The following is a 288,358-nucleotide window of genomic DNA, read 5'->3' as shown; positions in this document are numbered from 1 at the left end:
CATCAAAAAACAATATAAAAAAATCTGATGCTGCAATTGCTTATTAAATCATGATATAATTGTTTAATAACAATACATGGATTACAAACAATTAGAAGGAAAACTTCTAAAATATTTCAATGACCTAAGACAAATGGGGATTGAGTTGTTTATTTCATTCTTTTTTTTTTTCCCCCGAACATTGACAAGTAGTATATTACCATATTGACACTGCTCAAGACTACCCCTATTCTCGAATATAATACAGCCATCTCTCTCTGATCATGGAATTCATCTTTCAATAAGAAATGGTTTGAATGTCATTAGCACTCCAATTGCTTCAATCACGTTCAAGACGAAGAAAACCATATTGTCACCTATATTTCAACACAAATTTTGAAGTTATTCAGTATAAAAAATTGTTAGGATCGAGTAAGATCTCTCTATGATTACTAATTTACTATTCTCATCGAACTCCACACTTAAACTTTTCACATATTCAATATGCCGAATCTTTTTTTTTTTCTATGTTTATTTATTGAAGCGTAAATAACGGGAGTTGGGGTTCAAGTGATAGCCTTTGTGGTGCCTCATGTATGTGGTTCGAATCCTATCTCCTCCCCCATCATTTACCTATAAAAGGAGAGTCTACCTTCGGAAATAAACCCTATGCTTCCTAAAGTTGTAGTCTCTCGTCCTTGGGCATTTATGCATGAGTTTTCTAAAATCCTTATGAAATTAATGACAATCTTCTCAGAATGTGAGGTGTAGACAAAGAATTGCCCTTTGAAATTTGCAGTTCAGCTTACAAGTATAGAAATAAGGATCAAAATAGTAGTTGAGTAATACCTGGGAGGAAAGCAGCATCTTGACGCTTTTGTGCCCATGAAAATCTACAGACCAAGATATCCAAACGAAAGATGTAATTAGAAAATATCATGCCTCCATCAGAGATTATGGAGTAAAAAAATCAATATAAAATGGCAATGTAAAAATGAAAAAAAGAATGAAGTTACACATGTAATTCTTTGTAGCTGTTGCACCATTTTATAAATTTTTCATATAATTAATATTTTGAAATCTCACCATTTGATTACATGTTTTGTTGTTTATTAACTCATGCCAAATTTCATATTAATGAGATGTTATTTACTATTTAATTCACAAACTCGATTATCTCTAATCATCTTGATAATTTTGCAAGTTAGGTAGTTGTAAGAATAAGAAAAAGGAAACTTCGAACTCTCATGGGTTGAGAACTAAAATTGAACTCTATAAGATCGAAACTTCAATTGTTCCTCAGTAGCTTAGTGATAGTCAAAATATTGCATCCAATAGAAAGTTATCAAGTGGTGTAATATCAATTACAATAATAACGTGTGTAACTTGAACCCATCCAAAGTGACTTAAAAGATTCTTTTCTATGAATGGTGATATACCGTGCTAACCATAAACTACTTCTTTTTCGCCTATTGTTTTTCCTCCTTTTTTTTTGCTAAACTTTATTTTCATTTATTTCTCAGGTTATTGTTTATAACTCTTAGTTGACCTATTAATTTAAACTCCTATTGTGATCCATCGTCCATATGTGAATTTCCCTATCACCTATAAAAATAGAAGCCAAAGAAATATAAGCGACTCTTACATGGCACCACCTCCAGCTGGACCAGCTGCTTTGAATAGAGACATTAAAGTCATAGCAATGCCATTAGCAGCTCCTCTTTGGTCTTGATCCTATTGTCAATATAGGATTCAATTGACATAAGACATTTTGTGATTTAATCACCACTTAAATATACAATAATAAAAGAAATTACATTAAATAAAATAAGGAAAGAAAAATACCACGGCTCTATTTTGCAGGAGAAACAAGCCAGTTATAATGGACACCTGCTTACATGGAAACATCAAGTAGTTCAGAAATACATAATCTGAAAAAGGAGACTATGAACCCTATTTCCTTGGAATATATAATCTTATTAATAAGTTAAAACTATACTTGCCTACATTCTATTCAGGATTTTTTTGTGGGGAGGGGGGGTGGGGTTGTAAAGAAATTCTATATAACATAATTGCTATGAGGTGAGGGCATCTGTGCATGTGTTGATTGAAGTACAATTTATTTATGCATAGACATAGTATGACATGTAATAATTGTAACAAGAAAAATTAATGTAAAAAAAAATGTTTGATAAATGAAAATAAAAATTGTAGGTTCATTTGGTTGTATGCTTAATGGCAACACATACAACTAGGTAATGACGAAATGCTATCTTTTTCATCTAACTTACATCTAGGTAAAACTAACTCCTCAACTCCCATAGCTGAAATTTTAGGTTAAAACTTAGGTATATACCTTATTCACACTATATTAGGTTTCCAATTAAATCCAAACAAATAGCTACATCAAATTTAATTGTCCTCGGTTAAGATTAAGTTGTTTTTGTTTCATAACTCAATGCAACTGCGTTTGAATTTGATTGGGGAATCTAATGTACAAAACTAAAGTAACCTTACCAAAGTTTTGTCTTAACTTTTGTAGGACATTTGTTTGGAGCATATTTAAAATTGCTTATAATCTTAGAAAAATGCCTAGAGATTTCTTTGTTTTATTTCAAACGGCTCAAGAAAATCAAGATGACTAAGATATCTAGATAAAAAACAATTTATCATTATATTTGCAAGATTGATTTGAAAGTTTTGGTTGAAATGGAATGAAACCCTTTTTTTTTTTTTTTTTTGAGAAACAAACTAACTGTTAAACATACACACACACTTAATTACACTCTCTCACCAAGCTCAAACACATTACTTAACCCAAAGTACCACTACAAAAGGGCCTGAAATGGAATGAAACCGAAACTAAACAATAAAATAGATTGTGACATGTCATGCCATAAATGATATGGACCATAGCAAAATGTTGAAACTAGAGAGATGCAATAACATTTTTCAAAAGCAACAATTTTGTTGCAAGTAATAATAGGGTCCTTTATGAAGCAACAAGCATTCTCCACAGATGATGATGGTTCCCTTTTTTTAGGAAAAATTACAGATTTCTGCATTGTTTTAACATGTTTAACATGAACTCCTACAACTTATATACCCTTCCCCAAGTTATAATGGGTAGCAAGAAAATGCGAACACAACAAAAAATCTTCGATCCAATATAGTAACATAACAAATGCTGATTTGATTTCTGACATTAATCTGTGCATCGGCATAGTACCTTTTAGTAGAACATGTACAATTTATTTTTTATGCATTGACAGAATTATTTCAATCTAATGTCTATCTAAATAATTCGCATTAAGCCAGTAGTTAGTCTTTAAAAACAAAGCTTATAATACTATCATAAGCATAATTTCTAGTAATCAAAATTTATCTCAGCATCTTCATATAACTCTGTTAATCATACTCGATTCTGCTGTAGTGAATTAGTAATTAAAAAGAGATCTTGAAGATGTATATGCACTTACAGATAAGACATTCTTGATCACAGAAGCACAATTTAACACCAAGGCAAGGGTAAGCCCGCTCAATGTGGCTATCAATGGGTAACTTGCTAGCACGGGTATGGATAAAACCTGCATATGGGATTAAGCAGTCCAAAAACGCGTGGAAAAACAAGATTATATACACTGCGGACACAAAAGTGAAGTGCAGGTCTACTATGGAGTTATGGAAACTTACCCCTGAAATGCGAGATACCATTATGGCCCCAAAAAGTCTCTCCATGTACGGATATAAAGAAAGTTGAAAAACAAGTAGGCCAAAACCTAAAACATTAACAGAAAAGTATTAAAGAAAATCTTTTAGCATTATTCAAATTTAAAATTTGCCTCACATTAATAATATAGTCTCTTAACCATTCTCAAATGTCATATTGTTGTCTCATAGTGTGAAAAATATAAAGGAAACATTGTAAAAGTTCAAGTCTCAAGCACCTTTGAAGTAAAGAGAGGAACAACTTTTAATGTAAAATTATGCATAACATATTGTTCTGTTCAAGAGCTACACAACACTCTTAATCCGTGACACTTGTTACTTTTGAGATAGGGAGAGACACAAATGTGCCGGATTTTAGGTAATAAGTACATTCTTACGAATTACAAGCACAAGTCTCGGGGGAAGTTATGATAGTACCTCTAAGAATTCAGTTATGTACAAAAATCTAACAGATTATTTTGGCAAACTATAGCCGCTCACATATTATAAACACTAGAAACTTTATATGTCTAGATGTACATGCATGAACCGTCATATTTGACTTTAAAATGTGATGAAAATTCCTTTGCGAAGAAAAAATAGAAGAAGAAAATGAAATTAATTACACAACTAATATAAAATGATATATATTAGTATAAGAATATACCTGTGACTGACAGAACTTCACCAACATCTTTAGTTGAGTAGCTCAAACCCCCAAACTTCCGGGGGCTGACAGCCCATAAGGAGAATATCTACAGGAGAGTGTTGGTTATCAGTAATACCAAACTAGAACTTCATAGCACATTACAAAATGAAACTATAAGCATAGAATTTGATATGCACATTATGTACTCTTGCAAAAACAGCGACCAACCAAATGTTTTAGTGGACAAAAATATGCAAGTATAGCAACTGAAATGTGATAATGGACGACCAATATCCAACAAAATACAAATAAATATAGTTTAAGAAAAGAGGTATGAGAGATACCTCTGTGTAAGCCATATCATGAAGTGAGAAGATACAATAGACAATGATAGATGACATCAAAGGCCAATTCCTCAGGAGGCTCTTCTTAGGAATTGGACCACATTCTTCTGTTTCTACTGTTTTTCCCTTTTCATTAGGTTCACAGGATCCTGCTTCTAAAGCTTCATCTGAGTCATCAGGTAATATGCTATTTCCACTATGCATGTGCAATGTTTCCTGAAAAAATCCACACATTTAGGAAAAGAATATGTAGATAACCAATAATTCTTTTAAACAAAAAAAAAAAACTCAAGCAAGTTCTATCTAAACATAATAAGGTAGGCTAGAGAAAGATGTGAAGTTTTGAAAATGAACTTCCTGCAACTCCTCAGGTTGCTTGAAATTTTGAATCAAGTTTAGATTTTGAAAATGTAAAAATCCGCCACAGCAAGATTTTCAAAGAACTCATTGCCACAAATATATATATGCTAACGAAAACTAAAACAAAAGAATTGGACGCAAACAATTAATAATAATATTTTTTTGAAATATCTCATAAGAACTAAATTATAATATATACCGGAAGCCAGATACAAGCAACAGAGACTGATAACGCAAAAACTGATATACAAAGGCAAGGCAAGAAGTACGGAAATCTGCATCATAACCACATAAATAAAACGTCAAGGAACAGTAAAAATGTTGAAGTGAGAAGTTTCAATTGCATCTTTCTTAAAATATTCAACTGAAAAAAATACACTTACCTCCCAAAAAAAGATTCTTTGGAAAATATGTTGGGATACTTCTCTGCTGGCTGAATGACAAAATTGTGTTACAACAACAGCAGAGTAAATAAGTTATGTACGAAGATAGAGAAATTTGATTACGCAACTAACTATCACATATATTAAAGCCTTCTAGCATAACAATCTTTTTGAAGAATCTTCTTACAAGCTGGGTGTTAATATGATATGTACACCCAAATTTGTGGAATTTTAACCACATATATGAATTGTTTTTTCCATTTTTCATACATTATACTTCCATTCTCATTTTTCCATTTAAAGGCAGTCTTTTTTTTTTTGTTTCCCAAATGAATTTTTTTATAAATACTAGAACACAAAAAAATTGAAAATGTAGTTGGTCCTCTCTCTCACTTCTTTACACAATGTCGACTGGGTAAGCTATTAATTTTCATTGATTTTACTCGTTTTTATGTTACAAAAAACAAAACAAAAACCTCTCTTTCTTGTTGGTCAAATGGAAACCTTATTTATTCATTCAGCATAGTAACTAGGTGCAAAAAAGGGACGCCCACAACAGCACAAGAAATAAACGTACCTGTGCAAGAAATCCTCCCAAAGCCGGGCCAATGATCAATCCTATGCCCCATGCTGTACTAACCTGATGTTAGTCATAATTCTTAGTTTTGTTGATATGATCCACTTTCAAGAACTCAACATACATTATACACATAAGTAAGACTTACTGTTGATACTCCTAAAGCTTGGTATTCATCACGGAAAATTTCTGTTACATATGCCTGGTAACATGGAGGAAGTTAATGTATGCACATATTGGAAAACGGGATTAAGCGAACCAACAAATAAATTGTTAAAATTTGAGAACACAATCAACTTTCTAGTACTTCCTTACCACGTGAAAGAAATATACAATACTGAAATTGTACCTTTATTGGTCCAAGTAAGCCATTCAAACTTCCAAGAAGAAACCTTGTAGTAACAGCCATCCAAAAATTTACACTAAGGCCAAAGAGAGTGTTGAAAATTACCCTAAGGAAAAAAAAATATACAAACAAACAGACATTTTAGACATTTTGGAGAAAACATTCAAATTTTATTAGCAAATATATTAATTGGGTAATAGTGGTGTGTACTAACACTGCGACAGTCCCTATAATTATAACAGGTTTTCGACCATAGCGATCAGCCACCATTCCCCAGGGAACAGATGTCAAAGCTCTTCCAAGCATAAATGAAGACCCTTCAAGATATTGAGCAGTTTGTTAGGACTACTTCTTGAGGCACCAGAATATCAAGATTTTAATGTACTACAAATGAAGATTCAGTAATGAAACTATTCTCACCCACATAACCAGCATAGTAGCCAATATCTTCCTCTGTTTTTGCAATATTAAAATCCCTAATCTGCAAGTAGAAATTACAAATAAAAATTCTTAAGAAGTTCTATCATATACAAATGAGTGTAACAATTGAAGTTCAAAAGGTTGTCAAGTTTTGATGATCAAAGGTCTGATTTCTTGAGTTCCAAAGAGAGGAAGAATAAGCACACAAGATTGAAACAAAATTATTTTCTCTTCGTCTCAAATTCTGATTAATTGGTGACAGACTCTCAAATACACAATCATAGAGATTCAACTCAATAAATTTCTAGAGAAGAAAAATGAAAACAAACACCTAACAAGAAATAGATGACAAGAAATATTAGATAAAATATAGTTTGAACTTGTCTTTGTAAGGTAATTAGCTCACGGAAGAAAAGTGATAATAGTGCATAAAAGGCCAAATTTTTCGTTGGAGAGGAATGAAACTTGCATATTATAGCTTTACTTTGCATGAAAGGGTCTTAATGTTAACTATACTTAGGAAATTCAATTGATAGGTATGAGAAACCTACTTCATAGATGAAGAAATCTTCCTAAATTCTTTGGCAAGTCTTTACAATTACCAATGCTCTCAAGAGTTGCAAGGCTTTCAATAGTTAGGATATGTCTTTAGGATGTTCCTTATTATCTCTTACATATGGAATTCCCTACAATTAATCATTGAGGATAATGAGATAACATTATCTCTTTAAAACTGAAAGGCCATGATTTATTCAGGACATTCTAGAAGAGATCTTCGTTGCTATTTTGATTGAAAGTAGTGAAATGACATAACCATAGAGTATGTAGAATTAAACACATCGATGTTCAGAATCATTAGGAAAGAATTAAACATGCAACTCCAATATGTAACAAACATACATATTCTCCAAATTTTCATTCAGAGCCATTTGTAAGGCGACAATAAATTATAAGATGTATAGACTCACCATGAAATAAAGGAATGGAAAAAGAGACGATATTGGTAACGCTGAAAAGAACACAAAGGATATATTAGCATATATATATTGCAAATAAATCATGCCGAGCAATGAATTATGATAGTTCATATGAGTGATGCAAAACATATAATCAAATTAAAAACTACTAAAAAAATGCATCCCTTATCCAGTTACATGGATAATTTCTTTTCTTTTTTGTTTCTTTACCTTAATGTCTGACATTTTTATTTAATATGTAAAAGCCTAGTCCCAACGTGATTGATAGTTGGAGCACACACATAAAGGGAAGTTTAAGAATAATAATTAAGTGATTAAATTCATTATTTCCTATCAATTTAACCTTTTGGAACAAGTGATACTTTATCATTGATAGGCTTGCATCACAATTAAGAATGTATGAGATATCAGTCCAAGTTCAATGTCCATTTACAAGTTGTACTAATATACAATAGTACTTATATTGCACGTTCTAACTTGTATAATATCTTAGGGTTAGTGTATGATTAGCCTAGGCTCTCACTAAATATATAACCCCCAATGGGGGTCTTGAAACAGACAATTTTATATGTCAAAGTTGTAGCCACTTAGGGATTTTCGCTATGGAGCTAGGCCATCAAGTCAAACCACACTAATTCTGCTTCAATGTACCTATACAACTTACACCAAAGAGTATAGTAGCGATGCAAAGGAGTAAGGGGAGGGAGGTGGCAACAGCAGCATAAAAGTAGTGAAGCACTGGGGAGAGGGAGTTCATGGTAGATTGGTAGTAATGGAAATGCAAAGGAGTGAAAGGGGTCAAGAATGTTTATGAAACACAAGCTGAATCTTTTATTGCACCAAACATGTATTTGTTGACAAAATATTTTATGCAGAAATAAGTAGAAAACAGTGGTATTGACCATGAATTTCTTAGCTTATAAGAATTTTTAGCTTTTTTTGCTATTATTTATGGATCTTATTGCATTTTACATTTTTGGTACTATTCATGAATCCCACTAATATTCAGCTAACTTTTAGTTTTTTTCCTAAAGTAGGCAAAAAAAATTCAATTTCATTTTTGTGTCATAGTCATTAGTCATACTAAAGTAACTTTAGTGGAGCTCAATTGGTTTCCAAATCTATACCAAGGCATCCTTTTATTGCCAGCTTAAGTAGGGACCTATGTGTGTCCCCAACAACCCCCTCGCTCAACTTTACTTTTTATAAGATATATATTTATATCAACATATAAAGTTTAGCCCCCCTAAAATTACACATGGCCCCTAAGATTTTTAAAAAAAAAATATTTAAGAAGGCCCTTAAGAATTTCATAATTTCCATTTACCCAAAAGAGACAATACAAAAATAAATGATAGACAATTAGTCTATGAGGTGTCGATGAAGGTGATGGTAGGGACACAAAGTGAAGAGTGTAATAAGACTCTATTTTGGAACTCAGGAAGCATAAGTTGGTCAGAAAATATTTTGCGTGGATGTTTGTTGTCCACAAATTTTCGAATGCACCAAAGTACCAAACATCATAAAATACAAAATATTGTTTATTTAAAAATATTTTACCCTGAAACAAACAAAAAAAAGCTGTTGCATAGGCAGAGAAATTTTAGCAAAATTTAGTAAAATTTAGGAATTTCTTTTAGTAAATTTGTAAGAAGGGCACCCAAGAATTCAATTGACCCAAACAGGGTATCCTAAAAATAAATAAAATGAACCATTTTAATCCCGTAACTCGTGGCCCTCCTTCCAAAAAATAGAAAATATGAACAGTATATATATATATATTGTTTTCCACGCTATTGCTGTTTTAACTTTTATGTAGCTAAGAATATTTTCTTCATTAGTAGAAATTTAAGGAAAATTTTGACGTTCTGTAAATCATATGTCCCTAATTTATATACTAAATTTTACAGCAATTTTCTTTTTAATAAGTTCTGACAATATTCATGTCTGAAAATGTTCTCACTGTAGTAGAAAAATTTAGGAACATCTGAGAAAATAGTTCGTGTATATTGGTTTTTATTTTTCATTCACATTTAATTAAAAAAACAAACGAACAAACAATCAAACAAACAAAAAAAAACTCTCTTCCATAAGAGTGGCTTTTGAAGGTGGCTTTGTGGAAGATAGCTGGGCAATTGCTTTCATAAAAACAAAGTTTAGACATTGTAAATGCAGAGACATCTTGGTCTACAATGAAACATGAGTGAAAACCATACAAATATATACAGAGCGTGCGGTGAGAGTACTTACCAGTGCAAAGCACAATGACCCATGTAAAAATAAGCTCCCGGAAAGGTATACCTCTCTGCACTGCTTTGTTTTGCTCTACCTTACAACCAGGACAATTCTCATAGTATTTCTTCTTCAACAGACTCTCTTTATACTCCTCTGCCATTCTCAACCGAGCCAAAAAGATGTTTCAGCTTGATATGCAACCACTTCAGCTACAAAACTTGATCCTTTTAATATTGGTATATTGGTTTATGGTATATATATATATATATATATATATTCTGCTCACAAACCTATCAACTATCACCAATGATCAGCAAACACAAATGATCAAGAAGTAGTTTCCTGGTGGAGTAAGAAGAAATTCTACTTCTGATGAACTCGAAAAGAAACTAGAATCCTGGAAAGCTGGGATTGAGTTTGTGAAGCAGAAGCAATAAATCAAGAATGTGATGAATTGCCTTTGCCAAACAGAAACTGAACTTAAAGAACAATGTGGAAACCAACTTATTGACTGCTTCAACTGGCATCATTGCATGCGTCAGACGAATCTATTTGGTAATAATGACCACAATTTTATTATTCTACCCATATGAGAAAATTTACAGCCACAATTTTTTTATGCCACAGTTTAGCACACATGACAAGCGGTTGATAAAAAGTTGTGAGATGAAAAGTGGTAGTTCATCTCATCCAAGTTGTGACAAAGTAATTGTACAAAGAGTTGTGATGCTAAGATTACTTAAGTAAAATAGGAAGCACGCAATGATATGTTTATTTTTGGTAAAAATACCATTTTAAGTTTCTATATTTTGGGATCACAATAAATTTAGTCTTTATATTTAGATAGAAATTAATTTGGTTTATGTTGTTCTCAACTTGTAGTCAAATTTCATTATTGAATTAATGGTAGGGATTAAATTAGTTGTAAGTTGAAAGTACACATAGATCAAATTGATTGACCAAAACGTAAGGAGCAAAATACCAATGAACCTAAATTAGGAAACAAAATGGTATTTTTGCTCTTTTATTTTTGTGTAATTCGATAGTTATAATAAGAGATGGAATGTTTAAACTAAAAAAAAAAAAAGTTAACAAATATTCTAAGGACATTGATTTATAAAATATTTTTTATGAGAAAAAAAATCAACTAATTTTTTTGTAAATTTTTATATTTCTTATAAAAGTAATAAAAAAAATTAATTGGTCATTAATAAATACCCCAAGACTCCAGTTAGCGTGACCCTCTAAACTAAATATCTTAATTTAAAAAATACTATAAAATGTTTCTAAACAACGAGATAGAAAATTTTAAAATGTTATACGGCTCTCGTAAACGTCACCCTTTAAACTAAAGGTCTCAATTAAAAAAAGCAGTAAAATATTTCTAGGCAACAAGAAAAAATTTGAACAGGAGGTCTCCATTAAAAACTTCGTAATAATTTTTTTTTGCTTTTGAGAAAGATGATGAATAGCAACAAAGATCGTACATACAATAATAAATTAATAATCATAGTACATATATGCTATGAAGAAAGTTGCAAGCTAGGAACCGTGGAAATCAATGAATGGCCATTGGTTGCATTATTAGAAATACAGTACCATTTAGAGTGGGCCAACTTCGACTCCCAAGACAACTCAAATGCGATCATAATTAAGGTTATTGATTATTTAGAGGCCACGTTCATTCATACACAACAATACAAAAGCAGATGCATTAAATGGTGAAACAGCTCGAGTTGTCAGAAGGCTTCAATTCAAAGCAGACATGGTTAGGTAAAGCAATAGAGTAGGAGCCTGGTCAGCAATTTACAGCGCGCGTATCATATTATTGGATCATGCATCTATCATTTAAATTATATTATAAGAGTAATTTTACAACCTTTCAGGTTAGCGAAAAATCTTACAACCTTTCATCAAAAGAAGAGTAATGTTATACCGCAACTTGGGCCGCAAAAAAAGAGTAACTTACAACCATGTGGAATTTGTGACGCAACTAACTCTGATATCTTTATTATTCACAACTGGTCGCATCATTATAACAAGTTGTGACATAAATTATGTCATTTTACATGATTCTAACATTATTCAAGTTATAATAATAGGCATTTTTTTCTTGTCTCTGAAAAATAAATAAATAAAAGAAAACATAGGCATCTTTCTCTCAGAAATTATGTGAGTCACGCGTCACCCATGACTGTGAGGTCACTTGTTATATATGAAGAAAACTATAGAGACACGTTCAAATAAACTCATATCTAATTTCATACTATGCATTAATGACTTAATTTGGGGTGACTTGATGGATTAAGGAGACTAAGGTGAATAAGGAGACTAAGGTGAAAAATGAATTGAGGCCTTTTATTTATTTAAAAATGACTTTAAAAAAAATAATTTAAATATAGCTTAAACTGTATTCTCTTAATAGATGCAAAATTACTAATTAATATGAACCACCTAGAATTTTTTTTTGAAAATGTCTATAGACGTAAAAAATTTGACAAAACTTTTCACACCTATTGATGTAGTAAATTAATAGTGGTAAGTAAAAAAATGATATTAATGGTGGACCTAGATGAAAACTAGTAAAAGTTTGCCAACTCAATTGTTGTGAAAAATCTTGTGAAATTTTTTGTGTATTGCTCTTTTTTTTTTTTTAGAAGTGCTAAATTCATGATATTTTCACATCAAATCCTAGGTGTTAAGTTGTTACTAGTTTCTCAAAAAAAAAAGTTGTTACTAATTCTAATTTGAACCCACCACTGAAATTACTTTTTTAACCACCAATAACAGCCAATAACATCCTGCTGCTTAAAATTTATTATGAAAGTATTTTGAAAAATATTGTGAACGTAAAATTTCTCTTTTGTAAAAAAATATTATTTTATTTATTGACTAATATTTAGGCTTAATTAATAATATTAAAATGAAAAAAAATAGCTCTATTAATCAAAATTAGGAGGTCTTTTTTTACTCAAGCCTTAGGCGACTACCTCCCTTGCTTATATGTTAGAGCGGGCTGTGGACTTAATGTTAACTTGTGAATGGTACGCCATTATTTTACTTTTTGCAGGCGGACTGCACACGTTACAAGAGTCAAAAACTTATGAAATAAATTTTGGAGTTGGCATTGCGGGACAAAATGTTAAATAATAGTTTAATTTGTTTTAATATAAAATATTTTTTATAAAATGACTTGTTTCTAAAAAAATTTACTTACTTTCTAGATTTTTTTTTTTTTTTTTTGGGTGGTTGTGATCATAGAACTAAGTCAATAAAGCAATATTTTCCTGCTGTTTACCTCACATGGAAAATAATTAATATTCTTTTTATAATCTCAAAGTATGAACAAAAATTTCATTTACAAAAGCATATCTCAAGTATATTTTTCTTTTTGAGTAATTTGGAGACAAATGGAAAAATATATCCTAATTTTGAATTTTATGCACAAAAGAATGAAAGAAAGAAGTCCATGAATCTCGCCTGATTTGAGGCTAAAAGAGAGAGAGGGAGGACGATGGTTGACGAGATCCTACTGAATCTCATCAGACCGGACCAAAACTAACTAGAGAACAACGAGATTTCAATGTAGAGATCGATCGGGCTTGTTGGAATTAGGTTTTCATGTGAAGACTTGCCAACCGACCTACGCATTGGTTTCAATTTCTGGAGGCAGAGACCCGTTGCTTACCGTCACTGACATTGGGTCGGCTAATTTTTGAGTTGGCCTAAACGGTTTGGGTGGGTGAGTTAGGACCACGGTTTAGGTGGACACCTTTATCAAAACCTGCAATTTGACTAATACAAGTGTCATGACTGCCACCAACTAGCCAATCCTTGTAGACACCCAAGCATGGAATGTGTGTGTGTGTGTGTGTGAGAGAGAGAGAGAGAGAAGCTTAGTGGAGAAGAGGAGATAAGGTGGATAAATCATTGATGTAGTTTCTCTGCTCTATCAGTAATAAATTTTTAATTATTATTTTTGAAAGTTTAGTAACATAGTTTTATTTAAAGTAAAATTGGCTTATAAAACATACTTATGGTAAGGTAAAGACTTTTATGGCTAAAAGTCTTGTAGCTTAATTGAATGACACTTTTTTATGTTTCCAAAGTTCAAATGATAATATTCGTCATCATTTCTTTTAAGTTTTTAATGAATGGATATTACCTTTGGCAAATAGATTCTAAGAAACTATCATGGCAAATAACTATTCATATGTTAATTAGTTATTCCAAGTTAAAGTATATAGTTTCATATTTCTTCAAATAGAAGTTCTATTTTAATTTTCTAACTCAAGAAGCATGCAAGTACCACCCAAACTAGTTATATATATCATGCTAGCCTCATCACATGCGCTTTGCACGTGCAATGAGGCTCTTTTTTATTTACTTGTTTTTTGGGTTCAGTGTTATAATATTTTAAAGTGAGATAAAAATAGTGTCTTAATTCTTAAGGTATTTCTCTATATGATTTTTTTTTTTCTAATTATTTATTTGTACGTAAATTAGTGGCTGATGTGAATAGAAGAAATTATTTGAAATTGAAACTCTTCATTAATTTTTTCCAACTTTCATGTAAAGGCATTGGAATTCAAATTGGAGAAGTAATCTTTCTAAAAAAAAAAATATATATATATATATATATATAACGGATTTGACTTACCTCCAGTACTTTTTCAACTGGACATATCCTTTTATTTTAAATATAAAATAACAAGTGGTAGTGGGTTTTAATCTCCACATTTTATTTAGTTAGCGGGTTATGTGACACTTTCTCATTAAAATAAAAGAAGATTCCAATTAAAAAAATACTTGAGGTAAGCCAAACTCATAAATAACAATGTGTATTTTTTAAAAAAAGAAAGAGGTAAGGTAACATGGAATAATATTTAAAAGTGAGATATAGATAGTGTCCTAATTTTTAAGCAGAATGGAGAAGAGAAAGAAATTATCCTAAAACTTAGAAATAATAAATTACTCTTTTAATCGGTCTAAAACTTAGGAATATTAAATTACTTTTTAAACCATTTGGTGTTTTTCATTTTAAAATTATTTAACTAAAAGATAAGGATATTTTAGAGAGTTTAATAATTTGTATGAGGATATTTTAGTAGGTAAAATAACAAAACCCAAACAAAGAATCCTGCTATTAGTAATATTGAAGATAAAACATGAACATTCTAACTACTCTCCATTATATAGGGTCATTGTTTTGTTTTCATATATATAATAAAAAGAGGAGGAAATTAAACCTGGTCCTACCTCTTCATTTTTTTTTTGCCAAATATTTATTTATTTATTTTTGCTGAGAACCTTTTTTTTTTTTTTTTAATGCCAAATAACTAATACAAGGCCATTCCTATGCTATAAAGATTTGGACCATTCTTGATTCCTATTTATAAAGATTTGGACCATACTTGTCTATGTTGGATAATCCAGTTTTGCATCTCGTACAAAACAAGTTGTGGAAACAAAATAAGCTGCGGAAGCAACATAAAGATCTATTTTATTCATAAGAGATAATATTCAACCTTGAATCCTAAAACAAATAATAGAAAGCATACCTTGATGCAGTGAAATTCAAAAACAAGAATTGAGAAAACCTTCAATCTTCATCTCAATTTCACATGGTGCCCAAGATGTGTGATCTCTCAATTAGTTCTTATATCCGTTTTTTGTTCAAAAAGAAATCAAAGAGAAAACATTTTTTTTTTCTTCTTTTAATTGTACATATGTTTTAACTGTCCAAACAGTTACTTTATTTAATAACTCTTATTAAAAAAATAATTGATTATCTAATTGGGTTAGTCTTTTAGGCCAAATCAATTGGGTTTTAGTATGTGGCTTGAGATGGGACCAAAGGGACAAATAAGGCTCTATCTCCAGTTGGCTGCGGGCTTCCATCAACTCTTAATAAGCCCAAAGTTACCACTAATTATATAACAAGTACCACTATAAAGGTATAATTGCACTCTAAGCCTTATTAATAAATTATATCTCAAGACTCTAATATTTGAACCCTCCATGAAACATCCATATTGTACAAAGTCATAATAAACTGTCACTTTGTAAATCATTATTTTATTCTTTAAGTACCCGGTTTAATCTTTTAGTTATTTATATATTTTATGAAATCTTATTTCATTAAATATAAACTTTAGTAACTCTTTACTAAAGTGGCTGGTCCCAGCATCTTGAATAGCTAATTCCCATTAAACTTATCTCAAGGAGATATTTTGTGTCTCTATAGAAAGAGATTATAGATTCCATATTGAAAATATGTGTTCCCTCAACATTATGTGCGATTACCCAACATACTAAGGTTTTGACTGTTATATTAGATCTCACTCATGATAAATCAAAGTAACATACATTTCATGATTAGGTTCACAATCCTCTCAGAATTGAAAGTCTATGAAAAGAAAAGTCGTGAAATTTATTATTTAGGTGACAGTTGTTAATTGAATAATTAATCTCACAGTGGTCCAGTTCAATGTGTCTTACACACTTAAGACACACTAATACATCAACTAGAAGTCTCTACTTCCATGATCAAGACAAACCATCATAGTTTACATGTTATAGTCTTCGCAGATGAAATGTCTAATTTCATCACCGACTACAAACTACATTTTGAGTTTACAAGTTTATATCTTCTGTAACTAAATCACATACAATACATCTCAAAAACTTTATGATAATGTCCAGTTAGTTCATATACAAATAGTCTCATATGATTAAACAATTTAATTATTTATAACATACCATTAAATTGGATTTTAGGGCACAAACCCTAACAGTTTAATGGAGAGCTTTTCTTGTCTCCAAGACTCCAACTAATTTGTAGGCCAGTATTCAGCAAAATAAAAAACTAATAGAGGACCATTATTCAGAGAAAAAGAAAAAGAAAAAAGAAGCCAGAAATACCATTTTGGTCCCTACTTTTTAATTTTACCGCATTTAACCCCTAAAATCGAAAAACAATCTCGTTTTTGTCCCTACTGTCATTTCACTAACGAAAATTGTCTACATAACAAACGGAATGCACTATTAGCATTGTAAATGCTGACGTGACCATTAAAATAATATTTAAAAAAATTATTTGACATTTAAAAATGCCATGTCAGATCCACGTCATATTCTAAATTTAAAAAATTAATTAAAAATTTTGAACTAAAAAAAAATTTAAAAAATAATTAAAAATAAAAACTCACTGAATTGAGATCTAAGTTTATCTTGAACAATAACACATAAGAACACAAATCCAGATTTAAACACAAACACAAGAAGAGTATTTTCCTTTATTTGACATTTTCTATTTGTTTTACTTAAAAAATAAACACACACAGACCCAAAAAATTGAACCCACCCAACACACACACTCTCTCTAGTGTTCAGTCTCTCTCCTTTCCTCTCCTCTGTTATTGAGCCCGATCCCACTCATGAGAGATGAGAGGAAAAGAGAGGTGGAGCTGCCACCCATTGAGCTTGATCCCAACCCCCGTTGAACACGAGCAAGAAGAAAGAGTGGCAGAGGTAGAGGCGGCTTAGAGAGGAAGAATTGCCACTTCAGATTTGGCGGTTTTGGATATGAGAAACCCAAAAACCAAAACCAAAATCAAACAAACACCAACACCTTTTCAAAAATCAACCAAAAACCAAGCCTAGATAAACCCCAATCACAATGGTAGATAGGGGCAGAGCTACATGTATGAGTGGGGGGGTCATGACCCCCCCAAAATTTTTTAAAATATTTTAATACTATATATAAATATTTAACATTTTAATTATTAGAAGACAAAAATGGGACTCGGCCCCCTTGAATATTTGATCTAGTCTAATGATGCTCTTAAAAAAATTATCCAATTGATCTAGTAGTTATAGAAAATGCTTTTTTTTTCTTCACATTTATTTTTTATTGTAAAATGTGTTCTTATATCTGTTAAAGTTTTGGATTATTAATGTTTTTGAATACTTCATTAGTTTAATTGAAATTTTTTTACTTACTTTGATAGACAATTTGGTAACTTATATTAAAAATAAAAACTTTAGGAATTCACTATGAAGGATACTAAATTATATGTGTGTATAGATGTATGTGTTTGGTTATGTTTATGAAAATTTCTATAAGCTAATAAATTAGTATCACCAGTCCCCCCCCCCCCCCCCCCCCCAAAACAAAAATTTCTAGCCACGCCCTTGGTGGTGGAGAACTTGAGGTGAAAGAACCAAGACCCATTGCCATTCGTGGCAGTGGTGGTCAACGACAAAGGATTGAAGCTGGAGGAGCTTTGGTGTGGATTTTTCGTGGTGGAACGGAAGTAGAGATTGGTGGTGATGGATGTGGTGGTTGCAAATCAAAGGTTGGTAGTAATGGTGGTGGGCGAGAGGGAGGAAGAGATTGTGGGTGTTGTGGTGAGGGACGGAACCAAGATTTGAACCTGGGAGGGGGGGGGGGGCAATGCTTAAAACCAAAAAAAATTTATGAAAATAAAAATTAATATCTATTTCATATTCAACAAAATACTACATACAAAATAAGTGTTTCTTATTTTGTGCGCGATTTTTTTTAATCCAGATTTATTTTTTTATTTTGTTTTTGTAGTTAAAGGGGCATGAATTTTATTTATTTATTTCTTTTCTTGTAGGTCAATATCTAAATATTTTAGAGGAAGAGAGACATATATATATATATTTAAGGGAAAATCTTAATTTTTTTTGTATACCATTTTTTTTTTAATTGGGGGGGGGGGGGGGTGGGTATTAGCCTATATGCATCTATTAGTTTGGGTATTTTGAGTTTATTAAAATATGGGGATGTGTTGGGTTTGCCAATGATATGGTTAAAGGATTGAACTGGGTTTGTTTGTTGTTTGGTTTGGTTGAGAAATTTAAGACCTAAGATGAGTTTGTTTGTTTTTGGTTTGTTTTGTTCTAGGTTTGTATTGTGCTCTAGTGTTTGATTTTCTAAGTTTGTATGAATTTTTTGGGTTTGTATTCTTGTGTGTTCTTGATAAAGAGGAACTCAAATCTGAATTAATGTGTTTTTAGTTTTTAATTATTTTTTTTCCTTTTTTTTTTCTTTTGTTAAGTTGAAAAATTAATTTTTTAAATTATATCCTGGCATAGATGTTTAAATAAAAATTTTAGAATATTATTTTAATGACTATATCAATATTTACTATGCCAATAATGCACTTCATCTGTCATGTAGATAATTTCCGTTAGTGAAACAATTGTAGGAAAAAAAACAAGAACGTTTTTTGATTATAAAGACTAACTGAGGTAAAATTAAAAAGTATGAACTAAAATGAGGATAATGTTAAAATATAAGGACAAAAATGGTATTAAAAAATAATAATTAAAAAAGAAACCTAATTGAGGACCATTGCTATCCAGCGCCATCCAGCTGTCCCATCTGTACTAGAAAGCGACATGTGCCTAGGAGGGGCAGAGAAACAAAGGCAAAGTAAACAAAAGGTACTTTGCTTTATACTAGTCTTTGAAATCGAGCTCAATATTGTATATTCCATCTTATTTTAAACACGTGTTGGATATTCCTCAAATCATCAGCAAATCAGATTTCTGAGTAAAACACTGTATCCCTAAAGATTGGTTAATACCATATATTCCTAGTTGTAAAAATATTATAGCCCATTTGGCAAGTGATTTATAATAATGTTATTTAAGTATTGTAAATATATATGAGTGAAAATGTGTTATAAAAATCCATATTGTAGTGTTTAAACGATGAAAATTGTTGTTTAAACAACAATACCAAACATGCACTCAATTTCTTATAAGCATAAAAAACAAACACAATTTGAAAGTTCTTTCCTCTAAGTTCTCTACTTCCAATAGCCTGGCTTGATTGTACATATCTCACAATGACTGCATTATAACAATTATATGTGTGAGAGAGTATTTGGTTAACAAATGATAAATAAATATTAGTTAGATGGAAAATATTATAGAGAAGAAAGAGAATTTTCAAATGGTGTTAAGTAACTTTTGTGAATATGGAACAAACCGGATATTTTTAAATTTTTTTTTTTTTTTTTTTTTTTTTTTTTTTTTTTTGTAGTTTTGGCAGTACCCTAGATTATACGATCACACCCATTTTTTTCTCAAAATTTTTTCGAACTACTTAAGTATTTTATTCTTTTTCATATATAATAAAACCACAATTACAATTTTTCACTCTTTCAGAAATCTATGCTAATAATTAATAATTAATTTATAGTTAAAACCTATCGTTTGAGTTAATTAAATTGAATGATTTGTGTTTACAAACTTATAAAAAATAAATTCACTGATCTGTATTGTTGAAAATTGTACACAATTTTTATTGCAAAATAGACTATTTATATTATTAATAAATTATAAATAATAATTTAATATCTTATAAACTTATTTATAAACTTCCACAATCCAATATCAAGTCTATACACACACACACACACATGTATACATATAAATATATAATATATAATATTAGTATTATTCACGTGCAATGAACGACTTGATGAAAATTCATATGTAAACTCAAAATTTTTAAAATAATTAAGAATAATTTATAAAATAAGTAAAAAAATTTAATAAAAAAAATACTTTAAATTTTGATTGTTTAGAGTTTAGACTTTATTAGTGTTTATCGATTTTTATATTTTAAAATTCTCTTTGTGCTTTGTGCTAATTTCTTAATTTGAGATATAGAATGAATTTATTTATTATTTTTTTTTTTGAGAAAGAGATATGCAATGAATTTGATAATTCCTATTTGGATTATGTTTAATCTATGTCCTAACCAGCATAAACAGTAATAAATAAAATAGTTCCTTAATATTGATTTTTTTTCCTAGCAATTGTCTAATTGAAAAAATCAACACACTCACAAGTTAAATACAATAACCAAAACCAAAAATTTGAAACATATACAAAAGAGTTCAAAAATTGAGAAAAAAAAAATTTACATAAGAGAACCGAGAACTTAAATGAGTGTCCATATTTTTAAATGAGTGTCGATATTTTTTTCTTTTTTATAGTAAACTTCCTTTGGCATAAAGAACAATAAGTAAGATGAATTATTAGATTAAAATATAAGTGTAGGTTGCATTTAAAAAAAAAAATACAACAACGTGGGATGTATTGAGTGAGATTTTATTATAGGGATGACTTATTGGTTAAGAGAGATTATATCGAAAAGTCATGGCTGAATATATATAAGTTCTAAAAAATTTGATAATATATTTTTAGTTTGAGTAGAATTTAAAATTTTAAAACTTAGATGATAAAGTTTTATCTAAATTAAATTATTGTTAAATCTTATCACTTAGTTAAGAGTTTTGTAGCTTAATATCCTAATAAAATATTAATTTAATAAGATGCAACTTGAGGAAAAAAACAAAAACAAAAACGTGAGTTGCATGAGATTTATGTTTATAAATTTCTTTTTTATAATAGACTTTTAGTTTGAACAGAATTTAAATTTGTTTTAAATTATTATTAAATCATGCAACTTAAGGGGAAAAACAAACAAAAATGTGGGTTGTGTGAGATTTAATTAAGTTTATAAATTTTTGATAATAGATTTTTAGTTTGAATAGAATTTAAATTTTTTTTAAATTATTGTTAAATCTTATCCCTTAGTCAAAACGTGTTTTTTTTTTTTTTAATAGAAAGAAAATATAGGTTGTTGTGTTGGATTTAAGTTTTTTTTATATATATATATATATAAAATAAACTTTTAGTTTGAATAGAATTCAAATGATAAAGTTTTACCTAAATTAAAAAAATTTAAATATTGTCCCTTAATCGAGGAAATATATCCTAAAAAAATATATATAATTAATTTACTAATTAGTGAGAGTAGCCACTTGGTGCAACCACGGTTTTTAATTCTAATTTTTATTATATAGTATATGATGTGATATGATGTTAAATCATGCAACTTAAGGGGTAAAAAAAGTGGGTTGTGTGGGATTTAAGTTTAGAAATATTTGATAATAGACTTTTAGTTTTAATATAATTTAAATTTGTTTTAAATTATTGTTAAATCTTATCCCTTAGTCAAGACGTGAGTTGTTTTTATTTAGAAAGAAAATGTGGGTTGTTGTGTGGAATTTAAGTTTAGGAATTTTTTATAATAGACTTTTAGTTTGAATAGAATTTAAATTTGTTGCACCACGGCTTCTAAGTCCCATTTGTTGAAATCAATCAATTGAATTGCAACAATGAGTTTTACTTCTAGATATTTGTATCTCGTTTAATTATCGGAAAAAAGTAAATTTTTTTTAAGTGTTGCAAACACAATGAGGCAAAAATTTAAAGGGGAAAAAAAATCCAAGAATTTGATAATGATGTAGTGTAGCGCATATATGGCAATTTTATAGATTAGAGGTAGTTGGGTTGTCTTGTGTAAAATACATAATTAATTTACTAATTAGTGAGAGTAATCACTTGGTGCAACCACGACTTCTAAACCCACTTTTTACTATATAGTATATAATATAAGAGATTAAATTCTATAAGAATGGGGTATAAAACTCATGTTTTACACCATCCAATAAGTGATTGCCACATCAACATTTTACTTAAAATTCAATACATCCTACCACACCTAATAACATCTCGATAGATTTCCAATTTGGTTGGATTTATATATGAGTATTAGAATTGATTGAGTATGATTGTGTTTATTCTTAAATATGTGATAAGATGATGTGGTATGTTGGGATTGGAGAAATAAAACATGAATTTTACACCACGTCCTTATAGAATTTAATCTCATAATATAGTATTTAAAATCGAGCATCATGTTCATAATACACAAATATATTATTTAACTAGTGTTATGCCCGTGTGATGCACGATTTAATTAAGAATCATATGTAACTTAAACAAAAGATGACAACAACTAAATTTTTGTATTTATCTAAAAAATTAATAGAGATTTATAGAAAGTCGATAAGAATAATTATAATTTTTTATCTATCCATTAGGTGTTTTAAAAAAATAAAAAAATAAATTAAATGTTGATATTAGTAATTGTATACGTGTACTATGATTTTTTTTATTATATAAAATTATCGTTGATATGAACAATTAGTGTGAAACCAAAATTCTAATTCCCTAGAATGCTAGAACTTATAACTCATAAATGAAGTAGATTTCTAATTGCTAATTAAATAAATCACTTATAAATTATAGATAAATTAATAATAAAAGGATTAGATGAAGAATTTGGATTGTAATTAAATTAAAATTTTTATAAACTTATAAATTATAGGAGAAGAAGATAAGAATCAAAAAAAATATATATATATATAGATATACTTTTTAGAATCTAAAAAAAAAAAAAATTAGGCAATTTAGTGAAGCCACGTAACACAATTATTACTTCTAAACTTTTTTTATTTTTTTTTTTGCAATTTAGTGAATATATTTGGCCTAACCACAATTTTTAAGTCAAACTTTTATTATATAGTATATAATTTGAACTTGAATTATTTAATAATTGAGTTTAAACTCCAAAACTTGTTTACTAGTAAAAGAAAACAAATGAAATTTTTCCTTAACCAAGATCAAATTATTCTAAGTATTTAAATTCATTTACAAATTACAATCCTAACCAAAAGTGAAGAAATAATTATTTCCGCACGATAGACTTGCTTCCTTGCCCTTCAAGTCTCATGAGGAGTGGATGCCACCTGTTTGAGAGCGATAGTGTGAAGAATAGATCGAATAATGACTTGACAAAAGGTTGGGAATTTCAAACAATGGCAAAAAAGAAATGTCACACTCACTCACACGTCAAACCAACTTTAAAGAGATTCAACTTTTTTTGTTTTTTGAGAAAAAAAAAAGACACTGATCAACTTGGCGGTATCAAACTTGACTTTCACTTTCTCTTCTCTGTCTTAAATGATTGGACTGTTTGTTTCGTTTATCTCTTAAATGATTGGACTGTTTGTTTCGTTTATCAGCCATCATATAAGAAACAGACGTGCACAATTGCTTCTCTTACTAAATGTTGGCCTTTCGCAAAATAAAAAATTCTCTCTAAAATCATTACTGTTTGTAAACATGATTTATTACTATGGCCCTAAAAAGAAAAGTGTGTTTGCTAATTTACATTTTTTTTAATGAGGCTAATTTACCTTTTAAGCCCGGTTGATAAATGAGTTTAAGTAATGTTATTTGTGTGTTTTTTGATATATATGTGAGTGAAAAAGTATGTAAAAATATGTGTAATGTTGTTTAAAATATGAAAATGTGTGTTAGAACTTACTTGCCAAATAGGCCCAAAATCTCAAATCTTTGTGGTCAGTTTTTTAAAATCTCAAATCTTTTTTTTAAAGTACAAGTATACCTTAAAACACTTTCAATATTATATTTAAAAAAAATTAAAATTAATTATTTTTAAATGGACATTATATTTCTGCAGGTACTAATGGCAATGTTATAGCCGCCTATGTTAACAATAGTATATAAATTTATAATTTTTTAACTCCAAAAGTATGACACGCATTGTCATTCTACATAATTATTTACACATGAATAAAAGATGCATATTGTTCTCTTACCTATTTTGATTGATGATGATTTCTTTGTGGCTTTGATAGTTTGGTTTCTTTATCTTTATCTTTTTAAGTTGTGAGTTCTAGTTAGTTTGACTAGTAAAACCTTTTATGGTTAAATAAGAGATCTGTGATTCAATCATCGTCTATATCAAAAACTGATTGGTATTTTGGTCTAATAATAAAAAGTTATTATCAAGAGTGGACGTCATAATGATTTGTAGTCATTGTGAAAATTCCATTTTATCTACGATTAATATCTTCTTTAGAATGGGCGGAAATCGTAAGATTTTACAATTTATGATCCATTCATTAACTCTCTAAAAAAAAACTATTAAAGTTTTAGTATTACCCTTTTATATATATATATATATATATATACAAGTTTTAGTATTACTTATAAATCATATCATTGTAGTTAGCAATAGGAATACGGTAGGTTTTTATTGTTATTTAATTTAAAAAAAAAATTCTTTTTAGGGAATACAATAAGTTTAGGATAATCTCATTTTTAGTAGTCCAATGCGTGACATCATTCTAGAACTAGTCTGCAATTTTATGTGAACGTTTGGATATTGGCAAGAGTCAAGTGTTTTGTGTGTGAGTCCATGCATTGTTTACAGGACTCACAAATATCTTTTTTTAGCAATTTTTTTATTAAAAATGGGTCTTATAGCACCATTCACACATTTAAAAATTATTTTACTATAGTGTTTTCAATTTTCAACAATAAACAGTATCCAAATAGACACTATATCGAAAAAATTATATATATATTTTTGTTGAATTAAAATCTTATTGAACCACATTAGATACAGAATCCTGGGATGCCTTAGCCAAGATAACATTAACAAAACTTGGAGGGCCAAATCCCATATCAAAAAAAAAAAAAAACTGACTAAGAGACCACTTGGCTAGCACATGCGCAACCTGATTAGCCTCCCTATGAACCCAGTTAAAACATACATGGCTATAGTCACTAATTACATTCTTAACTAAGTCCACATAATTCAAAAGTCTCTAGGGAATTAACTTCCCACCAGCTTTAATGACATCTATACAAACTTTACAATCACTCTCTATAATGCAATTACAAAAAGAGAAATTTAAAGCAATGTGGACAACCAATTGAATGGCATTAGCCTCTGCTTGAATAGGGATGTTGGTATTAACTTTCTTTGAAATCGCAAACACCAACTTCCAAAAAATATATATATTGGGTCCAATTAAGTCATCTATTTTCGGTAACATTTTTTTGGGAATTAAAAAAGTTGTCAATACTTTTTCAATTTTTGAAAAAATATTTTCAAAAATAATTAATTATTATGTGTCCTTAAGGCGCACATTAGCAAAACCCATACATATTTTAGAAGAAATCACATTTCAATATAGTTCAATGTGCGACATCATTCAAGGGTTAAAGTATGCAATTTAATGTCAACAAAATGATATTGTTGGAAAAAGAAAAAACTAATTATAAATTGTCACGTCAATCATAGTTAACAATCTAAATTCATTTATATGTTTGTCACATCAATCAGATATAACAATTCTAAATTTATGCTCTCAGTAAAAATCGATTCGACTGGATGCGAAAATCAAATCGAATATGTGGTACCATTTTCTTTATTTTAGAAACGTACACGTTGTACCATGTGTCATATACTCTGATGTCACATTAAAAATTGCGACATGTCACTTGCCACACAGACATATATATATATATATATATAAACTAAAATAAATTAGAGATAATCTATATATAATAATAATGTCAGTTGCCACACAGACATATATATATATATAAACTAAAATAAATTAGAGATAATAATAATAATAATAATAATAGTTGAAATTGAGAGAAACTCAAATAAGTATTTTAAATTAGAATTCCAATTTTATGCTATGCGTCCTAAATTATTTATTCTTAAAGAGTTTTATTTCTTAATTTTAAAATCAAATATGAAACCATATTATAAATATTCATCTAAGTGGGTTATTAAGTACAAAACCTAAAAAGTCTAGAATAAATGAATTATAAAAAAAAAAAAAAAAAAAAAAAGTGCTTCAAGATAATAATAATAATAAAATATGGACAATTTACATTTTATACCTAATAATATCCTTACAAAATTTTTTAAAGAATTAACAAAATATAAAAATGACTATCAATAGTTTTTAAATTATATATATAAGAATTATATTATGCATCTTATTATAGATTTTTAAGTGTATCTATGCATATGCATAGGATTACAAGCTAATTATCAATAAATACAAATCCTAATACACTCTTTGAACATTTGATTTTTGCAAATCAAAAATGGCAACGTGTCCTCAAAGAGATTAAATCTTAGTGGAACTAATCCTCACAATACTAATTAATAGAGGCACTCATTGAGATTATTATTCTTCCAACTTGTTTGAGTTAAAAACAAATTTTCCTAAGACTCGTAATTTTTTAATGTTAATTGCAAGTGATTCAAAGTGATGGTTGAAGGTGAAATTTGGATTGAAATGGAATCTAACTGCCAAATGCTTCACTTAAAAAGACTTCTTGTAGAAAATACAAGTGGCAATGAAAAATAAAAACATGTAATTGAAATTTGATTGAGTGCTAAGATTCAATTCTAAGGGGGTGTTTGGTTCATCAATTTCCATAACTCATATCTCTGTTTTTATAACTCATAACTCAAAAATGATGGGACCCATAACTAGAAATCAGTTTGGCACCACCATAACTCTGTTGCCATCACTTAATTCTTTGATTTTTTAGTTGAGTTATGAAAACTAAAAACACATTTTAACTGTTTTCAGTTTCCATAACTCATAACTCAATGGTATTTCCGTAAATAACACTACATGGAGAGAACCACTGTCAGACTTTAGCCCCAACTTTTGACTATCTTTTTTTTTTTTTTTTCTTCTTCCTTTCTTCACTGGGTTCGGTGCGTGCGTTTCTTCATCTTCTTTTTTTTCTTTTTCCTTTCACACTAGGTGGCTTCTTCTTCTTCTTCCTTTTGATTTGGGTTTTTTTTTTTTTTTTTTTCTTCTTCTTCTTCTTCTTCTTCTTTCACTAGGTTCGATGATCTAATCTGGGTTCGGTGATACTGAAAAAAAGAAAAGAAAAAAAACTGCACCGAGTGACAGGTATGGGGCCTACAAACAGTGTGAAAAATATTGAGTGATAACAAGTGAGTGATGGTGCCAAACGGGTATGATATTTTGAGTGATGAGTGATGAGTAATGAGTGATGAGTGATGAGTGACGGAAATTGAGTGATGAAAAAAAAGGATCCAAACACTGCCTAAGTTACTACTGAAGCCATTGGATCTTGAAAGACTAAAATATAGTTTAAATAGATTAATTCAAAGACTAACCTAGCAAACCAAATCAAAGGTTTCGCAATATACATGACTAAGCTTAATAAGTTATCACACTAACACCAAATCATATTGATTCGAAGTAAACATATTTTAGATCAAATGGGACTAACAACTAAATTCTTGTGTTAGGGCTAATTAAAGATGTTTAAAATGATTTTTCAAAACAAAACTACAATGATAGAGATAGGAGTGGCCATTTGTGTTTGCGTGTCGGATTCGTGTTATGTCGACTCATGAGTATTTGATTATATGGGTCAACCTTAACCCGACATGTTTATTAAACGGGTCATGATTCCTCAACCCTAACACAACTCATTTAATAAACAGGTTAGTTGTGTCGACCTGTTTATCAGATTTTATCAAAATGAAAAAAAAAAAAAAAAAACTAATTTTAGTATTAACCAAATTGAGATGAATTATGAAAAATCAAACAAATTAATATTTTTAACATAGAATTCAAAACTAACGAGTAACTGAATTACTAATAATCATTCAAAATTAAAGCATATCTTAATATCACAAATAATTAATCATAATATGTCAAATAAAATAAACCACAACAACTAATAAGTCTATATATCTAGGGTTTGAAGGGTATATTGGTAAAATGTCATTTAATAAACGGGTCAAACATGTCAAACAGGTTTCATGTGATGGACACTAACCCAACCCATTTATTAAACGAGTCAGTCGTGTCAACCTGAATATGACACGAATCCATTAAACCCCAACCCATAACCTACTAATTTCGTGTCGTGTTGTGTCGGGTTTGCGGGTCGTGTCCAATTTTGCTACCCCTAGATAGAGACAATTAATGAAGTGAAATGTGAGATTCCAATTAAGTAATTAATATAACATTTAGAGACACCACTTAACTCAAAAGTTTAAACCCAATTATATATGTTACATTAATCCTTCATTATTTTGTCCCATATCATTGGTATTTAGCTCCGTAGAATGATCATTTTCTAGAGCCACACATTTTATCTGCCAATTAATATAGTATGTACAATTTTCTGGTCATCAAAATACAAAAACTGATTTTGAATTTGTTTTTGCTTCCTATAGTACAAAAACCAAAACTAGTGAGATCATTCATGTTTTTAGAGACGGCCGAATGAGTTAGGATAGAGAAATGAGAAAAGATCATTGTCAAAGAGTGACAACTTTAACTAGTGTAGCAACTTTGCACGTCTCTATATAATGTTTTTTTTTTTTTTTTTTTGAGAGTCTCTATATAATGTCTTTTGGCGTCAAAGCAAACAAACAAAGCAATCATTTTTTTTTTTTTTTTTTTTTTGATAAGTAAACAAAGCAATCATTTAAAATAACATAGAGGAGCAAGTAAAATTCGAGTATGATTAAGTATGAGACTATTTTCTGGATCATTGTGTAAAGCTCCAACTTTCATTGGTCACTTTAATTTTGCCCTTTTGTTTTCATTTAAGATTATCAGATCTGTCCTGCGCACGCCATTCCATGCTTACTTGACATTTCATTTTGGACTAGTGAGGCAAATGATACTTTTTTTTGGTTAAAGAGGCAAACGATAATTATAGAAGTGAAAAACAATAAACGTACTGTTGCACAGTTGCAACTCGAACGTATAGAAATATTTAAAATGCACGTTGATATGTCGGCAACTACTTTTTCTATTTCTTTTTTAAATTTATTATTATTTAGAATAGGAATTCAACCATGAGTATCTATTATATGATAATAATTACTTTTTATTATCAGATTAATCAGTTTTGATGTAAGCGAGAAGTTTGAACCTTAACTTTTTTGTTCAATTATAAGAAATTTTACTGATTGAACTAACTAGAATACATTTTTAATCCTTTAGATGACATAGCCAAACTAAAAAGAATACACAATATCACTCCTTTTGAAATATTAGGGACTAAAAATGTTATTTTGACTTCGTTAGGGCTAAAAGATAAACATGAGAAACTGTGCTCTCTCCCTCATAGGAGTCTTCCCTCTCGGCCTAAATGAGAACTCCCTCCCCTTACTCTTTTAGGGTCTTTCCTTGGCCAACCATAAACCCAATCTATGTGCAGTAGTCAACACCCCCTCTGCTATGGAAGAAACAGTCTCGAATGACCTCCAAACCTCAAGTTAACCAAAGAAAAACGGGAAGAGATACGAATCACAAACACCAATCTAGTCACTCTCCTTGAAGAATGCTTATAAGCCTTTTCGGAAAATTGCTTTCAGATCGTCAACAGAATGTTCACGCCCTTAAGAACACACTCAAAACGGCTTGGAAGCTAGGGTCTGATCTAAGAATAGTCGAGGTAGGCAATGATATTCTGCAGTTCAAGTTCAGATCTAGATATCAAATGGAATGGGTTGAAAAGAGCGGTCCGTGGAACTTTGAAAACAACCTCCTCTTCCTGTGTCGCTGGAAAAAAGGTCTATCTTCTACAAACATAGTATTCATGCATACCCCTTTTTGGGTCCAAGTCTGGGGTCTGCCATTTGAGTTCATGAATGAAGAGGTAGGTAAAGACATTGGAGGCACAATCGGCAATCTCTTAGAAGTTGACAAATGCTCTTGGCAATCCAACCAGGCAAAGTTTATGAATATAAGAGTTGATGTTCACATAAAAAATCCTCTACAAAGAGGAGGCTATGTATCCAGCCCTAAGGGTGTCAATCACTGGGTAGCTTTCAAATATGAAAGGCTACCAACACTCTGTTCTATGTGCGGAAGAATCGGTCACGATATTAAGCACTGTTTAGAAACCACCAACGGGCAAGAGATAGAAAAACAGTATGGGGAATGGATAAGGGCTGGTTGGAACTCAAAGGGCGAGCAAAGCAGAACTCGAATCACTAGTAGCGAAGCCCAAACAACGACGGAGATGGAAACCGGCAACGTTGGATATCGTGTACCCTCTGACAACTCAAGCATACCCGAGTCAGTTGGTCTTGGGGAAAACAATATCTCTAAGGAAAATCCAGCGTTGGGGAATGTTCCAGAGGCAAGCATAGCGACAAACCAAACTGCTTTGCTTCTGCAAGTGGCAAAAAATTAGGATGGATGGGACAAGGCAGAAAATTTGAAACGTAACCAGAAAGGAAAAGGAAACTCTTGTGATTCGCAAGGAAAGGTGATCTTTGGCAACACCCAGGACCTTAAAAAAGATAAAAGGGATTTGGACTCTAGAATGGGTCAACCGCAATCATCCAACTTTGAAGCCTTAGAAGTGACAAGCCCATTAAGGCCAAAATTAGAACGCAGATACAAATCTGATGCCAACACCTTGGGGCACGACCCACCCAATAGCACCCAGCCAAAAAAAAAAAAAAAGATTAATCTAAGAAAATAGCTGGACAAAAAGCCCAAGATGATAGCCAGGCCTAAGACACCGAGTTGCTAGCTCCTAAGACTGAAGTGGGTTCTAAAAGACCAGGTACTTTTGAATCTTTAGAGTCCGAAGAAAATAGAGTCCAAAAACGCCTCTTCCATGTTCCCCCCCCCCCCCCCCCCCTCGGCCCTCTCCCTCCCCCTCCCCCTCTCCTAATGGTATATCGGTGGTGGTAGCACTGCCGAGAGTAATGATCGCCCTTAGATGGAACTGTCAGGGGCTTGGGAACCCCTAAACAGTTAGGGTGCTGTGTGAATTTATGCAGCATTGGAATCCTACATTTGTCTTCCTCGCGGAGACAAAACTAAATAAAAAAGAAGCGGAAAAGAAAAGAAGATCAATGTCCCACCTAAATTGTTTATTTGTTCCAAGCAAAAGCCAGAGTGGTGGCCTTGCAATGATTTGGAAAAAGGATATCAAGCTTGACATCGTAACCTACAGTCCACATCACATTGACGCCATTGTCATTGAATTGAGCTCTTGCTTCAGATGAAGAATCACAGGTTTTTATGGGCACTCGGATACTCATAAAAGTAATGACTCATGGAAGCTCCTTACCTCTCTTCACCATCAATTTCAACTCCCTTGGCTTTGCCTCAAGGATTTTAATGAGATCATCTTAATGGGGGAGAAATGGGAAGGGGTCCAAAGGTCCCAACATCAAATGGACGGCTTTAGAAATGCAATAAACTATTGCAACTTCAGAGACTTGGGCTATAATGGTTCTGAATTTACATGGTGTAACATGAGAGAGAGGTTCGACAGAATATATATGCCCTTAGATCGTGCTCTTGCCACCGATGAATAGAGAAGCCATTTTCAAAATTCAAGAGTCCACCACCTCATCAATTCTACCTCTGATCACTATGCCCTGCTTATCTCTGATATAGTGAATGCACAACTCCCCTAGAAGCGACAGTTCCACTTTGAAGCAATGTGGGTACATAAGGAGGAATGCAAAAATATTATCCAAAATGCTTGGATTACATGCCGTGACACAAACACACCTGGGGGTCTTGCTCTCAGCCTTAAGCATTGTATAGCTGACCTCTCGAGTTGGAGCCATTCAATCTTTGGACATATTCCAAAACAGATCAAAACTAAAAGGAAAGCCCTCCATTCCCTTTTCCTTCAAGACACTGATGGTAGACATGGGGCCGAAATAAATCGCCTAAGGAAGGATCTTAATGATCTTCTAGACAGTGAGGAGATTTTTTTGTAATCAAGATCAAGAGTCCAATGGCTTAAGTAAAGGGATCGTAATACAAAAATTTTCCACCATCGGGCATCTGAAAGGAGGAAAAAGAACACTATCCTGGGAATTCGAGATGAAAATAGGACCTGGCATGACATAAATGAAACTATTGCAGGAGTAGCTATTCAATATTTCAAGGATATTTATACCTCATCCCAACCTGGCAGTTTTGATGATGTGATAAGTGCAATTCCTTCTTGGGTAACCAATGAGATGAATGTGGAGCTAATCAAAGAGTTCACCAAGGATGAAGTCCTCTCTACCCTCAAGCAAATGCACCCAACCAAGGCACCCGGACCCGACGGTATGTTAGCAATTTTTTTCCAAAAATACTGGGATATTGTTGGCACTAGTGTCACTAATATGGCTTTCAATGTTCTTAACTTTCATATGCCTATTGCTGAGATTAATAGAACTAACATTGCTCTTGTCCCAAAGAAAAATTCCCCCACCAAAATGATTGAATTTAGGCTGATCAGCCTAAGCAACGTCACATATAAAATCATTGCAAAAATCCTCTCCAATAGGCTTAAGGCTATTCTGCCCCACATTATCACAGAGAACCAAAGCGCTTTCCTCTCTGAACGCCTCATTACCGACAACATCCTGGTTGCATTTAAAGTTATGCATTACCTCAACAACAATAGAGAGGGAAAGGAAAGCCTTATGACCGTAAAATTGGATATGAGCAAAGCCTTTGACCGTGTTGAGTGGGGTTTCATTGAGGCTGTAATGAAGAAGCTTGGGTTTCATGAGCGATGGATTAGTCTCATCATACACTGCATTACCACATTCTCGTACTCTATCCTTATAAATGGTACGGCCTATGGATGTATAACTCCCTCACAAGGTCTACGGCAAGGAGACCCCTTCTCCCCTTACCTCTTAATTCTTTGTGTCGAAGGCCTCTCCTCCCTTATTAACCAGGCTACACAGACCAGGGAGCTAAACGACATCTCCATTAGCCGAGGGTGCCCCTAAGTGAGCCACCTTTTTTTTGCTAACGACAGCTTGCTATTCTATAGAGCAAGCAGCACGGAATGCCACAAGCTAACCAATATCTTCACTAGATACAAAACTGCATCGGGTTAAAAAATTAACACAGATAAATCATCCGTATTCTTTAGCCTCAACATAGCCCAAGAAACAAAGAATGAGGTTCTGGATATCCTCAGTCCAATGCAAGACTCTAGGCACTCCAAGTATCTCGACCTCCCTTCCATTATTGGTAAGTCCAAGAATGAGGTCTTTGCGGAAATAAAGGAGAAAGTGAGAAGGAAGCTCTCGGGTTGGAAGGAAAAAATGCTCTCCATGGGTGGTAAAGAAGTCCTTATAAAGGCAGTTGCTCAAGCCGTGCCTACATACACAATGAACTGTTTTCTTCTTCCAAAATGATTATGTGATGATCTTGAAGGCATGATGCGTAATTTTTGGTGGGGGTAGCGTCATTAAGAGTAAAACATTGCTTGCGTTGCTTGGAAGAAAATGTGCAAGTCTAAGCTACACGAGGGAATGGGGTTTTGAAACCTCCAAGCTTTCAATTTGGCCATGCTTGCTAAACAAGCTTGGAGACTACTCACCAGACCGGACTCATTGATCTCAAGAATATACAAGGTGAGATACTTCCCATACTTCGATGTCCTCAATGCCCAATTGGGGTGCAATCCATCATATGCCTGATGTAGTATCCATCGCAGCCTAGAAGTGATTTGCCAAGGTACAAGATGGCGGGTTGGTAATGGTAAAACGATCCACATATGGGAGGAAAAATGGCTCCCAACACCCACAACATACAAAGCAATCAGCCCACCCCGAGACTTTAATGATTTCCCTATGGTCTCTACCCTCATTGACCAAGAAACAGAGTTGGAAAGCTGATCTCGTTAGAAGAACATTCCTTCCTTTTGAAGCTGACACCATACTTGGCATCCCTCTCAGCTACTCCCTCCTAGAAGACATGCACATATGGACCTTATATGGACTGGGAACAAGAAGGGAGATTTTTCGTTTAGAAGTGCATATTATGTTGCCCTTACAATTGTTGAGTCCAACCATGAAGGCAAAAGTTCAAATGGTGACCCACAAACTCCACTTTGGAAGAAGGTGTGGCATCTCAACCTGCCTACAAAGATTTGTATTTTTGCATGGCAAGCATGCATGAATTCACTGCCTACAATGCCAAACCTAAGGACTAGAGGGGTCAATACAGAAGGCAGGTATCCTATGTGTGATCAATGCATTGAAAATACCTCGCATGTCCTTTTTGATTGGGACACGCCTAGGTCTATCTAGAGTTTCTGGTCGGGTAGGCCTGCCATACTATAAAACAGACAAATGGACATTGTTGATATGACTCTTTAAGTCATCAGTAATGGCACTTCCCAGGTCCTTAAGACTTTTTTTGTCACTGCTTGGTATATTTGGTTCAATCAAAACTAGGTAGTTTTTGATCCACCTCCCTCCCCCCAGGTCAGATTTGGGATTCTACTTTGCGGCTTGCAAAAGATTTCAAAGGTGCCTTGGCACCCACAGTTCAGTAGCAAGGCTACCAAGCCTCACACTGATCTCTCCCCCTATCTGGTTTCCATAAAGTAAATATGGATGGAGCCACAAGCCCTGATGGTACAACTTCAAGCATCGGGGTGATTATTTGGGACTCAATTGGTCATATTACCGTGGCGCTAAGTAAACCCCTGCCAGCCTACTACCCTCCTGATGTAGTTGAAGCCATTGCCCTGGAAAACGATATCATTTTAGCCCATGAGATGAATATCTCCCGTGTTGTCATTGAGTCAGACTCCCTCTCCATTGTGCAGTCAGTTATTGCAAAGAAAATAGGCGGACCCCTTGGCCATATTTTTTGTGGAATCCATAGCTCTCTCCTCCAATTCAGTAGCTGGAGCCTCCATCATCTGAAATGGGATCACAATAGAGCAGCTCATGAGCTTGCCCAACTTGCAAAGCTACGGGCCTAGCTCAAGTCTGGAAAGGAACTCTTCCTTCATTGCCCCACTCTCTGCTTTCCCCAGACCCCCCCCCCCCTTAAGCTTTGTACTTCTTAAGCTCTTTAGCTCACCTCTGTTGTATTTCCTTTTCTATGTTGATGAATGAATGACAGACTTCTTTTCAAAAAGGAAAAAAGAAAAGAAAAAGAAAAGAGAAACTGTGTGTGTTGTGGGGGGGAAGGGGGCGTAAATAGGTGAATGAGAGTCCAAAAGGTAGAGTAAGAGGTGGCCTTTCATGGCCACCTTTTCATGTTGTTTGTTAGTTACATTTTACAATCATTTAGACCACTATTTTACATTTATGTCATGTCCATTAAAGAATGCAACATGTGTTTAAGGGCCCATCTAATCATGTGTATTACACATGACTTTTAGACATATTTTACTTTCTTTTTGCTGCTACATAAACCATTATGCAGCAATTGTTGCATACTAGTATGTAGTAAGACCTTTCCTTAAAAGAAATGCATTATATAGAAAATTCTAATCTACATTTTAAAGAGTAAGTTCGAAGGCTAAGTTATTAAGTAGGAGCTGACAAAGTGTTAAGCTCCATCTTGCTCAGCCTAAGTTGGATTCCCACGGTATAATAGAAAATATAAATAGTTCACTTTATATCCCATCATATAATTAGACAAAGAAAAAAAAAATCAAAACACAAATTGAGAGGGAGAATAACTCGGTTACCCCAATTCACATGATTAAAGGGGCTTTTAATTTTTTTTTTCTTGAACCAAATTTACAGCAAGTTAGTAAAAAAAGAGAATAAATAACATGAATATGAAATGCAATATTATTGATGTAATCATGTTAGAATGCATGAGCATGTGGAAATACCAAGATGCAAACCCCATATGTTAATCATAGATTTATAGATGTTGCATGAGCATTGTGGTGGGCCTTTTTGTATCCCGAGCTGGACTGCTCTTGCCGTACTGTGGCCCAATAATTATGGGGTAGGAGAGTCAGGACTGGTTTAATTGAAACTCACCTTAAGCCAGTTTATGCACAAGCTAGGACCCCTCTGCAGAGATCTTGGTCACGTGCCCGTGGCAGGGGACATTGTAATAAAAACGTTATGGCATGAGAAACATAATATAACAAGATAATAAAAAAGATACTCTAACTAAAGCGCTTGCTGCCAACCAAAGATAACATTTAAACAATTTTGCAACAGGAAAACACGATAATATGAGTATGGCATAAATAAGTTAGTAACAAGAATAATAACATTAATACTTAAACAATCATGATAAAAGAAAGGAAGGGAATTAGTCTGCTAAACTTGGTTCCTTAGCAGGTTTAAGTCCAAGAAGGGAACCAATCTCCAATGTGGGCAATCTTACAGGGAGATCCTGCCATGGAATTGCCTACTTTGGAGAAATGGGCCTAAGTGGCTTAATCTCAGTTTCTTTAACTTGTTAAAGAGTAGGCTATTGAGATGAAGAGAAGTGGGTAGCCTATTGGTGCATGCTCTATCACTCCTCACACTTTTGTTTTTCTCCTTTTTTTTTTTTTTAATAATTTCTTTACTCTCTTTTTTTTCTTCTCTCTTTTTTGTTTTCTATTTCTCTCTTCTTTCTTTTATGTTTCCTGCCGTTCCTCCTTGTTTTTTACTGTGCATGGCTAAGGCCTTTTTATACTGCTTGTCATGATAAGATTTACCGTTTTACTCCTCAACTACTTTTGGCTTGTTATGGGTGTCTTTCCCAAACCACCCACTAGTCTACTGGCCGCCCAGCCACCATCACTACCCTGTGCTGGTTGCGCCACGTTCCATTCCCAGGCAAAGGGAGTTTTGTTTTATTTTCTTGCTTTCCATGGCATTCCCATCCGAATAAGGATTATGTATTCTCTCTTACTAACTCCTATGGCATGCACTTACTCATTCCAGCTCATCTTTCCTTCTTTTGGATTTTATGTCATCCTGACAAGACATTTCCCCCAAAAGAGTTTGAGCGGGAATTCCAGAATAGACTTCCCCCTTCTCTCCACCACTAGACCATATCCTTTCTTACCTCTAACCCATGGTCCACTACCCCTGTATTGGCTGGGTACAAGTGGGTGGTGCCTGAGCCTTGTTCGTGCTTCACTCCCACATGAGTCCATGGCTTGTTTGGTGTTCATGCGTTAGCCATTGTCTGCAGGTTTGTCTGGTCCTTCTGTGTATTCTGCTGCTCGTTTTAACTCTTTGTGGCTTGGATGAGTCATTGGGTCTTCATTCTTTTCATCTCGTTTCTTCTTTAAGCTGGGTATTGCTTGGGCATGGGCCTTTTCTTCTTTAATCCAGCCCTTGTCTCCTTTTACTTTCGGTTTGTGGGTCAACTGGTATTCCTGCCACACCATTGCATTGCTTCTGCCATGATATTGCTTAACTTGTGCTTGCTGGGCCTCTATTGGGCCTGCCATGTATTATTCCTTCCCTTAGTTCACATTGCCTAGTATTTTTGCTGGGTCAGTTCTCATATCATCTTGGGCTTCCTTGGCCCATTCTATAACTTTAGGCATCCTTGGCCCGTTTCATTCTTTTGGGCATCCTTGGCCCGTTTCATTCCTTGAGGCATCCTTGGTCCCTCTCATTCTTACATTCCCTTGGACTTTTACTAAATCTCTCGAGCTTCCCTGGCCCGATTATCATATCCTTTACTTTTGTGGTTTGTTGGCATTTGAACTAATTCCACTTACTAATTCCTTTCTTTGGGCTCCTTCAGTCCATCTTTGTTTGCTTTCTACTTCTTATGATTCCTATGAGCTTACTACTTCTTTCTCTAGGGTTCCCTTGGGCCCATTTGCTTTCTTTGGAGTCTTTTACTATTTAATAGGCTTGTGGACCATTATTCCTACCATTCGAGTTTAATAATTTTTTCTTACTTTGCTAATTCTTCTTCCTTCACCCTTTTTATATTGTTGGGCTTCTTCTTGTCATTAGGCCCTTTTGCCAAAATGAGCATCAATAAGCATGAACGTGATTCTTCATGACATGGACTAGATTTTCATTTTATTTTTCATGAGTTTAATGAGATGTACAAATGCTAACATATGCTGGAATTCGTTTTAACGATGCATGCACATGTTATTCAATGTAAGAAATCCTTAATCGCAATAAACCTAGATCAATAGAATAACCTAGATTTATGGGTCTAATACCTAAGCAATAGATTTATGAATAACTAGTTCAAAGCATGTGTTTTATTATTCCAACTAGTGTGTAGCTCCGTGTATATGTAATGGTATAAATAATTACAATTATACAATTTAGATTATACTTTTTTAGAAGATGTTCAAATTATACATGATATTAGCTTACACTTTTTTTAAAACATACATTTCTAAATTATGTAATAGTTTCTTATTATATATGTAAGGACCTAATTTAAGCTCCTAGCCCAATAGGTATATGGACTTAAGCCTAAAAAAGCCCAAAACAATAAATTTGTAGAGAATGGGTTGGAAAACTGGGCTTTAGTGAATCAAATAACAGACCAATAGATTTTGATGACAAAGAGAGAAAGATAACAGAAGTTTACTAAGGAAAAACGTCCACAGCCGAGTCCGAGGAGACTGATTCTTAAATATTACTCTTAAAGCTTTGTTACAGGTCTGGTCCCCAGGTTGCTATGGTGCTTTTCTCTTTTATTGTTCGATTCTCTACTATCAGGGTTTCTCCTCTATTTTATACTATCCTCCTTCTTTCATTTCCATCATCCATGTGTAGATTTAGATTGATAGTGTTGATATTTGTCCCATCAGCGCCTCTCTAAAGTCTTTGGGAGTAGTTGTAAGGCTGAAAAGCACGATTCAGGTAGCTGTAGAGCATTCAATGTAATGATAGCAGCTTTTTCTTAGATATTTCAAGGCCTTCCTTTGTCCAGTTCCTTCTTAATATCTATCCTCTTCCATGGAATGGTCTGGAATGTTGCTCTTGATGGTAGACCATACCCTCTGTCCTCGGCCTTGCCCAGCCGAGGAGGGGTTCTTCCTCGGACCACCCCCAGGGTGGCTCTGATCGGATTTCATTTCTTCACTTACTAACACAGACCCTTTTGAAAGTGTTTACCTGTCCTCGCGTTGTTTAACGTCCTCTAATTGGGCCCTTGGCCCGATATATACATAGATATGGGCTCCCTGGCCTTTCACCCCCACAATATTTATATATATATATATATATACACACACTATACATGGTATTAGCTTGCCACTTTATCAGTACATTTTTAGTTATTCATGAAACCTATAGTATTTCTAGTTGCCTATACCATGGTATTAGCTTGCCACTTTAGAAATGTACTGATGTAACTATTCATCCATGAATTGTTGGGACACTTTATGTCCTTTGTTTTCTTTAATTTCTAACCTTCATGAAACCTAGAGACCTATGCATGCACTAGATGATTCTTTTTATTTATTTAGTTTTCTTACTTTTTTATTTTTTTTATTTTATATATAATTGTAATTCATTGATGAATAGTTACATAAATTATCACATGATGCAAATTAAGACCTAAAATTTTTCATGATGAAGTCAAAATATAGATGAAAAGTTACATAAATTATCACATGATGCAAATTAAAGATCTAAAAATTTTCATGATGAAGTCAAAATATAGCATAAATGAATTACAGGAATATTGGGCTTTTGCCCTTATTTTGCAAAAATAATAGCAATATGTCCTTGTTTTGAAACTATTTATATCCGTGTCCCTATTTTGAAACTCGATTTTAACAAAATTGAGTTACAAGTGAAACTTGACGTTAGTAATGTTGAGTTCTATGCATATTTTGCCACTTAATTTAAAAAAAAAAAAATTAAGTGAAACTCGATTTTGCTAAAGTCGAGTTTTAATTAACAATTTACATCTCAATTTTGAGGATATCGAGTTTTATACTGAACTCGATTTTGTTAAAATCGAGTTTCAAATATAGGGACACAAACCTAAATAGTTTCAAAATAGGAACATATTGTTGTTATTTTTGCAAAATAAGGGCAAAAGCCCAATATCCCCAATGAATAACAGCTATATATAGAAAAAAGAAAAGTAAGAAAACAAAATAATTAAAAAGAATTGCCTAGCACATGCATAGGCCTCTAAGTTTCATGAAAGTTAGAAATTAAAGAAAACAAAGGACATAAAGTGTCCCAACAATTCATGGTCATGGATGAATAGTTACATCAGTACATAGCATAGGTGTCATTGCTAATTATATACATTAGTGCATAGTTGCCTTTTTGTAAAAATTTAATATAAGAGCAACCACATTAGTTCGTCTAAAAATTTATGTCTATTTTATACTAAAAACCTATTTTTCTATTTTACATTACCATATTTCCAAAACACCCACATCAGTTTATATATTTTACAAATCTATTCTAATTAAATAATATTATTTATTGTTTTTTATTATTATTTATTAATACCCATTCTCTCTTTCCATAAGAATCTATTTTACTTTTCAGCTCTTTCACTCATTCCTCTCTTTCCCTCACTCTCTCCCTCAATGCCGCCTCACCCAGCCCGCCGTCGCCGCCAATCCAGCTCGTTGCCTCAGCCCTCCACCGATTCAGCCTCCCTCTCGCTTTTGCCTTCCCTCTTTCCTTCGCCCCTCCCTCTCTCCTCCACCACTGACCCTTCACCTCCCACTCCCAACCGACGGCCCTTTGCCTCTTACCCCCAACCGACGACAGCAATGGAAGATCCGGCAGTAGCAATGGAAGACCCGACAGCAGTAGATTGAGCGGCAATAGAGGCAGTAGATTTGGCGGCAGATCCAGCTCTGTTGGGCATTTCACGTGAGTTTTCCGTTGAGTATGGTTTAGGCTGGGTTTTCCGGTGGGTTTGGACTGTTTTTGGGTTGGGTTTACCGGTGGGTTTGTCTTGATTTTGAGTTGGATTTTCTAATTGCTTTTTCATTGATTTTGGGTTAATTTTCTGTGCTAGGTTGCGGTGTTTGGTGGTGGCGCTAGGTTTGGTGGTTATTTTCTTCTTCCTTCTTCTTATTTTGGCGCACTGGGTTGTTGTAAATGTCGGGGCAGAGAAGTAGTTTGATAGAGGAGAGAGGAAAAAAAAGAATAAAAAATCATTTACACATGAACAGTAAACGTGTATATATGCACAATTATTGTTCATTTACACAGCCATAGTATATATTTGCACATTTTTACACAGACTGATGGAGGTGTTTTTTGGGTTAAAATATGCAAAATTGAGCACTTTTTGCATTTTACACATTTTTGCAACCACTGATGTGGTTGCTCAAAGCAAAACGAGAAAAATGGAGCCATATCTTTGTTGAAGGTTTACTCAAAAGTCAGCATCGCTCTGGCAGCTCTTTGTCCATCTCTAATTTTGTCACTTACATTTGTTTTATTGCAAAGTTCACATTAGCATCTAAGGTCTGTTACGTACTGTTTTAAATTTGGCAATCTTTCTCCTACTCTAGCTGTTGTTTGTAAGGAAGATGCCCCATCTTTGTTTGTTGTTTCTTGAATAATATATTGCAAATTATCAAAATAAATAAATAAATAAAAGCAATGAAATATTTCAGTTTGGTTGAACATTCAGCCAAAAAAAAAAAAAAAGTTTGGTTGAACAAAAATAAATTTGTTACGCCCAAAATATTATTCCTTCCAAACATGCATGTGCGGTGATATTTTGTTTTAGGAAACTATTTTTTGAATAACTATTTACCTATGCAAATACATCAAAAATATGTTGCATTCACTCTGAGAAAAGAGATCATCTCCAAAAATAAATAAATAAAACACTGAAAAAGGAGTTATAGTTAATATTCCATTACCTTAACAACACAAGTATAAATATACATTACTTATGTAATAGCAATTTTTTTTTTTTTTTAAATGTCCATTGTCCATCAAACTTCACACCAAAAAATGGGTGGCGAGTCTTATCATCATTTTCAAACAATTATGGCTTTAGATTTATCAAAAGTCCTAAAAGAAATTCTACTCTAGCATAATTTAAGTGTATATGTGTGTGGAGCTCTCTCCTAGAGACTTGAACCCTGCCTTTACCCCCCACACCCTACAAGCACTTATACTTGTGAAGTGACCATCGCATTAAGGGTATGCGGCGGTAAAAAGCCAAAAAGTTAATTCAACTAGGTTTGTTCAAGAACAATGAATTTTTTTCTAGGATTCCATTCCAGATTTTAACAACTACATTTATTGATTGAGCCTTCTACTTCCAGTCGCAAAAGGACTTGAGTTTCACTTCAAAAGCCCAAAGCATAAATTTGACCAATGTTTGTTCCAGCACAAGAAATCTATCCTAGACTCCATTCTGATCATTGACACCTAAGAAAATAGGCTCAAATGGGCTCAAGTTTCTCCTCAAAAGCTAGCCTAGAGGGCAAACTTGTCCAATTTTTGTCCATGAACAAGGAATCATGCTTGGGACTCCATTCCGAAGCTTACAACTTCAACTAGGGTCACAATTGGGCTCAATTTTGAGGGGAGGGCTTCAACATATGAAAGAAAAAAAGGGGAAGTTCAATTTAATGGAACACCAAACATCTATGGAGAATTGTAGTGAAAAAATCGTGTAGTTAAAGATTTGTTTTTGCTCCTAGTTTTTACCAATTTTAGGGGTTTTATCTTACCAAATTGGTGCCTAGTTCCGGTTGAACCGGTTCAATCGTCTAGCCTAGTTTTTAAAACTATATGTGGGCCTTCCCAATTCAATCAAAGATTGCAAATTGATGGGGTTCAAGTAATAGTCAATAGTGATGGTATTTTTTTCCGAGACATCATGGTTATAATTCTAACTCCACCTTCTACTCCTTGTTGTCTACCTATCTCAAATTCTCAATTAACTTTTAATTCAACTCCCACAAATATCTTTAATAGTTGACAATTTATTTAAATATTGGGATCTGGATTTGGTACAATAGTTAGGGTTATTTAGGGGTGACAAAATCAACCCAAAGCCATTTGCCCATCCAAACCCACTGTCAGGTGTGGTTTTTGTGTGTAGTCACGTGTCTTCCGTTGAGGCGTGACTCTGCTAGACCTGGATTGGTTTTGGGGAGTTCAAACTGGAACTCGACACTGGGCCATATAGACCAATGGCTTTCAATGCATTTTTAAGCCTATAAAATAGATAAAGCCCAAAGTCTTAAAATCATGATAATGGTTGAAAAAAATAAATAATATATTTAATTGAATAACTTTGATTAAATGATTAGTTGAATATCATTATTATGTATATTAAGTGATGCCCAATATTAGAAAGTAATTAATTGTCATATGTCCAGTAATGAGATAAGTCCAAAATAGTCCATATCTAGCAACAATTCATGGTTCATGTTCAACATAATAAGGTATGTCCAGCAGTGGTCTATGTCCAAATAATATATGTCACATAGTTTATATCCAGCTATGGTTTATATCCAAATAATATATGTCCAATGGTGGTTTATGTTCGAATAATATATGTCCAGCAGTGGTTCATGTCCAAATGATATATGTCCAGTGGTGGTTTATGTCCAAATAATATATGTCTGGTGGTAAGATAGATTCAATTTATCATTATATATGTTCATTAATGAAGCATTAATGAATCCATGCTTATTAAATAGTTAGACAATATTGAAGTGGTTTGCGTCCAACGATGCAATAGTGATGAGTTAACGTATACTTAATAATGTAATCTTGAAGGTAGAGAAATATTGACTTATCTTGTATGTTTCTAACTCCAACCATATAGCTTCACTTTATTCTTTATATGATTTGTGACTCCAGCCGTATAGCATTGATGAGGTGATAACATTTCATTGGCATAATAATATAAGTACAACGGTATAATGATAATGAATTAAAATATACTCAATATTATAATTTTGGAGATAAAAATATAATGACTTATCTTTATAGTTTACGGCTCCAACCGTATAACATCAGTGGACTTATAACATTTCAGTAACATGATAAAATGAGTCCAGCGGTACAATGTGATATTATGAATCCTTTTTTTGGTGACTTCATAATTGAAGGGGAAAAATGGGTGCAACTGGAGGGAGAGAGAATATGTCCAGCCGTGTGCATAGGCTGGTTAAGTTTATCCTCTTTATCATGCACTTAAATGATTTTCCCATGTAATACTCTTTTAGTTTTTAGTCAAATACGAGTGATATTGCCTTCCATAAGAAGGACTTCTAGTATTAGAAATTTATGTATTTCGTGATGAAGTTTTAGAACAAGAGAGTGAGAGTGAGAGAAAGATGGATAGTGGGTGTGTTAGTGTGTGGCTTGGTCCTCTTTATATAGAGCCAAGTATGTAATTAGATTAGAATTAGTTGAAGGAAAATTTAGCAAATAAGGAAAAGTATTTGACAAAGTAAGTGATTTCATTAATGGGTCTTTGGTTTTTAGCCAAATAAAGAAAGTTTGAAACTTTAAGGCTGTTGTTGGAGCTATACAACAGTTGACATAGCAGTACAGCAGTAGCTGCTGCAGCTGATAGCTTTACAGCAATAGTTGTCCTGAAAAAGCTGGATGATGTCAGCTATGTGAGGTCTTCTACTGGAGAAAATATTTTGCATTAAATTCATGGATTTGGCTAAAAATGGTAAGATAACCTTTATGAGATCTTCCTATTTCTGGTACTACAGCTAGAGGCTAAGGATCTTAGCTTAAAATGGTAGGATTTCTTTTATTGGATATTTGCTTCTTTGGGTATGGCAGCAAGCTGCTGGGAATGGGCATTAAAGGGTTGATGATGTCGCTTTGGACATGTGTCAATTGCCTAAGCTACCCCTAGAAATATTGCAGTTGCTGCTGGAGCTACTGGAGCTTTTGCTGGAGTTAAGGCAATTTCTGCTAGAACTATTGCTGGTATTTTTGGCTAAATTTCCTCTTTTGCAAAATTATATGATTGGTCCATGGTTTTATTACAACATAATTTGGTAAGTAATAGACTCATTGGTTGATATTTGATGAAGTTTTAGAGATGTAATTATGGTCTCTTTGTATTGTGACCAAATTTTGGAGAGTAAGGAGGGCATTTAATGTTGGATGAGACATTATATAGAGATAGTTAATAAGATTTAGGGATGTGTTTGGAATTGATTTAAATAATATAATTTATATGATATAATATAATTAGATTATATGGTGAACATTAAGTTTTAGGTAAAGAGCAATGGGGAGTATTATCATTTTAAATATTATGTGATATAAGAGGCTTACCAAATGTTATCTATTACACATTGACTTGTTAGAGTTTAGGGAATTGGAGAAGACATGCCAAGTAACATGTTTCCATTATCAACTTTGAACCGCTGGAGTTTTACTGAACATACTTCTTAGCCCTCCAAACCATGACTCCTAAAATTCCCCCGATGAGACTCACGAGCTTGGATCATGAGCCGAAAATGAGATGATGTGCCGTGAGCTTGAACTATGGGTTTTGATGAGATAATATCACTATGGGTATTGGACCATGGGCTTTGGCTTCGTTTTTGATAATTATGGGCACTTTTGGGCTTTGAAATAAATTTACCCAAAATCCATGATAATATTGATGTAGTGCAGGTTGCCAATGAAATAAAGTCATGTGGTGTGAAAATTTTGTCCTCAACACCCACCCAATTATTAATTGGTTTAAATGGGTATTAACCTAATTAAACTCAATTAACATTAATGTTAATTGAGTTTTAAATAAGTACCCAATTATACCCAATTATGATCCAAGTATCATTTTTACAAATCACCAAATTCTAAAATACCTCAAAACCACTAAAAAGACCAAAATACTCATGAAACCTAAAAAATTACCAAAATACCTCAAAAACTAAAAAAAAAAAAAAAAATTTATATAAATATCCTCAAAACTAAAATTTATCAAAATACCTCCCTAAACCTAAAAAATGACCGAATACTCCCTAAACTAAGAATGACCGAAATATCTCCAAAGTCTAAAAAATGACCAAAATACCTCCGAAACTTAACAAAATAACCAAAATGCTCCCGAAACCTAAAAAATGACCAAAATACCGTCAAAAGCTAAAGAATGACCAAAAAACCCCTGAAACCTAAAAAATGACCAAAATACCCCCGAAACCTATAAATGACCTAAGTATGCCCTAAACCTAAAAATTGACCAAAATACCCCCTAAACCTATAAAATGACGAAATACCCTCGAAACCTTTATAATGACCGAAATACCTCCGAAACCCAAAAATGACCAAAATACCCCCTAAAACTAAAACAAATGATTAAAATATCCCCTAAATCTAAAAAATGATTAAAATACCCCCAAAACCTAAAAAATGACCAAAATACCCTCAAACCTACAAAATGACCAAAATACCCCTAAACCTTTAAAATGACCAAAATACCCCATAAACCTTTAAAATGACAAAAATACACCCAAAACCTCTCAAATGACCACAAATAACCCGAAACCTCTAAAATTACCAAAAATACCTTGAAACCTTTAAAACGGTTGAAATAGCTCTAAACCTCTAAAACAACCAAAATACCCCTCAAAATATCTAAAATAACCAAAATACCACTAAACTTATAAGATGAACAAAATAAACCTGAAGCCTTTAAATTATCAAAATAGAGGTTTGGGGTATTTTGGATGTTTTGAGGGTATTTTCGTCAAATTAAAGGTTCTAAAAGTATTTTGATCATTTTGTAGGTTTCGAGGGAATGTCGGTAATTTTTTAGGTTTTAGGGGTGTTTCATTAATTTTTAGATTTTGGGGCTATTTTCAGTAATTTTCTAGGTTTAGGAGGTATTTAAGTCATTTTTTAGGTTTCAGGGATATTTTGGTCATTTTTTAGGTTTTAGGGGTATTTCAGTAATTTTTTAGGTTTCAGGGTATTTTGGTCATTTTTTATATTTTGGGGTATTTCAGTTATTTTTTAAATTTTGGAGGTATTTCGGTCATTTTTTTTGGTTTAGGTTGTATTTTTATCATCTTATAGGTTTAACGGGCATTTTTGTCATTTTCTAGGTTTCGGGGGGGTATTTGGTCATTTTATAGGTTTCAAGGGGGTATTTTGGCCATTTTTTTAGGTTTATGAGGTATTTTGGTCATTTTAAGGTTTAGAGGGTATGATGGTCAATTTTTAGGTTTCAGGGGTAATTCAGTAATTTTTTAGGTTTTGGGAGTATTTTGGTAATTTTTAGGTTTCGGGAGTATTTCGGTCATTTTTTAGGTTTTGGGGGTATTTTGGTTAATTTTTAGGTTTCGGGGTTTTTTTTTTTTGGGTCGTTTTTTAGGTTTATGGGGTATTTTGATCATTTTTTAGGTTTAGGGGGCATTTTGGTCATTTTTAGATTTCGGGGATATTTTGGTCATTTTTTAAGTTTCGAGGGTATTTCGATCATTTTTAAGTTATGGGGGTATTTTGGTAGTTTTGTGGTTTTTGAGCATATTTGGTCTTTTTTAGGTTTAGGGAGTATTTTGGTAATTTTAAATGATTTTACGAGTACTTTGGTCACTTTCAAGTTTTAAGGGCATTTTGGTAATTTAGATTATTGGTTAATTGGGTGGGTTAGGGTTTATCCAAAATAAATGGGTTGGGTTGGGTGGCAAATGAGTTTTATGTGTCCAACCTAATTATTCCAACTCTAAACCTACCAAAACCCACCTATTTGACACCCTGATGTGGTGTTTGGTATTGGGTGATATTTTAGGATTCCCAAGAATGTTTAAAGATTCTCATGTTTGGTTACAAATCACGCTAGGGATTCAGATGCCAGGGGAATTTGGATTCCCCCTTTAAGCCCATCTTAGTAGGAATGTGGATTCACTTTAAAACAAGTGAGTATCCAAATTTCCAAGCTTAAAGGAAATTGTATTTTTTATAAATTGACAATGTTAACCCTTTTTCCTTATCATTTAAGCAATTAAGATAAAATATAAAACAAATCATCAATATCTTTTCCCTTGTCTTTATCTTTTCCTACCAAAATAAGATAAACAAGATAGACAACTCTGTTGATAAATTCTTTAACAAAGTTCTATTTAGGTTTCACCTATGGGGAAAAAAAAAAGTTTGGAGGGGACCCTCCATTATTGCCATGTATTCACTTTTACTGTTGTGTGTGTGTTGCTCAACAAATTATTAATGGATTTATTTTCATGAAAATTTGTTAATGTATCTATTCATATCTCAAATCTTGGTTTTGTTTAGTTGCTAGAAATATAGACCTGGATTGGTGGCTTCATTTTTTTTTTTTTATTGATTAATGGCTTTATTTCTAGATTCATATGTCATAGTACATGTCAATAATTTGTATCCTATTTGGTGCTTTTGATGTTTGTTATACAATGATACAAAATGTGTAGATTTTTAATTTTTAACAACCCATCATATTTGTATGCATGTTTTGGGTTTTGAAATGTATTGGAAGGTCTTTTAAAAATTATTATTAAGAGTAAAGCATTTGAGAATTTAAATAGTTATTTTTGTTTTGTACTTATCATTTTGAAATGTTAGACTACAGTTTTAATGAATTTGTCATAATTAATTGTTTATATTTTGCTTTTCATTATTTATTTAGAGGAAGATTTTTTTTTTCAAGGACTTGATAGTTAACGCATTCAAATATAAGGATAGAATGGGAAAAATAAATAATTCATTTAAAATTCTTGGGAATAAATCAAATATTATTATCTCACATTCCTAAGAATCTTAAAATTGTTTACTAGTTAGAATGGCGTGGCATGAATGCAAATGGAACGTCAAGTTTGATGCTACCAGAGCAACAACAAATTTATGTAGTTCATTGAAACCATTATGGCTACCCCCCACTAGGGGTGTCAATGTTCAACCCAACTCGCGAACACGACACGAACCCGACACGTGTTTTTTCGGGTTAGGGTTGAGCCTTAATGGGTTTGGGTCATAAATGGATCGACCCGAAAGCGACACGATAAGAAATGTGTCATAAGCGGGTCAACCCACGTAACCCGCAATAGACACGTTTGACACGCTAATTTATTTGTGTTAACCCGAAATGATCCACTTAACACAACCCGTTTAACTCGTACAACAAATAAATATTTATTTTATTTTAAATTTGTCAAATACCTTTTATATCCAACATATATTTTAAATTTAAAAAGAAAAGTGGGTAATTACAAAAATTTATAAGGGATATAATTGAGAATTTAAACTTTACAGACCTTAGAATTACTAATACTTTTTTTTTTTTTTTGGCATATAACTTGCACAAATGAAATTGGATGAGCTTGTGGAAGATGTTATGAATTTGGACATCAACAAAGAATCTATGGATGATAATCGTGGTCATAGTTAGGATTAGTTTATTGTTTGCTCAAATTCTTTCAATATTGATACTTAGCATTTGGCGAGTTCCAAGGATATTATATTTTTGTTGAACTATGTTATTTTATTTTTGTTAAACCTTGTTATTTTGAATTTGGGTTGAAGTGTATGAACTTCTTTTGGAGTGTAAAGAACTTATTTCTAGATGAATGTTATATTTTTGTTGAACTATATTATTTTGAATGTCGGTTGAAGATTTGAAGTGTATGCACTGCTTTTTGGGATGTAAAAAAAGTTATTTCTAGATAGATGTTATATTTAATATTATGTAAGTTAAAATGGGTTGTGTTACATTCGTATCAACCCAACACAACTCGTTTATTAAGTGTGTCAAATGGGTTGGGTCAGGTCAACCCGCCTTGTTAACAGGTCGGGTTAGGGTTAAAGGATCATGACACGATTATTAAATGGGTCGGGTTAGGGTTGAGCCATTTAGTCGAATACCCCTACCTCGACACGACACGAACCCGACACGCTAACCCGAATTGACACCCCTACCCCCCACCAACTCTAGTAGAGTTTTTAAAAAAAAAAAAAAAATTCACATTTGTTTTGGGTAGTAATAAGTAATAACTGTTGGATATTTTTATAAAAAATATTATATTCATTTTAATACTTATTTATGTGTATCAATTATCCCTTAATGTTAGATACGTTGATTGCTAAATGTTGAAATTCAAATATAATTTAAAATTTGAATAGCTTTTGTCAATGGTTTTAATTAGGAAATTTATGAACATTAACGTGATATTAATATCATAATTGCCAGCATATTTGGATTTATTATCTTATTTGAATATGACATAATAACGTTATATATGGAAGAATTTCAACATTTAAATGTACAGCTATTGCTGAATTATTTTATATTACCATATATAGACAAGCGTTTACTATATTTATGCATATTTGAAAATTGTATTACACGGTTGGCTTTTAGTCTTCAGCCACTTTATGAGACATTAAATGCATAGATCATGATTCTTTCTTTTCTTGTTCTCAACGTACAAAAGGCTAGCAAAGACTTGATATCCGGTCTATATAATATTATATATATATATATATATATATATATTAAGAAAGCCATTGATTACATTATTAATTTCAATAACTTTATGACCATTTAATTGATATCAAACCCTTTCAATTCTTTGGCTAAAGATAAGTTATAAGTCCGACTATCCATATATATGGAAAGAAAAAAAAAAGTTTCAGATACACACATTTTAATTTTGAATTAAAAAGCTGTAGACTTTTCAAAATTTTTTTTTTGTCTTAAACACTTACAATCTATTGCTTCTTACTACTCACAAAATATTCTATCTTTTACAAAATTTTATGGGAAAAGAAAGTACTATAAAGAGTTTATATCCTACGAGCAGTGTAGGCTCATAAGGATAATCAACAAAGGTGGCTGGGTTGTTGTATCCTGGGGACAACGTGCAAAAACTATTTGTCTAACTACATCGGATATACCGTAGACGACACGATTTGTCTCAAGACAGTGACTTGGTCCACGCCTCATCTCTGCTACCTATTTTTATTAAATCAAATTGTGTAATTTTTAAGGAAAATTCAGGTATTATCTCTCCTTTATTTCCAACAATAACTCTTGACATTATTTGGAATTTATGAAACCAAGTCTAATGTGACACTTTGCCACTAAATATATGGGGGAAATAGTGCAGAAATTAGAGAGTGATGACTAATGAGTAGAATTGAGTGAGCAAAATTGTGGTGCAGCCATGTGCACAAACAAGGCTTGTCTAGCTATTATTACAACGAATTATATAGGTTAGGGAATTAAAGCTTGGGCTAAAATCATTGGCAAAATGTTCACCTAAAATGGTTGAAGCTCAAACTTTGAATTGAGTTGTGTATGACTGAGGGATTGTCAAAGATTGTCATTGAAGGAGATGCTATATCACCATCTTGCAATTTATGTCAAAATGCTCACAAATTTCGTGTAAGTCTTATGCCTTGGGAGATTGATGCTTAAGTAATTGGGCTGGCTCATAACCAAGGCTTTGTTTAGTAAGATTGTCTCAATAGAACCACATGAGCTTAGCCAATGTTGGGCCAATTATTTATCTTGTTGTGGGTTCTTAGGTTGGAGGAATCTCTCTCTCTCTCTCTCTCTCCAATTAGCTTATATCATGATATGAAATATGAATAGATGGGCCATGTTCAACATACTAGTTTGAACTTATAAACCACAAAAACTATATACTAAAAGTTTCATTTCATTTAAAAAAAAAAAAAAAAAACTAATTGTCAGTTGGATGGCCCGGGTTATGATTGGGCCGTGTGTATCTTCAAGGGGTTGGGTCTGGGCTAAAAAAAAAAAAAAAAAAAAGAGAGAGGCGGCGGACACCATATTTTTATGCAATGGTTGGGTCCCACAGAATTGCAGAATTGCCAACAGACAAATTCGCCAAGCAAAAAAGAAAAAGTAATCAAGCTTATTGGTTTAGACTTCGGATGCAATTTCTTGCTAAAACTCTTACATATATATATATATATATATATATATATATATATAAAGTAGACTGTTATTACAAATTCTACTTCTATTTTTTTATGTTTGGAAATGAAATGAACTACATTTACAAATTAGAGTTACTAGCTAAAGATTTGGTGAGTAAAAATAAAAAACTATGAATCCTGAACTTGCAAAAAAAAAAAAAAAAAAAAAAAAAAGACCTAATAAGAAAAGCACTACAATATTCAATTATTCACAACAAATATTATGTGACACATTTTATTGCTGGTTCTAATTTGAATCATCAAATTATTTTTTTACTCACTAATAATAACTTCTCATCTAAAACCTATCTAAGATTTGTTGTGAAATTATTATGAATATATATCATGTACGTAAGTCTTTACTTCTTTCTCCTTTGACTCTAATAAAGTATAAGAAAGACTATTGCAAATTCTACTTGCTAGTTAGAATTGGTGAGTAAAAATCAAAAACTCGAAGTCCTGAACTTGCAAATTTCATATAAAAAAAAAGGGTAAAATGTAAAACTGATCCTCTAAGTTTCTTCAGATTTTATTTTAGTTCTTTAACTTTATTTTTGTTCATTTTAGTTCTTTAACTTTTAAGTTTATTCAATTAAGACTTTTCCATCAACTTTTATTATATGTTGTGGTTAATTTTTCAATTTTATAAATTTTTCTTTAAATCTTAAAATTAAAAAAAATCAATTAATGATTGAAAAATGCATTTTAGATTTTTTTTTAAAAATTTTTTAACAAAAATTAATGAAATTTTTTTAATTGAATAAATATGAAATTTAGAAGACTGAAATAAAGGAAAGCAAAATTAAAAAACCGAAATGAAATCGAAAAAAAAAAGAGTGGGTGAGTTTTATATTTTAATCCAAAAAAAAAAAAAAAAATCCTCCGTTAGTGGCTTTTTATTTTATTTATTTTTATATTAAATTCCGAAAGTGTCATCTTTTACTTTTTGGTCTCGAACTAAACCCAGTGTCAGTCGGCCTTTACTTTGTTCATCCCCATTCCATCTTTCTCTTTCTTTTCTTTTACTTAACTTGTTGCAGGCTCTTCTTTCTCTCTTTTTCAGTCTCTGATTCATCGATCGACCACCACTCATGACTCTGATGACTCCTCCACCGTTAGATGTAATTCCCAAATCCACAACTCTCCCTCTATACATAATCTTTTCAATTCAATTCAATTTTGATCCATAAAGTCACAACTCTCTCTTTCGGAGCTCCGGATCCGAGTACTTGATATTGAATTCTTTTGTTGTTTGCTTTTTTTTTTGGCAGCAACAGTAGCCTCAGCCTCAGCCGCAGCCGCAACAGGAGGATGATGAGATGTTAGTTCCGAACACCGACTTGCTCGAAGGCCCTCAGCCCATGGAAGGTTCGATAAGTTAAACGCGATTTTTGATTTTTAAAGTATATAAAAGGGGATAGTGTGACATATTGAATTAATCTAACTGAGTCGAATTTTGATTGAAAAATGTATTCGCTATATGTTGTTTATTTTCAATAATCCAAATCAATGTTATCGTTATCGTCGTCTTTTATAGTTTTCGTCTTTTTGATGAATACAATGAATTTATTGATTAAAAGACAAGTTAGATTGTGCTGGATGTGTAACCAACTAATCCTAAGCTATTGACATCAAAATTCAATAAAATTATGGAATCCTCATCCAATCCATTAATGCTCCGATTGTTTCGACGTAAAATATTTGTAGAGGTAAAATATTTTACTGAAAAAATATATTTTCATTTTCATTTTACCGTGTTTGGTTTATATTCTTGAAAATGCAAAAAAAATGCATATATTAAAAGAATTTTAACGGTATCACAAAACAATATTGAGTAAGTCCAGGTCCTCCCAAAGACAATCCTGGAGGGTGTCAGTGGTTTTTTTGGAGGAATATCAACAACTAATGGCTACACAGGTTTGAACGGGCTGAGTATAATGTTTCTGGGGTTGGGTTTTCCATTGTATTTCGGTGCTTTCTCTGGGGACACCACTGCATGTAGTTGGTGTCCCCCTACACTAGCGTTAGTTACTAGCTTTACATGTAATTTCTTCATTCAGTTAAATAAAGACTTTCTATGGTTTTAGCTAAAAGAAAACAATCTCACAAAACCAAACCACCACCACCACTCCACCTACCACCCAAACCACCACAAGATCTGCACAAACCCACCCACCACCACCACCCCGACACTCCACTGACCACTCAAATCCACAAATTGGAGAAGGAAAAACAAAAAAAGAGAGGCCAAAGCCGGCCAACCACCCACCATAACCCACAAACCCAGTCCCCACCATGGTCCACAAACCATTCCAGCCACCCAAAAACTCAGCCATCAACAGACCTACAAACATCCCAGCCACCCAAAAACGCAGCCACCCACCACAACCCATAAAACCAGCCAAAAAGCCCAAATCAATAAACCCATATAGTGGTAAAAAAAAAAAAAAACTAGATCTGAGAACCAGTGGGTGAGTTGATGAAGGTGGAGGTAGAGCTGGTGTGATGGTGGTAAAAGAATTGGTGGAGTTAGAGCTGGTGTATGGTCAAATCGAAAAAAGAATTGGTGGGTTTGAGTGGTTGAACCAAACTCGGTGGGTGGAGGCGAGTCAGGTGATGATGACAGAGGTCAGTGGCGCCAACAAAACTGAGAGTAGCTTGGTGGCTCTGGTTTGCAGGGAGGGAGAACTTGAGAGTGGAGAGGGAGAACTTGAGAGTGAGAAGGGAGAGAGTGTGAGAAGGATTGAGGAGTGAGGTCTGATGGAGTATCGGGGCGAATTTTCTGAAAATATTTTACGTTAAAACAAACAGAGCATAAATAGCATAAATAATCGTAATGTGGATTATTTGATGACATTAATATGGCATGCCACATGGTTGTAAGGGGTGTCAAATGGGTGGATTTGGGGTGGGTATAATTGGGTTGGGTACATAAAACCCATTTGCCCATTTAACTAATTACTTCTAACCCAAACCCAACCCAACCCACCCAAGTACCTAATAATCAAAATTAGCAAAATGCTACTAAAACTTGAAAATGATTAAAGTACTCCTAAAATCTTCTAAAATTACCAAAATACCCCAAATCTAAAAAAAGACCAAATATGCCCAAAAATCACTGAAAATTACCAAAATACCCCCAAACTTAAAAAATGTCCGAAATACTCCTGAAACTTTAAAAATAACTAGAATACCCCCTGAGACCAAAAAAATGACCAAAATATCCCCAAAACCTAAAAATAAACCAAAATACCACCTAAACTTGAAAAAAATGACTAAAATACTCCCAAAACCTTAAAAAAATGACCAAAATAATCCCGAAATTTATAAAATGACCAAAATAACCCCGAAACCTAAAAATGACCAAAATACCCCCGAAACCTAAAAAATAGCCAAAATAACCCCGAATCCTAAAAATGACCAAAATACACCCGAAATCTAAAAAATGGCCAAAATATCCCCGAAGCCTAAAAATTGGCCAAAATAACCTTGAAACCTAAAAATGACCAAAATACTCCCGAAACCTAAAAAATGACCAAAATAACCCCGTAGCCTTAAAATTGACCAAAATAACCTAGAAACCTAAAAATGACCAAAATAACCCTGTAGCCTTAAAATTGACCAAAATAACCTAGAAACCTAAAAATGACCAAAATACCCCCAAAACCTAAAAAATGACCAAAATAACCCCAAAACCTAAAAATTGAACAAAATAACCCCAAAACCTGAAAATGACCAAAATACCTCCGAAATCTAAAAAAAAGACCAAAATACCTCCGAAATCTAATAAAATGACCAAAATACCCCCGGAATCTAAAAAAATGACCAAAATACCCCCGAAAACCTAACAAATGACCAAAATACCTCAAACCTATAAAGTGACGAAAATACCCCTAAACCTTTAAAATGACCCAAATAAACCCAAAACCTCTAAAATGGCCACAAACAACCCGAAACCTCTAAAATTATCAAAAATACCCTGAAACCTCTAAAACAACCAAAATAGCTCTAAACCTATAAAACGACCAAGATACCCCTCAAAATATCTAAAATGACCAACATACCACTAATCCTATAAGACGAACAAAATGCACACGAAGCCTCTAAAATTACCAAAATAGGGGTTTGGGGTATTTTGGATGTTTCGAGGGTATTTTTGTTAAATTAAAGGTTCTAAGAGCGTTTAAGTTATTTTGTAGGTTTCGAGGGAATGTCACTAATTTTTTCGGTTTTAGGGGTGTTTCGTTAATTTTTAGATTTTGGGGCTATTTCGGTAATTTTCTAAGTTTTGGGGATATTTCAATCATTCTTTAGGTTTCTGGGGTATTTTAGTCATTTTTTAGGTTTAGGAGGTATTATGGTCTTTTTTTTATTTTATTTTATGTTTATGGTGTATTTTGGTCATTTTTTAGTTTTGGGGGGATCTTTGTAATTTTTTAGGTTTAGGGTGTATTTTTATCGACTTACAGGTTTAAGGGGCATTTCTGTCATTTTATAGGTTTCGGGGTATTTTGGTCATTTTTTAGGTTTCGTGGATATTTTGGTCATTATTAGGTTTAGGGGTTATTTTGGTCATCTTGAGGTTTCATGGGTATTTCGGTCATTTTTTAGGTTTCTGGGGTATTTCGATTAATTTTTAGGTTTTGGGGGTATTTCGATCATTTTTTAGGTTTAGGGGTTATTTTGGTCAATTTTTAGGTTTAGGGGGTAATTTGGTCATTTTTAGGTTTAGGGGGTATTTTGGTCAATTTTTAGGTTTCAGGGTTATTTTGGTCATTTTTAAGTTTCAGGGTTATTTCATTCATTTTTTAGGTTTAGGTGGTATTTTGGTCATTTTTTAGGTTTATGGGGTATTTTGGTAATTTTTTAGGTTCATGGGGTATTTTGGTCATTTTTTAGGTTTAGGGGTATTTTTGGCAATTTTTAGTTTTGGGGGGGGGGGGGGGTATTTGGTCATTTTCTAGGTTTCAGTGATATTTTGGTAATTTTCAGGTTTTGGGGTGTATTCTGTCATTTTTTAGGTTTTGGGGGTATTTTGGTAATTTTTTAGGTTTAGGGGGGTATTTTGGTCTTTTTCTAGGTTTTAAGGGTATTTTGGTCATTTTTAGGTTTAGGGGATATTTTGGTATTTTTAGTGGTTTTGGGGTATTTTAGAGTTGGGTGATTTGTAGAAATGATACTTGGGTCTAATTAGGTACTGAATTAGAACCCAATAAACATTAATGTTAATTGGGTTAATACCCATTTAAACCAATTAATAATTGGGTGGCTTTGGGTCTCATTTAAGTGGGTGGGTTAAGGTGGACAAATGGGTTTTTGTTGATTTACCACCCCTCTTATAAGTCACGTTTTTCATTTCTCATGATAGAGTCCACAAAATATGTGAAGGAGTAGCCTTTCAAGCTTTAATAGACTAACACCCCAAAGCAAATTGCACAAATGTATTTGGCATAATTCAAGAAACTACAAATAATACGAATGCAAAGGACCACAACTTTGTAGCCATGGATGATCCTTGTCTCTCCCCTAGACTTACGCATACAACACCAATCCAATATCATAATGTGTTGTTTTTGCAAATTATCAATAGTAAATATCTTACCACCAATGAGCCGTAGCTCAATCGACACATCTCCTCTACTTATAAGAGTTAAGAGGTGGGTGTGGTTGTGGGTTCAAAACTCATTGGCTGAGTGTGTAATTTACCAACTAAAAAAAGAGCGAAGGCTTGTAGTGGTTGGAGGCTTTAGATGAGCTGTAGACCTAGACATCCTAGGTTCGATCCTCACTTGGAGTTCTCCTAGATTACTCGATACGCAATTCTGATGGGTGGGGTTGTGTATTCGTTAAAAAAAATACCTATAAAAAAAAAGGAGTGAAGATCTTACCCAAGGTTGTTTTCCATTTGAAAAAAGTGACCCTATGAGGCATTCCAGATCCGTCAATGCTTTGCATTGAACCTCTCAAGACATCATAATACGATTCAACTTCTTATTTTCTACTCTAAGTTAAAGGCAGTGAAAAATTCGATCCTTTCCTTTAGTGGCTGTGAAATTAGAGTATAACAAATTATGGCTGGTTTAGTGTGTTTCCTTTTCTATTCTTATTTTTAGTTTGCTATTTTTTTCTTTGATTTGTATACGTCCTGTATACTCTTATGATTTTTTATAAATTTCAATTCTGTATTAAAAAAAAGAAAAAGAGGGTAAAGCATGCCTATTAAAACCTAGAAACATGCAAACAAGTTGTGGTATGATCCTTCACCATAGAAGGCAGGGTACACATTCGATCATACAAGGACTGCAATATTTGATCTTTGGTTACAAAAGTAGGACACTGAATTCCACCAAATACCCTCTTGTTTCTTTCATTCATCAGATTTCACATAACGCATAGAGGTATGGCTTGCCACAGCTTAGCTGTTATGTGGCAATGAAATTGTCTTTGCCAACACCTCAAAAGCTCCACACAGATTTAGGCATCAGCCAAACTAGCCCAAACAATGCAAAGATTGACCAGATATTTGTTGCCAAAGAACAATGAAGTAGCTGGTGATTAATAGATCAAAGCTTCTTTTTCACATATAACACCAATAAACAAATGCCTTTCGTGAAGGTTATCGATACTCAAGATTTTCCCTAGACCTGCACAAAGAGTGACGACACCTTTTGTGGGACCTTGGCTATCCAAATGCTCTTCCATGGAAGGAAACCCATGGAACCCCTAAGGGTATTATAGTACAAATGAACCTCCAGCAACCTTTTTTTGTTTGGGATTTACAAGGCTCGGTACCTACCTGGCAAAGAAGACCAACTCAGAAAAAGAAGCAACTGATTCCAGTTCCCAATCTTGAAAAGTCCGAATGAAATGAGGATTCCGATGTTGAATCTCACCATTAGAAGGGTTACCTAGATAAGATGCTACTCAGGCCTCCTCAAGCTCAAGTGTAATTATTGCTCAAGTGAATATTGGAGTTATCCAAATGAAAACTACCCAGCACTAACTCATAAAGATGTTAAACCATGTTTGAAGCTCCTGGATTATATTAAAAAACATATTGCCAGACTTTTAGGAAAAAAAGAGGAATTGATGATTTTAATGTCTTCAAGAAGAAGAAGTACAAAATATTCAGTATGTATTGTTTGATATGTGTTTATTGTCTGATACTAACAACTATAGTTGCTAAGTGAACTGATGAAATCGGAGAACTATATATTTGCAATGTAATCATTTAAGTTATTTTGGCTATTAGTCCCTTTTGTTGAGTACAAACTGCTACAAGATTGAGGATTTTATTCTTGTATTATAATTTCTAGGTTATCCCATGCTTTCTCCAGAAATAATTGGGCCGATGGTGTTGATATTTTAAGGGTTTATGTTTGACTTTCTATTTTTTTTAATTAATTTGATTGAAGTATACCCTTTGTTTAATTGATCCAAATACTCCACATGCATCAAATTTAAATCTTTGTAACAGGCTCAGCTAACACTAGTTATTGTAAAATACAATATTTGAGATGTATTATCTTAATTACTTTTGGCTTTGTACTTTTCTTTGCGTATGAATGGGAACTTTGTGTTTGATTATGATTTTTAATGTGAATTGTTTTAGTAGCTCAAGCAGAAACCACAAGCACAGTGGAAGCTCAGGCCATGGATGATCCAATATCTGCGAGGTTCACTTGGATAATTGATAATTTCTCAAGGCTCAATACAAAGATGCTCTACTCTGATGACTTTTTGGTTGGAGGCTACAAATGGTATTTGGATCTCTCCATTTGTTACAGTAATTACATCCATATCCCTTGCAATGGATTATGTTTGTTAACTGATTGTTGTGATCTGCGTTTAATTGCCCTTGGCAGGCGAATACTAGTCTTCCCAAAGGGGAACAATGTCGATCATTTGTCTATTTATCTAGATGTTGCAGATTCAACGATTTTGCCTTATGGCTGGAGTAGATATAACCAGTTCAGCTTGTCTGTTATCAACCAAATCCATGATAAATACTCAATTAGCAAAGGTATACTCTCTCCACTGTTCTCATATAGAAAATTGATTTTTGTTTAGTAAATTGATAAAGTTGGACACTACTGTTTTTTGTCCCTCTTTGATCTTACTATCATATCCTGTGCTAGTTTAAAAGTACTTTGCATGCTTGTTTTGAACCTTGATGAACATTTTGGAGAGGATTTAGGATGGTATTGTACAAATTCATTTTCTGTGGTTGGTTGGGGCATCCACTCTTGTAAATGGGTCATCGTATACTAAAGAGAAGTTTTTGTGTGGGTGTGAGTGTTCATGAACTGGTGTGGCTTTATGCATCAAATATGGTAAGTGTATTGGTGGTAAACAGAAAACCTCACCCAATTGCAACATTTTGTATAACAATGCCACCCAACTGCTTAGGATGCATTGCTCCAATGTCAATGAACTGTGATTTGATCTGCATGCCTTTGTTTATTGTCTTTTCTACCAATTGCGAATGAAAAAGCATTGTGTCCTCTTGTCCACTTCTTTAGTGTACTTGGTCTCACCAATATTGCCTACAAGACCCACTCAAAAAATATCCCTAACCCAATATCAAAATCCTAAATTAACTTTGAAATGAAGTAATGCAACAAAATAATAATTTTATTAAGGTGTTGGTGCATTTGACTTTCAAATTGCAAAGATTGAGGATTTCTCTACTTTAAAAAAAATTATGAATGTCGAGATTTTTCTCATGTGTTCAATAGTAGACCGTTTGTTGTCATTGATTCGAGTCTTTTGATGGTAAAGGTTGTTGGCCTACTAGGTTGAGGGCAGACTTGTCTGAGTTGTTGCCTTGGTGGAAGCTTCATTGGAGGAGAGTGCTGGACATTTAGGAGCTGATGAAATTGATTAGATTTTTGAGAGTAGAGGTGGACAGTCTTCTTTAATGTGCATCCACTAGGGGAAACTGGTGGGTGTAGCTCTTTGTTTTTTTTTTTTTTTTTTGGGAGGGATAGATTTAAAAGATATGTAGTAATGAATCTATGCGACATTCATAATGTCATTGATTTTACTAATTAACACCTGTGTGTGTGTGTGGATGGAGCTTAAGGATGTGTGTCCGCTTGCATGCACAATTGGATGGTTCTGAACGATATGTAGTGTAAATAAATTTATGCTACATTCTTTTGTCATTGGTTTAAGTAATTGACACCTCTCTTTCTCTCTCTCTAGATGGACCTTAAGGATATGTGCTTTCGTGTGCATGTGTGCTCACAATTTTTATTTCTTTAGATCATTACTGTCTTCAAACAAAGCCTTGGCTAGTTTGTTGTTAGTGGTTGGTTTTGGTGGGATGACTTCAAAGTAGTTGCCATAAATTGATATAAAGTTTAAAACTTTTTCCCTTTGGTGGCTTCATTTTGAGCATTCATATCACTAGTAGTTTTGAAGTTCATGGATATTCCAATGGAGGGAGGCAGCTTCACATTGTCTAATAATCTGTCAAGGTCCAGAATGGATAAATTACTCTTCTCCCCCATCTTTGGAGGATAATATCTCTCAGAAAGTGCAATGAATACTCCCATGTTTGCTTTCTGATCATTTTCCTATTATCTTGGAGTGCGGGTTTATACAGAAGGGTAGGAGTCCTTTTGGGTTCAAAAATATGTGGTTAAAAGCTGAGAGGTTTGTTGGATGGGTTACATTTCTCAGCTATTGATGAAGAGGAGGCAGGTTGGCTTAGATAGACCGAAGTTTGGATAGTAGACCGAGGATTGGCATGTCAGGGGTATTGTGTAAGCTAGATTTGGAAAAAGCTTATGATCATTTAAATTGGGATTTTCTCATCTATATGTTGTGATGGTGTGTTTTCAGTGCTGCGCGAGGGAGATGGGTTTGTTTTTGGTATATTTACTCTGTTTTCCTGTACTAGTGAATGTTAGTTTGAGTGGTTTTTTCCGCTGTTTATGAGGTCTGAGATAGGGCAACTGGGGATTATATTTCGGGATTCACACTTAGGAATTCATATGATATTGTGTTTATGACCTAACATCTACTCTCTATGGTTGATATGTTAATATTTTGAGGGGCTGAACCAGAAATGATGTGGCATTTGAAATGTGTTTTTGTTATTTCAGGCTATTTTAGGTTTTAAAGATAATCAGAATTGGTCTTGGTGGTTAACGCAGAATGTAGAAGCATTGGTAGATATTTTGGGATGTAAAGTATCGGTGTTTTCTTTCACATACTTGGTTCTCCCGGCTTTCAATGAAGTTATATTACTTATCAAAAAAAAAGGGGGGGAGGAGGTGCAATATTTCAAGGGTCAAAGAGCAACTTGGCCAGACATTATTTACATCGGGTTGTTAAAAAGAAAATTAAATGAAATAGAATAACATATTCTCATGCTAGCTGGATCCCTAATCTGATAAATCCCCATCCACACTGATACTTAATGTGCCCAGCCGACTTTCAATGAAGTTATATTACTTATCAAAAAAAAAAGGGGGAGGAGGTGCAATAAACTTGGCTCAACATTATTTAAGTCGGGTTGTTAAAAAGAAAATTAAATGAAATAGAATAGCATATTCTCATGCTAGCTGGATCCCTAATCTGGAAAATCCCCATCCACATCGATACTTAATTTTGTCAGAAAGATCTAAATGGGGGATGGGTGATTGGGTTAAATGCAATGGTGATTTATTTTGTAGAATGGATGGTGCTGATAGTTTTTGAGAGTGGTTGAATTTTGATGGCACTAAGATGAGCTTGATAGTGTAGGATTGGTTCACCAACAATTTGTTATAGGAAAGGCAAGACAGGCTTGCACCTTGATGGTCTTGGCTGACTTTTTGATTGAGGATCTAGTTTTAGCTTCTTCTCTGTGTTTCTTGCTACACATGTAATTTGATTTTTATTTAGCAGTATTCTATCTTTTCTTTTTGTATCTTCTATTTATTGCGTGGAAATTTAAATTTGAGACATTTCTGTGGATAAAAGTGTCTATATTGAGCAAGGAAGGTTTCGTCTTAGAGGTTAGTTGCAAGATTTGGTGCTGTCTGCTTTGTTTTACTTTTTTTGCAAGAGCCTAATAATCAAGTGTTCAAAATTTAAAATGTGTTGAATTCAACCAGAATTTAGCCAAGTCTTTATTTTTAAGATCTAATGATTGGATAAAAGCACTTGTAAGCCTTCAATGTAATGCTTTTTAAAATTTCTCTATGTTTGAACCACTTAAAAGATTCTAATTTCTAGGTGAAGTATGTATATATGGTGTATGTACTTGTTCTCTCTCTCTCTCTCTCTATATATATATATATATATATATGTATGTATGTATATATGATTTCTATAATTATAAAAGAAGTAAAGCACCATAGAGACAGTGACTTGGTGGGTTACTTAACTAATTTCAGTTTAGCTAATTAGCAAACCTATAATTAACTGAAAAAAAACAGATATTGTTATATTGTAACTAACGCTGAGATCATGGCATGGTGACAAGGTTTGTGCATGACAAATACGTTGAATGTAATACCAAGACATTTAGGATGCCAAGGACAAAAAATAATGATTATTTTGCGTGTGATGAATTTACCTAGGTTTTGATGGCCCTCTCCTAGGGTAGGGTTGCGCTTTTTATTTCAAATTTTATCCATGGTGATAGTTACCCTCCTTTTGCATCTTGCAGAAACACAGCACCAGTTCAATGCACATGAGAGTGATTGGGGTTTCACTTCATTCATGCCTCTTGGTGAACTTTATGACCCTGGTAGAGGTTATCTTGTGTACGACACATGCATAGTTCAAGCTGATGTTGCTGTACGTAGAGTTGTTGATTATTGGTCACATGACTCGAAGAAGGAGACTGGTTTTGTTGGACTTAAAAACCAGGGAGCTACATACTACATGAATTCTCTTCTTCAGACTTTGTATCATATACCTTACTTCAGAAAGGTTAGCATACTTGGTCTTCTTAACTTGTCTTATTGCTGTTATTTCACAATGATACTTCATATTTAATATAAATCTATAAATTTTAATTTCAGAATGTGTATCATATGCCAACCACCGAGAATGATATGCCAACGGGGAGCATCCCTCTGGCTTTGCAGAGTTTATTTTACAAGCTCCAATGCAGCGACACTAGTGTAGCAACAAAAGAGCTGACAAAGTCTTTTGGGTGGGACACATATGATTCATTTATGCAGCATGATGTGCAAGAACTTAATAGGGTTCTTTCTGAAAAGCTGGAAGATAAAATGAAGGTATACAGAGGTTCCATGGTATTGAACTACTGCACTTTTTCTTATATGTTCGCTTTGGTGGTTATTTGAATTGGAAATTGTTTTGTTAACCCAGGGAACTGTTGTGGAGGGTACAATACAGCAGTTATTTGAAGGGCACCATATGAATTATATTGAATGCATCAATGTGGACTATAAGTCAACAAGAAAAGAATCATTTTATGGTACATATTTGGGGTTACAGCAAAGTACCATATTATCATAGATGGATTTATTGGCCTTATGGAACTTTTTCACATATTAATTGTAGATCTTCAGCTTGATGTCAAAGGTTGTCGGGATGTTTATGCCTCTTTTGACAAGTATGTGGAAGTGGAACATCTTGAAGGTGATAATAAGTATCATGCTGAGCAGTATGGTTTACAGGTTAATTCCTCTGACATATTGTTGTTTCCTTGTGAATTTATGTTTTAACACATTTGCTTTTTCTTGCATTTTACCTCTACTGTATAGTCTGTATTCATATCCTTCTTTTGGATTTCTCTACATGTAGCTAGCATTTGTTCTTCTTGAATTGGATCACCTAATCCATAGATGTGTTTGCCTGAATGACAAATCCTAGAGGATTGTTTTTAAAGAATGTTTCCAACTTTTTGACCTTTCAGGATGCTAGGAAAGGTGTTTTGTTCATTGATTTTCCGCCTGTCCTTCAACTTCAGCTAAAAAGGTTTATGCGGGATACCATGGTAAAGGTGAGTAGTAGAGTGGATTCAAATTATTTTAACTTTCATGGTATATTCGTTTGATTCCTGTTTATGCTTTGCAATTTTGTTTTCATGAGTAGTTTTGCACAAAGAAACTTAGGTGTCCAAATGCACAAAATAGAAAGAAAGAAAACAAGGGTATCCTTCACCCCCCCCCCCCCCCCCCCCTCTCTGGGGCATTTCAGTTCCTACAGTTTCTTCTGGATGTGCATACTTGAATATTAGTTCACCACTATATTCACATGAAAATTAACTTGGCTTCTGTACTGTAGTTGGTATCACTGACAAAATCATATTCTGGTTCATAATCCTCAAGCCACACATGTCTTCCGGGCCACATCATGTCATTTAATTTAAAAAGAAAACCAAGTGGAAAAAACTACTCACCATACTTTTTTTTATTTTTATTGGTAAGAATAATTTTATTGAGAAGAGATTTCTTCATTAAAAAAACATGAATTAGCCTAAAGAATTACAATTGAAGAATATTTACATATGAATTGACTCTATGAAATTTTGAACCAAAGTACAATTTGTGAGACCCAAAGCAAAAGTCCACTCATAAAGAGAACTAATGAAAGATGCTAGCAATTGAGTTGCTTTGCACTCCACATCTTCAAAAGTACATCCATTTCTTTACCGCTAGATAGTCCATAGCACACATAAGGGTACAAGGTTCCAAACAGCTAACCAACTATTAGAGCCTTCCCTTGGAATTTGATTCTAGGTGGTTTGATGTGGATTGTGTTGGATGGAATGAAATTGTTGTTCCTTTGAGGACACTGAGAAGACATTGGTAGAGGTAGTAGATCTGCGCTAGCGTAGTCTTTTTGATTGGTCTTGGTGCTGGGGTTTTACAGATTGTTCCTCTCTTTCAGAGTTTATGTTTTCTCTTAGAATAGCCTCTTGATTTCTTTTTCTTTGTTGTCTATTTTTGTTTTCTTGTGTTCATCATCATGAACACCATGTATTTTTTTTTCTTTCCTTTTTTCATTAATAATATTAATCTTATTGACTATCACCAAAAAAAAAAAAAAACTATTAGAGCCTTCAATCCACCATCCACTTAATAAATCATGAATCTTCTCCAGTAATACCCACCGAATCCTAAACATCCAAAAAACATAACACCATAAACCTTAAGCCACACTGCACTGTATTAAAAGGTGGTCCACAGCCTCCCCATTGCATTGACACATGCAATACCAACTCACCATTGTATAACCCCTCTTCATAAGATTATCACAAGTAAGAATTTTTCCCAAAACTGCTGTCCACACAAAAAAGAAACTCCACAAAGAGCCTTAACCCTCCATGCAGCTTTCCAAGGAAAAGACATAGAAGATGAACCCCACAAGGTCTTGTAAAAAGATCTAACAGAAAATTGCCCACTGCTTCTTAGTTTCCATCTCATCTGATCTTCCCCCTCCCTACTGGGAATATCATATTCTAGCAAATGGAGGAATGAAGCCACCCTATCAATCTCCCAATCATTAAAATTTCTCATGAATCCCACACTCCAATTCCTCCACACCACCAACCCCCCCCCCCCCCCCCCACCTCCCCCACCTCCTATATCTCTAACAAACATTCCATAGAAGCATCCTTATCGAATGCAGTTTCAAATAGCATTGGAAATCTCATCTTCAAAGGTTGATCCCCACACCAAAAATTGTGCCAGAATTGGATTCGACTACCAGAGCCCACCTCAAAATGAAGGCACTATAAAATCGATCTCCCCACATTTTGATACTTTTTTTTTTTGATAAGTAAAGAAATTTTATTTAGTCTTAAGGAGTCACCCAAGTATACAAGAAGTATACAGCACGAGACCAAAACAATTAAATACATAAATTACAAGCATCCATCAAATCATAGACCCAAAAAATAGAATGACTTCCTATGATAGACATCCAATCCAATAGAGTTTTAAAAAAGAACAGTTTTAAATCGGCTATACCGCTATACTCCTTTTAGAATCTTCAAAACACCAGGTGTTTCTCTCTCGCCAAATGCACCACATCAAAAAATGAGGAACAACCATCCAGATAACACCATCATGATGACCAAAGTTTCCTGTAGAGCATACTCCAGTTAGCAACCAGGGGGGGGGGGGGGTTCGTAGCTTTCTCATTGAGTCTAAATCTTTTCAATTAGTTGTAGAGGAAGGGGGTCGTTTTTTCTTATTAAGGATTTTTGAGAGGGGCAAGTTTGCTATGAGATCAGTTTTCACGAGCAAGAACGCAGCCCATTGGCTGATGTTTTGCATTGAACACTTTGTTGTTGGGAAGAGTTTCAAGCAGTTTTTCACTCTTAGAGAGGGAGACACTGCTTTCTTTCTCCAATGGTGTTCCAACTCCTCAGGTCAGTTCTTGCTGTTATCTGAACTCAAAGCTGGTGGGACTAGGAGATCGATTATTGTACCGGAGGGCAATGAGAGATTTGGTTGGAGGGTTTTTGGTCTAGAACTAAGGAAATTGTTGTTTCCTTCTCATTATGCAGTGGGTGGAAATGGTCCCCCTAAATTCATTCCTCAGGCACGGAAGCATAAGCTGGAGGTTCATAACTCTAGAACTTTTGCTGAAGTTGTGCAAGGTTTTCATGAAAGAACTGAGGATAGAAAGCAGCTAGGAAAGAAGAAAAAAGGGGAGAAGCTGATACTCTCAGGTGCAAAAATGGGGGAAATTCCAGTGAGCAAGTCTGGAAGGATGGAGGTGGTGGGAAGGTTTTGGAGGGAGCAACGGTTGAGTAAGGTGGCTGAGGTGGGTCAGCAGAAGGTGGCAGACACTAGCTTACCTTCCCCAAGCTTTTTGAATTCAAAAGCTGATGTAAAGGGGAAGAAGTCTGCTTTTAGGAGATCTTGCTGGGCAGGGAGAGGTCTTGTCATAGAGGTTGATGTGATAGGGAGGAGACGGGTCTCTTGGGTTAGAAAGAAAGGGGTAGTTTCTAAGAACAGAGGGGTGGCACGTGAAGTGGAATGGGAAGGCAACTCTGATGCTCCTAAGGTACTTAATTGGGCACCTCAAGAAACCAATCAGGTTGCTCTTAAGCCTGGTTTGGGCCGTGGATCAAGCCCAGTGAGGGGTTTTTCTTTCTCAGGCCCAAGCTTTTTTGATTTGGGTGAGTGTTCTCTGGCTGGGGAAGGTAAGTCAGCCCAGATCCTGACTATTGAGGCTTGTCCCAAGGCTCGTCACCAGCAAGGAGCGTCGGACCGGAGCGTCAAGCCCCTGGCGGTGGCTGATGGCCCCTCCGTCGTCGGTCCCAGTTCCGACGAGCCCTAGAAGCCACCGGGAAAGGACGCCAATCTCCCCACTGCTGGGACTGGGACCGTTGGGTCTCCGTTGCAGCTAGTGGAGGCCGACGGCCCCTCCTCTGCCGGATTCAGCTCCGGCGAGCTTCCGATGACACCGGGAAAGGCTGGCGACCCCGGCACCGCCGGTTTTTGTTCAGGTTCTTGCTCCGGCGAGCCTCCGATCTCTCTGATCAAGGCTGGCGGTCCCTCCTCCGACGGAAAAAATTCCGATGTGCATTCGGTGTCACCGGGTAAGTCTGATAAGGAGTCATTGTGGTCACCAGCAGAGAGGTTTTTATCTGATTTATTTCTGAGTTTATCAAGGGCTGGGCTTGTGGGCTTGAGGGACAACATTGGGGCTGAAGGTGGCTAGGACAGTTGTGTCATCTCCAAGCCGAATGCTGCCCTTGAAATAGTGCAACCCAGTTCAGCGGTGACTCCCACAAAGGCTTTATGTGCTGGTGCTGGGGTGAGTGACTTGGTGGAGGTCGAATTGAACAACTCAGATATGGGTTTGGGGGGAGAGGATAGTTTATTAACCCCTCTGTTATCTATCACGCCCTTTGGGTTCCCTTTGGCAGCTGAGGTAAATTGGAGTAATGAGGCAGTGGAGAATGTGAACACGTTGGATATTTCTAGATGGGTGAAGAACAGACTTCCTGGGTTTAGTAAACTGGTGGGGCTGCCTTTATGCCGGCATGAGAACTTATGTATTGCCTTGTTACAAAAGATTGAGAGGGAGACGGAGGCTGCCAAAGAGCTGAACCAGAAAGCTTCGGCTACTAGAAAAGTTGTCATCTTCAAGGAGAAAGGGAAGAGAGAACTAAGGAATTTGCAATCCTCAGTTAATTATGATGGTAGGCAGCGTGCTGGCTGCTGAGTTTTTTGGTCAGTGGGGGTGTTATTGTCTTTATGAATTTGAAAATTCTTTCTTGGAATGTTAGGGGTCTGAATGACGGTCGGAAACGTTTGATAGTAAAAAATTTATTGCGTGATTGGAAGTGTGACGTAATCTGCCTTCAAGAAACTAAGCTTGCTGGCCTGGACAGACAGTTGGTTGGTAGCTTATGGAGTTGTCCTTTTTTGGATTGGGTGGCGCTAGATGCTGTCCAGATGGCGGGTGGGGTTTTGCTGATGTGGGATAGGAGGGTTGTAGAGAGGTCGGAGTGTTTGGTGGGTTCTTTCTCTGTGTCTGTTCGGTGGCGTGGGGTGGGGGACGGTTTCACTTGGGCGTGTTCGGGGGTTTATGGCCCAGTTGATAACAATGAGAGGGGTCTTATGTGGGACGAGTTGGTTGGTGTTCAGCAATATTGGAATGTCCCTTGGTGTTGCATCGGGGATTTCAATATTGTTCGTTTCCCTAGCGAACGGTTTGGATATTCTCGTCTTACTCCAGCCATGGAACTCTTTTCGGAGTTCATTGGGGATCTTAACTTGATTGACTTGCCTTTGGAGGGTGGGAGATATACTTGGTCTAGCGGTTCAAATCAGCCCTCGATGTCTAGGATAGACAGAGTTTTGGTGTCTCATGATTGGGAGGAGCACTTCCCGGATGTGACCCAACGGATTTTACCTCGTCCTGTTTTCTCAATGTCTAGCTTACAAATGACCCCCGGGATCTTACTCTTCACTCGACTATCAACGCACTCATTAGCAATAAGAACTGAGTCAAGAATCTGTCTTCCTCCTACAAAACTATTCTGAGACTCAGAAATTAGATGATCTAAGACCAGTTTCAAACGATTCGCCAAAACCTTAGACAAGATCTTGTACATGCTCCCCACCAAGCTAATAGGCCTGAAATCTCGAATATTGGAAGCATCATTCTTCTTAGGAATGAGAACTAAGAAGGTAGCATTCAAAGATTTCTCAAACTTACTATGTTGATAGACCTCCTCAAAAACTACTAGGACATCCCTTTCCACCACTCTCCAGTAATGGTGGAAAAAGGCCATAGAGAAGCCGTCTGGACCTGGAGCTTTATCTCCAGCCAGCTCGTTAACGGCTAGAAGAATTTCCTCCTTCTCAAACCTCCTTTCAAGCCAACCCCTCTCCGACCCATCTATCTGATCAAACTCCAAACCTTCCACAAAAGGCCTCCACTCCTCCGTCTCCTGATACAGATTTTTATAGAAGTTTACTACCTGGGCAGCCACCTTGGATTCCTCCTCATAGATCACCCCATCCACCTCCAAAATGCTCAGATTATTATACCTTCTGCGGGAGTTAGCCACCCTATGGAAAAATTTAGTATTATTATCTCCTTCCTTAATCCATAGCATCCTTGATTTCTGTCTCCAAGAGATTTCTTCCAAAGAGAGAAAATTCTTAACTTCAGATCTCATCACATCTCTCTCACAAACCTCAGCATCAGAGAGGCCAAATTCCCCTTCCTTGGCATCAAAGGATTTCAGAGCCTCTAATAAATGTGACTTTTTGCGCCCAACATGACCAAACTCCGACCGGTTCCACTGAATGATATCTTTTTTCAAAGCCTTCAGCTTTTTGGCAAACACAAAGCTAGGAGTACCAGAGAAGGAATGACGATTCCACCAAGAATGAACTCTATCAAGGAGAAGTGGTGTAGTTGGATCCGCACTTGTATCTCGATGGTCCAGTTTTCTATTTTGATCAATGGGGCTCCTGCTGACTTTTTTGGGAGCACGAGGGGTCTGAGGCAAGGGGATCCGCTATCTCCTTTGTTATTTCTAGTCATGATGGAGGTCTTAAGTAGGATGTTGAAAAGAGTTGAAGGTGCTGGCTTGATTAGGGGTTTCAAGGCTGTTGGATGACAGGGTGAAGGGGAATGTGTCTCGCACCTTCTATTTGCGGATGATACTATTTTGTTTTGTGATGCGGAAGTGGAGCAGATCCTTCATGTGCGGATGCTTCTCCTTTGTTTTCAGGCTGTGACTGGTTTGAAGGCTAATGTCCTGAAGAGTGAGATGGTTCCAGTAGGGGAGGTTAATAATATTCATGCCTTGGCAGAGATTTTGGGTTGCCGGATTGGGTCCTTGCCTATGACCTACCTTGGTATGCCGTTGGGGGCGTCTCATAAATCCCCCTCTATTTGGAATCCTATATTGGAGAAGATTAATCGGAGGTTAGCCGGGTGGAAGAAGTTGTATTTGTCAAAAGGCGGAAGATTGACGCTGCTCAAGAGTACGCTTTCTAGCCTTCCTACTTACTATTTATCTCTCTTCACCATTCCGTCGCACGTGGCTAATAAAATTGAGAAGATTCAGAGGGACTTCCTGTGGGGGGAGTCGAAGGTTCATTTGGTAGGGTGGGATAAGGTGTGTGCTCCTAAGGTTAATGGTGGCTTGGGTATCAGGAAACTAACTACCTTTAATAAAGCTTTACTTGGAAAGTGGTTATGGCAGTTTGGGGTTGAGGAGACTCGTCTATGGAGGAGGGTTGTAGCTTTGAAGTTTGGGGAAGAGTGGGGGGGTTGGTCTTCTAAGTTGGGTAGGGGTGTTCATGAGTGTGGTTTATGGAGAAGTATCCGAAAAGGTTGGGAGATTTTTAACAAGTTTATCCGGTTTGAGATTGGGGTGGGGGATAGAGTGAAGTTTTGGACAGATCAGTGGTGTGGGGACTCTCCACTCCATCTTTCCTTCCCGGTTGTGTATGGGATTGTTTCTAATAGAGAGGCTTCTGTGGCCTCATCTCTTGAAAGATTGGGGACCGAGGCTCGTAGAAGTTGGAAGGTTCCTTTTCTTAGGGATCCTAATGATTGGGAGATGGGAGAGGTGGATAATTTTCTCCATACCTTGGATTCTTGTTTACCTCACTCCGAGCAAGAAGACCGCATGGTTTGGAAATTGTCGAAGAAGGGGGAATTCAATATTTGCTCCTTTTACGACAAGCTTCGAAGCCCCTTTCCTTTTACTTTTCCTTGGAAAGGTATTTGGAAGGTTAAGGCCCCTACGCACGTCTCTTTCTTTGTTTGGACGGCTGCTTGGGAGAAGATTCTTACAGGGGACACTTTGCGGTGTAGAGGCTTTGAGCTGGTTGATTGGTGCATTATGTGTCGTTGCAATGGGGAGATGGTGAATCATTTGCTTCTCCATTGTGAAAAAGCTTATAAGTTGTGGAGCTTGATTTTCAGATCTTTTGGGATTTCTTGGGTCTTGCCTAGATCGGTTGCAGAAATGCTCTTCAGCTAGTGGAACTGGTTTGGAAAGCACTCTTCTAGCATTTGGAATTTAGCTCCGTTGTGCCTTATGTGGTGTATTTGGAGGGAGCGGAATTGGCGAACTTTTGAGAACAGGGACAAATCCGATGACCAGTTGCTAGCTTATTTTTGTGGTTCTCTTTTTGATTGGTCTAGGGCTTGGGGACTCACCTCTAGTGATTCCCTCTCTTTGTTCCTTTGTTCTCTTCCCGGTACTTAGTTATTTGTTGCTTTCTGTTTTGTTTTCTAGTTTTCTTTTCTTTTTCTGTTTGTTTCTCTCTCTGTACTGTCTGTTCTGCCTCTGTTTTCTTGAGGTAGTTTTCTTAATATACTTCTTTATTACTTATCAAAAAAAAAAAGATGACCAAAGTTTCCTTGCCAACATGCAAGGAGCTCAACCACAGTCTTTGGCATTGTCTAGTAGTACCAAACAAGGTGAACACCGTAGACCACAACTCAAAAACAATAGGAGAATGTAGTAAAATATGATCTACCAATTCTCCATTACTTTTGCACATATAACACCAATTTTGAATCAACACCTTCTTACGTAAATTATCAATAGTCAAAATAGTTCCCAAAGCTATAGTCCAAACAAAAAACGTGACTTTGGAAGGAAACTTTTGCTTCCAAATACTTGTCCAAGGAAAGGATTGAGTACATACACCCAACAAAGTCTAATGATAACTGCTTACCTCAAAGCCTCTGCTCTTAGCAGGCGTCCAACACATCTTATCCTCACCAAAACCCCTCAACAAGACTCCATATATAAAATCCCAAAAAACAAATAAAGATTCTGATTCCCTATCATGAATTGCTCACAAGATTCCCAAGTCCCAAAAAAGAACCCCATTGGGAAACTGCATGAGATCAGCGACATAAGCCTCCTTATCATTGCTGATTCTAAATAAATCCGGAAAACACACACTCAAAGGATTATCCCCACACCAAACATCATGCAAAAATTTCACTCTAGTCCCATCTCCAATCTGAAACTGAATGTAGTGAGAAAAAGTAAACCAACCACTACTAGTAGATTTCCATAAACTCACCCCGTAAGAGCCTGGAACAGAATTAGAGCACCAATCTCCTTCCTTAGTTCCATATTTAACCCTTATAACCTTCTCCATAATGCTTCTTTCTCATACTGAAATCCCCACAACCATTTTCCCAAAAGCGCTTCATTAAAGTATCTCAAATTTTGAATTGCTAGACCCCTAGAATCAGTTTCAGATTTTGCAAGATCATTAGAGCTTCTTGTCTTAGTATATAGGATCTTAGAATATACAACCTCTTATAATTTTGGGCTCCGAGGATGGTTTTTCTTTTTTCTCATATTTCTAATTACTTGCCTTTGAACACCCGTAATTGGAATTGCCTTTTCCACTTATTGGTGACAGATAAATGACCGCTATGAGTTCCCTTTGGAACTTGATCTTGATAGAGAGAATGGCAAATATCTATCGCCAGATGCAGATAAGACTGTTCGCAACCTCTACATTCTTCACAGGTATTAATATTCTCAGTTATTGGGTTTGATAATATATCCTTTACTTATTGGGAAAAATCTTTGCTTTATTTGGTAAAATTTTTCTAGACAGTTTCGTAGATGTAATGAAGTAATTCTTCTATTGGATGACATCTCATGGGAATATAGTCTGGAATACTGATGAACTGGATTAATGACATTCTTCAGTTTATTTACTCATTAATTTGTTCTAATGAAATGAAAATTGCCCATCTTATTAGCAGTGCTTCTTTCAAGCGTTCTTCTGCCAGAAGTCCAAGAAGGGTATTGTTTAAAATTTGGTGATTCACTCAAAGTCCTCTAGACATTTGAATGTATGATCTAGATTGGTTAGTTGTTAGATGGAGAGTTTCATCTATATATTATGCTAAGATTGAAATACTAAAGTGGTGGTTACTATGTGTCTGTACTTATAATTTCTTAGCCTGTTCTAGTATATTATTGGGTAATTACTTGAACATTGCTACCATAATGCTATGCCCCTCACCAACTCTAATTAAACATTTTTCTCTCTATAAACGCAACTGAAGCCAATGTGGATCTGGATCCATCTTTGTAGTAGTAGATCTATCTACATTCTTAGATAGTGACAGCTAAGAAGCATGTACACTCCAAACTATTTGTCATGTTTGTGTCAAACACTCAAGGGACACTATTCCATGCGTGTCCTTATTATGTTGGGAGTTTTTTAAAAGTTTTATTTATTTATAATAATTTCCTTTGAAAGATTTTAATAGTTGTTATTTATTTTGAAAACTTAAAATGAAATTGTACTTAAATATATTAATTAATTGTTGTATCCCCACCATGTTGTGTCCTAATTTTTCAAGAATTGCCGTGTCTTGTGTTGTGTTGTGTCCATGTCCAGGTTTTTTTAGAGTGACAGTCATACTATAACAGGTTTTGGTGACTACTGTCTGCAGACTCTTTCTTCGTTGATGACCTTACCTATCTCTGTAGGAATGACATTTGTATAATTATAAATTTTCTTTAGAGGGTACTCTTTTATTTCTGATTAGTTGTGTATTTTGTATTTGTATTACCTAGAGTTTCCCGAGACTAAGGGACAAAACATAAAAAGTGCACCAACAGCATATGATACTTTTGTGCTATTCCTCTCTTTGATTGCTTAAGATAATTTTCATTGATGCATTTACAGATGGTAACATCCACTATTCTTTCTTTACAGTGTTTTGGTTCACAGTGGTGGGGTGCACGGTGGACACTACTATGCATATATCAGGCCAACCCTATCTGATCAGTGGTAATGCACATCGGAAATTTTTAACTACGTTCAACACTTTCAATACTAATTGTTATCTCATTAAACTTTTGTTTTTTATTTTTGTTTATGCAATTGATTTATTGACCTTATAAATGTTTACTCAAGCTTTGTTTGTTAAGTTGTTATGGAAATTCAATGAGGAGAGTCAACATTTTTGGAGACTTGCTTTTGATAAAAAAATATGGGGAAGCATGTGGTGACTAGACCTTTGAAGTGGTAGTAAGACCTTATGGGTGTAGCCTGTGAAAAGGTGTAAGACACGGATGGATAAATTTAATGTCAATATTTCTTCTACTGTAGGGTTTTGTCATTACTGGACCTCTGATTGCGAAGGACAGAGATGCATCTTCTATATTGAATTCAAGATGGGAGGATGGACCATGTTATTGGAATTTGAGATTCATTAGTGCTAAACTTACAAATACAACTTCAATGGATTTTTTGTACTCTTGTTTCAATTTTGATTGTAGAGCAGGTCATATTAGATGGGATTTGAACAAAAAATGGTAAGTTCTGTCTGTTCTAACTATGAAAGGTTGAGGGGTACAACTAGATGATGGTTTCTTTGAAGGAGCTTTTGGTGTAGCTAGTTGCCTAAGAACGTAGATTTTTTTATTTTATTTATAGTTTAATTTTAAATTTTAAATTTTTTATGGACAACTACTTTGGTTAAAATTTAAACTGGTCAATCTTATTAGATGGAATGTGATCATGGTCCATTGAAGCTGTATGTGTAAGTTTAGCAGTCTGTGGATCGCTTGTTGCTACATGGTTCATTTGTATATGAAATGTGGTCCTTTGTATTCCTTGCATTTGTGATTCAATGGGTGATGGAAGAGAAGTTGATAGATGTCTATGCATGTTGGAGAGGGCTTTATGGATGCTAAGTCTGATTTGGAAGGCGATTCACTGCATTATGTGGACAATTTGGGGAGAGGGATAATTAATCTTTTGAAGGCGTAATGAGAGCTATTGTTGAGATGAAATCTATATTTTTACATTCTTTGTTCAGAGTATTATGGATCAAGGTTTGCATTAAGGATTACTTTAAGTTCATATCTTTTTGCACTAGTTAAGGATGAACTTACTAGACTGATTCAAGATGAAAGACCCTTGGTGTATGCTTTTTGCAGATTATAGTCTTAGTGGATGAAAGTGAAACTAGACATGGAGTTGATACCAAGCTGGAAATTTGGAGGGATGCTTTAGAATCTAAATGTTTTTGTTTAAGTAGATAGAGTACATGGGGACAAGGATGGAGATGTTGTAAAATTTGATGGTCAAGAGATATTGAAGAGTGAGTGTTTTCTATATCTTTGATCAATGATTCGTAAGGATGGAGAGATCGAGGAGATGTGAATCATTAAATAAGAGCATGGTGGATGAATTGGAGAAGTGCATCAAGACTATTGTGTAATTGAAGAATACCTTCTAAGTTATAGGTAAAGTTTTACAAGACCAGCTATGCTATATGGTATTGAATGTTGGGCTATTAGGAAGCAACATTTGCATAAAATGAGCGTGTGCAAAAAATAAAATCATATTATATATAATAAAAGTTGGGTTTAGATGCCGTGGTTGCACCAAATGGCTTCACCAAATTGCAGAAATTTTAATAAATTTTTAGATTTTAAGAATAGATATATACATATTTTTTGGATAAAAATGACAAATCAATTAATGAAATAAAGTAGTATTTGATTTACAAATATAGCAGTTGTGTTTATCTAAAATGTTATCAACAAAGTCTAAAATCAATAGACTCTTCATCTAATCCTTTTTTTTATTTAAATTATATTATCATGTGTAACAAAAAAAAAATACAACATAGTACACGTAAAAATAAAGTATTAGATGAAGATTTTGGATAAACATACATCCTAAGTTAATTCTTCCTCTCTTATAATTCCTAAAATGATTAGAAATCTAATTTCCACACAATTGAAAATTCTCTCACTCTCCATCAAATTGCAGAAATTTTGCTAGATTTTTAAAAAAATAGACATATTTTTTTTGTTCTTATCTTCTGCTCTTATAATTTCTAAGTTGATAATTTGATTACAATCCAAATTCTTCATCTAATAATTTTCTTATTATAATTTATAAGTTGATAAATAATATCAATTTGATTACAATCCAAAATCTTCAACTTATCCTTATTTTTTAATTAAAATTATATTACTACACGTATAAAAAAATAAATAAATAAATAAAAAGCAACGCTGTACACTTTAAAAAATCAGCAAGGTAGTACATGTAAAAAAAAACAGCAACTACTCTTAGTATTTAAATAAAACACTAAATTCTTTGTATTTCCTCTTGCCACTTTTTTTAAGATTTAGACTTCAGCTTTACACTCCCACAAATTAGACTAACATTAGACTTTTTATTCGTATCAATTTCTTCAATGTGGAGTGTATATATACTAAATAATTTATAATGAATATGTACTTTACTGTACAACCTTCAGTTATATATTTGTTTGCTCTAATTTTTTTTATTAAATCGAATAGGTTTTGTGTATTTTTTTTTGTTTTTTCATTTAACCTAATTTGCTTATGATTTATACAATTTATATGATTATGGTTTGAGAATTAATCATTAAATATGCTTCGGTATGATTTTTTAAATTATTTTTTGTTTTATGACATGGGTTCTAATGGTGATATGTTTTTTTCATCCTCTCAATTTTGATTTGGAGAAAAATCTTCTTTTTATCTTACAATTAAGCATGTTTTGATATAAATTTGATTATAAATTGTTCATAACAATTTGATTTTTTTTTCCCTAATTGAAATAGCTTTGGCTAACTATTAGAGTTGTACACTTTGATCTATAAAAGAAGTCAATCTATCCATTTAGTTTTTATTTTTATTTTTTTATCAATCGTTAAATATGGTTTGACATGATTTTTTATCAATCATAAAATTTTATAATAAAGAACAAGACAAACAAGAACAAGGATATACTGTACATAGAAGTATTCAACAATCTCCCAAAAATACAAAATTCTCATTAGAGCACGATTTGTAGGTTACAAAATAATAATTTTATTAGGTGTTATCATTTTATATTTGAGAATTATTATACCAATTTTTTTTTCCTTTTTTTATTATAATAATTATTTGGGAGATTATTGTTTATCAAATAAAATGTATATTCTATAAGTTTATGATAAAATCGTGCAACGCACGGGCTTTTAACTAGTATGAAAATAAAATGAGCATAGTTGATGTGAAAATGTTAAGATGGATAAGTGGAAATGCATAGAAAGATAAGATATGAAATAAAAAAATTCATTAAAGATGGGTGGTTTATATTGATGAAAAGATGAGGGAGAGATATTGGAGATAGTTTGGTCATGTGCAGGGGAGGGGAATTAATGCACCGATAAGGAAGAGTGGTTTGATTCAAGTCGAGCTAACTAAAAAAGGTAGAGGAAGGCCTAAAATAACACTAGTAAAAGTAGTAAAAATAAATAATAAAAAAAGTTAATTAAGGTGGCAATAGAGAGTATGATTTTGGATAAGAGAAAATGGCAGAGAACAATGTATGTGCAGACCTTGATTGGTCTATTGAGGATCTATAGTTGACCCCAAAGTTTTGGGACTATTTCTTTGTTGTTATTTGAATATTATACTATGTTTTGGTATCTTATAACTCTTCAATATAGATTCCATGGATCTCTTTGATCTTGGATTGTAATTCTTTAGTAGATTCTTACCATCTTAGAGTTTTTTTTTTTTTAATAAATAAAATCATTCATTACTTATTAAAAAAATGGTTTAGGAAAGTTTTCAGCTACAGCCATTCTCATTCCTCCATAATGCTTTATCTTTGATTTACTTAAAATGAAAAAGTTTCTATTGATTTATTACACTGCTTGCTATACGACTATACTAAGATGATAGCAGAGCAGATTCCCCCCCCCCCCCCCCCCCCTCCCCTTCTTTTTTCAATTGGAAGGGAAGATAATCTTTGCGGTGTTACTTCTTTTATCTTCATTTTTTCCTGGTGACTTCTTTCAGTGCTGGGTTTTAATTGGTTCAAGGTTTTTGTCATTGGTAAATGAAGTGAGCTGTGGATTCTTGGAACTGGAGTGATTGAAGATCATTCATGTTTTTTGATATGTAGTCAAGCAGCTTTGGTTTCCTTCTGTCAATAATCCTCCCAAATATTTCTTGATATTTCCATTGATTTGTTAGATGTAATACACCGTGATTTGTTGCTCTTAGGTTTAAATTTGATGATGAACGAGTGACAAAAGAAGATGTTAAGAGGGCACTAGAGGAGCAGTATGGTGGTGAGGAAGAGGTAATGTTTTTCTTCACATTGCTTCTATGTAATTTGTATGTTAGTGTATTCTAATTTTTTATTGATTTTTCAGTTGATGCATTTTCTATTATTTACTACATGCAACAGTTGCCACCGGAAAATCCTGGGTTCAACAATTCTCCATTTAAGTTTACCAAATATTCAAATGCATATATGCTTTTATATATACGCGAAAGTGACAAGGAGAAAATAATTTGTAATGTGGACAAGGACATTGCAGAACACCTTAGGGTAAGGTGTTTGACACACTTATTTTTGACTTGAAAGTTTTAATACTTCTTTGTCAACAAAGTCTTGCTTTGAACATCACATACCAGATAAGGTTGAAGAAAGAACAAGATGAAAAGGAGCAAAAGAGAAAGGAAAAGGCAGAGGCACACCTCTACACCATCATAAAGGTTACAGCTTCAGCTTTTGAGAACTCCTGCGTGTGTGTGTGTATACTACATACATACATACTGTCCTCTCTCACAGTTGCTGCTTTTTTCTGTTTATATGTATATGTGTCACTCATGGAACATTATTCATTAGTTCCTTTATTGCCTGTAGGTTGCACGTAATGAGGACCTACTTGAACAGATTGGAAGGGATATATATTTTGACCTTGTAGATCATGACAAAGTTCATAGTTTTCGTATTCAAAAGCAGATTTCGTTTAACCTTTTCAAGGTACTTTGCGATTTGTTATTTTTTATTTTCTATAAAAAATGTAATTCTTTTTGAATAGATGGAGTTGTGTCTGCTCTGTTTGGGTTATGATGTATTTTCGTTGACTTTTAACTGCATTTGACATCATATTTAAGTTAGCATGCCATGTTTACATGTAAACACACACACGCATATACAAGTAGTATGACTGTGCAACGCATGGGTCAATACAAAATCATCTGTAAATTAAAGTGAGATTTCACTAACACCATTGAAATTGAACAATAAAACAGATAGTGAAATAAAAGAATCAAATTTACCTAAGTTATATGACAGGAAGCATATCATGTTACACTGAATTTTCATCAAAACAAAAATTTATTGCAGATTAAAACAATATTAAAAATAATGATTTTTTTTAATCTCTTGAAACTTTTGATAAGAGATATATAATTGTAGTATATTAAATTTCTTGGAACTTTGAGAATAGATTTTCACATATGGTGAATTATCCTAAAACGTTTAATGTACTTATAGTGAGCCACATTGTAGCATGACATAAGACTCAACTTTCATTACATACGATATCCTTTCAGTTACTGTAGATGACATTTGGTGAAGTAAATTCCATTTTAAATATTGATGCTTTGATAAATAAATCTGCTTATAGTAGTTTTCAACCCCTATAGGCTAAGTATGGGGTGGTGGGTGACTTGATTATCAATTGTTTGAAAAACATTCATGCAATAGCTCGTTTTTAGATAAAGTTGAAATTCTGTTTTGCATGTTATAATTTTTGGGGTAGATTCATTCCCTTACTCCAATAGCAGATTTTTATAAGCTAATTTTGGTTAGATTTGGGGATCAGTATAGTTTCCTTCCCCTTTAGTAAGCAGGTCTTGAGTTTGACTCTCAATTTGGCATTGGACTTTACTGATAATAGTACTGATTACTGATAAGTAACATTTTTTCTTTCTTAGATCTTATAGTTGCTTATGATTATTCTGGATTTCTAATTGAGGTCAATCTAGAGCAACTGTTTTTTATGTTGTTTTGAATGACCTCCATACTAGATATATGTTTTTCTCTCATAAAAAGATTATTCAAGATTAACTGCAACAAGATATTCTATAGATGTTGATTAACTACCACTTGTCTCAAAAGCTTAAAATGTTAGTAAATGGTGAATTTAATCATTTATCCATATTATTCTAACATTCTTCCTCGCACATGGGCCCAACCTTCCCCTTAATAAGTGAGGTCCAACACATGTGATTTTTATCCTTTTAAAATGGGAGGCAGTGTGCAGACGAAGTTTGAACACATTGCCTCCTACTCTTATACCATGCTAAGCTACCACCTTGTCCCAAAAGCTTAAATTGCTAGAAAAATTTGAATTTAATCATTTAATCATATTATTCTAACTGTTATTGTTAAACTACCTTTATCTTTTTCAAATTTTATTATTAGATTATAGTTTATTCTTAAATTTTTTTTCTTATGCCATGCTAATCTACAACTTGTCCTAAAAGCTTAAGCTGCTAGAAAATGGTGAATTTAGTCATATTATTCTAACTCTTATTGTTAAACTACCTTTATTTTTTTCAAATTTTATTATTAGATTATAGTTTATTCTTAATTTTTTATTTTTCTCAGGAAGAAGTTGCCAAGGAGCTGGGTATACCAGTGCAATTTCAACGGTTTTGGCTTTGGGCACAACGCCAAAACAATACATACAGGCCAAATCGACCACTGACACCTCAGGAGGAAGCACAATCAGTAAACACTTGTTGACTTTTACCTTCATGTGTCATGGATTACACTTGAGTAATGTTTTTTGAGTTGTGGTTGTTTATAAATTTGTCGTTTTCTCTTTTTGATCTGCTTAAAGACTTAGGATATAGCTCAGAAACATCAAAGAGTATGAATCTAGGAAATATTGTAGGGTGTGATGTGGGCATATTGGGGATTAAATCTCTTTAATAATGATTGAGGACTCCGAAGATGTCTAAGGAATGGAGGAAAACTGCTTCAAGACCAATGAATTAGAACAAAAGAGATATTTGAAGTTGTACCAATTGTCATGGGGTAAGATTTATCACACTGGGAAGGTTTGGGGAACAATGAATGTGTATAGTTTAAGGTTCGCCATTGTTGTTTATCCTAATCATGGATTTACTTAGTAAGATGATTAAGAAGGCAATATTGGGAGGAAGGTTGTTGGGGTTTATGGTTGAGGGTAGAAGTGGCGATGTGTTGAACATGTCGCATTTTCTGTTCATAGATGATACTATTATCTTCTGTGGAGGTGACATGGAATGTGTAAGGGTCTTGGGAATTAAATCTCTTTAATAATGATTGAGGACTCCGAAGATGTCTAAGGTATGGAGGAAAACTGCTTCAACCAGAGAGTATGATGGAGTCATGGAAGATTAATATGCTATTACTTTGCAAATTTGCTTATTCAAGAATTATTTTATTGGGTCCTCATGTGAAGTCCTATTGAAGTGAAAGTCATGCCCTTTTAATGGTCTAAGTATGAGTCATTTAGGGTTAAAACAGTTTTTAATTTCGGTTTCTATTTTATTAGTTATGGTCAGTTTTATATTGAGGGGAAAATCTGTAATTTCAGAAATTACTGCAAATTATTGGTATTTTGGTAACTTTCTTGAATCTAGAATCTTCTAGGGTTTTCAGTATCTTAGAATGAGTTGATTAATAAAATTGAGTGTTTTGAGCAATAGGCACGTTGGCCTCGTTCACGGTACTGTTCATGGGTACTGTTTACACAGCCCCTAAACAGCCCTAACTTCTCTCTAATTCTTCTTTTTTCCTAACCCTAAACCCACCGCAACTAAATGTAGACAAATCCCTAATTTGTCCTACATTAGGCCCTTGAGGCATTATAAAATGAGTTTACGTCAAAATCCTTTTTCCTTTCAGTCTCCATCTCAACTGATCTCTACCCTTCCAATGAGCATAGTTATCAAAACCGAATTGGAGATTAACTCGAGTCACTCAATTGAAAGACTAGTTCATTGGTTCACTAGTTCAATCAGTGGTTCATTGGTTGAACTGTAACTTTATTAATTAACTAATTAATATATTTATAATTATAAAAACTAGCTAAAATAAGGTAAAAATAGACCATTCATTTAAATTAAAACTAAAAGAAAAATAAATGTTATCACTACAATCTGGAATAACCTGTATCCCAATTCCCATCCATTAATAATTTTAATTGTATAAAAAAAATTCCAGAATTAAATAAAATCATAATTTATAAGATATAAAATAATTTTTAAAAAGTTTATGAAGCAAGAAAAAGTACTTGATAGAAGAGATTAATAATAATAATAATAATGGATGATGGAGAGCCAAAAGTCTTGACAAAATTTTCTTTATTGTCCTATTGCTTATCTATGGTCTATGGTATGGACTCTATTTGGTCTTCTATGGGTTATGCCGCGAAGTGTTACTGATTTACTTTTGAGTTGGCAAGGTTCCTTCGGTGGACATCATAGCATTGATTTATGGAGGGCTGTACCACATTGCACATTGTGTCTTATGGTGTATTTGGCGAGAACGGAACTCAAGATGTTTCGAGGGGAAGGAATGGTCTATTTTGGAACTTAAATCTCTCATTTTCCACACCTTGCTGGAGTGGAGTTTGTCCTTTAATCTTTTTTCTTGTTCTAATTTTTTAGAAATGTTTGATTGTAATTTAGAGTTTGATGTACTGTTATCCATGTACACCACCGGTGTACCTGGATTTTTGATTAAATACAATTCTGTTATTTATCCCAAAAAAAATAAAGTCTCGACAATTTTAACTCAAAAAAAAAAGTCTTGACAAATTGACCATGCATGTCGGTCAGCAGGTGGGGCAGTACAAATTGACTATTTTACTAGGGTAGAAGCTAGTTACTATTAGTATTAGCCATTAGGCACTCTCAAAAAGTAAAAAAAAAGCATCTGACACTTCTGAAATGTTTAAAAATTTGTTAGCAGCTGTTAGATTGGTTGGCTACTTTGCGAAACCAATCATTCTCTTCATTTCTTGATTGTCTTGATTCTTGTAATTTTTGTTGACCCCCTGTACACTCCTTATGGACTAGGGTGTCCATTTTTTGATATCAATAAAACTTATTAATTATCAAAAAAATTTGTTAACAGCTTTTTTTTTCCTTACCTTTAGTTATCCTATATGGTGAGCCTTTTATCTGTGGGTCAAACAAGTTACATTTTATTTTGCGGTTACGTGGGTTAAAGTGGGATAATTGTGTAAACGGTATGAGAGTGTAAACATTTCGAGATATATCAGGGATCATGGAATTTCTGTTTAAACTGATGGTACAGTACGGTTTAATAAAACTGCCAATTAGAGAGATTAGAGTAAAGAAGATTGAATAAGGACATTACCACCCATTTCTCTCAATCATTAAAATCTCTCATAAAACTCACATCCCAAATCCTCAGTCCCCTGTCACTGTAACAAGGAATTAACTGAAGCATCTCACTATAATGAACAAATGTACAAGTCAGGAAAGGCCATCCTCAATAGTTGGTCACCACACCAACTATCATGCCAAAATTGAACTCAGCTACCCTCCCCTACCTTTTAGTGGATATAGTGTAGGAACCTTTTTGACCCCACACTATAAGCGGGCAGACTCGAGAATGTACTCTTCAATAACATTAACCTTGCCCTTTTTGACAAACACAATTTCTTCCAACCTAATAATCTGTGTTTCATCTTCTCTAATGCTTAAACTCATCACCCATACCACCCCAAAGAAAACCTTTAAAATTTCTCAATTCTGTTTTCCACACTAACAAGAATGATGAACAATGAGAGATAATAAGTAGGTAGACTGCAGAATGTTCTCTTCAATAACAATAAACTTGCCATTTTTGACAAACACAATTTCTTCCAACCTAATAATCTGCATTCCATCTTCTCTATAATAGGATTTCAAAACAACTTTGGCTTGAAGGACACCCCCAAAGGCATACCCAGGTAAGTCGTTGGTAAACGCCCAATCTTACATAAGAGGGTATCTGGAAGTTCTGGCCTATTCTGAACCTCACCGAATACCACTAGGAACCATCTCACTCTTACTTTGATTTACTTTGAGGCCTGTCACAGCTTCAAAATAGGTCAACACCATTCAAATATAAAGAATTTGCTCATAATTTGCATCTTAAAATAATATTCTATCATCAGCAAATAATAAATGCAAGATGCACAAACCAACAACAACATTGGAGCCCACCTTGGAACCCCAAATATAGCCTCTCTTCTTAGTTCTCCTTAACATCGTATTGATGACCTCCACCAAAATGAATAACAAAAGGGGATAATGGGTCACCTTATCTTAGACACCTCGAACTACTGACAAAGTTAGAGCCCCAGATAATATTGTGTTAATTAAAAGACAGATCAGACTATAACATGAAATTGGACTGAGAGTTTAATATAATTAGACGAGATGAGGATAGTAAAATTTGATTTTCAGGACGTATCAAAGAATGTTCACCCTAGTTATTTCTTTGTTCAATCATCCATAAAGATGGTCTGATCAGAAATGAACATAATTTCTGTCATTTATCTTGTGAAAATTATAATATTTGAATGGCTGATAATTTTTTTGGGTCTTGTCTTCTATATTTTCAAACGAAATCAGAGGAATCTTTCATCATGATTTAAAATTTCATTTATCTAGATTAGATCCTTTTCTTTCATATTTTTTTGGAGGATGTTATCCATAGGATTAGGGTAGGATGGATGAAGTTTATGAGTGCAATTGAGATGCCATGTGACCTTAGAATACTTATTAGGTTGACAATAAAGTTTTGTAATGTTATAGGACTGGCTATGCTTTACAATATTGATGTTGCGTTATCAAGATGTCATTTTCATAATTATAATTAAAATGAGAGTACCATGGTGTGTGAGGCAAAATTCCAGAAATGATAGTAATGATTGAAGATATTCATTGAAAGTTGGGAGTAGTAGTACCTCCTGAGGAAAAGTTTATGTTGAGTCTACTATGATGGTTTGGACATGTTCAACAAAAACTGGTGAATGCATTATGGTTTTTTATTTTATCTATTATTATTTTTAAAAAAAAATTAAGTATAATTTTATTGAAGAAAGGAAAGGGGCTGACACAGGCTGTGAACTGTCCCATTTCAAAGAATAAGTAGGATTTTCAATTCCATCAAAGGACCTCTTGTTTCTTTCATACCACAAATCCTACATGACGCCAAGAGGCAGGGCTTGCCACACCTTAGCTACTTTGTGGCAATGAAAATGTCCTTGAAAACATTCCAGTAGATCAATCATGGATCTAAGAATCACCCAAAAAAAAAAAAAAAAACACAAACAATGCAAAACAAATGACTACATATCTGGTGAATGCATTAGTGTGAAAGACCGATTTTGATTCAAATGATATTATAGGTTAGAGGGAGGTTTAAATTAATGAGTGAAAGTCTTGGGAATCATAATTCTAATATTTGGAATCTAGTTCCGGGTTGTTTAATGTGGAATATTTGGACTGAACGGAATCGGCGTTCTTTTGAGGATACAGGGAAGTCTTTGGATCAGTTGTTGGAGTTATGCAAACGGACCCTTTTTGATTGGTCTCGGTGTTGGGGCCTCTCAGATTGTTCTTCTATCACGGATTTTCTTTTGTCTCTTAGTATAGCTTAGTGTTTGTTTGCTTTTTTTTCCTCTTTTTTCTTCTTGTTCACTATCGTGAACATTGTGTTTTCTCATGCTTTTTCTTACCTATCAAAAAAAAGGAAAGTTGCAAATTTGATGGGCATATATATGATGAGGAGCATGTTACCAGATAGTTGAGAAAGACTTAAGGGAAGTGGGATTTTAGGTTGTACATCTATGAAGGTGGATTAATACCAATGCATTTGGTTTCTACGGCTTATTTTTTTGGACTACAAGTGTTGTTAAAAGCACGCTTTAAGTGCGCTTAAGCTCAAAGCTCGAAGCCCCAAGGTTCCAGTGCTTTTTGCCTCAAAAGCTAGGCTCATTCAAAGAAGCGTGCTTTAGGCGCTCTTTTTTGCACTCTTTCAAAAAGCTCAAAGCGCACTTTTTGGCGCTTTTTTATATTTTTCAAAAAAATAAATCAAAACTGAAATAAAACTTTAGGATCTTGACATTATTGATATAAACCATTGATTTGACATGTTTATAGTGTAACTTACTTATCAAAAAAAGATATTTTGAGTGTAACTTGTCCTAAAAGGCTAAAACCCAATCCACAACCTCCCAGTTCTTCCCTATTTTTATTTTATTTTTTCTTGATTTTTCTCCTTGAAACAGTAACACACCCAACTTCTTCTTATTTTATTTTTTCCCTTTTGGATATCTGCTTGGTACCAATTACCATGTTGCTATGTCCTCATATTCTTTGCTCATTCATGGGAAAAAAAGAAGTTTGATATAACATATTTGTGGTAATTGTTTAGTTATTTTAGTGGTTGATGTTGAACATAGCAGACTAATTCCTATAGAGTTACAAGTGATTAAATTATTAACTAATATTACTAATTAGTCATAGGGCATTATGGATATTGGAGATTTAAGTAAGGATATTAAATGGAAGTACTCATATCTAGCTTATCCAAAAAAATAAAATGAATTGATTTGCAATTTTTGTGTTAAAATTGCAGAAGTAGGGCTTATCTAAATGTTATATGAATTATATAAAATTTTTTATTTCAATTTCTATGATAATTTGATAATTTGATTGTTGCATTTCTCATTAATAATAATTTTTAAATTTATTAAATCATTTTTTTTTAAATGTGCGCTTCACTTCAATCAGGCGTGCGCTTGCGCTTTGCGCTTCACGCCTAGGCCCCAAGAGGTCTTTGTGCTTAAGTGCGCCCCTCGCTTTTACCAACAAATTTGTAGTCCCTTTAGCTATCAGCTGATGAGTCTTGGCCTGCTTTTATTTTTTGCACTTTTTTGTTGCTTTTTTCATTTTGCATGTGTGTTTCCGGTATATTGTTTTTGAGTTTTAATGAAATCACATTACTTATCAATATATAGCATTGAATTTGGTTCATTTGATCTTGTTATTTGATGGCATGAAGATCTTGGGCTGGATTACTATGCATTTGCTTTAAAGTTTGAATGGTTTTTTAACAGACTGAATGAATCTAGCAGATCTATGATTTGTAGGACTTTGTCTTTGAAAATTGGCACATCACACAAACATGCATCTAGCGCGCATTTTGAAATGTATTATGAAATTTCCTTCATCTGCCAAATTTATGTACAGTATTTTATATGTATTTTGCGTTTTTGTCAAGAAACTTTATATATAGCTCTTATCTCTGACCTAAAAATCATGATCTAAATAGTTCTGCAATTTATGGTTCAGCCGCATGCAAACAGACACTAAAGAACAAATGAACATATATTTAAAGTGTGTGATATAACTGTTAATTGTTCAGCTATTCATGTTCATTTGATATAACTATGCTTAAGGGTATTGCTGAGAATTTCTTATTGAGATAATTATAGATGTGGAAGTTGTATTTACTTCATAAGAGCACATGGTTGCCTTTGCCTGTCGATGGTAGGAAAATATGTGTTTTATGACACTTTTGTGCATTGTAGGTTGGACAGTTGAGAGAAGTTTCCAATAAGGCAAATAATGCAGAACTTAAATTGTTTCTAGAAGTAGAACTTGGGCAGGTAATGTTGTCTTTCATATCTGATGAGGTGATCCCCCTCTGGTTGTTTGAGTAGATCTTTTGATAAATATTATTGGAATTGGTTTATCATTGAGTGGCATGGATTCTCTCTTTTGTGCTGTTACTGATCTGCATAATCACTCAGGATTTGCAGCCTGTTCCTCCTCCTAAAAGGACGAAAAGAGATATTCTGCTATTCTTTAAGCTATATGACCCATCGAAAGAGGAGCTCCGGTAGTTTCTCTTTCCTTCTTCCCTCCTTGTTAGAGTTGCAGAAAGCACTCATGCTTTTCTTCTATAATATCAGATATGTTGGGAGGCTTTTTGTTAAGGGCAGTAGTAAGCCAGTGAAAATATTGGCAAAACTAAATGAAATGGCTGGATTCAGTGCTGATGAAGAAATTGAACTTTATGAGGTAAGTTTAACTTTTTCTTTCTTTCTTATCTAATTTCAGCAGTTACCTTACTCATCCTATTTGATATTCAGGAAATAAAGTTTGAACCTGCTATCATGTGTGAATGCATTGACAAGAAGGTGACTTTCCGTGCTAGTCAGGTATGTTATAGACGACTAATTGCAAATGCTTTGCTTTGGGAAATGTTTTCAGATGTAGTTCACAAATTTTCTGTTTGTTTGTTCCATAACTTTTCTCTATAGTTGTCTTTCGTATCAAATTGCTTATCTACTTTCTTTTATGGCCTTATTTTCATTTGCATTTTTCAGCTCGAAGATGGGGACATTGTTTGCTTTCAGAAATCCCCTCAAGTTGGAAGCAGTGATCAATATCGCTATTCAGATGTTCCTTCATTCTTGGATTATGTGCAGAATCGTCAGGTACAGAGTGAACCTTTACAATTCGGAGATCAGGATCTCCCTGTTTTTGTGCTACATGTTGAGCTTTTGCACTATTGTGGGTATGTGGTCTTCATGGTGCACCAACCTTGCATGCTGCATTTGCTTGCGTTGCCAAGTTTGAGCACTTGTTTTTTTAAAAAGTACATTATCAATTCGTAAATTAAAACAGTCAGTTAACTACTATAGACAAGCCCAAACAATATATAACGACTATGGTAGTGTTTTGAAATCTTCCAGGGGGCTAATATTTGTTCTATGTCAGTAGAATTGGCATACAGTCATGTCTGGTTAATCATTTGACTCATGCTAAACCAGCTTATGTATTGGATTGGGTTCTAGTTTACACCATTTTGTTGAGTCATAATGATGTTTTCCCGGTAAGTAACTTTTTCTTCTTTTCTCCCTTTTGACCTTTGACAGGTTGTAGAATCTGTTCCTCGGGCTCAAACCAAAACAAAAGTAATTCCTTCAACCCAAGAGGCTTCTGTACAAGAAATGACTTCTGATGAGAAAACAGAATCCAATGCTGAAAGGGGAGATTCAAATCGGGTGTATGCCGAAAATCCTCAGAAGACAGAAGACTTTGCAGAAGCTACTTCCAAGGACCAAGAGGGTGAAAGCACCCAAACAGACTCTGATCCACTGTTTTTATTACTTTCTCCTGATTTGAGAGCAACATGTTCTCAGTTGCTCTCAAAATATCCTGAGATGATGAAGGATACTAACAAGTGGACATTGTCTCTTAGGAGCTTTCTTTTGGAGCAAATTGGGTTTGTAGTGTCCCAACTGCAATCAAAAGGCAAAGAGAATTGTCTAGATCTCCCCCTTGATGACTTTCTTTCCACACTAAGTGAGGCCGAGAGCTTAAGTGTCAATGTCGGCTGGTTAAAGAGCCGTGTCACTGCATTGAGGGACTTAAAGAAGGTAGGACCCTCTGTTCATGCTTCCTTGTCCTCGCTCCGCGAGTTGAGAGCTAAAGAAAGCTCTTGTATCAACAAAGCAAAGGAAACAGAGTCAGCTTTAGAGGTACACGGCACTTCAATCACTCAGCTCCAAGAATCTATTAATAGACTTAAAGTGGAATTGACATCCAAGCAAGAAGTCAATTCTGCCCTTCAGGCTCAGTTAGAAGGTGTCACAGCAGAACACAGTTCTTTGAGGAAAGAAATTGAAAAGTTGGAAGGTGAGCTTGGAGCTCTGAGCCACCCAGACTTCTCTTTTGAAAATATTAGTTCTCTCACAAACATTATTTAATTTTCAAGTTGTAATATTTTATGGTCTTAAAAGGCCATTTGATTGTATTATAAACTTTTCTATGCTTTATTTAATTAGGATATTAAACTTTACATGCATATCATGAACAGTAGAATATAAAGTAACTGAATAGAAAAACTTTGTTTATAATGATATAAGTATTGTAGAACATAACATTAGTTTGACATCATGGAAACAAAAGATATTTTTACAAGATTAAGTATGGTATTTCTTAAAGTGAGCTTCGCTAATGGGGTCATATGCCTTTATACCTGCCCAATCTTTTAGCCAATAATGTCTAGTTTGATGTGCTTCTTCCACTATGTAAGGTTCTTCCCACTTTGGGGAAAACTTGTGCATGACAGCTCCAGCCACTTCTGGTACATGAGGAGCAGTTTTCCAAATAAGTTCCTCAACTTGAAACCTTCTTTCTTTAAATTGGCCTTCATGCCTAGTCTTCATGTTAGCCCAGTAAAGGAGTTTATGAGAGGCAGCATTATCGCGCTTTTCTTCAACAATTTTCAAAGCAGCTTCTTTGGGTACTCTTGAGATCTCTGCGAGCTTCACTGTTGGCCTCACCAAATCTATTGGGATGACAACCTCTGTGCCATATATTAGAGAAAAGGATAAAGCTCCTGTAGCTTGTGATTTGGTTGTCCTATGAGCCCTCAGAGCTGTAGGAAGCTCCTCTCTCCATCCCTTTCCATTCTCTTTAGTCATTTTTCTCAATATTTTCAGAAATCTTTTGTTAAAGGCCTTAGCTTGACCATTTCCTTTGGGATAATAAGAGTATGTTTGGTAATTGTTTTTTTTATCAGTTTTTTGTTTTGAAGGGCTTTTTTTTGTTTCCAATCACAAAAACTTGTTTGGTAAGCTTAAAACTACAGAAAAGAGAAAATAATTTTTGTTTCTAATTTATAAAGAAAAATGAAAGCAACCAAATGGCTCTTTTCAGTTTTGTGTTTTTTTAGGCTTGTGAAAACACAGGAAAAACATGTCATTTTACAACTTTAATGAACCAGCTCTCTGGTTTGAACTATGCAACTAAACTTACTTTGAATTTTATTTATATATATATATATTTTTTTCTCTTTTGCCACTACTTCACATAATTTTTTCTTTATTTTTTGTTGTGCCTCCAGTTCATCACAGAGAGACTAGAGAATGAAACCAAAGATAGGGGTACTAGGTACAGTAAAATCCATTACCTTTCTCTCTCTCCCCTCCAGTATTATTCTTTGCGCCTCTAATTTATCTCTGTCTCTTCCTAATTTCATATTTCTATTTTCTATTAGTAGATTTACTCAATCTTTTACAGCTTTAGGCGATCCATCAATCAAAGGTACACATCTAAAATAATATTTTACTATCTATATAAATAAGACTCACTTTAACTTTGAATAAACTACTGTTACAAGGACAACTAGCTTTACAGAATCCATCTCAGAGATTGTTGTGATAGAATAGTATGTTTGGTTTATTTTTATAGGTATATAATAGTGTTAGCACATTTGGTTTATTTTTATAGGTATATAATAGTGTTAGCACATTTGGTTTATTTTATAGGCATATAATACTGTCCTAGTTTATAGGATTCTAATTTTATAGGTATATAATAGTGCAATTGCAGTGTGAGATTTAAGTAGTGCCGTATGGTTCATAAAAATTATTAAAAAAAGAAAAAAGATGCAGTATGAAATACAAAATATTGCAGCATTTTTTTTTTTTTTTTTGAATTTTGTGATCTCTTTTGTATTGTAATGAATTTCTTAACAAGATGATTTCATATAATAAGCTATCCTTGTGCAGCAACTATGCAATGGTTTAAGTTTGTTCTCTTTTTCAACAGTTTATACAAATTATATCTAAAATTTAATGTCAATATCTCATTTTATTTCTGTATTTGTTGATCTAGTGGTTTGGCATTTGTTTTGAGGTTGTTCCTTAGTTGTTTTCATGTTTCATTGTATTATAATAGATTAAAGGAAACAATTCAATTGATGACGATAACCTCTGGACACCACAACTTGAGAAACTATTTATTGACATAATGTTGAAAGAGATCAATAAGGGAAATATGGCACATGGGCAATTCAGTTCCGATACTTGGAAGAAAATGTTAGCTACATTAAATGAATTGGGTAAACGAAGTTTTTACAATGACTCAATTCAAAGGGAAGTTTAATGGATGTGTTTATTACACTGCGAGTTTTCTACACCCATAAATTAAATTGGTTTTGGTTAGAATGTTGAAACCAACACTATTCATGCACTTGAGAAGTCATGACAAAATTATTGTCGAGTAAATATCTTTGAATACAATACAATATTTTATTTTGATACATTACCCCCCATCATTTTTTTTCTTATTAGATGTTTTTATATTTTCAGGCACATCCCAAGGCAAAAATGTTTCGAACCAAAGGACTTTCAAATTATAATCTTCTTGGACTTATATTTATTAAGTTTGGTCCTACATTGTGCACCCATCCAAGACCCTCCTAATTTAGTTGAAGAGAATGCATTGGAAGAACGACCTATTCATGGGGGAGTTCATGTTAATTTAGAAAATCCTACCCAAGACCTTGTCATGGCAATCCTTGATTCTGACATTACAACCCGATTGAGCAAGCGTCCTAGTAATAGTTGTGATGAGCATCTAGTAAGAGTAAGCGAGATATAATAAGCTCTCAAATGAATGATGCCTTATAATTAATGGCTGAGGCCGAAGGCTAGGATAGAGGCATCTAAAGCAAAGGCTAAGAGGTATAAGAGGTATACCATTGATGAAGTTAGTAGCAATACTATACCTACAAATGACTTCTCCTTAGGCAAGTGCATTAATATCCCTGAGATCATAGAAGAAGTCAATGATGAAATATTTATGAAGGCTATTGAGAAGTTCAAGCAAGATCTTGATGATAGAGAGATCTTTATTAACATGAGTCTCGCCAGAAGGATGGTTTGGTTGGGTAGGCTATAGGGGATTATGTCAAAACAATAATTTCCTATTAGATTATGTTTATTTTAATGTCTTTGAACTATGATTTGGTACTATTCTATTATTATTTAATTTTGTTAAATGATGGTTTATTATTATTTTATGGTAATATTTTTTAGGCGAAAAACTCATTTTAGTCCCTACATTTTCACGCGATTTCCACTTTGATACCTATCTTTTATTTTCACTGCTTTTAGTCCTTTTTTTGAAAAACGTGTTCCGTTTTAGTCCTGACGATTACTCATTTAATAGAAATATCCTACGTGGCAAACGATCCAACAGTAAATGCTAACGTGTCCATTAAAATAATATTAAAAAATTATTTACATTTTTAAAATTGCCACATCAGCAATTTAATTAATAATAAAAAAAAGCCAGATAAAAATAATATAAAATTTCTAACCTAATTATTTTTTTAAAAAAAGAAAAGAAATTAGTTAAATTAATTTTTTTCTTTTTTTTTTGGAAGAACATGAAGAACTCAAAACTATGTGTTCTTCATTTTCTTTCCCAACTAAGCTTGCCTAGAAAATTAAAAATTAAAAATTTACTGTTCTTTTCTTGCATTTTCTTAGCAACCAAACCCATAAAATCACTCAGATTTACAAAATAAAAAGATATGCCCATAAAAATTTACAAAACACAAGCATTCAACAAGATTTTCTTATGCTTTGAAACCAAACACAAAAAACACAAAACTCAAACCCAGATTTTCGGCCTCTATGCACAACACAAACCCAGGAATCAACATCGAAATACAACATTACCACAAACCCACAAACCCAAAAATCAACATACACCACAAACCCAGATCAACAAAACTCACAACCCACAAACCCATCGTCGGAGTACATATCTCCACCATGATCTGCACCACTAAGCTGAGAGATAGAGAGATGAAAGAGAGACACTTACCGATCTGGGATAGAGAGACGATGATCTGTGAGTTAGAGAGAGTTTGAGCCATTTGGGTTTGAGTTTAAGCGGAGATGAGATTATGAGATTAGAGAGTTTGGGGTCATCTTGGCTTCACAACCACTGATATGGGCTCCAATACCGAATCGGTGACTGGGGTTTCGTACAACGGAGCCATACCGAATCGGGGACTATGGTGAGTTACCGAGTTGGTGGACCTTCGCGATGGGTTCTCTTTCTTTGATGGCAGCGGTGACCTTAGTGAATCTTGAACGAGTTCGACGGCAGCGACCTCATCACTGAGATTTGAGAGAGTTTGGGTCAGATTGGAGTTTGGCAGTCGGTGGAGATGAGATTTTGAGAGAGTTTGGGTCTGAGAGAGATTTCGTCGAGGGTAAAGAGAGAAAGAGAAAATTAGAGATAGAGAGAGTTTAGAGTTGAGATTAAAAGAAAAAGAAAAAGAATTAAGGTTAAAGAAAATTTGATTTGATATGAAATTTGGGAAGCTTATTTTTGTGTTTGTGTTTGTTTTTTAATTAGATTTTTTTTAAAACCGTTTTTCAATTAGATTTAAGTTTTGTTTTTTAATTTATTTTCTTTTTTGGTTTAAATTTATTGACATGGCTTTTTATAAAAAATTAAAATGCTGAAGTGGCATATAAAAATGCCAAAAAATATTTTTTAAATAATATTTTAATCGCCATATCAGCACCACATTAGCTAATAGGGTGTTTCGTCTGCTACTTAGGACTTTGCCATTAGGGCATTGACGGTAAGGACAAAAACGAGATCGCCTTTTTGATTTTAGGGACTAAAAGCGGTGAAAATAAAAGATAGAGACTAAAGTGGGAATCGCGTGAAAATATAGGGACGAAAATGGGTTTTTCGCTTATTTTTTATTTATGTTGATTATGTTTTATTTATGTTAATAAAAAGCACTATTTGAGAACAAATTTGCTGTTTAATTGTCCAAGATGAATGTTGAACCAAATTATAATAGCAGTTCATTCTCTTTGGATGAGGAAGAGGACGATGATATGTTCTTCCTGCTTATGTTTGCTGAGAATAAAAACAACCATATTCCTAAGGAGCTTCAACTAATCTCTATGTTGACTGGTGATGCATTTATAAAAGAGATTTTGAATGGAAATCGTCGAACATGTTATGAGTTATTTTGCATGGATAGGCCAACATTTACAAGTCTTTGTAACTATTTGAAAACATATAAGTTATTAACAAACTCACGCTAGATCACAGTGGAGGAGGCAGTTAATATGTCCCTATTAATAGTGAGACATAATGTGAGGATAAAGCTAATAGCAGATCATTTTCAACACTCAACAGAGACAGTGGACAAGCAATTTAAGGAAATTGTAAGAGCAATATGCTACCTAGGAAAATTCATTATACATCCTTCTCAAAGCAATGAAGTGCATCCACATATTGCTAATAATACCAAATTCTTTCCATATTTCAAGGTAATCCCAAATTACTGTTCATTTTATCATACAAACATTATTTGCTCACATATGTTAATACTTGTGTTTATATTTTATCTAGAAATGTAAAGGCACAATTGATGGAACATATATCAATGCATGGCATCCAGCATCAAAGCAAGTCAGCTATAGGAATAGCATGGTCACAATCACCTATAATATAATGTGTGCATGTGATTTTGATATGAAGTTTACATTTGTTTACACGGGTTGGGAGGGTACAGCCAATGACTCACGAGTATTTTTAGATGCACTTCAAAGACCAGAAAATAATTTCCCATGGCTTCCATTTGATATATTGTTGCCTCACTTACATATTTACAATTTTCAAGTTTAATCCATTCACTATGTCATACTTCTCTCTATCTTATTATTTTTTGTTAGGTGGCTACTATTTAGTGGATTCTGGTTATCCATGCACCTTGGGGTTTCTACCTCCATACCATACTGAGAGATACTATCTACAAGACTTTTGAGGTGGGGATCGTCTTGAAGGTGCTAAAGAGCTTTTCAATTATAGACATTCCTTTCTTCGTAATGTAATTGAAAGATATTTTGGCATTTTAAAGGCATGATTTCCAGTCTTAAAAATGATGCCCCGTTATAAACCATGTCGACAAGGGAATGTGATGAGAGCTTGTTGCACAATTCATAACTTCATTCGAATGGCAACAAGAAATGATCACTTGTTTACTTAATTCAATATCGATAATCTTACTGTTGAAGGTGAAGGTAGGAATGATTCGGGTGAGCCATCGCACATTGTTGACTTAAATAATCAAGCCGTTGAAACTATGGCAACTTACAGGAATCAGATCGCAGGATTGATGTTGGCAAATAATAGGCATCATTGATGCCACATTATTTATTTATTTTTTTTTTTGGATGAAATTGATTCCCTGGAAAATGATGCCACGTTGTAAACTTTAGTTATTGATTATCCTTTTTAACACTTAATTAAAGTATTATAGTTTCAGTCTTACTTATATTATTAAAGTTTCAAGCTTGAATGTTATATGCAAAACATTTGATTTTATAATTCCTCTAGGTGTAAGGATTTTAAATACTTTCGAGTGAATGTGTTTTTGAATTAGAATAGATATAATTTTTTTTTAGAAAAATTAACCAAACAAAACAAAATTAAACTTTTTCAAAAACAACTACCAAACAAATTTCCAGAATTTTGTTTTAGGAAAATGTGTTTTTCCTTTCAAATAACCAAACGTGTTTTTCATCTTGAAAACAAAAAAAAAAAAAAAAAATTGTTTATTTATTTTTCCCTTGAAAACAAGAAAGCAAAAATAGTTACCAAACATGACCTAAGGTGTCGATGTTGTGTGAGAGATGGAGTACCATTCTGTCAAACGGTGTACATCCTTATTTAGGAATCATGTGCCATTGTCAGAAGTAATTTACTTAGTACCCCAAAAAGACATATTATATTCTCCCTTAAGAAATTAGCCACTGAGCAACCTTTTGCTTTCTTTATGGCCATGGCTTCCACCCGCTTAGTAAATAGCTCAATGGTTACTAATATCCATGTACATCCTTTAGAAAAGGGATTTATAGGACCTATGAAATCTAGCCCCTAGCTGTGGAAAGGATATAGAGCCACAGTTGGATGGAGATTCTGATGGCTGGTGTGTATCTCATCCCCTCGCATTTGGCATTCATGATACTTCTTGGCAAAGTGATCAAAATACCCCTGAAACTTATTGTAGGAGTGATAGGCCCGGTAATGTATATAGGGTCATGGGCCTTGTCCGAGGACACTTAGTAATCCGAGGACAAGGGAACATTGATGTAGAAGTACGGGCTAGTAAATAGTGGAAAGTGACTGGTCATAAGAGTTCAGGGAGGTGGTCTAAGGACAAATTCCTCCTTGGCTGTAACGGTGCAGAAGTCAGAAGGGTTGACCTGCCATCAAAAGCAACGTTCCGAACAATTTCACTGTTAAGGATAAGTATCAGGAAGGAACAAGACATGGGGAAGGTAAGAAATATCTGAGGAAAGGCTGCTACCACCGCATTAAATGCTCTATAGCTAACTCTCTGATTGCGTTAATGTGGAAGTGATACTCGAACAATAATTTTCAGTCTTACAGCTACTCCTAGAGATTTCAGGAAGGTGTTGATGGGATAAGGATCAAAGCCAATAACTTGATCTACACGTAGAGAGTTGAGATGGAAGAAAGAGGATAGTATAAAAGAGAAAGAAGCCCCACGGTGGCAAAGGGGGAAAAACACTGTAACAACAGGAACTAGACTTGTAATCAAATCCAACAGAAATATATACAAGAATTAATCTCCTCGAATTGTGCTGAGGACGATTTTCTTTGGGTAAAACTAGTTTATCTTTACTTTCTTGTCATTTGGATCCACTATAATTGTTATCCAACTCAGTAGAACCTAGTTTTCTAACTCACAATCTACAAATTCATTGTATTGGGCTTGTTTGGCCTAAATCCTTTTACCTTTTGGGCTTAGGAACCAAATTGTGTCCCTACAATTGGCACCGTCTGTGGGAATTTTCTTGTGTTGTAGTGAGTTTAACGTTTAGTTATGGTAGGTTCAGGTATGAATCGAGGGGAGTCTATTGATTCCCAATGTCAAGACCAATTTCTCAACCTTGAGCGGAGAAGGGATCGAGAAGTTAGTGTGCATAGCGCGCATACTAATATGAGCCAATCTCGAGGTGGGAGTCACGTCTCTCATGAAGAGAACACTAGGAGCATGCAACTAGAGATTGATCATTTGCAAAGGAGGTTACGCCATGAGCGACGTTGGGGAACTCCATCAAGTTCTGGCCCTTCTTCTGATGATGATAGTGATAATAGCTATCGCCCCAGGTCCAGGTTTCCTACCAGTGAGTCTTTTTCGTGTGATAAAGATCACCATTATAGGCGAAGAAGGGAGAGTCCGCCTCGTAAAGGTTTGGGCAATGATGCTATGGGTAGGGCTTTCAATCAGATTTCTTAATCACCTTTTACCCGTAGGGTTGAGAAAGGAAAATTTTCTCGGCAGTTTACTCAGCCAACATTTACCCTGTATAACGACAGATCAGACCTTGTAGAGCATGTTAGCCACTTTAACTAGAGAATGGTTGTTCACTCAAAGAATGAAACCCTGATGTGCAAGGTGTTCCCATCCAGCTTGGGGCCTGTGGCAATGAGGTGGTTCGATGGTCTAAGAGAGGGTTCTATTAACTCCTTTAAGGAGTTTACTAGAGCATTCGGTCCTCGCTTTGTTACTTGCAGTAGGGTTCCTCGGCCCTTAAACTCCCTGTTATCCATGACTCTGCGAGAAGGGGAAACCCTGAAGACATATTCTGATAGATACTAGGAGATGTTTAATGAGATAGATGAGAACTTTGATGACGTGGCTATAGGACTTTCAAGGTTGGCCTACCTATTGAGCATGATTTGAGGAAGTTGTTGACCAGGAAGCTTGCTAGGAGTATACGTCAGCTTATGGATCATATTGACTGGTATAAGCAGGTCGAGGAAGACCAGCAGTAGGGGAAGGGGAAGGCTAAGGTGGTCCCTCAAGATAGAAGGGATTTTAGGTCAGACAGATACAACAGTAACCAGCCTCGGAGAGACTTTGCTGGACAATCTGGATTTACTACTACTTAAGTGGTTAGCACGGTGTTCTGAGAGCCAGTACATCAAGTCTTGGGAAAAAATCAAGAATGAGCCATACTTAAAATGGCTAAATAAGATGGGAGGAGACCCTACGAAACTCAACCAAAGCCTTCATTGCCAATATCACCAAGAGCGAGGACATAGCATGGAGGATTGTAGAACTTTATGGATTCATCTGGAACAGCTAGTCAAAAGTGGAAAGTTAAAGCAATTTCTATATTAGCCCAATAGGTAAGGGGGCCATGCAAGATTGGGATCTCAGAGAGATACTTCTTCAGGGCCACCTTTGGGCACAATTAATGTTATCTTCGCTGCTCCAGGAAGGACCAGTTCTCATCCCTTCAAGGTGATTTTTGTAGCTCGGCCACTCGCCGAGAACTCTAACCCTGAGCCGAAAAGGGGTAGGATGAAAGTCCGACTAGCATTGAGTTTTTCCGATAAAGACAAAGTTGGAACCGTGCAGCCACATGATGATGCCCTAGTGGTCACCCTTAGGATAGGAGGGTATGATGTGAAGAGAGAGTTGGTAGATCAGGGCAGCGATGTAGAGATCATGTACCTTGATTTGTATCAAGGACTAAGATTGAAACTTAAAGATTTGGCATGTTATGATTTACCCTTGGTAGGCTTCGATGGGAAAGTTGTTATTCCAAAAGGCTAGATTAGACTACTCGTGCAAGCAAGTTCAGAAGTGGTGGAGGTGGACTTCATTGTGATGGATGCTTATTGTTCTTACACGGCCATTGTGGTAAGACCCTAACTTCATGCCCTAGAGGTCGTTTCCTCCACTCTACACTTGAAGGTGAAGTATCCGTCCAAGGACTTGGTTGAGGAGCTGGTTGGGAGCCAGTCTATGGCTAGACAATGTTTGGTAGCTGCGATCAGACATCAGGCTAAAGTTGAGTCTTCGACCTCAATTGAGCAAGGTTTATAGCAATCAAGGATTGTAGTGTCGTCTGCGGATATGGTGATGGAAGGGGCCAAATGTGAGGAATTAGGAAAAGTCATCATTGGTGGTGATGATGAGAAGTTTTTCCAGATCAGAGATCAGTTGTCTCCTAAGGAGAAGGAAGAGTTGGTAGAGTTTCTCATAAGGAATGTTGATGTGTTTGCATGGAACGCATATGAGACTCCTGGGTTGGATCCAAATTTCATTTGCCATCATTTGAATGTTGATCCATCTGTCATCCCCAAAAAGCAACCACCTCAGCGCTCGTTTAAGGACCATTCTGATGCTGTCAAGGAGGAGGTGGTCAAGCTTAAATGGGCTAGGGCTATTAAAGAGGTGTTTTACCCTGAGTGGCTGGCCAATACTGTGGTGGTAAGGAAGAAGAGTGGAAAGTGGCGAGTATGTGTGGACTTCACAAATTTGAACAAGGCTTGCCCGAAAGACCCTTTCCTTATACCTCGGATAGATTAGTTAATGGATGCAACTGTAGGTCATCCTTAGATGAGGTTTTTGGATGCCTTTCAAGGGTACTATCAAATATCATTAGCTTTGGGTGATCAAGAAAAGACAGTTTTTGTTACTCCTACTGGAAATTACCACTACAAGATGATGCCCTTTGGGTTGAAGAATGCAGGGTCTACCTACTAGAGGATGATGACCAAAATGTTTGAATCACAATTAGGCAAAAATATTGAGATTTATATAGATGCTATGGTGGTGAAAAGTAAGGTGGTGTCCGAACACGTGGGAGACCTCGGGAATATTTTTGAAATACTAAGGAGGCACAAACTGTGCCTCAATGCTTCCAAATGTTCTTTTGGTGTTGGCTCAGGTAAATTTCTAGGCTACATGGTCACTTACCGTGGAATTGAAGTCAACCCTGACCAGATTAAGGCAATTAACGATTTACGACCTCCTCGGAATCCTAAAGAGGTCCAGAAGTTGACAGCGATGACTGCTGCTCTAAACCTATTCATCTCTCGGTCAGTAGACAAGTGTAGACCTTTCTTTCGATTGTTGCATAAGTGGAAGGGGTTTGAGTGGACCGAGGAGTGTGCCCTGACCTTCCAATAGCAAAAGGAATACCTTTCTCGACCACCTATTATGTCCCGGCCCGAGAAAGAGGAAGTCTTGTTTGCTTATGTTGTTGTAGCCTCTCATGCAGTAAGCTTAGTATTGATATGAGTTGATAATAGAGTACAAAGGCTAGTTTATTATGTGAGCATGTCACTGCATGAGGCCGAGGTTCGTTACTTGCCACTAGAAAAAGCCATTTTGGTAGTGGTGCATGCTACGCGTAAGCTCCCTTACTACTTCCAAGCTCACACAGTCGTTGTTCTAACCCAACTCCCGCTCCAATCACTACTTCGGAGAGCTGATTATGCAGGAAGGATTGCCAAGTGGGGTATGATCATAGGAGCTTTTGATATCAAGTATATGTCTCGCAACTCTATCAAGGGCCAGGTTCTCGCGGATTTGGTGGTCAAGTTTGCTGAATCCCCATTGGAAGAGGAAGGAGAAGATCAAAGTATGGATGAAAAATCAATTGGCGTGGTCTCCCTACAAGAGCCTTTATCCTGGAGGGTATTCGTAGATGGTGCAACAAATCAAAGAAGGTCTAGAGTAGGGCTAGTTGTAATATCTCCTAAGAAGATCATTATTGAAAAATCCTTTAGGTTGGGTTTCTCGGCCACCAATAATGAGGCTGAGTATGAGGCTTTGTTGGTAGGAATGACTATAGTTCAAAAAATGGGAGGAAAAATAGTGGAGGTGTTTTCAGATTCGAGGTTGGTTGTAGGCTAGGTAAAGGGGGAGTTGGAAGCCAGGGATGTGAGAATGTAAGGGTATTTGAATCAGGTTAGGCACCTACAGTCAGGGTTTGAGTATTTCACCTTGCTGCAAATCCTTAAGAGCAGAAATACGCATGCTGATTCTCTTGCTACCCTTGCAACCTCTTTAGCGTAGAGCTTACCTCGGGTTATTCTTGTTGAGGACCTATGTAAATCTATTGAGATAAAGGGGGAGGAGGTCCATATTCATTAAATTAAGGTGGGACCTAGCTGAATGGATTCTATTATGCTATTCCTTAAGGAGGATATCTTACCCGGGGAGAGGGCCGAGGCTGATAAAGTGCGAAAAAAGGCTCCTTGGTTTTGGCTGCTTGAGGATCAAAATTTGTATAAATGCTCTTTTTGTGGGCCATATATGCTATGCATACACGTTGAGGTAGTGGAGCTACTCCTAGAAGAGTTATATGAAGGGATTTGTGGAAGCCAAATAGGGGATAGATCCTTGTCTCACATAGCCCTCACTCAAGGATATTGGTGGCCGAATATGCAGAAGGAAACACAAGAGTATATAAAGAAGTGTGACCAATATCAAAGATTTGCCCCAAATATTCATCAACCAGGGAGTGTCCTCAATCCTTTGTCTAGCCCTTAGCCTTTTGCTTAATGGGGATTAGATATTGTAGGACCTTTTCCTAGGGTAGCAGGGAATAAGAGATGATTACTGGTTGACATGGATTACTTCAACAAGTGGGTTGAAGTTGAACCATTGGCAAATATCAGGGACGTGGATGCCAAGAGATTCGTGTGGAAAAATATTGTCACTCGGTTTGGGATCCCTCAGTTCCTTAAACTTATTGATAAGTGGAGGGTTAGGTGGAGCCCGGTATGGATAGATGCTCTACCATTATGTATGTTTTTGAAGTTAAGGGTATACTTTGTTGAGATTGTAGACTTAGAAGGTTTAGCCTGTCCTGTTGCTGATCATGTGGGATGTAGTAACTATGTTATCACTATGCAGATAACTAGATAGGGCTATATCTCATTGTCACATTGATTAAGTGTGCAATAAAGCAGAAACTATGTTAGGATTCATACAAATACCACAAGTGTAAAAGAAAAGCTCATAATTATCATTAAGCTAAGCCTTAAAAAAAGGAAAATTGATTACAAAAAGTGCAAATTGATTACAAATTTTGGAAACAAAAACAATAGTTCAAAAGAGAGAAAAAATAAAAAATAAAAGAAGAAGAAGAAGAAGAAGAAGAAAGCTACTCTAAAGACTACATTTTTATTACAAGCTTGTCTTTTGCTGGGGTCTTGGTGGGTTGGGCAGTTGCTGCTGTTGAGGATGCTGGACCTTTACCTTTGGATTCTTTCTTGGCAGGAATGGGGAAAGTTGCTAAAACCAACTCATGGCTTTGGGAAACCACCCCCCCTCGGAAGAATCCTTGGGTGCAGCTGGAGGCTTTGTAGTTTCAGGGGTGACCTCTTTTGGGTTCTCTTTTTCCTTCTCAGCTGCGCCAGCTTGCTTTGCCCTTTTTGGAGGACTGCTAGGAGGAGGAAGGTCTTTGGCCGGTATCTCATCGATGGAGCTCGGATCCTTAGGGGTTGCATCATCCTGGGAGATTGAGGAGTCTGGTGCTCGGATTGCAGGGGATAGTAAACATTCTCTACTCTCCTAAGTGCTGAGAAAGCCTTAACCTTAGCTAGGTTAAGAGCCTCATTCCACACCTGGAGGCAGTATGTTCTACATACCCCCGAGACCTCAGCCTTAAGGGCCTTCTCGGTCTTAGCTACCCTTACATCGTAGCCATCTTGTTCGGCCTGGTCCCTAGCTTTCTCAGCATCCTTCAGTTTTTTCTTCAACACTTTTGTTTGGTCCTTGGTTGTAGCAAGCTCATCCTCGGCCTGACGAAGTTGCTTGCGTTGAGTCTCGGCTTGCCTTTCTGCCCCTCCCAGAGCAGCCTCAACATTTTTCTTCTCCCTGTTAGCCTCGGTGAGCTTGGTGTTCAGCTCGTTAATCCTTTTCTCAGCCACGTTAAAGCCCTCAATAGCAGCAATACGCCTGCCTTCCTCGTCCTTCATTTGTCGGTGAGTGATATTCACTAACTCCTTAGCCCTAAAAAGTAGCTTAAACAGCCTGCAAAGGAAACAGAGTAGTGAGCAAAGGCAAAAAAATAAAAATAAAAATAAAAATAAAAATAAAAATAAAAATAAACAGCAAAGAGAAAGGGGACTCAACTTAAAAGACTTACCATGGTGAGGTCTCTCTTTAGACCCAAAAACACTTCGTGTCTCTTAATAGTCCTCATATCGACCATGTTGTCAGGCAGTAGTAAGGCTTGCTCTACGGCGTTCGTTATATACCTGGCCTTCCCTTGCTGGAAGCCCCTTATTGAGGAGTTCGAAGGGAGAGGGGATCCGTCTAACACCAGAGGGGGATTCCAGTTTGGAACCCTGGTGTGAAGGTCACTGTCACGACCCAAATCTGTATTTCAGAGTTTAGAGCATGACCGGCATGTTAATATCAAGTTTATTTCAATATTAACACGAACCAACCTAATCTGAAGGTACTTATCAAGAACTATTGCTTGACTTCTTGCTTATTTTCTTGCATAAAAGCCAATATATAAACAAAAATGATGGCAACCCTGAAATTTCATTTTCTTCGAACTTGGAAAATAACACCTGGCTGAAACTTAAGGTATTCAAGTAAAAATTTACATAGCTAAACGTTTAGCAAAACTCTTATTACAAACCTAACCCCAAAGACATACAATTGGGGTTCAAAACAAACTACAGTACCAAATTACATATGTGCTCAAAGGATCAAGTACATCTTGATTCCTTCTATACAACAAAAGAGTTAACTACTATACAACAAAACTCTACATTCTAATAAAATGAGAAAACACAGAATCCTTGCCACCTCTAATACTCTCGCTGCTTCCAGGAAGAACTTGTGCACTGAAATATAATAGGGTGAGCTGCGAAGCCCAGTAAGGTTTTAAAGCTTCATGGGCCTTTAATAAGAATGCATGTAAAACAAATAGTTTATGGATATGCCAACTTTGATCAAATAGCCTTCATACTATTCATATTGCTCTTAAATAACTCATGAACTTTTCAAATAAAAATATTTCATTTTCCTTTCATATAAAAAACAAAAGGACATAATAAGGAACATACGTATAATTTCGTAACCTTATCTTTAAAACAAAGACTATAAAATGTTTCATCATAAATTTCTTTTCATGAGAGCTTTTAATTTTCATAATGCATTTAAACAAAATCATTCTCGCATGCTCAATAACATAATATAGCTATTCATAACATATTGGTTAGTCCACCTTTGATAAGCCTGTACGGAGAAGGTCTCATCACGTTTGGGTAACCTCGTGTGCATGATATTGTCCTCTTTGAGAGGCCTGATGGCACATCTCCTCAAGGTTTTATTCCTCCCCGCCGTCCGTACACATTGGGGAGAAGGCCTTATTCATATTAGAGTTACGGGCAACCCCATTTCCTCTACTTTAAATGGCCTAGAGTTACGGGCAACCCCATTTCCTCTACTTTAAATGGCCAAACAGATAACATTTTTCCATGGAAAGCCAATAATTAACCCCTATTAGTTGAGTTCAGAACATAACAGTGGAATAACCCGAACGCTATATTTTTCTGATAGCTATACTTTTACATAATTATTTCATAATAATAGCATATCCACTTCATTCTAAAATATTATGTTCGTGACATAGGTACTAGCATTAACATGCAAAAATTATCCTGTACATAAGATTTGAACAACTCACGAACATATACTTTACTTAAATCATGCTTATATGTAATATCTCAAATCAAAAAGTTTTAATGCATATTAGTTTTCGAAATAAACTTTATACTTATTAAAAGCACACGTCACAAGTCCCTTACCTGAAAACAGAAGGCGCGAGAGATTGTACGCGGGGAGCTCAAGTATCCGTGTTCTCGTTCTCGCCACCTAAACGAAAAGAACCAAAACTTATTATGGACAAACTCTTCCTAATATATAAACTTATACCTAAATCACCACCTAACTCTCAAACTCAAGAAAATCCTAATTCCCATCACATAGAGTTTCCCCAAAACATATAATACAATCATCAAACACATTTTGCAGCCAAACCATAGAAAAACCAATCCATAAAATTTATATATGCTTCAAACACACCAAAGGATGAGTGTATAAAATTATAGCTCAAAACATACACCCTAACTTGAGAATTAAATCCACAAAGTTAGGTGTAGCATATATTGTTCACTGCTCATTACAGCCACGTATGCTCCATTTGTAAAATACAAACGGGCTGTCTACACACCTTCAATTGTTATGAAATTTTACAGGACTACTCCCCTGTATGTCCAGTATAAACCATAAATATTTCGGAGTCAAAGAATTAACCCATGATTTACTAAAAATCACACAAGACAGTAAACTCAAATCTGTCCTGACAGAATTTCTTGCAACTTTCAAATTAAACCACTAATTTTATGTTCATCAAAATACTGTGAAACCACTTCTATAACAACCATATGTGTCTTAGAATTCAAAAAAACTATTCCTTGCATCCTAACTCACAAAATACAATTTAATACAGAATTTTCTTGTAGTAAACATCAAATCTGTCACAGAGTCAGCTTTAGTACATATTCTTACAAAATCATCAACAAATAGCAATAGGTCTTAATTTCATTTGGATATTTTTATACCTATAGAATACATATTAAATTACCCTAATAAGCATTCAATAGACCACAATATCATCAATATTTCAAGTAACTAAAACAGAATCACCAAATCAACTTCCAGAAACAGAGTAAAGAACAAAGAGGGAAAATAAACAAACAAATTTTACTATCCAAATACACAAAATCAGATGAGGTTTAACTTACTTACCCACACACTTTGAAGATAAAATCTTAGGGTTAATTGTCTAATTTCTTCTTCAAAGAAACTAGAATTTTTTTGGTGAGAAAGGGAGGGAGAGATGTTGTCGTGTAAGGAAGGAAGAAGAAAGAAGAACAAAGAAAGGGGAAATAGAGAAAGAAGAAAAGCAGCTGCTGGACTTCAGAAGTAGCCAAGAAAATCAGAAAAGTAAGAAGACTTTTGGGGCTTGGGTACATGTATGGCTAGGGAGAAACAAATATCACAAACACCTTTTCCAATTTTTCTTGCATTCACACACATACATATAAATATATATATATATATATAAACTTTGCATTCACACTTACTTTTTTTTTTCTTTGCATTCACACCTATTTACAAAGAATAAATAACACATTACCCACACACACAAATATATTTCCTTAATTTTATAAAGTTATATCCAACACATTAAAATGGCATGCATGTTTTATAATATCACAAAATCAAAGTTTCATGCACTTAAAAGTAATTAAAATAATGACATGCATATAAACTCATAAAATTAATTAGGCAATTAGGTTGGGGTGTTACAGTCACGTCCCCTGTCCCCAGGTGCCCCATCGCTGGAGGACCTCGTTTGGGTAGTCTTGGCTTCCTTGGCCCCTCTTTGAGGCTCATTCTCTTTGGGAGGGGCACCTCGACCCTCTTCCATCACATCCTTCCCCTTTTGCTCTAGTTTTTCTCTTCTTATCTGCAGGTTCGGGTTGGGGGCTATGAGGAGTGGGAAGAGTGGGTTGTTTAACTTGACCGGCCACCTCCAGTGCCTTGCCCCCTGCTTGAGACTCCATGATCCCTAGAAGGCTAGCCCTAGACTTGTTCTGTATCCCTATTGCTTCGGGAGCGCTTGTATCTTCTTGGATGTTTCTTACTTGGGCTAGAGGAAGGTGGCTAGAGTCGTCGACTTGAGGCTTTGGAGATTGGGGCTGGTTGAAAACCTCAAACTTGTCCTCGGAGTCTGAAACTTCAACTACTTGTTCCTCCTCCTTAATTGTTGGTTGGGAAGGGGTTGCCTCCTCCTCGGCAGTGTGTTGAAATGGTAGTTCTACTTGCTGTACACCTGTTGGGATGGGGTTGGGGATGAGGAAACCGAGGACTGCTACGTTGATCTAGTGTAGGCACGGGTCTCTCGCCTTGATCACACACTTGGATGCTTGGAAGCTAGATGAGAGCGGGTTATAGTCGAGGATAAGGTGGGCTGCTCTTAATTGCTTGTCGGTGTGGATGAAGATTTCTGCCTTGAGTATCTTCATTAAATCAGGTTCGTTGACAAGGCCGAAGTTCGGAGTAGCAGAATGCTTATCTACAAATTCATCAAAAACCAAAAGTATTGTAAGAAAATAGCACATACAAAAGGAAAAGGTAAATTATGGGTACCAATGGATAGGTTGAGTAGATAAAATGTTAGTATGGCAAGAAAGGAGGGTATTGTTAGAGTAATGGACCTAAACCTAAGTACCTCACATGGTGTACCCTCTCATGTCGGGCAATGGAGGCCATCATGCCACTCTCCTGAGACGATTAAATAATCCTTGTCCATTCCCTTGTTGTCTAATTTTTAAGTAATATCCCTGCACTGTTAGTTTATGGCAGTTGTAAACCCAATTAACATCGTGATGGGAGAGGTTCATATCCATCTTCTCAGTTAGGGCGTCAACATTACCTAGGATCCTAAACATATTTTGGGCACATTAGGTGGAGGCTAATCTATAGGCTATCGGGTAATCCCTAGTGACTCTGTCCATGAGGATTCTCATCCCTCCCTCTACGAAGGCAATCATGGGGATTACTACTTCTCACTCCTTCCTCTTAGTGTGCCATTCCTTTTGTTTATAGTACCTAATGGAAACCCCTTAGGGAATTCGGTATTGAGCCTTAAAGCTCTCTATACCTTCTGGGGAGTCTACTAGGTAAGCGAATCTACCCATATGAAATGAAGATAGGATGTAATAGAGAGATAAGGTAGAATTAGAAAAGTCGAGGAAGGAAGGGCTCTAAAATGAAAAGAGACGGAAGAAAAGGAGAAAATACTAGAGACTACTTACGGGAAAGAAGAAAGGCTTCTCAGACTAGATCTTTAGTTTTAAGAGTGCAAAAAGTGAGGTAGACGAAGCTTCTGAGCAATATATATATGAAAGAGAAAAGCAAACGGGAAAGCTCCCGCTCACATTCCCCTAAAAATCTCCAGTCGTTGGATTTGCATCACACCGTGGAATGTGGGGAACATGGAGCCGTAAAAATTAATTAAGGGCGCGTCCTGGATGCCGAAGTGTCGGGAGCGTGCATTGGACAATTGAAAAGATGTCTGCACAGATAGAGATGACGTATGGTAAGAGTAGGGTAATCGTGGTAGATATTGAAATCCTCCCTTCTTCTTGAGGAGCAAAAGAAGAGAATTTCGAGGGGCTATTGTAGGAGTGATAGGCCCAGTAATGTATATTGGGCCATGGGCTCTGTTCGAGGACACTTAGTAGTCTGCGGACAAGGAAACATTGATGTAGAAGCGCAGGCTAGTAAATAGTGGAAAGTGACCATTCATAAGAGTTCAGGGAGTTGGTCCGAGGACAAATTCCTCATCTGCTGTAACGGTGCAGAGGTCAGAAGGGGTGACCTACCATCAAGAGCAACGTTCCGGGCAATTCCACTGTTAAGGATAAGTATTAGAAAGGAATGAGACATGGGGAAGGTAAGAAATATCTGAGAAAAGGCTGCTACCACTACATTAAATGCTCTGCAGCTAACTCTCTGGCCGCATTAATGTGGAAGTGATACCTGAACAGTGATTTTTAGCCTTATAGTTACTCCCAAAGACTTTAGGAAGGTGCTGATGGGATAAGGATCAAAGCCAACAACTTGATCTACATGTGAAGGGTGGAGATGGAAGACAGAGGATAATATAAAAGAGAAAGAAGCCCACGGTGGGAAGGGTGGAAAAACACTGTAACAACAAGAACTAGACTTGTAATCAAATCCAAAAGAAATATATATATATATATATATATATAAGAACTAATCTCCACGGATTGTGCCAAGGACGATTTTCTTTGGGTAATACTAGTTTATCTTTGCTTTCTTGTCATTTAGATCCACTATAATTATTATCCAACTTAGTAGAATCTAGTTTTCTAACCCACTCTCTACAAATTCATTGTATTGGGCTCGTTAGGCCTAAATCATTTTACCTTTTGGGCTTAGGAACCAAATTGTGTCCCTACACCTATAAATGACCTAAATACGCCCTAAACCTAAAAATTGACCAAAATACTCCCTAAACCTAAAAAATGACCAAAATACCCTCAAACCTACAAAATGATCAAAATACCCCTAAACCTTTAAAATGATCAAAATACCCCCTAAACCTTTAAAATGACCAAAATACACCAAAAACCTCTCAAATGACCACAAATAACCCGAAACCTATAAAATTACCAAAAATACCCTGAAACTTCTAAAACGACCGAAATAGCTCTAAACCTCTAAAACAACCAAAATACCCCTCAAAATATCTAAAATGACAAAAATACCACTAAACCTATAAGATGAACAAAATACACCCGAAGCCTTAAAAATTACCAAAATAGAGGTTTGAGGTATTTTGGATGTTTTAAGGGTATTTTCATCAAATTAAAGGTTCTAAGAGTATTTTGATCATTTTGTAGGTTTCAAGGGAATGTTGGTAATTTTTTAGGTTTTAGGGGTGTTTCGTTAATTTTTAGATTTTGGGGTTATTTTCAGTAATTTTTTAGGTTTAGGAGGTATTTTAGTCATTTTTTTAGGTTTTGGTGATATTTCGATCATTTTTTAGGTTTAGGAGGTATTTTGGTCAATTTTTAGGTTTCGGGATTTTTTTTGTCATTTTTAGTTTTATGGGGTATTTGGTCATTTTTTTAGGTTTAGGGAGGCATTTGTTAATTTTTAGGTTTCGGGGATATTTTGGTAATTTTTTAAATTTCGAGGGTATTTTGGTCATTTTTAAGTTATGGGGGGTATTTTGGTAATTTTGTGGTTTTTGAGCATGTTTGGTCTTTTTTTAGGTTTATGGAGTATTTTGGCAATTTTATATGATTTTAACAGTACATTGGTCATTTTAAAATTTTAAAGGCATTTTGGTAATTTTAATTATTAGGTAATTGGGTGGGTTGGGGTTTACTCAAAATGAATGGGCTGAGTTGGGTTTGGATTAGAAGTAATTATTTAAATGGGTAAATGAGTTTTATATACCAAACCCAATTATTTCAACTCCAAACCCACCCATTTGACATCCTTAGGGTTATTGAATCATGCAATAGTGAACTAATGAATGAGATTGAAAGTTGAAAATTCATTTCACTTTAAGCCCTTAAATTAGACAATTTCTTAATTTTTCAACTCTTTTACTTTTTTACCTTTTAAATTTTCACATCTCACGATTAGTATTACGTGGTAATTGCACCAAGTAATTATTGCAGGCGATCCAAATCTTAAAAATTGTTTACTAGTTAGAATGGCGTGGCATGGATGCAAATAGAATGTCAAGTTTGATGCTACCAGAGCAACAACAAATTTATGTAGTTCATTGAAACCATTATGGCTATCCCCCACCAACTCTAGTAGAGTTTTTTTTAATAAAAAAATTCACATTTTTTTTTGGGTGTAATAAGTAATAACTCTTGACATTATTTGGAAGTTAAGAAACCAAGTCTATTGTGACACTTAGCCACTAAATATATGGACGAAATAGTGCAGAAATTAGAGAGTGATGACTAATGAGTAGAATTGAGTGAGTAAAATTGTGATGAGGCAAAATTGTGATGCAGCCATGTGCACAAACAAGGCTTGTCTAGCTATTATTACAACGAATTATATAGGTTAGGGAATTAAAGCTTGGGCTAAAATCATTGGCAAATGTTCACTTAAAATGGTTGAAGCTCAAACTTTGAATTGAGTTGTGTATGACTGTATCTCTAGCTGGTCAAGAGGGATTGTCAAAGATTGTCATTGAAGGAGATGCCATATCACCATCTTGAAGTTTATGTCAAAATGCTCACAAATTTCTTGTTAGTCTTATGCCTTGGGAGATTGATGCTCAAGTAATTGGGCAGGCTCATAACCAAGGCTTTGTTTAGTAAGATTGTCTTAAAAGAACAACATGAGCTTAGCCAATATTGGGCCAATTATTTATCTTGTGGGTTCTTAGGTTAGAGGAATCTCTTTCTCTCTCTCTCTATCCAATTAGCTTATATCATGATATGAAGTATGAATAGATGGGCCATGTTCAACATACTAATTTGAACTTATAAGCCACATAAACTATATACTAAAAGTTTCATTTCCAAAAAAAAAAAAAAACTAATTGTCAGTTGGATGGGCCGTGTGTTTCTTCAAGGGGTTGGGTCTGGGCTAAAAAAAAAGAGAGGCGGCCGACGCCCTTTTTTTATGCAATGGTTGGGTCCCACAGAATTGCAGAATTGCCCACAGTATTACAAATTCGACAAGCAAAAAAGAAAAAGTAATCAAGCTTATTGGTTTAGACTTCGGATGCACATTTTTTGCTAAGACTTTTACATATAATAATATATATATATATATATATATATAAAGTAGGCTGTTATTACAAATTCTACTTCTTTTTTTTTTTTTTTTTTGGAAATGAAATGAAATACATTTACAAATTAGAGTTACTGTCTAAAGATTTGGTGAGTAAAACTAAAAAACTATGAGTCCTGAACTTGAAAAAAAAAATGCACTACAATATTCAATTATTCACAACAAATATTACGTGGCACATTTTATTACCGGTTCTAATTTGAACTACTAAATTATTTTTTTTTTTTGGAGAACAAAACTACTAAATTATTTTTTTATTAACTAATACTGTAACAACTTTTCATGTAAAACCTATTTAAAATTTATTGTGAAATTATTATAAATATATATATATATCACAGGTGAATATTTTTACTTTATCTCTCCTCTGACTCATAAGAAAGTATAAAAAGGACAATTGCAAATTCTACTTGCTAGATTAGAACTGGCGAGTAAAAACCGAAAACTCGGAGTCCTGAACTTGCAAATTTTATATATAAAAAAAAAAAGATCGTCGATTAGTGGCCTTTTTTTGGATATTAAATTCCGAAAGTGTCCTCAGTTTTTTTTTTTTTTTTTTTTTTTTTTTTTTTGGGTCTCGAACTAAACCCAGAGAGTCAGTCGGCCTTTTCTTTTCTTTGTTCATCGCCCATTCCATTCCATCTTTTCCTTTCTTTTCTTTTGCATAACTTGTTGCAGACTCCTCTTTTCTCTCTGTTTTTCAGTCTCTGATTCATCGATCGACCACCACTCATGACTCTGATGACTCCTCCACCCTTAGATGTAATTCCCAAATCCACAACTCTCCCTCTATACACATAATCTTTTCAATTCAATTCAATTGTGATCCATAAAGTCACAACTCTCTCTTTCGGAGCTCCGGATCCGAGTACTTGATATTGAATTCTTTTGTTTTTTATTATTTAATTTTTTTTGCAGCAACAGCAGCCTCAGCCTCAGCCGCAGCCGCAGCCGCAGCCGCAACAGGAAGATGATGAGATGTTGGTTCCGAACACAGACTTGCTCGAAGGCCCTCAGCCCATGGAAGGTTCGATAACTTTCTGTTTTTTTTTTTCTGTTCTGCTTACGTTTATCACTTTTTTCTCGCTCAATACGCGGTTTTTGATTGATCCATTTTTTTTTTTAGTGTATAAAGGGGATTGTGTTGACATTGAATTAATCTAATTGACTCGAATTTTGAATCAAAAAAAAATGTAATTTTACGATATGTTGTTCATTTTCCAATAATCCAAATCAATTTTTATCGTTATCGTTGTCTTTTATAGTTTTTGGATAATCTTTTGACATTTAGTGTCACTTCCTAGACTTAACTTTTTTTTTTTTTTTTGATGAATACAATGAATCCTCATCCAATCCATTAAATGATCGTAATATGGCGTGCCAGCCGCTCACACGGTTGTAAGTCACGTTTTTCATTTCTCACGATATAGTCCACAAAATGTGTAAAAGAGTCAAGCTAAATATATTTGGCATGATTCAAGAACGAATGCAAAGGACTGCAACTCTGTAGCCACAGATGATCCTTTTTTTCTCTCCACCAGACTTACGCATACAACACCAATCCAATATCATAATGCGTTGCTTTTGCAAATTATCAATAGTAAATATCTTACCGCCAATGAGCCGTAGCTCAATTGACACATCTCCTCTACTTATAAGAGTTAAGAGGTGGGTGAGGTCATGGGTTCAAGACCTGTAGTGGTTGGAGGCTTTGGATGAGCTGTAGACCTAGACATCCTAGGTTCGATCCTCACTTGGAGTTCTCCTAGAATACTTTATGATACACAATTCTGGTGGGTGGGGTTTTGTATTCTTTTAAAATAAAATACCTATATATATAAAAAAAAAAAAAAGAGTGAAGACCTTACCCAAGGTTGTTTTCCATGTGAAAAAAGTGACCCTATGAGGCATTCCAGATCCTTCAATGCCTTGCATTGAACCTCGCAAGACATCATAATATGATTCAACTTCATATTTTCTACTCTAAGTTAAAGGCAGTGAAAAATTTGATCCTTTCTATTTAGTGGCTGTGAAATTAGAGTATAACAAATTAAAGAAATTCTCGATAGACTTCATTTTCCAATCCTGAACTCGTCTCATGAGCTAAGGATTCCAGTGCCTCACTCCATTGCCTCTCGTTCCTCTTAAGTACGATGTGACTAAGGCATTCTTGTTTGATGATAAAGCAAACAAATAAAGGAACAATCTTTAAGACAAGAATCTCCTCACAGTATGTTATACCAAAATTAGATTTGTGGGCCATTCTCCACCACACAATTAATATGCCTAGTGGAAGATTCCCACCCACCTCTAATACTCTTATTAAGGCTGACCTGATGAGAAACTCGCACCATCTTCATTAACTAACTCGCCCCATCCTCCTTATTTCTCCACAAGCGAGCCTTTTCCATCCCAACCCTCCATGGCCATGTTCCAAGAAGAGGTTGATTAAAAGTGCCCCAACTTGTGAATACCCAAATCACCCTCCAATTCACCAAATGATACTTAGAAGTATCCCCTGCTCCTTCCCATAAATAGTCTCTTTGAAACTTTTCCAATCTATTGGCAACATGAATGTGCATTATAGCATACATTTGATTAAAGTAAGACTTCCTCCCTTTGAGAGGTATATCTTCTTCCATCTAGCAAGCCTTCTTTCTTCCTTCTCGATAATAGTATTCCAAACAACTTCGGACTTAAAATGAGAACCTAAAGGTAATCTCATATAGGTCATAAGAAGGCATCCCTAACTGTGAGATTAGATTTGACACATCACTTACACTACCAACCAGTACCATAACACTTTTGCTTGGATTTACTCATAGGTCTGAAATTGCCTCAAAACAAAGGACATACCGAACTTCAATATATATATATATTTGGCTTTCTTTTAGGCATTCAAGTTTCTTGGAATTTAACAATAATAAAATAAAAAATAGTTATATTGTCATTTGGTGCCTTATTAACAACATGTAACACAAATTTACAACTAGACAAATAGGATCATATGAGTCACCGTTCTCTTCTCTTTTGTAAAACTTAAAAACATGCAAACAAGTCGTGGTATGGTCCTTCACCGTAGAAGGCAGGGATGATGCCCAGGGTACACATTCAATCATACAAGGACTGCAATATATGATCTTTGGTTACAAAAGTAGGACACCCAATTCCATCAAATACCCTCTTGTTTCTTTCATTCATCAGATTTCACATAACACATAGAGGTATGGCTTGCCACAGGCTAGCTTAGCTGTTATGTAGCAATGAAATTGTCTTTGCTAACGCCTCAAAAGCTCCACACAGATTTAGGCATCAGCCAAACTAGCCCAAACAATGCAAAGATTGACCAGATATCTGTTGCCTAAGAACAATGAAGTAGCTGGTGATTAATAGATCAAAGCTTCTTTTTCACATATAACACTAATCAACAAATGCCTTTTGTGAAGGTTATCAATATTCAAGATTTTCCCTAGACCTGCACAAAGAGTGACGACACCTTTTGTGGTACCTTGGCTATCCAAATGCTCTTCCATGGAAGGAAACCCATGGAACTCCTAAGGGTATTATAGTACAAATGAACCTCAAGCAACCTTTTTTTGTTTGGGATTTACAAGGCTTGGTACCTACCTGGCAAAGAAGAGCAGCTCAGAAAAAGAAGCAACTGATTCCAGTTCCCAATCTTGAAAAGTCTGAATGAAATGAGGATTCCGATGTTGAATCTCACCATTAGAAGGGTTACCTAGATAAGATGCTACTCAGGCCTCCTCAAGCTCAAGTGTAATTATTGCTTGAGTGAATATTGGAGTTATCCAAATGAAAACTACCCAGCACAAACTCATAAAGACGTTAAACCATGTTTTAAGCTCCTGGATTATATTAAAAAACATATTGCTAGACATTTAGGAAAAAAAGCAGAACTGATGATTTTAAATTTTTTTTTGATAAGTAATAAGTTTATTGATATAAAAAAGGGGAACACCCAGTACACAATGTCTTCAAGAAGAAGTACAAAAGATTCAATATGTATTGTTTGATATGTGTTTATCGTCTGATACTAACAACTATGGTTGCTAAGTGAACTGATGAAATTGGAGAACTATATATTTGCAATGTAATCATTTAAGTTATTTTGGCTATTAGTCCCTTTTGTTGAGTACAAACTGCTACAAGATTGAGGATTTTATTCTTGTATTATAATTTCTAGGTTATCCCATGCTTTCTCCAGAAATAATTGGGCCTATGGTTTGATATTTTAAGGGTTTATGTTTGACTTTCTATTTAAAAAAAAAAAAAAAAATTTGATTGAAGTATACCCTTTGTTTAATTGATCCAAATACTCCACATGCATTAAATTTAAATCTTTTTACCAGGCTCAGCTAACACTAGTTATTGTAAAATACAATATTTGAGATGTATTATCTTAATTACTTTTGGCTTTGTACTTTTCTTTGTGTATGAATGGGAACTTTGTGTTTGACTATGATTTTTATGTGAATTATTTTAGTAGCTCAAGCAGAAACCACAAGCACAGTGGAAGCTCAGGCCGTGGATGATCCACCATCTGCGAGGTTCACTTGGACAATTGATAATTTCTCAAGGCTTAATACAAAGAAGCTCTACTCTGATGTTTTTTTTGTCGGAGGCTACAAATGGTATCTGGATCTCTCCATTTGTTACAGTAATTACATCCATATCCCTTGCGTTGGATTATGTTTGTTAACTGATTGTTGTGATCTGCGTTTAATTGCCCTTGGCAGGCGAATACTAGTCTTCCCAAAGGGGAACAATGTCGATCATTTGTCTATGTATCTAGATGTTGCAGATTCAACGAATTTGCCTTATGGCTGGAGTAGATATGCCCAGTTCAGCTTGTCTGTTATCAACCAAATCCATAATAAATACTCAATTAGAAAAGGTATACTCTCTCCACTGTTCTCATATAGAAAATTGATTTTTGTTTAGTATATTGATAAAATTGGACACTACTGTATTTTGTCCCTCTATGATCTTACTATCATATCCTGTGCTAGTGTAGAAGTACTTTGCATGCTTGTTTTGAACCTTGATGAACATTTTGGAGAGGATTTAGGATGGTATCGTACAAATTCATTTTCTGTGGTTGGTTGGGGCATCCACTCTTGTAAATGGGTCATCGTATACTAAAGAGAAGTTTTTGTGTGGGCGTGAGTGTTCATGAACTAGTGTGGCTTTATGCATCAAATATGGTAAGTGTATTAGTGGTAGAAAGAAAACCTCACCCAATTGCAACATTCTGTATAACAATGCCGCCCAACTGCTTAGGATGCATTGCTCCAATGTCAATGAACTGTGATTTGATCTGCATGCCTTTGTTTATTGTCTTTTCTACCAATTGCGAATGAAAAAGCATTGTGTCCTCTTGTCCACTTCTTTAGTGTACTTGGTCTCACCAATATTGCTTACAAGACCCACTCAAAAAATATCCCTAACCGAATATCAAAATCCTAAATTAACTTTGAAATGAAGTAATGCAACAAAAATAATAATTTTATTAAGGTGTTGGTGCATTTAACTTTCAAATTGCAAAGATTGAGGATTTCTCTACTTTAAAAAAAATTATGAATGTCGAGGTTTTTCTCATGTGTTCAATAGTAGACCGTTTGTTGTCGTTGATTTGAGTCTTTTGATGGTGAAGGTTGTTGGGCTACTAGGTTGAGGGCAGACTTGTCTGAGTTTTTGCCTTGGTGGAAGCTTCATTGGAGGAGAGTGCTGGACATTTAGGAGCTGATGAGATTGACTAGATTTTTGAGAGTAGAGGTGGACAGTATTCTTTGATGTGCATCCACTAGGGGAAACTGGTGGTTGTAGCTCTTTGTTTTGTTTTTTTTTTTTTTTGGGAGGGATAGATTTAAAAGATATGTAGTAATGAATTTATGCGACATTCCTTTTTTTTTTTTTGATAAGTAAGAGAATTATATTAAAACCTCAGGGAAACAAAAGGACAAACAGAGAATACAGAGGAGGAAACAAAAGAAAAGAAAAGTAGAAAACAAGAAAACAAGCAAAGCCAACAAAGAACTAATTACAAAGAAGAGAACTAAGAAACATAGGGATAGAATCACTAGAGGTGAGTCCCCAAGCCCTAGACCAATCAAAAAGCGAGCTACTAAAGTAAGCGAGCAGTTGGTCATCAGTCTTGTCCCTGTCCTCAAAAGTACGCCAGTTTCGCTCCCTCCAAATGCACCACATTAGGCACAACGGAGCTAGATTCCAAACTCTAGAAGAGTGCTTTCCGAGCCAGTTCCACCAGCCGAAAAGCGTATCTGCAATCGATTTTGGCAAGACCCAAGAAATCCCAAAAGATCTATACACCAGGCTCCACAACTGAAAAGCTTTTCCACAATGAAGAAGCAAGTGATTCGCCGTCTCCCCATTACTACGGCACAAAATACACCAATCAACAAAATCGAAGCCTCTACACCGCAGAATGTCCCCTGTAAGAATCTTTTCCCAAGCTGCAGACCATACAAAGAAGGAGACATGCATAGGAGCCTTAACCTTCCAAACACCTTTCCAAGGAAACATAATAGGCAAGGGACATCGAAGCTTATCATAGAACGATCGAACATCAAAAACCCCCTTCTTTGACAGATTCCAAATCATACGGTCTCTTTGCTCAGAAAGAGGTAAATTAGAATCCAGGGAATGAAGGAAATCATCCACAACACCCGACTCCCAATCATTCGGATTTCTAAGAAGGAGAACCTTCCAACTTCTCCGGGCCTCGATTCCCAGATGCTCGAGAGACGAGGCTACAGAAGCCTCCTTATTAACAGCAATCCCATACACTACCGGGAAGGATAGATGGAGAGGTAAGTCCCCACACCAATGATCCGTCCAAAACTTCACCCTATCCCCCACCCCTACCTCGAATCGGATGTGTTTGGAAAACACCTCCCAACCTTTCCGGATACTTCTCCATAAACCACACCCATGAACACCCCTGCCTAACTTGGACGACCAACCCCCCCACTCTTCCCCAAACTTCAAAGCTATAACCCTCCGCCAAAGACGAGTCTCCTCAACCCCAAACCGCCATAGCCATTTTCCTAGTAACGCTTTATTAAACGTAGTTAACTTCCTAATACCCAAACCGCCGTTAACCTTAGGAGCACACACCTTAGGAGCACACACCAATTATGCGACATTCCTAATGTCATTGATTTTACTAATTAACACCTCTGTGTGTGTGTGTGTGTGGATGGATGGAGCTTAAGGATGTGTGTCCGCTTGCATGCACAATTGGATGGATCTGAACGATATGTAGTGTAAATAAATTTATGCTACATTCTTTTGTCATTGGTTTAAGTAATTGACACTTCTCTTTCTCTCTCTCTGGATGGACCTTAAGGATATGTGCGCACATGTGCATGTGCATGTGTGTGCACAATTTTTATTTCTTTAGACCATTACTTTCTTCAAACAAAGCCTCGGCTAGTTTGTTGTTAGTGATTGGTTTGGTGGGATGACTTCAAAGTAGTTGCCATAAATTTATATAAAGTTTAAAACTTCTTCCCTTTGGTGGCTTCATTTTGAGCATTCATATCACTAGCAGTTGTGAAGGTCATGGATATTCCAATGGAGGGAGGCAGCTTCACATTGTCTAATAATCTGTCAAGGTCCAGAATGGATAAATTACTGTTCTCCCCCATCTTTGGAGGATAATATCTCTCAGAAAGTGCAATGAATACTCCCATGCTTGCTTTCTGATCATTTTCCTATTATCTTGGAGTGCGGGTTTATACAGAAGGGTAGGAGTCCTTTTGGGTTCAAAAATATGTGGTTAAAAGCTGAGAGGTTTATAGACAAGGTAATGATGTGGTGGGATTCCCATAATGTTCATGGGTTGCCTAGTTTGTACTTGTGAACAAACTGAAAGCACTTAAAGTGGATCTAAAGAAGTGGAAAGACAAGGAGTTTGGTTATGTGGTAGGGAGGAAGAATTGTTTATTAGAGAGAATCCAGATGCTGAATGCGATCGAGGACAAAGACCCCTTTTAAATGCTGAAAGACTAGGCAATGGTAGAACTTGAGTAGAAGATCCTAATGGAGGAATTAAGTTTGAGGCAAAAATCTTGAGCACTATGGCTTAGGGATTCACACTTAGGAATTCATATGATACTGTGTTTATGACCTAACATCTACTCTCTGTGGATGATATGTTAATATTTTGAGGGGCTGAACCAGAAATGATGTGGCATTTGAAAAGTGTCTTTGTTATTTCAGGCTATTTTAGGTTTTAAAGATAATCAGAATTGGTCTTGGTGGGCAACGCAGAATGTAGAAGCATTGGTAGATATTTTGGGATGTAAAGTATCGGTGTTGCCTTTCACATACTTGGTTCTCCTGGCTTTCAATGAAGTTATATTACTTATCCAAAAAAAAGGGGTGGGGGAGGAGGTGCAATATTTCAAGGGTCAAAGAGCAACTTGGCCTGATATTATTTACATTGAGTTGTTAAAAAGAAAATTAAATGAAATAGAATAACATATTCTCATGCTAGCTGGATCCCTAATATGATAAATCCCCATCCACACTGATACTTAATGTGCCCAGCTGACTTTCAATGAGGTTATATTACTTATCAAAAAAAGGGGGAGGAGGTGTAATATTTCAAGTGTCAAAGAGCAACTTGGCCCGACATTATTTAAGTCGAGTTGTTAAAAAGAAAATTAAATGAAATAGAATAACATATTCTCATGCTAGCTGGATCCCTAATCTGATAAATCCCCATCCACACTGATACTTAATGTGCCAAGCTGACTTTCAATGAAGTTATATTACTAATAAAAAAAGGGGGGAGGAGGTGCAATATTTCAAGTGTCAAAGAGCAACTTGGCCTGACATTATTTACATTGGGTTGTTAAAAAGAAAAATAAATGAAATAGAATAACTTATTCTCATGCTAGCTGGATCCCTAATCTGATAAATCCCCATCCACTGCTCTCCAACCTCCTCACTTCAAATGCAGCAAGAAAAACCAACCCACCATTATCCTGCCTGCATGTTTCAAAGCCTCCCCACTACCTGCCCCAAAGGCCAGGTCCTGCTTTTAAATGTTGCTTATGTCTGTTTCACCACTAATAGGACTTCTTGCAACCATGTTGCAACCACTCATCAAACACTGTTATTAATTCATGCTCTCTTTGTGGGAATTGTGGCTTAGAGGCTGTAGCAGTGTTGATGGGTGGTCTTCAATGAGAGTAGTGGTGGGCTTGGCACATTAAGGCAGTGATAAATTTCCTTTAATTTTGTCACAAAGATCTAAATGGGGGATGGGTGATTGGGTTAAATGCAATGGTGATTTATTTTGTAGAATGGATGGTGCTGATAGGTTTTGACAGTGGTTGAATTTTGATGGCACTGAGATGAGCTTGATAGTGTAGTAGGGTTGGTTCACCAACAATTTTTATAGGAAAGGCAAGACAGGCTTGCACCTTGATGGTCTTGGCTGACTTTTTGATTGAGGATCTAGTTTTGGCTTCTTCTCTGTGTTTCTTGCTACACATGTGATATGATTTTTATTTATCAGTATTCTATCTTTTCTTTTTGTATCTTCTATTTATTGCGTGGAAATTTAAATTTGAGATGTTTCTGTGGATAAAAGTGTCTATATTGAGCAATGAAGGTTTTGTCTTAGAGGTTAGTTGCAAGATTTGGTGCTGTCTGCTTTGTTTGACTTTTTTTTGCAAGAGCCTAATAATTAAGTGTTCAAAATTTTAAAGGTGTTGAATTCAACCAGAATTTACCCAAGTCTTTATTTTTAAGATCTGATGAGTGGATAAATGCACTTGGAAGCCCTCAATGTAACGCTTTTTAAAATTTCTCTATGTTTGAACCACTTAAAAGATTCTAATTTCTAAGTGAAGTATGTATAGATGGCGTATGTACTTGTTCTCTCTCTCTCTCTCTCTCTCTATATATATATATGTATGTATGTGTGTATATAATTTCTATAATTATAAAAGAAGTAAAGCACCATAGAGACAGTGACTTGGTGGGTTACATAACTAATTTCAGTTTAGCTAATTAGTAAACCTATAATTAACTGAAGAAAACAGATATTGTTATATGGTAATTAACGCTGAGATCATGGCATGGTGACAAGGTTTGTGCTTGACAAATACGTTGAATGTAATACCAAGACATTTAGGATGCCAAGGACAAAAAATAATGATTATTTTGCGTGTGATGAATTTACCTAGGTTTTGAGAGCCCTCTCCTAGGGTAGGGTTGTGCTTTTTATTTCAAATTTTATACATGGTGATAGTTACCCTCCTTCTTCATCTTGCAGAAACACAGCACCAGTTCAATGCACGTGAGAGTGATTGGGGTTTCACTTCATTCATGCCTCTTGGTGAACTTTATGACCCTGGTAGAGGTTATCTTGTGAACGACACATGCATAGTTGAAGCTGATGTTGCCGTACGTAGAGTTGTTGATTATTGGTCACATGACTCGAAGAAGGAGACTGGTTTTGTTGGACTTAAAAACCAGGGAGCTACATGCTACATGAATTCTCTTCTTCAGACTCTCTATCATATACCTTACTTCAGAAAGGTTAGCATACTTGGTCTTCGTAACTTGTCTTATTGCTGTTATTTCACAATGATACTTCATATTTAATATAAATCTATAAATTTTAATTTCAGAATGTGTATCATATGCCAACCACTGAGAATGATATGCCGACGGGGAGCATCCCTCTGGCTTTGCAGAGTTTATTTTACAAGCTCCAATACAGTGACACTAGTGTAGCAACAAAAGAGCTGACAAAGTCTTTTGGATGGGACACATATGATTCATTTATGCAGCATGATGTGCAAGAACTTAATAGGGTTCTTTCTGAAAAGCTGGAAGATAAAATGAAGGTATATAGAGGTTCCATGGTATTGAACTTCTGCACTTTTTCTTATATGTTCGCTTTGGTGGTTATTTGAATTGGAAATTGTTTTGTTAACCCAGGGAACTGTTGTGGAGGGTACAATACAGCAGTTATTTGAAGGGCACCATATGAATTATATTGAATGCATCAATGTGGACTATAAGTCAACAAGAAAAGAATCATTTTATGGTACATATTTGGGGTTACAGCGAAGTACCATATTATCATAGATGGATTTATGGGCCTTATGGAACCTTTTCATATATTAATTGTAGATCTTCAGCTTGATGTCAAAGGTTGTCGGGACGTTTATGCTTCTTTCGACAAGTATGTGGAAGTGGAACGTCTTGAGGGTGATAATAAGTATCATGCCGAACGGTATGGTTTACAGGTAAATTCCTCTGATATATTGTTGTTTCCTTGTGAATTTATGTTTTAACACATCTGCTTTTTCTTGCATTAACCTCTACCGTATAGTCTGTATTCATATCCTTCTTTTGGATTTCTCTAAATGTAGCTGGGATTTGTTCTTCTTGAATTGGGTCACCTAATCCATAGATGTGTTTGCCTGATTGAAAAATCCTAGAGGAATGTTTTTAAAGAATGTTTCCCACTTTTTGACCTTTCAGGATGCTAGGAAAGGTGTTTTGTTCATTGATTTTCCGCCTGTCCTTCAACTTCAGCTAAAAAGGTTTGAGTATGATTTTATGCGGGATACCATGGTAAAGGTGAGTAATAGAGTGAATTCAAATTATTTTTAACTTTCATGGTATATTCGTTTGATTCCTGTTTATGCTTTGCAATTTTGTTTTCATGAGTAGTTTTGAATAAAAAAACTTTGGTGTCCAAATGCACAAAATAGAAAGAAGGAAAACAAGGGTATCCTCCTCCCCACCCCCTCCCCCTCCCCTGGGGAATTTCAGTTCCTACAGTTTGCTACTGGATGTGCATACTTGAATATTAGTTCACCATTATATTCACATGAAAATTAACTTGGCTTCTGTACTGTAGTTGGTATCATTGACAAAAGCATATTCTGGTTCATAATACTCAAGCCACATGTCTTCGGGGCCACATCATGTCATTTTATTTAAAAAGAAAACCAGGTGGAAAAAAGTCATACTCACCATACTCTTTTTTCTTTTTTTTAAAAATTTATCGGTAAGAATAATTTTACTGAGAAGAGACTTCATCATGAAAAAAACATGAAGTAGCCTAAAGAATTACAATTGAAGAATATTTGACTATGAAATTTTGAACCGAAGTACTATTTGTAAGACCCAAAGCAAAAGTCCACTCATAAAGAGAACGAATGAAAGATGCTAGCAATTGAGTTGCTATGCACTCCACATCTTCAAAAGTACATCCATTTCTTTCCCACTAGATAGTCCATAGCAAACATAAGAGTACAAGGTTCCAAACAGCTAACCAACTATTAGAGCCTTCCCTTGGAATTTGATTCTAGGCTGTTTGATTTGGATTGTGTTGGACGGAACAAAATCGTTGTTCCTTTGAGGATACTGAGAAGACATTGGTAGAGGTAATAGATCTATGCTAGCGTAGTATTTTTGATTGGTCTTGGTGCTGGGGTTTTACGGATTGTTCCTCTCTTTTAGAGTTTATGTTTTCTCTTAGAATAGCCTCTTGATTTCTTTTTCTTTGTTGTCTGTCTTTGTTTTCCTGTGTTCATCATCATGAACACCATGTATTTTTTTTCTTTCGTTTTTTCATCAATAATATTAATCTTATTGCCTATCATAAAAAAAAAAAAAAAAAAAAAAAAAAAAAAAAAAAAAAAAAAAAAAAAAAAAAAAAAAAACTATTAGAGCCTTCAGTCCGCCATCCACTTAATAAATCATGCACCTTGTCCGGTAATACCCGCCGAATCCCAAACATCCAAAAAACATAACACCATAAACCTTAAGCCACTCTGCACTGTATTAATAGTGGTCCACAGCCTCCCCATTGCATTGACACATGCAACACCAACTCACCATTGTATAACCTCTCTTCATAAGATTATCACAAGTAAGAATTTTCCCCAAAGCTGCTATCCACACAAAAAACGCGACTTTGGAAGGAACCTTTTGCTTCCAAATACTTCTCCAAGGAAAGGACTGAGTACATACACCCAACAAAGTCTGATAATAACTGCTTACCTCAAAGCCCCTACTCTTAGCGGGTGTCCAACATATCTTATCCTCGCCAATACACCTTAGCGAGACTCCATATATAAAATCCCAAAAAACAGACAAAGGTTCTGATTCCCTATCATGAATTGCTCACAAGAATTCCAAGTCCCAAAAAAGAACCCCATTAGGAAATTGCATGAGATCAGCCACATAAGCCTCCTTATCATTGCTTATTCTAAATAAATCCAGAAAACACACACTCAAAGGATTATCCCAACACCAAACATCATGCAAAAATTTCACTCTAGTCCCATCTCCAATTTGAAACTGAATGTAGCGAGAAAAAGTAGACCAACCACTACTAGTAGTTTTCCACAAACAATCCCCATAGGAGCTTGGAATAGACTTAGAGCACCAATCTCCTTCCTTAGTTCCATATTTAACCCTTATAACCTTTCTCCATAACGCTTCTTTCTCATACCGAAATCCCCACAACCATTTTCCCAAAAGCACTTCATTAAAGTATCTCAAATTTTGAATTGCTAGACCCCCAGAATAAGTTTCAGATTTTGCAAGATCATTAGAGCTTCTTGTCTTAGTATATAGGAGCTTAGAATATACAACCTCTTATAATTTTGGTCTCCATGGATGCTTTTTCTTTTGTCTCATATTTCTAATTACTTGCCTTTGAACACCTGTAATTGGAATTGCCTGTTCCACTTATTGGTGACAGATAAATGACCGCTATGAGTTCCCTTTGGAACTTGATCTTGATAGAGAGAATGGCAAATATCTATCGCCAGATGCAGATAAGACTGTTCGCAACCTCTACATTCTTCACAGGTATTAATATTCTCAGTTATTGGGTTTGATAATATGTCCTTTTCTTATCGGGAAAAATCTTTGCTTTATTTGGTAAAATTTTTCTAGACAGTTTCGTAGATGTAATGAAGTAATTCTTCTATTGGATGACATCTCGTGGGAATATAGTCTGGAATGCTGATGAACTGGATTAATGACATTCTTCAGTTTGTTTACTCATTAATTTGTTCTAATGAAATGAAAATTGCCCATCTTATTAGCAGTGCTTCTTTCAAGCATTCTTCTGCCAGAAGTCCAAGAAGGGTATTGTTTAAAATTTGTTGATTCACTCAAAGTCCTTTAGACATTTGAATGTATGATCTAGATTGGTTAGCTGTTAGATGGAGAGTTTCATCTATATATTATGCTAAGATTGAAATACTAAAGTGGTGGTTACTATGTGTCTGTACTTATAATTTCTTTGCCTGTTCTAGTATATTATTAGGCAATTACTTGAACATTGCTACCATAATGCTATGCCCCGCACCAACTCTAATTAAACATTTTTCTCTCTATAAAAGCAAGTGAAGCCAATATGGATCTGGATCCATCTTTGTAGTAGTAGATCTATCTGCATTCTTAGATAGTGACAGCTAAGAAGCATGTACACTCCAAACTATTTGTCATGTTTGTGTCAAACACTCAAGGGACACTATTCCATTTGTGTCCTTAGTATGTTGGGAATAATTTTTTAATTTTTTTTTTTTATAATAATTTCCTTTGAAAGATTTTAATAGTTATTTATTTTGAAAAATTAAAATGAAATTGTACTTAAATATATTAATTAATTGTTGTATCCCCACCATGTTGTGTTCTAATTTTTCAAGAATTGCCGTGTCATCGTGTCTTGTGTTGTGTCCGTGTCCAGGTTTTTTTAGAGTGACAGTCATACTATAACAGGTTTTGGTGACTACTGTCTGTAGACTCTTTCTTCGTTGATGACCTTACCTATCTCTGTTGGAATGACATTTGTATAATTTTAAATTTTCTTTAGAGGGTACTCTTTTATTTCTGATTAGCTGTGTATTTTGTATTAGTAATACCTAGAGTTTCCCGAGACTAATGGATAAAACATAAAAAGTGCACCAACGGCATATGATACTTTTGTGCTATTTCTTTATTTGATTGCTTAAGATAATATTCATTGATGCATTTACAGATGGTAACATCCACTTTTCTTTCTTTACAGTGTTTTGGTTCACAGTGGTGGGGTGCATGGTGGACACTACTATGCATATATCAGGCCAACCCTATCTGATCAGTGGTAATGCATATCGAAAAATTTTAACTACTTTCAACACTTTCAATACTAATTGTTATCTCATTAAATTTTTGTTTTATATTTTTGTTTATGCAATTGACTTATTGACCTTATAAATGTTTACTCAAGCTTTGTTTGTTAAGTGGTTATGGAAATTCAATGAGGAGAGTCAACATTTTTGGAGACTTGCTTTTGATAAAAAATTTTGGAGAAGCATGTGGTGACTAGACCTTTGAAGTGCTAGTAAGACCTTATGGGTGTAGCCTGTGAAAAGGTGTAAGACCTGGATGGATAAATTTAATGTCAATATTTCTTCTACTGTAGGGTTTTGGCATTACTGGACCTCTGATTGCGAAGGACAGAGATGCATCTTCTATATTGAATTCAAGATGGGAGGATGGACCATGTAATTGGAATTTGAGATTCATTAGTGCTAAACTTACACATACAACTTCAATGGATTTTTTGTACTCTTGTCTCAATTTTGATAATAGAGCAGGTCATATTAGATGGGATTTGAACAAAAAATGGTAAGTTTTGTCTGTTCTAACTATGAAAGGTTGAGGGGGGCAACTAGATGATGGTTTTTTTGAAAGAGCTTTGGGTGTAGCTAGTTGCCTCAGAACGTAGATTTTTTTTATTTTATTTACAATTTAATTTTAAATTTTAAATTTTTTATGGACAACTACTTTGGTTAAAATTTAAACTGGGCAATCTTATTAGATGGAATGTGATTATGGTCCATTGAAGCTGTATGTGTAAGTTTAGCAGTCTGTGGATCACTTGTTGCTACATGGTTCATTTGCATATGAAATGTGGTCCTTTGTATTCCTTGCATTTGGGGTTCAATGGGTGATGCAAGAGAAGTTGATAGATGTCTATGCATGTTGGAGAGGGCTTTATGGATGCTAAGTCTGATTTGGAAGGTGATTCACTGCATTATGTGGACAATTTGGGGAGAGGAATAATTAATCTTTTGAAGGTGTAATGAGAGCTATTGTTGAGATGAAATCTATATTTTTACATTCTTTGTTCAGAGTATTATGGATCAAGGTTTGCATTAAGGAATACTTTAAGTTCATATCTCTTTGCACGAGTTAAGGATGAACTTACTAGACTGATTCAAGATGAAGGACCCTTGGTGTATGCTTTTTGCAGATTGTACTCTTAGTGGATGAAGTGAAACTAGACATGGAGTTGATACCAAGCTGGAAATTTGGAGGGATGCTTTAGAATCTAAGTGTTTTTGTTTAAGTAGATAGAGTACATGGGGACAAGGATGGAGAGGTTGTAAAATTTGATGGTCAAGAGATACTAAAGAGTGAGTGTTTTCTATGTCTTTGATCAATGATTCGTAAGGATGGAGAGATCGAAGAGATGTGAATCATTAGATAAGAGCATGGTGGATGAATTGGAGAAGTGCATCAGGACTATTGTGTAATTGAAGAATACCTTCTAAGTTATAGGTAAAGTTTTACAAGAATGTTACAAGATCAGCTATGCTATATGGTATTGAATGTTGGGCTATCAAGAAGCCACATGTTCTAAAATGAGCATGTGCAAAAAAGAAAATATAAAAATAAAATGAGCATAGTTGAAGTGAAAATGTTAAGATGGATAAGTAGAAATGCATAGAAAGATAAGATATGAAATAAAAAAAATTCATTAAAGATGGGTGGTTTATATTGATGAAAAGATGAGGGAGAGATATTGGAGATAGTTTGCTCATGTGCAAGGGAGGGGAATTAATGCACCGATAAGGAAGAGTGGTTTGATTCAAGTCGAGCTAACTAAAAGAGGTAATGGAAGGCCTAAAATAACACTAGTAGAAGTAGTATAAATAAAAAAAATGTTAATTAAGTTGGCAATAGAGACTATGATTTTGGATAAGAGAAAATGGCAGCGAACAATGTATGTGTAGACCTTGATTAGTCTATTGAGGATCTATAGTTGACCCCAAAGTTTTGGGACTATTTCTTTGTTGTTATTTGAATATCATACCATGTTTTGGTTGTCTTATAATTCTTTAGTATAGATTCCATGGATCTCTTTGATCTTGGATTGTATTTCTTTAGTAGATTCTTACCATCGTAGAGTTTTTTTTTTTTTTAATAAAATCATTCATTACTTATTAAAAAAATGGTTTAGGAAAGTTTTCAGCTACAGCCATTCTCATTCCTCCATAATGCTTTATCTGTGATTTACTTAAAATGAAAAAGTTCTTATTGATTTATTACACTGCTTGCTATGCGACTATACTAAGATGATAGCAGAGCAGATCTCCCCCGCCCCCTTTTTTTTTTCAAATGAAAGGGAAGATAATCTTTGCGGTGTTACTTCTTTTATCTTCATTTTTTCCTGGTGACTTCTTTCAGTGCTGGGTTTTAATTGGTTCAAGGTTTTTGTCATTGGTAAATGAAGTGAGCTGTGGATTCTTGGAACTGGAGTGATTGAAGATCATTCATGTTTTTTGATATGTAGTCAAGTAGCTTTGGTTTCCTTCTGTCAACGATCCTCCTAAATATTTCTTGATATTTCCATTGATTTGTTAGATGTAATACACTGTGATTTGTTGCTCTTAGGTTTAAATTTGATGATGAACGAGTGACAAAAGAAGATGTTAAGAGGGCACTAGAGGAGCAGTATGGTGGTGAGGAAGAGGTAATGTTTTTCTCCACATTGCTTCTATGTAATTTGTATGTTAGTGTATTCTAATTTTTTATTGAATTTTTAGTTGATGCATTTTCTATTATTTATTACATGCAACAGTTGCCACCAGCAAATCCTGGGTTCAACAACTCTCCATTTAAGTTTACCAAATATTCAAATGCATATATGCTTGTATATATACGCGAAAGTGACAAGGAGAAAATAATTTGTAATGTGGATGAGAAGGACATTGCAGAACACCTTAGGGTAAGGTGTTTGATACAGTTATTTTTGACTTGAAAGTTTTAATACTTCTTTGTCAACAAAATCTTGCTTTGAACATCACATACCAGATAAGGTTGAAGAAAGAACAAGAAGAAAAGGAACAAAAGAGAAAGGAAAAAGCTGAGGCGCACCTCTACACCATCATAAAGGTTACAGCTTCAGCTTTTGAAAACTCTTGCGTGTGTGTGTGTATACTACATACATACATACTGTCCTCTCTCACAGTTGCTGCTTTTTTCTGTTTATATGTATATACGTCACTCATGGAACAGTATTCATTAGTTCCATTATTGCCTGTAGGTTGCACGTAATGAGGACCTACTTGAACAGATTGGAAGGGATATATATTTTGATCTTGTAGATCATGACAAAGTTCGTAGTTTTCGTATTCAAAAGCAGAATTCGTTTAACCTTTTCAAGGTACTTTGCGATTTGTTATTTTTTATTTTCTATAAAAAATGTAATTCTTTTTGAATAGATGGAGTTGTGTCTGCTCTGTTTGGGTTATGATGTATTTTTGTTGACTTCTAACTGCATTTGACATCTATTTAAGTTGGCATGCCATGTTTACATGCAAACACACACACACACACACACACACACGCATATACAAGTAGTTTGACTGAGCGACACATGGTTCAATACAAAATCATGTGTAAGTTAAAGTCTGATTTCACTAACACCATTGAAATTGAACAATAAATAGATAGTGAAATAAAAGAATCAAATTTACCTAAGTTATATGACAGGAAGCATATCGTGTTACACTGAATTTTCATCAAAACAAAAATTTATGGTAGATTAAAACAATATTAAAAATAATGAATTTTTTTAATCTCTTGAAACTTTTGATAAGAGATATATAATTGGAGTAGTATATTAAATTTCTTGGAACTTTGATAATAGATTTTCACATATAGTGAATTATCTTAAAACATTTAATGTACTTGTAGTGAGCCACATTTTAGCATGACATAAGACTCAACTTTCATTACATACGATATCCTTTCAGTCACTGTAGATGACATTTGGTGAAGTAAATTCCATTATAAATATTGATGCTTTGATAAATAAATCTACTTATAGTAGTTTTCAAACCCTATAGGTTAAGTATGGGGTGGTGGGTGACTTGATTATCAATTGTTTAAAAAATATTCATGCAATAGCTCATTTTTAGATAAAGTTAAAATTCTGTTTTACATGTTATAATTTTTGGAGTAGATTTATTCCCTTACTCCAATATTAGATTTTTATAAGCTAATTCTGGTTAGATTTGGGGATCAGTATAGTTTCCTTTCCCTTTAGTAAGCGGGAGGTCTTGAGTTTGACTCTCAATTTGGCATTGGAATCTACTGATAATAATACTGATTACTGATAAGTAACATTTTTTCTTTCTTAGATCTTATAGTTGCTTATGATTATTCTGGATTTCTAATTGAGGTCAATCTAGAGCAACTGTTTTTTATGTTGTTTTGAATGACCTCCATACTAGCCATATGTTTTTCTCTCATATAAAGAATATTTAAGATTAACCACAACAAGATATTCTATAGATATTGTTGATTGACTACCACTTGTCTCAAAAGTTTAAAATGTTAGTAAATGGTGAATTTAATCATTTACCCATTATTCTAACATTCTTCCTCGTACATGGGCCCAACCTTACCCTTAATAAGTAAGGTCCAACACATGTGATTTTTAACCTTTTAAAATGGGAGGGAGTGTGCAGACGAAGTTTGAACACATGGCCTCCTACTCTTATACCATGCTAAGCTACCACTCGTTCCAAAAGCTTAAGCTGCTAGAAAATGGTGAATTTAATTATTTAATCATATTATTCTAACTGTTATTGTTAAACTACCTTTTTTTTTTTTTTTTTTTTTCAAATTTTATTATTAGATTATAGTTTATTCTTAATTTTTTTTCTTATGCCATGCTAAGCTACAACTTGCCCCAAAAGCTTAAGCAGCTAGAAAATGGTGAATTTAATCATATTATTCTAACTACTATTGTTAAACTACCTTTATATTTTTCAAATTTTATTATTAGATTATAGTTTATTCTTAATTTTTTATTTTTCTCAGGAAGAAGTTGCCAAGGATTGGGGTATACCAGTGCAATTTCAACGGTTTTGGCTTTGGGCAAAGCGCCAAAACCATACGTACAGGCCAAATCGACCACTGACACCTCAGGAGGAAGCACAATCTGTAAGCACTTGTTGACTTTTACCTTCATGTGTCATGGATTACACTTGAGTAATGTTTTTTGAGTTGTGATTGTTTATAAATTTGTTGTTTGACCTCTTTTTGATCTTCTCAAAGACTTAGGATATAGGTCAGATACATGAAAGAGTATGAATCTAGGAAATATTGTAGGGCGTGTTGAGGGCATATTGGGGATGAAATCTCTTTAATAATGATTGAGGACTCCAAAGATGTCTAAGGAATGGAGGAAAACTGCTTCAAGACCAATGAATTAGAACAAAAGAGATTGAAGTTGTTCCAATTGTCATGGGGTAAGATTTATTACACTGGGAAGGTTTGGGGAACAATGAATGTGTATAGTTTAAGGATCACCACTGTTGTTTATCCTAATCATGGATGTACTTAGTAAGATGATTAAGAAGGCAATATTGGGAGGAAGGTTGTTGGGGTTTATTGTTGAGGGTAGAAGTGGCAGTGTGTTGAATAGGTCACATTTTCTGTTCATAGATGATACTATTATCTTCTGTGGAGGTGACATGGAATGTGTAAGGGTCTTGAGGTGTATGCTGCTATGTTTTGGGTCAATTATGGGGTTGCAGGTGAACTTGAGGAAAAGTGAGATGGTGCTAGTGGGGGTTGTTCAAAGAGTGGAGGAATTAGCCATGGATTTGTGTTGCAAGGTGAGCTCATTACCCATGAACTATTTGGGTTTACCATTGGGTTCTTCCTTTAAGGCTTGAATGGTGTGGAACGACATTGTAGAGAGGATGAGAAAAAAGATTAGCTGGGTAGAAGAAACTATATCATTTTAAGGGTAGCAGAATCACTCTTTCAAAGAGTGAGAGGAAGGGGAAAAAGATTAGTTGGGTAGAAGAAACTATATCTTTTTAAGGGTAGCAGAATCACTCTTTCGAAAAGTATGTTATCTAACTTACCCAATTTCTCTCTTTATAATGTCAATTTTTGTAACCTCATTTTTTTTTTTTTGGATAAGTGAATAAGCATTTTATTGAACTAGACTACTTTGTGTACAAGAAAGTAGACACGAAGTGTAAAGAACGATAAAAGATTATGTACAAAAAGATAATGACGTTGATGCCCGGCTACCTCAAATATTTATCATCTAGGATCATGTTGATGCGCGAAGATGCATCTCTTTTTTTTTTTTTTGATAGGTAATCAGAGAACTATTATTAATGAGTAAAAAAAGGAAGAGTACAAGTTGTTCATGATGATGAACAAGAAGAAAAAGATGAAACAAACAGCAAACAAAAAAGAGGGTAATCAGGGAGCTAATCTAAGGGAAAACATAAACTCAGAGAGAGAAGAAAAATTAGTAAAACCCCAACAACGAGACCACTCAAAAAGACAACGCCGGCATAAAACCTTTAACTCATCCAACGTCTTCTCATTGTCCTCAAAGGAGCGACGATTTCGTTCCAACCAAACAGTCCACATTAAGCACCCTGGAATCAAATTCCAAATATTCGAATTATGCTTCCCAAGCCACTGATGCCAATAAGATAACAATCCTGCCACCAATCCTGGCATGACCCAATGAATACCTAAAGCCTGAAGCATAAAAGTCCATAAAGAATGTGTAACAGGACAATGAAGAAGAAGGTGGTCCACCGACTCGCCCTCACAACAACACATACAACACCGATTTGCTAAAGGGCTACCCCTAAGCATGAGATTATCCGAAGTGAGAATTCGATCATGAGAAGCTATCCACAGAAAGAAAGCCACTCGCTTAGGAATCTTTAGTTTCCTAACATCCTTCCAAGGAAACAAAGAATTCGGAGTATCCCGAAACGCATGGTAGTAAGACCGGGTGTCAAACTTACCATCACCTTTGAGCTGCCACCAAAGAGTATCTCTCCTATCACCCCGAGGAATATGAGTCACCCCGAGGAATACGAGTTTGGATAAACTGAAGTAGAGAATAAGATGCAGCTAGCTCCCAATCTTCAAAAGTTCTATAAAACCCTAAATCCCTCACTCTAACAGTACCCCCTTCCGGAATCCACAAAACCTCAAAGATATAAGCATCCTTGGTAGCTGAACACACATAGAGCTTAGGATAGAGATCTTTTAGGGTATTATGTCCAATCCACTTATCATACTAGAAGCGAATATGGGTGCCTTCACTCACTACAAAAGACAGATGCTTAGAAAAGCTCTTCCACCCTTTATTAATACTTCTCCAAAGGCCACATCCATGAGTCCTCTTGCAAACTTTTGTACTCCACCCTCCTTGACCCTCACCATATTCAAGTTATTCCCAAGTAGGAGGAGGATTGGAAGTGTACTTTAATATTTAGGACTGTTAAATTACCGATTGTCCCAAAAGCTTAAGCTATTATGAATTGGTGAGTTTAATCATTTAACCATAATTTTAACACTCCCCCTCACTTGTGGGCCTAAACTTTCCTTTAATAAGTGGGAGCCCAACAAGTGGGAATTTAACATTTTAAATGGAAGGAAGAGTGAAGACAGGGATTGAACTGAGGATCTCCTGCTTTTTTTTTTTTTCAAAAATCATAGTCCATTGAGAAAATAAGCAAGAGTAAAGACAAAGATCGAACTTAGAATCTCTTGATTTGATACCATGTTAAATTACCTGATTTTCCCAAAAACTTAAGCTATTGGGATATGGTAAATTTAATTATTTAATCATTTAACCACACAATTTTAACAAGGACCATAATGCGTTGTGAAATTGAAAGTCGAATGCTTATTATTGATGGTGGCAGCAAAATGAATGTTGTTTTTGAAGCTACTGTTGAGAGGTTGAAGCTACCAATAGAACCACATCCGAAACCATACAAGGTAGCATGGATAAATAGCACCTTTATTCCAGTAACAAAACGATGCTTGGTTTCTATTTCTCGTGGGCAATATAATGATTCTATATGGTGTGATGTTATTCCTATGACTGTGACTCATATTTTATTAAGTTGCCCTTGTCTTTATGACCAAGATGTGTATCATATTGAAGAGGAGAATACATATAAATTTATGTTCAATAATGCACAAATTGTGTTAAAGTCTATGAGTGCAAAACAACTAGAACAGCTAAGGCAAAAACAAAAGGTCAAGCCTAAGGATGCTGCTAAAACTCCAAAACAAAGAGCAATGGTGCCACAAAAGGGAGTTGGAGAGCTAGAGCAAGATGATAATAAGTTTGATCATGGGAAAGTTGATACCATGGAAGATGTTGGTGTTCTTGCAATCGAGATCACAAAGCAGCAAGGCGAGCATAAAATTGATCTTGGAAAAATCAAGATGAAGGAAGACGTTGATGTTACTACCATAGATCAATCTGAGAAAAGTTTCAAGTTGGATATTCCTTTGGTTATTGATTTCATCATTCCAAATGAATTTAATGATACAATGCGAAAGAAAAATTCTTTTTTCTTGGTGCTTCCAAAGGTGATTGAAGAGTTGGTGCAAGTTTCAAGTTTGAAGATCCTTATACTTCAACACTTTAAAACTCGAGGTCGTGTTTCTTCGAACCGGAGGAGTATGATGGAGTCATGGAAGATTAATATGCTATTACTTTGCAAATTTGCCTATTCAAGAATTATTATATTGGGTCCTCATGTGAAGTTCTATTGAAGTGAAAGTCGTGCCCTTTTAATGGTGTAAGTATGAGTCTTTTAGGTTTAAAACAGTTTTTAATTTATTAGTTATGGTCAGTTTTATATTGAGGGGCAAATCTGTAATTTCAGCAATTACTGAGAATTAAGGGTATTTTGGTAACTTTCTTGAATCTAGAATCTTCTAGGGTTTTAAGTATCTTGGGTTTATTTTACTTTGGGTCTAAGTTAGTATTTATTAGGTTTTATTAGTAGTCCTAATACTAGTAGAAATCCTATTACTACTAGTACAAGTAAGAGTATTTATATATATTGTGCTCAATCTATTAAAAAAAAAAGAATGAGTTGATTAATAAAATTGAGTGTTTTGAGCAATAGGCATGTTGACCTTTGTTGTTTCTTTCTCTTTTTATTTTTTTATTTTTTATTTTCTCTTCTTTCTTTCTAGGTTTATTGTTCACGATACTGCTCATGGGTACTGTTCACACAGCCCCTAAACAGTCCTAACTTCTCTTTAATTCTTCCTCTTTCTTAACCCTAAACCCACCGCAACAAAACGTAGACAAATCCCTAATTTGAACTACATCAGGCCCTTAAGGCATTATGAAATGAGTTTATGTCAAAATCCTTTTTCTTTTCATTTTCCATCTCAACTGATCTCTACCCTTCCAATGAGCATAGTTATCAAAACTGAATTGGAGATTAACTCGAGTCACTCAATGGAAAGACTAGTTCATTGGTTCACTAGTTCAACCAGTGGTTCATTAGTTGAACTGTAAGTTTATTAATTAACTAATTAATATATTTATAATTATAAAAAATAGCTAAAATAAGGTAAAAATAAACCATTCATTTTAATTAAAACTAAAAGAAAAAGAAACATTAACACTACAATTTGGAATAACCTATATCCCAATTTCCATCCATCAATAATTTTAATTGTATAAAAAAAAATATATTCCAGAATTAAATAAAACCATAATTTATAAAATATAAAATAATTTTAAAAAAGTTTATGAGGCAAGAAAAAGTACTTGATAGAAGAGATTAATAATAATAATAATAATAATGGACAATGGAGAGACAAAAGTCTTAACAAAATTTTCTTCATTGTCCTATTGCTAATGAGCTATGGTCTATGGTGTGGACTCTATTTGGTCTTCCATGGGTTATGCCGTGAAGTGTTACCAATTTACTTTCAAGTTGGCAAGGTTCCTTCGGTGGACATCAGAGAATTGATTTATGAAGGGCTGTACCACATTGTGTCTTATGGTGTATTTGGCAAGAATGGAACTCAAGATGTTTTGAGGGGAAGGAATGGTCTATTTTGGAACTTAAATCTCACCTTTGCCACACCTTGCTGGAGTGGAGTTTGTCCTTTAATCTTTTTCCTTGTTCTAATTTTTTAGAAATGCTTGATTATTGTAATTTAAGAGTTTGATGTACTGTTTTCCATGTACACCCCTGGTGTACCTAGATTTTTGATTAAAACAATTCTGTTATTTATCATTAAAAAAAAAAAAAAAAAAATCTTGACGAATTTAACTCAAAAAAAAAATAAAAGTCTTGACAAATTGACTATGCATGTTGGTTAGCGGGTGGGCCAGTACAAATTGACTATTTTACTAGGGTAGAAGCTAGTTACTATTAGTATTAGCCATTAGGCACTCTCAAAAAGTAAGAAAAGCATCTGACACTTCTGAAAAGTTTAAAAATTTGTTAGCAGCTTTTAGATTGGTTGGCTACTTTACGAAACCAATCATTCTCTTCCTTTCTTGATTTTCTTGATTCTTGTAATTTTTGTTGACCCCTTGTACACTCCCTGTGTACTAGGGTGTCCCTTTTTTTATATCAACAAAACTTATTACTTATCAAAAAAAAATTGTTGAACAGCTTTTGTTTTCCTTACCTTTAGTTATCCTATATGGTGAGCCTTTTATCTGTGGGTCAAACAAGTTACATTTTATTTTGTGGTTACATGGGTTAAAGTGGGATAATTGTGTAGACGGTATGAAAGTGTAAACATTTTGAGATATATCAGGGATCATGGAATTTCTGGTTAAACTGATGGTACAGTACGGTTTAATAACACTGCCAATGAGAGAGATTAGAGTAAAGAAGATTGAATAAGGATATTACCACCTATATCTCTCAATCATTAAAATCTCTCACAAAACTCACATCCCAACTCCTCAGTTCCCTGTCACTGTAACAAGGAATTAAATGAAGCATCTCACTATAATGAACAAATGTACAAGTCAGGAAAGGCCATCCTCAATAGTTGGTCACCACACCAAATATCATGCCAAAATTGAACTTGGCTACCGTCCCCTACCTTTAAGTGGATATAGTGTAGGAACCTTTTTGACCCCATGCTAATACCTTTCCATAAGCCCAACCATGAGTTCCCTGAACATTTTTCATGCGCCAACCTCCCTGATCTCCATATTTCATAGCTACTATCGAGAATGTACTTTTTAATAACATTAACCTTGCCCTTTTTGACAAACACAATTTCTTCCAACCTGATAATCTGTGTTCCATCTTCTCTAATGCTTAAACTCATCATACATACCACCAAAAGAAAACCTTTAAAATTTCTCAATTCTGTTTACCACACTAACAAGAATGGTGAACAATGAGAGATAATAAGTAGGTAGACTCCAGAATGTTCTCTTCAATAACATTAACCTTGCCCTTTTTGACAAACACAATTTCTTCCAACCTAATAATCTGCATTCCTTCTTCTCTATAATAGGATTTCAAACCGACTTTGGCTTGAAGGACGCCCCCAAAGGCATACCAAGGTAATTCGTTGGTAAACACCCAATCTTACATCAGAAGGTATCTGCAAGTTCTGGCCTATTCTGAACCGAGTACCACTAGGAACCATCTCACTCTTACTTTGGTTTACTTTGAGGCCTGTCACAGCTTCAAAATAGGTCAACACCATTCAAATATAAAGAATTAGCTCATAATTTGCATCACAAAATAATATTCTATCATCAGCAAATAATAAATGCAAGACACACAAACCAACAACATTGGAGCCCACCTTGGAATCCCAAATATAACCTCTCTTGTTAGTTCTCCTTAACATCGTATTGATGACCTCCACCAAAATGAATAATTAAAGGGGATAATGGGTCACCTTGTCTTAGACACCTCGAACTACTGACAAAGTTAGAGCCCCAAATAATATTGTGTTAATTAAAAGACAGATCAGACTATAACATGAAATTGGACTGAGAGTTTAATATAATTAGACGAGATGAGGATAATAAAATATGATTTTCAGGATGTATCAAAGAATGTTCACCCTAGTTATTTCTTTGTTCAATCATCCATAAAGATGGTCTAATCAGAAATGAAAATAATTTCTGTCATTTATCTTGTGAAAATTGTAATATTTGAATGGCTGATAATTTTTTTGGGTCTTGTCTTCTATATTTTCAAACGAAATCAGAGGAATCTTTCATCGTGATTTAAAATTTCATATATCTAGATTAAGTCCTTTTCTTTCATATTTTTTTGGAGGATGTTATCCATAGGATTAGGGTAGGATGGATGAAGTTTGTGAGTGCAGTTGAGATACCATGTGACCTTAGAATACTTATTAGGTTGACAATAAAGTTTTGTAATGTTATCCGGGTTGGGAGATATTCTTCAATGAGAAGCTCACCTTCAAGGAGAAGCCTATGGTGGTGATCAATGAAGTTCAAGAAGAAGTCGATTGGGTGGATTACGGCTATGCTTTACAATATTGATGTTGCGTGATCAAGATGTCATTTTCATAATTATAATTAAAATGAGAATACCATGGTGTGTGAGGCAAAATTCCAGATATGATAGTCATGATTGAAGATATTCATTGAAAGTTTAGGTCGAGTCTATTACGATGGTTTGGACATGTGCAACAAAAACTGGTGAATGCATTATGGTTTTTATTTTATCTATTATTATTTTAAAAAAATTTTAAGAAAAATTTTATTGAAGAAAGGAAAGGGGCTGACATAGGCTGTGAACTGTCCCATTTCAAAGAATACATATCCAAAAAGGAGACTAAAAAAACAAAAAAATCAACAAAAGACATCAAAGGATGCCCCCCCAGGCACTCATCCAATTCTTATGCTCTTTGATTAGAAGAATAGGATTTTCAATTCCATCAAAGGACCTCTTGTTTCTTTCATACTACAAATCCTGCATGACGCAAAGAGGCAGGGCTTGCCACACCTCAGCTACTTTTTGGCAATGAAAATGTCCTTGACAACATTCCAGAAGATCAATCATGGATCTAAGAATCACCCAAAAAAAAAAAAAAAAACAAACAAAGCAAAACAAATGACCATATATCTGGTGAATGCATTAGTGTGAAAGACCGATTTTGATTCAAATGATATTACAAGTTAGAGAGAGGTTTAAATTAATATGAGTGAAAGTTGCAAATTTGATGGGCATATAGATGATGAGGAGCGTGTTCCCAGATAGTTGAGAAAGACTTAAGGGAAGTGGGATTTTAAGTTGTACATCTATGAAGGCGGATTAATATTAATGCATTTGGTTTCTACGGCTTATTTTTTTGGATTTTGTAGTCCCTTTAGCTATTAGCTGATGAGGCTGGCCTGCTTTTATTTTTTGCTCTTTTTTGTTGCTTTGTTTCCTTTGCATGTGTGTTTCTGGTATATTGTTTTTGAGTTTTAATGAAATCACATTACTTATCAATATATAGCATTGAATTTGGTTCATCTGATTTTGTTATTTGATGGCATGATGATCTTGGGCTGGATTACTATGCATTTCCTTAAAATTTTGAGTAGTTTTTTGACAGACTGAATGAATCTAGCAGATCTATGATTTGTAGGACTTCTGTCTTTGAAAATTGGCACATCACACAGACATACTTCTAGCATGCATTTTGAAATGTATGGTGGAATTTCCTTAATTTGCCAAATTTATGTACAGTATTTTATATGTATTTTGCGTTTTTGTCAAGAAACTTTATATACTGCTCTTATGTTTGACCTAAAAATCATGATCTAAATAGTTCTGCAATTTATGGTTCAGCTGCATGCAAACAGACACTAAAGAACATATATTTAAAGTGTGTGATATAACTGTTGATTGTTCAGCTATTCATGTTCGTTTGATAACATGGTTGCCTTAGCCTGTTGATGGTAGGAAAATATGTATGTTTTATGACACTTTTGTGCATTGTAGGTTGGACAGTTGAGAGAAGTTTCCAACAAGGCAAATAATGCAGAACTTAAGCTGTTTCTAGAAGTAGAACTTGGGCAGGTAATGTTGTCTTTCATATCTGATGAGGTGATCCCCCTCTGGTTGTTTGAGTAGATCTTTTGATAAATATTATTGGAATTGGTTTATCATTGAGTGGCATGGATTCTCTCTTTTGTGCTGTTACTGATCTGCATAATCACTCAGGATTTGCAGCCTGTTCCTCCTCCTGAAAGGACGAAAGAAGATATTCTGCTATTCTTTAAGCTATATGACCCATCGAAAGAGGAGCTCCGGTAGTTTCTCTTTCCTTCTTCCCTCCTTGTTAGAGTTGCAGAAAGCACTCATGCTTTTCTTCTATAATGTCAGATATGTTGGGAGGCTTTTTGTTAAGGGTAGTGGTAAGCCAGTGGAAATATTGCCAAAACTAAATGAAATGGCTGGATTCAGTGCTGATGAAGAAATTGAACTTTATGAGGTAAGTTTAACTTTTTCTTTCTTTCTTATCTAATTTCAGCTGTTACCTTACTCATCCTATTTGATATTCAGGAAATAAAGTTTGAACCTACTATCATGTGTGAACGCATTGACAAGAAGGTGACTTTCCGTTCGAGTCAGGTATGTTATAGACGGCTAATTGCAAATGCTTTGCTTTGGGAATTTTTTTCAGATGTATTTCATGAATTTTCTGTTTGTTTGCTCCTTACCTTTTCTCTATAGCTGTCTTCTGTGTCGAATCACTATCTACTTTCTTTATGGCCTTATTTTCATTTGCATTTTTCAGCTCGAAGACGGGGACATCGTTTGCTTTCAGAAATCCGCTCCAGTTGGAAGCAGTGATCAATGTCGCTATCCAGATGTTCCTTCATTCTTGGATTATGTGCACAATCGTCAGGTACAGAGTGAACCTTTACAATTCGGAGATCAGGATCTCCATGTTTTTATGCTACATGTTGAGCTTTTGCACTATTGTGGGTATGTGGTCTTCACGGTGCACCAACCTTGCATGCTGCATTTGCTTGTGTTGCCAAGTTTGAGCACTTGTTTTTTTAAAAGTACATTATCAATTCCTAAATTCAAACAGTCAGTTAAAATTCTACTATAGACAAGCCCAAACAATATATAACGACTATGGTAGTGTTTTGAAATCTTCTAGGGGGCTAATATTTGTTCTATGTCAGTAGAACCGGTATACAGTCATGTCTGGTTAATCCTTTGACTCATGCTTAACCAGCTTATGTATTGGATTGGGTTCTAGTTTACACCATTTTGTTGGGTCATAATGATGTTTTCCCGGTCTGTTTATTTCTGCCAGATTCAGGCAGGTTGGCAGGTCTTCTTTATAAGATTGCTGATTAGGATGCATTGCGCTGGATGTACTCATGTTTTGGTTGAAAATTTTCTACCCATACCAGACCTGTTTGATAATTGGTCAGGTTCAGATTGACACAAATTTTTTTGGGCCAGAAAATCCCTACTCAGCCATTTATATTCATTAGGTGGGGTGCATGTGGTGAGGTTTAGCCCGATGGCCTTAAGATGAAATGGCACTGATGCCAGACAACATCAAATGGGGGGATAAAGGGGAAAATTGAACAAAATAAAATGATAAACCCTAAGAATCTCAACTTGGGGGCTTGCCTAGAATCAACATCAAGCAAAGAAAAATTGGGAATCAGTACCTAAGTTGCTAGGAATCAGAACCCAACAATTGAATTCTTCCAATTCAAAATTTCATTTCATCAAAGTCTCCTTCATAGGGTACATAGTTTGTTTATATAGAAATACTAAGCCTTATTTCTAATAGGCGTAGGAAACCCTAATTGTCTTATTACAAAAATAAGCCCAACTTTAAATAAAAGCACTCATAAACCTACTGGAGTACTAGGTCCTAAAGTAAAATATCAATAAAAATACAATTGCCTTGCAAAAATAAGATAAAACTAAATTTATAATTAATTTCTTTTTGTGTCTCCTGCATCAGAGTGAAATAGAAAATGCAGCTAGTGATATTTTTGTGGGATAAGTCTTCAATTTGTGAAGCTAATCTTTGTGCAGTTATGGTTATTTTAAATTTTAATAAGGACGGTGAGATGTGGGTTAGTGGGAAATTTAAATGTGCTTGTTTTTGAGTGGGAAGGGATGAGCAGAATTTATTATAGTTTTTCTTACAAATTCCAAATTTAGGATTTTGAAAATTTGTATTTTTTACTTAGTTGACCTATTATTTAAACTTTTCTAAGACTTCATTAGGTAGGTTTTTATTTATTTATTTATTTATTTTTTATTTTATTTTTATTTTTTAACAGCTGAAAAGTGTACATTATAGCGAGGAATCCTCTTGAAGAATAGTATAGATTTATAGAAAATGTCACATTTAAAAATATAAATTTTAATTTCTTAAAATAATCTTATACATGCTATTTTGGATAATTGTACCGTTGTGGATAATTTTTTTAAGTCATAAAAATATCCTTGAACATTAATAAACATCTGTGGAAAATATATATTTTTGTTCTGAAATTAAGTCTACGTTGTTAGTTTTTAAGAAAGAAAAAAAATTTAAAAGGTGGATTTAAGTATTAAAATAGCAATCATCACATATATAAGATATGTGAGAATTGGCGTTCCTACCTAAAAGATGAGAGTTAGAATTCTTGCTCTTGATGGGAGTTGAGATGTTAATGGTATTTAGAGTTCTCAAAGATTTTGTCAAATGAACAATGAAAATTTCACGAATTATCAATAGTTAACAATTCCATTCGAAATTCCTACTAACGAACTAATGGCTTCCACTAATCCATTCGCAAGAGCACACACTGTTGTTGACAATGTTGTTTTCCAGAGCAAAACCCACGGCTCATTCCTTTCCCTCCCTTTGCCTGCTCTCAAACAGACTTTTAAGGTTCATATACATATTTTGGTTTCTCAATAGTGTATGTTTTGCTGGCACTTGTCTTAGTTTGAATTCTTATGGTGGTATAGGATATCATCGATCTAGTGATCTTGATTTATGGTAAGGGTGTTCCTGAAGTATGGATAAAAGATGCTTCCTGTAAGAGGGGTTCCCTCTATAATTTTCTTTAGTGTCTTCCATTTAATGGTGGATGCTTCTTTTGATTATGAGGGAGGGTATAGCTTTTTTGTCTACTATTCTTAACAGACTTATCAAGTTTGATATGCTAATTCTTGGAAGCTCATTATAATAAAAGGCTATGGTATGCATTTGGTGATGTGAGTTAGTGCTTTCTCAAAAAGAGATGTTCCCAACATCAGGTAAATAGAGAGACTAGTTTATGGATGCCTAAGGAAGGTTCACTTTTTTTTTTCCCCTCTCTTTTTACATTTTTATTATGCCATCTTTTGTCAAATTTTTATTAAGCGTCAAGTTCATATTTTCTGATGGTCTATGCACTGCAAGAATATTAAGATACTCTGCTTTAATATTTAAAACGAACTAATAATCTGTGTTCTGAAGCTAATGTTTTAAGTAGGGAAGATAGAAAAGTGCTGGCATCTTAGAGATGAATTATTATAATATAACTATTCTATGAGATTTATTTTTCTTTTTCATTTCTTTATTTATTTATTTTTTCAATTCATTGGATGTAACTTTTACTTTAACTTTATAAATAATTATCAATAGGTTGTTCGCTTTCGATCTTTGGAGAAACCAAAGGAGGATGAATTCTGTCTTGAGTTGTAAGTTTGTCTTATACATGGAACTTTCTCTGCAGCTATTTTGTAATTTGTATTGGATGAATCAGTTAATTAGCATGTGTTCCTCTTTATCTGTAATTTTCTAGGTCAAAACTTCATGATTATGATGACGTCGTGGAAAGAGTAGCCCAGCATCTTGGCTTGGGTGATCCATCCAAAATCAGGCTCACATCTCATAACTGTTATTCCCAGCAACCTAAACCCCAGCCTATTAAGTACCGAGGAGTGGAACATTTGTCTGACATGCTAGTCCACTACAATCAGGTAATTTATCATATGGGTTTTACCTTGTTTTGGACTTGTGACCCTCATTTTTTCCAATGTGACTCAGTGGCTGATAAAAGCATGTATTCTCTTTTCTTCCTAGACTTCTGATATTCTCTATTATGAAGTATTGGATATACCCCTGCCAGAATTGCAAGGCCTAAAAACTTTGAAAGTTGCTTTTCATCATTCTACAAAGGATGAAGTAAGTGAAGATAACAATTGATCTCTTAGTTATGTTTTGGTTGTATCAGCCTGAGTTCTGTGCCACTTAACGTGTTACTGTTGTGTTGCCAGGTAGTGATTCATACAATTAGATTACCAAAACAGAGCACTGTGGGAGATGTTATTAATGACCTAAAGACGAAGGTAATCTTGCAGTTTTTTGCATTCCAAAACTGGACGTGTGATTCAAATTTTAATCAATCATACTTTCTTATCCCCATTGTTGCTATTTACCAAATTCATATGCATCAGAAAAAAGAATTTAAAAAAAAAAAATCTGTTTGTTGCGACTATATTTGGAACAGGTAGAGTTGTCTCATCCCAATGCAGAACTCAGATTGCTTGAAGTTTTCTATCACAAGATCTATAAGGTAAAGGATATTGTTCGAATTTATATTCTTTCTGAATGGAAATGTCTAATTGTGAAGATGAATTACTTCTCCAATATATCCAGAAGCACGTGATGATAAAATTATAATGTACCTTTTGAATCTCTCTGTTTCCTGTATGGAAGCATTTTACAAGTTATTGTTTATTTTACTCATTATTTCAACTCACTAAATGAATGCATTTTAAAATTTCTTGTCAGTAAATTACTATATGAATTAAACAATTGTTGATTAAGTACTCAACTCATGCAACTACAAGTTTTTTTGTTTGAGTATTTAAATAATTATTTCTAAAATTTGTAGCTATCTAGCTTGGTTGTCATTGAAATGGTTATATTTGGTTAATTGTTCCCCATTGCTTAATATGGTGTCTTTGGAGGGAGAGAAATAGTAGGTGTTTTGAAGATACTGAGAGATCCATATCAGACTTGAAGTTATTTTTTAGAACTTTATTGGATTGGTTGGTTGCTTTGCAAAACCAATCATTCCCTTCTTTTATTGATTTCCTTGATTTTTGTAATTTTTGTACTTGAATTGTTGACCCTTTGTACACTCCTTGTGTACTAGGGTGTTACTTTTTTGATATCAATAAAACTTGTTACTTATCAAAAAAAAAATTTTGTAGCTATCTAGCAGTTGTAGAAGATATTGTCAATCCCCAACTTTCTTTTGTTACTTGGATTCCATGTGAGTCTAAATAGTAAATATTGGTGATAAATGTTGAAATGGTGTTAAAAATTTACTCAGAGTTGATCTCAATTATTTTCTCAATACTTGTCCAAATAATTGGTGTTTTATCCACATTATTGGTGTTTTCTTATATGTTCCTCTGCAACTGTTTATGGAATTCATCAGCTTTGAATTTTAGTTCTTCCTTCTTTTTGCACCCTGAAGCATATTGAAGCATGTTTGATTCTATCCCTATGATTTTGTTCTCTCTCCCCCCTCAAGCCTGTTTTCCTCTTCTTTCAGGTTCTTCATTTTCTCTTTATTCTAAACACATTGAAGTGGCAAGTTTGTACTCTTTTTTTTTTAGATTAATGAAATACCAAGATTCCCTTCCATATGTTATAAGAATTATTTCTTCCATATGCAATCCTCCTGTTAACTTCTCAATACTTGCATCCTGAATTGTAGTGATAATGCAGGATAGAATCAGTACTATATTAGGATTCTTGAATAGGTTTTGATGTTGAGGGGTTTAGGTAGGATTAGGTGAATAAAAGACTGGTTCTTGAATTAATCTTGAGGGAATTTAATGGTTGTTTGGTGATGAAACAACAAATGAACAAGATACAAAGAAAGATAAATTGTTGGCAATCACACTGTCAAAGCTTAAATATGCTACTTGAATTTTATTAAATTCTATCTTTCTATGTTAATTTTATTGACTACATAGAAGCCTTTATATAGGCTATTGCCCAACTCTTTTCTAGAAAGGATAGGACTCCTAAGTAACCTTTTCTTAGAAAGACTAGGACTCCTAATAACAAAGAAAATTAATTAAGATTGCCCTTACGCAGCCTATTCCCCAAAAAAATAGAAAAAAAATGAATTTACCAGATTGCCCATATTTTAGTATATCTTAATTAAAACTGAACTAGCAACTTTCTAACCCTAATAACTATTAAGACTTTTTTTTGCTAAGCTAATAACTATTAAGACTTAGTAATAACTAAATTAGCCTATGAAAGGTTTTAGGAAGACTCCACATTGAATTGAATATTTTTTTTCCTCAACTCTTTTCTGGCTGCATCACTACAAAAGATTTCCCAACATTGAGCCTAGGTAGGATAAAGTGAGAGAGCATATGTGATGGTATAGATCACATTTTACATAACAGTTTACGACATCAAGCATGAACCAAAAATAGTATGGGCTTCAAAACCTTTTAATTCTTCTGTTTCGTCTATAACATAGAAATGAACCTGCTTTGTTAAACATAAGGGTTTTACAATATTACATGTATAAAATTTTCTGTAATTCTGCGCCTGTTGATTTGCAGATCTTCCCACTCAGTGAAAAGATTGAGAATATTAATGATCAATACTGGACATTACGTGCTGAGGAGGTAAGTTTACTTTTCTGCTAGGCAGGTGCTCAAATCAAAGTTATAAATTCTTTACTGGCGTTTCAGTTTGGTCAGGGGAAATGAAATATTGAGGTACTGGTCAATACAGGTGTTCCATTTGGGTTATAGCTATAATAATCTGCATATATATATATATATATATATTTATATATATTGTTGTATGTTTGTGAACTTAAAAAATATTTTTGTGTATATATAAGTTGTGATAAGGAGTCTTCTATATTGGAGGTGTGCATATCCCTAATTGGGATGTTCAGTTCTCTAATCTGTCCAAGATTGGGAGTTGGAGACTTTGATCACTTTTATGGATCTGATCTATTCCACCTCCATGAAAGGTGAGGGTCCTGATAAACTTTGTTGGAGAGTCAGGGTTTTGAGGTTCGTGGGTAATACTTTTCCCTCTTCTGGAATATTGGCACATCATTTGCCTAGAAGATGGTGTGGTGATCAAAGGTTTCCCCTAGAGTAACCTTCTTTTTGTGGACTGCCTTACGAAGATTTTGTCTTCTGACAATTTACGGAAGATAGGTATTATTGTTGTAGAGTGGTTTTGTATTGTAAATGAAGGGGACCCAGTGGATCATCTTCTTCTTCACTGTCCCGTAGCGTATGAGCTATGGACATAGGCATGGAGTTTTTTTTGTCTTTCTTGGGTTATGCCTCAGAGGATCCTTGAATTATTAGCAGCTTGAAGGCTCCTTTTTAGACACACATAAATTTTTTGAGGTCCGTGCTGCATGGCATTATGTTGTCTTTAGCGGGAACAAAATGCGTGATGCTTTGATGGATGTGAACAGTTTATTATTGAGATTAAATCTCTCTTTTTTCATACTCTATGGGAGTGGAGTGTTGCTTTTAATCCTTGTCACTGTCCTAATTTCTTAGACTTGCTTGAGCATTGTAATTTGAAAGATTGATTGTACTGCGCCTCGAGCACACCCCCAATGTACTCGGGTGTTTCCTTTTTTGTTCAATTAAATTTCGTTACTTATCCCAAAAAAAATTAGTGCTTTTATTTTTTATTTTTTTGTGGACTAGTCTTATGCCTTGATTTGAGTTTTGTGAAACATGATATGGAGATAAGACCCTGGCCTGATGTTTGCTCCAGAATTGCCTGTACAAGAGGTAGTTAGGTGGCCATAAAATTAGAAGACACCTTATCACTTGCTAACTCTCCTTATTTAACACATGTAGGATAGTTGAACTTATTAATACTCTTTTGATGCATGTAGGATAGTTGAACTTATTAATACTCTTTTGATGCATGCTTGACACCTTGGAGTATATTAAGAGGCATTATAGAGTTATGGTATAAGTACAATGAAGCAAGAGAGAGATTAATTTCGTGAGTGGATTCCTTCTCCCCACCTCTTAGCATGTGTCTTTGAGATGGCTTTTATCACCTGATTTGCCTTAGGCTGACCAAATAAACTTGAATTGTGTAGTGAAACTAGTGTCATAAATTTGGTGCTTTTGAGTATGCTGAATGTCTACTTTGTTTGTCCACATAAGATTCTAATCTTGATTGTTTGCTGCCACAGGTTCCTGAAGAGGAAAAAAACCTTGGTCCTCATGATCGCTTAATTCATGTTTATCATTTTATGAAGGACACAGCTCAGAACCAGGTGGTAAGTACTTTTGGATCACCATGGGATGGTGTTATTTTTGAATCGCATGTGCTATGAATTTGTTTATCACTTGGTTAATTTAGATTTTTTTATTCTTGCACCAATTAGGGGAATACATTTTTTGATGAGTAAAAATTAATTTTATTAATAATTTAATATGAAGAATTAGAAAAGATTCATAGGATGTGCCTTATCCCACTTCTGGGAGATTACAATCTCAAATTTAAGCTATATTTTTAGAACTTGAGGGGATATTTTCTGAAACAGCCAACTAGTCATACAAACATCTCAACATGGACCATGTGATGACATGGTTTGGGCATTCAATACCATCAAATGTTCTGCTATTTTGCTCATGCCAAATTGTCCACAAGATGCACAATGGAACAGCGTTCCAAATTTTAGAACTATAATTTTTTATTGATGAAATCTCCCTTCCGAATTCTAGAACTATAATTTTAGAAGGTGCTTAACTGATTCCCCATTATTCTTGCACATGCAACACCAATATATTGTCCATTGTTGTTGTTCATACAAAGAAACCAACCTTTAGAGCTACCTTTACATCTCATATATTCCTCCCAGGAAAGCTGACCCCTGTTTAACCCCCAAAAGCTTGATTAATGGACTTATGGCTTCTTTTCTTTTCGTGGTCTCGAAGATATTTGATGCTCGCCTTGTTTAGAAGGGAAGTTAAAGTGTCAAGGAAATTATTCATTTACACCAACACTTCATGAACGGACTTCAAACTTTACTGCTTCAATTGTCTCTAAGATATTAGATTGTTTGCTTGTTCAGAAGGGAATTTAAAGTATCAAAGAAATTATTCTTGGACTCTTGACTTTCAAATTTTGAGGTTATCAGCTAAACTGCTGGCTCCAGCTCTGTCCACCACTCAAATAAGATGCAACTGAAGCGTTATTATCTACTGCAATTGAAACAATTTAGGAATTCCCTAGGCTTTGGGGCCTTACATGTCCCTCCTCCACCACCCCCCCCCAACCAAAGAAGAAATAAAAATATGTTTGGAGCCTCATCAAACTTATTAGCAATGTGAATGGACTTTTAAGCCAATGAGAGGGTGATGTCATGGGTTTGAGACTCACTGTGTGTAGAATACAAGTATAATGCAAATGTTAAATAACAAAGACTATTTTATTTTATATATATATATATATATAACATAATATTATTAAAAAATTATCTAAAAAGTCAATGAGCTCCTACTAAGACATTTCCTCTCCTACTTAGACATTTCCTCTCAAGTTATTCTTTGTTAGAACCTTATTGGACTGGTTTTCAGTGTGGAGAAACCAACCCTTTTTTCAAATTTTGGATTTACTTGATTTATGTAATTTTTGTATTTGATATGTACACCCTTGTATACTCTGTGTTTATTACTTATCAAAACAAATATATATATATATATATATATGTGGAGGGTTAGGTGACTCAGGTCATGGGTTCTAGACCCATTTTATGCACGTCTAACTTACCTATAAAAAATTATCTAAAGTTGTGAAAATTACATGCTCACAAATAAATAGGTAAAAGTTGGAAAAAAATTAATGTGATTTTTTTTTTTTTAACTAATGTTGAGTGGGTATAGTTTGCTTATAGAATGCTAATGATATTTAACATGAATTAATAAGCTTTATCACTGAACTATAAAGTTGACTCAACAATCACTATTTGGCTAAATAAAGTCAGTATAATTTTTTTTTTTAAATTGTAACTTATTAACAAAAGCTAATAATACAATGCAATAGATAATAATGGCAGAAATTATTCCATTATATAACTCGTAGCAAAAGTTAAGCAACAAGGTGTCATAAAACTAAACGATAAAAGATCTGTTTGCAAGCGAAACATATATGTATATATATTATGTACATGGATAAAACAAAATTGTAAACAATAGTAATGCATAGATCTTGAATTTTGCTAAATGAACTTTTGAAATCTTATTCAAACTTAATGAGGATAACTTTGGTGTAAAGTAGAATATTTATGTCAGTGGTGTAACGTAGGTAGTGTTTTAAATTTCTTAGAATTTTAATAAAATAGTTTCAAATAAAGTAACACTTGGAAATGGCATCATTTTGATTATCTGGAAAAAAACACTCAACAAAAAACAAAACAAAACAAAACAAAGCTCTTATACAATAATATTACGTTACATGGCACATAAATGAAGTGGCCTTTTATATATATATATATATATATATATATATAAAGTCTAATTCAATGTTGTGACACTGGCGGAATCTCAGGCCTTCTCACCTAGACATCAATTTCCAATATATGTAATTGGATATATTTATTTACTTTGTATTGTTTTTTGGATCTTACAGCAGGTTCAAAATTTTGGAGAACCATTTTTCTTGGTTATCCGTGAGGGTGAGACATTAGCTGAAGTTAAGGAGCGCATACAGAAAAAGTTGCAAGTACCTGATGAGGAGTTTTCTAAGGTATTTTTCTCTTCTTTAAGTCTTCTCAGTTACTGTCTTACCCAGGGACAGACTTATTTTGTGTCCATCTTGTTTCCTAGCATGTTACTTAATTTTGCTTCACATGACTGTTTAACAGAACACCATATTCTTATTTTGTTGTTGAATGTAATCTCACTTTGTTCCCCTCATGAACATTCTTGTTCCGCTCAGTGGAAGTTCGCATTTTTGTCATTGGGTCGTCCAGATTATCTCCAGGACTCTGACATTGTGTCCAGTCGGTTTCAGGTCTCTCTCTCTCTCTCTCTCTCTCTCTCACACGCACACACACATGCACACACACACAGAGGGCAGGTATGCACATGTTCTCCATCCCACTCAACATGCCCACAGTGGTGTCATTTACATGTGGTTTTAATTGTCTGTTCTCATTTCTTTTTATCACTTTTCAATTTTCAGAGAAGGGATGTTTATGGTGCTTGGGAGCAGTATCTTGGGTTGGAACACACTGACAATGCTCCTAAAAGGTCATATGCAGCTAATCAGGTATGTGAATGCCTTGGAATATGTTTAAGCAGGTATTATGTTGAGTTTGGAAAGTGTGTCAAATGAAAGGAAGAGAAAAATTATATATAGTGTTGGATACTTTCGTGCTGAACATTCATAGCCCTTACTAAATTGACCTTGACACTGTATTCACAGCCCTTGCTAAATTATTTTTCCCTGATAGAAAAATGAGACCAAATTGAAGTAATAAACCTTCGTGAATGAATAATTGCATAAATTAAGATGACAATTGCTTACATCTGGTACTTAAACTCACACCTCACTGAACCATAGTGTTAGTAGTGGGTAGTTATAATATGAACAATACACCAATTGGTACCAGCTCCCTCCCTATTGGGTAAGGTATGGAAGTTTATAATCCTTTTGGATCATGAACAATGTTTAAAGGAGAATTAATAATCCAATTATATGTATTAACCATGCAATTTTGTATATACTTGAGAAAGTTTTGGACTTCTGGGCACCTCCCTGCCCAATTTACCCTCCCCACTTTTGAAAAGGAATGACAAAAGTAATATGGATGAAGGTAAAATATAAGTAAATATTTTAGTAGTAATTGGAGCCTTCGCAGTGACTTCATCTGGATTTTGCAGAATCGTCACACATTTGAGAAGCCAGTGAAAATCTACAATTAGAAAAAAATGGATGATTCAACTCCAGTTCATTTGATGAGCCAACCTCTGATGGAAGTGCAGCTTTGTGTAAAGAGTGATTGAAGCACAATAGAAGCTTGAAGAGTGATTGAAGCGCAATAGGAGCTTGGCATCAGTTTTCACAAGAGTAATTATTGATCTGATATGTATATTTTTCAGAGCTGGGAAGAGAGAGAAGAAGAAAGATGGGGGGGCTGGGGGTTAGGAGGTTTTACCTTGAATCTGTTTTCTGTGGTTGAGACTGCTCTCCCTCTTGCAGCTTCCCAAATCTAGGGTGATGTAGGTATCATTTCATCTTAAATTCCATTGTAATCTAGTACATAAGATTTTGGGGTGGGGAGGGGATGTATAGAGGTTATAGGTGTGTTAATGTTAATTCCTTATTTCTGTCTGATTATCCTGTTATGTTGTCTTGCCTAGATGCATAAGAAGATCAGGGATGTGTATAATATTTAGTCTGATTTTGAGGATTTGTGTAAACGGAAACTATTTAAACACCACTCATTTGCAACCCCGTCTAATTCAACTAGAAGAATCTTATTTGATGTTTTTACTTTTTACCAATTCTTTGTAAGTGGCTCATTGTTATTGTGTCCTTACTGTCTATATACTGGTGCATTTCTCAAGCTCACATGATTCGAGCTGCATTATAGTTCATTCTTGAATTTTTTCTACTTATAAACTGGTTGGAGAGAGAGAGAGAAAGAGAGCAGTGCACTAGGTTTATAACCAATACGGCAATACCAATTCTCCCTTGTGTGTGTGTTTGTTTCTCAAAAAGATTAAACCAAAAAAATGCTGTGGTATAGTGTGACAAAGTTTGCGTCTCTAGACTCTAGGTTTATTACTGTTTTTAATGGAATTACCACCGAACCTAATCCCTTCAGGTGGAGAACTCTCCCACGTGTTGCTAACTGATTGATAAAAACTGTTTGCACCTGACATTCTAATTGACGGTTCGGCCTCAGGTGGATCAAGCATATAAATTGTCACATTTGCATGTTAAATTAACAAAAAAAAAACATATATGTTTATAAATTTAGATTTACACAGCACTCAAGAATATAGTCACAACAACTACAATCGGTTGAACTAAATATATCAATAATTTTAAATCCACTAAATAGTACACAAATATTGGTAATTTATACTTGAAACTCTACATGATTTATTATAGATGATATTATTATTATTATTTTATTTATTTAGTTTCACCTAGTCAATTTTATATAATTCAAGACAAATATTTTCTTTCATTAAGTCATGCGTAATAATCTTTTGAAATTGTATTAATATATGATTAATATTCTTTATACTTTTTTTTTAGATACTATCCTATTTGAAACCTAGAGGTTCATTACATGTACCGTTTACTATATATCATGCGAAGACATCAAATTTTTTTTTTTTTTTTTTTTTTTTTTTTTTTTTTTTTTTTGGGTAGATAGGATTTGAATATAGGATCCCTAATGTCTCCTATTTGATAATAAAAAATTTTACCTGTTGATTGTGGGGGAAGATTGAGTTTAATAACTAACTTGGCAAAATTTTGTAAATAATGAAACACCACCCCCACCCCCCCCCCCCCCCCCACCCCCCCCGGCCCCCCAAAAAAAATTTTTTTTTTTTTTTTGAAGAAAGTAAAGTTTAATTTACAAAAAGAAAAATGATACTTGGGGGAAGTATTTTTAAAATAATTTATTTAGAGATAAAATAATAAAATCAAAGAGCTACTAAATAATGTGCTAAATTTTAGGAAAAGGAGGTGAATGTGCACGTGTAGGAAGGAATGGGATGAACATTAGTTGGTAATTAAAAAATAAAATAAAATAAAAATCTAAAATTTTGGATTTTGAAACTATGTTAAGACTTAATTGAGCCTATTTTTTGCACTTATTAAGTTTTCATGAGGAGAATGTGAGGGGTTCAGTTCCTTTATTGAGAAATTTCATCATACTCTTCGATCACACAAACCCAAGAGCCCTGTTTTCATTTTTATTTTCATTTCACATTTAGTTCCTACACTCCGACTTCGAGCTCAAACAACACAAAAACTTTGAATTAAAGTCCATTTTCACAGCAAACGCCTTCTGCTCGTTAGTTGTTTCCTTTTGTGGTTGGCGTAAACAGCGCCAAGTTCAAACTCTTTTCTCCCACACCATCTTTCATCTATCAATATCAGGTAACAACTTATTCTTTTTTTTTTTTCCTTTGTTTCTTGTTATATCCTTTTGTTGCATTTTTAGTAGCAGTGTAGTTTATTCATTTTGTGAACAGTTTTCAACTTCCTCTTTCTTTTTGTGATTTTATTTTCATTTTTTTTTAACTCAAAAAATATGGAAGTCTACTTTAAAGAAACATCAAAGTTGTTATGTGCTCGTGTAGTTATAGAGTGATGATGCTGAAAATCGTCAGTAAGCCGCATGGTCAAAGACCCTCCGAAAGTTAAGTTAGACAACTTTTCATAACTCTAGAGTACCAGAACTGGGGTAAATTATGCGTGCCTTGATTTGTGAGAGTCTTGGGGTTTTTATAGTAGTGTAGGATTGACATCCGTACTTTGGTTAAAAAGATGTTTCCTTGTAGGAAAGATCCTCTCTAAGTCGCGTATTTTGCGGAATTCTTTCCTTATAGGACTCTCTTGATTAGGGTTGAGTGTGGTGCACAAGATATTTCCTTATATGCTTATGCGTGTAGGCCAAGTAAGGCCATGTCAGGCTCATCAGAGGTTCTATTATTCCCTTCAACTTGCTTGGCGTGTTCCGTCTACTTCTTATCCCTGTCTACCTATCCAAGTCGTCACCTTTGGGTGCCGGTTGACCGAAAAGGTGTTGTCGTCAGCTTTAGGATGGGACCGTCGATCTTATTCTGTCATTGCTCACGCTACGGTCATGTTGGTGAGACTGACGACTTTGGTAGGGTCGTTGCCTTCGTCTAACATGGACAAATTTACCAGCGCTGCAAAACTTCTCTTATCATAGAGTATCCCATTTTGCGTGAGCGGGTTATTGAGTATCCCATTTTGTGTGAGCATAAGGAGGAGAGGCACTACAAATTTAGTGTATATGCACGTCATTTCGCTATTCAAAAAGTTAATTCCTGTAATACTTTCTTAAATTCTTTCCAATTTGATTGTACACTTAATCAATGGTTAGATGACAATCGTAGAAACCTATGGTCCCCCACCAGAGACTTTGTGCTCTTCTGGGCAGTGGCAATCGCAATCATAGTCGCAGTCGCAGTGGCAAAAACATCCCATTAATTATGCTATGAAGAGAAGAAAGACGCTTAAGGGTGGAAATGAATATGAGGTGAAGCTTTTGGACGCATGTATGAAATGCATATTGACATGAGGGATTCTTAAATAAGGAATTAAAGAGATGACTTTTTGGTCTTAAATCACTTGATTTTTTCTGTAATCCTATTTAAAAAGACGTGTGATTTGCCTCAAGATTTAAAGAACATTTATTATATATTGTCAAATTCTTCCGCATCCTTCGCCCATTGGAAGGTTATAGTCTTTGAAGCATAGGTGTGGATTTGGATTTGGGTGCAGGTGCGGATGCGGGTGCGGGACTAAACAATTTTTTAAAAAGTAGGGTGCGGGTGCGGCAATTAAAAAATTATTAAAAATATTTTTACTCCTATTTATATTTTTTATATATTGCTAAGCATATTTTTTTTATATAATGGTAAACATATACCAATTTAAGAGTAATGGTAAGCATATATTAACAAATTTAAAAGCATATTTATATATATTATTATAATGTTTACACAACTCCAATTTTAGCCCAATAACATATTTATAATATTAAATTATTTTCCTTCAAAAAAAAAAAAAAGTAATGAGGTGATAAAATCAAAGTATTAAAGAATAATAAAAACTGATGGGTAAAGGCGATAAAATCAAAGAATCAAAACTTGTATTTTAACTATTTTCACAAGTTCCAACATTTTCTATCATTTTTACTTTTCCAGGTCCTTATCTCTTATACCAATACACCTATTCAAAAATCTATCCACAGTTCACAACTTTCTCCTTGCTCTCTCTGTCACAGTTTTAGGTAAGTGCACATGAAGCAGGCGTCCTTATCTTTCTCTCTCTCTCTCTCTCTCTCTCTCTCTCTCTCTCTCTCTTTTTTCCTTCTCTCACAAGGCCACATAAAGCAGAAGAATGGAGGCCGACGACATGGTGGTGGCCTGTTTCGGCTGGAATTGGCCCGATTTGGCATGAATCTGAAAAAATGAAAAAAAAATAAAAAAAAAAATAAGGAGCACTGAGGCGCGGTCAATGGCATCATGCATCGCAGGCCGCATCAATGCACGTCAGGTGCGGGTGCAGCGGCCTTAGAGCCGCACCTGTGCTTTCTAGGTTATAGTTAACCACCCTGCGTTTTGGAATTGGGAAAGAAGAATAGATTTCATGCATGAAACATGGAGTAAATATAAACCGTCTGTTGATGCACCCACAGCTCATTCCTTTACCATCTCTCAAACAGACTTTTAAGTTTCATACACATGTTTTGGTTTCTCAAAAGTTTATGTAATTTTTCTGGCACTTGTCTTAGTTTGAATTCTTATAGTGGTATAGGATATCATCGATTTAATTATCTTGATGTCTGCATTTGGTGATGTGAGGTAGTGCATTTGGAGGATAGACTGGAGCTTAACCGTAACAATTTGGTTTTGAAATGGCTAGTTAAGTAGTAAGTTTTTTTTCTTTTGGGCAGTCAGTCAGCTTTTTTATTTATTTATTTATTATTATTATATAAATGAAGAGGAACATAGAGAGACATATGGTAAAATGGACGTGTTACAAGTTATGGAAGAAAACTTTGGGTTTTTTCTTGTCTAAAATTTACTCTACCTAACTTCAAGCTATAGTGTGATATTTATATTACAAAAAGTGTCTTAGATCCTCTGAATTTACTAGTAGTGGGATACAATAGTAGAATGCGAATTTTCTAGTAGTAGGATACAATAGTAGAATGCTTTTGCAAAAATTAATGAATTATTGCTTGGTATAATGCTTTCTCAAAAGGGAAAATTATTAGATACTTCGAGAGTACTATAAATGCATACTCCCCCCTCTTACATGAATTGTGGATCCCACCATTAACTTAATTAATGGGATCTATAGTTATATGTTAGGGGGGAGTACACATTTATGGTATTTTGAGAGTATCCAATAATTACCCTTCTCAAAAGATAATTTTTTTTTGAAAGGAATGCTAGAAAGCTTTCATTAAACGGGATTAAAACCCAAAACAGATACATCATGTAGGATTTGAGAAGCAATAATAGGGGGAGTATCCTCCACCCAAATAATACAGTCAGATATGTGCTTGGCATATTTGGCCATTTGGTGAGCTGCCTTGTTCTCGCCTCTGCGAGTGAAGGAAGACTTCCATGCTTTGAACTTGGATTCCCATGACTTTATTCCAGTAATTAAATGATGGACTTGGATTGGGCCCGGATCATGGTTAGCAGTGGCAGCCTTGACAGTTTAGGAATCCCTTTCAAGGATGATCTCTCTAAGGCCTAGCTCCCATGCAAAGGTCGTGCCAATCTCACCTACTTTGGCTTCAGTCTCAAGAGCATCAAGTGGATTTGGAAGCAGTTTGCTAAGAGCTCCCATAATTTGTCCTTTGTCATTTCGAACCACCACCCCGATCCCATAGTGTCCAAGTTCTTTAAATACAGCTCCATCAACATTGACCTTGTACCATCCAAGAGGAGGTGGTCTCCATAAGCTGGGGTCATGGGGCTGAGGAGGGTGGGAAAGCACACAGAAGGTTTGGAACTCATTTAAGCAGGCTCATGATGCTTCAAAAATCTGTAAAGCAGTTCTGCCGGTTTCCCCATGTTGAACAGCATTCTGGTTGTTCCAAAGGGACCATGCTAATGCTGCGAAGGTTTCAAGGTCTTGGCTGGGCTTTGCCTCTTTAACACACTAAAACAAGTAGGAAATTTGGTGAGTTGGCAGTGAGGCCTAGAGCTTTGAGATTTGCCATTTGCCACATAGCTGTCGCTAGTTCACAGCCCCAAAACACATGTCCAGCTATTTCTACTCCCCCACAAATGTCACACTCTACTTCCAATGGGATTTTACGATCTTTGAGTTTAGTTTTGGTGGAGAGAATATCTTTGCAAGCCTGCCAAATGAAGTTTTTTATTTTGTTTGGGCAGCGAAGTTGCCAAATTGACTTCCATAGTGATGTCATCCTAGTGTTGCTCGAACATTCTCCCACTTCAACCTTGGTTAGTTGCTTATGGCTTATCTGGTATGCACTACGGACTCAGAAAACATCATTGGCAGTAGCGAACCATACTCTCTGGTCCACAGGAGACGCAGAGCTTAAGGGAATAGCCAAGATGGATTCAGCATCATGGGGCAGAAAAATAGAATTAACCAGTTCAGATTTCCACACAGCCCTCTCCTTGTCAATTAGAGTTGAGACCTTTTCATTGTATAATAGGGGGTTTATGGGAGTCGTGATTTTGTAAGTATCAGGCTTGGGAATCCATTTATCCTTCCAAATCTACACACTCTCACCATTGCCAATAGACCAACGAATTCCTTCTTCCACCACACTCTTAGCAGCCATAATGCTTCTCCAAGCATAGGATGGTCTTTTACCAATCTGAGCATCCAGGAAAGACCAGCCAGCAAAATACTTAGCTTGGAAAACATGGTGGAAGAGAGAATTCATGTTTTGGAGAAGCTGCCACCCTTGCTTGGCTAACAGAGCAAGGTTGAAAGCTCTGAATGCCATGCCTCCAACACCTTTAGGCTTACACAATTTATCCCAAGAAACCATGGATATCTTTCTCTTATTAGACTTTTGCCTCCACCAAAACTTGTTGATCATAGAGCTGAGATCTTTGCATAACGAGTCTGGTAACTTGAAGCAGCTCATGGTATAGGTAGGAGTGGCTTGAGCCACTGCTTTGATGAGGACTTCTTTATTGGCGGTGGACAAGAGCTTTCCCTTCCATCCAGCAATCTTTTGGCTGAGCTGATCTTTGATCCTAATAAACGCCTTTTTTTTCCTCAGCCTATCAAGGATGGAAGGCCTAAGTATTTGTCATGCTGCTTGATAACATGAGCCCCAAAAAGGTTTTTTTATTTCAGCTTGATCAGTAGCTTTGGTATTTTTGCTAAAGAAGAAGGAAGTTTTATCCTTGTTAATTTTTTGACCCGATGCAGCCTCATAGTCTTGAAGGACATCCCAAATACGCTGACATTCACCCATGTTGGCTCGACAAAAGATTATGCTATCATCCGTAAAAAATAGATGAGATAGATGCGGAGCCCCCCGACATATGGAAATTCCTTTGATATTTCCCAACCTCTCTTCTCTTTAAAGCATCGCCGAAAGACCTTTTGCACACAACAAAAATAGAAAGGGTGATAAGGGGTCCCCTTGGCAGATACCATGAGAAGGGATGATTTCACCCTTTGGTTGTCCATTGATTAGCACAAAATAAGAAACAGAGGTTATGCACATCATAATAATAGATATCCAGCGATCATGAAACCCCAATTTCTACATTATTCTAGCCAGGCAATCCCATTCTACTCTATCAAAGTCTTTACTCATGTCTAACTTGATTGCCATTAGACCTTCTTTTCCTTTCCTTTTCTGATTTTTGTGGTGCATTGTTTCGAATGCCACTAGTACATTGTCTGTGATAAGTTTCCCAGAGACAGAGGCACTTTGGGATTTGCTAACAACTTTAGGAAAGATTTTTTTAAGGTGGTTTGCTAAGATTTTGTCCAGAATTCTGTACATTACATTGCACAAGCTTATAAGGCGGTATTCAGTGATTTTTTGTTTTTGGGATGAGCCAAATGTGGGTATCATTTAGTTTTGGGGGCATTTCACCAGTGTCCAGAATATTAAGTACACAATCAGTTACATCTTGTCCTACAATGCTCCAATATTTTTGAAAAAAGAGTGGAGGCATACCGTCTGGACCTAGGGATTTGATGGGGTGCATTTGGTGAAGAGCTTGTTGGACCTCATCAGGCTAGAATTCCTTGAGTAGGGAGTCGTTCATCTCACCTGTGATCCTCCTTGCAATGGCATTAGTTATTGGGTTGAACTGTGAAGGTTGATCAGATTGATAAATGGAGGAGAAATAGTTTAGAACAATGCTCTGGATATCTTCATCACTCCCCTGCCACACTCCATTGTTGTCTTCTAAACCCATGATTCTATTTTTTTGTCTTCTTTGAGAGGCTGTAGTGTGAAAGAACCTGGTATTTCTATCCCCATTCTGATACCAAAAGGATTTTGATCTCTGCTTCCACATTGTGGACTCACAATCGAGAAGCTCATTGATTTCCCTATGAAGGGTTTGGATTTTAACGACATCTTGTGGAGGGAATTGCGATTCTCTAGGCATTGTAATTGTGATTGCTTCTCTTTAATCTACTTATTGAGATTGCCGAAGACATTTGTACTCCACCATTGTAATTGATGTTGACAATTATTAATCTTCTCCTGGGTTGAACTTCTTCCTCCAAAAGGATTTACATGTGGCCAGGCTAACTCCACCACATCACAACATCTCTCATCCCTAGCCCACATTGACTCAAATTTGAATAGGACTTTACCCTATGCCTTCACTGAACCGGGATAGGGTACAAAGCTAAGAGACAGTGATCAGACGAAAACATAGACCTATGAAGGACTTTGGCTTGCTGGAGAAACCCAATCCATCTATCATTTGCCACCATGTGGTCTAGTCTGATTAGAGTACGCTAATCACCTATTCTTCCATTGCACCAGGTAAATTGTTGCCTAACAAACCCCAAATCCCTCAGCCCACAGTTGTTAAGAGCATTTCAAAAAGCTTCCATCTGGTTGGTGTCTCTTTCAGCCCACCCACATTTTTCATCAATGTGGTTGATCTCATTGAAATCACCGAAAACAACCCAAGGCATATCTAATTGGACGTTGAGGGCTTCCAAAAGTTTCCAGGAGCTTGAACGTTAGGCTGCATCAGGGTGGCCATAGAAGCCTGTAGCTCTCCAAGTTATATTCAAGCTTGCATCATGAACAATGACATCTATATGGGAATGAGAGTAACTTTGGACCCGGACATCAGCATCTTCTTTCCACATAAGGGCCAACCCTCCACTTTTGCCATCACTAGGGACAATTAAAGCTTGTAGGTGTTGGTTGATTTTGCTTTTGTGCTTCTTCATCTGACTAATGCTTGCCTTCGTCTCTGCTACAAAGACCAGCCTGGTATATTCAGCTCTCACTAGATCCTTGAGAGCTTGAATTGACTGAGGGTTTCCAAGCTAAGGTTGTCATTGGGCTCGGTGGGGCTGCATCGTAGCCACCACCACGTCGCCATCCACATTGGTGTTGTTCTCATAGGTTTTTTTTTTTTTTTTTTTTTTTTTTTTTTTTTTTTTTTTTTTTTTTTTTTTTTTTTTTTCCTTCACAATCTATTTCTCCTTTTTTAACTTCTTTGAGTGTGGGACGTTTGGATCAATTTCCTGAAGCAGATATGGCCCGACCTTTTATTCCCTATCGGATCAAACTTTATAGTTGGCCCATCAGTGGTTTTGTCTCTTTTTATGCACTTCCAATAGGCTAAGTTGGGCCCAGGGGCTTCAAGGGCCCAGCCCACTTCGTAGTCATAGATCATCGCTATTGGTCCATCATTAATTGTCTCATTTGCCAGCCTATGTGTAATGGATGAAACCTGATGGTTGTCTACTTTCCCCAAGTCTTCTGACACTTTCTTCGTTTCCCCAGGAGTATGATATGATGTCAAAGTTTCTTGTTGATCATCCATTTCCAGCATTTGAATTTTTAAACCTACGGTTGAGGGGTTGCTTTCAATGGTGGCTATGTCAGGCTTTTGAAAATTTTGCTTCTTAGGCTGCTTTGTTTTTTATGGATGTGATATATTGGTTTCTGACAACACTCATTTTCTCTCCACAGACACAGTGCTCGAGGGGGTAGGTTGGGTCACGTGAGGTACAAGCCGGTAAGTTGCTTCTGCTTCCCTCTGATGACTATCCTTAGCCTGAGAGTTGGCTTCCGGCTTTTCATAAGGCTTTTCCAAGGTGAAATTTGTTCACTTTACCGGTTCGGCGCAAAGCGAAGCTCCATATTGGTATTTCTCTTTCTCCAACCCCTCACTGCTTTCTTTCTTCTCAGAGCATTCGCATTCGCTATACCCAATCAAGCCACACACATAACAAAAATTTGGGAGTCTTTCATACCTAAAAAAGACCCACCTTGGTTCATCCTCTTCAATGTTGACCTTTTTCGCTTGAATGAGTTTCCTCGTGACATCCAACTGGACTTTAACCCAGAGGTATTGCCCTCGGTGAACACCATTCTCTGGAATGTCGACTTCAAGGACTTTTCCGAGTTTGCTGCCAATCTCCATCCCCGTTTCCTTTGTTCTACTTTTCAGAGGGAGGTTTGAAACTTGAACCCAGAAAGGTAACCACTTAAGGTCTATTTCTTTAGGAACCAGGTCCTTAGAGAACTCCTGCAAGAGCACCAAGTTTTTCTCAAAGCTCCACAAGCACATCTCAAGAATCCTTTTTTTGTCCTTTGGATCGCTGAACTCCACTAGGAATAGATCTTCCTCAATCTCAGAAATTTGGACAGGCTTGTTCATTCGCCACAGCATCCACGTAATTTTCCTTAAGGCTTCTATGTTGATGCTACATTGAGTGAGGATCTTCATGACAAGGCAATTTTTGCCTATTTCTTTTGTCATTCTCATGCTGTTATCTCCTAAAACTATATCCTCATCCTCGTCCTCTGTAAAAGAGAGCTTTTTCCAAAGCTGTTCTAACTCTTCAACCATCATCATAATCTATATTACGCACTTTGAACTCGACCAAAACAAACTCAAGAGTCTCACAGAGAGACGACCAAACACTTGCAAGTAGCAAGAACAGAAACACGCCTCAACATTCTCAGAGCTAACTAAGCCCGAAGGGCACCTCCTTCTTAGAAGATAATGCATCAATACCTTGGTAGAATACTTCAGACGATGCACTATTGCTTGTCTTGTATTGGATATGTATATGTATGGAATGCATTAAATAAGAGATAATAAATGAGATCAATTAGAATATTAGCATTAATGAGTGTTTTTTTTTTACCGTTGGATTTACTTAAATCTAATAGTTTTAAAAAAGTGTAACTCTTTAGAGTTACACCAAGTATAACTTGAAGCCATCAATATATATATATATAGGGTTGGGTTTAAGTTATATTTGGTGTAACTCTAAGTAATATTACACAACTCAATAACTTGTTATTAAATTCATATTTTAAAAATCCAACCGTTGAATTATATGTTCTATATGTTCTTAACATGTATACCAATTTTCATGTTAATCGGATGTAGTTTACCATTTGATCCATATACCCATCTTTATGCATTTTTTTAAATTATAAAAACTTGAATTTAAACAATTGATTAATGACATGACTATTGATTTTTGATCATTTTTAAATATTGAGTGATGTAATATTGTTTAAAGTTACACCAGGTGTAACTTGAATCCAATCCACATATATATATATATATATATATATAATAGTTTTATCATATAGAGAGGCAACGATTTGGTTTTGCAAATGGCCAAAATGGCTAGTTAGGTAGTAGTCTTTTCTTTTGGACAGTCAGGCAACTTAATAGGGGGCAATAATTTGGTTAGCGAAAATGGCTCGTTAGGTATTTAGCCTTTTCTTTTAGGCAGTAGTTGCTATCGAATTACATTGTCAATTCGGTTTTTATAATGCCGAATTGCAGTCATTTTTGCATTTGTCATCTCAAATATAACTTAACAATTAGACATTGTTTTACCGAATTATTTCTTTTTTTCTCTTTCCACCAAATAACATCACCTATAAACAATATTTCTTTCTCCTTTTTTATGGCTATTTTGTATTCACTCCTTTGCTTTGTTTTATTTTATAAATCTCCATGTCATAAACAAAAAAAAACAAAAAAAAAAAAGTTTCTTATTTGATTTTAATTAATATAATATAAGATTATATGTGATAAAGAGTACTGAGATATCAGATATGTGATAGAATCAATGCACAATAAAGCGTAGATGTTGATTTTGATTTTGGCTGCAGCAATAAATTAAAGATGATGGTAATGTGTTCCAAACCTTAAGTTTTTCAGAAAGAAGATGTCCGCGAAGTGATTAGACTGTATATAATATATAGACAGACATACAGAAAATGAAAGGGTAGTTCTTCCTTTTTTGTGTGTGAATGCAATGCATCATACGTGGTATTTATTTGGCACTAATTAAGCTAAGCTCCCCAACCACATTTCTCCTCAACATTGCAGAAATCAAGAGAGGGAGTGAAGTGAGCTAGAAAGCACAAGCCTCAAATTTGGGTCAGTATGGTGGTCTTTCTGTCGCTAAGATTTATTTACTCACCACCTCCATCACTTTTCATCATAGCCATGTCAGTTGTGAGCCCAACATCATTGGCTTATCTTGGGTTTTCGGAAGTAACAGGACAACACTTGAACTACTCCAAATTTTGGGATGTAAATTCTTCCAAATCTGCAAGAAACCAAATTAAACTTTGTAGTAGAACAGGCATGCTCATACTCTATACTCCAGCATTTCTTGCTGCTTTCACATCCTGTGCTTTTCCCGCATAAGTATTTCCTATCTCTATTGCTTGATTCAGCTCTAGCCCTTCATTACTCTAAGAGGATATTTGAGGTACAATCCCCCCACCTTCTGTCTCCTGACTCTCCTTCACATACACACAAGTTTATTTTGTATAATTATTGTAACTGTTTTTAATACATTTTTTGATTATATTTTTACATAATTAAATTTTAAAATAAAATAATTTATCTAACTACTGTAACATTAAAATTTTCAAAACAATCGATTTTCACATAAATCGATCACTGATACATAAAAACACGGCTAAATTTTCTCAATAAAAAATTGACAATTTTTAAATTTTCAACAATTATTACACAAAAACCTAAGAGCCTTACAACTCAATTCATACCGTAGGTTGTTACTTTATCTCATCTCTTCAAATTTATCTGCTTCTGGTTTTATATTTATTTTGACAATTTTTTTTTTACATGCATTTTGACAATTTTAAATTTTACTATTTATGTCGTTTGGTTTGAACTACTTTGTCGTTTGGTTTTAACTATTTAAAAACGTCTTTTTGTTTTTTGGACAAAGCAAATAGTGAGACCATCATCAAATCCTACTCTATAATCAATCATGTACAACTATCGATTGTCCAAAAATCGAGTTTTAAATTGAAACTCAATTTTTAGAAAATCGAGTTTCAAAATAGGGATATTTTCCTAAATAGTTTCAAACATGAGGCATTTTGCTAAAAAGTTTTGGCGAAAGGGGCAAATGCCCATTTTGGCCAAAGTTTGGATGCAGTAAGGGTTTTAGTAGGTTTATTTGCACCTTTTTTTTTAAAAAAAAAAAAAAAAAAAAAAACATTGTGCTTATTTTGGTTAACGAGCATAATTTATTCAAATTGTAATAATAAAATTATTATTATGTTTTTGGGATTTTATTTCAAGACATACGGTTCATATGTATATATGTTTGTGTGTGTGTGTGTGTGAGAGAGATTTTTTTAACAGTTAATTGGTGAAGAAAAGTTATGTGAGGATTTTTTATTTTTTATAATTTGATAGTTATAATAGTTTAGATATATTTAAACTGTATGCATGTCCAATGAAAACATTAGGAGGTGACAATTAAGCTCTAAGCCTCTTAGCACTAGAGGATGTAATCCTAAAGTAGGTAAAACACAACTCGTTGAATAGAGGTTGGCAAATTAATTTTTATCCAAATCAGAAATGATTAAAGTATAATAATAATAAAAAAAAAATTATGTGAACTCTACGGTACAATATTGTAAAAATGATACATCTGTTCTAATTTGAGCCTAACCTTTAATACAAAAATAATTGCAGATTTTTATTCTGGATTAAAAGGGGGGGAAAGTAAAGATAATAGATGAAAAATTATTAATTGTTTACATATATTTTTTTGAGAATCTAATTAGTTATATTTCTCTTTGATCTTTCATCAATGAAAAATATAATTCAAATATACCAGAATTCCAATACAAAATTTGTCCAATTCTCTTTATCAAAAAAAAATTGTCCAATTCTCACATGTGAGAGAACAAGGTGACGAGTTAACTAGAAAGTAAGGACATTTCATTTAGGGTATCGTACCCGTATCGAATATAGGACACATCTAGGATACTTTTGCAAGCATGTCAACCGTTTCCCTCTTCTTCTTTTTTTCTCTTTTTTTTTTTTTTTTTTTTTTTTTTGAAAAATTGCTAGATATAGCTGGAATACGAGAGAGACATGTATCTTTTATTTCTTTTTAGTTTAAATCTTGAATACTTAACTAGTTATTTTTTATTTACTCTTTTGGATCTTATTTTGGTTTATATTCTAATTTCTAAATATCATTTATTAGTCATGAATTCACTTTATTATCCATTATTACTCTTAAATTGATATATGTATAACATTATATGAAAAAAATAAATGCTTAACAATATTTTAAAATATCCCCCTCAAAAAAATATTTAAAATATAAATAAAAAATATTTAAAATTAATTAATATGCGTATATCTCTGTCACGTCATGTCCTAATTTTCCAAAAATAATGTATAAGGCTTTGCACATCTTAGGTGGTAAGTTGGATCACAATGGGCTAGGTGTTGGCTTGGACTTGGGTTTGGGTTTGTTACATCATTCTTGGGCCTCATTCTATTTCCTTTCTTTTCCTTTCAGCCCTTTTTAGTTCTGCCCGTTGGGCATTAAACAGTAGCCCGTTGGGGCATTTAATGTTCAATCCGTTGGGCATCAATCTGCACAGTAACCGTTAGGCCTAGTCCTCTTGTCAGCCCACTTGTCTTACATGTTGGTATATATATAAAACCCTACAACACACACTATTCATTCAACATTTTCTTATTCTTCTTCTCCAGCCGTATCTCCCTTGTTTTGCTCTATTTTGTTGCACAAAATTTCAGCTTTAATTTTTAAAGAAAGGAAAGGCAAGAGTAAGGTTGTTCCTAGTTCTTCTTGCTTGAGTGTGTGATCAACTTGAAGAAATTACTATAGTCTAATCTTGGGGGGTTGTTCGGCCAAGAGAGCCATTCACACCGAGTTCTACTCCGGGTGGCACGAATCAACCTTTAAAGACAACGCATTTACGTGATTCTATAGTTTGTGAGATCTATCTAACTCTATCTATTTATTTTTGTCATTGCTAATTTTTAGGATTTGTATTGTTGAATCAAAACTTGTTTATTTAGCCATATTTTCCAACATTTTTAAAGGTTGATATTTGTGTTTTAAAAATGAAAAAACAAGTTGTTGATTCTCTTAAGGTCATTTTGGAAATTACAAAGCTTGAGGCTTTTAATGGAAATAATTTTAAACGTTGGAAAGAAAGGGTTTTGCCCATCTTGGAATTTACCGAAATTGATCAGGTTCTTTATGAGCTCAAACCTGAAGAAGATCCTAAAAATATAGCAAAGTGGGAAAAAACAAATAAATTGTGTGTTCATACTATTAAGTGTGGTTTATCTAACAAGTTGTTTGATAATTATTGTCATTTTACTTGTGCTAAAGATTTATGAGATGAACTTAATGGTCGTTATGGGTTTGAGGAAGAGGGTCATAAAAAATTTGCTACGCCTAAATTTATGTCTTTTCAAATGGTTGAGGAAAAAAGTGTTTCTAGCCAAATTGAAGATTTTCAAAAATTAGTATCTGACCTAGCTAAAGAGGGTGATATTTTACCCGAGAGGTTTGTGGCTCATGGCCTAGTGTTTAAGTTGCCGGACTCTTGGAAAGAGTATAAACACCGGTATAGCCACCATAGAACCTATTTAAATCTTCAACAAACTATCATTGATATTCAAATTGAAGAAACAAATAGGATGTCGGAAAAAGTTTCTAGAGCTAAGGAATTTACTTCCAAGGCTAATGTTGTAGAGGGAGGACCCTCTAGACCTCCACAACATAATAAGAAACATGATTTCAAGGGAAAAAGAAAATTTCATAATAAAAATGGCCCAAATCCTCAAATCCAAAAGAAAAAGGGTAATTGTTTTATTTGTGGCAAGGTAAGTCATTATGCGGCAACATGTAGGGTAAGGGGCAACTTCAACAACAATAACAACAACAAAGGCTCTACATCAAATAGGGCAAATGTGGTGCAAACCGAAGAGATCATTGCGGCCGTGGTGTGTGAGGCACATTTGGTGACAAAAGTGAAGGGATGGGTAGTTGACTCGGCTTGCACAAGACACATTGGTGCATTCAAAGAGGAGTTTAGTTCCTACACTCCTATGGCGGAAGGCACCGAATGTGTCTATGTTGGAGACAATAGGTCTGTGCCAGTGAGTGGTAAAGGGAAGGTACTCTTGAAGCTAACTTCCGATAAAACTCTTTCACTCAATAATGTCCTTCATGTACCTCACTTTCGGCACAATCTCATTTCGGTACATTTACTTGGTAAGGTCGGTATTAAAGTTTTATTTGATGGTGGCATAGTTACTTTAACTAAGAATGAAGTCTTTGTTGGTAAGGGCTATGATGATGAAGGTCTATTTGTACTTAATGTTGATCAAGTTATTAATGAAAAAGGTTCATCTTCTTGTGCTTACTTAGTTGATTCCATTGATGTTTGGCATGGTAGACTTGGACATGTTAATCTTGGCTATATAAAGAAAATGAAAGAATGTGGAATTATTAACTCACTAAGTGAAGCTAATATGGACAAATGTGAAATTTGTGACGAAACTAAAATCACCAAGAAACCTTGTAAATCTATAACAAGAGAAACTGAGCTTCTTGGATTGGTACATAGTGACTTGGGTGATTTAAAACACACTATGACTAGAGGTGGTAAAAGATTTTATGTGATCTTTATTGATGACCACTCTAGATTCACTAAACTTTATTTACTAAGAACCAAAGATGAAACTTTGGAGATGTTTATAAAGTATAAAAGTGAAGTTGAGAACCAAAAGAATAAAAGGATTAAAATACTTAGAACCGATAGAGGTGGTGAATATGAGTCTAATCCTTTTAAGGAATTTTGTGAACAAAATGGCATAATACATGAGGTAACTCCACCTTATTCACCGGAATCTAATGGAATAGCCGAACGGAAAAATAGAACTCTTAAAGAGATGATGAATGCTATGCTTGTTAGTTCTGGACTATCCTCCAACATGTGGGGGGAGGCCATTCTTTTGGCTTGCCATATTCAAAATAAGGTACCTCATAAGAAAACCGGTAAAACTCCTTATGAACTTTGGGAAGGGTGTAAGCCTAACTTGGAATATCTCAAAGTGTGGGGGTGCTTGGCTAAGGTCATGCTACCCGAGCCTAAAAGGAGAAAACTTGGTTCTAGAACATGTGATTGTGTGTTTATTAGTTATGCGTGCAATAGTTCATGCTAGAGATTTCTTGTCATCAAAAGTGATATATTAGAATCATACACTATTATTGAAACCGAAAATGTCATATTCTTTGAGCATGTGTTTCCTTTGAAAAATAAGGAAAAAGAATTGCATGATTTTATTGAAATTTCTAATGACTTTGTTGATGATGTGCAAGAAATAAGAAAGAGTAAACGAGCTAGGAAGGAAAATGATTACAGTAACGATTTTCTTGCCTATGTCGTTGAAGATGAATCTGTAAGTTACTATGATGCAATTAAATCCGTAGATGCACCTTTTTGGTTGGAAGCAATTAATAATGAATTAGAATCTATTATGTCTAATCACACTTGGGAATTAGTTGAGCTTCCACCCAAGGTTAAACCTATTGGTTGCAAATGGGTGTTTAAAAGGAAATTAAAACCAGATGGTACAATTGATAAGTTTAAAGCTCGCTTAGCAGCCAAGGGCTATAAGCAAAAACATAATGTGGATTATTTTGATACTTATTCTCCGATTACTAGAATTGCATCTATTAGAATTTTATTTGCCATTGCTTCTATTTACAAACTTGTAGTACATCAAATGGATGTTAAAACTGCTTTTCTAAATGGTGATTTAGAAGAAGAGATTTATATGGAGCAACCCAAGGGTTATGTAGTTCTTGGACAAGAACATAAAGTTTGTAAGTTAGTTAAATCTTTATATGGTTTAAAACAAGCACCTAAACAATGGCATGAAAAATTTGATAATGTTATGCTTGCACATGGGTATGTGATCAATGGTGCCGATAAATGCATATATAGCAAGTTTATTAATAATGAAGGTGTTATTATATGTTTATATGTTGATGACTTGCTTATATTTGGAACTAGCTTTGATGTTGTACATGATGCTAAACATTTTCTTGCCTCTAATGATATGAAAGATTTGGGTGAGACGAATATAATCTTGGGCATCAAGATCCTTAGGGATAATGATTGCATTACACTATCACAATCTCACTATATAGAGAAAATTCTTAAAAAGTTTGAACACTTTGATATGTTACCTATGTCTACTCCTTTTGACTCAAAGGTGCACTTGGTTAAAAATCGTGGTGATAGTGTTTCACAAGATAAATATGCACAAATCATTGGTAGTTTGATGTTTTTGACAAACTGTACTCGCCCTGATATTGCATATGCTATTGGTAGATTGAGTAGATATACTCATAATCCTAGTATTGAACATTGGGATGCAATATCTAGATTGTTGAGATGTTTAAATACTTTTGATTATGGTTTGTCATATTGTGGTTATCTTGCTATTTTAGAAGGATATCGTGATGCTAATTGGATCTCTGATACAGATGAGGTAAAGCCCACTAGTGGATATGTGTTCACACTAGCTGGAGGGGCCGTCTCTTGGAAATCATCCAAGCAGACTTGCATAGAGAGATCCACCATGGAATCAGAGTTAGTAGCCTTAGAAAAGGCTAGGTCTAAAACTGAGTGGCTTAGGAGTTTGTTAATTGATATACCATTATATACTAACTCTATTGCCTCTATTTGCATGCATTGTGATTGCTAGGCTACCATAGCACATGCTAAGAACAAAATCTATAATGGGAAAAGTCGACATATTCGATGGAGGCACAATATTGTGAGGCAGCTCATTAATAATGGTGTAATGTCCTTGGACTTTGTGAGGTTAGAAAGGAATTTGGCTGATCCTTTGACCAAGCCACTAGCAAGAAGGCTGGTGAGTGAGACATCGAGGGGGATAGGACTGATACCCAAATTGTGACACTATGGCCAATGCCCAACCTCTATGATGGGTGATTCCACGCAAGGGGTTAAATGGGTAAAGGTCATTTGTGGTCCATATGGGAACTGTCAGTTATTATGTATTCCGCTATCTCATTGAGGAGATTAGTGATGAGTCTATCCCTATGGTGTGAGACAGTGTTAAGTTGCAGATTGTTGGAGGATGAGCTCTAGCTCTTAATGGATCCATAGTCCCTACCTGTTGGGATAGGGTGTACTGCACACACTCTTGATGGATAATGGATGCCACCTATGTGGGAGTGGAAGTTGTGCCGCTTCCTATGAGACTTGGGTAGGTCTCTAGAGCTCTCATGAAACCTAATGGCGCATGGCCTGCATAAGGCGCCAACTCGCTTATGGAACAACCTTGGTAAAGAAAGGTATATGGGTGGTAAGTTTGATTATCTAATAGCTTAGTTAAAAGAGTCCAACTCTACCATTGTCTAGTAGTTCCTACTTATTTACCCTAAGTATGGTTAAAACCTTAGGGTACCATATTGATGCATGCCTTCTTGAGTTTATTGCCTTTCCTAGTTTAGTGTTTGTAACATGTGGGGGATTGTTGGAGTATGCGTGTGTTTCAAACACTTAATGTATGTTTGTGTCCCACATTGGTTAGGAATGAATCTTGTTATGAGTTTATAAGGCTTTGCACATCTTAGGTGGTAAGTTGGATCACAATGGGCTAGGTGTTGGCTTGGACTTGGGTTTGGGTTTGTTATATCATTCTTGGGCCTCATTCTATTTCCTTTCTTTTCCTTTCAGCCCTTTTTAGTTCTGCCCGTTGGGCATTAAACAACAGCTCGTTGGGGCATTTAATGTTCAATCCGTTGGGCATCAATCTGCACAGTAACCGTTAGGCCTAGTCCTCTTGTCAGCCCACTTGTCTTACATGTTGGTATATATATAAAACCCTACAACACACACTATTCATTCAACATTTTCTTCTTCTTCTTCTCCAGCCGTATCTCCCCTATTTTGCTCTGTTTTGTTGCACAAAATTTCAGCTTCAATTTTTAAAGAAAGGAAAGGCAAGAGTAAGGTTGTTCCTAGTTCTTCTTGCTTAAGTGTGTGATCAACTTGAAAAAATTACTATAGTCTAATCTTGGGGGGTTGTTCGGCCAAGAGAGCCATTCACACCGAGTTCTACTCCGGGTGGCACGAATCAACCTTTAAAGACAACGCATTTGCATGATTCTATAGTTTGTGAGATCTTTCTAACTCTATCTATTTATTTTTTTCATTGCTAATTTTTAGGGTTTGTATTGTTGAATCAAAACTTGTTTATTTAGCCATATTTTCCAACAGTACATTAGTCAAATCCTTATCTCACCATACTCATATCTGTGAGAAGGTTATTTGGTGCTTGGGAAGCAGTTAGGAAGGGACCAATTGATATTAGTTAACGCTATGAGCTATAGCGGAATCCAATAAGTTAGAGAAGACAAAGGTTCGGCGTAACCTCGTTGGAGCAACAAGCTTAGAGGGCTTACGTACATTGGGTAGATTAGGCTTGGAGGGTCTTCTGCTGTTCATGTATCCCAACTTTATTCTCTAGTGGATTATTGACCGCTTGAAGGGCGGCAGAGAGATTTTACACCGAGGACTTCGGTTTCCTCTTCGATAACACATCGCTGTGTTATCTTTGTGTTTGCATCTCTCTTCCCTTAATCTTTGCCATTTAATTTCTGCTATGCTTGTGATTTTATTTGGTTTAGATTGTTTTATCAATTCTATTTTAGCTTATTTTCATATTTCGCACATACATTGTTTGATAATAAGTTTGAATTGGTAATTTGTAATTTGGGGTCTAATCATTCAAGGTGTTTTACACACTATTTGAATATTCATGCTATTTTCTAAACTGTTTTTTTAATTTTATATCAGCTGGTCTTCCCAATGATGATCGAAATTGGCCTCCATTTTTCCCCATAATTCATCATGATAAAGCGAACGAAATACCAGTCCATGCACAAAGGCTGCAATATTTGGCTTTTGCAAGTTGGTTAGGTATGAGAGATCATATATATAAAACATTTTACATTATTTTACTTGTGTAAGTTGGTTCTGCTCAAGATTTTTTTTTAATCTCGATAAATATAATGATATGGAGCTCTTTGTGGAGTATAGCTTCTTTAATTTAGGCGTCTTCACTTGGTCCCTCGAAGAATTGGCTACTGAAACTTAAGAAGGAAAAAGAAAGGTCTAAATTTTATTCTAGACCAGAATTACCCATGTTAGGTTTTCAGTTTTGTTTTGCTTGCTGTAATCTTGATTTAAAAGGTCTCACTGTAAAATCCTTCTGCAATATCCGATGCTCTTGTAGTACTGTTTGTGCAGGTATAGTTCTTTGTCTTGTTTTTAATGTAATCGCTGTGATTGCATGCTGGATCAAAGGCGGGGGTGAGCTTCTCTTTTTCAATGTTGTTTCTGCATTCAGGATATAATAGGCATTGGTTTCAATGTAATTTGGATCTTCTCATAAGCTTCACTCTGTGCAGGTGTCAAAATCTTTTTTCCTTGCAACAATCTATGCTCTACTTGGATGCCCCCTTTTGTATGTGATGTGGAACCGGCCTCTCTATCGTGCTATGAGGTCAGTATTTCGTAATGTAGAGAAAGAGAAGGTTTTCTTGTAGGCTATCTTAAGTTGAAGAGAAAGAGAAGGATTTCAGTGACCTTAGCCCCCCAACTCCTCCCCCTTTCTTCTTTTTCTTCTTTTTTTGGGGAAGGAGATGCTATTTAGTCTAAGGACTATTGGCAATATTGCTTTTTCTTGATGCTGTTGTTTTTAATTTGATTTTCATTAAGTACAGAGTTCAGCACTATCAACATTTTCCATCTCTGTGTGTGTGTGTGTTGGTGTGTTCCTGTCTGCATCTCAGTGTTTTTGTGCACGTGTGCCTTTGTACATGCATGTATATTGTATAGCTAGTGGCACCTGCTTGTTTGGGTGGCATCAATGTTACATTTATTGTTTAACTGGTGAGAGAAAGCTCTTACATTAACCTATTAGAGGAAAGATATTCATTTATTTTTGTATTTGATAGAGTTTCTGTAGTGATAGCATCAAAAAAATGTCATATTTGGTGCGCTGATGGGTGTTGAAAATTGCTTTGTTTCCAATTGCAGGACAGACAGTGCCTTGAATTTCAGCTGGTTTTTCTTGTTCTATCTGGTATGTGATATATAATTCTGTCTTAGCCATGCTTCTCATGAATAGGTGGCCTATTTTTCTGGCTATTGATCAATCTGGCACGATGCAGCTTCATATCGGTTTTTGTATTTTTGCTGCTATTGCACCCCCAATCGTCTTTCATGGGAAGTCATTGACGTAAGTACCAGTATCTTGAGCTATTAGAATTAAAGTTTGAAGTGGTTGGTTGCCATTAATAAAGCTTACAAATATATTTGTTATGTAGTATGTTTTGAAAGAGCATTGAGTAAAAAAGAAAATAGTTCAAGTACTTTAGTTGTTGTCTCGCACGTGTTTAGTGACTGGTAAACATATGTGAATTTGTAGTCAAAAGGTATAATGGTATAATTTTGTTCAATGTTAACTAAGCTAAAGTAAATCAGTAATCTCTCAGCAAAAAAAAAAAATGTAACTCATTAATTAACTTGTTCTTGTTGAGAATAAGATCCTTTACACTGACCATTAGGTAAGGTAAATAGTATGGGAACTGGATTCTGCTATGGGGTTTTAAGGGCCTTGATCATCTTTCTGTGTAAGGAATTAGATTATTTTGTTGAAGGTTCTTTCACAGATTATTGATTTATATAAAGCACGCTGAGACATCCTGGTGCTGCAGTGAACTAATGTGAATCATTAAGAAATTGTAGCATGTAGAGTACAATGTTCAACTTTTTTGTAACTTCCGTAGTATCTTTCTAAATCGATTTAGGCTTGTTGATGAGCATAGGGTCTTGCAACAGTTGTTATGATCACGTTTCAGTTGTTTCTGGCATATACATCACAACCTACTAATATAATTTAAAATTTTGATGTAATATAAAATGGGTCTTGAGAATTCATCTTAATCCAAATTTAAAGAAAGCACAATATAAGCATGTAAGTGAGAAATGGCATACTTGGAAATTGCGAAGGAATGAAGAAGAATGCTTCTTAAGGCTGTAGCTGTGAAAATACGCTGCTTCTTCTTGCGTTTTCTCCTTCACTTTCATTTAGAGTCTCTGATGAGTGACAGAAGATGAAGAAACCGCGAACTTGAATGTGGGAACCAAAAAAGAACGGATCAGAATAATCGGTTCTAAGTTCTATTGTACCAAAATGGAAAAGGTACAATTTTTCTAAAAAATTAAAAAGATAAGTTAGCAAAAATATTCATTTTTTAATAAATGTTATATATAACATTTGTGTATCATTAAAAAGTATATAGAATTTTGAAATTATTTTTTTAGTTTTAAACAAACTTTGTCAAACCCAACTTCTTACCCTACCATAAAAAAAACACCAAAAAGAAAGGTATCTCAAAAAATTACAATTCAAAATAAATAAATAAAAAAGGGAAAAACAAAACTCACATCAAAGTCAAGCTCATTCTCTCAAATATGTAAAATATATTAAATGCAATGTAATCAAGCCAAAAATCCAATGCATAATCAAATTTAAGATACCTAAGATTTTATTAAATAAAAGCAGGGAAATCTGCAACATAACAGTCATCAAGGTTTGGTGGAACAGACTCCATCTAGACAGAAAGAAGAAAAGCAAATCTAGCTCTCTTGGCTAAGGCATGACCCAAAGCATTACCTTGCCGAAATCTACAAGAGAAAGAGAACTTTGTAAAGAGTTAACATATAACAATGTATCTTGAACAATATGACCAACAGCAAAATTCAGCAAATTATTGTGACGAAGGGTATTAATAAGATTTTGAAGTTATGCAAGGTGGCTGATCCCAAGCAAAAGTTTTGGTTCTATTTAACTTTATACATGATTATTGTAACTTTTTTTTTCCTAAACTAAAATAGTCTAAAATTCAAAACTCACCCTCTAAGTTTCACCTGAATTCATTTGAATCCTTTAACTTTGTTTCGTTCAATTGAGTCCTCTAGCTTTCAAATTTATCCAATCAAAACTTTCTGTCGACTTCCGTTTGAAGTTTAAGTATATAACTAAATGACTAAAATACAAAATCCATCCTCTATGTTTCACCAAAATTCATTTTAGTCATCTAACTTTGTTTTTATTCATTTTAGTCCTCTAACTTTTAAGTTTATTCAATTAAGGCTTTCCCATCAACTTTTGTTATATATTGTAGTTAATTTTCTATTTTTTTAAAAAAAAATTTTCAAATTTCTTTAATTAAAAAAATTCAATTAATGATTGAAAAATATTTTCTAGATTTTTTTTCCAAAAAATTTTAACAAAAATTGTCGGAAATACCTTAATTGAATAAATCTGAAATTTAAAGGACTGAAATAAACAAAAACAAAGTTAAATGACTAAAATAAATTCTAGAGAAATTTAAAGGGTGAATTTTGCATTTTAGCCTAACTAAATAATAATAAAATTTTGAAGAAAAAAAAAAGAAAGGAAATTCTCATATAAAAAATCTAGAAAATTATAATAAAAAAATAATTCAACAAACTCATCTCCCTATCAATCTCCCTGTCGACGGCTTTGTTTGCATTGCCATAAGAGATTTAAGCACTAACATTCTAGACTATGGGCTCATTGTTGGGTTATACTTTCTTTGGGCTAGTTATTTAGATGATGGACTTGTTAAAATAAATGGTCCATAGTTTAGTTAATAGGTCCACAGATTAGGCTTACCCATATGTTAAATCACATGCTCTTGCTTCATAATAAGTAATTAAAGTTTCTCTAAAGTAAAGGTCTTATTTACTAGTTATAGTTCTGTTTCTTCTTTCTTTTCTTTTTTCTATAATTATAGTGGTTTTGTATGCAAAATCTAAGTTGTTTTTGTATGCAATTTTCTTATTATAGGTAATTGGAGGTAGTGAGGCGCAACTATAAAATGTGGGACAAACTTAAGTTGTTTTTGTTCATATTGCTACATTTGCTTTGGCTAAAACACATGCAAATTGTGTAAATTCGTGGCAATATGCCCAGGATATTTTTTATTTTATAAATTATATTATAGTAGTAAAAGTTTGAAATTGGTCATTATTAATGTTTTTATTTTAAATGTGGATATTAAATTTTGACCAATATGAAAGAACACATCCAAATTTATTTATTTTTTTAAAATGAAAAATACTTATTTCAATGGTTACAAACCGTTGAAACTTATCTCAAGATACCCTTTATCAACGGTTGAGTGCCTGTTGATAAAGGAGTAAAACTTTTTTCAACAATTGCATAGGCCGTAGAAAAATATTCTCGACACGGTTTTTAATAAAAATTCTCTACGGTCACTCCAACTATCGAAAATACTTTTTTCAACGGTTTTTAGTACCTTTTTCAACGGTTTCAACTGTTGAAAATATCCAAATTTCTTGTAGTGAATAACTATCCACTAACACATGTCTTTTATTTGTTAGTGAGTTAATTATTTTTTGCTGACATATCTCATACTTATTGAATTTTGATACTGCTGATATGGTATCATTTGATACCAAATACCTTCTCCAATAGTAGAGATTAAACCATGAGACCATCCTGAAAGGTTGTTTAGGAGGAAACTATCATGTGTTAGAAAAATGCTTAAGAACTATATATATATATATATATATATATATATTGGTGGAAGTAATTGAGTTGATTGAATGTCAAAAATGACTTCTTTGGAATATTTCATGTAAAAGGGAATGAAGAAATGTTTGATTACAATGATAATCTCCTTAATAGAATGGGGAATTTGAGTAATTAATTTGAAACTTAAAAAGTTTTAATTATACCTAAAAAAACAAAACACGCTATAACAAAAGTTTGAAAAATATAGCTCACTTTAAAAAAGAATAATATCAATCAAACACACCCAAGTTTATCAATGAAAAAAAAAAAAAAAAAAACCCCAAAATAATAGAATATATATTTGTAGAGATAAAAAAACACTTTTAGAAATAGTTCAAGCTTTATGGAGAACAAATTATATTTAATAAATTTTAGAGAATAATTAATCTCTTTTGATCCCTTTTCATGTCTCACTTATTTCTTCCTAGGTTTATTATTATTATTATTTTTTGTGTTTGTTGGGTCATTGTTCAAAAATATTGTAAGCAAAGTTGTTATTTCCCAGTAGTTCAGGACATACAAGAGTCCTATTTTAGGCTTTTCAGCATTATGCTTTGACCCTAGTGGCACCCTTTTTCGGTCCAGGGGCACAACATAAATCTTTCAAAATAATGTTTGGACAATCTCATAAACTCTGCAATTTGCATCTGATGCTGCTGCATCTTATGTACATCTTTACAGGCTACAATGTGGTTTTACAAATGCAGCAAGTATCGGATAATTCTTCCATGGTTCCTTCATGAATATATCATTGTTATACAACTGGACTATGATTACCTCATCAAGGGGACAAGCTGTTTGTTTGCTATAAATCCTTTTAGAGGATTAATAATTTATTTCTGAAGGAATTTCTACTTCGGTATGTTGAACAACATATATATTGCAAGATAAGCTTCATATGTCAGTAGAAAAAAGCTTTCACGTGCTCAAGTGAATCATTTAAAAACTTAAGAAAATCATAGTTATAGTAATCTCCTAATTTTTGTAAGACTTAGAAATTTGTCTTCAAATTCAAATTATAACATATCAAAACACTAAAATTGTATAATTCTCTCAAAAACTAAAATATTAATATCACGTAAGAAGGAAAAAAAGAACATAGAGAAATATACCACAAATCATTAAATTAAACAATTAAAATATAATATTACTTTTTGTCATATATATATATTTAATAAATTATGATTTAGAAAAGGTATCCTCAACCAAACCTGTCTTTTCTCATTTTTTTGTAAGTGTGCTGAAATAGACAGAATTGTGCTGAAAGACAGACCAAAGTGAACTGAATTATCGAACCTGTCGCCCCAAGATACAACAACCAACAAATGTCATATGGCTAGACACCTCCTCCCTTCACCTCCCATTTGCACATGTAACTAGCCCCACTATCTGCTCCAATACATTTTAGTTCATTAATTATCACACTTAAAAACAATAAAAGAGCCTTTCTTATTTTCAATGTGAGATTAAATATTTTACTAACTTTTTATCTTTTATATTAACTCTTATATCATTATATTTATGTTATCATATTTATTTATTTTAATTAGATAATATTAAAATACTATAACAAATACTATGCTTTGACTTTTAAATATATATAAACATAGATTTGTGGAAATCCATTTATACTTTTCAATAGAAACGTTGTAATGAGGTAAAAGCCACAGTCATTGATAGAAATATATTTATGTTTGCTTTCAAACATGAAGCACCATAACTAAGTATCAATATGAGCAGATCCAAGATGGAATAGATGATGAATTTGAATGTCTAACAAAACAACGAATTGAAGAGTGGAGATAATAGCTTGTTTGTTTGTGTTTGTGTTTTTTTTTTTTTTTTTTTTTTTTTTTTTTTTAACGCAAAAATTACACGATGGAACCTGCATGAGCTCAAACCATGGAAAGTGAAAGTAGAAGAAATTTGATATGGGATTACAAGTCATCACCAAATGCCACTAGTTAAGAGGTTCGTTCATTGGAAGATCTTTTTTTCTTTTTTTTTTTTAAATCAGAAGAAAAAGAAAAATCTAACTTGCGTTGAGTCGTTGAGTCGGCTGATCAGTGCGCATCAATGCTTAGAGGGGACCCACGTGACCATAATTTTCAAAAGTCTTTGGAAAATCTATTTCTGTAACCAAAGTCAGTGAAACTTTAACAGAATTTGTTCGGTACTTTTCCAAGTTTTGTTCGGCACTTCCACTGTTCCACGTATTAGTTGAGGACTAGAGATGATAAAGTAAGAAATATGTAAAGTGTCCAATCCAAGTAAAGCGTAAATGAGGGATTAGAATCATTAGATTGGTATTTGGCAGATTAATGACTTTAAAAGAGCAATGATATTATTTTGTTCCATACAAATTTTAAGAGATAAAGGCAAAGTTACTAATTAAACATTTCTTTAGCTGCTACTGGAAGACTTTTTTTTGTGTTTTTTTGCTAATATACTTTGGAGGACTCTTTGCTGCCTTCCCCCGCTTAGTTATTAAAATATTATACGCATGTACATTTTCCAATGACCAAGCACTTTGGGTAGAAACACGGACAGGTCTTCTTGACTCTTTTCTATAGAAAATGAGAACGGAGCAATTCAACAATTATGCCTTATTTCTTATTTGCTGGGTGGGTGGGTCCTTTACAATGTGCTAAATGTGATTGGTTAATTATTTTTATAAGCTGATGGTCCTAAATAGACAGTGACAAAACTTTTAAAAATATATCCATTATAGGTATCAATATGAGTGAATTTAAATCTAAAGTATATGGGATTATTATACATAGTTTAGTCTAAGTCGAGAGAATTTGATGTGGGATTACAGGAATCAGATGCCACTAGACAAGAGATTCATTGATAGATCCATTTGTTAAAAAACAAAAAAAAAAAAAAAAAAAAAAAAAAAAAAAAAAAAACAAAACAAAACAAAAAAACAAACAAACAAATGTTGGCTACATAAATTATACTAACCTGAGTGCACAACAAAGAATTTTGAATTTGTAATCAATATATATATATATTGTAGGGATAAGGGGCCCAAGAACATATGCTGGGCCTTGGGCCTTGTCCAAGGACACTTTGTGGTCCGAAGATAGATAAACAATAATAAGTATGTAAGACTCAGGATCCCATAAGCGAACTATGGGTGAAAATGCTAAGGAAGGTAAGCCGAGGAGGAGTATCTCCTTGGCTAAGCGAAACAGGGGTCAGAAAGAGTGTCTCGTCATCCAAGGTAACCATCCAGGAAATTCTGGTGATAATGTTATACATCATGAACGTACAGGACAACTACGAGGTGGGAAATATCTAAGGGAAAACTGTTACCACCGCATTGAATGCTCTGCAGCTAACTCTCTAGCCGCATTAATGAGGAAGTGATACCTGAACAGTAGTTTTCAGCCTTACAGCTACTCTCTAGAGATTTTAGGAATGTGCTGATGTGATAGGGATCAACATCAGCAATCTAATTTACACGTGGAAGGCAAAGATGAAAAGGAAGGCATAGTATAACACAGGGAGGAGGCAATGAGAGAGGGGGGTCGAGAAATTAAGAGAAAAACATTGTAGTAATTAAGAATTGAACTTGTAATCAAACTTGAGAGGAATATATAAGAACTGATTTCCTCGAACTGTGCCAAGGACTATTTTATTTAAAATAAACCAGTCTATCTTCATTTTCTTGTCATTTGAATCCACTTTACCTGTTGCCTGATTCATTAAAGCCCAGTTTTCCAACCCACTCTCTACAAATTTATTGTATTGGGTTTTTTGGGTCTAAGTTCATTTATCCTTTGGGCTAGGCACCCAAATTGTGTCCTTACATATATATATATATATATATAAGGAATATATATATAAGTAGAGACCTCATGTGAGAGGCCATAAGGTTCATTTAGCATTTTTTTTTACCTCTTTTCTTTAAGTTTTTTTTTTTCACAGTTACCTTAAAGATCATGTTAACTTCTTTTTTTTATTTTTTTCCTTTCCCACGTGTAAATAAAAGCCAAGACCCACTTACAAACTTACTTTTTCCTCCCTCATGTGTAGATGAAACTTTGAAGCCAAGATCTTGACTCACTTAGAAGTTCTCTTCCTCGGTACAAGCTTCCCTTCAGACTACACACACTCTTCAACTTCTTTGAAAACAACGGTTTGCAATCAGGATTCGGTGATTCCATTTGACAAAACCAAAGTTCCTACTCATTTTTCAAGTCTTAATTTAGCTCTCCTATGTAAACTAATAGAGATGTACAGTTAAGAAAAAATAGTAAAAATACAGTCAGACATTGAACCTGAGCTCAGCCCAAGGGAAAGTTCGGAGCAAGCTGTGTCATCTTGATTCTTGACCATTTCAAAAGATATTTGAATTTTAATTAATCTTTTATATAGTAAAATAAGTAAAGGGAAAGTTGAGAGAATTTGATATGGGATTATAGCAACCAAATGCCACTATACAAGAGGCTCATTGGAAGATCCATTTGTTAATAGAAAAGTTAAAGAAAAAGGGAGAGAAGAAGAAAAAACAAACAATCAAGCAAATGTTTGACGACATCATTTATACTTAGCCTGAATGCGCAACAAAGAATTCTGAATTCTGTAATTTTCAGTTATACGGGGAAGACCATAATATTCAAAGTCTATGGAAGATCCAAATCTGTAACCAAAGTCAGTGTAACTTTAACATAATTTAAAGTCAGTGGAACACTGAAAGTTTAATAGATTTTTAGTCTTCCAAACATGAAGCATTTTTTAAGTTATGTTCACATATTAGTGGAAGGCTAGAGATGATATAGTAAAGAAATGTAAAGCGTCCAATCCAAGTAAGCGTAAATGAGGATTAGATTGGTATTGACTTTTGAGATTTGAGACTGAATATGGTGGAAATGCTCCACCGTGCTTCAGAGGGTCTATTTGCTTCCACATATTATGCCAAGAGGATTCTTTTTTCTTATTTGCCTTATTAAAATCTATTGTATCTAAGCAACTTCGCTTGGCATAACGAAGTATCAACAACGTACTGATTCAGCCAAAAACAAAAATTCATATTGGCAAAAATAATTGACCCTAGAAGAGACGTCTGCAGCCAGTATCTTATAAGTGATTTTGCAAAAAAAAATGTAATCATCGTCAAACATCAAACATCAATCATCAATCAATCAATCAATATATATATATATATAAAAGTAAAGACCTCATGCGAGAAAGTATGAGGTTCTACCATGTGGTGCACTCTATGAAGAGAATTGAAATATTCTTACCTTAAGCCACATTAGGGACAAAATGGGCTTCTGCCCTTTTCCACAAAACTAATTAGCCTTTTGCCCTTCTTCCCAAACTAAATAGGGAAATGCCCCTCTTTTGAAACTCGACTTTTTCAAAATCGAGTTAAACCCTATAGTGATGTTTTTAAGGACCTATAGTGACGTTTTTAAGGACCTATAGTGGCGTTTCGTAACTTGATATCCATAAAATCGAGTTATAGGCAATTTTATTGCCCATAACTCGATTTTGTGAATATCAAGTTATAAAACGTCACTATAGGTTCTTCAAACGTCACTATAGGTCCTTAAAAACGTCACTATAGGGCTTTAGAATTTTTTTTTTTTTTAACTCGATTTTGAAAAAGTCGAGTTTCAAAAGAAGGGCATTTCCCTATTTAGTTTGGGAAGAAGGGCAAAAGGCTAATTAGTTTTGTGGAAAAGGGCAAAAGCCCATTTTGTCCCCACATTAGAGATAAGAACAAATTTCTACCTTTCTAGTAAAAAAAAGGAGATAAGAACAAATTTAAAAGTAGAGATTTTTTATTCCCTTTGGTGCAATGTTTTAAGACTATTTTTGTTACATTATTTATTCAATGTTTTAAGATGGCTATTTGTTTCGTTAGGTTCAATATTTCAAGACTTTTTATCTTTCACACACACAAAAAACTCTTTGCATTTCTATTCACCATTTTCACTTCTATTCCTTTATATACATATGTCCATAGCCTTTCATATCATCCCATCTTAAATACACTTAGACAAAAAAACGATGTCATTTACTTTCAACCTTTCAATGACACTTACATAACTCCAACGTAGTATCATTTGATTGTAACCCGTATGAGTAGGCTATGACCAAGGAAGATGGCTTGCATTTTTAATTCAATGACAGTAGCTTATGGTTTTGATGTTGAATTCAGACATTGTAGATTTGTGAAGATTATGATTCGCTTGGAGTCTTTGGGTATTTGAGATTTTGGTTTGGGAAAGTTATAAATGTATTTTTTTAGAACTAAAGAAAAAGAAAAAGAAACATTCTAATTGATTATTTATGAAGTTAGCTATTTATTTTAAAATTTTGTGTTAGAATTCATAATTTGTAGGTTTCTTTGTAAGTTTATTTTACTGCTATTTTGTGCAGTATGTGCCATAGTGATAAAAACAAAAATCGACAGTGATTTAAAATTGTTTTTCGCTTTTTTTTTTAAGAATACAAAAGCCCAACTAAAAACAATTGAATTTTGATAAATGAATGTGTTTTTGGCGAATTTCTCTTTGTTTAATCACATTCTTTTATGTTGATACTCACAAATGATTTCCTTAACTTCATTGAAATAATTAATTAGGTGTTTGTGATCAAGGTCTCCATATTTGGCTGTGAGAATAGAATGGTTAAGAAAGTATTTGGTAGGTTGCTAAAATTTATGTAATTTTAGAATATAAAAGTATTATATACTTTAAATTCTTATTTGTAGATTTCAAAATCATTTAATTAGTTTGAAAAATAAAATCTACTTTTAGCAGTGAATATTATACTATATTATAATCTTATAGTGTTATACAATTTTTTTTAAAGAAAATATGAATTAAGAAAATTAAGTTTCAAAATTAATAATATTGTGGACAAACATAAATATTATACAAAAAAATAAGTATTAAGTATTATATGTAGATTTTAATATAAATAAAATAATTTCAAACGAAATTGTAAAGTAATCTGCGCATTGCTCGGGATATTATCTAGTAAGTTATAATAGCTATAAGATTAACATCATTTTTACGGATTAATATCAAAATTCAAAATTATAATCACCACACATATTTCTTCATTTTAATATAGGTCAAGTCAACTGATAATTTAAATGAGTACTTTTTTTTTCACACTTTGGGACCACTAGAGAAAAATTAATGGAACTATTTGTTGGTATGGATGTTCATCAAGGGTGAGATCTGATCAAAACAATTAGAAAAAGAGCTTCAAATGACCAAATACATGGACAAAGTTTTTTATTGTTCTTTTTTGAGGCTTTCCCCCCCTTTTTTTTTTTTTTGACTCATACTGTGCCTAATTGAGTTTGAAAGGTCTTTCTTTTCTTTTCTTCTCTTTTTTTTTTTTTTTTTTTTTTGATAAAATAGGTCTTCCTTTTCGACCATTTTGTATTGCGCTTTGCATGTGCCTAATTGAGTTCTTCTAGGGCTACAAGCCTACGACGAATATCACATTATTTTCACAAATAAGTGAGGTGTCAACTCATTAAAGGCCAAAATAAAATGAAAAAAAAAAAAAAAAAAAAAAAAAAGACTCGCCACCACAACTAAAACTAATAATATTATTGTCTCCAAAAAAAACCTAATAATATTATGAAAATCTTGTAAGATTTTATTGTGTCGCTAGACTCACGCAGTCTTTTCAACCACTCAAAGGGCAAATTATGCCTAGAAGATCTCCTTATTTATAACCAGGTCCTTGACAATGCTCTAAATTTCCAGCATTAATAAAACTAATAATATTAAGAAAATCTTGTAAGGTTTTATTGTGTCACTAGAATTTTGCAGTTTTTTCAACCACTCAAAGGGAAAATTATGCCTAGAAGATCTCCTTATTTACAATCAGGTCCTTGACAATTTTCTAAATTTCCCACATTAATGTCATTAGTTAACTATTTTTCTATGAAATGGTCTTAAATAGCCTAACACTAGCATCAAAAACAAAGTCTCCAAAAAAAAGAACCTGACATAAACAATGTAATTGTATAAAAATTCTCTTCACCATAGTATCCATACAAGCAGATCCAAAGGGAGAAAGAACTGGATATAGGATCCCTATATAGTATATAATTCTGTACTATGAAATTAAAGTAATTTATTTCTTTCAATATAAATAAATAACTTGCTCGCTTAAATGACATGGTAGGGTCTTCCCTCAAGGAAAACAAAAAACAAAAAACAAAAAACAAAACAAAACAAAAAACAAAAAGCTTTTTTTTTTTTTTTTCTGTGAAGGTAAAGGAATTTAACAATTCACACTACTCATCATAAATAAAATAAAATAAAAACAAAACAAAACAAAAAATCATTCACGCTAGATGCTGGAGAGAGAGGCTCATAATATCCTAATTTTCCAAGTCTTTGGCAGAAGACTTCTAGAAACATTTACTGTATTTGTAAATATCTATATATATATATATATATATTACTTGGATTTATTTATATTGAACTCCTCGTTTTCTACACTATATTAACTCACTTGGTACAAAATTTTTTTTTTTTTTAGACCAAGACAACAATCAATTTTTAATGTAGGCATAGATTGAACCTCAGATATCTTATTCAACTATTAAAGATTTTACTAGTTAAGTTAACTGGAACTCACAATTTTTTTTTAAAGATTAGATGGGATATATGATGCAAAATTAAACTCTAATTGAAATGCAATTTAACTCACTTGGCACAAAAATTTAAAAGCTTAGATTAGATGAGATACATGGCGTAAAATTAGACTTTAATTGAATTCTAATTTGAAATCTAATTGAATTTTCTCTCAACTCTAGCTATATATATATATATATATATTTATATTTATCTTTTAGGTTAAAGTATTTTTAATTGAATCAAATTGTAAATAATCAGTTATCAATTAAATCCCTTACTTTTTTCCCAAAAAGAAATCGAGTGTGATGTTGACTCCACCACTATATGCATATAATGGAATTTTATAACTCCAAATTAGACCTGAGTAATGATATCACAATGTCTTATACTCCAATACACACTTACCTTACACATTCTACCACATGAACTAAAATTCTAATTTAATAAAAAAAAAAAATTTTTGATTTTAGTTAAATTGTAAGATAAGAATTTTAAAACACGATTTCACAATGTTGGTCTCTTATCTACCACATGAACTAAAATTCTAATTTAAAAAAAAAATGATTTTAGTTAAATTGTAAAATAAGAATTTTAAAACACGATTACACAATGTTGGTCTGTCATCTATAAATATATGTATCTATGCCATCTCATTTCATATCCCTTCCTAAAATATATCATTCCTTTCCTTCTGATTTCTAAAACCACCTAGAGCAAATATGGAGCGGGTATTATTCTTACTCATTTGCTTCCTCTTGCTTTCTCAACCTAATAATTGTTCCTCTTCTCTCTCTTTTAATTCATCAATGTCTCTTTGCCATTCACACCAATCCTCTGCTTTGCTCCATTTCAGAAACTCTTTTTCTGTTGGCAATTCTTATGATATTTGTGATTATCCTTCGAAGAATTCGTGGAAAATGGGTACAGATTGTTGTGGGTGGGATGGGGTCACCTGTGATACGATGACAGGTCATGTCATTGCTGTCGACCTCAGTTGCAGTGGGCTTCAAGGTCCCATCCATCCCAATACCACCCTTTTCTCTCTTCACCATCTCCAGAGACTCAACCTTGCTTACAATGATTTCAATTACCCCGCAATTTCGTCTAAGTTTGGTGGCTTTGCAAACATGACGCATCTCAACCTCACTGACTCCTCCTTTGCTGGTAATGTCCCTTCCGAAATCTCCCACTTATCCAAATTGGAACTGGATTCCCAATTAACTTACCTAATTTAATCAGCAATCTCAAGTCCTTAAAAGAATTGTACCTCAATAATCGCAATTTCATAGGTTTATCGTATCCAACATTTCTTTCAAACCTCACACAAATAACTTCTTTGGACCTCTTATATAACAACTTTGGTGGTCAGTGTCCATGGTCCCTCCTAAACAATGCAGGACTTACTAGCTAAGATCTCTCAGGCAACAATTTCATAGGCCAAGTCCAGATTTTTCAACTAACTGGACACAAGTTTCTTCTTCAAACAGTTCTTCCAATAGTCAGTCAGTTAGTCAAATTCCTTCCAAATTGGTATTTCTCTCTTTATCTAATAACTTATTGAACGGCACTATACCATCTTGGTTGTATGACATACCATCTTTATATAAATTATCTCTAGACAATAACAAATTCACTGGACAGATTGATGAATTCCATTATAATTCTTTAATGTATCTTGATTTAAGTAATAACAACCTACATGGCCACCTTCCAATCTCAATTGCTGAACTTGTGAGCCTTGAATATCTAGATATTTCCTTCAATAATATTAGTGGTCATCTAGAATCAAGCATGTTCTCAAAGCTCAAAACTCTAGAACTAATAGATCTTTCACATAATCCTCTCTTATCATTCCACACGTATAGCTATAACATTGTAGACTATACCTTGCCCAAACTTCAATCATTATCTTTGTCATCTTGCAACATAAGTTAGTTCCCGTATTTCTTAAAATCCACTGAAAATTTAAATACATTAGACCTTTCCAACAACCAAATCAATGGCAGTATTCCAACGTGGTTGTTGGAGGTGAAGATGGATTCATTGAGTTACCTGAATCTTTCACTCAACTCCTTGGCAAGAATAGGACACCTTCCATGGAAGAACTTGCAATTTCTTGATCTTCATTCTAACTTGCTTGAAGGACCACTTCCAATACCTCCACTGTACACTTATTTCTTTTCAGTCTCGAGGAATAACTTAACTGGAGAGATCCCTCTCTTGATTTGCAATCTCAGTTCCCTCCAATACCTTGATTTGTCTTATAATCAATTGAGTAACATGATTCCTCCATTTTTGGGAAACTTAATTAATCATCTCATAGATTTGGATTTGCAAAGTAACAATCTTCATGGTACTATCCCTTCAACATTTGCAAAGGGCTGTTACTTGAGAAGTCTTAAACTCAATGGCAACCAATTGGAAGGTTCATTGCCACAATCATTGGTCCATTGTAGAAAGTTAGAAGTTCTAGATTTTGGTAAAAACAAGATTAATGGAACCTTTCCTCTTTGGTTGGAAAATCTTCCGAAGTTGCAGGTTCTTATCTTGCGGTCAAACAACTTTCATGGTGCTATAGGCAAACCCAAGCACAAATTCCCGTTCCCTAATTTGCGAATCATTGACCTCTCTCACAATGAGTTCCATGGTCTATTGCCAACAAACTTTTTCAATTATTTAAAAGCCATGAAGAATTCTAATGCAAACAAAGGTGGATTGAAATATATGGGTGATCGATATTATCAAGATTCTGTGACAGTGGTGATGAAAGGGATTTTTATTAAATTGGTGAAAATCCGAAGTCTATTCACAACCATTGATTTCTCCAACAATGATTTTAAAGGAGAAATTCCAAAGGCAATTGGAGAGCTTCAATTACTTAAGGGGCTTAATTTTTCACACAATAATCTTACAGGTCGTATGCCACCATCGTTGGGAAAATTAACCAATCTTGAATGGTTAGATCTCTCCTCAAACAAGCTCATAGGTGAAATTCCTATACAATTGGCAGATCTCACATCACTGGCAGTTTTAAACCTATCAGAAAACCATCTTTCTGGACAAATACCTCAAGGTAAACAGTTCAATACCTTTATGAATGATTCTTACAATGGGGACCTGGGGTTATGTGGATTTCCAATAACAAAAGCTTGTGGCAATGATGAGGGACAACAACTATTGCCATCATCAACCACTCAAGAAGATGATTTCAAATTTGAAAATGGGTTTCATTGGAAAGTTGTATTGTTGGGGTACAGTTGTGGATTCATGTTTGGATTGGATTTGGGTTATCTTGTGTTCTCAAGTGGGAAACCGAAATGGCTTGTGAATATTGTTTATGGTGAACAAGATAACAAGGTACAAAGATCCAAGAAGAATGCTCATGGACAAACTCATTGAAGAAAATTTTGGTGGATGCAAATACTGATTCTAGGTATATTCTTATATACTAATAATATATTTGAAAATAATCTATTTCATTAATTTTTGGTTCTTAAAACTGTGTCTTTAAATTGTTAAGATGATTGTTCATTTTTTTTAATTTCCTTTATGCTAGTCAGGAATGGCTGTACTTGTGTTAATGTGAGGCTTATTACTAGGTGCATAAGCTTCTATGTTTCCTTTCAAAAAAAAATGCTTCTGTGTATAAAGTATAGCTATACAGGAGAGTAAATTGATGTGTTGATATTGTTTCTATTGCAACTAGAGATGTCATTATGCTGGTCTGTTCTTGATCCTGAATCTTCCTATATTCCGTCTCTCTTTACATTTTTATATGTTGAGGAATCTATCAATAAGATTCTAAAGTACATATTGGTTATGTGGAAAACTTACAAAATTAATGAGATAATACATTACTAGTGATTTTGCTGTTTTGGTTTCCACTAATTGTTAGTCACCTTTGCTTAGCCAACTAGTTGTTTTTGGCACTTTTTGGTTATAATTATTCAGTCTAAAATGTCAAAAAATTTTAAAAAATGAAATACTTTTCTCATTCTAAATTCAGCTAAACTTACACTAAAGAACAGATCTTAGTAACTCGTTTTATTGGTGCTCTAATTTAAACTACTATACTTGACATCACAGGCTTGTGGCCCTTTCTATCCAGTATTAACAGGATGGAGGGACAACATTCATTCATATTTAACGAAGCACTGGCCGGCATTTCACGACCAAATGATAATATAACACAAACACTTCGCCTTTTTGCCCTTAGTGGTATTGATGAAAGATAAACAGTTAGTCTTCTAGGTACTACTATCTCTCTGCTCTTTCTTATTTCCCCCCTTATTTTATGGAATTGAAAAAGGTTTAAAAGTTATTTGGTTTGTATCAGTTTCTTAATCATCTGAAGGTGCACGCGACATTGGGAAGATTAGCTGTGAATTCATACGGAAATGCCTCCCTTACCTCAATGGAACAGGGTAGCCAAACCCAACTATAGCTCCTGATTTTCTCATTGAGACGAGAATGAGATGCCAAGACAGTAATAGGACCACCACTCAGCCTTCTTCACCCATGGAATCACTGGAAATGAGTGAGTCTGCAGTGGGGATGTCATATTTGCAAGAATTGTCATCTTCGATATCATCTGGGGCAGGTTTTGACACTCACGACTATCAGAACTTGTTAAAGGGGAGAGGGTACCTTTTTGCCGATCAGAAATTGATAGCTAATGAGAAGACCGCGAGATTGGCAAGGGTTTATGCTTCAGATGATGGATCAATCTTTCAAATGGACTTTGCTTGGGCAATGATGAAGATGTCAGGTCTTAATGTTCTGACTAGATCTCAAGGTTAGGTCCGAAGAAACTGCTCCTTGGCTTTGGTCAATTCCTAAGTGACAGTCTAACCATAATGAACTCTTGAGATCTTTTTTCTTTCATGTAAGTTTCTCTTATGTTCTATATTTGATTGTAGATGCGGTGACTTCTAAATTTCTTTCCTGTGCTAATTTTTGAGTCTTTATATAAAGGCAATGGCATAGAGTAGACATTAGTCACAATGATGAACCTTACAAAAAAATAACTGCATATTAATGTGTTTTGGCTGTTGATTTCTTTTGACATATAGAATTTTAATGTTTTGATACTTACCAAAAGTTAACAAATATTTGGGGAGCTCATAATGTATGCTGCAACATCCAAATTAATATTAAGGATAGAATTCTTTAGACATATGTTGAGTTTGTGGTGCCTTTGTACTAGAACCTCATTCCATTTCCCTGGTGCATGTGTGTTTGTTTCTCATAAAAAAGAAGCAAACCTTATGAAAATAGTAGTGTTACATAGGGTGAATAAATAAATAAACAAACTTGGTCCTAGTTGATATGAGCTCATCATTTGGGGCCTTCTAGTTCTGTGGTCCCTACACTGGGCCTTATCAATGTCAATATGACTAGTGTAGTAGCCTTAGCTTCTAAACCCAACGAACCTTTTCTTCTTGCATGGTTGAAAAAAAAACAATCGGAAAACCTTAATAACTCAGAAGTCAGAACACTCAAACCTTAATAACTCAGTAACAATTCATTGGGGTCTTACTTGTGTTTCAATCCTTGTGCACTGTTTAATTTTTTAGTTTTTACAAAGGAGCTGTCTGAGCTTTATTTTTTTCCCTTTTATGGGGGTGGGGGGATAGAATGCCAGAGAGTTCGTAAGTGATTGGTCTTTCATGGGAACCTAAATTTTTCACCAGGAACCCATAATGGGTGTAAGAGCGAATCTCAGAATCAGAGTGAAACCAGTGCACTTTGGAGACCCAATTCAGAGCTTGTTGATGGGTTTTTCCTCTCCAGAAAGTTAAAACAAATTTAAGAGAGAGCATCTCAAAAATACTGCGGGAAAAGCTTGGTATGTCTGTGTTTCAATGAGAGTTTCTATTTTAACATTTCATTATATTTTCTTCTGTCTGATTGGTTGACTGAGAAAGAGAAAGTAATGCAGGAGCATAACCCATTTCAATATTATAAAACCGAAGTTTATGTAGGGTTTTTGGGCTGAGCATCATGATTTTATGTAGAGTTTTTCCTTAAATTTTGCTTTAATAAGGTACTTTGAGTGAAATCAGAACCCTGATTTCATGTTTCTTTGACATAAATGTCCACTGGCTTCACTTTTTCTAACATTATGACGGTTGTTTTGAGGTCCTGGCTATGCGTCACCCTAGGAGACCTGTCTTGCTTGGTTGCCTCGCATCTTTGTCTGCAAGTGTCTTTTTAGTTTTTAGCATCTATTTTACTTATATTTTTATTTCATTTCAGTTCCAATCTTTGATGAATTTTAAAGGCCTCACAGTGATTGAAATATTTGTTAATTCCTAGCAAGGTGATGACTGTTCTCTCTGCTCTCGTTTGCTGGGCTACTCCTAATCTGGTTAGGATTCTGTTTTCTTTCAAAAATTTACTTGTGCACTAGTTTTTTTTATGCTTGTGGAAAAGTTGATCATGACAGAATAATGGATATGTTTCATGTCACTTACCAAAATGATTATTGTATAAAAAAAAGGATATGTTTTATGTCTTATGTAGAATATCAGTCAACAATGGACATTTGGTTATTTTCGTATCCGTCATGTTTACTTGAAAATTTTATATTTTAAAAAAGTACGCAAGAGCAGATCTATGGTACTGGTTTAAATCCGAAGTTTTATTTGCTTAGTTTCTTTTGTGATGTGCGTTTAATATTTTTAGTCTGTTCAGCTAATTGCAATTGAGCTTGAATTTTCTTCTGTTAAGCTAGTTTTCAAAAAAGTTGCTTGGTGTTGACATATCTTTCGTAATGATCAAGGATCACACCTAACAGTTCTCTGGTGCTCATATAGATTTGGATTTCAAGCGTTAGATTTATGTTTCCAAGATTGGTTGAGAGTACAGAAAAGGAAAATAAGATTCACAAAATTGGCTTAAATCTTGGAGAGCAGCATGAACAAGTTGTCATGCTTAATGTGCTGTTTAGTTATTCTATCAGTTTGAGGATTATGAGATAAAAAGTAGAATAATAGTAGCATTATCAATATCTAAGTTGGCTGAGATGTTGTTACTGATAAACATCCCAAAGGTTCTGCTGTTGTGCTGAAAACATAAGTTGGCATTAGGTTTTGGTTCTTTATGACTATAGGCTAATAATGTTCGGATGTGCTGATGTACATGAATGCTTTGTGATCTTAAAATATGCAGATCTCTCATAAATGGGCAAATCACATAACAACATTGTTGTTCTTCGTGTTCGGGTTATGGTCTTTATGGGATGGAATTAAAGATGACGGGCAATGTTTATTTCTTTCATTCATTCACTTCTTTTCTGCATCTTGCACATCAGTTCTCATCTAAAAGATATGTCCTCTGAGTCTATTCCTGGTTCACCCTATAGAGATGATGATGAGTTTGCTGAAGTTGAAGCAAAACTGGTGGGTTTTCTGACTGTTAATTCATGCCCAATATTTAACTCAAGGCCTCTTCTGAATTTACCATTATGGTTTGATTAGGATGCTGAATTGAACTCTGACAAAAGAACTACCAAAAAGAAAAGTAAGGTACGTCATAGCACAATCTTCTGCTCAATGCCTCAATGTCCTAATTTGATCTCACCTCTTTCGGTTGGTCTCTCCCTAAGTTTTCCTTTTAGTGATTGTTGCTATTTGTTTCATTTCGCAAAAAAATGATAACTTTTCATACCTTATCTGGGCTTTTCTAACTTGATATTGACTTTTGAAGTTTATGCTGAGAAGTATTTAATTCTTTTCTAACTTGACATTGATTTTTTGAACTTTATGCTAAAAAAATTGAAATTTCTATTCTTAGTGAAACAGCTATATAGGATGATCGTTTAATGTTTTAATGTTCTTTATGATTTGCTTAAAGCATCGTGATTAACTATGTATATGATATGCTTTCTTGTACTTGGAAAAGTGATTATATTAACAATAATGTTCATGTGGAGTGGAGAGGACCATGTAGGTAATGTATCTGATGTGAATATTATGAGGACAAATGATGGATATTGACAGAAAAAGAGGAAAAAAAAAAAAAAGGCTCTTATAGTAGTTATGAAATTTGCCGTGTAGAATAATGTCTTTGAGGTTGGGGAAAGTTTTTAGTCACTATCAATGCATATACTTGTTATGTCATAGTTTCCATTGGAGACAATTTTACCTATTTGTATATCGTTTGGAGAGACTAACAGGCTTATATCCCTATTCTTCTAGTTATTAGAGCAAGTGTTCCTAAGTTGGTGCTGGATTCTGTTTTTGAACAAAATAATTAGATCACGAAAGCTGTGGAAGAGGAACTTGAAAGGAATTTCTGTCTGCTAATCTGGTTTAGTATTAGTCAAGTTACAAGGTAAATATGTTTCTTTTTTAATATTTTGAATTTTACATGCATAGGCCAAGTCAGCTTATGGATTTGAGATTGTTCAAATGGTCATTGTGGACACTGAACCTGATGAACATGTGAAGAGGACTATGAGTGAGATAAATGCTGGTAAGTGTTCATTTTGAATTGAACATTGTTTCTCCTCTCTCTCTGAGTAAGTTTGACTTCTTTTTCGTTGAATACTAATTAACCTGTCATTGACCTTTTACATGCGACGAACAGCTGCAAGAATGAAGGTGGTGGCTAACGAGAAGGCTGAAGCAGAAAAAATTCTGCAAAAAAAACGTGCCAAGGGAAACTGAGCATGGTAAGCATGCCAGCATCAGACCATTGAAGTTGGACTGATGGACAGTGTGCTTGCGTTCTCTGTGAATGTACCTGGAACTACGTCAAAGGATGTCATGGACATGGTTCTGGTGACTTAATATTTAGACAAAATGAAAGAAATTGGTGCATTGTCATCACACATGGACCAGGTGCTGTGAAAGACATTGCTTCACAGATTAGAGATGGCCTCCTTCAAGCAAATACCACTCAGAATTAGTGACTTTGTCCCAACATATATGTTGCACGAGTGGCTTTTTTAATGGTGTATGAAATCATTGGTGCTAGTATCTAAGAGTTGTGTCTTTTATTCTTCTTTTCTACTTTCCAAATTATTTACTTGAGTGAAGATAGGAGCTAGGGATTGTCTTGCAAGTTGCAACTAAGTGGTGTGGTGTTTATACATGGTGTTGAACTTGGCCATGGTATTGGCAATATTCTTTTATAGGATGAGATGGTACTGATTTGGGTAATTTTGTGGAATCCTCTGGTGTTATATGCTATTTTGTAACTGTTGTCTGCATTTTGTGAATGGTTCCCTTTGGTAGGTTTGCTTTGACAATAGACCAAAACTTGCGGTGGTTGTGGTTTTTGAGAACAGGCCACTGGACAACAATCGTACTAGCCATGGAAGTAGTGAAATTCTCCTGTATCTTATCAAGCCATGGCTGAAGCTCAATGTCATTGTTTAAGTTTCCTTCCCATTAGTTATTTTCATAATTTATTCTGTAAACATATTGGTGTCATTGACAACCAGTTTTACCTTCTAGATGTATTATCTCAATTAAAGTTTGATATATTAGTTAATGGGTTTAGCATATTGCATGTCTTGTGTAGTTTTTCACCTATAAGGCTATAACACCCCATTTGGTGGTTTCCTCAACGGCTCAACTCCATACGATGCGCTAGAGATGATCTTTAAAGAAACCTATAACAAAGTCAACAATCGATATCAATGATGATTCCCATGTGGGAAGAAAAGGGAAGTAAAAAACTAACATCATAGACATTGATTTACTTAATAAAGAAATTATGATAAAATTAAAGTTTGCATTGTACCTTTCTATCAACAGTAAGAATCAAACTCAAAACCCACCCCAAAATGGATGTCTTTTGCACTTAGGTGGGAATTGGGAGAAGAGGTTCCCTTTGAGCCAAATCTCCTTGGCTTCAAGCACAAAAAAAAAAAATTAAAGAACAAATAGAACCATATCGGATCATTTTGATGCCACAGACATACTAGCCAACTTTGTTTTGTCCCTTTTTTTTTATTATTTTTAATTATGATTAAGCTCTCCTAATGGAACAGATCCTCTCCATTTTATGTTCTGAAGCAAATTATTATGTGGCTTTTCAAGGACACTCATTAGCATTTACTAATGGTGTATGAAATTCTATCGGTTTTGTCCATTTGGAGGCAGGAATTAGAGGGAACAAGAAAGACCATGAACAGAGAAGTAGAAAAAGGGAAACTATAAACGAACTACGTTAACAATGAGTCAGAATTTTTTTTTCCCATCTATGTAATACCATAAAATTAGTTAATGACATCAAATTAACTATTTTCCATATGTAATTTTTTAAAATGGAATAGAATTTCAACTTATGTCATCAACTCTATTATAATCGTTCTCATCATTACTTTAAGACACCAATCAGTTTTTGGTGTAAACAAATTCGAATTTCACATCTATAATTCGACAATAAAAGATTTTCTAGTTGAGTTAACTATAACAACCCAAAAAAAAAAACTTAAATGGTCTATTATTATTATTATTTTTACTTGGGAGATCAAAAATACTTAACATTAATGGTCCGTTTAGATTGAGAGAGAGGGAGGGAGAGTAGAGTAGACTTAGCACAAAATTAGCTTATTTTTAACCAACTCTACTCTACTCCCCTCCGCTCCACTCCCATCCAAACAAGCCATAAGGAAACCAAAAGCAGAAGTAAGAAGATAGGAAATAGAACCCACCAAGGCCACCACTAAGCCAGGAGTCTTGCAGCATATTTGGTACATAGTTTTGTTTCCTACCGAGCTATCCAATATTCAAATTCCTTACTTTGCATTGTAATTTGTAACTACCAAATTATCAAGAAGAAAAAAAATTCAAACTCTTGAGATAAAAGACAAAAATGGGAAAAGATGTGGATATTTCCCTCATGATTACAAATAAGAGGCAATTTAGCAATATTATGGGCCACAAAATTAATTTTTCTAAAAGTATGATTAACTAAACAATATTATGGAAATCCAATGAATTAATTATTTCATATACTTTTTTTTTTTTTAATGATTTGATAGTTGGGGGATGGTTTGAACCCATGGTGTTTTTTTACTAAAAACAACAAAATATGTCTATTGAGTTGTAAGGTTATTGGTTTTTTTTTTTAAAGGGGAAATTACACTTTGCCCATCTATAGTTTGCTAATAAACACTGTAGGGACACGATTTTTAACGACCCAAGGATGAAATTAGGTTCGTATGTAATTGGCCCGAACAATATGATTTGTAGAGAGTGGGTTTGAAAGGCCTGCCCTTGGTCGCCGGGTAGCGATCCGGTCCTGATTTTATGAGAGCTCATACAAAGGTAGGTTTGGCCTGTATAGCTAAGCCTTACATCGATGTAACTTGAAAGGTTTGGCTCCTCGGACTTAGTCCGAGGAGCATCGCATTCTCCCCATTCTTCCCCCTTTTTTGTAGGGTCCCCCCTTTTTCTCTTAGCTCCCCTTCCCTTTTATACTAGTATTTTATTCCCGTTCTTCATCTACGTGTCAGTTTTTCCTTTTTTGGGGTAATTACTCGTCCCATCAATCCATACGTCAGAGTGGTTGGGGGTGGTTGGGGAAAAGTTGAATAGCATGGTCTGGAGTATGGGCTTGTCAGGTGCTGGGCTCCACATTACGGTGTTGGCAGCTTTCTCCCCTGTACTGCTCATGTACTGAGTTTGTCCTTTTCTTCAGGCGTTTTGTGAGGTGTTGAGCGTGAGATCGTCCTCGGCCACATCTTTGGGCCCTTAAGGGGCTTCCATCATACGTCTTCGGTAGTAGGGCTCCTCGGCCTAGGCTTTGGGCCCTTAATACAAGGTGGGCTGGGACCGCAGATTTCGGGCCCCACAAACAGTTTATCTATTTGTGGTTTAAAAATTGACATTTTATCCACCCGAGGTTAGCTTCGTTTGTCTCTTATTACCCACCCCTGTTAAAAATATGAGTAAATTTGTATTTTTGTTACCATTTTATGTTTCTCTCCTCTCAAAACATAAAAAACTTAAAAATCAAGAGAAAAGAAGATCTAAAAGTTATATTTTGTAAAAATTAAAACCTTTTACATCTTTTTATGTATCAACTTTTAGATTTTCTATTTTAAAAATTGAAATTATATTTTAACACATTAAAAATTGAAATTATATTTTATCAGTTTAATTTATTCTTTTTGGGTTCGTCTCATTTTCTCTTTTAGCACCTTTCCTTTTAATTTATTTTTATTTATGGCAAATGGACTTCAATTCATAATTCTTCTTAGTTTTATTCTTTGATTTCTTGGTTCCAAATTTGAATTTCTCATTCATTCTGTGGTTTATCTGATTTCAATTTACTTTCACTCAGTTTTCTCAAAACTTTATGTCATACTTGATTGACTGGATCTAGAAATTCTAAAAAATCTGATTTTTTTTTCATTGACTCTGATTAATGGGTTATTGTTTGTTTGTAAAAGTTTTGAGCTTGAGATAGACATTTAATGCTCTGTTTGTTTCGATGGAAAACCTTGTATAAAGATAGTTTTCTATGTTTTCCTGTGTTTAGTAGCATAAAAAAAAATTAGTCAAAGGAAAACTATCTTTGGTCAACATAAAAAATATGGCTTATTTTTAGAGATTGTTTTCCACTAATTTTTTTTGGAAAAAAATTCTATCTCACAGCAAACTAAATAAGGGAAGTTAGGAGGTTGTTTGTCAACTCATTTAAAATTACTACCAAACATTGAAAAATGAAATAGTTTTATTGAAAATAATTCTTGGAAAATGACTCATTTTCTAGAAAACATCATTGTTGAAACAAACAGAGTGTTAACCCAAAATTTTCTTTTATGGGCTGTTTGGTAAAGTGTTTTGAACAATAGTATTCAGTGTTTAAACAACATTATATGTATTTCTACACACTTTTTCAACCACACGTATTTCCAAAAATTACAAACGTTACTAGAACAACATTACCAAACAGCCCCTAATTAATTCACTATTGTGAATAACATTTTCTGGGTTTCTTACAAAAGTTTCAAAATTTGAATAAAATATAAAAAAAATTTCATTAGTTGTTTGGTGTTTGAGTTTGTGGGGTTCTCTTAGAATGGTCACAGTTTATGTTGGAACGCTCCATAATGTGCTGGACCTCGTTTATGGAGCATTTATGCACAGAACAAAGATAAGCCCACTATTTTTCTCTAGAAGACGGGGTGGCACAAAGCTTGAATTGCTGGAGAGAATGATCAAGCAGCTTTTCCCAGAAGTAGTTGGTCAGAATTGACGAGGAGGGGTTGTAGAAGAAGAAGGATTACCTCATGCTAAGCATCGACAACATTTGCCTCAAATTCTAAACCTTTCTTCTTGGGTTTGCATCATTGGGTTTTACAGCCTCTCTCTTAATAAAGAAATGAAAACAATAGGTATGGATTGATGTAAAAGTTAGGTTTTAATTTTAACAGTACTTAGCTTTTAGATCTTCTTTTCATTTGATTTTTTAATTTTTATGTTTTGAAATGAGAGAGACATAAAAGGGTAACAAAAATACAAATTTACCCTTATTTTTTATAGAGGTGGGTAACGGGAGACAAATGGAGCTAACTTCAAGTGGATAAAGTGCCAATTTTCAAACCACAAGTAGATAAAGTGTTTTTCATGCAAATCACAGGTAAGTAAAGTGTAATTTCTTTTTTTTTTTAAATAATTATATTGGTTAGAATTCTTAATGCTACTACCTAAATTCCTCTAAATGTATGAGTGTTTGGAATAATAGTTATATCGGTGCTCTTTGCTCTCACATTTATGGTGGATTCACCATGAATGTGAGAGAATGGAGTATCATTTTACTATGCTCCAAGAATACTTAAAATTTTCCGAGTGTTTGGGAGGTGAATGCCCATATCAACCATTTAAGATCTAAAATATACATTAAATGGGGGTTATTACGAATCCATATACATTAAACGTGTTTCTCAGGTTGTTAGGCTTGTTGTCTAAAGTGCACAAACGATTTAAGAGCCTGAGAAAAGAAGTAGAAGAAACTAAATGTGAACTAGACTAATTTTTGTGGAATAAGCATGTTCTTTATTCCATTACTCCATCCTAACTAAATCCTCAAATAAGAGAATAGATGGAATATATTTTGAAAATCCTTTGCATTCTTCCCTTTCCCCTCATTATTATGCAATAACCACTGCCATTTTCACTTTTTCTTTATACTACCGAACATAAAGCCCTACAAAATTAATTCACAACTAGCATAGACCCCAAAGATAAAGATACATAATCACCATCACGTCTGTGAAAAGCAGAAAATACTTAGGTAGTCTCAGAGTATAGTAAAATGATACCCCTTCCTCTCACATTCATGATGGACCTCACTATGAATTCAATAAGTAGACCCCACCGAGATTGCGAGAGAAGGGAGCACCATTTACCGTACTCCGGAAATACCTAAGAATTACTCGTGAAAAGCATATAAACCATTGTGAGTTAATCATCCAAATCTATGATTAGTCCATTAGGGAACCAATTATACTAGAAATTCTAAATTATTTTTAAAACAACAATAAAAATTAGAATTAAATTGAAAAGAGTAATGTTATGCATAAAAACTATTTTACAACATTTTTACAAATTGTTGATGTTTCTAATTCCTATTGATTCTCATCTGCAACTAACATTAACATAATTTTTTTTACTTAATCACTTACCATATCAGTAATTTGTAAAAAATAATGTAAAATAGTTTGTAGATTTAACATCTTTCAATTGAAAAATCCAAAAAGTGGGACCTATTGGGTAGATTAGCACTCCCCTAGTTGAACCAAAGTGTTGATTTGGAGGCTTTAAGTGCCAATTGATCACCACTGAAGCTCCAAACTAGAGAAATATCTGTGTTTTGGATAGGATTTTCTCTTCTTTTTTTCATTAATTAATTTTTGTGGGAGATAAATATGAGATTATACTACCAATTGCACAACCTTTAAGCGCTAAAAATAAGGAAAACACCTCTCTCAACTCTCAAGTGTGAAGTATTCAAATTTAAAGGGCTCTGGATTTTTATTGGATGTAGGCTAAAAACCTCTTAAGCTTAGGTTACCAACCCCCACCCATAGCCACAAAATTCACTTTCTTTTTCTCCATATTTTCATCACCTTTACACAGCGTACACACCACTTTTAAGTCTGTATAGGAATCGTTCATAGTCACCAACCCAAGTAGTTTTAGGATTTATTACATTCATCAACACCATCATTAGTGTGAAGATTAGTGATACTTTCCTCTCTTCAAAAAAAGTATAGGGCCTGACAACATTTTGGAGTTTTAACTAGTGTGAAATTATGTTAATTTGAACAAATTAGAATTCACGGTTTTTTTTTTTTTTTTTTGGTTAATGCAACAATACACAAAACATACTGTATATAGTTTGGATTAACTCAGGTTTGGTTTTCTCTTAATAAATGTTAATTAAATTAGGTTCATCCATTTCTATAAATTATCAAGTTGATTTATTGAATAAACTCATTAAATATAGGCTAAATTACAAATTTCACTCAAATTTTGCATTGTTCTCAACTCAGTGATTTTTTCACCTTTTTTTTTGTTTTAATTTTTTTTATTTGAGTCCTTTAATTTTCATTTGCTTTTAATTTAGCTCTCCCATTGGATCCACCTCATAGAATTAACTAAAACAACATCATTTTATAAAATGAAAAATCTAAAACTTATGGTGAGATTGGACAAAATTGACAAAATGACTAAATTGATACTAGATTACAGTTGAAAGACTAAAATGGGGGGAAATAAAATTTAAATGTCTAATTTGAAAATATATTAAAGTTATGTATTTTGTAGTTTAAACTTGAATAAATATGTATAAAAACAACTTTGATTGATTTGTCTTGATTATTGCAAAGGATCATTGCACGTAGATCTGAACTTATAAATTAGTCTCTCTTTGTTTTTTCTAATTTATTTTGAGGAAAAATAAATAGATGACATAAAACGGACCTAGACTACATGATTTCTACATATTCATTCTGGCTTGGTTTAACAAAGGGATCTAGATAACATTATTGTTACATGTTCAATGACCACACGTTTAGTTTGCAATTCTGCCATTTGCTTATAAAAATATACATAGTCCAAAATTCTAAGACTAAAACTTTCCAAGTCTTCGGAAGTTTTGAACAATGGCAAGACTTGGTGAAAATGATTGATGCTTGTTGAATGAAAGATATGTTAAAAATTATAGGATGTCTTAACCAATTAAATATATATATATATATATATATTTTATAGAGAGAGAGAGAGAGAATTTAATTGTAAATTTAATCTTAAATAATATCATTATAAATAAATAATTTTTGTTGAACTTTCTCGATCATTGTAAGCATACTATTTTTTTAATAATAAAATATTTGAGGAAAGAGAAACAAATGACATAAAAGTAAAACTAACCCAAAAACTTGATTGGTACACGTTCAATCTAGCATGAATAATATAGCGACCTGGATAACATAATATCTACACACTATCTCTGCAACTCTACAATCAGTATAAAAAAATTCTTTGTTGGAAAAACATAGTTTGTATCGCATACAAAACATACACAATGGAAAAATTAACGGATCTACTTCATTCACAATTGATAACATGTATTATGTAAGTTTCAGAGTTTAAGAACAAGAGAGCGTACCTTGATATGGTGAAATTGAAAACCAAAGATTAGAAGTACTTAGGAACACTTTTAATCTTCACTCCAATTCCACTTATGCCCAAGAAGTGTGGTCTCTCAATTAGTTTATATGTATGTGTTCAAGGGAGAATAAGAGAGTGACTTACACTCATATACACACCATTTCCATACCCCTGAAAATTTTGTATATTTCCCTCTTTATATATATAACTGATTATCTAATTGGGCTAACCTTTTGGGCCATTCCAACTGGACTTTAATATGTGGCTTGGAATGGGACCAAAAGGGACAAATAAGACACTAGCTCCAATGAGTTTTGGGCCTTTCTATTAACTCTTGACAAGCCCAAAATTACCATTAATTATATTTAATACTACTATATAAATATAATTGTACTCTAGGCCTTATTATTAAATTATATTCCAAGACTTTATTATACATACAACCCCTTCATTAAAATATTCGTAGTAATACAAAGTCATTAATATTGATTGTCACTTTGAACATTACTACATCTTAATCCTTGAGTACTCGGTTTAATCCTTTAAGTTATTCATCATATATTTATGAAATCCAATTTCATAAATATATACTTTAGTAACTTCTTATTAAAGTGATTAGGCCTAACACTCTGAATAACCAAACCCATTAAACTTATCTCAAGGGAATATTTTATATTTCCGTTAAGATATTATGAATTCCATCTTTAGAATATATGTTCCCTTAATATTGAATGTGGTTGCCCAACATACTGAGGTTTAGATCGTAACTTCAGATCTTACTCCTTATATATCAAAGTAACATATACTTCATGATCAGGTTCATTATTCTCTCAGGATTAAGAGTTGATATAAATAGAAGTCATGAGATTTAGTATTTATTTGACAGTCGATAGTAGAATAATAAATCTCACAGCATTCCAGTTCAATATGTCTTAACACTTAAAACATATCAACATATCAACTAGAAGTCTTCACTTCATGATCAAGACATATCATCTTAGTTGATATGTTATAGTCTTCGCAGATGAAATGCCCAATTTCATCACTGACTACGAAATAAAATTATGAGTTTACAAAGAACTTATGATTTATATCTTCTGTGACTAAATCACATACTATACATCTTATGGACTATAAGATAATGTCCAAATATTTATGTTACCATTATTTTAAATAATAATAAAACAACCTTATTAATCATAACATAATATCATACATAATGTCATACAATAGGATTTTAAGGCACTAATCCTAACATTCTTATACAGTCCAAAATTCCAAGACTATAACTTTCCAAAGTCTTTGCGAGTTCCAAACAATGACCAAAAACTTGTGAAGTATTAATTGGAAATCTAACCTATACCACACGTTCAATCTAGCATGAATAATAGAGGGACCCAAATAACATAATATCTACACATTATGCCCGCAACTCCGCAATCAGTATCAAACAATTCCTATGTAGTCCAAAATTCTACAACTACAACTTTCCAAAGTCTTTGTAATTTCTAAACAATGTGTTAAGTTATGATTTTTATCATAACATTAGTATTGGATTATTCCATGACAAAAAATGTTGTAATTGCTTTAATTTTGTTCATTGTATTTTGTGGGATTTTTATTGTATTGGGTTTAGTATTAAGTTGGTGAAGATTCAAGCTTAATTGAAGATGAAGTGGATTTCGTGAGAAGCTCGCGAGAAGCTAACCCGCAAAAGAGCCACGTGAGAAGCACATGTTGGAAGTTGAAGAGTCATGCCAACCTGGAGGATTTCGCGAGTGTCTCGCAGGTAAGGCCTTTTCACAAGATACCCGCGAAACTCTCTACCTGGAAGATTTTTAAGTGTGACTTTCTTACCCTTCACCCATACTATATATACCCTTATTACCCACAAATGTATTTAAGAAGACCATTTAGAGAGAAAAACCCTAGCTAGGTTTTCTATAACACACACACCCATCTTTTAGAGAGAGAGCTACTCGTCCTTAGTGAGAAATCATTCTAGCCTCTTCTCATTTCCTCTCCTATTGTCATAACCTGAGAGGAGATTTGTACCCAAACACAACTCACACATTTTTAGAGTGTAAAGAGTGTTTTGGAACTTGGGAAGCTTTGGGGATTTGCCAAAAGAAGCTGGTGAGGCTTGATGAATGCAATCGGGTGTATTGCGGGATCTAGAAAGTTAGACAAGATACAGTTCCGAGAAGCCTTGTTGGAGTAGGAGTTTGGAGAGCTTAGGTACATTGGGGTAGATTATGCTTGGAGGGTCTCTTGCTATTCGTGTATCCCAACTTATTGTCTAGTGGATCGATTTACCGCTTAGAGGACGACGAAGAGATTTTTCACGGAGTTTTTTGGTTTCCTCTTCGATAACACATCGCTATGTTATCTTGTGTTTGCATTCTTCTTCCCTATTCTTTTAGCTTTTATTTTACTGCTGTGTTTTAATGAATATGGCTTAGAGTAGTTATTTTGTTTATCCGTTCACATTTACTCTATTCCGCACTTAGTTTAAGTTAGAGTAAAGTCAACCGAGCTGTAATCTTTTAATTTGGGGGTCTAAATAGCTCTTGTGTTTTCACACATAATCGAGCTTTCAATTGGTATTAGAGTGGGTACACTTGTTTTAGTTTCATTACCTAAGTGTGATCCTTGACCCCTTGTGTGTATTGCCGTGGATAGTGTTTTGTATGCTTCTATGGATGTTGTTGAGTGTAACATACCACGTATTTGTGAAAATATCTCTATGAGTGTTAATCCTCAAAATTGTGATGACATGTTACATGAATCTATGGGTGTTGTTGTTGATATTCCAAACGTCAAACTCCTGAAGAAAAAGTTTAAGAAGTTTCATGAGAATTTGAGCCAGTTCTCTAGTGAAAAAGGATGATTTGATTGCTAAGCTCAATGAATCCAACAAATTGGTTGAAAAGTATAAGAAACTTGCTGAAAATTCTTGTGAAAAGTTGAAAGAGTTTGAATGTTTGAATATGGATTTGGATGCTAAACTTGTTTTGTCTAACAATCTTGTTGATAAGCTAAAATATGAAAATGAATCTATTAAGATGCATGCCAAGTGTTTGATTGTTGAACCTATTGCTAAAAATGATGAAAATATTTGTTGCAATCATGTTGTGGTACCCGATTTTGTGCTTATTTTTTGTTCTACCTCAAAGGACAAATCGGTGTACATTCCTCCACATAAAAGAAATCAAAACAAAAAAATTTCACCTATCATTCTAGATCAATCAATCTGTGTACATTCCTTATGTAGAGTCTTTCACAGGTGCTGCATCTCATCCTCCTTCTTCAGGTGACCCCACAGCTGAGGAGTTTGTCGATCCCACTGCCGCAGTTGATCCTCCATCTTCTTCTTCAGGTGATTCATCCATTTGGAGTATGTTAGATACTGTCATGACTATTTAGGCGGTGCATGGACAGCTTTTGGTGGATGTGCTCACGGAGCTTCAGGCATTGCATGCAGATTTGGCGAGCATTCAGCGATCTTCTCCACCACCTCCTTTTGATGATGAGCCTTGATTGCCCTTTGGCAATTCACCTGTCTTCCACAACTGAAGACTCTACACACATATGTACATACATACATATATATATGTATATATACACACACACACATACTGCTTGAAGGTACAATTAACCTCATGCAATTCATTTAAAAATAATGAGGTTAAAATAAATGAGTAACCACCCTAAAGATTAAATTTGTATATTCATAGCCTTAAGACTTAGAAAAACTTTCACTTAAATTTAGCCGGACAAGTGAACTGAAATGCTTCGTTAATGTAGCTCAACAAAGGTATAACAATAATAAATATTATGCTTAAGATTTTAGATATTACGAGTTTGAGATTTATATTTTTTGTAATAAATTTGGATTTAGAACATGTACTGTCAACCTAAACATATATTTTCCTTATATGTAAGTGCATAAAAATGGACCGAAGTGGACACAAATGAACCAAATGGAACTAAGTGGACCACATGGATAGAATATGACAGAATGGGGACAAGGTGGACTAAATAAGAACCAATGGATAGATTAGGATCAAAGTGGACATATGGACCGAAGAGGATTATAGTGAACCTAATAGGACTGATGTTGACTGAAGTGGACAGAATGGACCAAATAGGACCAATGTGAACCGAATAGAATAGGACCAAAAAGGATAGAATAGGACCAACTTAGACCAAATAGAACCTAGGTGGACCGAAGAAGATAAAATGGACCTAATAGGACCAAAAGGATAGAATACTAAAAAGGATAAAAAGGATAGAAGACTAAAAAGGATAGAATAGGACCAACTTAGACCAAATAGAACCTAGGTGGACCGAAGAAGATAAAATGGACCTAATAGGACCAAAGTGGACCTAATAGGACTTTTGAGTTTTGAATGTACAAAAATGGACCTAATAAGACCAAAATGGACTGAAATTGTGTATGCTAAATGTACAAAATAATGTATTTTTTTTTAAAAAATTATATATGTTTAATGTAGATTGTGAAGAGATACATCTCAACATGCAAGGAGGACAAAAGAAATATAGTATGAAAAATGTTTCTATGTGAAAGAAATATGCAACGTCATTCACGTCAATGATAGAAATAAAATTAGGAAATGCTCAAATCATACAATTGTTGAACATGTAAATATCCATCATCTAATGTTGTATTGTAGCATACAACTTCTGTCCAAACTACATTTGATGGCTAGCACCCAGCAATATCTTCATTGCAAATTAATACAAATGTTAATCATTGTTTCATAAAATTTAGGCGAAAAACACATTTTGGTCCCTACATTTTCAGCCGATTTCCGTTTTAGTCCCTAAGTTTTTTTTTTACCGCTTTTAGTCCCTCTTCTGAAAAACGCTTCCATTTTAGTCCCTGCCGTTACATCAGAAACGGATATTGCAGACGTGGCAAACGGCAAAGTTAAATAATAATAAACTAATGTCCATGTGGCCTAAATTAATAATAAAAAATATTTTTTAATGCCACATCAGCATCTAAATTAAAAAAATTAATTTATTAATTTTAACGAAATAAAAAAAATTAAAAACAGAATTAAAAACTAAAAATCTTATGAATTGAGATCTAAGTGTGCCTTGAACAAGAACAACAAGAACACAAACCCAGATCCAAGAACACAAACCCAGAAATTATTTTAAAAAAAAAAAAAAAAACTAACCAAAGCCAGAAATTCCGATCTCAAAATTCCGATCTCAAAGCCAACCCACAACCACCAAAATAAAACCCACAACAACCCAGGCCAAGAAAATCTTCCATATTTTGATTCTCATGTATACAGAATCTTAATTCTTCTCAATCCTCTTTTTTTAATTCAATAATAATAATTGTTTTTTTCTTTTTGTTTCTTGGTGGCCATGGCGCTGAGATCCGACGATAGAAAATTGTCTTTCGAGGTTCTAAGCCAAAGCATGTCTTTCGAAGAAGACGAATCCTTATTCTTCTACCGCTCAAACTCAGATCCAATCCAAAACGGCGTCGTCATCCAATCCAAGCCCAATCCCAATCGCAAGAAACGGAAACACAAGCAAAAGAAACCGATCCACTCCGAGTCCTCCATTAGCGAAGATCCGATCGCCAAAGCAACACTCGATCCCGATACGAGCCGCACCAATGGATTGGAATCGAACTGCATGCACAGTTACAGCGTCGAGAGCAGTAGCGTGTGTACGGTGGTGATGGAGCCGGATTTCCAGAATGTGCGCGGCGAGGGTGATTAGTGGGTTTGTGGCTGTGGGTTGATTTTCTTGGCCTGGGTTGTTGTGGGTTTTATTTTGGTGGTTGTGGGTTGGCTTTGAGATCGGAATTTTTGGCTTTGGTTAGGTTTTTTTTTTTTTTTTAAAAAAATAATTTATGGGTTTGTGTTCTTGGATCTGGGTTTGTCTTCTTGTTGTTCTTGTTTAAGGTACACTTAGATCTCAATTCATAAGATTTTTAGTTTTTAATTCTGTTTTTAATTTTTTTTATTTAGTTAAAATTAATAAATTAATTTTTTTAATTTAGATGCTGATGTGGCATTAAAAAATATTTTTTATTATTAATTTAGGCCACGTGGACATTAGTTTATTATTATTTAACTTTGCCGTTTACCACGTCTGTAATATCCGTTTCTGATGTAACGGCAGGGACTAAAATGGAAGCGTTTTTCAGGAGAGGGACTAAAAGCGGTAAAAAAAAAACTTAGGGACTAAAACGGAAATCGGCTGAAAATGTAGGGACCAAAATGTGTTTTTCGCCTAAAATTTTCTAGGAGGTAATTTTCCAACTAGCATAATTGTGGGAGTCAATATAATAAGTTAGCATGCGATGGAAACAAAACTAGGAACTAGCATCTCGAGTTTGTGAAGCTCGAGTTTGTAACTCGAGCTTCAAAGACTCAAGTTCTGGTGCTGAGTTGGAGTAATTTATCCACATGGAACTCAAGTTTCTCAAACTCGATTTCTATAGAAGTATCTACAGATGAAAATGAGGAAGAACCGAAGAAGCAAATTGAAAGCCAGAACCGAAGGAAGAATTTGGAGAAGCAGAGGAAGAATCTGGAGAAGTAGATCTGAAAAAGCAGAACGATCTGAAAAACAAATGAAGTGATCTGGAATGAAGAAGTGCAAAAGCAGATGAGAAAGAATAGGGGAAGAAGAAGAAGAAGACAATGATGAAAACAAACAATATGATCTAAAAGAAAATGGTGGAACTCGAGTCTTAAAAAATCGAGTTCCACGTGGATTTTTTTCCACACCACTTGCAACTTGAGTCTTAAAAACTCAAGTTCTAACTTGAACTTGAGTTTTAGAAACTCGAGATGCCAGTTGGCTAAATGGTTTTGCAAACTAGACAACTAACTAAAATATTAAAAAAAAAAGTTAAATGCAAAAAAAAAATTCACTTTTCTAGTCCTTATGTTTCTATAATTCTAGTATCAGGATATCTGGCGCAAATCACTCCCAACTTGGGGAAGTGAACATATATTTGATATGTAAAGTTATACCATCTACTTCTCTTAACTAATTAGTTCACAATATGTTAGGATTATAGATTGTATTGTATTGCTAATGCAAGCTAGAAATTAGTTACTGGTAGTTAGTGCAGTTATTTGCCAGTTGTACATGGTTATAACAGTTGGTTATCAGTTAAGAGTAGGATTGATCGAGGAATGTATAAGAAGGGGCAATACTGTTGTATTGAATTAGGCAATAAGAATGAACTCATTTCAGTTTATCTCTATCTCTCTAATTCTTCAAATCTTCTCTATTTCTCTCTTCTTCTTTGGAGGCCTAGTTAACTTTGAATCCAGCTACAACTCTCTTTGATCTTAACACAATATATATATATTTATATATATATAAATATATATATATATATAATGAAGATCGAAGAGTGAGACTTTACACAACATCAACAACCAAGATGATCGTAAAATACCATTTCCCAGTTCAAAATTTCAAGATCATAGCATCTCAGGTTCTAATACAACCTGTGGGGGTAACAGACCAGGGAACCCATACCAATATATACACTGGGCCAAGGGCCCAGTCCAAGGAAGAACCCCTCCTCGGCCATGGGAAGAACCCCTCCTCAGCCAGGTATGGCCGATGACAAAGGGAACGGCCTACCACTGAGAGTGACACTCCAAGTTATTTCATGGAATATGATAAGTACTAAGACAGAAAAGGACAATGGAAGGATTGAAAATATCTAAGGGAAAACTGCCATTATTGTATTAAGTGCTCTGTACCTAACAGAGCCATGCTTTTCTGCCTTTACAACCACTCCGAACGACTTTGGGGAGAAGCTGATGGGACAAGTATCAACACTATGAATCTAAATCTACAAGAGAGAAGCTAGTATAAAATAGGGGGAGGGGAGGCAATCTGGAGGACGGCAGGAACCACTACCACTCAACACGTACAAGAAAAAGCTCATTTGATTGTGCTGAGGACCAACCTTCTTTGATAAATTCAGTTCATCTTTGCTTGATTGTCATGAACACCATATTAACTGTTATCCATGCACTAAAACCTAGCTTTTTGTCCCACTCTCTACAAATTTATTGTACTGGGTTCACTGGTCCAAGATCCCATACATCTTGGGCTTGGGCTGCAAAACGTGTCCCTACACAACCTATTTTAGAAATGTTTTCTATCTAGGCGTGATGGATGGAATGACTCTACTAACAAGTTCAATGCTAGATATCTCTGACAACACATAAAGATCCTTCACCATAGAGGATGATGATGCTGGAATTATGACTTGTTTGATATTAGTAACCATAGGACCTACTAATCTAATATTGGAATCCGGCATCATATACCATATACTTCCAAGTTCTCAATCCACTTCTACCATTGAAGGTCTAGCACGTGTCTGATCTTCACAACACTTGAGAGCCTAATTTAAAATTTTCACCACACATTCAGGAGGATAACATTCATTCGCCCGTTAATGACCAAAAAGATCATACTAGATTTACACTTAACATTAACCTGAACCAAATAGAACCTTTTTAAAAATATATATATAAACTACGAGAGACCATTTTAATATATAAATTTAAGTCAAAGTATCCAAATGATCAAATAATATGAACTATGTCTATATGCCAAAATGATCATAGCTAATATAGAAGTAAATGAGTGTTTCACATAAGGCCGAAAGTGAATATTAGATTTTAAAAGGATTTCAATGTTTTATTGAAATTAAAACAAAAATCTGCAAATGGGATATCTCTCATTTAAATTTGTAAAGATGAGAGATATACTCATTTGCAAATTTGAGGATATCAGCAAATTTAAAACTAAAATTTGCAAATGAGGACATTTGAAAGTTGTCAAACTTTACCCTACCCAAATAAAACAAATTACAGAAAAACAATTTCCCTTTCATGCATAAGCACTTGATATACCATTAGGCCTCTATAAAATCCATGGCAAATAGGTCTATAAGGTTTTACCTCTCCAACAATGTTTTTGCCATGTGAGATTGGCTACTTCCTGGTCAGGAGTTCAAGAAATACAACACCAAGGCTATAAACATCACTCTTGTCTATTAGTTTATGAGTTAAGAAATACTCTGGATCAAGGTAGCCCTATAAATTTAATTCAGAGAATATGAGAACAAAGAAATAGACATCATTTACATCTCCAATGGCATACTATTAAGTTTATTTCATCTAGTTTGATTTACATTCATTTTTTATTTTTAAAATTGTTGTCTAAATTTATAATTTAAACAAATGGTTAATTGTAAAAAAACCATCCTAAACTATGGGGATTGCCAATAACCAATAGATCAACTAACACTTCATGGGATGAAGGCTAAGGTTGTGGATTCAAAACCTATTGAGTACGTGTGTAACTTACAAATCAATATAGTCTCAACTGGACAGCTCAGATAGTGCACTAAAGTTGGTATTTTGTGTGTGTGTGGTGCATTAATATAGTTGTTAAGGTTAATAAATATTGTTTTGTGGCCAGCCACTATTGTTGTTCAAATTGTGTACCTTTGTTTAATTGTGAATCTTATGTGAGTACAATATTCAAATTGTGTACTTTTGCAGCCAACTCGCAGCCAACTCGTGGACTCTTACACCACAAAATATTATTAGTCAATTGTGTCTAATTGACCAATTGTGTCTGATTGCAATAACCATTTCGCTTACACAAACAATAACCATTTCACTCGAACTTGTTGCTAACTAGGTGCATTCATTGCAAATTCCAACAATCTCCTCAAGAGAATGAGAATTTGAATATAACTTTGAAACTTAAAAATTTTAATTGTACCAAAGAAATTGGGAAAATATAATGCAGAATAAAAATAGTTAGAAAAATATGACAATTTCATAAAAGAATAATATCAATAAAAAACATTAAAAATAATATATATATATATATATATATATATATATTTGTAAAAATAAAGTGATGGAAATTACTTTTTGAAATATTTAGGGAGAACATATTATCTACAGTAAAATTTAAAGAATAAATTATACATATTTAGTATAAGTTTGTTATGAGTTTTTATTATCATAATAATCTCTTTTAAGAAAATGAAGAATTTGAATAGTTTATTTAATTAAAATCATACATACATATATATATATATATAGAGAGAGAGAGAGAGAGAGAGAGAGAGAGAGAGAGACGCACACACACATACTGCTTGAAGGTATAATTAATCTCATGCAATTCATTTAAAAATAATGAGGTTAAAATAAATGAGTAACTACCCTAAAGATTAAATTTGTATATTCATAGCCTTAAGACTTAGAAAAACTTTCACTTAAATTTAGCCAGACAAGTGAATTGAAATGCTACGTTAATGTAACTCAATAAAGGTATAACAACAATAAATATTATGCTTAAGATTTTAGATATTACGAGTTTGAGATTTATATTTTTTGCAATAAATTTGGATTTAGAACAAGTACTCTCAATCCAAACATATATTTTTCCTTATATGTAAGTGCATAAAAATGGACCGAAGTGGACACAAATGAACCAAATGGAACTAAGTGGACCGAATGGATAGAATATGACAGAATGGGAACAAGGTGGACCCAATAAGAACCAATGGATAGATTAAGATCAAGGTGGACATATGGACCAAATAGGATCATGGTGGACCTAATAGGACCAATGTCGACTAAAGTGGATAGAACGGACCGAATAGGACCAATATGGACCGAATAGAACCAAAGTGGATTGAATATGACCAATGTGAACTGAAGAAGACTAAAGAGGATAGAATAGTACCAATTTGGACCAATTAGGACCAACTTAGACCAAATAGAACCTAGGTGGACTGAATAAGACAAAATGGACCTAATAGGACCAAAGTGGACTGAATAGGACTTTTGAATATTTATCATTTTCATTGCATTTTTAGGACTCATATTTCTAGTTTGTAATCTCTATGTTGTTGTTGTTGTTATGTTTTTTTATTTATTTTTTTAATTTAACTCAAAACTAAAGAGATTAGTACAAATATAATAAAATTTCATACTTTTCAACCCAAAAATTAAGAAAAAAAAATGAAATCTTAAGCTAAACTTGAAAATACAACCTACAAAAAGAATCAATTTAAGAAAAATTAGTCTAAAATGGAACGAAGGGGATCGAAATTGATTGAGTGGACCAAAGTGGACTGAAGTAGACCTAATTGGACAAAATGTGACTGAAGAAGACCTAATTGGACCAAGTAAGAATTGCTTAATTTTTAGGGAGAACAAATTATGTTTAAGAAATTTTAGAGAAAAAATTATACTTTGTATTACATTTACAAAATAATTATTTATTCTCATGTAGTGCATGGTCTGCGACTAGTAATTGTAAAAGCAACAGCCAAAAAACCCCCTCACCAAGTTAGATAGTGTTAAAGATGTCCTTAGTGCACATTTCTTTATTGAACAAAAATGCTAACTAGAACTCTGTTGAGGATTGTTTTTTCGGCTCACGTGGCATTACATCATTGGCACCTCATGCCACATCAACATATTATTGATCTTTTGGATAAATTTATTTAAAACCCAAAATAAGCTCATATTTCATTAAACTACACGGATTGGGCTCACATGGCCCGCAAGATCCTTACTTCAAGAGGCGGATTCATGGTCCACATTTCCTCTTCATCAACTGGGATCATAACCCCATGACATTATCAACATCAACATATGGATTGGGCTTAAGCAATTAATCAAAACTCACGGCCCATATTACCTCTCTTACACTCATGGCAAGCGGCTTCTTCAACAAGAGCCCATATTTACACAAAATGACAACAAAACCCGAGGTACGTCATCTCATCTTTGGCTTATGACCTAAGCTCATAAGTCTCTTTGGGGAAACTTTGGGAGTCATGGTTTGGAGGCCCAAGAGGTATGTTCAATAAAGCTCCAGCGGTTTAAAGTTGATAAAAGAAACATGTTGCTTGGCGTGTCTTCTCCAACTCCCTAAACTCTGACAAGTCCGTGTGTAGCGGGTAACATATGGTAAACATCTCTTATCACGTAGCACTTAAAATGATAGAATTCCCCATTGCTCTTTTTCTAAAGCTTAATATTCATCATGTGACAAAAACTCAATATCCCCAGCCATCTAACTGCTAGGAAGATAACTGTTCATTCGATCCTCAGCTGTTGCTATACAAATTTAGAAATTTCATTATATTATTCTACATAAATCTCATTACTACTTTCAGCTAAAATCCAACTCAAACACATGGCTTATTTTGATTGGCTATCTTTTATCTCCAACTACCTACAAAATATTCATGATATCTTTTATACCTAGCTGTTGTCTGCCACAATCAGACCATATATTTCTCTGCCAGCTACCAGAGCAGAGCATTAAATACTCTTCTTGCTCACCAAGATTATGTCACAACACAATGAGACCTTGACCAAATCTCTAAAACTTCCTTAGCCTTCAACCAATCCTTCTATTACTTGCTAGAAATGTGTTGTAATGGAACCTTGCACCAAAAACACAAACACCTGAAAAGGAAATATTTCCAGCTGAACCCCAGCAGTGCATTCAGCACTTAACACCTGGCTGGAAGTGATATCATCAGCCATTTAATGCTGAAATCCTAGCAACCAACTGTTATACCCAAAATAGCAAGATACTCTTCAAAGAGATCTTACCATTTTTCAGCCAAATCCATCCAATAAATGCTGAATGTCCTCTCCAGCAATCTGAAAGCACCCATCTGACCTCATTGGCTTCTACCCAAAGCAAACAGTTTTTCCTGACAGTTGGGATAGCTTTTTCATGATAGCTATCACAGCTTTTCCTGACAGCTGGGATAGTTTTTTCATGATAGTTGTCATAGCTTTTCCTAACAGCTGGAACAGCCTTTTCAGAACAGCTGTGACAGCTAACCCAGTAGCCTGAGCATTACTAATTTTTCCACATTTGGCTAAAACCAAAATCAACTATTGAAACTACCTTTATCTTGCTAAAATACCTTCCTTTTTTGTTGCTTTTTCCCCAGCAACTCTTACCTGAAATAGCAAGAATATCTTAAAGCTAAACATACCATTTTTGGCCAAATCTTAAGATGGATTCTCTGAAAATTTATTGCTAGTTGGGACAGATTTTGGCTGATATTATTTGCTAAAATACCCCCTAAACTCAGCTAAATGGAACCCTTTATCAACACCTCAATGGGGGGACACCAATGGAGAACAACTCTCTCATACATTTCCCTATCCTTTCTCCCTTTAATAATCATTTGAAGCTCTGAATGAAGCACTGAGCTTCTGAGTTTTTAGTTTCTAGATTAGGAACTAAACTCTTCAGCCCTTAGCTCATAAATGCCTTCATAAGCCTTCATACAATCCCAGCAGAAAATCTCAGCACTTTGCTAAACACACCACAATACTATTATTCTCATATACTCATTATCTCACTTTCCATATTCTGAAAGTACATATATCTTGCTGCCTATGTCTCTAAAGATCTCTTTCTTCACTTCTCGTACACAATATCATACACACTTACTACACCATTACAGATAACACACCACAACTCTTCTAAGCTCTACTCTCATACTCTCTCACTCTGAAACTCTACTGTTTTGCTGTCCATAAACACATCTCAATACTCTTCTACACCTATCTTACTGCTCCTATCTCCAAATGCCTAAACACATCTCCATACTCTTCTTTTACAAAATCTTTCATCTTGGAAAGCAATCTCTACATCTCCAGCAGTTATAATCTCATATTTTTACTATCTTTAACTACCATATCTCTCATACTTCCATATATCACACATATTACAAATACTACATTCGACAAAACATCTATGTCTTCACCATCTCCACACTTCTCAAGAGATGTCAAACACTCATACTAAAAGCCTTTCTCATGGAAGGCATGAACTTTTACTACTAAAGCTCTTCTCCTAGAAGGCACCAAGATCTTATATCAAAACCCTTCTCTTATAAGGCACAACTACTTCTTACAAGGCACAACTACTTCTTACAAAAGCCCTTCTTTTAGAAGGCACAACTACTTCTTACATAAAACCCTTTTCTTAGAAGGCACGTATACTCCATACAAAAGCCCTTCTCATGGAAGGCAACACTATTCATAACTTCACAACAATTAAAAGAGCATTGTCAAAAGGGAAACTCATTTAAGTGCATGATAAGAGGGGCAAGCTTAACCAGCCCCTACACACAGCTGGACATACTCTCTCTCCCTCCAGTTGCACTCATTTTTCCCCTTCAATTACGAAGTTATCATGGCAAACTGCCTCTCTACCGCTGGGGTCACTCTGCTGGGATATTATCAACTCACAGAAGCTGTACAGTTGGGCTGCAAACCATCAGAGATAAGTGACCTTACTTCCTTATCTTTAAATTTACATTATTGAGTATATGATCACTTCACATTTAAATACATGTTACTTTATTCCAACTGCTATTACAACTATTAACCAAGACTTAAATTCATTTAAATGCATGATAAACTAGCCTTTACTGCTGGCATTCTGCTGGAATCCTATCAGCTCACTGATGCTACATAGCTAGGCTATAAACCATACAAAGGTAAGTGGCTTTACTATTGTATCTTTAAATTTACATCATTGAATATATGATTACTTTACCTCTAAATAAATAATACTATATTTCAACTACTATTACAATTACTAATCAAAGCTATCATATCAAACGCATATTAGATATTTATTCGACCATTATCGCAATTCTTAGACTTTGGCTTTAATGATTTTATAGGCTTAAAAAATACGCCGGTAGTCGTTGGACCACGTGGCCCAATGTTGAGTTCCGGACGCAATTCCCTAAAAAGAACTCGGGCCTAGTAAGGTCATCCCTCCAACGGACCACACGTGGCCGGGCATCTGAAAAAGGCCCCCGAACAAACTCAAGTAAAAGTCACGTGACGAAGACATGGTGTAAGATGAATCTTTAATTCATACTTAGCAACATCAAAGTGGCTAAAAATCAGTATAATTTTTTTTTCAAAAACTGTTTAAACCCTAGAATACGGACTTGCTAGTATGAGAGGACAATGGTGGTGAAAACTTGTTCCTCCTTACTCGAAATCAGTAACTAAAAACTAGATCTCACATTATTTTGATCATGTAATGCAATTTCAATAGCATATTGACCAAATCTATTGTCTCGAGTTCTTCTCCAAAAAAATTTTCCTAAAAATGTGTCTTAAGAGTGGTCTAAAAGTTGGCTTATATAGTAAAAGAGATTTACAAATGCGGTGGGGTAAGGTGGATTATGGCTGCATAATAGAGAGCTCCATAGGTGGGTTAAGTAACAATACTGGCCTAACCACAAGTGAGTTAAGTCTAATTCCCCCCCCCCCCCCTTTTTTTTCCCTAAAGGGTAATAATTTTCATTATTTATAATTCGATTTTTTTTGGTGAAATAATTTTATATATAAATCTCATCACGTCCCTTAGGTAATTTTGTAATTGGAAATGTAGCAATTCTAAATTGTGATAAATATAAATTATTACCTTTAAGGAAAAAAAAAGGAAGAATTTTGTTAATCTGGGATGTGGAATAAAAAAGAAAAAGAAAAAGAAAACAAGCATATACAGTGGCGTTTTTAGTTTTGTTAAAAAGCCGAAATTTTTCCCTAAAAAAAAGAAAAAAGAAAAAAGAAAAAAGAAAAAAGGAAAAAAAGAGTTGAAATTTATGTAACTAATCAAGCCAAGCAAAGCCAAGCCTAAGCCCAAGCTTTTTGGCTTTCTCATGAGCTCAAGCTCAAACATTATTTTAGTCTTGTCACGAACTCAAGCCAAGCTTGAGCTTTTAACTTTTATTGACGAGCCAACATTGAACATGCACTACTCGACAAAACTTGGCTCATTTACAGCCCTATTTTTAACTCAAAACTAGAGTTTAGACTAAATATAATAAAATTTCATACTTTTCAACGCAAAAAATAAGGAAAAAAAAAAAAGAAATCTTGAGCTAAACTTGGAGAGTCAACTTACAAAAAGAATAAATTTAAGGCCCAATTAGTCCAAAATGGAACGAAGGGGACCGAAATTGACCAAGTGGACCAAATTGGACTGAAGTATACCTAATTGGACAGAATGTGACCAAAGTAGACTTAATTGGACCGAATAAGAATTGTTTAATTTTTAGGGAGAACAAATTATATTGAATAGATTTTAGAGAACAAATTATACATTATATTACAATTACAAAATAATTAATTATTCTCATGTATTGCATGGGTCTGCGACTAGTAATTGTAAAAACAACAGCCAAAAAACCTCTTCATAAAGTTAGAGAGTACCAAAGAGGTCCTTAGTGCACATCTCTTTATTGAACAAAAATGCTGAGTAGAACTCGAGTAAAAGTCACGTGACAAAAACATGGTGTAAGGTGAATCTTTAATTCCTACTCAGCAACATCAAAATGTGTAAAAAATCGATATAATTTTTGTTCAAAAAATGTTTTAAACCCTAGAATATAGATTTATTGGTGTGAGAGAGGACAATGGTGGTGAAAACTATTTTCTCCTTGCTCAAAATCTGTAACAAAAAAATTAGATCTCACATTATTTAGATCATGTCATGCGATTTCAATAATGTATTGGCCAAATCTGTTGTCTCGGGTTCTTCTCCAATTTTTTTTTCTCAAAATGTGTCTTAAGAGAGTGTTCTCTCATGTTCGACAACAAGGCAATAAGCTTGCTCATTTGTTAGCAAAACATGCTTTTGGCATTAATGAATTTTTCATATAGATCGAAGAGAATCCTTGTTTTCTTGGACTAGCTCTTATCCATGATGTTAGTTCTATTTCTTAATTAATAAAAGTTTTTAGTTTCCTATAAATAAAAAAAAGAAGAGGTTTACAAATGGAATGAGGTAAGGTGGATTAAGGCTGTATAATAGAGGGCTCCATAGGTGGGTTAAATAACAAAACCAGCTTAACCACAAGTGGGTTAAGTCTAATTTCCTATTTTTTTCCTAAAAGGTAATAATTTTCATTATTTATAATTTGACTTTTTTTGGTGAAATAATTTTGTATATAAGTCTCATCATGCCCTCTAGGTCAATTTGTAATTGGAATTGTAGCAATCTTAAATTACGATAAATATAAATTATTCCCTTTTTTAAAAAAAAGATGGAAGAATTTTGTTAAAAGAAAATTTTTTTTACTAATGTATGCTCTTAGGGCACAATTGTAAATTAATTTAAAAAAAATTTATCAAAAATTGAAAAAATTTGACAACTTTTTAATTATCAATAAAACTTTTTTAAAAATAGTTTTGTTAATGTGTGCCTTAAAAGCACACACTAACCGGACCAAAAGAAGAAAAACAAAAAAAAGAAAAAAAAAAAAAATTTGTAAAACTGGGACGTGGAATACAAAAAATTGAAAACAAGCAAATATACCGTGGCAGTTTTGTAAAAAAAGCGAAATTTATGTATTTAAATTCACACATCCCAACGGCTCCCTCACCCTCTCTCTCCACGTATCAGATTTGGGCTCTCTCTCTCTCTCTGTCTCTCTCTCTCTCCCCAAATCCCAGAGCAGAGGTCTCTTTCTCTTCGCTCTCCCTTCTCTCCGAAACCACCAACCCACTCTTCTCCACTCTCCCAATCTCCGCCTCTTCTTCTCGGCCTTCCGACCATTCTCTTCGTGTCTCCGTCTCTTCGTCCATCGGCCTCGATCTCTCTCAACATTCTCTCCGCTCTCCCTTCTCTTCGGTTTCTCACTTTTGTTATTTGATTTGAGAAACTAAACTTTTCTGGGTTTGTGGTATTTGACTAAACTTTTCTCCATGTGTGGTTTTGTAAGATAAATTTCTCTCTCTCTCTCTCTCTCTCTTGCAGTTGATTTGGGTTTTCCTATCTGGGTTTTGTTTTGGGGATGAATTTGAACGCTTTTGTGTTATTTTCATGTGTTATTTTGATTGATTTTTGTTCTTGTTTGATTTTTTCAATGTGTGGGGATATATCTAACTTTAATACGGACAAAACCCTAATGTGTGCTTTGTTATTTATATGGGTATTAATTTATGGTTTACTTTGAACCTTTTGTGGATTGGTTGGATTATTTGAGAATGGAATTAGAGACTGCAAACGTCTTTATGTTTGTTATTTTATGGAAAACTAGGGTTTTTAATTGATTACTCAATTACTTTATGTAACTGTATATTGCTAGAGGGTTGTTATCTTATGTGTGAAATGACTGCATATAGAGTTTTAGTTTTTTTTTTTTTTTTTTTTAACCTTCTCACTCATTCTGTAACAATTTTGACAATTAATTTTTTGTCTTCACTTTTGATCTCTTTGTGGGTGTGCTAAACCCTAACATGTTTCTTTGGGACTTTGCTTAAGATATTGTGAGTGACTATGTAACTTTATTATTCAGTTTCTGTTGTCTAATTTTAAAGTCTATGCAAAGTCTTCTGCAGTGGTATGGGTCCAGATTTTCGAGTTTTGGTTCGAAAAAGTAGGAAGCAGGCAGAATAATATCATAGATTGTATAAAGTAGTATGTGGTCTCCATTACAATATTTTGCTAAGTTGTGGTATGACATATGTTTATCATCTTGATGCAAGCTCTTATAAACTACTTTATCATTAGTTTTTTCCCTGTTAATCTACTGCCTTAGGCATACAGCTGACTAATATTTTGCTTTTCAAGTATTAAATCTCTTATGCCACTCATGAACATACACAACTAGTTGGTAACCTATGCAATGCATGAGAAAATTCAACAAATACGATATTTTTATTTATATAGAATCTGATAATAATGACAGTTATTATGATTATGTTTGCATATAGAAATATTTATTCTGTTAGTCTTGAGAAATTTAGTTGGATTGATTTTTATTTAGGTATTTGGGTTACATTAGGTTTGATTTGATTTAGTTTCTCAGTATTCTAAAAACTTTTGGGAGTATTTGGATTCAATTAGTTTTGTGTTTGATTTGGTTTAGTTTCAGGGTATTTATAATTGGTTTTGGATAATCAAGGTTTAGAAATCTAGAAAGCATTGGAATTAATGTGCCACAATTGTGCACTTATAGAGGACTTTATAACAGTTATTTTTCCACTTAAATTTGAGAAGAGTTAGATGCATATCTCAAAATTGGCTGTTTAAAGCCAAAAGAAGAGTTAAATAGACCTATTCTAATAGCATGGAGAGACTTCTCTTGCTGTTAGATATCCGGACTTGTTCAGATTTTGCAGGAATAAGGATGCCAGTGTGGCTGAGCTTTTGATGTCCACCAATGGTGTCCGCTTTTGGGATGTGAGATTTGTTAGGGGTGTCCATGCTCGGGATCTAGAGGCTATGTCTGATTTCTTGGAAACCATTTACGGTTCTTCTATAAGGGGGCTAGGTGAGGATAAAATGTGTTGGATTCCTAGCAAAGTTAAGGGTTTCTTGGTTAGTGATTATTATAGAATTTTGGCTGGCTCCGCCTTCTTTGGATTTCCTTGGAAAAGTAATTGGAAGCAGAAGATTCCCTCTAGAGTTGCTTTCTTTGTTTGGACTGCTGCTTTAGGGAAATGCTTGACGATTGACAATTTACGTAAAATGAAGGTATGGATTTTGGATTGGTGCTACATGTGTAAGAGAAATGGTGAATCGATTGACCATCTATTCCTTCATTGTCCTTTTGCTTCGGATCTTTGGTCTATGGTTTTGGGTCTTTTTGGAGTTTCTTGGGTTATGCCACACTCTGTTTTGGGGCTGCTGCGATGTTGGCAAGGCAGCTTTGGTCATCATCGAAATGGTTTTATTTGGTCTATCATTCCTCATTGCTTATTGTGGTGCCTTTGGAGGGAGCGGAATAGTAGATGTTTTGAAGATTCTGAGAGATCTATTCCGGATCTCAAGCTTCTCTTTTTTAGAACTTTAAGGGATTGGTTGTTTGCTTTGCAAAATAAATCTTTCCCTTCTTTTATTGTTTTCCTAGACTCTTGCAATTTTTGTATTTGATTTCCTTTCCCTTGTTCACTTCCGGAGCACTTGGGTGTTCCTTTTTTTCAATATATCTTATTACTTATCAAAAAAAAAAAATGCTCTGCCCCCATCTCCTCTCTGCAACATATACGAAAGGTCCGCATCATCTCACCGTTTCTTCTCCTATTCGAATGAGCATCTTCAATCTTCAATATATCTATGTTTTAATTTAAAACCTGATGATACTACTCGAATTACCATCTGTCTTCTTCAATATATCTCTATTTAAATTTTTTTCCCTGCTTAATTGTCTAGGGTTCTTCTTTTACTCTTTTTAAAAAATAGATGGGTTGATTCTCTTTCTTTGGATGCTTTGGATTGGTTTTAGCTTTTGGTAACATTAGGGCTTTTCCTTTGATTTTTTGTAGTTAAAAGTAAAATTTTATCTTGGATTGTTTAAAATCTTTATGTATAAGAAGAAAACAAACTTTCCAGTTCAAGTTTCAGCCAAAAAGTGTTACTGTTTGATGTTAATCTTGCTTTATGTATTTATTTTATATATCCTTGGCCAATGGAAGCCAAATCCTTAGCCATCATCATATGGGAAATAACCAACAGATTGTTTTACACTAACCAACAAAATGTTAAACATTGTGCGGACTATTCACTAAATATGGTTGTATGTTTACACATTAATGCTTAAATATTTTTTGTGGGATTGATAATTACCTTTGATATGGGAACAATCTTTAATATTTTTACAACTCAAACCATATCACAATGTTTGCTTCCACTTCTTTTGTAGTCTCTCTTTCATCTTTCTTTGCTGTGATTTAAAAAACCTTCTTAACCTGTCATTTTGTTGAATACTCAGTTCTTTGCCAGGTATGACACTTGGTTATTTTGCAAGAAGAGTTGCTGCATCAAACTAAGAGATTAGGATAGCCTGATTCTCCCTCTATTTATCTCATAATCTGAATTAAATTTTATCAATTGATCTGTTTGCGTTTGATTTGGCTCTGAATTGCATATTTTAGTCTGCTTTTTTTTTCATTTTTATTATTATTTTTAATTCAATGAATTCTTATTTTGTATTCAACTGAACTGTAAAACTGTCAGGATTTTTTTTTTTTTTGGGCTATGCTTTGTAAAACTGTATGAATTCTCTTTAATACAGTGAATTCTTGTTTTTGCTATGCTTTGTGATCTGTCCTTTTGTTTAAACACAGATTTCTAACGTTCTTTACCAGATACGACACTTTGGTGTTTTGCAAGAAGAGTTATTGGTTCAAATTGACAGGTGGACGTTAGTCTAATGCTGTAAGATACATCGAATAATTGAGTCTAGATACAATTTTACTTGATGTTTCCCTGTGTTATTATTTTCTTCATCATTAGGGGCTGATTTGTTTCATCTTTAGTATTTCTATCTTAGTTTCATTAGAGTATAGAGTTTACTACCATTTTGTTCGCTGTAATTTTTTAGGCTATAGAACTGTTTATGCCGTCAATTTTCTTTGGTCCTTTTGGTTTAATTTTAGTTAGTAGTTATTACATATTCAATTTTAGTTTAATTCTTTTTCATAATGACACTATTAAATCTATATTTTCTAGTTCGAATTTGCTAAAGCTTATAGTTTAAATTGGTTAGGATTGAACACTGGTACTGCCTCGGTTCAAATTTTCAAATTAATTATCTCTTAAAGAATATTATTGGAATATTCAATTAATTATTTAAAATCATTTAAACTGAAAAAAACATTAAACAGTTTACAACTTAACCTATGAACTCTTTAGTCTTTTCTTATAAGTCAAACTCAAAAGGCTCATATAATGGTTTTTATGTTATGAAATTGTATAGTAAATTTTCCCTCTTCTATCATAAACTTTTGGCAAGCTTGAACTTAAATCCAATTAAGATGAAAATTGTCAACCCCATTTGTAATCATAAAACTTTAGTTCTTCACATAAGTGAGTTTATGATGTCTACATTTGTTTTCAGGTCAACTCAAACCATATTTTGTTCATTAATTAATTAACTTTCTTGTGTATGATGAAAGAGAAATAATTATTCTTAATTTTCTTTTTTGCAATTGTAATTTACATGATTGATGAAATTAAAAATAACCATTAATCAAGGTGCTACATGGAGGTGTATATAAAAATCTACTATATTGAAGGTACTGGCAGTGCAAAGCATGGGATTACTCATGAGTTTGGGTGATTGGAGTGACATGTATTCATCTTAGCATCAACTATTTGATAATTAAGACTTTGTGTGTTTGTAGCTCTATTAATTGTGTGTGGCATGTAGAAACTTTACCCTAGCATGGGTAGATTTTTCATAAATTACAATTTATTTCTCTGTTTCCTAAAATCAATGATTTACTTTTATTTTTCTATGAAAATAGTAGAGATTATTGGTGTTTGCTTTGTTCTACGTGTTCTGTTTCATGCTCAAAACCATGTTGTCCCTTTTGGAATGTTGGAAAGGAAAGGGTGGTGTTGTTGGGCTACAGTCCCATTGTTTTTGATGTGGTGCATTTGGAATGAGGGAAGTGGTTGACCGTATACTAACTTATGATTGTATCTTTTAGGTCTTTTTCCCAGCTCTTAGCATGCAACATTTGATTCTCCTTCATGTTTTCAGAATTTTCTCTTTATTTGATATAGATACTAGGTGACAAGTGAAGCCACTTATTTATTTTTTTTTCTTTTCCAAACAAAAACATGTGTGAAGGTTTGAACTTCAGCACACCCAAGTTCTATAATGCAGAGTTTTAGTTCAAACCCAAGTATTTAATTATCTAAAACCTTTTTAGAATTTGCTATGTTTTGCAATTTTAATTCTTATCCTTCCCATATGAAGTAGCTCAAGTTTGCTAAGTCTATGAGAAAAGCTTAGCGGGGCTTTAAATGATTAGGGAAAGTTTTGCAAAGTTTATTTTGGGGGAAGACATGACTAGAGTCGGCAAATGTGTACGTCTTATATAGTTACAATTTCAAATTCCATAATGATCCTCTATGGTAATCTTTTAATTAGATATTTAAAAGCCTAATGGAGAGTGAGTGACTATGCTTTAATATTTCAATCCATTGACGTATATTTGTCTTCTTTCATAGCAATTGTATACAGGAAAAATTTGAGGCAAGAATCTTTTGATCCTGAGAAGAAGGCTTTATGGAAAATATAACCAATCTTGCAAGATGCAGCTTTGATGCTTTGTCATTTCTTTGTTTTGTCAATTTTAGTTGACTGTTTATTTATGTGATATGTGCAGTAATAACTTTTTTGTTAGGTACAAATGTTCATGTTGGCACTTGTAAATTGTTGATTTTCCATTAAATGACAGCCACCATAGTATGTTTTATTCTTGTGCAAGATAGAATTTGTAGCATTATGTGCTTATTTTAACGGTGGAGGATTGAAATTTCCGCCCAGGATGCATTTACAGTTTACACAATGGCACTGCCATCTCAACAGTTAACTAATCAACCTTTCAATTTTGGTGGTTACATTCTGGAATTATTGTATTGGACCTTTGTTAACATTGTGACATATTTTGTCAGCTATAGCCTTTTGCTCGTTCTCAAACACTTATCTCTTGGGCGAATTTTGCTTTGGGAATTGCGTGAGAATTCTGTGCCATCCCTGGGGAGGGCAGACGACAGAACTATTTGGTGATTTACTTTTGGATTGATAAATTTTCCAAATTGCATCTGATTGTCCATTGTTAAAAAATTGTCATAGAATATCTAATACTTCAAAACTTTTTGGGTGTGTGTGTCTGCATTTTAGGTCTAGGGGTGACTAACTTGATTCTTGATCTCGTAAGTGTATTTTTCTTGAGTACTCTCATACTCAGAAGGGATAAAAGTGTAATTTCCCTTCACCTCATTGTTACTTTGTTAGATTTGTTGTCATCTTTATTGAGTCTACTTCATATTATTCCTCTCCTTCCTCTATGAGTGTTAGTTCTCCTCTGTGTCTTCCTTGATGGCTTCCACTACCAGCATTGATACTTCTTTGGCCACAGCTCCCGAGAAACCATTACAAGTGTTATGAGTAGTATATATACTAGACAAAATTAGTTATAATGATTAGAAACATCATATAAACAAAATGTCTTGTGTTAGGGTAATTTAATTCTTACCCTATCACTTCTTGAGAATAACAAAACACAAGGTACTTGTAAACTTAACGAAGCTGGGGTAGGGTTGCAAAACATTAAGTTTCTTGTCAGTTTCAAGTGTTTCAAAAAGCTGTCCTTTTGTTGAACTGGAAATGGATTCAGGGTCACATAATTCAACCCCGTAATCAAATTGTTTCTGTTCCATAAGGCATGGATACTTTGATAATACAAAGGTATTGATATATCTGGCGGGAAACTTGAATATTATGTTTTAAGTATGCATTTTTACTGAAAAAGTAAAAAAAAGGTTTTATGTATGCATTTTATACTATATTTCTAGGAAACAAATTCTTTACAGGTTAATTCTTCAATTCTTGTACAGGATGCTTCTATTTTTAAGCTAACCAATGTGTATGATCTGTTTGAAAAATAGAAATGGTGACATCTTTGTGGGACATGGTGTTATTTACATGCACGCAAACGTATAAACTTGTGTTTATATTATGCTGTAATATTTGGCTTGTAACATCAAGAAAATTGGATTTAGTTATTTATCAAAATGAAAATTTAGATTTAATTTGGATTAAGTCTTTGTTTGACTAAGATCATTAAATGTGACAGTTTTTTTGCTCCATTGTTCTTTTTCTAACATGTTTTATTTGTTCCCAGGTTTATTCGCTTCACATTGATTATCTTCTTGTGGCTAAATCAGCAGTTGTGAGTTTTGAAGTTTCCTTCTTATTTTTGTGTTTTTAATTTTGCTGCCCCAATTCATTTGCTTCTTTATAATTTATTTGACAGTTTCTGTGAAATGGATTGTTTACTTTCTTGATCTGTGGTTCCTATTTTACTTCTATGATGTATGCTGAGTATTGATGTGAAGAGCATTTCAACAGCCTCATAATGGAGAGTCCAGATTTCTCCCATAATGAAATGGTAAGTCTCACAAAGATACTGTATGTCATACCCATTTTGGATATAGAGATTTTTTTCCCCTTGCTATTCAGGATCATGTTTATGGTTCAATTTGTTGTAGAAAAGTAGACAGCCACTAAGGATCTGTGTCTTCAAGTACATTTGAACTTTTCTTATTTCTATTCTGGTCCTCTGCATTCTTGAAGATTCTCATAAATCCTTTTTTTTTTTTTTTTTTTTGGTTTTTTTGGGTCTTCTTGATCACCAGTTACCACTTAATGTTGAAATACTAGTCTCAGCAGTCACTCAAATCAATGAACCTGACAGCTTGTATGGGATCATCCAGTCACACAAGGTTAGTCTATATTATTTACCTTTTTGAATGTCCTTACAAGACCATTATCAGTATCTTTTGTGCCCTAGTGCTGATTGTGTGTGGTGCTACCTGGAGTGCTGTGCTTAGAGATATTTTTTGTGTACCACTGTGCCCCCACCCTCAAAACATAAAATCCTACCCAGACAACCCAAAAAAGGGGAGGGAGGAGGAGGAAAAAGAGAACAAGAAAGAGAGAAGAGGGGAAAATGGGAGAAAAGTTCTAATAGTTAAACCCTTCGCTATCCCTGACATGGATATAAATTGCAAATGGTGCAAATCAGTAATATTTTTGTCCTCTGCTTAGACGTTTTGTTTACTGTGCCTAGTTAGATCCTATTCTCAATTTTTCTATTGATTTGAGTTTTGAAACTTTAGTAGTCCATTGATGAAATAAATGACGGCAATGGTGGTGGAGTGTGGCAGTGAAGTAATCTGTAAGTGAATTGGGGGGGTTAATGAATGGTTGGGATCAGTTTTGCCTTCATGGTATATTGAATTTATCTTTGGAATCTTGAAGGGTCTAGACTCTAAAATTGTGGGAGGTGGACCATGATGTGTAGCTATGACTGTTTTTCATTTTAATTTTACTTTCTTTGGAGTTTGGACTCTAAAAAGTGTGTGTGTGTATGTATGTATGTATGTATATGTTAACATGAATTAGATAACAGAACCGACAGTGAACTCTAGACATGGTAAAAATCAAAGCTTTTTTACCTTGGGTTAAAACTAGGATTGTGTGTGTGTCTAAAATTGGGGGGGGGGTGGTATTTCAGTATTTCTGAATGGAATGCAATCATAACAAATCAGTTAGTCCCAGTCCCAAAACTTTGAGATTGGTCTCTATTTCTGAATGGAATAAAAAATAGAAAATCAGGTAATAAAAATGTGACAAACTGAGAAAATAAGGGAAAATTTAGCTGTCATTCAAGTTAAGAAGCCCTCCTCTTTTGGTACACATCACCAATGGCTCGGGACATAGGAAGTTCAGCATTCACCCAAGGCTTACCCCAAAGAGTAACAACGATACCACCAGCTGCTTCAATTCGAGCTCTTTCATCATCTCTACCTGGACTATGATCTTCTGTTAGTTCAGTAGCTGAAAGACTGGCTGTCAAGTTACCTGTCATTTTCATGTAAACATACAGATATTCAATTATTAGGTTAAAATAAGGTAAAGTTTTTATACTCCTTTACTTAATATACAACTAATGCTTAGGAAAGTCCTATTTCAGGTAAAAGCATTAAGAGAAAGAAATTCTTTATCATTTTAGCACATATCTAATCGACACAACTAATTTCAACTCAACTCAACTAAACCTTAATTCCCATTCAATAGTATGAGTTATCTTCTGGGTGCAACTGGTGTAAAAGTCAATAATCAATATCACTACATAAAAAAAAGGGAGATATCAGAGAACTAGAACCTTGACCAGACTGAATTTTCTTTGTGCATAAAAGGGCCTTTGAGTCACCAACATTGGCAATTAAAATCTTCCCATCAACAAGAAGAGCCACAGTGGCTGTGGATCCTGAGAAAATCCTCTTTTCAAAAGCCTCCTGAAAGCATATAGCAGAACATAGATAAAACTGTGAAGAAAACCAGTTAAAAGTACTAGAAGTGAACAGATTCTGCTTGCCTGAGAAAATTTGAAATCTATGTCACGAATTGTCCTCAACAATGCTTCTTTTAATATTTCCAAATGTGTTATTTCATCCTTAGTTACAGGTACTCCCTCGTACTGTTCCATTAGCTCGGAGGTATTGAATAAAGCATGTATGTAAAAGTAATCCAGCAGAAGTTTTGAAGCCATCTCACTAGCTTCCTCACCGATATGACCATCAAAAACTGCCATAACACCAACTGTACCCTCCCCAAGCCCATTTTTGCCTGCGTCCAAGTCAAGCTTCAAACAATAACTTGTCCACATCAATATAAACATCAAAAGTTTTCTGCCAGTTCAAGAAGTCATGCTCCTAAAGCAGTGTTTATTGGATTCATTATAAATTTATATTATTACCCTCTCTTTTTTTCATGTGTAAAATCTGAAATTTATGAATGTGAACATACAATAAAACCAGTCCTAAAATAATAAGGCTAATTTTCAAGAGCAAGGAAAGAGAGAGAGAGGGTACCAAGATGTGGTATCTTCATATCAAGATCACATACAATACGATCCTCTTGGCACTCCCTATGTCCCTGAAATGTGGCAAACTGGCAGTTCACAGTCTTATTTTGAAGAGATCCAGCGGAGAGATCCCACTCAGAACGTTCAGAAAGGCCACCTTCCTCATTTGCCATCATACGCGACATGGATACTCCATATGAAAATGGAATCAAGATAACAAAAATTGCTAACCAAAGTACTGAAATTTTAAACCCTTCCATTATGAAGTGGATAATAGAATTCTACTCCTGAGAAAAAAGAAACCCCAAAAGTCACACACAGAAGATTTTAAACTCCGAAAAAACAAACTAACAATGGGTAAGAAATTGCATAGAAACAAAAGCTTAGGACTCAATTTGTTCACTCCCTAGTAAAAGTTTCATTAAACAGCAGTCATAGAGGTTTATTTCAGGCAGCATGTAATCATGAGAACATGGGATTCTATGTTCTCAGTCTATCAGTTACAGATTCATGCAAGAAGTTACTCAAAACTTTACATTTCTATAGATTCATATGATATTTCTATAGACATGATACAGTGATTAATTAAAGAAATGCCAATTGTACTGCTTTAAAAAAAAAAAAAAAGTGTGTATACTTTAAGATGAACATTCTACCATTTCAGTAAAAAAAAAAAGATGAACAGTCAATAAACACAATAGACCATATTACCATAATAAACATGATGAAAAGTCAACTAATTTAGTAACCACTCTGAGCATACAAAAGAAGACCCAAAACCATTCCAAAAAAACTAAAAGCATTATGTCCTGTTTGGTTGCTAGGAAAGAAACCTCAAATTGTTTAGATTCGGATTTTTCATTTTTTAAGAAGTAGAAAAACAGAAAAACAACAATAAAAAAGGATTTGTTTTGTTTATAACAAGACTGATGGTTGTACCTGATCAATAGGGTTTGATTTGAATCTGAGAGGAACGATTTGATTGGGACTGTTGTAGTTGTAGTTGTAGAGTGAGTCAGTGTGAATGACTCTGACTCTGACTCGGACTCTCTCTCTCTGAGAGTAATCTTCCTCTATATGACTAAATGTAGTGCTCGGTTCTGTAGTTGGAGGTGATACATTGGTGAGCAACAGGATTGCCATGTCAGATTAGTCAAAGCAGCTATTGCCACATTGTCTGTTAATAATCATTTGATTGTCTTCAAAAAAAAAATAATCTTTTGATTTTTAATTAAATAAAACTAAGTTTTTTTTTTTTTTTTTAATATTAGCATTTGCCACGTCACCTATTAATAATCTTTTCATTTAACTAAAACCATATTACATAAGTTTCAATCAAGAAATTAAAAGCGGGGAACCATATGATATGTTTAGTTGGCATTTTAATACATGGACGAAGTTTTGGCAAAGTAGAAGTTGTAAACATATTACACAGAAATGATATAGTGATTAGTTAAAGAAATACCGACCAAAATTATTGACATTTGAGATATTAAAATAGATTAAATTAACCAAATACTAGCACATAAGCCACTTGTATTGCTAAACAAAGTAGAACTACTAGTCCGAATCGAACATAGATTATGGTTTTTTTTTTTTTTTGGCTCTCCAGATTAAGGTTTTGATTAACACAGCCTAAAAGATCTAATTGTTGGGAAATTTACTAACATAGCCTGCAAGTTTTTTCTAATTGTTTATTTGAGCTGCCACTTTAATATTCGTTTAATTTCCATGTAGGTAGATGCTGCTTTGGTGCTCCTTGGAAACATAATTTCATATGTGAGTGCCAGAATGTGTATCCTCGTAGACTGTGTTCTCGCACTTTATTTGCATTATTCTTTTTTCTAAGCATTTAGGCATTGTGTTCTATAATACAGTCCATTTACAAAAATGTAGATGCTTTTAATCTGAAAGTGTTTTTATGTCACCTATTCTTCTTCCAGGATTTAATAAACGCATATGTCATACCTCAAGATGTGTGGGATCTTAGGTTATTTAAAAGAAGGCCATCAGTGTAAGTGCATTTTACTTTGATTACATGTCAGTGGAAAAAAATTCATTTTGATTCTCCATGTCGCTTCATTATGGTCTATTAAATAGAGGAACTAAGGAGAAGACATTTGCATTACTCAGGACGTTTGTATGGTTTGTCAATTTTAGTTCACTATTCAATATACGTGATATGTGCAGTAAACACTTTTTTGTTAGGTACCAATGTGCATGTGAACACTCGTAAATTGTTGATTTTCCTTTAAATGGAAGCCAACATAGTATGTTTTATTCTTGTGCAAGATAAAATTTGTTAGCATGATGTGCTCATTTTAAACGTGGAGGGTTGAAATTTCCACCCAGGATGCATTTACAGCTAATACAATGGCACTGCCATATCAACAGTTAACTAATCAACCTTTTAATTTTGGTGGTTGGATTCTAGAATTATTGTATTGGACCTTTGTTAACATTGTGACATATTTTGTCAGTTGTAGCCTTTTTTTTTTCTTTTTTCAAACACTTATCTCTTGGGGGAATTTTGTGTTGGGAGTTGCCTGAAAATTCTGTGCCATCCCTGGGGAGGGCAGATGATAGAACTAGTTTAGTTAATTAGCAGAGATGTACCTTTAGGTTTAATTTAGGCTATATGGAGAGAGCGGAACAATAGAGCATTTGAACGGTTAGAATGGTCCACGACAGGTTTTAAGATGCTTTTATTGTATTTCTTATGTGAATGAATGACTGCTTTGTCATATCATTCAAGTTCTAATTTGTTCAAGTTTCATGATGATTTTAATTTCCCTTGATTTGACCTCCTGCGTGTACTTCTTGTGTGCAGGGTGATGTTCATATTTTTAATAAAGTTCTACTTATTCAAAAGAAAGAAAGAAAAGTATAGCTTCTAAACAAGCATCTAGACATTATTACTACTTCTACCTCAGTCTATGGAGTGGTTTATTTTGTTGCCTAATTTTAAAGTCTATGCAAAGTCTTCTGCATGGGTCCAGATTTTCGAGTTTTGGTTCGAAAAAGTAGGAAGCAGGCAGAATAATATCATAGATTGTATAAAGTAGTATGTGATCTCCATTTCAATATTTTGCTAAGTTGTGGTATGACATATGTTTATCATCTTGATGTGAGCTCTTATAAACTACTCTATCATTAGTATGTTCCCTGTTAATTTACTGCCTTAGGCATACAGCTGACTAGTATTTTGCTTTTCAAGTATTAAATCTCTTATGCCACTCGTGAACATAACTAGTTGGTAACCTATGCAATGCACGAGAAAATTCAACAAATACGATATTTATTTATTTATTTATAAATATAGAATCTCATAATAATGACAGTTATTATGATTATGTCTACATATAGAAATATTTATTCTATTATTTATAGAAACTATAATGTGGCAATATTCTAATATAGGGTGTGAATATGTTAGGTTTATAAGGAATCTTTATAGAATTTAAACTCATTTGAAAAACATATATTACAGAAAAAAATTTGGGCTTTCAAAATTTATGTCATCTATAGAAGAAATCAACAAAAGTCAAAGACTATGCTTTTATATACATTATAGATTATATCTTATTTGGGTCATGATGATTTGTCATTAAGAGGTTTCTTGGACATAGTTACCATGGTTTTGGTTTCAATTATGGCATTTGGTTGTGTGTTTTTTCCTTGCGACTATATACTTTGCTAAATCAATGCAACATATTGGAGTGGAAAGATTTAATTCCTTACCGTGTATTCTACATCGCTTACAATTCTTTTCTATACTGTGAAGATCATAACTTGCGTGCAAATGTCATGCTTGTAGGAACCAATACCTGTCATGCAACTTGTAAGGGAAACTGCAGTTGTTATGTAGGAGTTCGCACGGTCTTGGTAATCAAAATATCTTTAATATGATATCAAATGTGTTACAATCATAATTCAATTTTGGTTGGTATCATTTCTAGAATTGTATTGAAATAGAGAGATGAGTATTAGGTGTCTGGAAAAATTATTTGACCCCTATTAGGTCACTTGTACTCTTCATGGTCAATGATTGATGGCAACAGGCAGGCCAAGTGTTGGCTGGTAGCCAATGGTTGGCAACGGGCATGTAATGATGGCCTGCTAGGAATCAGGTGGACCTTGTGACAGCTGGTGGTTGGCAAGTGGTGGCCAATGGGCATCTAAGTATGGTATGGAGTACATTTCTGGACTTAATGTGACTTTCTTTAATATGGATGCTTAATGGTGCCATTGTTAATATCTCTATATGAATGATACCTGTTTTTAATTTTATTGTTATTTGTTATGTAATGAGTTCTACATATTGTGTCACTTTATGATGAATTAGAATATAATAGTCTATATAAGCCAAGTATGTACCCCAAGAAAGGGAGATTATTTTGATGAATAAAGTTTCTTTTGAAATTGAGTCCATGGTTTGGTGCCGACTCCAGCCAACCCTAAGTTTTGACTCCTAGTGGTTTTTTTCCTTGCTTGGTGCTATTCAAGCAAGCCTAGGTCCTGACTGTTCTCCATGTTAGGAAACTATGGGAAATAGCTTGACTTAATGCATATGATCCAGCTAGTGCATCATGTATGCAGCACCAGTAAGCATCAGTAAGTAAAGTTTTGTATGAGTAAGCACCAGTAACAACAACAGTGCAGCTTTAACACTTGGTACTAGACACCAGCAGCTTATTATAAGAGGCAGTTTATTAGTAAAGTTTTGTATCATCTTTGTAATTGAAGGTTAGAGTCATGTGCTTTTTAATTGATTGTGTCATGTGCTTAATTGTTGATTAGTTAGAAGCCATGTGCTTAACAGTTATTTAGTTAGATCATTAGATCTGTGTAGTTTGCTGGAAGTTAGTGTTAGTCAGTTAGCTGTGTTCATGAATTGTATGAAGGTGTGGAGATGGATTGTAAGAGGCATGCAATGAGAATTCAGTCTGTTCTTAATCCTATTCTTCTCTAATCCCTGTACTTTCTCTGTATTCTATCTCAACTCTTCTAAGGCATGGCATGAGATCTCTTTTAGGTAATCTGTAATCCCTCTCTTCTTTTCTGATTCTTTTATCTTTTGGGAGGGTGTGAGATCTGATTTTATTTATGGTGCCCTTCTAGAACTAGAATTGACATCCTTGCCATGTTTTGTATCAGAACGACTGCTCATACAATAAGAATTTGCAGGCCTGAAAAAGTGCATGAGACATGTTTTTAGGACATGAGATATTTATTTTGCTGATGCTCCAGACCATGCATGATTTTTGGTAACAGTATGCACATATTGGTATATAATCTTGGACTTACCTTAAAAAAACATATATAGCGTATGGAAATGACTAGAAATATTCATTAGTTAATTTTTGGTAAGCATACCACCAAATTACACCAATGTGCTCTAGCTCGAATAGCACTTTTCTCCCTCAATAGTGGGATAGAGGGTGAGGTTGTGGGAGGGAATTTGCAGGCTAGCACAGTTCACCACCATCCTCTTTTTTCTTCTTCTTCAGCGTTCTACATCATCTGCGTTCTCCAGATCCAGATCTTCTTCTTCCTCAGATCCAGTTTTTATCTTCTTCTTTGGCGTTCTACATCATGTGCTTTTGCCATCTCCAGATCCAGTTTTCTCCAGGTTGTCTTCTTCTTCTTCTTTTGATCCAGATCTTCTTTTCCTTCTCTTCTCCTTTTCTCCTCCTTCCAGGTGGATATTCTGTCCAGGTAAGCACACCATCCCTTGAATCTCAAGTGTTAGAAACTCAAGTTCTACATCAAACTCGAGTTTCAGAGTCTCGAGATGCTAGTTTTTTATATAGTTTTGCAACTTGACAATTAATGAAAATGTTTAAAAAATAATGTTAAATGCAAAAAAAATTCAAGGTTGTGGATTTAAAACTCACATGGTGTGGCTTTCCATAAAAAAAAGAAAAAAAGAAAAAACTAATTTAGAATGATGATGAAACGCTTCTGCTTTGTCATTACTAAATTTAGAATGGCAACATAAAACTCCTTTTCCTTGATCTCGTCTTTAATTAGCCTCCTTCCCATAAAAAATTATCATGTATGTTTCCTCTACTTATTATTGATACTGTCCTCATTAAACTTTGATTTTCTAATCAATCCTAGACTTTTAAGATTCTCTTATTTTGAAGTTTCTTTTGTAGTTTTTAATTCATCTTAGTTTTGTTATACTTGCTTTTTGTAGAGAACTAACCCCAGCTGAAATTGATGTATTTAGCTGGAGTGGAGTGGCTCGCTGCTTGCTCTTCTTGCCTGCCATATGTCTTTGAAGAGATATTATTAATCAAATTTATGTTGCATTCCTTCACATTGTAGCAGGGGTGATGAATATAATGTAGATTAATTGAGAGGATTAAATTTCCAATTTGTCTGAATTGGAGCAGCAAACAGGTGAGCCAATTGACTGGTGTCCCTTTTTTTAGTGCGCTGGTGGCCTTAGACAGGAAAATAGTATACCTTGTCAGACATACCTTTTCAAACACTCATTAAAAATTGTTTTACCTGCGTGTTTAATGTTTTCCATGTTGTGCCAGGATATGTGCTGGGGTCAATTGCCTTGCCTCTTCATGTGGCTGACTTAAGCAGTCCTAAAATCATCAAGCCTTTGGCCGATTCCAATTAGGATGTTAGCTACAGCAAAGGGAGGGGTACACAACCCCGTGAGACTATCTGAAATTATCTTAGAATCACATTCAAAACACACATCTCGTATACATCTCCCAAGCAAAGAGAACTCTTTCCACCGTGGCCTTTCCTTCGATTTCCAAAGGTCCCAGTGGTTGGAAAATCAGTTTACTCATAGCTGCTGTAACTCTCCCCTCATGGTCTCTAATCACCATGCCTACACCAGCACGCCGAACTTGATTAAATATTGCACCATTCACAAGAACTAGTGAATGCCATCAGTGTAAGTGCATTTTACTTTGATTACATGTCAGTGGAAACAAATTCCTTATTTCCTTTTGATTCTCCATGCTTGCTTCTTTATGGACTTTAAAATAGTCGGACTAAGGAGAAAACATTTGCATTACTCAGGACATTTGTATGTTTTGTCAATTTTTGTTGACTATTTAATTTATGTGATATGTGCAGTAAACACTTTTTTGTTAGGTACAAATGTGCATGTAAGCACTCGTAAATTGTTGATTTTCCATTAAATGGCAGCCACTATAGTATGTTTTATTCTTGTGCAAAATAGAATTTGTTAGCATGATGTGCTCATTTTAAAGGTGGAGGATTGAAATTTCCACCCAGGATGCATTTACAGCTTACACAATGGCACTGCAATCTCAGAAGTTAACTAATCAACCTTTCAATTTTGGTGGTTACATTCTAGAATTATTGTATTGGACTGTTGTTAACATTGTGACATATTTTGTCAGCTATAGCCTTTTGCTTGTTCTCAAACACTTATCTCTTGGGGGAATTTTGCGTTAGGACTTGCGTGAGAATTCTGTGCCATCCCTGGGGAGGGCAGATGACAGAACTATTTGGTGATTTGCTTTTGGATTGATAAATTTTCCAAATTGCATTTGATTGTCCATTGTTTAAACCAAATTGTCATAGAATATCTAATACTTCAAAACTTTTTGGGTTTGTATGTTTGCATTTTAGGTCTAGGGGGTGACTAACTTGATTCTCAATCTCGTGTATTTTTCTTGAGTACTCTCGTACTCAGATGGGATACAAGTGTAATTTCCCTTCGCCTCATTGTCACTTTGTTAGAGTTGTTGTCATCTTTATTGAGTCTACTTCATATCATTCCTCTCCTTCCTCTATGAGTGTTAGTTCTCCTCCGTGTCTTCCTTGATTGCTTCCACTACCAGCATTGATACTTCCTTGGCCACAACTCCCGAGAAACCATTACAAGTGTTATGAGAAGTATATATGCTAGGAAAAATTAGTTATAATGATTAGAAACATCATATAAACAAAATGCCTTGTGTTACGGTAATTTAATTTTTACCCAATTCACTTCTTGAGAATAACAAAACACAAGGTACTTGTCAACTTAATGAAGTTGGGGTAGTGTTGCAGAACATTTAAGTTTCATGTCAGTTTCAAGTGTTTCAAAAAGTTGTTCTTTCGTTGAACTGGAAATGGATTCAGGGTCACATAATTCAACCCCATAATCAAATTGTTTCTGTTCCATAAGGCATGGATACTTTGATAATTGAAAGGTATTGATATAAATGCTTGACGGGAAACTTGAATATTATGTTTTAAGTGTGCATTTTTACTGAAAAAGGAAAAAAAGGTTTTATGTATGCAATTTATACTATATTTCTAGGAAACAAATTCTTTATAGGTTAATTCTTCAATTCTTGTACAGGATGGTTTTATTTTTTAGCTAACCAATGTGTATGATCTTCTGTTTGAAAAATAGAAGTGGCGACATCTTTGTGGGACATGGTATTATTTACATTGCACACAAACTTATAAATTTGTGTTTATATTATGCTGTAATATTTGGCTTGTAATATCAAGAAAATTGGATTTAGTTATTTATCAAAATGAAAATTTAGATTTAATTGGGATTAAGTCTTTGTTTGACTAAGATCATTAAATGTGACTGTGTTTTTGCTCCATTGTTCTTTTTCTAACACGTTTTATTTGTTTCCAGGTTTATTCGCTTTGCATTGATTATCTTCTTGTAGCTAAATCAGCAATTGTGAGTTTTGAAGTTTCCTTCTTATTTTTGTGTTTTTAATTTTGCTGCCCCAATCCATTTAATTCTTTTATCATTTATTTGACAGTTTATGTGACATGGGTTGTTTGCTTTCTTTATCTGTGGTTCTTATTTTACTTCTATGATGTATGTTGAGTATTGGTGTGAAGAGCATTTCAACAGCCTCATAATGGAGATTCCAGATTTCTCCCATAATGAAATTGTAAGTCTCACTGAGATACTGTGTGTCATACCCATTTTGGATATAGAGGTTTTTGTTCCCCTGCTGTTCAGGATCATGTTTATGGTCCAATTTGTTGTAGAAAAATAGACGGCCACTAAGGATCCATGTAATCTTCAAGTACATTTGAACTGTTCGTATTTCTATTTTGGTCCTCTGCATTCTTGAAGACTCTCATAAATCCTGTCTTTTTTGACAAGTGAATTGAAATATATTAAGAAAAGCTTATTTTGTATGTTATATTTTGTTGATGCTTTCTTAATATGGAATAGGCTTTGGTTTTGATTTTCATAAACTTTTTTTGTTTTAAGCTTTGGCCCCTATGTTCAAATCCTGGTTCCATCCTTGGTTGGTAGGTTTCACGTATGTCAAAATTGAAGAAGAAATTTATGTCTGTTTTTTATTTTTTCTATTTCCTTTTTTCTTGGTGTGATAAAAAATTTGATTTTAGACATACATGGTGCACATTTGATTTCTACAAGCATAATGGTTAGTGGGCTTGAGATATTGAAACCAAGATTTTCTTGTTGATCTTTCAGAACAAAATAATCATCTTACGTATCTTTTTTTTAGTTGGATAGGTAATAATAGTTTTATTGTAAAAATACTACTTCATGCAAAAAAAGGCACAGATATTTGCATTGTGATTATTTGTAAAGGATATCCAAAACTGGCTTGCCATAGTATAGCCTCTTGGTGCCACTCTTGAGCTTGAAAACTTGATATTTTGACACGTGAAAGATTCCCATATCTGGTATGCATATATTTTCATATCCTTGTCCATTGCAAATTCCCTTTAGTTTTTTCTTTTCCTTGGTTTATAGTACAGTGGATTATGTAACATGATTGGTGTAGCAATCCAAAAGAGTTGGATACGATTTAATGGAGGAGATATATGATCTAAAGACCTTACACCTTTCTCTGTTTTAATTTTTTTGGAGGATATTCCTGCCATAATTAATATTCAGGGTTCGTTTGGATATTGCTTATTTTGCTGAAAACTGAAAATTGAAAACTAAAAACACTGTAATAAAATAATTTTTAAATGTGTGTATAGTACTGTGGGATCCATTTTTAATGAAAGTTTTGTTGAAAATAAAGGTTTGTGGGTCCCATGTACAGGGCATAGGGCCCACTGAACAGTGCATAATCACGTGAAAACTGACTTTTCAAAAAAAAAAAGTGAAACGTAGAAACGCAGGGACGTGGACGTGTATCCAAATGGATACTCAATCTAAGAATGCTAATTGATGTGGTTGTTCTAATTTTCTATGCATTTTATCTTCTCAATGCCTAGCATGGAGGCAATACAAATGCTTTTACATCTTCAGAGCACACAAACTATTATTTTGATGTTAATACTAATGGTTTTGAAGAGGCTTTGGATAGGTAGATTTTGTTCTTCATTTTTCTGCTGCCTGTTATTCTCATAAGTGCTCTCAGAAATGTAACCCTAGAATGTCTTTTTTTGTTGTTGTTGTTCAGATTTGCTCAATTCTTTATTAAACATTTGATGTCAGCTGATGCTACCAATGGAAATCAAAGCTGCTGATTCTGGTTTTTGTTCTTTTCTGACCTAACACCGTTACTTGCCTTTTTTTATTTATTTATTGTTTATCATCTCTCTCTCATGCAGAGAATCATAAAAACTTGTCTGATGCTTGGAGAATGAACCAGGTACTAGTTATTGCCTTTGCTAAGCATTTTTATAACTACAAGGTGCTCTATATATCAATCTTAAAATACTATATGATTGATATTCAAGGTAGTAGATAGTTTTTTAGGAAAAGCAGATCTTTGAAATGAATGTAGAAACTACTCTAATATCTATGGTGCTACCATTGTTAATATAATTCATTGGTTAGATATACGCCATATGGCCTGTATGGTTAGATTATTTTCTTATATCAGCTTCCTCTTTTCAAAGCTCTGATATTTAGAAGCCATTTTTGGAATTTGGCCTTGTAGTGTTTTCCAATTTCATCATGAGTTTTTTTTTTTTTTCCTTTTGGGTTAGCCCCCTATACAGCTCCAGACATGAACTTCTTAACCCAGTTGGCCACACTTTGTTAGTTGGATCAACCCAACTCACTAGTCATTCCTTGTTTCATCAATGGTGATGGGAAGTATTTTATAAGGTTGTCTCTATTGAACTTTAAATTGCAAGCAGAAAAGAAAACAAAGAATTATGTACCAGATAGGGAATCTAAAAATAGCTGAATGGATTCCCTAGAAGTAAAACCCCATGCACGAGACCAATCAAAGAAGGTCCCTGCAAATAAAGCTAGGAGTTGATCCCCACACTACAAAAAACATGACTTGTTTCAACCCACTTTTTCCAAGGGTTCACCGAAAATGGTTGAAACAAACGCTAAAAACTAGCACGCTAATTAAAATCTGACCAATCTTGTTACAATGGTCATTAAAGCCCTTGAAATAAACTAAAACACTAAATCCCGCATAATTGTTGCCTCCAAATTTTTACATTCTTCAACGGAATTCTAAAACAACCTTTAATAAAAGATATCCAAATATTTCAACCCTCAGAATAAAGTCTCTCTCTCACAAACTCAGAATTCAGAAAACCAATTTTCGAATAAAGTCTTTGCTCTCTCTCTCTCTCTCTCTCCCTGTTTGTTTCTCGAGAAAAAAAACCCTAAATTACCTAATAGAACTTTTCAAAGAATTTTTGGTATTCTATCTTGTTTTCTCTCTCTCATTTTCTCCATTGATATTTCTCTTCCTCACCAATAATATAATTTGGGGCTAGGATTTGGATGTTTCTCTCCGTTTGTTTCCCGAGAAAAAAAAACCCTAAATTACCTAGTAGAACTTTGCAAAGAATTTTTGGTATTCTATCTTGTTTTCTCTCTCTCACTCTCTCCATTGATATTTCTCTTCCTCACCAATAATATAATTTGGGGCTAGGGTTTGGATACTTTGGAAATGGAATTTCATACTAGTCTCTTGGAATCTGAAGAATTGGTTGGCACTCTCACAGTATTGGTTAAGTGGCAAGGGGTGGTAGATGGTTTTATATGGGCATGCTCAGGGGTTTATGGCCCAAATGATAATATTGAAAGAGGACACGTGGGATGAGTTGGTTGGTGTTCAGCAATACTAGAGGATACCGTGGTGTTGTTTTAGGGACTTTAATATTGTATGGTTTCCAAGTGAACATTTGGGTGGAACACGTCTAACTCCGGCTATGGAAAGATTCTCTGAATTTATTAAGGACCTTAATTTGATTGACTTGCCGCTGGAAGGAGGTAGCTATACTTGGTCTAGTGGTACAAATCAACCATCAATGTCTAGGATTGATAGAGCTTTGATCACTCATGATTGGGAGGAACACTATCCGGATCTTATTCAAAGGATTTTACCTCATTCCATTTTAGATTATAGTCCAATTCTTTTGGAGGTGGGGGGAATGGTGAGGGGGAAGAGTCCTTTCAGGTTTGGAAACATGTGGTTGAAGACAGATGGGATTGTGGATAGAGTTCAATCCTGGTGGAATCGGCATTCATTTGTAGGTACATCTAGTTTTGTGCTTGCTAAGAAATTAAAGGATTTGAAGGAGGACATAATTTAGTGGAATCGTAGAGAGTTTGGTATTGTAGATCGTCAAAAGAAACAAGAACAATTGCTGGAGGAGTTGAAAATTGTAGATGTTATGGAAGAGGAGCTTGGGCTCACTAATGGGGAGAAATGTTATATGGCAGATTTGAGGTCTCAAGTGGAGTATCTTCTTTCTTTGGAAGAAATTTCCTAGAGACAAAAATCTAGAATGTTATGTATTAAGGAAGGGGATAATAAGACCAAGTTCTTCCATAAGATGGCAAACTCCCATAGAAGGTATAATCATCTGAGGATCTTGGAGGTGGATGGGGTGGTTTTTGAGGAGGAATCCAAGGTAACTGCTCAGGTAGTATAGTCTTATAAAAATTTGTATAAGGAGTATGAGGGGTGGAGGCCTTTTGTGGAGGGCTTGGAGTTTGATTGTATTGGGGATATGGAGAGGGTTTGGCTTGAAAGGAAGTTTGAGAGAGAAGATTTTTCAAGTTGTAAGAGACTTGGAAGGGGACAAAGCTCCAGGTCCGAATGGGTTTACTATGGCTTTTTATCATCGTTGTTGGAGAGTAGTGGAAAAATATGTTTTAGCGGTCTTTGAAGAGCTTTTTCAATATTGTAAGTTTGAAAAATCTCTTAATGCTACTTTCATTGCTTTAATTCAAAAAAGAATGATGCCTCGAACATTAGAGATTTCCGGCCTATTAGCTTGGTGGGGAATGTGTATAAAATCTTGGCTAAGGTTTTGGCAAATTGTCTGAGAATGGTTTTAGATTTGTTGATCTTTGAAACTTAGAATAGCTCTATGGGTGGGAGACAAATCCTTGATTCGGTTTTTATTGCAAATGATTGTGCTGATAGTCAAGTGAAGAGTTGGGTTCTTGGGGTCATATGTTAACTTGATTTTGAGAAAGCCTATGATCATGTGAATTAGGAGGCTTTTCGAGATTTGTTGAATAGGATGGGCTTTGGAGTGAAGTGGTGGTGTAAGTTGATTTGCACTTGTATATCCACAATTCAGTTCTCTATCTTGATTAATAGGTCTTTAGCTGATTTTTTTGGTAGCTCAAGGGGATTAAGACAAGGGGATCCGCTATCTCCTATGCAGTTTTTGATTATGATGGAGGTTTTCAGTAGGATGTTGAGAAGAGTGGAGGGTGCTGGCTTAATCTGTGGTTTTAAAGCGGAGGGTAGGAGGGGTGGTGGGTAGGGCTGTCCAACAACCCGTTAGCCCGAACCACCCGTCCGACCCGAAGGCCCACGGGCGGATCAGAATGCCTAGACGGGTCGAGTGCGGGTCTCTTAGAGTTAAAATTTCGGGTTTTTGGTTCAGTTTGGGTTCCATATTTACTAACCCGTAGAAACCGACCCGACCCATGAGAAATTTAAAAGGAAAAAGGATGAGTTTCACACGCTTCAGTTTCAGATTCACGTTCTCCTCTCTCTCTTCTCTCTCTCAAATCCCTAAACCTAGCCCCCTTCTTACTGTCGCCGTTGTCAAGTTGATCGCATTGCCTTCGCTGTTGACTTGTAGTCATCGTTGCACTCACTATCCTTAGGTTGAGTCTCGCTCAAACCCCCTCTTTGCCTCTTTTGATCTGCCATTGATCTTGTGCATCTGATGGTGAGTCAAAGTTTTTTTTTTTTTTTTTTAATTAAATTTTTTTTTTTTATGTGGTGATGGTGGATTATGGAGTGGTGGTGGTGGTGGTGCTGGTTTAGTATTTTCTTTCTCTTCGTTTCAGTTTCATCGATCTGGGGTTTGTGGACTCATTTTTGCTATTTGATTCTTTGTAGGTTTGGATTGTGGTTTCTATCCTTTGGGTTTTTGATTTTCTCTGAGTTGGCTTCTCGTGCTTGGGTTTTGATTTTTGGGTTTGGTTTGGGTTTTTTATTTTCTCTGGGTTGATTTCTCTGGGTCTGGGTTTTGATTTCTCTATTTGCTTCAGACTCGAAATCACCCGATGGGTTCGACCTGCTCAACCGATGACTCGAGTCGACGGGTTCGATCCGAACATTCAGTCGGCCACGGGTCTAATTTCTATTCACCCGATTGTATTGGGTCGGGTGTGGGTCAACCCTAAACCTGATCCGACCCGACCTGTGGATAGCCCTAGTGGTGGGGAATGTGTTTTACATCTATTGTTGTTACTTTGTTTTTAGGCTGTGATAGGTTTGAAGGTCGATGTGCAGAAGAGTGAAATGGTTCCAATAGGAGAGGTAGATGATATGCATGCCTTGGCTGAAAATTTGGGCTGCAGAGTTGGAACTTTGCCTGTCTTATCTTGGCATGCCGTTGGGGGTTTCGCATAACTCTCCTTCAATTTGGAATCCTATCTTAGAAAAAATTGAGCGGAAGTTGGCTGGGTGGAAGAAGTTGTATTTTTCTAAAGGGGGTAGATTGACACTTACAAGTTAGCATAAAGGTGACCACCCGTCGAAGGGGATGTTATTCAAGAATAAAGCCTCCGTTTAGTATGTGTTGACCCTCTACTCTGTGGAGCATAATAAGCAATACAAAGTCATCAAGTCTGACACTAATAGGTTGGTGGTGCGGTGCATACATGAGGCATGTCCATGGTCAATTCGGGCTATTTGCAGTAAGAAGCACGGGATGTGGGCGATTAGTAAATGTAAGGGTCCCCACAATTGCACATCCCTCCAGGTAGCGACCGATGGACGGATGATGGATTTAAGGTTCATTTCCATTGCACTTGAGCAGTATGTATGAGAGGACATAACCCGATCCATAAAGGACATGCGTAGTATGTTGCATGTGAAGCATGAGCATGATGTAACTATGTACAAGGTTTGGGAAGCCAAACAGAAGGCAATTGCGCGTATTTACGGGGATTTTGATGAGTCATACATGGAATTGCCACGGTTTCTAGCGGCATTGTCCGATGTAGATTCGGACACTGTAACTTTGTTAAAGTGCGACCCTCGTGTCTCGGGGACTTATATATTCAACTCCACGTTTTGAGCTTTCGGTCCGTGTATTAGAGGGTTCAGGCATTGCAGACCGGTTATAAGCATAGATGCAACGCACCTTTATGGCAAGTACAAAGGAAACTGTTGATAGTAATGGAAACAGATGGTAACAGCGAGGTTTATCCACTCATGTTTGCCATTGTTGAAAGCGAGAGCATGGAGACATGGGGATGGTTCTTGGCATGCCTACTGACCTATGTTATAGAGCAGACCAATTTGTATATAATCTCCGATAGGCATCGTGAGATACAATCATGCTTTGATGACACCACTAGCGGCTACTTGGAAGCGCCTTTAACCCATCATCGGTATTGCCTCTGCTATTTAGTAAGCAATGTTAACACTAACTTCAATAGTGTGGCGTTGAAGAACTTGGTATGGAAGGTAGCCACTGCGAATCAAGTTAGGAAGTTTGAAAACACCATGTATTGCATCAAGAATGTCAATTCAGATGCGTACGACTATCTTAAGTCTGTACCTCAAGAAAAGTGGACACTTGCACATGACCATGAGCATCGATATGGGGCAACCTGTCAGAGTGCTTTAATGGGGTACTTAAGGGCGCATGTAGCTTGCCCATAATCGCAATGGTGAAGTTCACATTTTATAAGGTGAACTCGTACTTTGACGATTGTCGAAACAAAACCCTAGAGCAGTTGGAAGAGGGGCAAGAGTGGTGCAAATATGCGTATGACAAGTTCGAGGAAAATCAAGAGAAGGTGAAGCTCCATATGGTTAGAAGGATGAGCACGCAACAACGCTTATATACAGTGGAGACACAGTCTTCACTGTTGTCTACTGGCGGGGGAGCTCACACCCATAGGGTTTCTCTCATGGACATGACATGCACGTGCGGGAAATGGAAAGCAAACAAGATCCTCTGTTCACACTTAATAGCAGTTTGTGCCAAGTACAACCATGATGCAATGGAGTTTATGGATCGTTTCTACTGCGTGTCCGAACAGTATCACAGCTATGAGCCGATTTTCCAACCACTAAAAGATAGGTTAGAATGGTTGGAGTTGGCAATGAGATGGATAACGAGGATAGAGAGTTGCCAACCTCTTTGTAGATTGAGAACGGACCAAAGTTAAAGTGGGTTGTGTCGTCAAGAGGGTCATAACCGTCGTAGGTGTCCGACTTGAAATGTGGAATCAACAAGCCGTGGTGCTACATAGCAGGTAACAATTACAAGTCATAGTAACGAGGGGGGATATATCATAACTTATTCTTCTTTAGTGTTGTCAATTATTCATACAAGTCATAAGTTATTCTTACAAGTCATGTATTGCCAACCTCTTTGTGGATTAAGATTCTTGTAGTAATGTGTAGATTGGAACCATGATACTAAAAGATGGTTTTAAAAGATGAGTAAAAGATGCGGTATTGATGTATTTTTCATTGTACTTATTCAGATATGGGATTTGTGGCAAAGAGACAGTTGTTGTGGTGCTAGTTGAACTCAAATCTCTTTTTGTAAACTATGAGAAAACATCATTTATATGTAAATGGTTGTACTTACATTGGGAACAACTTGGTTCAATGGTTTCAAATGTATAATGGCTTTTTATTTCATTTGTAGATTGTATGGATGATTTTCTTATTCACATGGTTGTTTAATGAAGGGATGATTTGGTTATGGATGTGGTTGGAATTGTATGGATGATTTGATCATGGAAGTGGTTGGAACTATATGGATGAGTTTTTGATGGAAGTATGGTTGGGACAATCAAGTTCAATTTTATGATGAATAAATAGGGAAAATGCATGGGGGTGAACAGTCACTGCATGAGTTAAGGTTTAAGGCTTAGTAAGCATGCTTCAAATAACTCAATATCTATGATGTTGAGTTACATTTAAATAACTCGATTATTATAAAATTGAGTTATTTACAACACCATTCTAGACACTTGGATCCCCCTAGATTGCACCTGGATCAGTCCAAAGTTTTGGACTAGATGTGTAGGGGCAACAAGTAGTAACTCGATCCTTCAGTAATCAAGTTACATTGCAAGATACCTGATTATTACAAAATCAAGTTTCATTGCGTTCTATTGCATATAACTCAATCATTATACCATCGAGTTATGCACAACACATTTTTGGACACTTGGATTCCTCCTGGATTGCACTTGGATCAGTCCAACACTCTGGGCTAAACGCGTATGGGAAACAGGGAATAACTTGATATCTTCATAATTGAGTTAAGTTGCAAGTAAATCGATTCTTTTATAATTGAGTTACATTGAGTTCTTTTGCATGTAACTTGATTTCCCAATAATCAAGTTATTCACAACACACTTTTGAACACTTGGATTCCTCCTGGATTGCACCTGGATCAGTCCAAAATTCTGGGCCGGATGCGTATGGGAAACAGGGAAAACTCAATATCTATGTAATTGAGTTAAGTTTCAAGTAACCCAATTCTTTTATAATCGAGTTACATTGATTTCTTTTGCATGTAACTCGATTTTAGAATAATTGAGTTTTTCACAACACACTTCTGGACACTTGGATTCCTCTTGGATTGCACTTGGACCAGTCCAAAACTGTGGGCTGGACGCATATGGGAAATAGGGAATAACTTGATATCTTCGTCATCGAGTTAAGTTGCAAGTAACCTGATTCTTTTATAATCGAGTTACATTGAGTTCTTTTGCATGTAACTCGATTTCCCAATAATTGAGTTATTCACAACACACTTCTGGACACTTGGATTCCTCATGGATTGCACCTGGATCAGTCCAAAATTCTGGGCCGGACGCATATAAGAAACAGGGAATAACTTGATATCTATGTAATTGAGTTAAGTTTCAAGTAACCCGATTCTTTTATAATAGAGTTACATTGGTTTCTTTTGCATGTAACTTGATTTCAGAATAATTGAGTTATTCACAACACACTTCTGGACACTTCGATTCCTCCTAGATTGCACTTGGATCAGTCCAAAATTGTGGGCCGGATGTGTAGGGGAAACAGGGCATAACTCGATATCTTAGTAATCGAGTTACTAAGTAACTTGATAACTGTAAAATCGAGTTATTAAGTAACTCGATAACTATAAAATCGAGTTACGTGAAAGTTATGCCTTAACCCACAATGATATAAGTTCACCATTTTTGTAGAATCTACAGAAATCGGTTCTCCCTCTTTTCGATTACTCTTGACACATCTGGTTGGAATTGAAGTTTTCCTGTGCAAATTCTTTGAAGACTTTATGCAGTAAGACTTTTTTAACCGTTATTGTATTTTGAAATTGCACATAGTGGTGCGTTATTCTCCAATTTTTGTTCTGAATTATGATGAAATTGGGTGTTTGGCTTTGAAATGTTTAATGGGTTAGGTAGTATGAATGTTGTTTGCCTGTGTACTACTCTGTAGTTGAGAAAAGTACATTAGATTTTGTTGAAAACTAAAAATCTGGAGCTGATAATGCATGCTTAGTAATTTGAGGATTTCATGATTGTAGGTGCAAATGTCAGAATTGGTTAATGGGCCCTTGTGTATGATTGTGGGTGTAACAGATTGTGAATACTTTTTAAAATATTAATTAAATATTTTTATTTTTATTATGCGTGTCTATGCATCTTGCTCTGTAGGATTAGAGTGTGGATGTTGTGTTTATCTCTTCGTAATGCGGTTGTTGGTTCTATTTTTTTTTTGAGCTGATTGTGTTTCCACTACTGACCACCAATTAGTTATGGCTCTGAGGAGGACTAAGAGGGGAAATTCCAAAGCTGAATTTGAACTTGAAGTGGCATTTGATCGATTAAGGTTCCATAAGCATGCAAATGAGCAAACCTTTGAACCTTGATTCAGTATAGGCGTATCTGGGGAGAGAGGCAAATCAATCTAGATGAATTGCATCCTTCTGTCCGTGAGAATCTATAGTCTAGGCATTGGCTGTCTTTGTGTACAAACATACAACCCCCCCAGCTGACTTGATTTGAGAATTCTATTCGAATCTCTCGATGCATGAGGATGTTTGCTATGGTCACAGAGTGACATCGTGGATACGCGGTGTACTGTTTACAATAACTAGGCAGGTAGTATCCGATGCTCTTGATGTACCTATAATTCGTAGGCCTACTTATCCATACTCTGAGTCTCCTTGTATTGATGATGTTATGGATGTTCTTTGTGGAAGATTAGTCACTCGGGGTTTTGACCTAAGAATTAGCTCAAGTGAGTTAACTGAGCTTAATTATATCTTCTTTGGGATAACTTGTCACAACATCTTCCCTATCTCTCATGTCCATACAATCCCTATAGATAGGTATTTCTTTCTTTACGCCCTCGTCACCGATAGTTCCATTTGTTTTCCTTCCCTTTTCATTGAAACCATTGTGAAGGAGCGTAGGAGCAAGTATAAGAGGCATGGTTTGTTCTTTCCAGTTTTCATCTATAGGGTCCTCAAATACTTAGGATTAGAGAACTTTCCTTCCCAAGAGTTGGTCCACATCCTTGCCCCCATAGGAGCCAAAGTTTTGAAATAGTGAAGTGCCCAAAAGAAGTTTGTCGACCTCAGTGTTGGTTCATCCAAGAGACCACGAGTACGGTCTACTACTGGAGATATTCCATATGAGGACATGCATAGGGATCCTATAGCTGCTGTTGCCGAGGATGGTGATGATGAGGTAAATGTTGACACTGCTGCTGTAGTGTATACATGCCCTCCTCCTCCCTTTCTTTGTGCTATGATGGAGACTGTTATAATGACTTAGGTAGCCCATGGGCAGCTTCTAGATGGTCTTCTTGCCGAGGTTACAGCTTTGCGAGCGGACTTAGCTGACTATAGACATCCTGTTCCACCTTCTTTACCATCTAACTCTTGATGATTGCCTTTGGCAATACATAACAAACAGGAGAAGTAGGGATTGTAGCTTAGGGGGGAGAGTAGTTTTTGTAGCTTCCGTAGATTATATGAAAGTTATTTAAAGTGATTTTCAAGTATTTGCATATTATTATATGTACTCTTCAAGGTCCACAAACATGGTTTTAATTTTATGATAATATGACCATATTCACAACGTGTGATGACTTTTATATTGAATGATCCTTTTCTTTATTTTTTTCCTTCAACTGGAATGTGGATAAGGTAACCTCACTGATAACATATGCATATTTGAAGAAAAACTATAGTCATTGAACTGATAACAGAAAGGAACCTATCTCATCAAATGCATTATTGATTACCTCTGCAATGGCTATACCAAAAAAATAAAAAGAGATCATAAAAAAAGATTAAATAGATACTAGCCTCTGAGCACGCACATGCTCAGAGGCTCTTCTATTTTTTGGGTAAGGGTTAAAATTGAGAGACTGATACGTGGGACATACTGATACATGGCTTGCATTTTTGGATTGGGATTTGGATGCTTCTACTAATTTTTACAATAGTGAGTATCCAATGACTTTAAAATTGACAGACTATCATTATCAATACTTATATTGTATTTTATAAGGTACGTAACAATTTTTTTGGAGTTGTAAATTAAAGCCGACTTTTGTTAAAAGAAATGCTCTTGACAAGATCCTAAAATTTAGTAACTACCCATCCACGTTTTTATTATATTTTTTTTCCTCCTTTTTGGTGTTGTTGATGTTGTTATTTTTTTCAAATTTTATGTATGGTAGTTATCATTTTTTGTCTAATCCTAAAATGTCATTTTTTAATCCTAAAATTTAGCCATTTACCACACATCCATAACATAAGTCAATTAAAACTTAAATTTTAAATTTTATGGCATGAGATACACGTTATTTTTGGTGTTGTTGTTCTTTTAAAAAAACAATTAATAACATTTATCAATTTTTACGCACTAATACACATTATACTTTTGGTAAATGTTTTATAGATTTATTTTAATAATTAGTACCTATGTTTCTTGTTTCCTGTCACTGATTATCCAAAAGTATATATGTTTCCACTTCTCCATCCATATCCTTATATTTAGGCACTAACATATCTGATTTTGAAAGAAAATAAAAGGCTAAATTCTAGGGAAATTTAAAACATTAAGTTGGGGAATTGGTGTGACCCTATCCTTATTTAAAAGTTTATCAAAAAAAGAAAAACTTCATGTTAAAAAAAATCCCATGTTCGATCCATGTACTATTTAAAAAAATCCCACCGTTTAAAAAAAGTTTCAAAACTATTTTCTTTTGTAAAAAAAGCATCTGACGTTTTCCTTTTTTATTTTTTATTCTCTTCTATATTTTGGGTAAAAAAAAGGACTCCTACTATATAGCAACTACTATAACTTCTCCATCCATATCCTTTTATTTAGGCACTAACATATTTGATTTTGAAAGAAAATAAAATGCTAAAAAAAGTGTATAAGAAAAAGAAAAACTACACGTTTAAAAAAAATCCAATGTTCTATCCATGTACTATTTTAAAAAATCCCACTTTCTATCCCACGTTTAAAAACTACCCGACCACCCTTTTTTTCTCAAATTCAAAGTTTAAAAATTACATGTACTGTTTTAATACTAAAAGTTAGCCACTTACTACATATCAATAACAAAAGTGAAAAAGAGTTTAAATTTCAAATATATTTATTTTACGGTGAAAAAGAGTTTAAATTTCAAATTAAAAAGAGTTTAATTTTCAAAGATATCAATTACCCTTAAAATTGAGAAAATGTACGTAACATTTTTTATGGAGTAGTAAATTAATAATTATAAAACAAATGTAAATTGAATTTCACATAGAATTATACAAATGATAAATATAATTTATGATACAACAGAAATTTGTTTACAAGGATGATAGATAACAACTACTTCATGTGACGTTTCAATTGGGTAAATATTAATACGATACATCAAATATATAATAATACCCTCTAAAAGAAGTGGCATAAATTACATTTAAAAAAATAGCGTAAATTACATGGAAAAACTTGTTTACATAATACCCTTAAAAAGAAATTTTCGTAAATTACTATAGAAAAAATGTAGCATAAATTACCACTTCAAGCATCTTAATTCCCTTAAAACCCAACCCCAAATTGACCAATCATGCACACATTCGCTCCAGCTTACAATGCCTCCATAAATTCCTTGGTCTCAGACCTTGTAATTGCACCCAAATTGTTCACCAAATCTATAACCCAAAAACTAGAAAAAGTGTTAGCAATTTAAAATTACATTAAATATTACGTTATTGGACCAAAATAGAGAAGAATAATATATAAGTACCTGCACGCATAAGTAGAGAGAGTCTTGTTGAATTGAATCTTATCCAATACCTACACACGTAAATGCAAAACCAATCAGTCTTAATTCTCATCCAAGTTGCTTAATTCCCCTAATAAAATACCGTAAATTCCAAAAAAAAAAAAAAAAAACACTAAAAGAAGTAGTTTACCAATATTCTTTTTCAAGCAGCCATTTCAAGCACAAACCCTCCTATTTAAAATCTCGAAGTCAACAACGATAATAAGCCACCGTGAAAAGATAGAACTTAAAAAGTTGTTGGAGTCTCTGACAGTAAATGTCTTCAATCTAAAGAAAAAAAAAAAGGAGGATGTAGAACTAAATTAAATGCCTTCAATCTAAAGAAGAGTGAGAGATAGAAGGTGAGATAGAAACTGGCAGTGTACGTGAGTTTGTGGGTCTTAAAGTGTAGGATTTTTCATTTACATATTTATCCACATTACTTGAAAACTTGTAGGTGGGTATGATGAGGGTATTTTGGGCAATATATTAGTGAGAGTTAGAGTTGCATTTTTACTAGATTGTCCTTCAGTTTTGTCTCTACTTGAACATAGGGGTGTAGGGGCATTTTTGAACTAAAATATGAGGAATCCAAACAGGAGAAGCTCCTTAAATAATAGTATAGATAACAGTGAGGTCAAGATAATAAACACCGTGAAGTTTAATGTTTTGTGAAGGACCAAACACAATTAAATAGATATAATAGTGAGCTCAAGCCACCAACATCAAAGTTCTGAGAGCAAAGTGATGCTTTTAACCTCTAAATGTTTATGGGACGCAATTGTTTGAGAGCTCAGTTTCAGGGTTCAAGATGACTTTACCATGTGCAATCCCTTCTAACTAGCAGTCATGGATTATGGGAAGAGCGTTTTGACTAGCATCCTTGAAAATGACCAACAATAATAAGCACCCTGATGTTTAATGTTTTGTGAAGGACCATGCACAATTAAACAGATATAACAGTGAGCTCAAGCCACTGACATCAAAGGTTTAATAGATTTCAAAGTCAGTTCTAGTTGGGCTTCACTTCAGACTAGCGAGTCTTTGATTTAGCTTCCATAATCGAACGTATATGACCATGATGTTTGATTGAACAGTCGAGTAAATATGTATTCCAAATCTGCAGTGTCACATTAATTGGCTACGATTACAAGAGATATTTTAGTGTTTCAAGCCGTGGGGCTGCGTAATTTGTAAGAGTGATGGTTCTGAGAGCAAAGTGATGCTTTTAATGTTTAACGTTTAATGACCAAAGATAATAAACATCGTGATATTTAATGTTTTGTGAAAGACCAAACACAATTAATTAATTAATATAGAGAAATTTTAGCGTGAAAGACTAAACACAATTAATATAGCGAAGTTTCAAGATGACCAAGTTCGAACTTTGAAGGCTCGTCACCAGTCTGCTGTTGTAGCACTAACTATAGTCATATCAAACTCCTTCAATGATAGATAACAACTGCCAACAGACGCGGCTGTTTAGCCAAGTCATGTTTGCAATTTTGCACGTGCTGCTCAACAGCTCGACACTGTTTCACACCCACACTCACGTGAATACACAGTTGTGCAATTGGATGCACAGATGTCCCATTTACATCTAATGTTGCAACTACTGCCCACCTTTGATGTGACATTGGGAACATTTAAAATCCTGTTCATATAGTATTTTTCCAGCCTGTATTGACATGACAAGCCTTAATAATTGAAATTGTAATGCTTGGACCATGAAATGAGGTTATAAATGCACCATAATAATGATCTTCTTTCTATCCCACTAACTTCGTAGATTGACAAAGCTATGAGTCGCAACGCCTCAACATCAAATCATACAATGCAAAACAAGTTGGGATCTACTTCAACAAATGGATCATCACAAGTTCCAACAGATCAACAACTACAGACATACACACACCACTATGGAGGGAAATGGGTTGGAAAGAAGAGAGATTTCGTTAATATGCTAATATACAGGTACGAGAGTTTTGGAAGCGTCGAGCACATCATGGTCGGCAAACCTACAAAACTAAGTACAAATACCACTGCAATAGAGTTCACCATAGTAGAACCATCATGGTCAATCCTATACAAGAAGATGTGTGAGTTGGAGGTGTATTGTCGATGGCACGGGTTATGAGTTCCTAAGGCACGCTTAGCCGAGTTACCTAGAGATGAACTTGCCAACATACTTGCTGATCTTGAACAAGAGAACAATCAAATGTAAAGGCGATTATACCGTTTTTACGCAATCCAAAAAGCTAGAAAGTATCTAAAGGGGAAGGTGCAAGAGCAAACCATCAAGTCTATTAATAAAATTACTGCGTTAGATGATGAAAGAGATATTTCAGACTTTTCAGATTCAAGCAATGATAATTTCCAAAAAATTTTACCTACAAACATTAAACGTTGTTGTTAATATCTATATATTCTGTGCAATACAGAATGTTGTTGTTAATGTCTGACAAATGATGATTATGTACGTTCAACTTTTGCAACTCTAAAGATTAACTGTTCATTAGTATTGGCTAAGTTTATATGCAATCAGTTTCTCATTTTTTTCCCTACTGTTCTTTGTTGCTAAATATGATTCTTGTGCTTTGATTGGACAATGTCCTTTGCTTTGTAATGTAGGAAAAACCTTAGGAAGTGAAATGTCACTGTTAGATATGTTGATGTTTCTAATATTTTGTCTGTGTAATTTGAAATGTTACACACATAACACACATCACCCAAATTAGATTTATTGTACATTACTTGTAGGAAAATTTAATAGATTCAATACATACAGACTCATCCAAACCACATAGACCAACCACACATATGATTTAATAATACAAATAATTCATTTATATGAATTATTTACGTCGTTGTATCATATACCCGTATCCATGTTTCTTAGTTCTGCCAGTGTACTACTTTTTATAAATACATTACATACAAACTCATCCAAACCAAACTAACCACTCATTCACTGAAAATCCATATGGCTCACACAACACACTGTCACAACGATATTTGGTTTACTTAGAAATAAGATAAAAGCCTAAAAGCCTGATCAGCCTCTAAAATGTTTCATGTTTTGGTTATTGGTTTGCTGTAGCATTGCTCCAAAGCTCCTTAATGTTACAATTGTAATGATCGGAAGCCATTGATGTAAACCTTGAAAGCATAGTTTTCTTCATGTAATTTTACATTGATATTGAGACAATGTAACTAAATTTTGTACCCGCAAAGACTCCTTGAAAAGTTTCTAAGGGAATATAAGGATAAACTCTCTAGTGTTGCTACACTCACTGTCGTAATAGTAGCATTTGGCAAGTGAGGTTGGAGAAGGTTAACACAACTCGGCACTGTTCAGCCAAGTCATGTTCGCAGTTCTGCATATGCTGCTCAACAGCTTGGCACTGTTGAACCCTGTCTAGTCATATCATCCACGCTCATGTGAATACACAGATATGTAACCTTTTGCAATGCACTATTTTCAAGGATGTAGAGGATCCCTCACAAGTTTAAGCAAAATTTTGGGGGTAAGCTGTCCACCATTGCTACACTGATGTTTGCAGTTTTGCATGTACCACTCCACAGCTCGGTACTGTTGAACCCTAACTACAAGTACTCATTCACACTCACGTGAATACACAAATGAGCAACCCTTTGCAATGCACCATTTTCAAGGAGGCAGAGCATCCTTGAAAAGTTTATGCATCAATTTTGGGGGTGAGCTGTCTACCATTGCTACATTGATGTTCGCAGTGCTACCTGTGCTGCTCAACAGCTTCGCACTGTTGAACCTTGTCTAGTTATATCACCTACATGCATATCAATACACAAATATGCATCCTTTTGCAATGCACCGTTTTCAAGGATGCATAGCATCCCTGAAAAGTTTATGATACATTTAATACAGCTTGACATTGTCTCCTCAAGTCATGTCAGATGAAGCACAGAAATGCTGAATAGTCTTCGCGTGAATAAATACGCAACCTCTTTTGTAGTACACATCACCAGCTCGTTGCTGTAGCACAAGCTATATCCATATCAAACAGCTGCCTTAGCGAACCATATGCACCAACAGACACCACTGTTTAGCCAAGTCATGTTCGCAGTTTTGCATGTGCTGCTCAATAGCTCGATATTGTAGAATACACTGTCGAGTCATATCATCTTTATTCACGTGAATACTTGCCCTTGCAAAACTCTTATATAAAGTCCCATTTACATCTACCATTGCAAAACATCTACACATACTAAGTTGAAGTCACATTTTCCAATGTCAATGCCCAATTGGATGCTACCTCGTTTTCTAGATAACTATAGAAGGGAGAGAGATTCCGATGAGAGGGAATATTATGTCGGACTATAATGGGAGTGGAAGTTTCACGTGAACGAGTCCAACACTCTGCACGATGATCTCGTGCAACTCAGAGCGCCTCTTGTTGACCGTGTTTTGTTCATATTGCCATGGCGAAACATGCACCAATATGAGCGTGCCGTGGCTATAATAAAAAAAGGGAACAATCTTATGATACTTCGTAGGTTTAGGTATCACATGCTACAACTTGCAGAAGAGCTGGCCGCCACAACCAACAAGCAACTCACCTCACCAGAATGTAACAATGTCCTTAATTATGAGGACTACTTGTTAGAATGAATGCCTATGTGGTGTGTGTATTATGTTTACGAGTTATGTTAATAATGTTAGTAGCGTTACTATTCGATATGTAATGTATGCATATTGGTGGCATCGTGTAAGAATATTTAAGTTTTCTATGTTATGCCGTAGGTGCATATTGAAAAACATCATGTGTGGGAATATTTAACTTTTATGCGTTAATTGAGAATAATCAAGATTAAGAATAATGTGCATGCTCCTCACAATCAATAATAAGGTTTACATAGTACAAATGCAACAACAGTAATACACATACATCTAAAATATAATTAACCAACAAAGTCCAATTACATCACGATATGATTACTATTCATTTGACATCTCCACATCTGACTGATAAATGGGATCAGCAAGAAGTGATTGCATGTATTGTGCGTGCTCGTACAACTTTCACTCCACTACTCTCAAATCTCGACTTGGGTCCGATATAGATTAAGACGTATCTTTATTCAATTATTTTCTTCTCTTACGCAGTTCAATACTTTATGAAGTTCGTCGATCGTGTCTCTTGGCATCTGCGATGTGAGTCGTCGAGGCACTGACAACTTATAATCAACCAACTCATCATAAAACATTTCTTGTTCACGGAGTAACCAAACCCACTCCTATCTCATGGTATTGTAAACCCTTGCACTATTTCGCAGATTTGGATTGATTGGATAGCTGAACTCATCTTCCCCCAAGCCCAGTAACGACCTATAGCAGTGAACACATCGCAAGGCCTATAGATGAAAGGGTTGTCAGAACCAGACATTGATACTGAATACAATAATATCAAATGATCAAGTTAACAGTGTGCATCAACTATCGGTAAATAATGTAATGCTATATAAGATGGTACACGACAAAGACATTCATAAATTTGTGTACTATTACATGCTAAAATGAAATATTAACACTCACATTTGACCATAAACATTAGATGTTGTTGTTAATGTCTACACGTTGTGTGCAATACAAAATGTTGTTGTTAATGTTTGACCAATGATGATTATGTATATTCAACTTTTGCAAATCTAAAGACTTTCATTTTTTGTCAATAAAATTTACACCACTAAAGACCCAATATAACCCAATGTACATACATAACACTCATCACCCAAAAAATGTACACACATAACACTCATCACCCAAAATCACACCAATGTACTCACTTCACACTCATTCAACCAAAAAAATAAAAATTCAGTACAATATCAAATGAAAATACCATTGCCATAAAATTCTGGTGTGAGTTTTTTACCTGAGGTGATACAAATTTCAGTTGAGTCTGGAAGCAGCTGTGGAGCAGAGTGGAATTCAGTTCAGACGGAAAGCAAGACACTCAGAATGGGAGGAGAAGTGAAGCTATAATACAAGAATAACTCGATTTTAAGGAATGTGAGTTTGTTTTATAACTTGACATTAAAATAATCGAGTTATATTAAAACAATAGAAAAGGCTACGCCTGACGCCAAGATAGTCTGAAATAGCTATAACACTATAAAACTCGATTTTAAGATAATCGAGTTATTTAGGGATTAAAAAAAAAAAAAAAATGCCACGTTGGCTGGTCAGCATGGCAAAAATCTCCACTAAACTCAATTATGCAAGCATCGAGTTCTTCACAAAACTTGACTTTGGTATTATCGAGTTACAAAAGAGGGGTATTTCCCTAATTAGTTTGAGAAAGAGGGCAAAAGGTTGGATTTTTTGCGCAAAAAGGGCATTTGCCCATTTTGGCTAAATATACAATGATCATTCAATGCCTTAGGAGTACGCAAGAGACAAGAATCCTAGATATAGCACTTGGGACTCTTCTACCCCTTTTGTTGTGAAGGTAAATTTTGGTGCAACTATCAGTGAGGAGAGATCGTGTATAGTAACAGTAGTCATACATCATAAAATAAGAGCGTCATCGCATGGACATAATTAACGTAGACCAAGACCCTCTAGAAGTAGAAGTCAGGGTAACACAATTATTGGCACCAGAGCTACGAAATTGGGATTCAAGTATGTCAATTGCAAAGAGACGCTATTATTGTGATTACAATGAAGATGATAAAATATAAAGCCTGATGGGCCTACCTTAATAGGCCTAACAGATAGGAACTGTTGGGCCTGTGTAAAGATGATCCCATGCGCTTTGAAGGCCCATCGATGAAAGACACAGTAAGGGCCCATGATCCGAAAATGGAAATCCTTACTCACCACGCTCAGAAGAATTTGAAGTAGAGTCCCACATGGAAAAGATTTGGAGACCAAGAGGGAAAAGCCAACTCTCTACCACTATAAAAGACCTAACACCCTCGCAAATCAAGGTACACATAATTTACCCTCTCTAGCACTCTAGAGTTGTGAGAAGAATTCTAACTTGACCTTCGGAGAGTGTTTGGCCGGCACCACACCGGTGCTCTCTAAAGGTTTTCTTTCGATTGCTCTTGTCGTGCAGGTTCGCTTTGAGTCGTGAGTGCGGTGTGACCTATTGGTGATTTTTTGCATCATCAGTTGGCGCCGTTTGTGGGAAACGTATCATATTATCGCATCCTAGACAAAAGAGTTACATGCTACTCACTCGCTCAATGGCAACCACTAATGACGTTCAAGAAGAAGAAGCCCCTACGACTGCCCTTGAAAAACAGGTCAGGACGCTCGCCACAGCCGTGGAGCGCCTCACCAAACAAAACCACGACCTAGAAGAGCAGCTGAACCAAGAGAATGCGACGGTCAATAACCAAGAAGCGGATCAAGAAGGGACCAGCGCTGAAAGGAGAAATCATGACGGACCACAAGAGAGTAACGCCCCGAGCAGACCAGTAAGACGGGACACTAGCATCCCTTCCCTGACAGATACGACCCCAACACCCATCATCGCGGAGATGCAGGCGATGAAGGAACAGATGGAAGTAATGATGAACGCTCTCAAGGGGCGAGAGTCCAGTGATCTTGACGACCTTGTCAACCGGACTGACTCGCCATTTACGACAACCGTCAACTCCTTCCCCCTGCCGAGTAAGTTCCGCATGCCAAATATGGATAGTTATGACGGAGTCAAGGACCCTCTGGATCACCTAGAGACCTTCAAGACCCTTATGCACCTTCAGGGAGTGGCAGACGCGATTATGTGCAGGGCTATTCCTACAACACTAAAGGGCGCAGTAAGGATTTGGTTCAGCCGGCTAGCACCCAACTCCATCAGCACCTTCAAGGAGCTAAGCGCTCAATTTACTACGCACTTCATCGGGGGACATCGGTATAAGAAATCCACGGCTTGTTTAATGAATATCAAGCAGCGAGAGGAGGAGACGTTACGGGCCTACATATCACGCTTCAATAAAGAAGCACTCTCGATCGACGAAGCCGACGACAAGATACTGGTAGCAGCATTCACGAATGGGCTGAAGGGGAGTAAGTTTTTGTTCTCCCTCTACAAAAACGACCCAAAGACCATGTCAGAGGTGCTTTACAGGGCCACCAAATATATGAACGCTGAAGACGCGCTATTAGCCCGAGAAGATAGACCCAAGAAAAGAGACAGACAAAAAGACCCCCGACAGGACCAGGGGCGGAAGAAAGGAAGGATGGGAGACCGAAGGGAGACCGAAGGGAGGAGAGACGTCCAAAACCCATGAGCGGAAGATTCACAAGTTTCACCCCGTTAACCACTCCGATAGACCAAGTCCTAATGCAGATTAAGGACGAAGGGTCCCTGACGTTTCCTGGAAAGCTGAAAAGTGATCCCAACAAAAGGTCCAGAGACAAATATTGCCGCTTCCATCGTGACCATGGTCACGACACGGCCGATTGCTATGACTTGAAGCAGCAAATCGAAGCCCTTATCCGACAAGGAAAGCTGCAGAAGTTCGTCAGTAAGGAGAGAACGGATCAACCCCCACAAGAACAACACCCCCGCCGAGAAAACGAGCGACCAAGACCCCCATTAGGGGACATAAGGATGATAATCGGAGGAACAGCTGCGGCCGGATCGTCAAAAAAGGCTCGCAAAACATACCTTCGGACGGTACAGAATGTCCAGATGACGGGCGCAGTGCCAAAGATAGCAAGAAGGGAAGGCCCCATTATCGGGTTCTCGGAAGAGGATGCGCGGCGCCTACACCATCCACACGATGATGCCCTTATCGTCAGCATGCGGGCAGGAGACTACAACATGCACCGAGTGTTGGTCGACAACGGCAGCTCGGCCGATATCTTGTACTACCTGGCGTTCCAGCAAATGAGGATTGACAGGGAGCAGTTAATACCGACAAACGCCCCGCTCGTTGGTTTCGGAGGGAGTAGGGTATTCCCTTTGGGCGCGGTCACGCTATCGGTGTCGGTAGGAGATTACCCCCAACAAATCACCAGGGACGTGACATTCTTGGTGGTCGATTGCTCGTCCGCCTACAATGCTATTCTTGGACGACCTACGCTCAACTCATGGAAGGCGGTAATTTCAACTTACCACCTAATGATCAAGTTCCCAACGGAGTATGGGGTAGGAGAACTATGCGGTAGTCAGGTTGCCGCATGAGAATGCTACGTAGCTATGATGGAGATGGAAGACCAAATCCAGGCCTTAAACATAAAAGGGCACCGAACGATGGCGGAACCCACAGAGAAGCTAGAGGAGATAACTCTCGACAGTTCCAATCCAGACAGAACAACCAAGATCAGAACGCTTGCCAAACCCGCAATCCGTCAAGAGCTCGTAGCTTTCTTGAGAAGCAACAAGGATGTGTTCGCCTGGAGCCATGACGATATGCCAGGAATCGACCCCTCGGTCATGGTACATAAGTTGAATGTATTGCCCTCGTTTCCGCCCGTCCGACAAAAGAAGAGAGTGTTCGCCCCGGAACGAGACCAAGCAATAGCAGAAGAGGTCCGCAAACTCCAAGAGGCAAGCTTTATCAGGGAAGTCTACTATCCCAATTGGTTGGCGAATGTGGTAATGGTGAAGAAAGCGAGCGACTTGTGGCGGATGTGCGTAGACTTCACCGATCTTAACAAAGCGTGCCCCAAAGATAGCTATCCCCTTCCAAGGGTCGACGTCCTAGTAGACTCGACGGCTCAACACCAATTACTAAGCTTCATGGACGCTTTCTCGGGTTATAACCAGATCCGCATGCACGAGGCCGATCAGGAGAAGATTTCGTTCGTAACCAGTCAAGGACTCTTCTGTTACAAAGTAATGCCATTCGGCCTGAAGAATGCGGGGGCAACATACCAAAGACTAATGAACAAGATGTTCGCACGGCAAATCGGGAGGAATGTCCAAGTCTATGTCGATGACATGTTGGTGAAGAGCCGGAAGGAGGAAGACCACCTGGAAGATCTTAAGGAAACATTCGGTACGCTTCGATCCTACAACATGAAGCTCAATCCGGGAAAGTGCGCATTCGGCGTAACGGCAGGCAAATTCCTAGGATTCATGGTATCCCAGAGGGGGATTGAGGCTAACCTGGACAAAATCCGAGCCATAATAGAGATGGCCCCCCGCGAAATGTGAAAGAGATACAAAGCCTTAACGGCAAGATAGCGGCATTAAATAGATTCGTGTCGAGAGCCACGGACAAGTGTTTGCCCTTCTTTCGCACTTTAAAGAAGTCTTTCGAGTGGACGGACGAGTGTCAGCGAGCATTCGAGGAATTAAAAGCATACCTATCTTCACCACCCCTGCTGAGTCCCTCGCAACCTGGTGAAGAACTTTTCCTTTACTTGGCTGTCTCCTCTGTCGCAGTCAGTGCGGCCTTAATTAGAGAAGAGGATAATGCACAGAAGCCTGTATACTACGCCAGCCGGGCACTCCGCGGTGCCGAAGAAAGATACCAACCTATGGAAAAACTCGCTTTTGCATTGGTCACGGCGGCTCGCAAGCTCAAGCCCTACTTTCAAGCCCATACCGTGAACGTAATGACCGACAAGCCCTTGCGAAGGGCATTGAGTAATCCTGAAGCCGTAGGTCGACTGACGCTGTGGGCAATAGAATTAAGTGAGTTTGATATCAAGTACCGTCCACGTGTAGCCATCAAAGGACAGGCCGTAGCCGACTTCATAGCAGAGTTTACGCGTGACGAAGACAAGGGGGCAGAAAAATCCCCCCAGTGGAGCATATACACCGACGGATCATCCAATCGGCGAGCCGGAGGAGCCGGCATCGTATTGCTGTCACCTGAAGGAGAAAAGATTGAATGTATGGTCCGTCTCGACTTCCCCACTACCAACAATGAAGCAGAATACGAAGCAGTGGCGGCAGGACTCGACCTAGCCAAAGCCATCGGAGCCGAAAGCGTAGTCGTTTACTGCGACTCTCAAGTCGTGACCAATCAAGTAAACGGAGATTATGAATGCAAGGGGGAAAGGCTGAAGAGATATCTTGATCAAGTAAGGGCGAGAGTCGACGGACTAAAAGCAATGGTCGTCCAAATCCCCAGGGGAGAAAATGAGCTCGCCGATTGGCTAGCCAAAGCCGCTTCAGCAGAACATATGATGACACCGGGTAATGTACTTTCTTTTGTTCAACTTTCTCCACTAATAGACCCCGACAACATGCAGGAGATACGCTCTGAAAGAAACTGGACTACACAGATAACTTCATACTTAAAGGACGGGTTACTGCCAGAAGAGAAGGAGGTAGCAAGAAAGCTAAAGGTCCAAGCGGCAAGGTTCGTCTTAATAAAAGACATTCTTTACAAGAGAGGTTTCTCCCGTCCGTATCTAAGATGCTTGGGGGCTGAAGAAGCAGACTACGTAATGAGGGAAGTACACGAAGGGATATGCGGGAACCATTCTGGATCGCGGTCGTTGGTACACAAACTGGTACGAGCTGGGTATTACTGGCCAACCATGCAGAAGGATGCCGAGTCCTACGTTAAAAGCTGCGACAAATGCCAGAGGTTCAGCAATGCTATCGGACAGCCAGCTGAGGAGCTAACCCCTATAACGGCTCCATGGCCGTTCGCTCAGTGGGGACTAGATATCATGGGACCTTTCCCAACGGCGGTAAGGCAGCTGAAGTTCTTGGTAGTAGGTATTGACTACTTCACAAAATGGGTAGAAGCGAAAGCCTTGGCCACCATTACAGAAAAGAACATTAGAAGTTTTGTCTGGCGGTGCATCGTATGCAGGTTTGGTATTCCTAGAGTCCTTGTCTCAGATAACGGGAGGCAGTTCGACAACGGCCACTTCCGGGATTTCTGCACACAGCTAGGAATAAAAAACCACTACTCATCACCCGCCCATCCTCAGGCTAATGGTCAGGTTGATGTCACGAACCGATCCCTGTTAAAAATTATCAAGACTCGGCTCGAGGGGGCAAAGAGCATATGGCCCGAAGAATTGCCAAGCATACTATGGGCATACAGGACAACGGCGAGGACCCCAACAGGAGAGACGCCATTCCGACTGACGTACGGGAGCGAGGCGGTCATCCCAGCAGAAGTTGGGCTCACGAGTTACAGGGTTCACAACCATGACGAGAGCAGGAATGACGAATCTATGAGGCTACAGCTAGACCTGTTAGATGAGGTTAGGTCGGCGGCAGAGCAAAGGATCGATAGATACCAGGATCGCATGGCCAGACAGTACAATTCCCGGGTCCGACATAGAGACTTCCAAGTAGGAGACCTCGTACTCAGGAAGGTCATGGGTGCAACTAGAGACCCTACACAGGGAAAACTCGGCCCCAACTGGGAAGGACCTTATAGAGTTACGTCATGGAAAAGGAAAGGAACATACCACCTGGAGACAACAGATGGAGAGAAGCTACCGCATCCATGGAATGCCGAGCATTTGAGAAAATACTACCAGTAATAGTAACACGGCGAACGGCAACCAGTTATTTTTAAGCTTTTCTTTTAATTATTAGTTTTTCTTTAACTGTTTTTGCTACAATCTTGTTGTGCCTTTTTAAGCCCAAGGGGGGCAGGCACTTTTCCTTTACGCATTTCTATTAAGAATAATCAGATACAATTTTGATCTTCTACCTGGATGTCATTACAATTGTCCAACAAATGAACGAAAACTAAATAATATCCCAAAAAGGGACGGATCATCCTACAAGGATGGCCAAAATAAAGTCCACAAGATGGACGGATACAAAATGAAGTCCACAAGATGGACGGATACAAGATGAAGTCCACAAGAAGGACGGATCATCCTATAGGGATGATCACTTGAAGTCCACAAGATGGACGGATACGAAATGAAATCCACAAGGTGGACGGATCATCCTACAAGGATGGCCAAAATGAAGTCCACAAGATGGACGGATACAAAATGAAGTCCACAAGATGGATGGATCATTCTATAGGGATGATCGTTTGAAGTCCACAAGATGGACGGATACAAAACGAAATCCACAAGGTGGACGGATCATCCCAGAAGGTGACCATAAAGTCCACAAGATGGACGGATCATCCACAAAGTGGACGGAAATAAAATAAAGTCCACAAGATGGACGGATACAAAATGAAATCCACAAGGTGGACGAATCATCCCAGAAAGATGACCACTTAAAGTCCACAAGATGGACGGATCATCCACAACGTGGACGGAAATAAAAAAAAAAGCTGTCCGCAAAGCGGACGGATCATCGAAACGGTTAGAAAAGCTAACCATGAAATGAACGGTCATGCTAAAGGTAAAACACCACAAAGCAGACGGATAGTATATCCATAAGTCCACCTAATAGACGGATCCAATTAGAAGTAAGACAACTACCACAAAGTGGACGGATCCTCATGATAAAGCTCTCAAAAAGTAGACGGATAAAAAACCGATTCAACCCATTCACGTACTCATGGATTGGACGGACCCTCTAAAAGGTAAAGTTTTTCAAATTAATAACTCCCATACAGAAAGATGGAAGAGGAAAATCCTCACGGATGTAAATGCTCAATCAACAACGAAAATATGCATAAACGTAATCAAAGGAAAAAAAAACATTGTTCGATATGAAGGCTGACATAAAACAGAAATAAATGTTTAAAGTACACATTTAAGTCTACCACTCCAAACATGCAAAAAGGAACAAACCGTCCTCAAAATACAAGAATTACAGAAGTTCAATCAACTTTCTTAGGGTCGGCATCCGGAACATCCTTCGGCAAGGTTGACTCTTCGTTGCCCTGAGCTGTATCGTCTCCAAAGAGGTCCTCCGTATTTTCGGAAGCGACGGGAAGAGCAGAAGTCTGGCCTTGGTCGTCAACTTTGATCATTGACACATCCAGCTCGGGGTAGACCTTCTTGACCTGACGGAGCGAGTCGTCAAAGCCTTGCAGGAAAGAGTCTGCCAGCTCGCTCAACAAGGAGTCTGAGTCGCGGTACTCCTTGACGGCTACCTCTTTAGCATGACGGATCTCTTCCTTCAATTCTTTAATCTCCTTCTCCTTCTTTTCTATAACCGTCAACGCCTCTCCGACTTCTGCTCCAGCTCTTTCCTTGCCTTCTCAGAAAGCTCCAGCTTCTTCTCCATATTGGACCTCCATTTATGGAGTTGACCAAGCTCTTCCTCCGTCTGTTCCGCCTTTGCACGCACCCGGTCTAAAGTACTCTCACGGTTGAGACACCGATCCAGTAATCCCTTCATCATGACCAAGGACTACAAACGAAAAGAGAGCCCGTCACATAATGTATTAAACAAAAAGAAAAACAAACATAATTGACGGACATAACTCACTTGGGCAACAGCAAAGAGACCCGTCTCTCCCATGGCCTCCGTCGAGTGGTTCCCTAGGTCCTCATAATCTTCCGCCGTGATAATCGACGACAGCTTCTCCAATGCAAACTTGGAGTCGTCACAGAGGAGGGGAGGAGGTCTCTCTTGTTTGGAATCTGGGGCCTTCATAAAGCCTTTCCCCGTCCCATGCTTGGCTGGGGTGACGGTCTTGGCACCCTTAGCCATCAAGCCAACAACTGGCTCAAGGGAGATCTTGGGTTGTTTAAACGGACGGTCAGATTTCGATGTCGGCTTCCTCTTCGAGGCTGAAGCCGACCCCTTTGGTACCGTCTCGCCAGACTCCTTCTTCTTGACGGCTTGAGATTTAATTAAAGCTCTCCTTTTTGCGTCTTCCATCTCTGCAAATAATGACGGATGAAATTAAACTAAATAAAGTTAAATAAATGGCAAAGTAAAGTTGACGGGCTTACGTCGGTGAACTCGCTCGTCGTATCTAATAGCCTCTTGAATGGGCTCAGGACCGTCACAGTACCAATGTATGGTCTTCGGATTCACCAACTTAGCCCAGGTCCTTTCCTCCGGCTTAGTTTTTCTGCAAATCTTTTCAAGGAAACTAAATTCCTCAAGGCTAACTTGCGGGCGCCGTCTACCTGTAGAGAAAGACGATCAAGATATATACATAAAAATGGACGGGTATGAAAAGCATTACAAAATTAAGACGGGTGCATACACGATTGATTTATCACTGCCCAGGTTGTGTCAACAGGCATGTACTCCGTCTCCCCTGGACGGTTCATCCATCTGTCACCCTCCAGGAAGAAGTAACGACTCTTCCAGTCTCTATTTGAGTCTGGGGTCTCAAAGATCACCTTCAACAAGGGGCTTCGACTAGCAAAACTATACATCCCCCTTGATCCAGCAATCTTGTCTGGACGGTAACAGTGAAGAAACTCACGGACCGTCAGTCTCCTTTCTCCATTCGACATTGCACCATAAAGAATCTCCATTGCTATGAAGACCCTCCAGGCGTTAGGAGATATCTGGGTGACGGACAAACTCAGATAGTGCAGAAGTTCCCTATGAAGTGTAGAGAGCGGGAACCGAAGTCCTGCCTTCAACGCCTGCTCGTATACTCCGACACCTTCTACCCCTTCATAGTAACACTTCTCCGACACATAGGGTAGACGGATGGAAATGTAGTCCGGGATTTGAAAGTTGGTTTTAAAAGTGCTGAAATGTCTCTCCCTGATGACGGATGTGAACCTATGCACTGTCCATTCTGGTAACATGATGAACTGCCTTAGTCCATCAGCACCTACAATAGACTCTAGTGCTTGATTCCCGTCGTCATCAGAACCCTCTATTTCAACTATCTCCATATCCTCATTTGTTGAGGATGAAGAGGAGGCAGACGGACTCCTATCTTCGCCGGGACTCTCTTGGTCTTTATGACCGGACGGGTATACATCCTCGTATTCCGTCCCGTCACGAACCACCGACTGGTTACTTGACGCACTAGACATTTCCTACAATTGACGATGAAACCTAAGACTGACGGGTTTGAAAGTATTGACGGGTATAGTAAGCCTAACAACGATGCAAGGACGGAAATGTAACTTGACTATGATATCAAAGTAAGTACTTACCACACTTAGTAGATGATGGGTGACGGTTGGTGTAATCTGTAGATACTCGTCCTCGACGGAGTGCTCTGACAATAGTAACGGCTTCGCTCTGACAAACGATTTCTGGTTGAAAATAGTAAAAATAGGAGAGTGAGGCGCCTTATATATATGGGAGACGCACGGAAGATGAAGCGACGCTTCGATCCAATACAACAACCAGTCAGTTTATGACACGTGTCATCACCATTAATGACCTTCGTACAGCCTGTCTATAGTTGGTATGACCGACGGGCTCCTCCTGCACCGTCATCCTATCTTGCATAAATCCGTCAACCCGGTGTGACTATAAACTTAAAACCTCCTTTTTGTCTTATGGGTCTCATTCCGTCATAAACAAATATCCGTCACGCCCTTACGTTAGGATCGTCACCCCATTGATCCTTTGCCCTAAAAGCTGACGGACCATTGGGGTGAAGGGGGCAACTGAAGATGATAAAATATAAAGCCTGACGGGCCTACCTTAATGGGCCTAACGGATAGGAACTGTTGGGCCTGTGTAAAGATGATCCCATGCGCTTTGAAGGCCCATCGATGAAAGACACAGTAAGGGCCCATGATCCGAAAATGGAAATCCTTGCTCATCATGCTCAGAAGAATTTGAAGTAGAGTCCCACATGGAAAAGATTTGGAGACCAAGAGGGAAAAGCCAACTCTCTACCACTATAAAAGATCTAACACCCTCGCAAATCAAGGTACGCATAATTTACCCTCTCTAGCACTCTAGAGTTGTGAGAAGAATTCTAACTTGACCTTCGGAGAGTGTTTGGCCGGCACCACACCGGTGCTCTCTAAAGGTTTTCTTTCGATTGCTCTTGTCGTGCAGGTTCGCTTTGAGTCGCGAGTGCGGTGTGACCTATTGGTGATTTTTTGCATCATCATACAACACAACAAAACTCCACGTACTATCCTCACTATGCAATTAAACATATTGTTGATGACACCAATTTGTGCTCTTAGACTCCCGAAAATGCTAGTGCTCTTAGAGTTGAAAGTTCCTAAGTTTGATGAGATTTTTTGAATTAGTAGTTGTATAGGATTTTTATTTTATTTTATATAAGTTATAGGATTTGTTGAATTAGTGTTATAAGGATTTATTTAAAATATAATAAATATTCTAATCTTCATATCAATTATTTATATTAGTGAAAATTGATATAGTTGTGTGAAATTATTGACATTGTAGTAGGACTAAACTTGAGTATTTTTATTTATTTATTTCTGGTTATAAGCTAGCAATTCCTTATTTATAAAATTATTATATATTTATTTTTTTTACATTAATAATTAATAATTTATGATGTCACAGTTCGACCATCAGTTCGACCCCGGTTGGATTAGAAAACCAAAAATCAGTACCTTTTTCAGTTCTATGTTTGTTCCAGTTTTTAAAACTATTTCATAAAGAAAGATAAGCTTCATAGGGTCTGATTGGAAGAAAATGAGAAGGTTGGGCCGGGTTACGCTATTTGGACCATTAGTTTTTATTTAGGGCCCAAAGTAGGGACGGATACAGAGTTAGGGAATGCGAAAGTATAAGAAAAAAGAATCATGAAAATCCAAATAAATATCTATTTAATTTTAACAAAATATTAACAAAAAAAAAAAAAAAAAAAAAAAAAAAAAGTTATTACTTTTGTAACGCATTATAATCAAGGGAGTGAGTCAATATCATACTGGTAGTCATATCGATTTGGTCAAGGAAATTAATAAAATGTTTTGATATTGGTTAATGCTGGTGTACCGTTTTGGAATTATCGATATGGTGACACTTGTAAAGTTTGTTGAGGGGTATGTTATCATCATTTGTTTATTCATTTTCAACGTTTGAAGTTTAGTTCGTCCATATTTGTTCAATTTTTGAGTTCTTATCACTTTTTCCTCTTTGTTGTATCATTTGTGTTAATCACTAATGAATTGGCAACGGGAGATTCTTGATTAGATCTTACAAAGTTTGGACTTCGTTGCTAAGGTTTTTCGTTGGTATTTGCATTCATATCAAATTTCAATGATGTGATATTTTTTGTAAATGTTTTTATATATATTTTTGTTAATTTTGGAATAGTGCAGCAAAAAGAATTAATATACCATATTAGATTGTGTATATATATTTTTTTTCTTCCATACCTTTTTGTCATTTGAAGGTGCATAAAAAATCTTAGCAACTATATAATTTTCAAAACCATTCTTTAGATTGAATTCATTCAAATAAAGTAGGAAAATCCTTTTTTTTTTTCCAAATCATGTGGGATTCCTTCTCCAATATCAATAGTTTTACAATAAGTTAAATAAGTTGTACCTTAGTTTGTTTTTCAGTAATATCTCTTGTAGATTTATTTAGGATTTTATTGGCATCTCGATCAAAATTCACAAAATTTGTTTTGTCAGTTGCATAAAAAACTTCAATTTGAATCTTGTATCTAAAGTAGTTTGCAGTTGTATAAATATAGTAGATATAGTGAGATGAATAAATTATAAATATTTGGAGAGTATGTAATTGATGTGAGTGCCTCTAACCTTGGGATAGAAAAATTTGTTTTTGTTTCACATTTTGCACACCAAAATAATTCTGCTTGTAGTTTGACATTCCTTTCACAAAGCATGCACGAAATGTAATACCAACCCATTGTTGTATCAATATTACTTATTGTTGCAATACTCTAGCAGTTCGCATCTTGCAACAAACTTTGAAATTAATATGCATTTTTTTTAATGTAAATAATATGATGTATTATTATTATTATTATTTTTTAATGTAAATGATGAGTATAATTTGAAATGATTATCAAACCTGTTTTGTAGGATCTCATTCAATGCATTTTATCTTTACTATTGTCTTCATATTCTTTAAAGATAAATTCTCCTATGAAAAATATTTTGCATGTATTTTTGGTATTTCTTGTATAGGATCATGTTTTTGACCATTCCTATCATTGAATTTTTTTAAAGAAAATATTAAGTAAATGAAATTTTGTGAGATAGTATATGCTATTTATTAGACTTATTTGTTATTATAAATTTTAGAAATATGCACTTGTCAATTATTTCAGTAAACTCAGGATTCTCAAGATTTATATATATTTTTGTTGCACTGGTCAATGACAAAGAGAATTTGTTTGCATAAATTGCATAGAAGATTATTAATAGACAAAAGCATATTGAATTGAAATTGGGGAAAAATGAAGACATGATTTCATGAGAATGAGATTTTCTAGAAGTATCATCTATACATGGGGGAGGAGGAAGAGAGTTTGTAAATGGGTAAGAGTTTTGGTTTTGATTTACACGTGGGAAGGGTCAAGTTTGGGTCATAATGTGTAAGGTAATAATTGGGCTTGGATTTTTCATAAGGTTTGATCTATTTTTAAAAGGTAGTTCATTTTGTAGAGAATAACTTTTGGTCTAATAGTAAAAAGAAGTTACTATGATCTATTGGGTAACAGTAAAAAAAGCTTAATAAAAAGAGGTAGAAAAAGGCTAAATTTATACAATAGTAAAAAGAAGTTACTATAGCTAACAGTAAAAAAAACTTAATAAAAAAAGGAAAAAAAAGGCTAAATCACATATTTCATACTATGAAATAAAAGTATGTCCAACTCTTTGACTGTCTTCCACTCATTGATAGTGCGACATTAAGACATAGTGTGAGCAAGTGTGTATGCATGTGTGTTGGTGCAAATACAATAATAATGGAAATAGCACAACGAGAAACTGAATAATACTTCTGAATATTATTAACGTAAAGAAAAAAAATTACACAACACTATTTGGATTGAGGCGCAACACTTGCTTTCTTTAAGGAGATTCAAGTTCTTGGTTGGCTAAACTTTGTAAATTTTTGATACCTCCACCCTTCACCTCCCCCTTGCGCATGTATCTAGCCCAATATCTGAGACAATTCATGTTAGCCTATTAATCACCACAATTAAAAAGAATAAAATAGTCTATCTCATTTTCAATGTGGGATTAAACATTTTCACAACTCCTCATCTTCCATATTCACTCCCACATCTTTACATTTATGTTATAACATTTATTCATTTTAATTATTTAATATTAAAATGCTCCAACAATGTCTCTTATAAATGATTTTAAATTAAGCCATGGTAGAATATAGTTTTACATTGCACACCAAATATTCTCTCTACTTATATACCCAAAACAAAAACTAACCAACCAAATTACCTAAACCTAAATCATATTTAAGCCTCAAATTTAAAAAGAAAAAAAATTACCTGTAGGGGTTTCAGTGTCTTGATGATAATGGGAAGCCAGTATAATGGAGGTGGTGACCCCTTAGATTCCTCTTTTTCTCTCTTTCAAATGTTTTGTTAGTCTAAGGTATTTTATTTTGGTAATATATAGTGAAATAATGCGTTTTTATTTAATAATCCATAATATTTTTGTGTCTCTCTATCTCTCTCTAGAGCCTTCTCTCATTAGTTATTACTTTTAGTCCTCACTTATTTTATTTTATTTTTCTTAAAAAAAAAATACTAAAACAGTAGGTATGCTAAAAGATATGAAGAATAGTGAAAGGTTTTATTGTTTTAGTATTTAAAAAAGAAAGAAAATAATAATAATAATAATAATAATAATAATAATAATAATAAGTAAGGACTAATAGTAATAATTAACTGGATAAGGTCCTGGAGAGAGATAGAGAGAAACAAAAATGTGTGGATTGTTAAATAAAGTGCACTATTTTTGTCACGACCCAAATCCATGGAACATGAATTTAGATGCATGACTAACTTGCTAAACTTATATAATTCCATAAACATAATTAATCCAAAATAAATCAATACTCCAAAGAAACAATACTCTTAAAAACATCTTACAAAAATCTAAACTCCAAAAATTGGAAATAATCTCTACTATAACAAAAACATGAATTACAAAATAAGGTAACTAAAATTCTATAAGTCTTCAATTCATACTGAAGTCGCCCACAACTTTCATGCTCTACCTTGCACCTTACAAAGCGACCCAAAGGTTCTATATTGCTAACTACACTTTATCTGAAAAATAGTAATTGAGGGGGTGAGCCACACATCTAGTAAGTAATTATACAGAATACACAACGGAATAGAGTCAAGCAAAGCACGAGTATTTTGATTTTTCACAAACTCATTCAATGATATCAAAAATAATTTTTCCAAAGCATATAATGAATCACTTAATACGTATGTAATCGCATCTTAAAGTCATTTGAAATTACATACATATAATTGATCAAAGCACAGTTTCACATATACACATCACATATTCTCACATACAATCTTGTGAGCGGATACCAACATCTAACCCTTGCTGTTGAGGGATCAACACATATTCTCACATACAATCCTGTGAGTGGATTTACACATATATCTGATATATCTGATTAATTCTAAATAAAAAACACCTATTTTGAGTCACATATCACAAAGCAAAGTTTATACAAAATATAATAATTTACTTAGTATTAACAATTTCCTTTCAAATGCAGAGGTATATCAAAGATCACAATATCGAATAGAACATAAATCAAAGAATGCTTGACTCTCTTAGGGAATGAATAGAGACTAAGGAGTTTATGTAAATATATTACAATTCTTAAGTAAATTTGAAAATTACATTTGCTAAAAGGAACATTTTAAATACCATTTGGAGAACAGGAATATGACCTTGAAATCACTTGGTTTTAACAAATTTAAAGAACAAGAACCTTTTTAGAAAACTTACATTGAAACTCAATTATTTACGGAAAATAGTTTAGTTTAGAAATCATCTTTTAAATGAGATTTGGACATTCAAAACTTATTTAAAATTCGAAGTATCTATTTAAAACATTATTTAATAGTCGAAATTTCTCTTTCAATGATACAAAAATACTTTTGACAAACTTTAGAAAATATAAGCATGAAATACAAAACTTTTGAAAACTTTTAACTTCTAAGATCCTAATGGACAAAACTTGTGCATATTATACATAATTACTTACAGCACTTGAATCACTCTGAAAGTTCAGTTGAAACACCCTCCAAATAGTCTCAAAATACTCTTAAATAGGACCTATAATCAATCATGGAAATATACTTAATATCTTCTACAAAATATAAAGCTTAAAGAACTATACAAATAGACTCACTAGGATTATACTTTGCTGAACTAATAACACTTTTAACACTAAATTAATGTTTCTCTATCCAATGATATTCTAACCAATAATATTCCATTGTATTAATCGAAACTCATATTGCCATGAGTAATGTAGTAGCAACCCTTTAGGATTTAATATATAGCCCCAATGCAAACAGTGGGCCGAAACTAATATGATCCTGTTCATGAATTTAACATTCATTGACCTACAGATTTAATATGAGAATTTGGTATGAAAATCTAAAATCTAACCTTATCCTTTTTAAAATATTTGTAGACGTGTTGAACCCTTAAATGGTTCATTGTGTTTGGAAAAATAGTCAACACCTAGGCAATAGAGTATAGACTATTAAAGCTATCAGTCCATCCATCAGAGAACCTGGACTTTTGACAAAATGTGAGCAACCTAGTATGAACACTATGCAGCCTTATTCATGGTTTAATAGCATAATCCCAACGGCAAGGAAAACGGTGGCAGCATTGTTGACTTATTATTATATATATATATATATATATATATATATATCCTAATGAAAACGTAGAAGTCGTGCCTTTGTTCATGGGTACACAGCAGCAAATCTAACCGTAAAATGTAAGTAGAATTTTAGGACCAAAATCAAATTTCTGAACAATCTAACATCACAACTGATTCCAAGATAACCTTATAAACTTTTAATTCTTTGTTTCTAATGGTGAGAAATCATACCTTGAACAATCTGATTGCCTCTTCAATTGTATGTGCTCTAAGTCCAAGGAAAACCTCTCAGCCTCTTTGATAAAACCCTTTCAATAAAAACCCTAACGGTCTCTTCCTCTACCCTGTAGTTTGAATTAGAGATGTGGGCTTAGTGGGGCAGTGGACTGTAGTTACTAATAAAAAGAATACCTATGGCCCATCAATTATATTTAAAAGAAAATTTAATAATAACCTCAAATAAAAGTATGTGGGGTATTACAATTTCACTATATATAACCAAAATAAAAAAACTTAGATTAACAAAACATTTGAAAGAGAGAGAAGGAGGAATCTGAAGGAACACCACCTCCGTTATACTGACCTCCCACCACCCTTAAGACGCCGAAACCCCTATGAGATTTTCTTTTTCTTTTTTCTTTTTAAATTAAGGGCTTAAATATGATTTAGGTTTAGGTAATTTGGTTGGATAGTTTTTGTTTTGGGTATATAAGTAGAGAGAATATTTGGTATGCAATGTAAATCCATATTATACCATGATTTAATTTTAAATTGACTATAAGACACATGCATACACATTTGCCCACACTATGTCTTAATATCGCACTATCGAGAGTGGAAGACAGTTAGAGAGTTGGACATACTTTTATCAATACAAATTAGTTGATTTTCATGGTCCCGTTACTCTTTTGCATTTATTCTTTTTTTCATGATTTTAAAAAAAAATTCTTACCTTAAGAAGGCTACATAAATACAGTGAAGCTACTACTAAACTAATTTTTAATATCTCAACATATGAAAATAATTTGTTCTCCTTAAAAATTGAACTATTTTTAAAAGTATTATACATTTTCGTTTTATTGAATTGGGTCTTAATAACAAAATCACGAAATCAATGAAGAATAAAAAGCCAAAAACAATGTCTATACATATCTAGGAGAAAATGGGCTTTTGCCCTTTTTTTTTTTAAAAAAAATCCAGCATTTTGTCCCATTTCCCAAACTAATTAGGAAAATGCCCCTGTTTTGAAACTCGATTTTTGGACAATCGAGTTATAACAAACTAAAAGGTAAAAAAAAAAAAAAAAAAAAATTCTAGAGCTCGAGCTCCATGAACTCAAGTTCCATGTTTTTATTTTTTATTTTTTATTTTTTATTTTTATTTTTATTTTTATTTTTATTTTTTTTAAGTTTGATCGCCCCATATCTATAACTGCATTCAGGGAGCCCTATAGTGGCATTTTAAACAAAACTCGACCTCCATGAACTTGAGTTCCATGCAATTTTTATTTTTTAAGTTTGATTGCTCTATACTCGATTTTCTACAAATTGAGTTTTACATTGAAACTTAATTTTGAGAAAATTGAGTTTCAAAACAGGAGTATTTCCCTAAATAGTTTGGGAAATGGGGCAAAATGCTGGATTTTTTGTGCAAAAGGGGCGAAGGCCAATTTTCTCCTACATATCTATACTATATATAATAATGGAAGTTTTGAAAAAAAAAAAAAAAAAACTTTCTTTCTTTTCTGAAAGTTCCTTAGAAATGTCTTTGGCTACTTAAGAAACCTTCATTGTCAAACTCTCATGTATCTAGGGCAATGATCCTAAACCCTGCAAGAACCAAATTTCACATTTAGTGTTATAAAATCAGATAAAAATTAAATCCCAAATCATGTTTTGAGATTTTCTATTTTCTCATGACCAAACTTTTGAGGCAGATTTTTTTTATTGTCTATTGGACTGCAAGATCAAATTATTATGGGCTGCACATAATAAGAAAAAGTGTGCTAAACATAATATTTGTCGAAGCCAAACAAAAATTGAGAAAGGTTCCACAACAAAAAAGAACCATTGAGTCAAAAAATATGAAAGTAGTAATTGGAGTATAATTACAACGTATAATCTATCTATTATTGTTTCAAAACAATCATAGGTAAATATATTAAACTTTGGTTTTCTTTACTTCCTTTTTTTACATAGATTTAAACAAATTTCAAATGTAGGAAAACTAAAATGTCAAAGATAAACAAAATATGAAGAGGAATATGTTCAAAACATGAAAAGCCAACTGCATAATAAAAATTATCACATCCAAGTTCATGTGTCAAGAAAATAAAAAGAGGCTTGACAAGATTAAGTCAAATTTTAAAGAAAATATTGAAGAGATTGAATAAAATCAAGTTTTACCATCGCAAGTTGAAATTTTTTGTGAAACTAATTTGAATGAAAATTATTTTGAAGTCAATGAGGAAAGGAGAAAGTTTGGGTACAAACTTGTTTGTAGGTTAAGGCTATAAGTTCTATTAAAAAATATTAATATGGCTACATATTTTGAAAATGTATTCATTGGATTACGTGTTATTTATATTCTTAATACACATGCCAAATTTCTTGTCAATTGAATGTTATGTAATATTCCATCCATAAAATTATTTTTATAGAATAATTTTAGATAACAAAACTTGTAATTTAAAATTTTGATTTATGACGTAGTTATTGATCTTTGATTCTCTAGAAATTTTGCAAGCATGAAGGATATAAGAATAAAATGTAATCTATGGTGGTTTGCTGAAATTTACATCGAATTAAAAGATAGTAAGTGAAATTGTGGCCTTAACGGTATAACCAAATTTGTTGTTAAACTTTGTCCATGAGGAAAATGTGGATGCTCTTAATATAGTTGGTGAAAGTTACATCAAAGTAAATAATTGTGAGGTAGAAATTGTAGAGAACATTGTCCAAAATCTTATTGAAACCAAATCAGATGATTGCAAATCCAGAGCTCAAGTTATTTTTGTGGTAGAAGATATACTAAAGTTTGTTTAGTTTTTTTGGGTTGAAATATTTGATGTGATTCTTGTCCCTTATTTGGTGTATATTTTCAATTTCATGAAGGCTAAGGAAAGAGAATCTAAAGTTAATTTGTTTGCTTGCTCAATTGATGAGTTGTAAGTTTGGAAAGAAGACAGGGGGACTCATGTATTCCAAGTATTTGTTTGCTTGGCATGGAAGATTTCAGATCTCAATTATCAACTTAAGGACTTTTTTTTTTTAATTTTATTTTTTTAAGTGGAGGGATTTGATGTAGGATGAAATTTCCAATTTAATTTTTGTAATTTATTATTTTTGGTAATTTTATGTAATTTTTAGATTTTTAGGATTAGAGTTGTTATTTCCATAATTTTAGGTGTCTTTAATGTTGTTTAGTCAAATTAGGGTTTGGTGGGTGTTTTCCTATCCACCTTATTATTCATTTTAAATATTTTAATGCATTGTAGTGTCAAAGGCCATCAATAATAATTCATATTTAATTTAATAAAAGTTTAGACTTGTTTCAAAAGCAAACGTGTTATGCTTCTTGTGGCTTTCTCACCCTCATCAAATTCTTATCTATAATCTACTGAGAATAGGTTTATGACTAGACTCAAAGTTATTAGAAGAAAACTAAATTACTGGTAGTAATGTTGTTATAATGTTTCTTTGTTTAAAAAGTTGGTTTGAGATCTCATTGTTATAATTCCCATTTTAGATTTTTTTTTTTTTGAGTTTTGCTAACGAGTGCCCTTAGGGCACTCATTAATAATCCACTTTAGGAAAGTTTTGATACCACTTTTATGGGAAACGAAAAAAGCTGTCAAAATATTAATTACTTTTTTTTTTTCATTTTCTATAAAAAACTTTCTTTATATGGATTATTAACCAGTGCCCTAAAGACATTTGTTAGCATTTCCTTTTTTTTTTTTTTTTTTGAATAAACAGTAATATTTATTAGAATTATTTAGTTCGTTATATTATGCGGATTTCTCGATGGAAAGATTTTATTATCATTCCTGCGGTTTGCTTCATGCTATATATTTATGGGAAACGTAGCAACTAGGCTAGCTTATTTATTACTTGGTTCCAATTTCGATGATACAAGTAGCAAAATAGGCATTTTCTATGCTATAATAAATTTAACATACATATAGTGAAAGAAGGAGCAATACTTATAGGTGACTTGATCTGTCACCGTTGGGGTACCTAAGCCACCGGATAGGAAGGTCTCATGGCAATGCCACAAACACCTTCTGGTGCTTCAGTATCTCTCTGAATCCTCATGTAGCCACTCTCACCCCAGGTGGTGCCCCATGAATTCTTGATTAACCAGTACTTGGTACCATCATCACTCATTCCATACCCGATTACAGTAACGGCATGGTCTAAATTGGTCCCGCATTCTCCTGTGAAAACTCCACTGGAATAGGACTGAAAGTCACGACCATAAGCTTCTATGGCAACTGAAACTGGGTGGTTGGCCACTGCTTGTAGTAATGCCTCCTCACTATTGTAAGGTACGTCTTCGTATGAACTTATCTGAGCTACAACATTAGATGCCATTTGCTGGTCACAAGTTCCATCCATAGCCTGATATGGGTAGTTTTCCTCAGTGGCTAGTCCTTTGTTCTGTATTATATATGCAAAGGCATAATCAATGGAACCTTTATTGCAGCCATTATTGCTTTCCACACAGTCTACTAGTTGTTGCTCGGAAAGGGAGATTTTGTTGCCATTTTTGATCTGGTTGACCCCCTCTACTGCTGCCACAGCCGAAAAGGCCCAGCAAGATCCTACATAGGAATCAATCATAACAGAAATCTTGTTAGGACAAAAATAAATGCAGCAAAAAAGGCTAAACTAGGTTTTAGTTTCAGACAACGTTATAATTCTCTTACCACACTGGCCTTGGTTTTTAATGGGGGTAACAGCTCCTTTCTCTCTCCAATCCATAGTCATTGGAATTTCAGTCAGGTTTTCATATCTGAATGTAGTTTTGGGTGAAGTGGGCTGGGAGGAAATCTTGTATCCAGTACGAGTAGCAATGAACTCTTCAGTTGTTAAGTCTGTAAATTCATTGACACTTAACTTGTAAGTGCGATTCCCTTCATTGTTGACTTTGTCTATGTATTCAACATTGTCCTTGAATATCTTGAAACGCTTTTCCTTCTCAGCATCATCTTCGTAGTTGCGTCCATACTTAGCCATCCATTGCTGATATCTCCCAACAATGGAATCTTCAAGTAACGTGCGGCACATGGCTTGATATGTGGAAGTCTGCAAAATCAACAAGAAGACTATGGTAAGTTTTTTTCCATGTATTAAAGCCATTGTTTTACAAACCGAAGAGAGTTCTTTGTTAATGGCTCTATGTGATTGATAATTGATGAGAAAGAAAACACACATTTACCCTATTTATAGGAGATTAGCATCCCCATTGTGAAGTGTAGCTTGGGTTGGAATGGGACCCCTTTTTCCCATCGTGCTGGGCAAGTTAAAGTTGACACTTGAATCAGACGTGTTAAGGGGGTCAATGTGCAATTTTATTGAACTAAATTGCTAAAATTAGTACCTATTAATATACTAATATTTTTTTAAGCCACCCTAGTCCATGTATAGCTCCATGTGTGGCTATTGTTCTTAATGGATAAGAATGAACTCCAAAGTTCTGCCAACCAAATTTCAAGTAAGACATATCTTCTAAGTTGTTTCCAATTTTTGTTTAAAATTTTTTAAATGGCCAAGCTGATTGTTTGGGGGTAAAATAGATTGATTGGACTTAATTTTTTTTTAGCTTTATTATTGGTAATTTTTTTGTGGGACTAATTTTTTTGGGCTTGTATATTTTGTTTTAGATTTAATCTATTAATTTTCATGGCCTTTAAAATGTGGAAAATGCTAAAATGAAAACTACAAAAATTTTATAAATTGCTAATGCAGTGAGTAGTTATTAATAAGTAAAAAGTGATGCAAGTGTGCGAATCAATAAGAATTTGTTACCTCAATAATTTGTAAAAACGTTTGTGACTATAACATCACTCTTAAAAAAATTGATGACATTGTTAAGGAGGGCAATGTATAATTTTATTGAACTAAATTGCTAAAACTAGTACCCATTAATATACTAATATTTTTTTAAGCCACCCTAGTCCATGTATAGCTCCATGTGTGGCTAGCTATTGTTCTTAATGGATAAGAATGAACTCCAAAGTTCTGCCAACCAAATATCAAGTAAGACCTATCTTCTAAGTTGTTTCCATTCGGATTCTATGCACGAGTGTTCTGGCGGATTGATGCTGGTGATTGATGACTAACGATTACTAAGTTGTTTCCATTCGGTTTTTATGCAGGAGTGTTCTGGATTGATGCTGGTGATTGATGACTAACGATTACTAAGGTCTTATAGAGTTTGACGTATCATCAGTTAATTTGGCTTTCATTAGCTGTAGCCAAATTATTATTTAAACTGGACTTTTGCTATACGGCTAACTGCTATGTCTGAGTGGCTATTGTTCTTTGTGGGGAACACGAATAAACTCCCAAGTTCTGGGGACCGATCATTGATAAATGAGGTATTGCTGTCAACCCATTCATGTAAGTTGTTTCCAACTTTCCACGCTGACTATATATGCAGGGTTTTTTTTGGACTGATGATGATAATTACCGCTTCTTGCAGTTTTTTCTTTCCCAGTTTTCCAATTTTACTTTTCCATTTCATATTTGGTTGTCATCACTCATCACGCAATAATGATAAAGGGACTTTTATAAACAATGTAAACTAAGAATATTCAATTATAAAAAGTATCTCAGTGATCAAAGATACAATCCAACAACAAGCATCTAGTTATTAATCAAAATTCAATAAGGAAATTGTTGGCTTTACAAAGCCTTGACTTAAAATTCAACAAAGTACTAACAAGAAGAGAGAAATGAAAATTTTATTAGAGTACTTCAAACTCAGAAACAAAGAGATTAGGCTACTACCTTGAGAGCTCACTAGAACTTTTTCTCTCACACACTTTCACATCATACATCTATCTCCTTTTATAGGATGAAGTTCCAAGAGCTGTCATTATTGTCATGACTCTTTGTTTCATAACAAAAAATTCTAGAATATGGAAGACTCAAAGACACAAATGTTATGGAATGACAATAGACACAAATAGTTATGGAAAAACAAAAGACACAAACTGTTATGAAATATCAAGAGGCACCTTTCGGTTTATCACTTTCAATAGGAATAGACTAATTGGGCATGAAACAATAAATCACAATGCACGAACCATTCTTTTATGTTTAAGGAAAATAAAAGCAATTGACCTCAGCCAATCAAGCATGAAAGAACAAACCAATGACTCACCTTGCCCCACCCATTTAGTTATTGACCTCCTCCAATCAAGCATTAAACCTCTTTGGTTTTATGTTGCATGGCCATCTTCAATCCTAGCACAATGTTTTTCCCAATCCTTTCCAACATCCCAAACAAAAACCTAGTTCCCAGTCAATACCCAACCCACATATAGCCACATCAAAATCCCATACAGCAGTTCCTTTATGTTCTCAAGTAAATTAAGGCCCAAGAAAGACCCAGTGATGCTCTTGTTGACCTTTGAGACCTTCTGATTGCCTTGGTTACAACTTAAAAAGACAAACCCAGCTTATCAAAAAAAAAAAAAAAAAAAGACAAACCCAAATAATGAGCGTGGAAATCCACGTCTTGGTCTGATCCTATAATTGCATAGAGCATATGTTCTTGCCATTGGTTCTCATCATGTCCTTCGCAAGGATCAAGAACAAAGAAGCTTTTTCAACCCAGACCATGTTATGGCTCAAAGCCAAACTTATTTTTTCTTAAAATTTGATGACAACTTAAATTTGCAAAACCTTTTTTTTTTTTTTTAAAAATTTTTTTTTTCCAATGTGCTGCCCATGTTCAAAACACCATGTCACCATCGATGGATAAATTTGATGGGACGAGTTGTCCTACAATTTATTTGAAGATGTATGTGAGGTACCTTCAGCTACTTGGAATCAATAATGAACTATTGGCCCAAATGTTGTAGAATTCATTAATAGGCATATTAGACCTTGCGTTGGTTTTGAATTTGGAAAATTTGAAGATCAATAAATGGTAAGACATGCATAGAGTTTAGCAAGTAGAATTGTTACATTACTCAGATTGAGGTCACCAAAAGAGATCTTGATACAAGAAACATTCTCTACTTTCATTACATGTTGCAGGGCAAATGCAAATGCAAAAAAAAAGACTACGAGGACCTACCTCTCCCCTATCTATGATAATGATGATAATGCGCTAATTGTTTTTGGCTTTGTTTGTTTTATATCTTACTTCTTTCTTAAGAGATGTATGACGACATATTCTTGTTTTCTTTTCATGGTATTCTGGTCGATGGCTTCAACCATTAGATTCTCCCCTATATAAAAGGTAGTATTTCTGCTTGAATTCAAGTAATTACAAATGTATAAACATTTACGTTGCTGCGTATTAGACTTATAGATGCAGCAAAGGCACATTTGTGGATGAATTATATTGAAGAATGTGAACACTGAATAATGCACTAGTAGTCCATTTGTAAGAATAAGATAATTGTAGCTTAGGTAATTACTTAAAGACACTTTCATGGTAGTGCCACAAAGCCCTTTGGCGATGTTATCTTGTTCTATTACTAACTAGGTGGTGATGTGTTATCAATTCTATTGTAGGGTTGTTTATTGGCTAGGGCTTAGGCCGTAGCTTTGCACCTATGCTATAAGGCAATAAGCTGCAATTTTAGCAACTAGTAAGTTGTCCGTGCGATACACGAATAATGTTATAATGTTTTATGTAAATTTGTTTTTGTAAAATATTATACATATATTATAGCATATTTATTATAAAACTTTGTTAGTAATGAGTTTATCATAAAAAGTAACAATTATAAAGTGCATACATATATCTATTATAATTATTTTGTTCAAGTAATGAGCAATAATTAAGACAACTTTGGAGTAATATTGTATAATAAAAGTTGATAAAAGCATATTAATTCATTCTATATTATTGATTTTTATTATGTGATGTAATAAAAAGCTTCATTACGAAATCATTTTATTTATTTATTTTGTTTCTTCAATGCTTTGTTATTGCGGTA

The 288,358-nt window shown here is 34.9% G+C and overlaps 7 protein-coding genes and 1 long non-coding RNA gene across 48 annotated transcripts; 4 read left to right on the top strand and 4 right to left on the bottom strand.

The window, feature by feature from the left end:
- Window positions 1–15: 15 nt before the first annotated feature.
- LOC126722051 (protein ZINC INDUCED FACILITATOR-LIKE 1-like) lies at window positions 16–10,465 on the bottom strand. Its single transcript, XM_050425208.1, has 17 exons — window positions 9,994–10,465; window positions 7,735–7,775; window positions 6,767–6,827; window positions 6,561–6,663; window positions 6,350–6,452; window positions 6,149–6,202; window positions 6,001–6,063; window positions 5,424–5,473; window positions 5,240–5,315; window positions 4,681–4,896; window positions 4,355–4,442; window positions 3,673–3,758; window positions 3,459–3,566; window positions 1,825–1,869; window positions 1,625–1,713; window positions 829–872; window positions 16–356 (listed from the first exon to the last, which is right to left on the bottom strand). The coding sequence occupies exons 1-17, from the start codon at window positions 10,136–10,138 to the stop codon at window positions 271–273; spliced, it is 1,458 nt and encodes a 485-aa protein (XP_050281165.1). The 5' UTR covers window positions 10,139–10,465; the 3' UTR covers window positions 16–270.
- A 19,661-nt stretch (window positions 10,466–30,126) lies between these two features.
- On the top strand, window positions 30,127–30,984 carry LOC126721931 (uncharacterized). The gene has a single exon (XM_050425021.1). It carries the CDS (start codon window positions 30,127–30,129, stop codon window positions 30,982–30,984), a length of 858 nt encoding a protein of 285 aa, XP_050280978.1.
- Window positions 30,985–53,375: 22,391 nt separating this feature from the next.
- On the top strand, window positions 53,376–155,551 carry LOC126722041 (ubiquitin C-terminal hydrolase 12-like). 26 transcript variants are annotated; one of them, XM_050425198.1, is made up of 32 exons: window positions 53,376–53,550; window positions 53,701–53,797; window positions 60,042–60,189; window positions 60,295–60,452; window positions 64,095–64,360; window positions 64,453–64,671; window positions 64,766–64,874; window positions 64,961–65,076; window positions 65,316–65,402; window positions 74,284–74,393; window positions 75,601–75,675; window positions 79,932–80,010; window positions 80,119–80,262; window positions 80,349–80,429; window positions 80,581–80,700; window positions 82,336–82,458; window positions 89,333–89,410; window positions 89,564–89,643; window positions 89,717–89,825; window positions 143,568–143,636; window positions 143,803–143,913; window positions 146,665–146,720; window positions 146,825–147,002; window positions 147,106–147,207; window positions 147,300–147,371; window positions 147,533–147,598; window positions 149,622–149,687; window positions 151,250–151,336; window positions 153,691–153,807; window positions 154,000–154,074; window positions 154,246–154,332; window positions 154,947–155,551. In XM_050425198.1, the coding sequence occupies exons 2-32, from the start codon at window positions 53,749–53,751 to the stop codon at window positions 154,986–154,988; spliced, it is 3,279 nt and encodes a 1,092-aa protein (XP_050281155.1). In that variant the 5' UTR covers window positions 53,376–53,550; window positions 53,701–53,748; the 3' UTR covers window positions 154,989–155,551. The 26 variants fall into 26 exon arrangements, with proteins under 26 accessions (XP_050281155.1, XP_050281149.1, XP_050281153.1 ...); XM_050425192.1 differs by lacking the exons at window positions 82,336–82,458; window positions 89,333–89,410; window positions 89,564–89,643; window positions 89,717–89,825 and adding exons at window positions 134,065–134,187; window positions 143,004–143,081; window positions 143,226–143,314; window positions 143,388–143,496 and having other exon boundaries at window positions 53,377–53,550; XM_050425196.1 differs by lacking the exons at window positions 89,333–89,410; window positions 89,564–89,643; window positions 89,717–89,825 and adding exons at window positions 143,004–143,081; window positions 143,235–143,314; window positions 143,388–143,496 and having other exon boundaries at window positions 53,377–53,550.
- Window positions 106,298–108,531, bottom strand: LOC126722042 (uncharacterized). The gene is made up of 2 exons (XR_007653958.1): window positions 108,253–108,531; window positions 106,298–107,316 (listed from the first exon to the last, which is right to left on the bottom strand). It is a non-coding gene; the product is annotated as an uncharacterized LOC126722042 (long non-coding RNA).
- Window positions 155,552–191,500: 35,949 nt separating the features above from the next.
- On the top strand, window positions 191,501–198,887 carry LOC126722019 (hypersensitive-induced response protein 1-like). 6 transcript variants are annotated; one of them, XR_007653953.1, is made up of 8 exons: window positions 191,501–193,103; window positions 193,779–194,555; window positions 195,364–195,518; window positions 195,929–196,040; window positions 196,844–197,073; window positions 197,152–197,199; window positions 198,052–198,194; window positions 198,263–198,887. XR_007653953.1 is itself a non-coding variant. In XM_050425157.1 (6 exons), the coding sequence occupies exons 3-6, from the start codon at window positions 196,936–196,938 to the stop codon at window positions 198,340–198,342; spliced, it is 363 nt and encodes a 120-aa protein (XP_050281114.1). In that variant the 5' UTR covers window positions 194,978–195,518; window positions 195,929–196,040; window positions 196,844–196,935; the 3' UTR covers window positions 198,343–198,887. The 6 variants fall into 6 exon arrangements, 1 of the variants encoding a protein (XP_050281114.1); XR_007653954.1 differs by having other exon boundaries at window positions 193,757–194,555; window positions 195,989–196,040; XR_007653952.1 differs by having other exon boundaries at window positions 193,757–194,555; window positions 198,052–198,148.
- Window positions 198,888–223,857: 24,970 nt separating this feature from the next.
- Window positions 223,858–258,997, top strand: LOC126722016 (serine/threonine-protein kinase ATM-like). Of its 11 annotated transcripts, none has more exons than XM_050425155.1 (7): window positions 223,858–229,965; window positions 231,087–231,134; window positions 231,314–231,353; window positions 231,601–231,687; window positions 235,572–235,613; window positions 235,778–235,848; window positions 237,652–238,795. In XM_050425155.1, the coding sequence occupies exons 1-7, from the start codon at window positions 229,748–229,750 to the stop codon at window positions 237,677–237,679; spliced, it is 534 nt and encodes a 177-aa protein (XP_050281112.1). In that variant the 5' UTR covers window positions 223,858–229,747; the 3' UTR covers window positions 237,680–238,795. The 11 variants fall into 11 exon arrangements, 1 of the variants encoding a protein (XP_050281112.1); XR_007653948.1 differs by lacking the exons at window positions 223,858–229,965; window positions 231,087–231,134; window positions 231,314–231,353; window positions 231,601–231,687 and adding exons at window positions 240,386–240,759; window positions 242,476–242,743; window positions 244,247–244,318; window positions 244,398–244,438; window positions 258,336–258,997 and having other exon boundaries at window positions 235,570–235,613; window positions 235,778–240,242; XR_007653949.1 differs by lacking the exons at window positions 223,858–229,965; window positions 231,087–231,134; window positions 231,314–231,353; window positions 231,601–231,687 and adding exons at window positions 240,386–240,759; window positions 242,476–242,743; window positions 244,247–244,318; window positions 244,398–244,438; window positions 250,738–250,897 and having other exon boundaries at window positions 235,570–235,613; window positions 235,778–240,242.
- Window positions 258,998–270,156: 11,159 nt separating this feature from the next.
- LOC126724458 (uncharacterized) lies at window positions 270,157–271,592 on the bottom strand. Its single transcript, XM_050428987.1, has 2 exons — window positions 270,874–271,592; window positions 270,157–270,795 (listed from the first exon to the last, which is right to left on the bottom strand). Exons 1-2 carry the CDS (start codon window positions 271,267–271,269, stop codon window positions 270,601–270,603), a joined length of 591 nt encoding a protein of 196 aa, XP_050284944.1. The 5' UTR covers window positions 271,270–271,592; the 3' UTR covers window positions 270,157–270,600.
- An 11,654-nt stretch (window positions 271,593–283,246) lies between these two features.
- Window positions 283,247–284,581, bottom strand: LOC126722013 (zingipain-2-like). The gene is made up of 2 exons (XM_050425153.1): window positions 284,105–284,581; window positions 283,247–283,999 (listed from the first exon to the last, which is right to left on the bottom strand). The coding sequence occupies exons 1-2, from the start codon at window positions 284,535–284,537 to the stop codon at window positions 283,413–283,415; spliced, it is 1,020 nt and encodes a 339-aa protein (XP_050281110.1). The 5' UTR covers window positions 284,538–284,581; the 3' UTR covers window positions 283,247–283,412.
- Between the last annotated feature and the right edge of the window lie 3,777 nt (window positions 284,582–288,358).

The sequence above is a fragment of the Quercus robur genome, chromosome 4, assembly GCF_932294415.1.
Source record: "Quercus robur chromosome 4, dhQueRobu3.1, whole genome shotgun sequence".
NCBI lineage: Eukaryota > Viridiplantae > Streptophyta > Magnoliopsida > Fagales > Fagaceae > Quercus > Quercus robur.
Note: the sequence above shows the minus strand (reverse complement) of the source record. Positions and strands in the feature narration are given on the sequence as shown.

What these genes read in the sequence shown, in the direction of transcription:
- LOC126722051 (XM_050425208.1), bottom strand. Translation starts at nt 10,138, where the DNA reads ATGGCAGAGGAGTATAAAGAGAGTCTGTTGAAGAAGAAATACTATGAG. An exon ending in TGGGAGGATTTCTTGCACAG is followed by an intron (nt 5,474 to 6,000) that starts GTACGTTTATTT and finishes TTTGTCATTCAG; the next exon opens with CCAGCAGAGAAGTATCCCAA. An exon ending in ATGATATGGCTTACACAGAG is followed by an intron (nt 4,443 to 4,680) that starts GTATCTCTCATA and finishes ACTCTCCTGTAG; the next exon opens with ATATTCTCCTTATGGGCTGT.
- LOC126721931 (XM_050425021.1), top strand. Translation starts at nt 30,127, where the DNA reads ATGCTTATAAGCCTTTTCGGAAAATTGCTTTCAGATCGTCAACAGAAT.
- LOC126722041 (XM_050425173.1), top strand. Translation starts at nt 114,601, where the DNA reads ATGACTCTGATGACTCCTCCACCCTTAGAT. An exon ending in AGTATGGTGGTGAGGAAGAG is followed by an intron (nt 131,708 to 131,815) that starts GTAATGTTTTTC and finishes TACATGCAACAG; the next exon opens with TTGCCACCAGCAAATCCTGG. An exon ending in ATTATGTGCACAATCGTCAG is followed by an intron (nt 143,914 to 146,664) that starts GTACAGAGTGAA and finishes AATTATCAATAG; the next exon opens with GTTGTTCGCTTTCGATCTTT.
- LOC126722019 (XM_050425157.1), top strand. Translation starts at nt 196,936, where the DNA reads ATGTTTATTTCTTTCATTCATTCACTTCTTTTCTGCATCTTGCACATC. An exon ending in CTGAAGTTGAAGCAAAACTG is followed by an intron (nt 197,074 to 197,151) that starts GTGGGTTTTCTG and finishes TGGTTTGATTAG; the next exon opens with GATGCTGAATTGAACTCTGA. An exon ending in CTACCAAAAAGAAAAGTAAG is followed by an intron (nt 197,200 to 198,051) that starts GTACGTCATAGC and finishes TTACATGCATAG; the next exon opens with GCCAAGTCAGCTTATGGATT.
- LOC126722016 (XM_050425155.1), top strand. Translation starts at nt 229,748, where the DNA reads ATGGCACTGCCATCTCAACAGTTAACTAATCAACCTTTCAATTTTGGT. An exon ending in GCAGACGACAGAACTATTTG is followed by an intron (nt 229,966 to 231,086) that starts GTGATTTACTTT and finishes ATTTGTTCCCAG; the next exon opens with GTTTATTCGCTTCACATTGA. An exon ending in ATTTCTCCCATAATGAAATG is followed by an intron (nt 231,354 to 231,600) that starts GTAAGTCTCACA and finishes CTTGATCACCAG; the next exon opens with TTACCACTTAATGTTGAAAT.
- LOC126724458 (XM_050428987.1), bottom strand. Translation starts at nt 271,269, where the DNA reads ATGGAAGACGCAAAAAGGAGAGCTTTAATTAAATCTCAAGCCGTCAAG. An exon ending in GTCTCTTTGCTGTTGCCCAA is followed by an intron (nt 270,796 to 270,873) that starts GTGAGTTATGTC and finishes TTTCGTTTGTAG; the next exon opens with TCCTTGGTCATGATGAAGGG.
- LOC126722013 (XM_050425153.1), bottom strand. Translation starts at nt 284,537, where the DNA reads ATGGCTTTAATACATGGAAAAAAACTTACCATAGTCTTCTTGTTGATT. An exon ending in TAAAAACCAAGGCCAGTGTG is followed by an intron (nt 284,000 to 284,104) that starts GTAAGAGAATTA and finishes ATTCCTATGTAG; the next exon opens with GATCTTGCTGGGCCTTTTCG.